We start from the raw sequence: 286,738 nt of genomic DNA, 5'->3' as shown, positions 1-286,738 counted from the left end.
TTATGAGAGATAGCATGTGTCCTTGTATTCCTAATAGAGTGTGTGATGCATTCTGCCTTTTCTGTGCGCACAAATGTGCAAGTGTGTGCGTGCGCGTGTAGCACCCCTGAAAATGGAGCCATCCGTCGGATTATGGGCAGACAGCTCTTTGAAAAGGAGGGCCTGTATTTGCATAAGCGGCCATGGAAGGGGGGGGAGAAAAAAAACCCTATAGAAAGAAAGACAGAATGAGAGAGCAAGAGATAGAGAAAGAAAGAGAGAGAGGAAAAGAAAGAGAAAAGGGGTTTGGGGAGGGGGGTTGGGGGGGGCTGAGGGAGTGGAAAGGAGCTGAGCGGACACGGAAGGATGGATCAGGCAGAGAAAAGAGGACAAACGCCCACAGAGAGAGTCGTGACGAAGGGAGGGAAAAAAAGATTGGAGCTGCAGAAAATGAGGGGAGAACAAGAGATGTACGGACGCCAAAAAGAAGGGATAAGGGAAGGCCAGAGGGCCGGAGGAGAGGGTGATGGGTTCTTCTTGCGGGAGCACCTTTTGGCTAAGCTTGCTGGTGTTTTGGCACATGATGCTGGCACGGGAAACGGGTGCTGCCAAAGCCTGTGTGTAAGACTCTGTGTGTGTGTGTGTGTGTGTGTGTGTCTCCCAATTCTGTCACATCTGCACAAGACGCTTGCATCTCTGTCTCTATTCCTCTCTGACTCTCTGTCTGTCTTTCCCAACTTCCACTCACTTTTAACTAATTTTGTGTCCTCACACTTTGCCTTTGCTCAACATCTCTTTTTCTCTTTTCTACTCCTCTTTCCTCAGTCACTAGCCAGGTTCTGCCAGGTTGTGCTCAGGATGTTCCCATTGTCCTGATGACATACAAACTTTAATCCACAATAAATTCACCAAGGAGGCACGCCCGATCTGCAAACTAAACACTAGTCACACTCAAGAGACACACATGCACACACGCACACACACACACACAATCTAAGAGTGACATCAGCATGTCGGTGTCGACTGAAGCTGCCTGTCAGAAGCAGAAGCATAACATTTTGTCATTACTGTGGCATTACTATTAACTATGGCTAGTTTAGTTTAGCCTAATATAGCATTCACAGTGGGTTGTTATTTTTTTCAATATCTGCATAAGACAGAGTGTGTTTTCCATCCTTCCTCAGCCCAGTGTCCCTTGCATTACGCCAATATCTGTTTTTTTCTTTTCTTTGTATTGGCAATAATTTCTTAGAATCTTCCTGTGTATGAATACCTCCTAAAAGCACCAATAGACTCATCCTCAAAATATCATCATGTTTAATGATGGAGTTTTTCAGTCAGACAAAAAGCTCATTGTAAAAAGAAATATTTGCTCTATTCAATACTGAAAAAGTTTTCCACAATGCATTCAACTTTCTCAAATCCACTTTTGTGTAATTCGATTCAGTGCAAAAGGATAAAACTCTTCAACTCCCCGGATCTCAAAGTAGCAGAGACAATTACTTCTTTGAAAATTTAAGAATAGGACAGTCCTTGTGCTCATTTTTCAGCCTCCCAGTGCTCTGCAGTTAATTAACAAGGTCATTAAGCTGGAGTGAATGAGTGCTGCGCTGCCATGCTAGATGTGTTTTACACGCCATGTTTAATAAGCCTGCATCCTCGCCATCAGAGTATCGGCACCCCTCAAATGACTTTCCAATAATGACAAGCACCTCCCATGAGGTACCGTTTCTGTGTGTGTGTGTGTGTGTGTGTGTGTCCCTCTGAAATGGCTAAATGGCTGGTACCTGGTAGCCTGATAAAAAAAAAAAAGGCTCCAGTCAATAGTGTACGTGTTTGTATCCACACACACTCTGGACAGAAAGGAGAGCACGTAGCAAGTGTTTCTCACAATCATTATCCGTATCCCAACCACCAGAAGCCTCGTGTGTGTATGTGAAAAATGTGTGTGTGTGTGTGTTTTTGCCACCCATGAAGTGTACTGACATGCCCCCTTGATTCCTGCAGACCACCGGGGCAGAGGGGAACCACCTGTCTGTCCAAAACCCAGCACACACATATGCACAACCCTCACAAACACACTCTGCCCAACATTACCATATCCATATTTACCCACGGTCAGTGCATTCCACCATGGGCTGCTTAATGGGATAGGTGAGACGCATACACACAAGCTTCCTTGAGGTCTGAAAATATCCTGTCATATTTCTTCTCCTGGCCCAAAAGTACATTCTTAAATGCCATTTTGCTCCCTAATAACTCAAGAGATGGTGCTCGTGTACGTTAGCAGTACTAGGGAAATGCTTGTGTACCGAGCAATTACTGTGGCTGCTGAAACAAGAGCGCTCTGTGGGGAAAAGCCAATTAGTCTGTCGTGGCAGCAGGTAGCAAGCTGGCTCCATTCATTATGATCCCTCATAACACCGTGCTAATGTAATAGCATGGTGTTAGAGCTGGTGACAGACAGCGGAAGGCTTTAATGATAATAATGGGATCAATAGTTGGGGCGTTATTGCCGGCTAGTTCCATATTCACACAGGCGTGTGTGGCGGGAAAGGTTTTAATCGAAAACACTGATGGAAGTTGTGCGTGTTTATGTGAGCGCTCGCTCGACGAGCACATTCTACCGGGTGTGTGATATTTGGCGGGGTTCAATATAGCAGCGTGTGCACTTGTGGGTGTGTGTGTGTGTGTGTGTGTGTGATCAATCCATGGTGATAATATTCACTTAAATAATAAAGCTGCAGGCAATAAATGTTATATCAATATCTGCAACTGATCTGCTCCAGTGCGTAACTTAACTTGATGATTTTCAGATAATCTGATGTGAAGACATAACCCTGGAGGCTAGCGCTGGAGAGACACAGAGGAAGAGAGAAAGGGAGAGGAAGGGAGAGTGAGTGTGTGTTGTAAGCCTAGTTTAACCCTTCTGCTCTGCTTGGTCCAAATAATTGGTCTATTGTGGTTTGCTAAAGGAGGCCGAGGCAGAAGAGCTGGACAACTCTGAGAACGAGTGGAGGATGAATGTGAGCGGAGGAAAGACTAGAAAGAAAGAACAGGAAATAGAGGAAAAATTAGAGCCTACTGAAGAAGATTCTGAGGGCGAACAAGTGCGGCATTAAAACAAAACGGCTCGTCTGCTCCGTGATTGTTTACTCAACATCAGCCGCTTCAGGAACTGCCCATAAAAATCATTTACACCTGCGGTTTATACCTGCATCAAGTGTGATTCCACTGCACTCACATAGAACAAAAATAAATAAATACTGTACAGGTGTTCATGAAAGAACAATGACAGACTGAAGATCCAATCAGGTATTAAGAGAATAAATAAACATCAACATCTCCAATCAACGAGTATCAATCTGTAATATGAGGTTTGGGTTTTAATTCGATAAGAAGCGACATGGGCGGCGGTGAGCATTTTGTGCAGAAAAAAATCCAGAAATGCTGGAAACCATAATCCAAATCATATCTACATCTTCATACAAGATGCTTGTTAACACCTTCTGTAAAAGCTGCCTGTGATATGATTCAAATCAGCTTAAAATCATTATTTTCTTATGAAAACATGACCCTAAAATTTATAAGAAGGACAAAACTATCTTTCTGGACAGTAAAGGGAAAAACCAATGATCTCCACAAGGACGATCCGCATAATTCTTTCTGGGACGAGCGCCCTCGCACACATGCAGTCATATGCATTTAGCCTACATCGGAGGCTCTGCCATGTTGAAATCCAACCAAGGCCGACGCTCGGCTAGCTTGCCTCCAATCTAACATTCTGCAAATCCTTCTCGCTCAAGCTCCAAATAAACTGACTCTCTCTCCCCCTCATTCGCTTTCTTTCTCTCTTTCGTCACTGCTCAGCGCTGAATGGGGTTGGTGAGGGCTTAGCCGGAGTGTGTGTGTGTGTGTGTGTGTGTGTGAGAATGTGGGAGAAAAGAAAAGGAAAAAAAAAAAAAAGAGGTGTTTAAGCAAGAGGGAGGGAGAGAGAAATGATCTGCCAGAAAGGGGGATAGAAGAAGGAGAAGGAGAAAGGGGTGAAGGTGGTGTGTTTGAGTGTGTGGACGAGAGGATACGTGTGTGTTTCTGTTGCAGCGTGTGTGAGCATGTGTGAATTATGCCTGCAGTTATCTGCATGCGAGGAGGAGCGAGAGTTAGAGAAAGTGAGCCGGCATGAAGGGCAAAGATTGTGTTTATGTTTAAAGTGTGTGTGTGTGTGTGTGTGTGTGTGAGTGTGTGTGTGTGTATGAGTGTGTACTCGTGCTCGTCAGGAAGCTGTGGTGTCCCTGGCTCTCCAGTGTTTACAGACAGGAAATGTTTGTCCAGGCAAAAGGGAAGGAACCTTGCCGCCCTGCATGGCAAACACTGGGAGAGTGGCCTGACACACACACACACACACACACACACACACACACACACACACACACACACACACAAACACGTGCTTGCAACTGTGAAAAAAAAAAAAAAAAGTAAAAAAAAAAAGAGGAATCTGACGAGAGCTGCAGTCTTTGTTAGTGAGGTGGGGTATCTGGTATTGGGGAAGTGGGAGTGACTGGGCTGGGCACTAACTGTTCTTCACTTCCCTCCAAGCTGACTGCCAACGCAAACTCCAGCAGATAGAAAGTCAATACACTGACCCCTCGTGAACCTGTGAGAGCGAGGAGGCCACGGTCTGCCAGGCCCGTCCGCACCAATACACACAAACTGACACTATGTCTCGGCGCTGCACCTCCTTCCTTTAGTTCATATCTCTGCTGCCACCGTAGTCGTTGAATTGATTATCTTGCTGTTTGTCGATGTTGCACAGTCTGCTGGGGTTGCACACGAGCTTAATGTTTATATATTATATATTATTTATATAATAAAGGCCATTCTGCACCACTACTCTTTGCAGTCAAGTAAATTTTGCTGATAATACTTGCTGTTAGTATTTTTTTTATAGTGGTACTGTTACCTTTACTTGAGTTAAGGGTCTGAATACTTCTCCCACCACTGTTCATTGTTAAAACAGATAATCTTGTGTATAACTACACAAAAGCTTCTCCTGTATTGCCTTGAGGAAAAAAAATACTTTTTCACTTAGTCTGACTCAAATAAGCAACTTCGCAAGTCAGTTCTAAAGCTTTTGATTGATTGTATGAGGGTTGGCTACGGCGACAGCATTTGCGAGATTTATTTCGGGGATACTTGCCAATTTTGAATTCCCCAAATAAACAATGTTCCTCTCTGGCTGTCCTGCCTCGTTTCTCTGTGATCTACGCTGATGCTTCTATGTTTCAGTGTGAGGTGTGTGGGCTTGTAAATTAAGGACAACGCTGGAGGCATTCTGGGTGTGTGGGCATGTAAGTGTATGTGTGTGTGTTTGGGTGTGTGTGTGTGTGGCTGGCGCTCTCTGTTTACCAACACACTCATCTTTCAAATAGGAATGATCTACGCAGGAAGAGATGAAAGTGTCCTTTTACCGGCAGACTCGAAGGCAAACACGTACGTACACACACACACACACACACACACACACGGTGGGGGAGCTACAGGAAACATTGTGCCACAGCCGCACAGGTAAACCAGGACACACACAAAGGAAAGTAAATATTCCTCCTCCCCACCTCCTGTCGCTAAAAAAAAAAAACAAACAATAGCCAGAGCGCACACAGTCCCACATATTTGAAAGATGAACCAGCCAAAAAAAGGGTGAAGTCACAGAGTTTACTTACTGGCTGGTGAGGGGGTGCTGTACCCACTGATGGGAAGTCCTGACAGGGCTGGAGGCGACATGCTCCCCAACATGTGTGGGAAAAAGGAGTAGTAGGTGGGCATGGGGAAGCCGTTTAGGTGGGGGCCCGGCATCGGGTTGCCCTTCCCAGCCATGATGGCTCAAGTCCACCTCCAGTCACACAAAAAGACTTCACTGAAAAACCACCTTAACAAGATGTAACAGTGCCAAAACGGAGTCAGTGTGGGTTCCTGTTCTGATTTAATCCCCCATAGGGACGCCGGATGAGTAGATATTCCAAAAGTCTGTCCGAGGAAATTTGTAAAAACAAAAAAAAAAATCTTCTTAAGGTTTGAAAACTTGAGTGCCAGTGTCCTTAAAATGGCTGCAGTAGATGTCACCGGGCAAAAAAAAAAAAAAATCCTGTTGGTTTAGTGAATGCGTGTGTTAGGGGCTGAGTTACTAAGGAAACAAAGATAAAAAGAGACAGAGTAGAAGTATAAAAGGGGACTTTGGAGTGTTTTATCCCTCCTTTCTCTGGTATTGTGAAACAGACTGAAAGGGCCTTATTTGCGAGAGGCGTCGGGGAAGTTGGAAGGGAGCACGGCCATTCCTTATCTCCGAGATGAAGGGGAGGGGGGGGGAAGGGGGGAGAGAAAGAGACAGAAGGCAAGTTGAGTCAAGAAGAGGTGACTTTGATGACTGCAGTCAGGAGTGGCGATAGTGGTGATAGGGGTGCTAGTGGTTGTGATGCTTCCAAAAAAGAGAGCGTCGATTCACCCTTCCACTACGGAGCGCTCCGAGGAAATGCGCAGATCACATGATGCTGAGACGAAAGCTCCTCTCCTTCTCCTCGGACGGGCCTCCTCTTTGCCGTCGCACAGCCTCTGCCTACAAAAATAAAACAAAGAGAGAAAAAGAGAGAGAGAGACAGAGAGAGAGAGAGAGGGAGAGATCATTTAGTGCTTCAGTGACAAGGTAGGAAGATCGTTTCCCTTTGTACTTAAGTGCCTGAGCAAAACAGTTCTTTTCTTTTGACGCTAATTAATGGTAATGTCTCATCTGAAATGTTACAAAAACACCCCATCCGCCTTAATTATCTAATGGAGTGTTAAAACTGCGAAGAGAGCAGTGGGTGTGTGGATGTCTCCTCACAGCTTTGTGCGCTCATACACGCGCTCATTAACAGCGACAGACTACAAATACTGTGGGAGACGAGCCAAAACATAAGCGAAGAGAGCAACACAAAAGAAAACTTTGCTAATTACACCAGTTGCAGAAGCCAGAGATGAGACCCAAGGCGCCGTTCTGGACCCACTAGAGATTTCTGCTGCTGAGTTTACTTCCAAATTAAGACCAAGACATGTACAAACAGACCTGTTACAACCACAGATAGCATGAATGTACCAGAGAACACAGTTATCATAAAATGGTACACCAGCACCACAATATAAAAAGAGAAAGAGGAAAGATATTTCTTCAAAAAACAGCTTGTCATAACACGTGCGTGACTTTTTTTTTTTTTTTTTTAACCATAATGACCCCTTTTATGAGTCAGTGGATGTAATGCAGAGCAGTAAAAGTAGAGTAAAAAATCATGAACACGCACACTGAAAAAGCAGGAGGAATGTGTCTTTGCATGAACAGTGTTGCTCAGGAATGTGGCACTCCGGCATGAATCACACCGGGACATCATGGATGAACTCCAGTAAAGTGAGAGGGGTCAAGTCAGACATGTTTGTGTGCCTGTTCCCACTTGTATGGTGTACATAAAGCATTAGGATATGACAGGTGAGGGGGGGGGGCACGCTGGTGGCAGCTGTGTACGGTAAAGATGGTCGACAAACTAAAGGAAAAACCGACATAAAGTGTCGGAGCATCACGAGCTTCCAGTGCATATTCTCCACCGTTCTTCCAAAAGACATTTCCTCATTTTGGTGTTTTGATGATGTTGGTGGAGAACAATGTGTGACAGGATGTTCCCGAAATCCAAAACTGGGTTGAGATGTGGTGACTGTGAAGGCTAGGGATGCCACACTGCTGACCGGTTTAAGTGGAGTGACTAAATTTAAATAAATACTTCAATATTCTTTGTTTTGCTCTGTTTATTTGCTGCAGAGAGCTAATTTTGATGAGTTAAGCTCCTGCTGATATTCATCACTCCCTGCGTGTGCTTCACAGTAAGTGCATTTTAATGTGAAAACGATGGTAGGCAGTAGTAAGACGGTATGTGTTACATGTAGTGGACATATTGAAAATGATGGCAAGGATACGGTAACATTTGAACTAAGGTGAATACATTATACACTTTTAAAAAAAAACACAATTTATGTTTTTTCCTTTAATTCGTCACCCATCTGTACACTAGAATATGCTCGTCTGCATGGGTGCAGAATCACATTGATGCTGTCAAATCACCCCCACCCACCCAACACCTCACTGGAGATAAGACCACAAACTGTATTTCGAAAGCAACGCAGGGCCTCCTGGTGTCTAGCACGTACACACATGTGATGCAGTTCTTTGAAATCTGTTGCATCACATTTGTCATGTCCACCTTTCCCGTCACTGTCCTCTGTTTAATGTTGTAACACTGAAATCTGCGTAACATCCTCTCGACAGGTTTTTGTTTTTTTCCCACATGCACACTCGGTGGTGTGAGTCTTTGCATGAGCGTTGCTCCATCGTAACCATAAGCTCAACATTCTTTTGTGTAACTGTCAGAGAGCTGTTATCGGTCGATCCATAGGGGCTCAGTGAAAGACCTGCTGTGATATACTTACATGTAAAATGACTCATAACTGAGAATGAGTTACCGAACTACAGTAAGAATGTGTGTCCGTGGGAGTATGTAGAGCACGGACATGTCTCTTAATCAGATAGAGAACTGATTTTACAGGCTTGGCCTTCTGTTAACCACCTTATTTTTATTGATCGTTGTCAAAGTGCTCTCTTGTCACCCTGTCGCAAGCTGGTGAGCTGGTGTGTGTGGTGGTCAGGGCTTGTGGGCTTAAGGCTACGCTTGTATTAGGCCAAAAGCTTTAATAGCATTTTTTTTTAAAGCCCGTGGGAGTTGGATATAGTTTTATTTGCTTTTAAAGCCTCTCTCTCCTGACTCGCCACCTATTAAACCAAAAGAGAGTTAAGAGGTGAGGTAACATACTCACAACTGGCTGGAAGATATTTCTTGTAGTTCTATAACACAGAGGAGTACACAACCATTACCATTATGAAACGCTGCCTGGATACTCTCATTTCACATTGGTGCCATCATGTAAAATGCATCAGCATTGTCAAAAATACACAGTGAAGTGATGTAAAGCCATATATATTTTAATGTAACACCCAGAGGCCACAGGCGCTGAACTGGGTCTTTCAATGAGGAGCTACAACTCACCGGGACACCGGGAGAAGCCACAGGCTGGAAATGGGCCACTTTCTTCACCATTATCGTTATAACATCTAGTGTGGCCACCATAAGAGACCACTCTGAATGATAAGCCACATCACACACTGCTGTGCACTCACACCAGCAGCGACTTTGTTGTGGTGCACCCACACCTAATCTTTTTACTGATGCCGCAGTAAAAAGACAGGGAAATTGCTGTTTACTACAAAAGAAGCGGCTACTGCTAGAACCGGTTTGTTTTTATATTTTGCTACTAATATGAGAACTAAAGCCAATCAAAGTTTTTATTCACGTCTTTTGATTTAAAACATCCGTCAGCATGCGGGTTCGGAAATGGGGCGTTCACAAACAGCTCTAGATGAACGCGTGCATCGGATGCAAAACAATGAGACATTTGACTTTCATGTAGCCTGAAGTTCACTGGATAGTGAGCTTCCAGCACTAGAAAACATCCCTAACATTAGGTATTCAAATGACATCTGTGCTACAATGCATCCTATTCAAGGGAAAGTTGATAACATGGCCTATCTAGTATGAAGCTGAATTATTTTTTTTCTAGTATGCCGGAACAAACATTTGTAATGTTGAAAATTACAAATCAAAATATGTTGTATTTTCCCTACAATCATTTTGTTTTACTTGTTCCATCATGCCCTATTAATCGCAAATCATAATAAGGATTTGTGTTCAAATTCTTTTCTTACCTTTGAAGATTTAAGAAAATTAGAAAACACTGATGAAAAATCTTAATTTAAACGTATATATGAGTAAAAATGACGTGTCCGCATAGGAGCATTTCATAAACGAGGTTCACTGTCTGCGGCTCGAGAGCAGACAAACATTCTGTGGAAATGTGGGTTTGGTGAAAACAATAATGCATGTAAACAATGTCTGACTAGTGCAGCTGAAGCATTTCAAACACATTATACAATCAGTAGTCCTATTTTGCACTCATCCATGCATACACACATATATACATACATACATACAGACACTCCGCTCACTAACCGCAACAGTGTGTGGACAGAAACAGGACGTAACCGAGCACCTGTATAATCCCTATCAAACACACACACACATATATACACATTTAGAGTCACAGAGAATAAACACACACCATTATGTGAGAAAGCAGGGCAGTGAGGGCCTGTATAATCTGCTGGGAAAACTGCACACGCAACCCCAAAGCTGGGCGAAGCTGCTGACATGCACTCCGCATCCTCCTTCCTGTCGATGTACACAAAACCGATCACAATTCTCACTAACAGCTGTCTGCTCTGATCCGACGTTGGATAGAGGAGGCTGAGATGCGTGCGCGCAATTGTAAACATGCGACATTCCAACGACGACAGAAAGACACACGCCGTGAGCATGCACACATATAGCATATGCACATATAAACACAGGAACACACATCCATAATTCTCTATGACTCCATCTCTTCACACACACATACACTCCTTCACGCAGACACACACACACACACACTAATCTCTCCTCCATTTCTCTGTTAAGGTGCTTTGAACGTCCCGTCATATGATGTATGTGTTCTATATGATACGGCTGACACGCAAGGTCGTTGATATGGAGAAGAAGAGAGGGGGAGTGGTTATGTGCATAATGTTGTACGGTTGTTGGTCTTCATTGTAGTCGAGACGTGCTCGAATAATGTCAAGGCTGGAATCAAGACGTGTCTCGCATAAACACGTGCGGGTACGAATGCTGAAGGTGATAAAACACAGAAGGGAAAAACGAGCCAAACAAACGGGAATGTGTACTTTCCGTATGCTGGTGTTACACATGAAAAATTTACTCATACACACTTGCTTACCGCACTTACAGCTGTACAACTGAAACATAAGGTGCTTTAGCCTAGGAACAGGCGTAGACAGGGGTCTGAGATTAAGCGGTGATGCAATAGTGCAGCCTATAGAAGTGGGTAAAGACCCTGGGGCCTGGAATCAAGACATTAATGTACTTCTTTTGAAAGATTTTCTAACAATCCCTCTTCAGCCTCCATTTGTGTAGCCTTATCTGTCTCTTTTACCATTATATTGCTTGCCCATATCTGCCAAACTCATTTTAACATACGTATAAGTGCACATAGAGAAGGTAGTGTATGAAGAGCGGCTCCTGAGGGAATGTTATGTGATCACTTACAGTAGGGAGGAAAAATAAACAATCTGGGTCACTTGGTCTTAACTTTGCGTTTGGCATGTAGCAGGCAGAAAGGAGGAAGGGTCACAGGTCATGGGGCATGAGAGAGTGTAATTGGTTGTGACAGCGAATGTTGAATTAATAATCGGAAAAAGCAGCAAATGGTAGCATGAGGTCAGGGTGGACAGGCAGGGAACGCAGCGAACAGAGCCACGGGGGATAGCAAATGCAACGCATGACATATAGAGACGCTCTGGTGTGTGTGTGCATAAATAGACAGACGTTTGCATGTTTGAACGTACACACACACACAGGTCAACACGTGCACAGATGAGTACAAAGCTCAAAGAGGTCAGTGACAGAGAGGAAAACACACACCGGTTGCTGTCAAGGCTTAGAAAAACAGCACATTCTTGAGATGATAATATACACACAAACACACACAGCAACATATATAATCTATATCTTTCCTGATGAACAATTATCCATGATGTTGCGGCTGCTAGTGCTACATATCTCAGTGACCAGAGCAGCTGGTGGTCAGTGGCAGCAGCCCTACACTTATTAGCCACATAGTTATGTTAATGTTAGGGTGGCTCTGTCTAACACCAGTCTGCTAGCTGCCAATAAGAATAAGTCCCCCTTCACTCTAACATGTGTTCTGCTTGTTATTTCTTCAGTTGGATGTTTGACTTTCAAACTGTAGAGTCTGACGCTAGAAGGCTGTTTTCTCATTCGTCTGCTGAGGAGGGAAAGCTTCTCTGTGCTCGTTTTAAGACTAGAGTTTAAGGCATATACGTATGGGCATTATCTGTGACATCACGACTGGTTTGGAAGCCAATCGTAGTTCAGTATGCGACTTATGGAAACCTGAAGCTTGCGGTTCTCATACACTGAGAATAGACTTTAATGTGAAGTAGGAGACATCTCACTCCCAGCAGTTAAACTTTGGAGATGAAAAGTATTTATTTACTGTATTGATTCTGGATTCTTCAATAAGGGAGAAGGAGTAGATATAATTAATTGATCTTTTTTGTGCAAAAAAACATATCAGACACAAATTATTATTCCAAGCAGAGTATTTTATGCCTTAAAACATGTCTGGGGGAATCTTTAACTACTATAACCAGCACTCTTTTTAAAGGAATATTACTGCTTCTGCAATTTTAAGTGTAAACCTAAGCGGTAAAATGAACTGATCATTGTTGCATTGCTCAGTGTAGTGTAGTTCAGCTCACAACAGCCTGAGGTAACAAATATTGAAGAACAGTAATCACAGTATCAAGTCAATTGCTATCATGTTGTCATATGACACCTGCTACTTCATGAATGTTGCTCCTTTCCTCTGGGCATGTCTTTTGAATAATATAAGTGTTGCACCTGCTGTTTTGAAATGACAGACTTGCTGTTTCAAATATATACTTACACATGTAATTGTCTTTTTTTTTATCTCCACCATGAAGACATAGTATTTCACCATTTAAGGTTAAGAGAGACGACTTCGAATTTCCTTATAATGGCCTAAACATTAAACCTGCAAGGATTTGTTCAAAAACCTCTCTACAGGGAAAGCTACAGGCTGCCAGCTCAGAGTGGATGTCGGTCTTAAACGGCACAGAATGTGCTCCGACTCCAGCCTGTTTGGCTTTGCAGAGGGAGGTACCCGTAATGGAAGTTTCTCAAGCATGATGCATTGAAATTTTTATGAGGACAGCAGCGTGGGTGGATATATACGTCAGAGGTGAGAGACGTGAAAATGCGGGAGTGAATGTGCACACTTATGCTGCACACTTAAAGAGCATGTGTGTGTGTGTAGTTGGGTGTGCAGTGATCATGTATCAGATAAACATGTATCAGATAAACACGTGTGTACATCAACAGGTGTCGGAGCTACTAGGTGGTGTGTGCAGTCACGCGTGCTGCCTGTATGTATGTATTTGTGTATATGTGTCTGTGTGTGTGTGCGTGTTTATTGAGGTGTGCCCAAGTCATGTCCTGAATCACATTTGCATGTCATCTTATTGCCCTGAGGGAGTTTCATACAGTGCACCGCATTTACTGTACATTACAGGCTCAGATGGGATGAGTTTTGCATAAAAAGTAGACCATATGTATGGAGGCACATTACTTCAGCTATAAGGTGTGAATTATTTAGGGCAGAAGTCATGCTAGGCTTGTGAGAAGCCTGGAGTACTTTGATCATTTAAAATATATAAAAAGTTTTGTTTGTTTTTACCAAATTAAGATCCGGGGTAGTTGTCCTGGTGTTCTGTGTAAACCAAACCATAACCACAACATTGAATCATAATCATATTCTCTCTCCCTGTCCTTCCTCTATTCAAAAACAGTTTCAAATATCTATTGCAAAGGCTAAAATGACACAAAAGTGTGATGACATATGATCTGATACATGAGCTGACCACAGAGATGTACACACTAACAGCAAATGCAAATAGAGAGGCTTTTCCTAACAAATGCAAATGGAGAGGCTTTTCCTCACAAAAGCTGTGATACAGTAACTGAAGTACAGTCACTGAGTCTGGTGAGTGGAGAATTAAATTAGTTCTGCCCAAACCACCAAACTAAACTGCTACAGCCTTACTGTAAATCACCTATTCTAGCATTTTGCAAAGGCTTAAAGCAACAAGTTAATAACAAAAACCGGTATCTTAAGAAACTAAAATAGCTGCTGCATTGCACCTTATCTGCAGAGGATTATTATGAAGCAGAGATTACCCTGTATGTTTAATAACTTTTTTTATTCCCTTACTCTGCTGCTTTTATATAAGTAGAATGTCAAACAAGTGCTCCTCTAAACTATCTGACCCCGACAGCTCTTCCACCTCAGCGCTCTTTCCGCGTGTGGCTTCGAGATGGCCGGAATCATAGCAGGACTGTGGCATTGTGGGTGAGAGAGCATGAGGTGGGAGCTACTTCTCGATGACAGCCAGAAAGTGTGGCGCAAGAAGGCTAAAGGGTGCTAAGTGCACATCCAGGGCGGTGAGAATCCTCAGCCGTTTTGCCAAGGCCCCCTGTGGGGTGAATCCACTTGTCAGCGAAGCAGGCTGGGTGACATTTCTGCCTCACCTCAGAAAGGTCAGCCTTTAATTATCTCAAATGCCAGCAAGCACTGCACCTGCAAAAAATAAACCCAGGGATGAGCTGTGCGTGTGTGTGTGTGTGTGTGTGTGTGTGTCAAGGCAAGATGGTAGTTTGCTTCCTTCACATAAAATGAGCGCTACTGTGGCTGTCCGTGCAGAACTGGACCATCTGCCCAACTGCATGCATGCACGCATATAGACCCATAAACACACGCATGCACAGCCAAACCCTGACAGATGCACACCCACACACAGACGCACACTCTCACATACTAACTGTGCCAACCAAAGTCTATAAAACCTATGCCTCCCTCCCTGACGAGCTCAACTTGTTCTATGCTTGCTTTGACCAGGGAAATAAGGAGGCCATCCTCAAAGCAGATCTACCACCCGATAAGCATCTTCTCAGACTCTCCGCATCGGATGTTTGATCCACCCTGAGCAAGGTGAATGCACAAAAGGTAGCTGGCCCTGATGGAATACCTGGCTGCGTGCTTAGAGCCTGTGCAGAGCAGCTGGCCGGGGTCTTTATGGACATTTTCAATCTGTCCCTGGCCCAGGCAGTTGTCCCCACAAGTTTCAAGACTGCCTCCATCGTACCAGTGCCAAAACACCCCACTGCTAAGGCCCTGAATGACTTCCATCCTGTCGCATTCATCTCCATCACTGACAAGTACTACAATGCTACAATGGACCCGCACCAGTTTGCCTACAGTTGCAACTGGTCAACAGAGGATGTTATCTTCATGGCGCCCCATTCTCCCCTGACCCACCTGGACAGTCCCAACTTGTACGTCATAATGCTGTTCATTGACTTCAGTTCAGCAATTAACACTGTGATCCCCTCCAAGCTGATCTCCAAGCTTAGCCAGCTTCAGCACATCCCTCTGTAAGTGGGCTATGGACTCTCTGACTAACAGACCCCAGTCTGTTAAGTTAGACAACCTCTCCTCCTCCACTATCACCCTGAATACCGGCGTGCCATAAGGTTGCGTGCTGCTAAGCCCTCTGTCCTTCTGTACTGCCTGTTCACCCATGACTGCATTCCTGTCTATGACTCAAACATCATGGTCAAGTTCACAGATGACACCACGGTGGTAGATCTGATCAGAAGGGATGACGGGACAGACTACAGGGATAGGGTTCACCACCTGGCTACATGATGACAACAACCTGGCACACCCAGAAGACCAAAGAGATCATCATAGATTTCAGGCAGTCTGGGAGCCATGCAAACACCCCCATCTACATCAATGTAGCTGTAGTGGAGCGTGTCAAGCTTCAAGTTCCTTGGCATCCACATCTCCAATGATCTCACCTGGTGCCTAAACTCCTCCACCCTTGTCAAAAATGCACAACAGCGCCTTTATTTCCTACGGAGCCTTGAGAAAGCTCACCTGTGTCCCAGGATACTGAGGGACTTCTACCGCTGTACCATTGAGAGCATACTCACAAACTGCATCTCAGTGTGGTAGGGCAACTGCTCCACACTAGACCGTAAAGCACTCCGGTGGGTGGTGAAAACTGCCCGACGCATCACCAGCACCCAGTTACCCACCATCAAGAATATTTATCACAAGCGCCACACGGGCAGAGTGAGAAACATCATCAAGGATGTCTCTCATCCTTACCATGGACTTTTCGCCCTCCTCCCGTCCAGCAGGCATTACAGGGTCACACACAAATAGGCTAACAAAGAGCTGTGAACCTGCTGAACTCCACACCACCATCACTGCACTCATCACTGCACTGTTAACAGTACTTTAATGAACATGTCATTTGCACTATTCATATTTTGCACAGTCTGAGCCCCTACGCTGTTCAAATAATGTTACTGTACATATAACCAACTCTGCATATGTTGTTTATACTCTACATACTTAACCAAAAGTACATGTGCTGTTCATACAGTACATACAACCTATTCTCTAACTCTGTACACTTCTTCTCTGTATATATGTATTTAAAATATTTACATTTATATTTGTATATTTTAACTCTCCATTTTCCATCACTGTAAATATTGGAAGCTAAAGCATCAAATATGTTATAGCACTTACTTTCCTGCACTCATCTGTAAATAATACTGTATTTTTGCACTTGTGGTTGGATGCTAGCTGCATTTCATTGGCTTTGTACCCGTACTCTGTAGAATAACAATAAAGTTGAATCTAAACCAAAGTCAGCCGCCAACCCCCCTCTTAAATGAAGAGTATCAGATGAGGACAGTTAAATCCCAAGAAAACCAGAAGCTTCTAGGAACGTCTGTGTAAAAATAGGCTGCAACAGTGTAGGTAAACAGATTACAGACCTATAGATAGAAAAGCAGCATGGGACTGTGCTTCAGGTTAATATGGGTCAGCTGTGTGATACATGGGTGAGATTACTTTCTCTTTATCAGTATAAAAGGAATCAGGGGAAGTGTGGGAGTGTTTTTGTGAAGATTAGGTATTAAGCAAGCCAAATGATTTCCGGTAAGAATGCATCTGGTGACAAAACTGCAAGCATATCTGGCAGAGCATGACATGCTGCGTTTGCTTTCGAGCTACTCACTGTAGCTATGCAGCTCGGTCAATATTTGCAGGAGGCTATGGTAACAGAGAGCTCCCGCATCCACATAAACACAGTGTCCGGTACGCTTAACACTCAGCCTCACACAAACACAAAAACCAACACTCTGCCCAGAAAGTCCCACTCGCGCTCAAAGGAGGTCGAAGAGACAAAGGGCCATAGATCATCGGCGGGGACGACGTGCGGCGAGCTCCTTGTGTCCAGGTTTTTCCTGCATTTTTCTCTGGTTCTGAGAAAACATGGAGGGCCGGTCCATATTGTTTACACAGCTGGCTCCATGGAAAGGATTGCTTAATATGAAATATGAAGAGAGTGGAGAGGTGAGAGGGAGAGAGCTGGGAAGAAAAGAGGGAAGGGAGCCAAGATAGAGGGGTGGGGCGGGGAGAGGGGGGGAAAACAAGCCATCTCAGAGAAGGAGTCAAAGGCTAAATGTGCTCTGGACTGGTGGGGAGGGTGGGGGGGTGGGGGGGTGGGGGGGAGGAGGTATAGGAAGCAAGCAGATACAGATGGAGAAATGTGCTGGGAGAGGAGGAGGCAAAAAAAAAATCTTAAGGAAATAATACAGTGAGGAATAAGAAATATGGCAACAATATATGGCAACACTAAGTCTGAAGGGAGAAGAAGAGCACACAGAAGGTGCAGGGGGAGTAAATGAGGAGAAGAGTGAGAGTAAAGCAAACAGAACATGGAGCAGAAAGCCCTGAGGTTTCCTCGTGGTGAGGGAGTCATGCCTCCTGCGGTCTGGGGTCTGTAGTGCATGTTATTCTTTCCCAACAGTCGCGCACTACTTCCACTCGTTCAGTCCTGCCTCATTCAGCCCCTCTGGTACTGTCCTGACAATCCCTCGTTGCCTCACCTCCTTTTCCTCAGCTCTTTTCACTTACGCCCTTTAAAATGTTACTTGACAAAACCGTAAGGCCCAGGAACTACTATTCATAGTATCAAAGTAAAACGATTCACGTTCGCTTTGAGGGGAAGGAGCCGATGTAGGAGAAGAAGCTGATAGAATCAAATACCGCACAAATTATGCAATATTTTTCAATAACTTCCTCAATGTGATAATGTGACAACAGCCTGCATAAGACATGGTCTCCTATTATGAAGGGCTGCAACAAACAAGTATTTTCATCTCATTAATTCATTCATTTGTCAATTATTTTCTTGATTAAGCATTTGGTCTATGAATTACTTGTTTTGTTTAACCAACAACCCCAAACATAAATTTATTCTGTTTATAATCATAGAGGACTGAGAAAACCAGTAAATATTCACATTCATGTTAAGTTTTTTTTTTTGTATTTTGCTTAAAAATAGCAATTAATCAAAAGGGTGATTTAAGTGAATAAAAACATTTTATAAGGTTGTCTGTACTGTCAGTCTCAAAACTGCAGCAATCGCTTTTAATTACGTTGAAGCCTGGTTAGCTGTGACATGCGTAGAGCTACAGTTGCAGAACATCACCCACAACCTTGGAAGGTAAAGATTTTGTGTATGAAAGAAGTAAGGGCAGCACTCAATACAGAACAGCCATACAGCATGCAAAATGAAAGGCCATCTTTGTGAATAATGTTTATGTAAATCTTAAAATTAAATATATCCCATTCAAAGTAAAAAGGAAGCAAAGGTCATTTATAAATGAAAGACTGAGTTAGTAATAATTGTAGAAGTAGAGAGTCCAGTTCATTACTGGTTGGTAACAATACAATACACTGTTTTGTACAAGGGAGGGGAGCTAAGTGTGTCCAAACTCTACGCACATTCATTAGCTTGTGCATGTGTGTGCGTGTGTGTGTACGTGTGTGTGTGTGTGTGTATGTGTGTTTATGTGTGTGGGAGTGGGGTGGCTCCTTCACTCTACTTCCAACCCTGTTCCAGTTAGCAGGAGAGGCCCGGCACAAATTAAGTCCATATTTCTGAGCAGGACTCCAACAGACTCAACACCCCCACCCGCTGACACACACACACACACACACATACACACACACGCACACATACAGAATATCTATAGTCAAAACACTTGAGCTGTCATATTCCATATGCATAAACACAGGCGCGTGTGCACACAGACACGCGCACCTTTGCTGAGACATTTACATCACACTCTATTCTCATAAGGGAACAGACCACAGCTGGCTCAAGAGGATGTTTCATTTTTCCTCCCGCAAACACACACTAATCAGCTGTACGTGTGTGTGTGTGTGTGTGTGTGTGTGTGTGTGTGTTTGTGTGTGTGTGCCCGCCTATAAGGTTGTGTCACCTTCGTGTACCTATCCAGGATGTCGGGCTAACAATGTTATGCGAAACACTTCAGCACATTTCAACACAGAAGATCCAATGACACGAGAGCGAATGACGCACTAAAGGGCAGGGCCCCTTCCTGTTTATGCCGCCACTCACCCGCTGGAGGATCAAACAAGATCTGCGGGTGTGCCCTCTTAAAAAGGGACAGTCTGCGTTTCCTACAGGCAGCCCTACTGACAATACCAGTATTTTTAAAAATATATAGAAACAAATAGTACTGGCATTAAAGGAAGATGTTATAATTCAAAACCAAGGACAACTAAAGGTTTATTGTGGTGTAAACAAAACAAATTCTTTGAAGTGCATTAGTGTCTGTATGCACATGTATATACTGTATAGTATATGTTTTATATGAGTGTGTTTACACATGAGTTTGTGTGCGCTGCAGCCACAATGGTGGAAGTGTGAGTGTGCTAGCATTAAGCATTGTGTGTGTGTGTGTGTGTGTGTGTGTGTTTGTGTGTGAGAAGCGAAAAGCCGGTTTGACTCACCAGCCTAAATGTCACTGTATTTCCAGAGGGCTTGTTAACGTCTTGCTTACAGAAGGCTAAATTCAATTACTTGAATGATCTATCGTAGTGTGTTTATACCTGTGTGTGTGTGTGTGTGTGTGTGTGTATCTGCATATTCACAAGGTTTATTTTGTTCTTGACGCTGGCGGTGTCACAATGACAAAAAGGCTCCACTGCATGAAGGAAGACCAGAGATAACACATCTTATATCACATTACCAAACCAGAGGCTCTATATGGGCCAAGGACAGATACCTATGTGGCCCATTTGTCCCAGCATGGCCTTCACACTGTTAAGAGCTTAGAGCTGCAGTCGACATGTTTGTTTAAAAAAAAAACAAAAAAATCCCACCTCAATACATCTTCAAACAAATCACAATTTATGACTCCTCCATCCTCCTCATAACAAATAAAATTCTTTTGTACGTATATTTCTCAAAACAAAAAACCACAAACAGCAGTGAGGGACCAGATTCACCACAACTACACTTTGTTGTTCTCACAGTACTTTTAGAGCAAAATTTCACACTGTTCTGTGCAGCTGATTGCCAACATGTTACACAATTTCAGAATACTGAAGTTCAAATTTGTCACTTGCACAATGTCATTTGGCTGTAAACTCTTGTTTCCCCTTCACTAAAAGAATCACTATAAAACATCAGGTCCTGATCAATTATGATGCCATTATGTGGTTGCAATAGACTTCGGTCATTGCTTCAGTGTCCTTGGGAGAAGAATAACATACAACAATTCTACTGAATATCCACTTCAACAACAATAGCTACCAGGACTGATACTTCCTATTCATCAGCACAGTGGTAATGTATAGTCATTAAAACCTTTGTATATACCTCATGAACCTCAGATAGGCTACATTTTTACCCTTTAAGCCTTTATCCAACGCACTGACAATGAATGTTATCATAGAATAAACACCAACGTTGTAAACTTTAAGGGTCAAAGCTTTAGTGCTAAGAACCTACTGCTTATTTGCATTTGCAGACTTTAGTGAGCAGTAAATCTATTTTCTTTGTCAACATGTCAACCGTAAAACACACTAGTATCAGCAGAAAGCAGCAATATAGCAGTCAGTCATGTGTCTCCCCACATATCAATATGGCATGAAACTTCCATGTCAGTGTGTGACCATCAGCTACCCACCAGTGTGGCCACATGTCGGATGACAGCATCACCCGGAGCTGCTGGCCTTTGTGGTAGCGTCTGCATTTAACGCCCCTGAGTGAACTGCGCTTCACGCTGCATGTCATCCCCCCCCCCCCCGGAGGGAGAATGCATATTTCCATTGGCTCACCACTGGTGCCATCAGCTAGACAAGCAGGCCAACAGGAGCAGTATGTAGGGCACAGTGACATCACTTCGAGCGCTGCCTGCCGCGGTGTGTGTGTATTCATGTGCATCTGTGTTTATATAATAATAACTTTATTTATATAGCACCTTTCAAAAACAAAGTTACCAAGTGATTTCCAATAAGAAAACAGATAATACAAGTAAATAAGAGCCAAAACATGGGATAAAATAATTTAAATACTTACAACAAATACCATCAGTTAAGAAAAAGCCATTGATAAAAGTGAGTCTTAAGAAGAGATTTAAAAGAGGACACTGAGTTTGCCTGCATGAGATCTCCCAGCACTGGGTTCCACATCTGAGGGGCCCAAACAGCAAAGACCCAGTCACCTTTAGTGACAAGTCAGGATTTTGGAAGCAGTGATATGTTCCTGCTGATGGATCTCAAGCAGCGATCAGGCTCATAGGGAGTTAGCAGATCACAGATATAGGCAGGAGCCTGACCACTCAAGGTTTTAAAAACAAGCAGTAAAGTCTTAAAATCAATTTCTAAAACTCACAGTGAAGGGCAGCAAGGACTGGTGTAATGTGGTTGCTTCTCTTAGTACATGTTAAAAGCCCGGCAGCAGTGTTTTGTATCAGCAGTGGTCTTTGGATGTGTATATGAAACAGCGGAGTGGCGTCAAGGGTTTCTGGGTCAGGGCAGACACAGATGAGTACTACGGAGGGGGGCGGGGGTGGTCAACATGCTATGACCTCTCTAGGACATACACGCATAAGCTAACATACGCTGTGTGCGTGCATAAGACTGATTTGCCTGACAATGCCCAAAGGTCATCGCAGAAATACCAAAGCTGTGAGATTAAGAACATTAGACACACACACTCACTCTTTCTCTATTATACATTATATTATATTATATATATGGACCCTACTGTATATATATATATATATATATATATATATATATATATATATATATATATAAATCCATCTGACAGCTGGAAGCATGCGAAAACAATGTTCAAATGTTCAAACCGCTGGATTAAGCTTACAAATATGTACATCCTGCCTAATAACAGGGTTCATGACCAGAATGACTGTGTCTGTGTACTAACTTCATTTCTAATTAAGCGAGCAAGCGAGAGAATGAGAGAGTGCGAGAGATGGTGGTAAAGATTAAAAAAAAAAAAAAAAAAAAAAGGAGATCAAGGGAAAAAACTTTGAAAAACAACCTCCCCAGAGAAAAATAGAGAGAAAGCAAACAAGAGCAACATTGTGATACTCATCCACTCCACTGCCTCTGCCCTCCATATTCTCTCCCTCTCCTGTACAGACACACTTAAGGAACAAATATCAAGCATATCCCTCCTTCTCTTCCCTTGCCTGCTCTCCAGGAGTCATAAAACTCACATTTAAAAATGCATGGGCTCCATAAGCTGCCAGGCCTATCTATTAACTCTGCTATAGTGTAGCCAGCTATAGCTGCTGACGGCAGCCAGGGAATGCTGCTTTCCATTAGGAGAGAGAGGGGAGGAAGAGGAGGGGGACGAGGAGGAGGAGGAGGAAAGGGAGTGAGGGATGAGGAATGAGAGAAAAGACAGAATTTACTAATTTTTCTTTTTTCCCATGGCGCTGCAATCTGATGCCTTAAGAGTTTGGGCATGTGGAAGAGGAGGAGGCAGTGACTTCAACACGTAAGCCTGCATACAGTATGTATAAATCAATGATCAAGTGTGTATGTGTGTTTATACAAGGTCCGCGCACCTGCGTGTGAGTCTGCGGCTGAGGCGAAAAGTAATTGATTCAAGTGTTTCTGGGAGATTTTCCCCTGTGTCCTTAGGCGCTCACCAGATGACTATTGATTGGTTAATTGATTGATTGGCATTTGGCCGACAGTGAGTCAACAACATCATCACTCTTCATATGGACCCAGGCGCTGGTCGTGCTTATCATGATACTTAGCAATGGTAATTTGCTACAGCTACATTTCTAAGACTAACTTTTGCGTAGAATTTGTTCTCTTCTCTAAATGACCAATAAAAATCCGCTTTTAAGATATTAAATAATGCCTTTACATTAAGACTAGAGAAAAGATTTTTTCCTTTCTAGTGTTTTAACTTGACACTCTGCTACTACTTTGCATTTGCACTGTAGTTTTCTCTCTTTCCCACCAAGGCTTCCTGCCAATTCTGATCACTGGAGTATATGTGTGTTGTCATCCATTAGATATAATAGACTCACTTAAAACACTACAGTTGGATTTCACACGAACTAAAAATAAAATGCGACTATTAACCATGAAAATGACACATCTGATTGTTTTTATTTAACCGTGCAACCCCGCTCACCTAAGCGTCCTTGAGCAAGACACTAAACATCAACCTGCACCTGATAAGAGCATCTGCTTAATGTCTTTGAATTAAAATGTAAATGAGGTTTCGATGGTTTGGCTGAGACTTCAACATGCCGGTGTGCATTTCCTCTTGATGGTATTTTTCTCTTCTTCTCAGCCCCGCCTCCCCGTGCATGTTTAAGTCAAACATAGACTATGAAAATTAATGAGCTAGCAGCTAAAGCAGCGGTGACACGTTGGAACAAGGCTGCTGTCCCTTTAATGGACCATATAGACATTGTCTGTGGTATTTCAATTAACAGACAATGGGATTACATGAAATAATGACATATAGGAAGAGTTGAGTGACACGTGAGAATGAGACAGTAACGGCCGCACCTATCCCTTTAATAGACCATCGTGGTTGAGCGTAGACAATAGGAGTTAATAGGAAATGTAAAATTATGATGTAGGTCCCTGTCTTAAGGGGTGAGTGACACCTGGGAGTGAAGCTGTTATATCTTAATGCACTGCTGCCACTGGGATGAATCAGCTCCGCATACAGGGGAGTGGAAACCATCTGAAGGCCCCTAATAGCAGCCGCTGTCAGTCTCACATTAACCTTGAGAACAGCCAGGGGACTGTGTTAGCCCTGCTGACCTCTCTTTTTCACACACACACGCTCGCACACACACACACACACACACACATAATCCCTGTTATGTCCACATGTATGACTGAAGGGTGACTGAGTGTGTGTGTGTACGCGCACGCATGTCTATCCCTCTTCCTGTGTCTTATGAGCACCATCAGTAGGATTAAATCAGTCCATCACAGGCTGCTGTAACACCATATAGGCTGTCTGGGCTGAAGCAAAATCACCTAAACCTTTCTTGTTGCCCCCGGGGTTAGGGTCCATGTAGACCAATAATACTCCCTAAGCTAATTTTGTGTACACAGGTGCGGACGCGGGTGTGCTCATCAGCTCAGAGTGGAACATCAAACCGTATTTGATGTGAATTTGACAAAATAGACACAGCAAACTTGACAAATCTATAAAAATATAAATGGAAATCCTAATGATTTTCATCAGTTCTATTCATCAAATTATCTATTTAATATTCACTCAAATATCGGTTAAATATACACTTATGTATTATATTACATCCTGCCACTGATATGTGTGGGAAATACTACTTTCAACAACTCAATTTCTTGTAAGACAAACTGCTAAAATGCCAAACAAATGGTATCAATGTCGACCTTGGCATTTTGGAAGCACAAAGCAGGAAGCGTAATTTTACTGAAAGCTGGTTGTGTTTTGCCATTTGGCCTGACTGACAACACAGATCGTGTGTTGAGGCGCGACTAGGCAGCCCGGTGCCCATGTGTTTTCAGTCAACTTCTACTGGCAGGAAGAGAGACAGAACAGGGAAGACAAAGTGTGAGAGGATTAAAGAAGGAGAGAGAATTAGCTAGAAAACAAAAGAAGCATATTTAAAATCAAATTGTTGGGATGGCTCCCTGGGAACAAGCAGAAGCGTGATCAAACACAGCGTTGACCTAATTTTCTGCCGCCCATAGATTGGATGCGAGGAGAGGAGAGATCCGAGAAGATCAACACTGGAGCGAGCACAGAAATCGGGGAGGCCGCCGTTCTCTTTCTCCATGATGGAGTTTGGACACACTTTGAACTTAATGTTCCTGATTTAAAAAATGTGTTTGTTTGTGTGTGTTGAACACTTGCCTGTGCCCGCTTATGAGCTCACAAAGGATCCTGTGTTACTGTTTACTAAAGGCTGACAAAACAACTGCCCTTCGTCAAAATTAAATGGCAACCCCTGATGACGTCTGAAATTTCCCCTTGTTGGGCTACGTGCAAACTTCGGGATAGGTTTCACAAATTTACTGTAAACAATTCATACATAACGTGAAGTCAATTAAAACCAAATGAGTTACTATCTATAATCAATACCCCCATATGGAGGGCAAACCAATACTGTGACTGGTTCAGCTCCATGCCCCAGGCTGTAACACAGGTCATAACATGGACAGCTCCTGGTGCTGAAACGAGGTAAACATTTTTAATTACATACTGTATTTCTTTACCACTGCTACCCAAAAGAGATCTTCTTCTCACAAACTCGATGATTATGAGATTGTATTATTTTCTAACAGCAATACTTATATTGCTAAAAAGACAAAAAGCAGTCTGGCGCTGGCAGAATTAGCGAAAAGTAGACACATATTTGCCATTTATTGTTCTGTAAAAGTCCTGTTTTTTTTATTATCTCCTGTTTTGAGAGATGTATGGTGCTTTTAGTAATCTTTTTCATAAAAGGCAAACACAAGAACACCAGACAGTGAGACCTGTATGTCCGCTGTACCTGTTTACCTTGACTAAACTGCATAAAAATTGGAGCTAATTGCTAACCCCTATTGTATACCTTCCAGTCCAGCTGTCCTCACATACACAGGGCCTATGACGGTGCAAAAAGCTTTTAAAGGACTAACATTTGTGCTTGAGTGGCCAGAACATTGTGTGCAGCACTGCCTCTGCCCGTTTGCTGCTTCCAGTCCAGTCGCAGTGCTACTGTGCTACTGCCACTGGACTGGTGGGATATTTTTAGAAAAAACCGTTGACAATATCACATCCCCAAACGGGTGTAATCGTATTATGCTGAAGGTGCTAAAAGCTTTGAGTTGGGAAAGTACGTCACTGGAGGAAACAGGCTGGGACTCACAAGTGCCGTTCCCAGAGAGTCTTGAAGAAAAGAAGCTTAGAAGCAGAGTGAGGGGGGGGTAGATGAAGAGGGACGTATGTATAAAGTCAGCATATAACAGAAAACACAGAGAGAAGGAAGAGAGAATTATAAGGAGGTGGTTTCCTGACGACTTAAGAGGTGACGAGGAAGGATGAGATGCAAACGAAGCTGTTGGTTGACAGTATAAGGTTGGTTGTTGGAGGGTGTGGTGGTGGTGGTGGTGGTGGTGGTGGTGGCGGCTGTGCAGGTTGGAGGCTCGATCGTTTTTGGTATCGGCAGCTCTGAAGGTTCAAGACAGCCACGGCCATGGCGATGATAGATGAAAGACTGAACTTTAATCAGAATGGTGCCCGAAGCATTTTCAGGGAGGTAAACAGGTTAATCAGTCAAGCCCTCCTTCCATCCTCCCTCTCATTCTCCCCTACTCCTTCCTCAGCACATGACCACTTCTGACACTGGCACGCCATTCGTCTCTTTCCCATCAGCACCTCGCCCTGCTCCCTGCACCCCTCATCCCCCCCACCCCCACCCCCCCTCCCACCTTGCTTCACACATCTCTTGCACCAGTCAAGGAAACAGACAACCCCCTCCCCTGCAGCCCACACTATCAGGCATATCCCACTATCATATGAAGGGGAACTCGAACATCAAAGCAGCCCGTTTAATATCTCGTCACATCATCCACCATAAAATTATGAGGTGGGAGGAGAGCATTCAGCAAACAGAGGCTATTCATAGCTTCCTTGCATCATTGCCCTTCCACTTGCCTGTATCATCAGAGGTAGATTATCTAAAAATCACTCTACATCTTTAAAAAAAAAAAAAAAAAAAAAAAAAAACTTTCAAACAAACTGTGCTGAAATCAAAATCCAGTGAGGCAAAAGCAAGAAAGAGCAGCCAAGCATTATCCATTGTTCCCGGTGTCCCGAGGGTTTATTTATTGAAATGACCCTGTCTTACAGCCTCTCCAAGAAACAGCTAGGCGTACTAGCCTGCATAAAGACTTGTGCAACGCGCTGAACGGTGCCAAATTACTGCAATGCTGACCACCGGACATTTTACACAAGCTACAACTGTAAAAAGGAAACGAGGAACTAAAGAATTCCCACGAGTTTACGTCCCAAGCCACATTCTGTGTTTCCGTCATCCGCCTCATACATACAAACCTCCTTCTTTCTCTCCCCAAGAAAAATAAACAATCATCTCTAACAAACCACTTTGGCCAGCTGAGTGTGAACCTTACAAAGCCCTAACAGCTCCTGTGGAGAGAGGCCACATCCAATCTGAAATTACCCACACCAGCTCCTCAACCGCACTGCATTTAGGCAGTTGTTGGGACTCTGGAAGTAAGATTATATTGTGTTGTCTGGGATCCCAACCACAGACTTTGGTGAGCAATCAACAAGGGCCGCCTCTTGCCAAGATAAACTTCACAGGCGGTTGCCACTCATTTACGGGCTCGGCTGCCCGACTGCCGCATCGTCACTGTTGAGAATCAAACTGGTCGCCTCAGTAGTTTTCTCTCTATCCTTGTTTAGAGTGCAGATTGAGTTTGGAATAAATACTTTTCTTGTTCATATTTGTCCAGGATATTGCAAAAGGACGTTAGTTGTGCAATATGAGTTAGGAAACACTTTACTGGAGGCCTTGAAGGGGAACAGAGAGGGAAAATTCTTATTTGGGGACTGTGTACACGCTTTATGTTGCGAACTCTCCGAGTGTATTGGTGTTATTACCTCCTCCTACACACATTCGCTTTTGTCACAGAGAGAATTCAGGATGTTCTCTTGTTTAATGATGTGAGCATCCGCGCTGCAGTTTGAACTATATACACGAGCACCTCAGAGGGAGAAAAATGCTAATGAAGCTATTAATGATAGATCAGTGAATAACTCAAGGTGGCAGCTAGGGAGGAGGAGGACAAGATCGGCAGCATCATCTTAAAAAAAAAAAAAATACAGCGAGTAGAAAGAGATGTGTGGGAGTTTAGAGAAAGAGGGACTGAAAAGTGCCGGAAGACATTCGCTGTGTTGTTAGCTGGCTAACACACATACACACCCCCGCAGACACATGTATGCACACAGGGAAATGTGTGACTGTATAGATGAGCCAAAATGTATATCTCCCCACACACACAAAGTTATACAGTACATGCATAAGCACATCATAAACTTAACTCCTAGAGGGCCACAAATCTCAAGTGAGTTTACACTATCACATCTGTTCTCTGGGGATTTTATAACAGCAGGAATATCAAACGCCGCATACTGTAGTCTTCTATTACCACTGGATTAGTGCTGCCCGTGCCCCGCACCACTCCACTCCACTAGCTGCTTCTTTCTCCCCTCCCCTCAAGGCCACTCTCTACTTCCCCTGCATTCACTACTTGTAAGTTGGTTTTGTCTTTTTCATACTTTTGCTGTTTTTGTCTTTCGTTTTCCGTCTCTCTCTCTCTCTCTCTCTCTCTCTCTCTTCAGGGAGTAGTGGTCAGAGGAAGTTGGAGATTTAGTAAAGACACTGATTTGCTCATGCATGGCTTATGAAACCTCAGTTTCCTGTGCCTCATGCAAACTCACATACACCCACTCGGGCAGAAATCTGTTGATTTTACTTTGACATCTGGAGTGCACTGGATAACACAGTGCACAGATCAATAACAGAGTATCTTGTGATACAATGTCTTCTTCCTTCAATTTCATCTTTATAAAGTTTGTGTTTCTGTAGGTAGCGCTCTTTCTTTTATTTATTCAAAGCAAACTGCAGCTAGGAAACAGAGAGCTGCAATGCATTTATTTATTGGAAACTTAATTCGACTCTCAGCCAACTGCAAAATAAATAAAACAAAACTAGGATTTACTTGGTATAACTTTCTAGAATTTGCAATATTGTAAAACACACTGACAAATACAAGGAATAATACTGACTCTGTAAGTGGGACAAGGTGTTGGACACCTATTCGCATTCACCATATCCTGAAAAGTGGCTTGGAAATCTTTGCGGCCTAATAATGCATGGCAGACAGAGCCTGTCAGAGTGGCAGCCCAGCTGAAAGTGATTTGGTGGGCTGGAGAGAGTGAGAAGGGGAGACAGAGAGAGAGAAACAGACAGAGGAAAAGAGGAGTACAAGGCAAGAGAGATGGAGATGGAGATAGAGATAGAGATAGAGATGGGGAGGGGGGGGGGCAGTCATCAGCCCTGTCCCATTTCTCCGTAGATCTGGATGAATTTGTCCTGACAACGCAGGAGTGAAACAGACAACACCTCCCGACCCATCTGCACACAAACACACACACACACACACACACACACACTTACAAACCTCCTCCAGGCATGGCCAAGCAGGAGGAGGGAGGGAGCGGGTGAGGGTGTGAGTAAACGTAAATAACCTACTAGATGGAGTTAAGTGGGGACAGAAAGTGACTCAGGAGAAAAACTATAAAAGAGTGAAAAAGAGAAGAAGCGCGAGAGACGGCAGATGAGGGACAAATTGATTTTAGTAAAGAGGCAGAGCGGTGGGCATGAAAAGGGAATGAGAGAATGAAGAGGCAGGAGAGCATGAACAATGACGGAGAAAATGAGGGATAGCTTGAAACAGAAAGTGAAACCGACGAAAGACGGGAAAGAGGAGAGGACGTAACGCAGGGAGACAAGGAGAAAGATACACCTTGTCAAAAAGATTGAGGGAGCAGTGGAGAAAATGAACGGAAAGACAGAAACGGGGAGAGGAATAAAGAGAATGAATGAAGATGGAGAGAGTGAGGGGGAGATGAGAGGATGCCTTATTTTCCTCCATCTCAATTTGCACAAAACTTTCATTACCACCAATTTGGGCTGGGAGCCGTAGGCTGGACCATTAGGCGAGCCCGGCATCAATCAGCCTAATCTCCCTCCCAGGTCGCTAAATTACAGCACCCAGTTGCTTATTAAAATTTGTCGCCCGTCTCCCAACACCCGGCACTGCTGGAGATTAGACAGGGGCCCCCAGACAAATCTGTTCCAGAGAAGAAGAGAAGGAGGAGGAGGAGGAGGGGGTAGAAAGAGGGAAAAGGAGGGAAGGAAGGAAGTACAGGGACAGTAGGAGGGTAAAAAAAGAGAAATCTGGTTTGATTTATACACTCCTGTAGATCTGCCGTGGGTCTTGCTCATGAACGTGCACACACACACACACACACACACACACTTCCTTTCTACACACATCACAATACATCCCATATACAATCGCCGCCACATCCTCCAAATGCAGTTTTCCATTCCTGTCAACATAACCCCCCCCCCCCACAACACACACACACACACACACATTCACGTAACGTAGAGATTGCAGGGTGTGCAACGCCTCCCATAGCACACTCAATCAAACCGGCGGCCAGATAAGACGCATGATGAATGGCGTAATTGAAGGCGGCGGCAGGGTAATGCTGCATCGCTCTGAGTTCGGAGGAGGAGGGGGGGGGGGGGGGGGAAGAGTGGCGAGTAAGTGATTAGCCTGTAGGATTTATTGTTATTGCCCGTCTTATTAAAAAATACTAAGAGTGTCTGCCTCACCTACTGTAGCACACCTCCAGATACAGAGCGTATAGGAGCCTACATGTCTGGATGGATGAGCACACAGCAGGGTTGCGCCCCGTATGGATTCGGGTTGGGTCGTGATTTGAAGTCGTTGCATCACAGAAAGTAGAAATGCAGTTCTGCTAAACATATAGGTTATAGAGAGGTAATCTGGATGCAGAAATGCATAGCCATGAAAGAAAATAAATTAATTCACACCTTCTCCCTCTATTTTGCCTCTTCTCTGGAAGGAGGGGTGGCTCATCTCTCACTTTGAGCATTAATAGCAATTCCGACACAGAGAAAAAAAGAGTATCTGGAGTGACGGGGGTGAGTGCCTGTAGGTCAGTGGGTAAAAGAGAGAAATGAGGGAATTCTACTTCACGCTGCATGTGCACTCAACAGATCAAACACTCCTTTCACATATCAAAAGCTAGCGAAAGGCCCTTGACAGGAGTGAGCTAGAATGTGTACTTAACAGCCACACGGAGGCTACTTGCTCCCTCACTCACAACACGCCTTTTCCTGTCCTTCTGTTGAGCGAGAGAGCATGTGCGGAGGGACCTCTCTCACTCTCCGTGCCATCTGATGACCCTGATTTACCGAGGTGGACTCTTCACTTGGGCCTAATCTGTCTTAATGGATCCTGACTTGTGGCACAAGAGGAGATGATTTCAATTAGTGAAGCTCAAGATGTTGTTGCTGGGGTTTGTTTTAAAAACAGACACTCCAGCACATTCTAAACAAGCAGGTCTTGAGGAACCAATTACTAGCAGATTGGGGTGGAAAATCAATGTTAATTTTGTTTGGGCTCCCCTTTTTTGACAAACATGTTGAACTTTCAAATGGCAGAGATTAGCCTTTATGGTATTACGCCAGATAAAACTAACCAGTGCACAGGATCATTAGATTATGTAGTATGATATTAAGGAATGATTGGTATAATTGGGTATAATGTGTAGTTAGAGTGCTAGGCAGCTGATGTTTTCTTGCTATCCTGCAGAAAGTAGAGTACTAGTGCTGAAACGATTGCTCCATTCATTTATACCAATCAATAGTAATTTTGATAATTGATTTAATTTTCCAGTTAACCGTTTGAAGGAGACATATCATGTTTTTTGTGATTTTATCTCAGTTATATACTGTTATAATACCAGATGTCTATGTTTAACATAGTCAAATTTCCAAATCTTGAGGTGAACAAATGTAAAAAGCCAAGTCTGCACTGAACAAAGTTATCTCTACTTCTCTCTAGTTACCTATTTGAGTTTGCAAAGTCATCTCTATTTCCCCATCAAACTGACCAGAGCCTTTGTTGCTAAGGTTGTTTAACGGGTTGTTTGCCTTGTCCACTCATGTACGCATGTATTTTAGTATATTTCGAGTAAAGAACAAGAAAAAGAAGCAAAATCTGACTATTATTGTTGGTTTATGTAACCTCTGGACCTGGCGGCAGTCTGCTGAGAGGCAGCTTCTGGGAACTAACCAATCAGAAAAGAGTGGTCTCATCAAGAGAGCCTGTTTCAGACTAGTTGTAGCTTCGAGATTAGTTTAGATTTGCAGATTTTCTCTGTTATATACAACTGTAAATGGAATATCTTTCGGTTTGGGGCTGATGGCTGAACAAAACAACCAATTTGAAGTCACTATTTCCAGACATTGACCATGTAATTGTTAATTGCAGCCCTTAGAACTACAATTCACTCTCAGGACAAATAAAGCAGAGCCTTGAACAAATAATACCAATTCTAAATATTATGTTATAATACTGTTGTGGCTAATTTCTATTGTGGGCAATCAATCAGAGAGAAAGGTAAACTTGGAGAAAAGCCTGCCTTTCTCTGCCTGGTTGCCAGTAAGACAAAGAGCAGAAAGCCATTTTCCGCCACACACCCATTAGATAAGATTAGATTAACTGAGAACATACACAGTACATGTGAGCATGCACACAAACGTCACTTATATTATGACTAGCAAATATACACAAAGCAATATAACACCATACAAATCCTAGAATTCAGTCACTTGGATTTATGAGCACCGCAGAGACACATATACTGCATCTGCTGCACACACCTTTTCAACCAAACCGATGAAAGTGCAGCAACTGCGAACAGTGTGGTTGCACAGAGCGTATTCATTGTCGACAAATACTGACAAGGTAACCGGCACGGGGAAAACCACACATGCACATACTGAGCCAACTGTGGTCTCAGACAAAGCCCATTCAGCTCCTATAAATAGAAGAGCGACATAACAGTTGCTTTGTCTGAAAGTTTAATTAGCATAGCACCTTGAGTATTCAAAGATAGAAGGCCTGGCACCCGGCGGGGAGATGTGAGCCAAAAAAAACGCTCCGGCCAATCTGTGCTATTTTAAAAAAAGTTGTTGTTGATTCAGTCGGCTTTGTTTTGACATAGAAAAACTCAGTGTATCACATTTACTTGTCTCTCAGGATGTGTGTGTTATTTATAAAAACGAGTTCAGCTCAGGATCTACTGCTGCATATAGAGAGTGTGTCTACCTCTGTTGGTCGCCAGCAGCCCTGTGTGTTGCTGTTCAGACTGATTGAGTGGTGTGCTGCGCGGCCAACTGGGCTTCCGGCTGGTGGACTGCCCGCATCGATTGCTCGGACGAGCCCTTCTTCTGGTGCACAGACAGAAATAGAGAGAGAGAGAGAGAGAGAGAGAGATGGAGAGAGAAGGAGAGTGGAAATGAGCAGTGCAAAAATAGAGAGGAAAGTGAGGAAGGTAAGGCAGGACAGAGAGAAGAATGGGAAGGGGGAGAAAACAGGAAAAAGGGGGGAACATTAGCTTAAATGAAAGTTTATTAGCTGTATCAGTCAGTCAGTCGGGTGGGATGGGGTGGGGGGATTTTGCCCCAGGCCCTCCATCCTTCCTCTCTATCTATTTCCCCCTCCTTCTGCTTGTGTGTGCATGTGTGTGTGTGTGTGTGTGTTTGTAAGGGGAGGGGCAGGCATGACGGGAAAACATTAGGTTGTTGGCGAGTCGCCTGTACACCAGCCAGTAATTGGCTTGGGTAATGGTCATGTCCAGACAAATGGTGTAGGCCCTAACTGCGTTACGAGCAACCAAATGCTCCGCCTGTAGTCACAGCATAAGAGCCGGCGCTTCTCGGATACCGAACAGCTGCAGCGTGTGTATTTGTTTGTGTACAAGACTCACAAAACATGTGATTTACCGGGACACAACTCCCCCCCCCCCACCCACCCCCACCCCACCTCACAACTGATGTGTTCTGCATGGCCTGTATGTGTGATTCATGGTTTGCTTGCATCCTATGTGGGGGGACTGTGCTGTGATAAGGAGGAAAAAGATGGCAGCACAAGCCCCACTCACCTCGAGGGACAAACCGACATCTGCCGGTGTCCTCCAAACAAGTGACAGATAGGAGATGGGGAGGAAGAGAGAAAGAAAGAAATAGAGGGAGGAAGAGGAGGAGGAGGAGGTGGAGCAGGGTTGGAGGGGGGGGGGGTCATGACAAGAGAGAGGGAGTAAGAGGATAACTTCCATTTTTCATCTGTCCCTCCCTCTGCTCTGCATCACTTCGCCGTCTGTCTGACAGCAAGCTGAGCCACTAATGTCCATTGTGTCTGGATGGGCTTTAAGCATGTGTGTATGTGTGTGTGTGTGTGTTTGTGTGTGCATGAGTGCATAGTTGTCTGTCCTTCTGCTTGATGTTATGTGAGTGGCAGAGAAACGCTTTCCTACAGAAACTATGCAAGCTAAATAACATGCATACACGGATAACGCTGAGTGTCCATATGTGTGTGTGTGTGTGTGTGTGTGTGTGTGTGTGTGTTTGTGTGTGCGCGTGTCACGGCAGCCCCACAGCCATCCAGCTATCATCTCCCGCCAGACAGGCCCCACCAAGCCGACCCAGCTGGATAATGAGATCCATTATGATTTACGTGCCAAGAGGACAGCTAGACAGAACAAAGACATGCACACACACACACACACACACACACACACAGAGTTCGGTGTACATGTCAGTGTGTGTATGAGTGTGGGCTCTCTATCTTTCACTGTACGTACACTGCTGATGTGTGCTGCCACTGTTTCATATTTCAGTTTTTTTCCATCGTCGTGTGTGTGTGTGTGTGTGTGTGTGTGTGTGTGTGTGTGTGTGTTGGCTACGCTGTCTGCCTGTAGGGCATCCTGCAGTGGGTCCTCTTTCTGTTTGCAACTCGAGAACTCAGACCATCTCTCTCTCTCGTCGTCTTTTTCCTCTCTATCACACACTCTTTCTTTCCTCCTCTGCCCCTCTCTCCAGAAAAAGCTAACTTCGCTGAAAGTACAACAACCTTATTCTATCTCTGTCTCACACACACACACACACACACACACACACACACACACACACACACACACACACACACACACACACACACACACACACACACACACACACTCTGCCTCAGGGCCTTGAAAGCAGAAAGCGAAAGCTGAAGATTACAGCTATGTACTGCATCAAAAAAAAGGAGACCACACAACATCACCCTGATTGATCAGTACCTCTGCAGCACACTGGAGCTAGCCAGGGATTTGTTCCAAGGTATTTGCACGGGTGCGTGTGTGTGTGTGTGTGTGTGTGTGTAAGTGTGTGCTGGGATTTGTAAGTGGAGAGCTGAAGTAGCTGTCAAACATATTTTGGAGAAGGAATAGGCTATTGCTTCATTTCATTTTCATTTTTGGGGGGGGGGGGGGGGGGTGTTGGCGATGGTGTCTAAGCTGAGAAGATGAGGAGATCAGGCAGGGCAGTTCTTCAGGGAAGGTAGAAGGTGTGCATGCCAGGTCCGTTTTTAACATTCCAACTGATTTTATACTCAAGGACAGTATGTTTATGGTAGAGTGTTATGTGCAACTTTGTCACCAAGAGTGCTACTGTATACAAATAAATAAATAATTATCGAAAGCAAAGCATCACAACGCAGAAGTAAAAAAGTTCCCACTTTGAGTTGTGACATTTGATTAATAGGAACTGCTGGTACTGCATCAGCGGGAGATGGTAATCAAACTTAAAGACTGTTTCTGAATGTAAGTCGTTCTGCAATTACTCACACTTCACGCTAACAACCCAGTTCCTCCTCTGTTTATTCAGAAAAGAAACCAAATCTGCTTATTCTGCTGAAAATATGAAACACGTCACTTGAATTCTTCCAAAGGAAAGGCTAACAAGACACTCGGCTATAAGATGACTCATGACTGTTTCGTATCAGACATTCATTGAGCAAATTAGTCATGTATGGTTGCAACTAATGATAATTTTTTTCGATTAATTGATTCATTGTTTAGTCATAAAACATCAGAGAATAGTGAAATACGTCACAAACTATTCTCCAGAACCCAGGGTGATGACTTCAGATGTCTTATTTTGTCCACCCAACAGTCGAAAGCCCCCCCCCAAAAAATCTTCAGTTTACAATAAAATAAAACAGAGAAATGCAGCAAATCCTCACATCATAGAAGTTGAAACCAAATGATTTTTGATATTTTTGTTTTGATAAATGACTTGAACGATAAATTACAAAAACAGCTGCTGTATCATCTTCTGATGACCGAGTGACTGATGATTTTTTCAGCTCTACAGACAGAATATTGCTTTAAAATGAAAGTTATCTGTTTATAATGATTATGGATATCTTGGAAAATATGTCCACATTATTCATGCACTCAGCACACAAACCTAAAGCCAAGGTACACAGCTGAGATTGTGAAACAGACACCAATATAAGCAGAACACAAATAAATCTGGCATGTACATTAATAAAATTGCTAAATCTTTCATACTTTTTATTTCCCTTGTTCTAATACTCACTTTCTCTCTCACACACACACACACATACACAAGCACATAGACACAGCAACACACTCTCTGAGAGCAGAAAACAATGATGGGATTCTCTGCTGTTCCTGCTTTATGAAGTATTCAAGTGACGCCAGCTCAATTAGAGGCCTAAATGCCAAGATCCAGACTGGGGAGAGATGAAGAGATGAACAGAGATTAAAAAGAAAGACAGAGACAGAGAGAGAGAGAGACGCTAGAGAGAGGCAGGGAGGAGACAGGGTGGCAGAGGACACATAAGCCTGAGAGCAGTCCAGTACAGTGGAGTGTGGGACATAATGAAGAAATGGAGAATGATGGGAGAATGCATTGATCTCCTAAAGGGAATAGGAAATGAGCAGAAGGAGCAGGTGGATTGGGTAAAAAAAAAAAAAAAAAGGGATATGAGATGCAAAAACAAGATTCAGCAGAAAAAAAAAAAAAAAGACAAACAAGCAGAGACAGAGAGATTTGTGCCAGCCAGAGGCATGACCTCCTTGATCTCCCTGCCATTGCTCACATACACACATAAACACACACACTCACACACACACACACACAATCCTCTGTGGTATGTATTTCCATCATCAAATGTGATCAGCGCTACTGTCCTCGAGCCAACATTCACTCAACCGTGATAACCCCTGTGTGAAGGCGGGTGTGCGCATACACACACACACACACAAACACACAGAGAGAGCAACACTTTTCAACACTGAACCTTTTGACCACAACACACATACACACACACACACGCAGAGTGAGCGCTAGGTAGCAGAGGAGGATCTGACATGCCCGGTTAAATTAAAAGGTCAAATAAATTAAAGAAACATCAAAGTGAATGAGCTTTCAGATTAATGTTGCAGCGGCTCAGAGGTTGAGCTCTAGGGGGTTGTCTCTAGGAAAATGAGCAGCACTGTGATTATGTTTTATTTAATATAAAGGAGAACTCGGGGTTGCTGTAACTTGGGTCTTCTTAGTATTGGTCGTCATTCCTACGGGTAATAATAACAACATATACACCAAGTTAATTACTGTCTGTTATAAAACACACAGTTACAGTTTAATGAGAGATTATTACAAACATGCCGGGTAGAGTTGCAACGATTAGTTGATTAATCGATTGGTCGATCGAAAGAAAATTAATCACCAACTACTTTGATAATCAATTCATCGTTTCAGTCATTTTTCAAGCAAAAATGCCACAAATTCTCTTCTTCCAGCCTCTGAAATGTGATGTTTTGCTACGTTTCTTTGTTATATATATGACACTAAACTAAATATCTTTTGGTTTTTGTTAGTCAGACAAAACAAGCAAATTGAAGACATCACTGTGAAAAACATTTTTTTTTTACTATTTTTTAACATTTCACTGACTAAGTGATTGATGAGTAATCAAGAGAATAATCATTAGTTGCAGCCCTACTGCTGGGTGTGCTCACATCTGACATTTCCATGTTCATTTCTTTCCATGGCTAGCTTTGCTGTAGCATGTTCCTGCATCTTGGGCATTACCTTGAGGAGTACAATGTTAACATAACTGATGGCCAGATGTATAGAAAGTTGTAATAAACAGGAGTCATCCTTTAATTTAAGATAAGTCAACCGAATTAGTCGTTTTTTTAATGGATCTTTTCTACACTAATAATAGTTAGCACATGACATTTTTTTGTATCAGATGGGGTTTCTGGCCTCGTCTGAAGTCCTTGACATGAAAAAGGTTTGGGGTCACCTTGCCAGGCCAAGCTTATATACACTAATACATTCAAGATGACTATTGTAATGGCTGTTTTCATTCAATGTCACAGAGACACACTGTAACAAAGCACACTTAATAGCATTTTATGGAGCTTTTGCTCAGAGTTTTGTTTGTAGTATGGGTGGCCCCTGTTGCAAATGAACCTCTATACCCTGGAGATATTATCACCATTCTCTGTGCATTTACAGACAGATTTTTGTGGTTTCAACAAAATTCCTATCAATGAAGACAAAGTGTTCATCCTCTCCATGGTTAGCCACTCTCTGAACTATTTTGACTTCTAAGTTGGAATGTGTGTAGTCAGTGTGGGAGCTGTACCCACAACCCCACTGTTGTGGCATGTCCCACGCTCCGACTGAGTAGGCAATCAGCAGCAGCGTCAAAACGCAAAACACATGCTGTAACCAAAATAATTCCTGCTAATTGAGCACCAACTAAACAACATTATGCCTTAGATCTTGCTCTGACAAAAACCTAACGTCAATATTTCTCCAACAAGCCAAACTCGGGTGAGCCCCCCCCCCCCCCCCCCTTCTCTTCCCGCATCTCAATCCTCCTTAACAAAACAGCTCTTAGCTCACTGTGGTGCCAACCCTAATCACTTCCCTCAGCACCAGGTGGTTCTCATTGACTGAGGCCCAACTCCTGCACTCCGCAGGACGCTTCGCCAGAGGAAATTGGCTCGTCTACACGCATTTATTGCTCGTGAGCTCTATCGAACTGAGTCGTGCGGGCCCTCCAACACCGGCGCTGGCCTTTGTTCAGGCTATTTGAGCGGCCTGGTTCGTTGTACGGAAACAGCTGCAGCGGCGCACACTGCACCATCCAAAGAAACAATTAGAAACACCCTTTTCCTATTACTCCCCGCCATTAACCACCATTGTGTGGAATTAGTGGCAGTCTATGGAATAAGTGGATTCTAATTCATGCCCTCTTTTCATGGGCCGCGGCTGCTGCAGTGGCTTTCCTCTGCTAATGAAGAGGATGAAAGAGAAGTGTTAATCAAACTGAGCATCTCATCTGTGGTAATAAGGAGCAGAGAAGAGGCCTTGGAGTGGCTCCCTGGTGATGTTTGTGTGTATGGAAGGGGAAGGGGGAGAAAGGGATTGAGAAGGGATATATCTGTTGTGCTATTATCTTACTGAATTTATAATAGCTCTGTAAACTGACTGTCAGTTAAACAAAATCTAAATAAAAAATAACAATGCGTTTGCCTGGGCCTTGCTTCTAATTGCTTGGCCTCAGCCCATAGGGATGAATAACCCACTATGGGGCAATCCCTCTCCACTAGCTGCCTTTCATCCCTCCCAGGCTCCCCCGTCTTGGACCACAGTGCTAACCAGCAGGGTCTGATTAGATTTAAATGTCAAGAGAGATAGGACAATACAGTTATCTTCCAAATTATGGCCCATTAAAGGGCCTAAGCAGTGCGCCTCCCTCCTCAACTAACTAATCACCAAGCAGATTCATCATCTAACAGACTGGGGCATAATTTGGGGGGTTGTGGTTTCCTTCACTTCCCCCCTTTCTGCGGGTGTGTGCGTATCACACCATGTGCAAGGGCATCCAGGAGCGTCTGTATTGTATGATCAGAGGGTGTTCATGCTGTGTGTGTGAGAGAGAGAGAGAGAGGGAGAGGGAGAGAGAGAAAGAGAGAGTGTTGCTCCAGAGGGAGCTGGTTCAGCACTCCAGGCCAGTGCCCCATTTTATATTTTATATATATATGTATGTATGTATGTATGGAGAAAGAGAGAGGGAGAGACAGTGTGTGTGCAAAAGAGAGAGAGGGAGAAAGAGGAGAAGGGGTCCTCATTTTGACAGCAGGAGTGGCAGGTTGTGTTCAACCTGCAGCCAACAAACACAGACAGACAGACAGTGGGACGTGGACTTGGAGGCCTCCCATCTGCCTCCACCTAATTCACCTGCAGTCCTCAGGGTGTCATTGAGAGCCACATGCCAAAATAATGGAGTCTCCATCTTCTGGTTCTGTTTTTTTTTTTTTTTTTCACTCTTCTCCCATATTTCATTGTTCCCTCTCTCTTCCTTCCCCTCATTCTTTGGCCAAAAGCTTTTTTCTTATATTCATTCTTCCTTCCTCACCTTCCGTCCTTCCTCTATAAAGGAACCCTATCGCTGATCTAGCATGTATTACAGTTTTCATCCTATAACTGTAAAGGTGGTGATTGGGGGGGAGTGGGGGGGTTCTTATAGAGGAATGAGGAAGCTGGAAAATAAAGGACTCATATCTCAAGGTGGTTTCCTTCATATGCTCGCCTCTTGGCCTCGTCTCTTTCCGTATCTCCATTTCCTGCCCTCCCCACCTTTCAGCATTCATCTTCTATTCTTCTTTTCCGTGTTGGATCCTCTCTCCTCCTTGCTATTTTTCCATATTTCCCCTCTCTCTTCCTTCTTCTTTCACCTGATACTTTGTCTGTTCTTTAATCTTTCCTTCTACTCCATCTCTCTTTTCTCCTCTCCTCCCCGTCTTTTCGACCCCCTGCTCCTCCATCATAGAATTACTTACATTGGGCTCTGACTTCATACCTCTGCTGGCGATTTATGCACAGGAGCCTGGGCGATGTGCATTAGAGCCCCCGTCGTACGGCAACGCATTATGGATCGCACTATAAATAGCTGCTGTGCGACCTGTAAAAGCTTTTCATTACATAGAGACATTGTTCGATCAATATAAGCCCCGTGCGAAATCTAATTACCAAAACGACCAGGACTGGAAAAAAATATATGTGTATTTTCAAGAAGATCAGGCAAGAACTAGCAGCCGCTGTTTGGGCCAAAAAGGTTTCAAGAGACTCTTACCAAAATAAATAGGCCATTTTTAGTACAAGGCACAAGAGAAAATTGGGATGTGGGGAATAGGAGACAAAAATAATGGAAGATTGAATGAGGAGGTGGAGTGGTTGATGGATAATAGAGGAAGGACAATATGCAAGGTTTAAACATGCTGTCTATTGATAATGGGCATCCACAGAGCCAGAGAAGGACTGAAAAGACTACTCTGAGCAAATTTATACACACACACACGCACAAATGTGCAGGAGAGACACAACATTTTGTTGCCACTGGGCCCTAGTTGAAGCTCCATGAGCCACTGGTCTGAGTCAGGCACATAGTAACCTTCATATGAGGTCCATCTGTAGGAAGACTGGAGAGAAAACCTAGAGAAAGGGGGAGTGAAAAGCACCGACAGAGAGAGAGAGAGAGAAAGAGAGAGAGAATAGGAGGAACCCAGGGTGTCATTTCTCTCTCTGTCAGCTCCCTGCCTCCCCCATCCTCCCTGGCTCCCCCCCCCCCCCCCCCATCACCCCCTGAGATGTGGATGCTTCGCGGGGACAATTACCGACTGACACTTCATCATGGGCCGCGCGACAGGCGCTGACGGCCCTCGTCCAAACAAATGATGCTGGGGTCGAGGTTGTGGGCCTGCCTCCGAGTCTGCCTGCCTGAAGCCCTGCTGCACGGCCCTGCACTGCAGCAAGACGCACGCACACACACACACACACACACACACACACACACATACAGAAAAAAAAGCTACATTAAAAGAGACTCCTCTCAACCAACCACCTCCTTCCTTTAAGAAAAACACATTTATCAGCAGTAGGGGGATGGTGGGTGAGGCGAGTGGGGGGCTTTGATAGAAGGATGGAGGGTGGGTGGGGGGGGCGCTACAGTACTGTCAAACCCCATCCCCCTTAGGTAAAGAGAGAGCTCTTCATCTTTGTGAGGCAACTACGACTCCCCCCCACACACACACACACACACAAAAATAGTCCCTAACCCTACACATATAAAGTAATCAGATAATGGGGTTAAACAGCAGCTTAAAAAAGCTAACAAGGCAAAAAAGCGAGCAATCAGCACAGTGACACAAGCATGCATCAATTAACCCTTTGTCTTTGTGGAGCACAGATAACGCTCTGACCCCCCCCCCCCCCCCCCCCCCCACCACCACCACCAGTAAAACGATCAACTCACTCCTTTGCCTCGGGTAGAGTGCAGCTAAGTTTAGACTCATAAAGTAGGTCAATTGCTAATAGTCAAAAAGGGGGGGGGGGGCAGCATATAGCGTTAAACCGCTGAAGGAAAAAAAAAAAAAAAAAAAAGCATGTGGGGGACCTGCTGGTAGCCGTCCCTCAGCTGTGAGCCTGAACCTGCAGATTAATAAATGCCGCTTGTGATCTCGGCCCAGAGAGGCCAATGAACAACAATTGAGACAGACATCAAACGCTTGACTAACGCTGAAACAACACAAAAAGCTTGCCAGTGTCTGAGCGCACTCACCACTATGTATATAGGATGGAGAGATGGAGAAGAAGGAGAGACGGAGACGGCGTAAACAATGAAACATTTACCAAAGCGAGGGGTACGGCACCTTCTGCGCAACACGGGCAGACTGCTGATGCAGGTGGCGTCGTCGTTGTGTTATCCTGAGCTGCCACCGGTAGCAGGTGACGAGCTTCAGGTTTGTGAAAACTCAAAAACAACCTGTTCCCTATTGGATGCCCCCTGCTATCCCCAAGGTACTCAGTTTACATTCTTTTTTTTTCTCATTATTATGCGATTCCCTCTGTTTTTATTATCACATTCTTTTCATTCATGTTACTGATGTTTTCCCTATTGGCAGCCCCCCCCCCCCCCCTTCTCTTTGATAAATGTGTTTATGGCATCTCTCACGTCTACAAACCCCTGCACAAGCCGCTGTCTTAGATAAATAAAAGGAGAGCCGAGAGGGGCGGGAGATGGAGAGGGGCGCGGGGGGGGGGGGGGTAAAAATGAAGGGCAGGAGAGAAAAAATACAGAGCGAGAGCCATGCGTCATGTTGGAGAGGCCCTTGAGAACGCTTTCAATCTTTGCATCAATATTCGGCGCGCAGGCCCGCATATGCCATCATTAAAAAGGAGATGCTTCCCTGTTTATTTATCATAAGGACACATGGCTGACAGCTTCCTGTAAACAAGTTGTGTGTTTATATATCTGCATGTGTGTGTGTGTGTGTGTAGCTTTCATAACACACACTCCCAGATGCAGGGTCTCTCTGTCCTTTATCTATTAAAATGGATGGCTGTTGCTCAGTAATGTGGGGAACAAGTGATGGAGTTGGCCGGTACACTTTCTGATAATAGCTGCTGGGGCTCATCACTGTATAGTGGTTCAGGTTGTTTAACACAGGAGGAAAAAAATGCTTTTTCCACCTCAACTGGTGGAGAGAGGAGTGAACAGGACTTATTGCATGAGGTGAGTGGGAGCAAATGAGGGTGCATTAAGTTTCTCAAGATGTTTTCCATGCTTTATCGCCTCAAAGGCAACAGCGTCCTCCATCGTTACCATCACTGAAGTGCCCTTGAGCAAGGCCTTTAACCCTAACTGCTCCAGTGGAGCTGCTCAGCGGCCGGCAGATCAGACTGTGGTTGTACTGGGCGGCTTCCAGGTATGAATGTGTGTAACTGTGTGAATGTGATCAGGGCGTTCCTGCACAAGAGAGGCTTCTTCTCAGTGAAGCTTCCCTGAATAAATAAAGGCTTAAGAAAACAAACTTCAAACAGGGTAAATGTTTGAATAGGTGATACTTCAGGGATTGTTCTCATGATGTGACGTTGTATCATAAAGATCAAGAGACAAAGGAGATTGCTAAAGTAAGGAATGTAAAGGATGTCTTTTTTTCTCTTCAATGCTTCACAAGGACAAATCTTATTTAACTGTCAGTAAACAGAGAAAAAACAACTCTAAAAGGTTTTTTTTTTTCAAAGTGCATTTTTCAAAGTGAAAAAAAGCACTGCATCTACATTATAACTCTTTCTGTGTCTGTCCACTGACTTTCTGGACATAATCAGCACCAAGGGTTAGTCAGTCCACTCACAGATAAGCTAAAGCTAAACAACTGTTGGCTAACAGCTGGGTCCAATCAGTCAACAGAACTGATAATGTCAAACTTGTTGGACGAAATGAATATCGACAGATGGATCCCCTGTTGCTATTCATTTATGCTTTAATGCAACATGCTAAGTATATGTTCAAATATATCCATACATCCTGTAATCTCTAAGATAATATACATTTCTCTTGTTGTGGAGGATGTCTGTACATGGGCTTCAGGTTGTGTGTGTGTGTGCGTTTGTACAGGCCGACTGACCCACAGAGAAAGACAAATGGCTATAGCAGGGGGGCCGTGCTTGACATTTAGGTTTCATGTGGTAATGGACGTTGACCTGTCGGGGTCAGGCCTGACAGCGAGGCAGCAGAGGGGGCCCATTCCTGCACACGGCCCCATCCCTGTAACTGGACACTAGCAAAACAGTGGTGGACACACACACACACACACACACACATACACACACACAATCACTCACTCACTCAGTAGAGAGGAAGACAGAGGGGCATCAGACATCCCACAGGTTGGACCACATAGGTGGGGTGTCATTATAGAGAAGAGACAGATGTGTTTGGTATGTGGCTTTGAGTGTCAGGAGCAGCATGTGCTGGCAAAATTATACCCATGTCATGCATGTGCATATATATAGAACATTTCTGTTTATATTGTCTATATATCTGTGTAGGTGCATGTTGGTTTCTACAAACATGGCAACCGCTGCTTCACTGTAGTGCAGGGAAGGCTGAACAGCGGTAGCTGCTGTTGTGAAGAGACTGTTCACCCACAACTCGGCAACAGGAGGCTACTTTATATACTGTTTGTGACAGCTTTGCAGTAATAATGGAGCCCAGGCCCCCGCTAGTGCAAGTGGCATGCTCAGTCAAGTGAGACTTTGCCTAAGAGAACACACATACACACACACACACACACACACATACACACATACACACCAGACAGCCTCCTTCATGTCTAATGAGACCACTGGGAGAGTGGAGAGCAGGAGGCAGGGAGAGGCAGATGAGTAGGGAGAGGAGAAAAGGATAGGAAAATAGAGGAGTGGAACGACGATAGCAAGAATGGAGAAGAAAAAGACAAATACGGAGGCAGAAACTACAAGTGGCAAGGAGACCAACTGCTCCAACTTTCAAGGTTTGGGCTTGGAGGAAAGGAGTGATGACCTGGATTGCTGCCAAAGAAGGAAGAGTAAGATGAGGGGGGTGTCAGAAAAAGAAGAATGAGAGAGAGAGAAACGAGAGAAAGAGAGAGAGTTGAGGTCTATCTCTAGGCTTAGCAGCAGGTGGTTATGCAATGTACACAACACAGGAGTGCAGTGGGGATCAAAGACATGGGGTGCATACATAACTAAATCTGACACCATAGTGCAACAAGAGATGATGAGCAGGGAGAAGAGAGAAAAAAAAAACTAAAATAAAGAGAACAGGCACTCCCTGGGGATAGATGGAGAGAGAAACAGTACATTGGGTACTAGGCACACATTATCTTTGAGTAACAGTAAAGGAGGAGGGTAATGATGGAAAAAAACAAGCTAACAACAACAAAAATAAATATATATTTGCACCAAAACTGCTCTACCTCTGCCTCTGGCACTATAGCATCATCTGCTCATCCAGGCAGGTGCACAATGCAGGTTGGGGGGTGGCGGGTGGGTGGGGAGGGGTAAGTGAGTAAATAACTCGTAGTCCAAAATGAAAGGCTTAAATGTCCAGCGACAACGAATACGGACAGACAGGCGCAGCTGAGCCTTTGGTTTTACTTCCAGGGAAAGCGGGGCATGAATTATTAACAAGCGCTGAGTCTAATAAAGTGAAGATGAGCCACTTGACTCCATGCTCATCAGAGCAGACAACCATGCATGTTTGGACTACAGTGCTTAGGCCCAGCAGCAGGTTAGAGTGTCAACAAGTGACATGTCACATATACTAAAACCACAAACATCGCTGTAGTTATAGAGGATGTGTGCTGAATCTTGGATTCACCGCACACTTCAGTCTGTCCTCTGTCCGCTGCAACGCCCAATGACAACGTCAGTCTTGCGTTTAATGGAGACGTAAGGCACATCAAACTTCAGTGGGGTGGTGACCACATAAAGCAGAATGAGAAATAAAGGGGGAAAACATGTTTCGCACACTCCAACGCATTCTGATTCAGCTGGTTTCTACACACAGCTGATTTTTGACCACAAGTTTATTGCATATGGAGCTGGGGCATGGGACACATTTTTTTCCTTTTGTCAGTATGGTACCAAGAAGGAAATATAAGTGATCACTGCGGTTCAGTCCACTCTTCATGTGCAGAATTGCAAAAAAATACTCTCCCACTCCTGGACTGCTTGAGGCCTGCCGGCAATGCAGCTCCCTTTATTTTAAGAGGAACACACCCACCTCAGTCCCAATTCGCAGCAAATCCCAATCACCCTGCCTATTGTGAACAGTCCCCTGTGCATTTTCTCATCAGCCTTTGAAATCGCACCAATCTGTGTCAAAGCTTCAGGGATTTGAACTACAGGAGACAGAACAACTATGCCTAATCAGGAGAGAGGCTTTGCACAGAAACTATTTGACCATTCCTCCGTCAATGGATAGCTGTACTGGAAGTGCATGGGTCACCAATCTAACCAGTACTTCTCTCTTATGCGTCCAGACCAACAATGAGACCAACTGATATGGAGTATGGTTTTCTACTAGCTCTGCAGTGTAGCTTGAGGGCTACAGTCACTGCTTGGCTGCTCTCTGCCTGCCTCCTCTTTTGACTGTCCACATGCCACTGCTAATCCCTCATAGACCCAGAGGAAGGCATCGGGATCATGGAGTGGGTGAGCAGGGAAAGACAGGAAGCTGGCAGGCACATATTGTCTGGGTGAGAGGCAGTGGATGACTGCAACAGACTCGTCAAGAGAGCTGCATCCTTCCTCTGGGTGTGCAAGATTTCGCAAAGTGCTGGTGGTGTTGCTGTTGGATGTGACCTTGCTGACCAGCTAGACTCCTCCTGGATCTCTCTGCCTCCCAACCAACACTCAATCCCTGCTTACTTTGGCCCATATATTGCAGGCTGGGTGGTGGCACTGTTGGTTTAACACTACGAATATGCAGGTTGAGAGGAAAAAAGGGACATTCAAGTTAATCATTTAATTAAAAATACCAAATTCTCTAGTTCCACCTACACAAATGCATCTTGTTGCCTGGTTTTATCTGTTTTATTTCATTGTAAACTGGAAACTTTAAGGGATTGTCAAGTTAGTTGGTCAAAACAGGCAATTTGAAGACATCACCATGAGATTAGAACTTAATATTTTTAACATTTTGCCATGTTATAAATTAGTGAGATTAGAGTGAGATTTAGGTATTAGTGGCCACTTCATAATACTTTTAATGTGTTTTGTTTTTAATTCTTTCTTTCTAAAGTGTAAAGATAAATCAGACAGTAAACACTTCTCAATCTTTGGAGGATGTCAAGTGAATATCTCCGGATCTGAAAAGTGAGGCCAATGCGGAAGTGACTTAAATCTACACTCGCTCTAATGGCCAGCAGGGGGCGACTCCACTGTCTCAGAAAAGAAGTCTTGATTTATCACCTCAGTAAACAGTTTCCTAATGAGTTTATGGTCTCAATCAATAGTATCAAGTCTTCTTCAATACAGCATCATGTTCATTTTGTAAATTATGGTCCCATTTAGAATAAAACAGACGATAAAGCAGGGTATGCTTTAGGGCATGACTTTTGTTGTGATTGACAAGTCGCTACCACAGCAACAACGTTGGTTAGGTACCGTAACCATGGCGTGACCCCAGATTCACAGAGTACAGGTGTAGCCATCGCTATTTCAGTGTGTTTTCATTTCAGGAAAGTTAAGCTGTTTTTCACTAGTGAAAACTAGTATTAGCGTCACCACATTTAACCATAGACTGTAAATGCACCGTGCTAACCAAGCTAGCAGCTAGCGTTAGGGTTAGCTCCACACTGTCATCCAAATATGGTCACTTCTGGCTCTAAAAATCCAAGATGGCAATGGTCACAATGTCAAACTCGAGGGTTCAAAACGGAAGTCCAGAAAACGATGCATGACATCACCGAGGCTACGTCCATTATTTTTTTACAGTCTATAGTGAATGTACAGAGTTATACACTATCGTCATGTCTGCACACTATGTCCCTGTTAAGAGCAAAGAGACATTAAAAGGGACAGATCATCAACATATTAAACATTCTGTCTATATGTGCTTATTGTTACATGAAGGGGTTTGGCTCTGAATTGAAGTAGAGTTGAATGGTTCAGTAGATTAGTGCCATATAGCATAACTGAACACATAATTGTTATTAGCTAATACACCTTCTGGGTAATAATTCCTGAGAAGACATGTTTACCTTAGGCAGCAAGCACAGCCAATTAGACCATGTCAAGGCTACATAAAAACATAAATACACACACACACACACAGAGAGACATGTGTGTAGCGGTTAAGTATGACATGAGTGTCAAACCCTACCATTATGAAGACACTTGACAATAAAGCTCTCAGTGCAGTAAGAGATAATATGCTCCTTTATCATTCAATAAGGCAATTCTCTCCGACAAGAATCTCAATGGCACAAGACTCATTCCTGTGGAGCCTGCAGGCAAGCAACAATACTCAGGTGTTGAAATGTCTCTAATACTCTACTTTTAAATCAGTAAATATGTGGCAAAATGAGCCCGAGCAGAATTATAAGGTTATATTAAACACATATGGGACTAAATTTTAGGTAACCACAGGCAATATAAACTCCCACACCCTGAGCATGTCCGCCCAGCTCTGTAAATATTATATACAACTCCTTCATCCTTCCTCCTTTTCCTTTTTCTGCACATTTTCCAGTGCAGGAAGGACCCTATATCAACGTATATAATACATCAGCGACTACCGTCGTTAATTTCTTCTCTCTTTCTCATTCTCTCTCTCTCTCTCCTGAGGGGTTCCCAGTGGCTGTCCAGAGCACATGTGTTTTGGTTTACCTAGAGCGGAGCCCTATCTGAGGCCGGGCTGAGAGCAGACTGCGGGCTTTGTCTGTGGCACCATTAATCAACTGTCCTTTAACAAAAACAGAAAACCAGATGAGAGACAAAGGGAAGAGACGTGGGGGGTGGGCCCTTATTTAGGTGGAGAAAAAAAGGCAGAGAGGGTAAAAAAGAAGGAAGAGAGGAGAGACGGAGAGGAGGGGGGGATGCTTGACCCAGATCCAGGCCTTTAATAAATCAAGCAGCAACAATAACAAGCAAAGTTTTCATGTGGCTTGACTGATTAATCAGGCTTTTTTTTTTCTGACATGGGAAGCGAGGGAGTCTTTTCTTTTTTTTTTTCTGTCTTGTCTGTCTTGTGGGAGACTGCAGAGTGGTTGAGCGAGTCTTTTAATGTTGGGTGTTTATGTCTTTATGCTGCGAGGTTTTAGATGTGGAGGCCTGCCTGGTTCATGGTTTAATGAGAGGAAGGCCTTCACTTCATGGTGCAACAGGGCAATTTCAGTGAAGGTCTCGGGCTACTTTAATGTACAGGAAGGTTGTCTGAAAGGTACGGAGACTCACATTCCAACACACACGCGAAGATGTATATATGCATACGCAGACATGCAGACACAGGTTTCTTTTCTTAAATATAAGCGAGAGCTGTTTTACACACTTGCACACACCACACACACGGTGAGCCACAGGATGTGAAGCAGCCCTTTGAGACTCTTTGCGAGGTGCCGATCGATGGGCATTGAGTGTGGACAAGGAGGCCTCAGGATCAATAGGGGACCATTACAGAGATGTGCCTACTGGGACCTAGGAGAGGAGGTGTGTGTGTGTGTGGGGGGGGGAGGTGGAGATACATCTGGGGCCCTCGATGCTGTCTTTTTTACCTCATCAGTGGGAGGTTTTACTCCACATGAGTGCTGAACACACATACACACAACAGAAACATAGACATGTGCGTGTAGGAAGAAAAGCCCTAGTTAAATGGAGAACGTCACGTACTGTGCGTGCACTTGCTCGCTAACGTGCACACACACAAACACACGCACAAGCTAATGGCATCCCAAGAGACCCGCTGCCACACGAGGAGCGTGCATCCTTGTCTCCTTCTCTCAATCTTCCATTTTCAGTGTCCTCATCTACAATCTTCCTGTGGGGGAAGATTCTCTCTGTCTCTCTCGCTCATTTTTGTTGCTATCTTCTCCTCAATTTCCTTCTCCTCTTTCTTCCACAGTTTCTCGCTCTCTCTCTCCTTGCCTCCCTCCTGTGCACTGCAGTGTCACCAGAGCTGCCTGTGCTGTGCTCTGTCAGTGGAACAGCTTGATCCTAAGACTTTCTGTCACCTCCTTCTCTTCTTCCACTCCTCCTTCCACCCTTCTGCTACCTCCACCTAAGGAAATGAATACAGCTTGAGCCAACCACAACCTGTATCTAGATTAGCTGGGTAGTATTAATGTGTTAATTTTTCAAAAGGATCTGTGTACTCTCAAAATGCTATGTATCTAAAAAAGCATCCATTATCAAAAATAAACACTCAACATATGTAAATAGAGAGAACCCTGTCTGTTAAAAGTGTGCTATACATAATAAACTATGCCACACATACAGGTGCTTAACACATGAAAGTACACACGGATGAGCCAGTCAGGCAGGTGACTGAAACCAGTGAGGCAGATTGTGAGCTAGTTCTTGCATCCATCACCACTCCAGGAAAAAAAAGAGTGAAAAAGAGATTCACTATGCAGCATATTTAATCCTCCTAGTGAGAAGGGTCTCCTCCTACTGCTCGTCATCGCCATCTTTTCTGCGACCCACCTCCACTGGCCATCAAAGGGTGGTAGAAAATAGTGCTTTTGGATGATGTTGTGGAGATGAAGAACTATTAAAAGTCAGGCAAATGCCTTTACCAGCACCTATGAAATTGCGCTGAGGTGCCATGTCGGCTCCTGCAAGTGCTGTCCAAAAAGCCTTTCTGTAGCTGATCAAAAAGAATGTATATGTGCAAACACACACACACACACACACACACATACACACACAGTTTCTGGGCTCAGCCAGCAGTCCCCATTGGTTTGGAAGGCCATAGCAGGCTATAACAACTACAGCCTGGCTGGCCTGTTGGTAGTGGGCCCTCTGTTTCAGCAATCTGGGTTCTCTTTGCCTTTGGACAGAGACCAGGTCAGGCTGCACAATACACCACTGTGTTTGGAGAGCGAGACAGAAAGAGGGAGAAAGAAAAAGAAAAAACTGCAGTGCAGAGTCTACATACATATGTATAAATAAGCATGTGTGCAGGCATGCATGTGTATTTTGGTTGTGGCAATATTGCACATGTGTGTGTGTGAGCATGTGCATATAGAACGTGTGTGTATTATGACTAGTTGGCCAACCACACCCTTTCTTTCTTCCATACTGGACTGCAAGGCCTCCCTCCCGTCTCCCGAACTTCTATCGTTACATCATCATCGCTCAAGCTTTTTGCTACCTCAGCACAAACAACCATTTTGGGACCCCTGGCAGCAATTTCCCTCCCCTAGGCAGCGTTCTGAATGGTGTTGCTGGAAACCTCAGAGAGGTCAGTGCACCACGAGTAACACACATCACTGTCAGTCTGAAACAATACAGTGGAAAGCAATCGTGTCGGCCTATGCAACTGTGACGACTACAAGGAAAACAGACTGCGGATACAGAGTGGGCCTGCGCCCCTTTAAGGCACACAGGCGGCACCTGTCCCTTTAAGATCTATTTCTCACAGCTTGCGGGTGCTGAGCTGAGCGGGCTAGCCTGAGCTGCGCTGCGCTGCGCTGTGCTGTGCATGTATGGTAACAGGGGGGAACCGCGCCGCCCAGCCTGCCAGCCCACCACAGGGAATTTGTTTATGTTTCCTTGCTGCCAAGTTCCTGTCAGGAGGCGCCCCAAAGAGGAACTGCAGACTACTCAGTACTGTTAGCTACGCCCTCTTGCCTAGAGTGGCTGGGGTTTACTGCATACAGTATCGAGTGATGCTTTGTAGCAGCACTCAAATCCAGGGAGGTCTTGTCATCAATTTCAGCACTCACACACACACTCCATAGCTCAGGCACTCACTCTAGACGATCCAAACCCAGCTTTGAGGGCACCAAACTTTACAAAACAAGTTATAACAAAAAGCTTAATTTATGACCCTAAACAGATTAACACCAATTTACTCAAAACACAATACATAAAAAGCACAAAGGCATAGTTTCATTAAAGCAACGCTTTACGAGTGCCACTTTGTTATGTTGTGGATTATGGGTATTGTAAAAACAAGCACCACCACATAAAAACACAGTTAACAGGATTGGTAAACTCATGGGCATTAAGTCAAGCACTTGTGGGAAAAGAGCTAAATCTAAATTACTCTCTCACTAATGCAAAAAGGCATTCTGACTTCCAATAACACACACAAACATTTCCTTGAATCACGACAAAATATGATCCATTACTGCCAGCAAAACAATGACTGCATAACTTTTGCACATTGATACAATGCCTCAGCCTGGCATATAGATGTAATGTCTTGAGTCATCTACAATATATGCAGCCCTGCTGTCAAGCAAGGTCAGCAAGTGCGTTAGTCTCTTGATTGCTGTGGCCACCCACAAGGTTGTTTCTGTGCAGTAAGGAAAGAGTCGTTCACTTGCAGTTATCTCAAGGACATGGGCAGTTTGTCTTCATACCACGCGTGTATATGTGTGATGTCCAGTCAGTGTGCTTGGTAGGAGATAGAGAAATGTGCGAATGTGTGAGTGAGTGGAGGAAGCAGAGGTCAGACGAGGCCACAAGAAGGGGCGTGGGACCCAGGATGGCGAGACAGAGGAAGAGATAGACAGAAAAAAAAAGGGGAAGAACAAAAGATGGAAGCGTGGATGGAAAGAAATAGGCTGGGGTTAGGGGGGAACGGGGTGAAAGCAAAAACAGGAAGCAATTTATGTCAGCTTGGATGGTGGGACAGCGCCCACTCCCTGTCACGTGCTGGCGCATTTCACTGCTCTTTCACTGTACAGCAAGAGAGTCCCCATTATTCACACAATGAAAGGTGGCTGAGTGAATGAATGCACAGGGGAAAGGCACTAGCTGCGTTTGTTTGAATGCTGCCTTGTCAAACTTTTCCATTTTTGCACTGCGGGTGGAGTGTAGACTCACGACCAAAAAACTCAAATTAATTGAGCAGCAGTGCTAGCTGCCCACTTCTGTTATTCTGCTGATGGTGAGGAAGTAAGATGCCACGGAATATCTTGTTATTCAAATGTGTTCAAATGAGCTCAGCAGCACAAAATGTCAACTGAGCTGTAAGTAGTTCACTCAAATATAACTCTCTAAATTTGGGGGGTTTGACAAATGTGACAAATCGAATCCGTTGATGAGAACGTGGAAGTAAATACACCAAACACTAAAATCAAATTCATCATAATGAAAGAACATGAAAAACAAATGTCTAAGCAGCATTAATGTTTCAAAAGAAATTGGCAAAGCCACACAAGTAAAGCTGTTAAGGCTGCTACAGCTAAAAACACAGTAGGAAACCTGCGGTAGCATGGTGGCAAGACAAAAAACAACCGAGTCTCGCCAAACAACAAAGGTGTCGAGTGCTGATTATTCAACGCTGTCCAGCTTTGAGGTGAGAATAAGAAGTGTCATTGCACAGGAACAACTGTGCATAAACAACACATTTTAACTTCACTGAAGTTTCCATGTGTCGAGACGAGTTAAGAAAAAAAAACACAACACCGAAAAAAAAAAACACAGGAGTCCCATTCTAGACAGAGGGAGAGGCAGCGGGTTCGGCAGCTACCACGACCTACCGCACACAGAGTGTGAATCATTAAAGGCATGTGTTCCACATCAACTGCTGGGGCTGCTTCCCAACCCACTTATGAGACTGGATCTAAATTATGATGGGGAAGGGGGGGTTAAATACCGCTTTACGTGGAGATGAAAATCCCAAACCTGCTAACTCAGTGACAGAGTGAGCGAGAGAGAGGGAGAGAAAATGGAAAACGATTGCATGCAAGTACTGAATGTACCTTCTGCCAGATCACAAAATAAAACAGCCATGAGTAAATGAAGCAGCTAATGGAATAATTACATGATTTCCAAAAAGTGTGACGTTTCATTATGAACAGATGAAGTGAATAAGGTTTTATGTCCTCTAAACAACTAAAAGGAAAGCCAAACTGAATCGAAAACTGACCTACTTTAATTCCTACATGGTTTTCTGGCTGCCTTCACCGGTTTCTAACCTCACAAAAGCTAAGACAACACAGTGGGATAACTTTCCCCAAGAAAACAAATCAAAGGATGAGGAAAGACAAAAGAGGAGAGAGAAATTCAGAGTCGTATGCATATAAAACCAAGTGCCAGCCTTGGTCTTGTCCATCAGGCCACCAATGTGCCAAACTGGTTGCCAGCCTGGGAGTGCCTGCCAGACCACTTGTCATCCCCAGTTACGACACATGGACATCTTCTGTGGGTGTGAATATGTGTTTGTGCTCAAAAAAAAAACACACACGCCCTCTCTGGCGTGGGCATCCAATGAAGTAGGCGATTTGTGGAGGGAGTCAGCATTATTCTGGGTATTGGCTATTACTGTATTTGCTTTTGGTTGGAGGATGGTATGGGGGAGGTATTATCTAGGGGAAGAGATCACCTTGCCCCAGGTCCGGGAAGGGACAGAAAGGACACGACAGGATGGTACAGGATAAGACGTGAAGGGAATGGACAGGAGAGGAGGACACAACTTGGTACAAAATAAAACGGGACAGGACAGAAGGAGCATCAGTCTGAGGGGGCTACGATTCAGCTCCTCTCTGTCAGTCATTAGTGCAGCACAATTCTGGCAAAACGGGATGAAATGAAATGAAGAGAAATGACAGAACGAAATGAATAGTACATTATTATTATTTCTTGCAGTCGATACAAGGGAGACAAATCAGGCCCGATAAATCACTCCAGTGATGGTTCAAGTTCTTCTCTAGCCAGTTGTTAATGACGAATGGCTGTTTCTATTTGGTCTTTGTCGCTTTAACATGATGAAGCAAAGCTCCCTGCTGCCAGCTCCAGCTCTGATGCAACAGATCCAGGATTAGACTTGATCCTACCACTGGCGGCATGCAGACCACAAGATACAGCACCTCCACTAAACGGTACAGCGTGTATATATATGTGTGTGTGTGAAAATGATTCGACAGGTTTGAAAAGACGCTCCGCTGCGCAGAAACAGTGACCTTTACAGTGGCAGTGAAAAGCAGAACATATGACATGGGGGGGGGGGGGGGGACACAGACAAAAGACTCAATCTTGAGCTACACATTCAATGTGACCGCAAAACCAATATGGCAGTCACATGACGAGGAACAATGCTATGCTAGAGAGCAAGATGGTGTTTGGTACCCACAGACACAAGTGTGTAGAAGTCCAATTATCCAGAGTTGACAGGAGCGACAAATTCGGGCTTACCCCAAAAACGTCAATCTCCCTGTCCTTGGCCAAGGAAATCTCCCCTTGAATCGATTGCAGCTCCTAAGCTCTGAGGAGAGAGGAAGAAAGAGAGAAAAAGATATTTGAAACCAAGAGCTTTGTGGTCCTTATCCACGTGCTGCAGACTCAGTGACTCCCTAGCCTCTCTGGCGCAGAACTGCTTCACTACACGAAAACTCTTACACTCTTTTTCCTTCCTTCGCTCTCATACTCCCTGTAATCTCCCCGCCCTTTTCCAATAGATTGGACTTTCTCACTCGCTACATTTGTGCCCCAGACATCATGTGAAAAGTGGAGTAAAACAGTGCTTTTGTGGTGTGTGAATTACCTAGGGCCTAGGCAGGCACAGTAGTGCTTATGGCCACAACTCAATTACAGCAATGTGAATCAGGTGGCGGCCTAGAAATCCCCTTAGCCTGATGCACAAATAGGGACACAGAGGCGCCTTCATTGCCAAGACAGAGACAAATCTAAAGTGGCGTGTCATCACTTCATAGAAGGACAGCTAGGCCGATGCTGTACAGATGAATGGCTGCCGCAGACGTGGATCTAGCAACACTGGTTTGGAGCGAATATGTGAACAATGCCCTTTTGTTTCGGCATGTTGCTAAAATACCCAGCGTTTACCAATACGTCTGGTTGCAGATCTAAATTGAAAGAGTCACATGTCACTTAGGAAGCCTGATAAACGCCACCTTTGTGAGGCAGGGAGCATGGAAAATGTTCCGCGGGATTGTTTTTAACCAAAAACAACGGGATGAAAATTACAGGATGGTGGTTTGCACATGTTAAAAGGCACTTAGTTGGATTTCACAGATCCAACAGAAATGCCAAAGCTGCACAATCATGGTCAATAATATTTGAATAGAAAATTGGTGTGTGTCAAAAGCACTGAAAGGCAGTGAGGTTACCCTGTCTTTCTCTTAGAGGAGAAAACAGAGCATCTCTTTTTTAGCATATCCTGGCTACAGGATCCCTCGGTTCCTATAAAAACGTAAAACTGCGGACCAGGCCAGCGTTTTCCAAAAGCATGTTCAAGAGAAACCAATGACATTTGAAACTGTGGTCTGTTTGGGTTTATTTCACTTCACTTGTCGCAGTGAGTAAGAAAGTTTCTATACTTCAGTTAACAAAGAAAGCAGCAGGACAGAGCTCTCCTGACAGCCATGGTAATGATGGCTCTTTAGAAGGGTCATGATACCACTACAAAAAAAAAATCCCCTCCCTCCAGGCCAGAGTAGTGCCATTTTACAAGCAGCAAATGAATTTCACACTAATTTGTTATCACAAGCTCCTGCGGACAGTCGGACAGCAGAGATATAAATATAGCATTTTGACAAAAATAAAGCATTCATCTTTACTACAAAGACTGTTTTATTTGGGCATCACACACTTCCAACTGGCCACTGTACAATCCTCAATTCAGTGCTAATGAGGAATCACATATCAAAGTTCACATGAAGTGTTTAGAGGATGAATGCAACAAGCTTTGCTACGGTTTCTGTGCTAGCAAATGTCGCTCACATGCATCGGCTATAAGCTCACCTTCCTGCTAAATGTGTATAACAAAGAAGCAGAGAAAATTCAAAGACACATGACTGCCAAGTGGTGATTATGAGTCATTTGAATCCTAAAATTAACTCTAGACTTTTGCATTACAGACATATGTAAGATTTGTATTGTCTAATACCACAAAACTCATTCACATACGGCCGCGAAAATACATTACGAACACTTTGTTTATATGCAGTCAAATGCATTAGGCCTGCAACAAATACTACTTGGTATTTTAAGGTGTTCTGTCCTCCCCATTTTAATAAAATATACTTTATAATGCAACATAATGCAGCACAACACCAAAACTTTGAATCAACACCCTCGATAGCAATAACAGACATTCAACACTATAAGATTTGTGTTGCTGGGCTCCTGTTTGCATTGGCCTGTATGGCTTTCATTACATGTCCCCCCAATGTGACTCATAAGTTCCTCAAAAATCTCATCTTCCATCAAAACCTTGCTGAAGTTTATCCATCACTGACAAATATTTCTAAAAGCCAATAAAGTGATGTCCCTGTATTAGGTTACACTATGCCTTTAAGTGGGATTTGAAAGATGTATAATAATACTCACTTCAGAGGCAAGTTATGGCTTTACATCAAATCCTACCTTTCATTCAGTGAAAGCATGGCTTTGTTACGTTGCTTCGCATGTGACAGTTCTACTTGGTAATAAGCTGCTGGTTGTTACACCAGCTGAGAACACTTTAATGTGTCCCTCTGGTATCCATTACAACCTGACAATCAGCCAATCAGCTGGACTGTGCCCAGGCCCTGTATGATTCCTCATCTCATTTCCTGTCTCACTGTACACCCTCGCTTCCTGTTTGTGGATCTGAAGGGTGTTTAAATGGAGTGTTTTTACTGGTCCACTTGACCAAGAACAGCCTAATTTAGAGAAAGAGCAGGTAGGATGAAATGAGGACATTTATGCGCATGTACAAAAGTGTGTGGATTGGGCTCGCATGTGTTGGCCTCGGAGCGTATACGCTGATTAAAGTGGACAGGAGTAGCCTGGGGTAATCACGTCTTTATCCTTGCTAAGGGGTGAAAGCAACTCACTACAGACACTCACCTATAATACACACACAGAAAAAGGGCCCCTTGCTGTTGGAGCCTTGCCAGACAAGTCCATCTGCTTACGAAATGGGACCCAATTTAAAGCACCTAGAAGGCCTTGATTGCCGAGGGGCACTTGTTCTCACCAAATGGAGAGGGTCACCTGGTCCTCGGCCCAGCATCGGCACCTGGGACTGGATTCTTCACTCTTCGAGTGAAATCATCCATCGGTCCTGGGACATTCAGTGACTCGTTGCGACAGCAGTAGCCCTCCACTGCCGATCAGTAAAAATGTGTAAAGAACTGATTGCGTGCACCAGCGGTCTCCAAGTGCGTGGTTACTTGGGAATGGCAGCCCTGCAGCGAGAGTCATGAGCTCACATTCAAACAGACACAATGTGTTGTTTTAACTCGCTTGGTTCTATAAAATTCCAGTGGCCGTGTGCTCGCGCACAGACACACACACACACACACAATATAAACCCCTCTCCTTGAAGCACTGACTCTCAGCGGTGGAAACCCCCTTCAGTCACACATAGATCACATAACCTCTCTTGACATCGGAGGACAGCACTCCCAATGGAAAGATGCAGATTCACACACGCTGAGTGCCGGCCAAGGCTCCAGACTGCCATTGTCCTTCAGAGTCATCCAAACAAAACAATGAAGAGGGTCACGCAAGGCCCCCTGTGGAATGGTAAATAACCAGAGAGAGGGAGAGTCAGAGAGGAAGAGACAGAGAGAGAGAGAGAGGGGAAGTGAGAGGGAGATTGAGAGAGACTAATCCACTGTGACAATGTTATATGGCACACCAAGTGCAAAATATGATCATCTGGGGGCAGGTGAATTCCACTAATGTTCAATCATTCACAAAGAATCCAGCATTGCTTGAATGGAAAATGTGTCAGATCCATGAGGAACAGAGTAAAAACACCTATGCAAAGAAGTATGTCAATTATCTCACCTCTAGGTATAAGAAACTACAATTACTATAACACATGGTAAAAACACATCCTTTCGGCTTTGAGATGTGAAGCGATATTTAATGTTCTGTAGTAGAATAACAGCAATTTATATTTCCTGAAGTCAAACAGTAGACATCTAGGTGAGTGTTGCTTTTGTTTGAGTCATGCACGGGCAGAAAAGGGGGTAAAAATCCAAATAATATCAAAGGCTTAGTTTGTGGTGATGTTAATCTTTCATTAGTGCTGAGTGACCCTTATTATAAAACCATCTTTGTTGTCATTATTCATCTGGCATAAAACGCTAGCCTGTTAATTCAGACTCAGGATGTTGACAATAGGCGGTCTACAAAGGGCTTGGAAGGGACAGTCCCCCTCCCAATTGGTCTTTCATATGCTAATGAGGGAACTGTTTTGGGTTTACTGGCCTGGTTGGAAATGATTTAGGGCGACACCGGTGCTCTGAGCCTTTATGTTTAGGCTGGCCGCGGGGGCTCATATATCACCCTGATCATTAATCAATTAGCGTCTCCTAGCCACCTGTCGGACACATCGGCACACAAAACATTCCTGCCCTTGGGCAGTTGCTAGACGATGATCATCAGTAGCACCACTATTACCTTCCAACCCCTCGACAGCCCCCCCGTCCCCCCTCCTCCTCTTTATGGTAATAACCTGATGGATTACATAATCACACCCAAACACTGCCCGCAACGACAAACGCTCCTCGCCAAGAGAAGCAAATGTGAGTGGAAACTGCCATGGTGGGTTTTTTTTATGGGTCTCCCCCTCCCAACTCAATTGAACAGCAAGTTTTTTTTTTCTTTAACATACATTTGCCCTCCGCTGTCACAAACAGAAAAGACGGGGCAGAGAGAGGAATTGATGCCGACCTTGAAGGAGAATCAATAAGCTGACGGCTATTCAAAAGTGCTGAATGCACACCAACGCTGTGTCCTCCATTGTTTTAAATGCAACTGCCTCCAGTGGGGTATTGATGGTTGTTTTGTATTGATGACGTGTCACAGTAGCCAAATACACGTGAGATGGAAAGGTCCAAAGTCTCACGTCTTAGTGACAGTAGAATATGTCCAGAAAAGTGATTTTGTTTAGACTAAATGAACTGACTGCTGACTTGCAGTAAGTCCGCTAGAAACTAGACAGCTGAAACACACGGTGGCTTTTCTAAGTGTTCATTCCTCACACATTCAGCTTCGATCACAAACGCCCAGGATTGAAGTTTATGAGTGTTATGGAAAACGGAAGGAGAAAGAGTGAGGGAGGTAGGTAGGGGGAGACGGTGAGAGGTGAAAAAAAAAAAGTTGTGCTAAATCTTTCATGGTCTGGGGTTGTTTGAAAACTCCATCAGGCTTTGTGATCTTGGTGGTGGAGCCACTTGAGACATTGTGCGGTGGGAATGATGGCGATTGAAAAATTCCTCCAAGATTTCCGTTTAACAACTGCCTTTTTGCCCAGCCGCCACAAATACCGTTTTTTTTTTTTTTTCTGGAGATTTGTATGCAAATTTTAACTCTCATGCAAAGGCCTGCACAGCCACTTAGACAATCTCTTTTTCACAGCCTTGCTTCCCTGACAATACCCAACTCCCTCCATCCCCCCCCCCCAATCCAACCCCCAAAAATCCTTCACATTTTTCACACTTTTTTGTTATTTGGAACTAATTCTTAAAAGCAGCTGAAGAGATAAGTGGAACTAAAATTAGAGCCTAATCCGCCAACCCTCAATGTGGGGACATGGAGAAAGTAGATTTGTCAAGCCTTGATTTAGCAGTATTCTTTCATTATAAAAGTAGCACTCTTCACGCAGCTTAGCAATACGAAATGGCTCAATCAGTCTCATGTGGAATACTTAGGTGGGAAGGGGGATGAGGATGGGGTAAAGGCCTATCTGTGAACCCAGAAAACTTGGCATCATACCGGTGCCATTATTGTGTTGCCAGTATTGTTCCTACCTGTGCTGCACTCTTCAACTCTGAGATTTCTCCCTTGAAAATGACATTCAGCATCCAACTCTTAGAGCTCCGAACAGATGTTTCACTGGGGACTGTAGAAAATGTGGGCCAGTGTGTAAAGTGTGTAACACTGGGCCAGACACTGGAGGGACTGGAGTTTGTTTTTGGTTTTGTTTTATTTTTTGCTTTTTCGTCTTTCAAATCCAACCAGCTAAGCCAGCTACTGACATTATCAGGTGGATTTTCAAAAGAACAAAAGCTCATCTGTAATTCTTTACACTGCTAGTGGGGGAAAAAAAAGTAGAACAGAAACCCTATCCAGAACAGCTATTCTGTGTGAGAGGGTGTGCGTACACACTCGCAGTCCCCTGTCCTTGCTATTTCATCCAAATTAATTTCTTCCAGAAGATTATTTCCCCGATAATCTCACACATTCTTCTATTTACTTATCTCTTCAGCAAAGTCCTAAAACTAGCTGTGATATTAAAAGTGCAGAGGTCAAAACTAGAGCTGAGAACACAGAAAGGAGAGCATATCTGCTCTGGCTCTCTGTATCTAATCATATTCACAACATGCATTCATTTCAAAGGCCTCATAACAGATATTTTTGGAAAAGATAAATCGGTGAAGGGGGGGGAAAAAAAAATCTAACACTTGACTGCAAAAAAGGAAACTGCATAGTTACGTTGCCTGGTATCTGTTGGTGGACAAAATATTGCTTGAACAAGATAAAGGCTATCCACAGGGTACAGAGAGAAGACAGCGGGAAGGAGGAGGGTGATGGGCGAGAGGGCAAAGGCTTGACCTCTCGGGGTCAATAGGTGATTAGTAACATTTATCATACCTACACAAGCTGCTAAATGAGAAGCCAGGCAGCTTCTCTCTGAAGATTTCAGCCACATTTCGATGTCAAAGTCTAAATGAAGGCTGAGCCCACTACTGGCAACCAGATGCCCTGTGTTTATGACAGAGACAAATATTGGAATCCCTAAGTGGAAAAACATGCCATGCTGGCACACAGCGGCAGCAGCGAAACGTTAAATCATTTTGACGATTTAATGAGCACGGCCTGGATCAGATCAGAAGTTTAAATACCTGCCAATGCCAATATAAAAGCTTGTATTTCATGCTTCATGTGAGAGGCTAAAAAATAAGTCTCATTCGATAGGGAAACAATGGTTGGAGGATGAGGGGGCTGCGGTTGTGGTTGAGGGGGAGGCGAGCTGCTCTGTCTTACCCCTGATGAAAGCCATGCAAGGTATCCGAACACAGGCAATCCATGGAGCCACAGCTCAGCCGCACTGACATTCACATGGAGGAAATGACAAAGAAGCAATTGAGTGCCGGGACCAGATCTGGCATGGACTCGTCAGAAAACACCCCACCCCCAGGGGACTGTCCGACAGTGGCTCTCTGAAGAGGCACGGCAGCTCGGCATTGTTTTAGTGCTCTGGACAAGTGGACCAGAGTTTGAGTGGGTATCCTGGGCCGGAGGCCAACTCGGAATGAAAACACGCTGTTGTCCAGGAGGACAATTAGGACACACTCACGCAACAAACATTCATCAAAGTGGGGATGACAGTTACTTTCACAAATAAAACAAACATAGCCCTCTTGTTAGCAATTTCATAACTTGTGCATGGGCAGAAAACCTACAATGATGCCACTTGAAGTGAAATGGACAAACAAAACACAAATTAGAGATGGCATCCCATTTTCATAGCCCACACATCCAACACATAAAATTTATGGTTTTCAGTTGCAAATACAAGCTCCCAAGAGCCTCAGTGTTTTCTCCAATCAAGGCCAACGTGCTGCATATTTAAAACAAAGTATAGTTTAGACAGTCACAATGCTGTGAAACAGGAGGCATTTACATCACCCGATTTTTGTAACTTTCTGCAAGTGACAATCTGACAGTCAAGCCACTTTCTGTTTTGATTTTAATACAATAAATCATAATGGAATAATGACAAATACACTCCCAGGAATGATCAACAAGAACACTTAAAGCTGAACTGAAGCGAGCAAATTAATCCCACGGCCTCATAGCAAAAGGGTGAGTAAAACAAGACTGTACAATAACAAGCAAAAACAATACTCATTGTCACGTATAAACATATATAAATACATGTGTAAATAAAAATAAATAATAAATTTACTTCTACAACAATTTCACCCATCTGTCAACCACTCGACAGTGCTCACTCAGTGCTCGTATGCAGCAACAATGCACACCTGTTTTCACTTTATAATTGAACAAGCAAATGACCTGCAAAAACACTACAAGCTGATCAAACATCATACATCCTATTATCACCACTGTAACGCTATTGTTTGGTAAAGTTGAGCGATAAATCAACTGAATGGCAAAACAAAGGCCTGGACTCATTGATTTGACAATCTAGACAACCCAATAATGTTGTGGAGCAGGATTAAGTCAAAAAGGAGACGAGGCAGCCTTTTCACATGTGCACAGGTGCGACAATGGGCAGAGCTCCAAATGCTCTGCAAACCTTTCTTCCCATTTTTCACATTCCTACTTCGACCGCTGCCGTGTTCTCTGCTGAACCGCACCGATCGCCTCTGTGCGGGGAGCGGTGGTAGAGACAGCGTGGTTTTAGAAGAGAGATAAAGAGCAATGAGAGTAATGTTAATCACAATTAAGGTCTGAGCAGTGTGAGAGTTTTTTTTGGTGGGAGGAAAAGCCCAGGTGGAACCAATACCATTAACGATGGCTCGGTTCCATTTAGGTGTCCCAGAAAACCATAACAGTGAGGAATAATGCGTAACATCAAGGCCCTGGAACTGGCAGAACTAAATGGGATACAGCCATTATTAATTAGGATTATTTAGATTAATTAGATTATTAATTAGACCAGTGCATTTAATGCTATGATGTATCAAACTGTCTGCAGTGAGAAAGGTCTATATCACACATGACAGATATGTGCTGATACACACATACATTCACACTGGCACAGCGTGAATTGATCTCTTATACCAACAATTGCTATATAATGTGTTGCTGGGGTCTGATGGAGGTGTTTATGTAAAAACAGCATGCTTATGAAGGCCATACAGGAATGTCTTTGTATATATAATTTCCTCTTCGATATCGCTGTTTATGAGGTTGCACAATGCAATCTTTGAGACAAGTCCATATCACACGTAGCCTTTGAATAAGCCACAGACCCATCTGTTGAGGCCAGTGTTTGCTGCAGGGACTTATGTAAGCTACTAGAAATGTGTCACAAGTTAACAGTACAAACGACTTAAGTTTCTTTGGTACTTTCACACTAATACTGTTGATGTTATTTTGTTTTTAACAACCACATACTGCAGTGTTTGGGTTTTCCTTCCTCTATGTTTTACATAATATCTACTAAAGACTACTCAATTGATAAACTCATTAGTATTAATAAGCATAGCTACTGATTTAAGAAGCAAATCAGTAATAACACTCATTGAGTTCACAGTTATCAGTGCAGTTGTTGATGTAGCACTTCTCCAACAGGCTCGTCCATACTCTCTTTCATTTTTTGTTACAATAAAAATCACAGCTTGTGATTGTGGCAAGCTTAAACTAGGTGTGTCTCAATCTGATCTGCAGGATGGGGATTGAGGCCATTAAAGCATTTTTAATGGATTATATAAAGCTTAATCTCTTTTCGATCCTTTGTTTAACATAATCCGTTGGGCTCCTTTAAGCACTGGAACTTATTTCTTAACACACAGCATTGCGTTGCAAGTGAGTGAACTACAAGGCAGCATGAACAAGTTAACAGTAGCCAGCCCTTTCAATTAATGTTTTCCACACAGACAGCCAGCGCCCCGAGCAAAAACTGCTTTGGGTTAAGAAAAGGTTGCCTCGCCTCTATTCGGGGCCAGTCTGCAGGTGGACCACGCCTCTGAAGTGCTACTCTTGGCTGAAAACTGTATTGGAACTTCGGTGTCTTGTTCATTTTGTGGATGAGGAGAGAATGTCTAGATCCTGTCCAAACCATCCTCCCACAGGAGATACACACTTTTCTTCTCCATGGATACCATAAAAAACAATACAGGCCACAAACTATCATAGGAAAATATGAAAGGAAACCAGTGATGCAAGGCGTGTCTTCTTAATACAAAGTTATTCAGCCTCTTTTATTCACTCTATTATGTAAGAAACAAATATCACACACTCTTTAAGAAGATATTTGATATTAAATGAGATCTGGTGCCCAACAAACTTGATTAGGACATCCCCACCTACAAGTGTGGATGAAAAAAACAAACCAAAATGTGAATTGGCAATGGGCACCAAGTTGAGTAGGCAGTGACTAAGAAAACTAGGACTGGATGATGTGTACAAATGAGAGGTTCTGCAGAAATCACCCTGGAACACGGAGCAGAGCGGTGCAGAGAAGCCTCCTGGAACACAGTCAACACATTTCACACACGCAGGGCCTGGAAACAACACGCTTGGGGCTTCCACCTTCATTTAGATGAAAATGGACCTCCTCGAGAGGAAATAAAGCCATTTTTAACACCCCCTCTCGCTACGAGTCGGCCTCCCGTAATGTGCCCAGTCAATGGACTGTGGGTCTATTCAACTGCAGGCAGCCCACAGCACAGCAATAAATAATGTAGGGCAGCTCACATGAAACCCTAATCACCATTGTGCTGTCACCCAACAGAGAAGATTGCTTGTTTAATTTACAGCGCTGCATCTGTCTCAGTTCTGCCCAATTTAGTTTCACAATTTCAATGGGCAAGTACTCCAGGTATTTATCAATATGCTTTTCTCCCAATGCCATGAATCAATAAAAATGTAATGTTCATGTATCTAAGTCTGTGTGAGTGTGTGCGCATGTGTGTGTGCGCATGTGTGTGTGCATGTGTGTTTTGGGTGATGGTGTGTACGTCAGCCATGAAGAACAAACAAGAAAGCTGCAGCTTGTGAAACAACAAAGGCTGACTGAGAAGAAGCCATCAACACTCAATAACCACAGCTCATTATTGGCCATATACAACGTACTTCATTACATTACTATTCCATTAGCATGCAGACATTTGCATATTCCAGTCACCTCTTTGCAGAGGCTGTTGATCATAAATGGCAGCCATATGCTGCCTGGTGCGCCATATTACAGAATTATTACTGCGACACAAAAAGCCAAGAAAAATGGAAATTATGTTGACATGAAATGAAGTACAAAACCAATCAAAGGATCCTCCATTATTGATAGTGTCTCTCAGTTTCACAGACTGAACGGGTATCATTTACACCCACGAGTTATGCTTTCTTGCTGACAAACATCTGCAGGCGGATGCCTAGTTTGCTCAGTGCATTTCTTGGATTCTTTCCTCATAAATACATGTATAGGCTATGCAGTGCATTTATGGATAAACTGCCAACACAACAAGAGCAATTTATCTAGTTTCCATAGGAACAAATCATGGAACGATAAATTAGTGCATTATAAATCTGCACATACAGTAAGTACATATAACTGGCCTGTAATCATCTTTTGTTGCACTGCTTTTGGGGGTAATTTTGACTTGCCGTCCACAACTCCAGCTGTAAGCACAGGAATCCAGTCATCTAACAGGCTCTGTAGTGCAACATTTCAGTATGACAGTGATTTGGTGTGATGGCTCTTCACTGAGTCTGGCTGCACTGTGATGACAGCCCATGGAGACAGAATAAGTAGCAGCAGCTCACTAGCTACGTCGACTTGGCGGGCACAAGCCATGGCAGCGGAGCAGCACGATAATGATGCTATGAGCTGAACCACTTACGAAGCGCTAGCTGTTGGAGCTAGCAGCAGCAAGAGTGGTATCATCTTTGTTCAGGACCATTATCTCTCCGCCGTGGTGTTCGCTTCACACTGATAAATGTGGCCAAGCAACTTGAGCTAATGTGCAAGCAGCTGCAACCGCAGCAGCTGGGTAATACACTGTCAACTGCCATGTACGCCCACACAGGAGGCACAATAGAGCGGATTTGTTCCACTGAAATCAGTGTGGAGATGCTTTGGTTTGTGTAGTGCTTTGAAACTGGACATGGCCACTGCACAGGAGACTCACATGTAATGTTCTCTTAAGACCACGAGGACTGACACAGGATCTGTCAAGTGTCTTCATTAGGAAGATGAAGTTTGTTATGATGAAGAGCAGTCCAGCCAATAAGGAACCACTAAAGCGTTATTAGATCCTTGTTGTTATCTGGAGCCATCCAGTGTGGCAATCTATTACTCAGTACCTGAGCAATCCTTTTGTAATATTCTATTGTCTAAGTCTCAAATAACCTCAAAAAAAAGATAAGGACTAAAATTATACCAATGTCAACAGAGTAAAAATGAAAACCAACCTAAAATCATTACTGTATCATAACTGACTACACACACACACACACTTGGCACTGAGCAGCACTGCTATTATCTAGGAGTGCTTAAGGACAGATTGGCGAGTCAGACATCTGTGCAAGTGACACCGGCTATCTGGCTAGCTGTCTGACTCATGGCAGCAGTGGGTTAACTTGGCAGCTCAGCTGTACAGTGCAGCTCTAAAAGGAATATTAACAGCATGTCCCTCAGTGCAGACTGCGAGAGAGCAACAGGAAAAAGGAGGACGGACAGAAAAGGAGAGATGGAGAAAAGGCAAGGAGCAAAGGGGTGGGTGTGCGAATCCAATTTCCAGTGACAGTGTGCTCAGGATCACTGTTTCAGTGAAAGAACATATCATCTGTCAAAGTTAATGGCAGTGTCCTGGGGAAAATGAAGGGAAATAGAATGGAGACCATTCATTAAGAAGGTGGGGGATGGGGGTGTGTCAAAGCCACCGGTCTGCCCCACTGTCTCCCTGGGAAAATAAATATATACACAGGCCATTATTTGTGCATTTACGAGGTGGCAGTGCAGCCACGATCAAGGGCTGGTTCTCATGCTACAGAGATAATATTAGCCTCTTCAGGCATCTGCGGGCTCGAGTGGAGAGCTATCACAGGGAATGAAGAGGTCGGCCCTGGCTGTCTGTTAGGACGGCTGGCAGGCTAGCTAACAGGCCAGGCCAGCCTGTCTCTCACTCAGAGCTGTGGATGTACTCAGTGGAAGCAATTGATACCATTGTTTTATGGAGAGGAGGGTGGAGGGGGATTAAGAACCAACAATAGGGCTCTTTCACTGGAAATGTCAGCCGTCACGCTGGGGGACTGTCCGACTGGGCAGAGACACTTTCGTAAAAAGCCAAGGTACAAAATGACTGTGGAAAATAGTATGAAACCCTGTGATGGCGGCAATGAAATGCTGCGACATGGGCCAGAACGCTCACATGCCAAATGGTAGAAATGCATCTCAAACATGGGACAACAGTCTATGGGAAACATTACAACACAGATCATGTGAGACCATGTCAAACAGAAACACAAGGTTTTCTATTTATAATACCGTTTTGTGTGATCTGTTTGTATTTTTAGAAAGAAAGCAGTACAACAACTCTGCTGATAAATATGTCAATGATTTCAAGGTCTTCCAATCAATAACCAGGATAATAGCTTATATGGGTCTTTAGCTCAGCCTCATTAGGAAAAAAAGGAGACAAACGTGGCCTGATTCTTCAGGCAAATTAATGCAGTGAGGAACCTAAAATATCACAACCGATGATCCATTCTGGGACATTTTATCATGAGACTACACAATGGAGAGATACAAAGTTCTTTCTCTGAGTGCTTTGATAACCCTTGGACCTCTTTGAAAATCTCACTCTGAAGGTTTGAGGTGAATACAAACAGCGAGTTGAAGTGCGGTACCCTGCCGCTTTAAGGCTGGGATGAAACCAAGTTATTCTACCACTCTGACCTAATTGCTCTCTCGCTCTCCCGACATGAACACTGGGAGCTGTGCACTCTGACACGTAAAGATTATTTAATACCATCAAAGCCATAAAAAGAGGAATAAAAGGAGGCAGTGTGAAAGACGGGGGGGGGCGGTGGGGGGGAGTTAACCCTTGCGCGGCCGGCATGGCCAGGCGGGCCAGTGAGCGATGTAGAAAGCGGCGGAAAAGGGAATCAGTATGCACAAGCAGGTCTGTTTGAACCGCCGCCGGCCAACGCGAGTGGAGCTCCCACATCCCAACATCACAGCGGCTCCACTCCCCCTCCAAAAAAAAAAAATCCCACTCGGCTTCAGCTACACTCTCCTGGTATAGGCTCCCACCCTTCTTCTCTCCTGCTTTTCCCACACTCGCCCCAGTCCCTAAGGCATATGACTACGTCATTGGGCACCACAGCCAAACCACTGTAATATCCCAATTTATTTCTACTTATTCTGACAGAGTTGGGGCCTGTTTCATTTAGGTCAAGACTTGGTTTTATTAGTGTAAAGATACACTGCTTGGTTCCATTGGACTCCATATGTAGCTTCATATATTTATGTAAATGAAGTAACAGTTTCTCTATTCAGATGTTTTGCTGACAAATGGAACTATTCTTAATGACAACATCAGCAAATTGGAAACCGACACATGTAAACATCAAAGCTAATTCTAAAAACCCAGCCCATTGTTTTTTCCTATTTAGGGCGAGAGAACCTCTGCAGTGTGATTTTCACTTTATGCACTTCTCACTCCAGACACAGAGCTACTCGCACTGAAAGTCTGACAGCATGTGGGTGGGACTGGCCAGAGGTGTTTACCGTTAAGCGAGCGCTGGGTGACATCTCCAGGGTGCCCTGCCGTTGTGGGGAGCATGTCTCATCTGTCAGTGTGTGTGATGAGTTTGCGCTGCACAGCCACAGCCTCGTGAGTCAGCCTGGCTCGTCAACAACAGGGGAGCGAGCTGCTGTGGCGGGACTGTGTGTAGACCACTACAGACCAAATTTAAGCAAACCAAACCACTTGACACACCCAGGGCTTTTTCAGGGAAAGCTAGACCCGATGCCAAATTTTGCCTTAGGGTATATCTCTAACATCTCGTCTAAAAATGTTTTCTTTTCCCTTTTAATGAGCAAAGCTTGCTAAATCTGCACTTTCACCATCTACTTTTGGTGGTTTACGTGTTGCCAAGGACGCTATCTTGTGTCTGTGATCAAGACTATTTGCATGATTCAATGATATGGTGACCTATTGAGCAGTACAGTTGACACCATCTATAACACCTGGTATTAATACGAGGAAGGAACATTTGCCATCTAGCTTGCCATTCAACGTGAAAATAGGTCACCCGTTATTTAAAAATTCAACCTATGAAGTTGATTCTGGTTTTATACACAAATATGTCTCCAAATGTGACCAATTCTACTTTTTTTTCACCTGTTAAAGTCATTTATTCCACAAGTGATGAGGGAAAATAAAAACTGTCAACAAACATGATAAAGAAACCTGACAAGAGCTAGGAGCTACTGACTCACTACTACTGTATTTGTGAAGAACAAAGAAGAAAAAAAATTCCCTTCTAGTGTCACTCACACTTGACTTTACAATCTGCAGAGGAAGGAGAGGGACGTGGTGAGGGAGTGGGGGGATGTGAACGGGCACAGTGAGTGTGCCACTGCCTCCACTGTGATGACACATTTAGTACCATGTGAAACTGAAGCGTGCAAGGCCTTCAACTGGCATTGTTCACACAAGTGGAGAAGCAACTTCCCGTTGATGCGTGTCAGAGAGGGTTTGACAGTATCACAGACAAATCTTGCCTTGTGCAAGATAACTGAACATTAACTGCATTTTTATGAACAAGTGCAACACTGTGCAATTTAATGTTTAGAAAAACACACACACTTAAGCACAAGGTTGTTCACTTTTGAATATATTGGTGCAAGAAACTATTATTTATCTCATATCCGCTCTATAAGGAGGCAGCATGAAAAAATGTCTCTCTAGATGTCTGTCTAGATTTACTTCCTTTAATCATAATTGTCAGATAACTAGGGCTGCAATTAATAAATTATTTTCATTATCAATCAATCTGTGGATTATTTTCTTGATGGTTTGGTCTATAAAATTGTGAGAAACGCCTGTCACAATTCCCAGAACCAATCCATCTCCCCATCATAGAAGACACATTTGAGAAAACAAAGCCATAACTGATCATCAAAACAGTCGCCTATGATTACTTTTTTACTCAACTAATCAAGTCAATAACTAATGATGTCAGCTCTTCCTTAACTTTGAGACAATAACTATATTGTTAGAATTCAGTTAAGGGCATGACATGGGATCAGACATCACAAGATTCTGGCTAGACAGCAAATTAAAACGGTAAAAACAAACATCTAAAGGTTCCTATCAAAATCTCTATCATATGTGACTGTTAAGCAGGCAGGTAAACAATCAGCATTTAGCTCTAGCCCTCCTAATTATTGGAGATGGCACAACATTGACCTGTGAGTCACAAGAGAGGTGACAGGGCAGGAAAACTTGAGGGTTTTCCCGCCCTGTCACACATCTCACATCAAATTTCCCATTCAGTGACGTGACCTCTAATGTATCTTGCTCTGAATGTAACAGGTTGTCATAGGAAAGAGCATCATCTTTCCCCAAAAAATGAAACCTATCTGCACCGCCATGTCTGCTGCCAGTATCAGAGGAGAAGTGCAGGGTGGTGTCATTAAGACTGCAGTATCATAAACACAATTCAACAAATCATTCATCAAATGCATGAAGCACACACAGATCAAATTGCTCAAATAAAAAAAAAAGGAACATCTAGGAATGACTTGTTACAGCAGTCATTAAATTGAGGTTAATAACCTCCATACGGACTGTAATCTGTGGTTTTACAAGACAACATTTTGCAACTGCAGGTTTTTGATGCTGCAGGGTATGTAACTCGAATGTTATAACACAGTCCTGACATTTAATTTGCAGAGATGTACACACCTCAAACTGCCACATTATCTTGACAGGGGTTAATCGGGGGTGTTAACAAATTGGGGGAGATAACTGTCAGCTTGTAGTGGTACTTTAAGGCTGTTTTTTTCTTTCTAAGACAGAGGAATGTATGTGTGTTTTGGGTCATCAAGTAGTCAGCTCAGTATTAGAGCACATCAAAAGGATGCAGGCTGTGGTTGCCCCTCATTGAGCTGTCTGTTTATCCATTTACAGCACACTGAGGAGAAGATCTGGGATCTGATATGATCGATATCCACAGCAGAGTACACTAAAACACTAGAGCAAAGTTAACCTCAAGCGTACAGGGGGAGCCCACAACGAAGCAATACTCACCAAACATTGCAAATGTGGGTGAAAAAAATACATATTTCTCCACATTCCAGTGTCCTGACGCTGCAAAAACAAACTAGCTCTTGTCGGGAGTGTGTGCTAAGACAAGACAGACAGCACGACATGTTTTTAACTCCACATATCCGCACTTTTCTAAAGTGGCAAGCTAGATGGGTTAGCAGGTTGGCTCTGCTAATTGACTCAAGGAAACTGTCAGCGCTGAAATACAGTAATGTCTTTACAAGCTAACTTAACACTGAACCGGGGAGCGTTAGCTTTGCATGCTAGCTGCCCTGACAACCGTCGTATCCACTGGATTTAACGTCGCTCGGATGGACACGTTATGATAGTTTCTTTTCCACAATGCCACCATGAAGTTAGATAGGAGTTTCGGACTGCATTTTATTCAGCCCCTTTCTCACAATGAACAGCGTTAAAAAGAAAAACCTGTCATGACCGTGGCATTGCATGACGCATTCAAAATCCTCCAGGTGAAAGGGCGACAATTTTTATACCCGGTTAGCCTCCCTCAGGGGCTGAGAGGTGGACGCATGCTGTCAAATGTTGACAAGCCATTCAATGACAAGTGGATGGTAATACCTGGGACCTGTTGACTCCTCCTCCCCGGTCCCCTCGGGCTGCTGGTGGAAGTTCAGCCGCGCAGCTGTTTTTCTCCGCCGTGATATTCTTTTTCAAAGTTTTCTGCTGCCGACTCTCATTCTCCAGATAGTCGCTGGCTCTCGTTGCTGAGGGAAATTAGCTCCCCTCTCCTCCCCACCACCCGCCCGCCCGTTCCCGGCAAAAAAAAAAAAAATCGTAGGTAAAGAGGCGGCGAGCCGCTTTCACAGAGCAGGCAAGTTTGGCACGGCTATCGCAGAGGCAACCATTGCAGTCACCTTCTCTGGCTGTGAAAACCAACACCAGCTCTGACCCCGCCCCTTTCCTTTTAGGAGGGCCAGTCCCTCAAAAAGTGGATGATGTCCTGCTCTCTCCAGATGTGCTCACTGCTCTGCTGGAGTGATGAGAGGCAGCAAGACAGGTCGATTGCCCTTTTAGGTTTCCTTATTATGCCCCAATAAAATGCACTAACTCCCTTTTCGTTTCTCAGCCCAGGAGCTAAAGAAACAATTTCTCTCTTTCAAGTGAGGTTAGAGTCATTACTTGAGTGTGTGATTACACTATGTACCACAGTTTTTGTTGGTAGTTTTGGTAGTGAGTTTTACTTTCTAATTGCTTATGCCTAAAAAGTATGGAAAATGGCTATTATTCCTATCGAACTGTGCTTTTGTGGACAATGATATTTTGAAATGTTCCTATTTCCAGTGGGAAAATTTGCACATTCTCATTCACATAAAGTCAGAAAAAACAACATATGAATCAAAATTAACATGTATTCATACTAAAGTTATTTTTAAAAAAGTGACCACAAAAGATTTAAGAGGGAATAGTTTTTTTTTCAAGATTTATGATCATACTGTAAATCACTTTCATGAATCAGCCCCCAAATATAGTCCTCCATCATCGTATCCAGTGATTCATATGTTGTTTTTTCTGACTTTATGTGAATGAAAATGTGCAAATTTGCCCGTTTTCCCATTTGGAAATAGGCACATTTCAATATATCACTGTCCTGGTCATGAAAACAAAATCTGAAGGAAATAATAGTTATTTTCTAAACTTTTTAGGCACAAGCAATTAGGAAATAACACTTACTACCCAGTAACAACAAACAAGTGAAAATGTGTTACACAGTGTTACGTAACCGGTTATATTTTAAAGTAATGCAATCAAACGCAAGTTTGCAACAGAGAATGTAGCAAGCCAAAAGGAAAACAGAGTAAAATGTAGTGCTAATTTTACACAAACCTCAAAATGTGAGGAATGTTGGCAAAACATGGATTGGGAAAAATACCAAGCAATAATAGATTTTAACAGGTCAAAGATAAGCAGCAGTATATTTGTGTAGTACGGTTTTACTTTTGCAATGAAGAGAGAGGGGTACATTTTAAATTAAGGAACATTGCAAAACAATCATGCATTAAATATCTAGAGATAAGAATTCATTTGCTGCACATTTTTAACTGTTCTAGTGATAATGGCTTCACCCCAAAACCACATTTCAGCAGCAGAATCATGTATGACTGAGGCTTTACAGGAAGATCCCAGAGGAAATCTATTTTCCCTTACAGTACTTTCCCTTTTTTTTTGTCAAGTCTTAAAACATTGCATGCATAAAAGAGCCAACCCCATATCCCGGGACACCAGAGACACTGGGGAATTTTCTTATTTTATTAAAATATGTATCTTTTGTATTAAACTTTAAACAATCCGGCCCCTCCTCCGTTGCGTGACTATGCCTCCGCGTCCTGCTGAGAACACCATTAAAGCCTCTAAAATATCTTCCTTCAGAGATTGTACCATAACCTTTTGTCGCACTGCATTTCAGCAGTCAGCTACTTTTGTGAAATCCACCACTCTGAGGACATCTCTACCACATGACATAAAGAGATGCAGCTCCATCAATAGCTTTAAAGCCAAATTATATTTTTACTTTTGTACGACACACTTTAAATCGTAATACATGTCTCACATAGTAAATATGAACTCCTGTTGTGTGTGTCTTCTCTTTTTTAATGATGGATGTCAGCAGTGTGTTTAGTTTTCAGTTAGCTCTCAACTAACTGTTACATTTTACAATGTCATTTATATCTACTGATAGATAAAGCTTATAGCTGAATTGTTTCTGAAATATGTGATAAGTAATATGCAATTCTTAAAGATAACACTGGTAATAACACTTTTGTGTGTGCATGCATACATAAGGACCTATATGTTTACTAGTCTATCACCTGTAAAATAAACAGTGGCAATTTTTGTAATCAGTCAATCATTTGCAGATTTAAAAATGTGAAGACTTTGGCAGCCCTAATGTTCCCATGGATACTCAAGTGTGTGTGTGTATGCATGTGTGTATGCACACAGGTAGGTGCAAAGTGTGTGCATCTGTGAGTGTGTTTGCCTGCAAGGGAGTTATGTGTGCCAGGGGAGAGCACAGGTTCTCTCCTGTCTCTCAGATATGACAGCTACACTCAATAGCTTTCCGCCCCAGAAAGCAAAGTTTTGTGACAGGTGGTAGATGTGAAACCCCTTGTCCCATATGATTGGACAAAAGGCCACAAGACAGCTAGTGACATACTTTGCCTCCGTGTTACCTTCTCAGTTGCTTTTCGTCTTTTCCTGGGAGCACTGACACAGCTACAGAGAGAGTGCCAGCGACAGTATCCTCCTTGTTTCCCCCTGCTGCCTTTAAGGCTTTCTTTTACAAAAGCTGTGAGTGGCACTAAGCTGTGTCAGTTGTCACACATCACCACACAAGTGAGGAATGTGGTGCTTGAGGGGGGGTGGGTTGGTTGTGACATGGGACACACAGGCATGCGAGTAACCACGGACTGAAGTAGTCGTCAAATGCTAAAAGTATGTACTGGTAGAAGTAGATGCTGTCACAACAGAATGGTTGAAGAGATGGAGCTGTCTTATCTCACTGCTTTCTGACAGGTGGAACTCAGGACTGGCATGCGTGTGTGTAGCATGTTTTCATGTAGACTGGATGGGCTCGCCTTCGTTTACTCAACTGCGATGTGGGGATTTGTATTGTGCAGCGTTGTGTTTCCTCTACATATCTCTAGGTTGGCTAGTAAGGCCTCTGGGGTCTCCTTAGCCCAGCTGCATCCTCCACTTGTAGCCAGGTTTACACTGGAAGTTACTGGAGTTGAATCTTAATGGCTTTCCAGTCTAGTATAGCTCCCCTCTACTCGGAGATACAGATATAGACTGCATTTCAGCATGTACTGTACAGCCATAAGGGCATGTCAAGCATAGTGAAAAGCCATGTGATGCGTGTTCCATATAATGCTTTACATAGACTCCCTGTATGCAAGTAAACCTTAAGAATGTCAAGCTTGACATAGTGGCTTATAAGACACATGCATTAGCTTTGTGTCAGGCTACTGTACAGACAGAGAAAATCAGAATTCGGACACGCTTCGAAGATCCAAGATTTCGAATGCTCCCTTCTCCATTTTCAAGGAGCAACAAAGAGTGACAGACGAGCCTGACGCTGACATGAAGGATTAAGTATGCATACAGCACATGTGTGCCTATGCTTTTGGTTAGTGGAACATTTACTATCGACTAGTGGTGTTTCCTTTCAAGTTGGGATTGCCAGATCCATTACTTCAGCAGTTTCCAACCCAAGGGTCAGGATCCCCCGAGGGGTCACAGGATAAGCAAGAGGGGTCCCGAGATGATTAACAAGATAGGAAAGTAAACAAAAATACTCCTGCTGCTTGAAATTCTGTTTATTTTTCCAGACTGGCCCATAAAGCTAGCTGTTTTGTTTATTTTTTCTTTTATTTGTTATTTACCCAGTAGTTCTCATCAAAATTATTCCAAAAGTGGACATTCCTTACTGTAGTTTTGACATAGTTTGACATTTTGGGAAATGCGCTTACTTGCAGCGAGTTAGATGAGAAGATCTCTCATCTCTCATGTCTGTACAGTAAATATGAAGCCACAGATAGCAGCTTGTTAGCTTAGCTTAGCATTAAGACTGGAAACAGGGGAAAACAGCTAGCCCAGCTCTGTCCAAAGGTAACAAAATCCACCCACCGGCACCTCTGAAGCTCAAGTATTAACATGTCATATCTCATCTGTTTAATACGTATAAGAACTTTTGTTGTAGTTTTACAGTGTTATGTGCTGGACTATGTCTTGGCCAGGAACATTTACTACTTTGGAGCCTCTGCTAGTGCTGATAGATGCATTGTGGTTACCTTCGGACAGAGCCAGGCTTGCTGTTTCCCTCTGTTTCCAGTCTTAATGCTAAGCTAAGCTAACCAGCTGCTGTTTGTGGCCTTAGATTTACCATACAGACATGAGAGTGGCATCAATATTCTCATCTAATTCTGGGCAAAAAAGCAAAATACACCCATTTGCCAAAATGTCAAGCTCTTTCTTGAAGAGATCACCAGCCCAAAAGATTGGCAATGGCAATGCATTACTTCAAGAGGCACAACGTCCAAGGTGCTCTCAGCAGCCTTATAGTCCCCGTACATAGTTATTGTTACAGGACTGTGGTGGAGTGTCTCTCTCATGTTTTATTTTACGAGGCACCTGGTGAGCCCCTTAGCAGGTGCTCAGTTTCCGCCTCTAAACGTCCAGCGTGAAAGTCCAGTGCTATTTCCAAAGTGTGGTAACATTAGCCAGGCTGATCAATGCTTTCACCCCCAGCATGGGGCCACATACCACATGTCACAGCCTGCTACACAGAGAAAAAAAAGAGGGTGGCAGAGACAGGGGGCCCCTCCTCTGAGCACGGTGTCACCCTCACCCAAGAGAAACATTTCAAGTTCCCCAAATGTCAGTGGACAATTACAGTAGGGCTTCTAATGCACCGGGGCAACATGAGAATCCTGGGGCCTGACGTCAGAAAGGCCAACAGTCTACCATCCTTCCTTGGGTATAGATTTGGAATGGATCTCAGACCCGGCAGACTGGCATAAGGAGCTAGAGAGAATTGAAGGTGAGGAGGTGCCAGGGCTTGGTGGTCGATCGCCATCCAGAGTCCTTTAACTTTTAATTCCTCCAGCCTGCTGCTGCCTGCTTAAAACCACATATTTATTTGGAACTCCCAGCAGCCAACCATTCATCACTCTGCGACCCCTTTATTAGCTTGTCATCCATAGTAGAGAGTAATGGTGAAACCGTCGAGCAGCCACCATGGAGAGCACTTCACGGTAAGGCTGAAGGCTACAAGAGTGGCCAAAATAAAAGGGTATAACATTAAGATGAAGATATCAGACCATACCCTGCCAGTAGCTGAATGTGCCACCCGTGTCTGTAAGTGTGTCTGGGCAGGCTTGTTGAAAAGCTACATAACTTTCACGTTGGTTCACTTTATGGCGCTAGGTTGTGAAGAGTAAAGAAGAAATGAGCGAGGGGAGGAAAGAGAGTGCAGATGAGATTGTATCAGACGCATGGAAACAGTTAGCCAAGCCCCAAAGCCTCCTTTGAACTGCAAATGGCTGTTAAGAAACAGCTTTCACTCAGAACACATTCGAATAACATGCCACCAACATGCAGGAGGGCACAGAAACACACATTTCCACACACACCAGCGCCGCCGCCACACACAGGGACAGCCCTTCAAACCCACCCACATCCCTACATAATCTCACCTGCAAGAGAGAAAACCCATTATACAGTTTAATTTTCTCTTTCTCATTTTTTCCCCTCCTGGCAAAAAAAAAAAAAAAAAAGATGATTTTTCAAACCTCTGACAGCCGAGCCTTTCGCAGGATTTAGTCCATCTGAAAACATGTGGTAAGCCTTGTGGAATGTTTCAAATGATTCCCAGATGTGGGCCGCAGACAGGTTTAACCCATTCTTTTCCCACTCAGCGGCAGGGAGGAGGTATAAAAGAGGCCTTGCTGGGAGAAAGTCTGAGCAATATCAAAAAAACTTTTATTCCTCTCCGTCGATTTTTGTTACTTTCAAAGCATTAGGGCCCACTGAACTGTAGCTTAATGTAATTTGCCGTAAAGCTAAAAATGGAAGTCCTCCTATGCTGCATTACCCAAGAATAAAGAATGCGAGAGCGCTGCTTTTTCCAGATGACTCAGCAATCGCAGGGACCTGACAAAGTTAAGGAAAACACCTTTGTGAGGGACAATTCATATTCCTGACGAGGTTAACTTCTCTCTGCATTTCTCAACAGTTTTCATGACTTACACCCTTGCAAAGCAACCTGCAACATTTCTCATGTGTCAGCTCTAAAGCTGCGTCTCTCAGCGCATTCAAAATAGTCAGCAAAGCTTTGGCAATACCATATTAAGAAATACAAGACTTAAGCTTACTTAATGCTTCATTTGAACTTCATCGTCATTGTTTACATGGTGTGATTAAGCAGGAACTCAAAACAGGGTTGCTGGATTATTTTGCGAAGGACATTGTTGTTGTAACACTCCCAAAGATGGCGGTTTTGATGAGATATGGAGGGAGGTAACAGAAGAGCCAGACAACTAAACGGGGTGGAGAGAGTGAGCCGCTTGATATCCTATGAGCAACAAACTCAAGTGACCCCATTCCCTCCTCTCCTCTCCCTCTCTATCTCCAGCTCCGTCGTTCCCTCCCTCCACCTTTTTTGTCTCTTTCTTTCTCTCCTTTCCTCTCCGCTGCTTCTCCCTCTTTCACCAGCCTAGCCAACTATAAAGCAGTTGTCCAACACGCCCGTCAGCCCGCCAGCCCGCCAGCCAGCATGTTGGCCTGAGGCCCATTATAAACAATCATAACAGACAGAAAGGGTACATGCAGACAACAGATAGAATTGCACTAAAATTGAGAGCAGAGGAGAGTGGCAGGCAGTCACTCTGGCAGTAAGTTGGTGAGTGAGCAAAGAAAGGGAGAATGAAAGAGGAGCAGTCAGAGAAAGAGCGTTAGAGGGAATAGTTTTGTGCTATGAGGCTCTTAGCAGGATACCATAGGCCATATGAGGCCAGAGCAGGCTGGGAAAGATTGTTACTGCTTTGAGCTTCCACATGTGAATGCACCGCAAAACCCCCTCTCCCTTTTTTTTTGCTTCCCTCCCACAAGCCTCCCTAAGGAAAGACCAGTGTTTTAAAAGAAGCACAAACAACTGCCAACTCAAAATTCTGCTTTGTATTTCTGAAGGGGAATCAAGCATGCTTATCCATGCTGTGTTGCAAGCAGCCTGATACTCTGTTACTCAGGTCACCCCCATTAAGACAGAACACATTTTTAGACCTGGGATTGTATCCAGGGGGCATTAAGCTAAATGTGTGAGAGGGTCACATTTGTGTACCTTTCATTTCCACCTCTTCCCATCAAATATCCGCCTTCTTGTTATCTTGCAGAGGAGAGGGAGTATGTGGGTAAAAGCAAAAATGCTGGATGTCAAAAACTAAGACCGCAATCACTGTGATTTTAAGGTCACAGTGGAAATCACTAATAACTAAAAGTTAATTTCAAGGAATAGTTTGGGAAACACGTTTATTCGCTTTCTCGCTTGTTGTAGAAAAGGTCGATACCACCCTCATACCTGTGCGTGATGTATGGAGTGAGAGTTGGCTAGTCTTTAGCTTAGCTTAGCATCAAGACGGCAAAAAGGGGAAATAGCTAGCCGGGCCAAAAGTTCAAAAATACGCCTATCAGCATCCCTCACAAGCTCTAATTAGCATGTTCTTCTCTGTTCTTTAATAAGAACACAACTATATACTTCATCATCATCACCATGATTTTGCAAAGAACCGTGACGCCACATGAAACCACAACTTCTTGTTTTTACATTCCTGTTTTTGAACGGATTAAAAAAAGCAAGATCTAATGTTAATTAGTGAGCGTTAGAGGTGTTGGGTGTATTTTTAAGAGAGAGGAGGAGGAGAGAGAAAACCATGCTAACTGTTTCCCCCTGCTTTCAGTGCTTATGCTAAGCTAAGCTAATCAACTCCTGGTTCTGGCTCCATACTTCACGTACATGAGAGACACGAGAGTGGTATCAGTTCTCATCTAACTCTTGGCAAGAAAGAAAATCAGCATATTTCCCAAAATGTTGTACTATTCCTTTAAAGCTGGCAGAGATGTCAAGAAAATAAAATTTTATAACTTCACCTCTTGGGTATTTCTGCATGCCAAACAAGCATATCATATGATAATGTCATGTCACACAACATGAGTGAGACATCTTTTCCAAACTAACCACCTGGCAACCTCCGTCTGCAAGGAGCCTTTATGCCCACATGTAAGGTTATGTTACACCCCCCTCCCTCCCATCGCATCTTCCATTTTGGATCATTGGGGTGCCAGTCGCCAACATGTTCCCCTTCCCAGCATCTCATCAGAGGAAACCCAGAGAGTATGTCCCTTTAATTAGACCGCCCGTGACAATAATGGTGCATTAATGACATTTCTATGGGGGCCAATGAGCTGGAACAACAGAGGAAAGACTAAATCACAAATCAATTCCAACAAATGTAATTAAGGCTTAATTAGCCTCCAGGGTGTCACTGGAATGCCATGGAGGGGTTGTGAGAAAGAGAGAGGGGAGGTGAAAGAGAAATTTAGAGAAATTTAGAGAAAGAGAGATCGCTATGGGTCACGAATACAGTGTCCATCCAGGATCACCAGCTCTACACCCTACAGCATGTGTTCAATCATCAACAACATCCTACATTTATTGTGTCTCATGCTTGACTATCATAACATTAGTTTAATGATCTGAACTCTTTGATTAAAGTCATAGGAAATGATAGCCTCTGTATGCTAAATGCGTGGCTCTTGGCACGTGCCTGCGCGGTTTTAAAGGGGAGGGCTGATTTAAAGGCAACACTTCCAGTGTGGAGCCACACAGCCAGCGCTGGGTAGAGAAGTGCTAATTCTCTATAAAAACAGCAGCATGTACGGTTAAGCCCAGCAACATTCTGGTGTTAAAAAGAAAGGAGGGGGGGGGGGGGGGGGGGGGGGGGGGGGGGGGTGCAGGGGGGAGAAAAAAAACAGGAGGGGGAAAAAAAAAGAAAAAGAAATGCAAAACCGCAGGGAGGCTTGGAGAGGACTGGCCTGCCTCGCTGGATGCCAGATCACACAAACACAGACTCTCGTGCCAATAAATGAGCTTCATAAACTGCAATTAAAACCCTGGGCACTAATTTAGTGGAAATGGCAGCCTGTAAAAAGCGAAGAGTGTTAGAGAGAGGAGGAGTAGAGGGAGAGAGGCAGAAAAGGGGAGAAGTGCAAGTTTCTGGACTTCAACAGAGGTAATTTTTTTTTTTCCTTTCTTTTTTTCTAAACCATCATCCCTTGCATTAATGCAAAACATACCATACTTTATCCTGGCTTGTACCACACACATGCAAAATGTTTTAATGTAGGGGAGCATACACTCTACATACACAAATGAACACACACTGTGCTTTTTTTTAAACATATAATGACTAATAAAAAAAATGTAGTAATGATAAAGTATTACTAAACATTACCAGGAAACACAAGATGTCACGCCAAGATACTTTTCTTTCCTCACACTCTTTCCCTCCCTGCCTACCTCCTACACTCTCTCTCTCTCTCACACACACACACACACATGCATTCACTTCATACAAACCTACACCATCTGAAGCTTCTCCCAACAGCTATCCAGGCAGGCAGATCTGTCATATCAGAGGTGTTGGGGGTAGTCTGGACATGGCTGATGGGAGACATCTGCCTCGGCTGCCTGTCTATCAGGGTCAAAAGACTACAGAATGAGGTGTCAGCATTCTGATAAAACAAGTCAAACACACGCAAAAACACACAAGGTGCAAGGAGAGAAAAAAGTCACTCCATAAAACACGTCTCATCCCCACCGCCCAGCAGACAACGCAGTCTAAACAGTCAAGTGACGTACTCGATACGCTCGTCAGGTGCGTGTGTACGTTACGGCGACCACGGCTGTAATTGGGGGATGAGTGTTCGTGTCATGCGACGCACTGTTTGACAAAGTTGTGAAGGCCTTCGCTTGCCGCAGCGTCGATTGACACTGGAATATCAGAGGTTGGAAAACAGTGTGACTGGTGCAGGCTCTGCGTGTGAATTCCTTGTAAACCAGCAGCGGCTATTCCTTCGCACAGGATGGGTGGTTTCAACACCTCTTCCTGGTTAAGATTACTGCCATGTATCGTCTGACCTTGAGCTGGCTCGTCTTCCCCCTTTAAGACTCATCATAAGCTGCAGCTTTAAATGTTATTCATGGAACTTGCGTAGTCAACTTCTTCAAATGTCATCAATAAAATGGCAAATGTCACAGTAATGTCAATAAAAAAGCTCACATATCATACCTGTAACCGCAGATACAAGCTTTTATAAATGTCATGTACTTATCCGTAAGTTTAAGGTGTATTTTTGGTTTTTTTCACGGTTGCATGGAAAACACACACCAATGGTTTGATCTCTGCGCCATATCCCTGCGAATGCTACATGCACATGCTGAAAACATACCCATGAACTAAAGTAAGAAATGCCCTGTGCCATATTGCATTTTTTAATTGCTTATTGATTACTATGTCATGCTGTGACAAAAACAAGGGAAACGACGGAGGAAAACCTGAGAGTGATGCGAATTGAGGGGTGTAATGCATGGCTGAGCAGGAGACTGCCTCAGAGGGGAGGGAGAGTAAAGTAAACTCTGCTGGAGGGTGAATAAAGTGGCTCACAGAGGAGAGTTACAGTTTTAAAGCAAGGGCCATCAGTTTATGTTTATTGTACACTTTCAGACAAGTTACAGCAGCAAGAAATTGAAGTGAGCTACACTGAAATTTAACTTTCGCTATAGGTGCCAATCTGGGCATCAAATGTGTTGTACTTTTTGTGAAGGAGGAAAACAACATGAGCTTCGTGACGGAAGTTTGAGGTTAAGGCTTCTATCACCACCCAAAATAATCAGCTCTATCTCTTTTGGGTTTCCTGTGTAAGTCACCATTGCACTAATGTGCCCCTTGATGATTCTATGCATGAGCAGCCACACTGTTTAAATAACTCACAGAGTTCATCTAACTTTTAGGGACAAGTACAAAATTTGATAAATTAATACAACATATCAACTGAGCAGGATTCTCCTTGTGATGAGCAAAATCTAATAACTCTTATTTCTACAATGGGAACTTTGTAGAATAGTGTTTTTGAGATCAAAGGGGTTTTAGGAGTAGATTTTATCAGATCATGTACTTTTAACCCCCTCAATCAAGTAATCACTTCCACTAAATAAAAAAACAACACTCAAGTTTGACAGCGCAGGATTATATTAAAACATAAGTGTGGGCATTTCACTAGTTTCAGTCTCTATATTGCCACTCTGACTCACTCTCACTGTGACTCATCGCATGGCACGCAAATGAGAAATGATACCCACATATGATGATCAGTCAGGATCAGATGTTGCTCATCTGTGACTTGAGCTGCCTTTTCTCACGGCTACGGAATAGAATGGCCACACAGAGACTGACAGAAGCAGGCAGTAAGGAGTGACCATAATCCTCAAATGTCTCCCAGAGATCCACAAGAAACCTGCTGCAGATCTGATCCAAATGAGGCGGAGAAGGAAAACTCCTTTCTTTGATCTATCTTGCAAGAAAAAAACAAAAAAAACCCCACAAGGACAGTTAGAGAAGTGGTAATCTAGCATAGCCATGCCTCCAGCTCAAAGGACAGAGGGTTAAACAGAGTAGGGATGAGGGATGTAGGATATAGTAAACCACCAAATATCAGAAATCTGTGTTTCATGTTTAATAACAGCTGGGTCTATCACTGACCGTGAGGAGTTTTCAGCATCACATACAGACCCAAAACAGAAATTACTTGTTCCTTTAGGGTTTAGTACTGACAAGAAAAGAGTTTTCTACCTCATGAATATGAACTGATGGGACATCCCTGTGTGCTGTGGTTGTAGAGGTATTTTAAATGGGCTTCTAGAGGAAAACTTGCCTCATGTGGACAGTCGCTTTTTCTAATTGTTCCAATTATAGTACTGGAAAGCAGCATATCCAGTGAGGTTACAGGCATTGTGTTAAAGCCAATTATGGAAATGTGTTCTATATTTGCAGGAAAATAAACCAGAGGTCCCATTTCAGGAGTCTTGTGCAAAAGTCCTGTTTCAAAAGCCAATCACTGTCATTTTTGACTCCCACCTTTTCATATCCAGAACTCTCCAATAAGAGGGAGAATATATAGATAATTTGTCAGAGTAGTAGATGGAGGTATAGACAGACAACTGTAAGTATGATGGGATGGATGGCATAAACACATACTGTAGATAATGAGATGGCCAAAAGGAGAGAGTATCAACAAGTTGGAGCAGTGCCGTGTGTCCATGTTAATCCACAGCAAGTCTGAGCCACTCATTATACCAGAGCTGATTAAGGAGTGCAGTTTAATAAGGGCTAACCTATAGTGATGTTGGGAGGAGGCTGTAGAAACAGTCAGGGATTATCACGCCCACCACAGGGCACACGGGAGAAGCAGAGGCAGGCGTGAGTGTTGCATCCGGAGGTGGCCAGATGTGTTAGGAGCTCAGTGACAGGAGCAGAGATTAAGGTCACACTGTCCCGGTTGGATTAGCGCCAGGTGCTACATGATGCTAATGGGCTGGCAGTGCCAGGCAGAGTGAAGGCATAGGTAGGCTAGCAGATGTCGACACAAGGCTTTTATGTTTATGCCTGGCCCCTCCCTCCGCACGGCTCCCTGTCCCCTCTGCAAGCCAACTTTACTCTATCCAAACAGATGAGCGATGATTTAAGGATTTGAGGTTACAAAAGAGGTCACACCATCCAAGTGTCCCAACCTTTTGATCTAATCGTGGATAGTTAGCCTTCCTCCATCTTACTCTGTCTTTATCTCCCTCACTCACACCCCTGCAATGACCATCACTTCTTACGTTACCTCAACTGATTTCCAAAATGAATGTTTTATTCTAAGACAAGGAAAAAGACTTACCTGCTGGGTGCTATAAAAGAATATACATGGTGTGGACATGAACACCTGTACAATCTAATGCAATCCAACGAAACAGCCCTGAGATAAACACTTTGAGAACATAATATTCAGTGTCATGGATGTATTACTTCAGTTTCTGAGGTCATAGTTTGTCGTGTTGTTGAACTGGATTATCTTTTATTATATAGATGTGCATGTTATTGTGTCCACACACTTTAGAAGCAGGCAGTCAAAAGCAGAGAGGCTGCAGTAAGGTAAGTAAACATGATGCAAGCCAGTTTAAAAAAAACAAAACTGAAAAGAATAGAAAAGAAGGCATCAGAACAGAATACAATGTAACACTGTGGATGTCACACAATGCAGCACAATGCACTGTGATATTGCAATGCAAACCACTGCTATAACTGTTGTTGTTTACCATTAAGGGCCCCACTTGAATTTTTTTTTTAAGATTATTTTTTGCCAGTAAGTGTAGAGAGACAGTAAACATGACAGTAGAGAGGGGTATAACATGCAACATAGGTCCCCTGGCTGGGAATCAAACTGTGGATGTTGCTATCATGTGGTATACTCCTAAACTATTGGGCCATTCCGGTGCCACCACACTGGAAATTTTAACTTTGAATCATTTTTGTCATTATCTTATCAAACAAAACTCAGCAATGCAACAGAACAAAATAGAATGTGCTACAATATGGGATCATTATCAAGTAATCTGCTGATTATTCTTTTCAAATGATTAACCATTTAATCTAAAAACTATCAGAAAACAGTAACAAGTTGAGCCCATGGTGGCTTCTTCAAATTGCTTATTTTGTGCTACCGACAGTCTGAAACCCAAAGATATTCAATTTATGCTATAAAAAGAGATAAAAGCAGCAAATGCTCATGTTTAACAGGCTGTAATCAGCACATATTTGGCATTTTTGTTTGATAAATGACTTAAACGATAATCTATATATATATATATATATATATATATATATATATATATGCTGTATTTTTCTTACTGTCAACAAATTCCATGAAAAGACTAAAACCAACAATAATTAATTGGTCTGTCAATACTTCCTGGTTCGCCATCTGTGACACTCAGCTCAAAGACTATTGGTTCCTATTGAATGCATAAATCTTTGAAAATGATGCATATTTTTTTTTTTTGTAAAGGCTCAGTAATTTCCTAAAACAGCTGGGCATCGTAGGTTTTAGCAAACGTAACTCAAACAGTAGTAAATCGTGAATTTGTCAGGGACTATTTTTTTAAGCGGATTAATACACATCTGGTGCATTTGTGAGGTTTTACAGCAGCAGCACTGTTTATGTGGGATCCACTCTGAATATCAAAATAATGTATGAGGGTATATGTCACCTGGCGTCAACGGTGTTGCTCTTTGATGTGTTTTTAAATCGTGTTTGGACAACAGTATCATACAACACAAGAGCAGAAGAGGACAGTGAAGGCGGCACAGCGGACGCTGAACTGGCCGAGCAGGCAGGCAGACAGCAGGCAGCCCTGCTCCTCCAGGGAATTGCTGGAAACGGGAACATGAGTCCACATTTCTAGACAGTGACTGGCCTAGTTTCAGGAATACAGTCCATGCTCTCGTTCTCTCTATTCTCTCGCTCTCTCTTCACCAACACAGTGGAGCAGCCAAACAAATCATGCAAAGTTAACATCAAAGTTTGCTCTAAAAGGTCACCGGATCTCTCATAGAACAGCCGACCTCTGTGCTGCTGGAGGGGAGGAGGTGAGCCGATGAACGCAGCGTGTTTTTTTTTTTTTAGGCTGGATGTCATTACATTTTAAAAAAAAATATTTTATCCTCCCATTCCCTCATCCCCTGACCTACCACCCCTCCATCTACACATCTCATTATTTTTTGATATCCCCCTCCTTTCCCATCCCTCTCTGTCAGCCCCTCGCTTCCTCTCTTGTCCCCAGTTTTAAGGACACAGGCTTGTTGGAGTGGAAAGCCCAGCCTGTCGCTTGATATTATGGCCAACATAGGACCAGTGGAGTGACACAAGGTGTACGGAGCCAAAAAAATTCCAACCAAACCAGACCAGACAGCATTAGCTCTCTTTCTCTCTCTCTTTCTTGCCTCTCTGTCCATCCTTACCTCATCTCTCAGAACTAGAGCAAATGCAGAGATGCCTAGCGAAAGGAAAGGAAGTGTGGGAGAGTGAGTGAGAGAGGAGGAGAAAGCTGATATAGAGAGAGGAAGGATAGAAAAAGAGGAACCTTTGGAGTGATCAGAAATCCAGTAACAGGTCTAGTGAAAAGACACGCTGGCCATAAAAACTCCAGAGAGGTTGCATGAAGACCAGCCTGGTCGCCAGAATAAAATGTCTCTGCAAACCACAGAAACGTCTTTTATTTTATTTGAACCCAAACCATGATCTTTCCCTAACCCTAACCAAGTGGTCTCTGTGCCTAAACCTAACCAGACCTTAACCACAGCATTGTCACATCATAAAACATCATTATTCAACGGATAACGGCCAACATAGACATTCAACGTATCCGCTGTTTTCAGAAACGTTCAATGCCAACGTTTTGTTCTGGTGATTGGGTTGTGAAGCCTTGGCCAATTATATAGAGCTAGTTAGCGAAAGACAATGATTGGACAGAGAAGGACAAGAGAGAGTGGAAAAGAGGACAACAGGTTTGTTCATTTGTTAATCCCCTAAAAGCCCCACTACCTCTGATCTGTTCATCCCCATCTTTTGCTCCAGTAGAAAGCCCCCTCCCCCCACGATACTATGATAAGATTTCCCTGGAGAGAGTCATATGGTGCCGCTCCGCCCCCCACTTCTCTTTTTCTCCATTCCTCCTCTTTTTTCCGTTTTAACCCTCCTCTCTGTCACTCTGTGAGTCATTCTCTCTGCCACTCTTGCCATCATATCACTCAGTCCCACGGCACTGATGTGTGAAGAGCATGAGGGAGGGGGACCTACACCATGGGGCCTCTTAAGTATTCAAGGTCACCACTTGACAAAGCGTACAATGCAGCGTGTGCAGTGTTTCACAAGACATGTGATGTTTTGTAATATTTGATGCGCTTCCTTGCAAATCTGATAGTGTGCTTGTGTGTGTGTGTGTGTGTATGTGTGTGTGTGTGTGTGTGTGTGTGTGTGTGTGTGTGTGTGTGTGTGTGTGTGTGTGTGTGCAGTTTGCGAAACAGGATGACCTGTGGACAGGGTGGGTCCTATATGACAGTGTTTATGCTCTTTTAGATTTTCTATCCTAACATCATCACTCTTTCATAACACCATGTTGACTCATATGTAGTTTGTTAAATTGTTGTTATTGCATATCTGACATCTGGGGAAAACCTACATCCAAGATGTTGATTGAGTTTCATAAACTCAAAGATTAGTGGCTGTTTTTCAGCTGTAGAGGAGAAAGTAACTGAAGTTTCCACCTGATAACAACAGTATGAATTTGAATCTTCTCTGCTCGCTGTGCTTTCGGCTAAACCTTCGTCTCAACTTCTTCACTGAGCAAAACGGAAACCGAAGATAATGTGATGCAATAAAAAACAGACTACTATCTATCACAAGTGATGGAAGAGATAAAAGACTCACTCACACTTAATTTCGACACACATTGTGAATGACAGTGATGTACGGGCTGCGGCTATCAGCCAAGCTAACATTGATCAGGAGTGGCTGTCCGGCGCACCACCAAATCAGTCATGTGTATTGATTCAACACCATGGGAAGAATGTGTGTGTGTGTGTGTATATTGTGGGATGTTTGTTGCTGTGGCGTGTAAAGAATATGGCGTGTAAGGTTAAAATTAGAGGAAAATTAATGCTGATTTACAAGGTTACAAAACTCGAGGAACGGAGCAAAAAAAAAATAAAAAAGTGTGTTCTCCACTTACTCAATAAAACAGCGTGAGCTATGCAAGGCCATCAGTTAAGATAGTTTTCTTGCACACATGAATAGACTGAGACTGAACCAAGGTCTCTATACAGTATATTATGATGGCTGGTGACTCAAAAATTGAGGAGGACATGAGGAAAACCAAACCTCAGCGTCATGTTATTTTACACTAGTTGGCTACTTATCGCTTATGTTCAACGAAAAATTAAGCTGTAAAACAATTGATTACAAGATTTCGAGGGGTGACGCAACATCCAGTTTTAGTTTTTACACAAAAAGGAAAACCCAAAAAAATGAAAATCTGGAATTATTAAAAAAGCAACAATGAAGTGTGTTATGAGTTCTTCTGCCCGTGGGAGAGTTCCACTCACTTGACATGTTGGGAGATTATCTTCATAGCTGCTGTGGGGCCTGTTGTTGCATCCAGTCTTCCAAGAGCAAGAGGGAAGTAAAGGCTGGCTGCCTTCTTTGGATCTTGTAAGGTCAGAAGAAGTCTAGTCAGTAAAATATCAACACAAATCAAGCTTTGGCAGTTTAGTAGTGATTGAAAAAGCACTGGGGAAAAACATTATTTTGAGCTATGAATACTCACCTTTTTTTTTTTTTTGGATCTTGGTCACAAGCAGAGTGGCTGTTGTCACCAGGAGCAGCTTTGTTAATTTGCACCAAACAAAAAATAAATAAAAATATTAGATCAGCTTAAAAGAAAAAAGAGATCCATCTAATTGTACCAACTGCAACAATATCATTTAAAATGGTAATAATAATACAGAGGATCTAGAACACAAAATGAATATTCTTCTTTTATATCAAATATATTAAAATGTTGCAGCATCCCCTTCAGACTTTTTTGTTTTCAAATTTAATTTTTTTCGGCTGGTGGATTTCAATCCACATAAGCAACATTTGATCCATGCAGTCATTTGTGAAGCCCATTATGTCACATATCAGCAGATGTCTCTGGATGTTTCTTAAGACAGTTTGTTTAGCTGTGGGCCATTTGCATTCAGGCTACAGCTGCCTGAGAGTCCAACCCTGAGGGAACTGCCCGTAGTTCACTGACCTCAACTCCAATGGTACGAGAAACATGCGAGACAATGAAGGGGACTGTCATGAATTACCAATCCGTTTCTTTCATTTCGATTATTGGCATTTTATTTAGGATTTATTTTAGTCTGGTTTATTTTTGAGTTGTTATATTTTGGCATGTCAATATGAAACAATGTCAATATGTCAATATTTTATTCTGGTCGTTGATTGGTTAGGGAGGACGTCCTCTGCTGGAGCATCACTTTGCATGTTTTGGCCAATAACAGATTAGCATGAAAAAAATGAAGTACATTAGATTGATATAAGAGATCCCACCCTAAGGAGGACAACAGGAGCCCGTCCTCCTCTGCTCTCCTCTCACCATTTCACACACACACACTACCTTTTCCCCTCCTGCCTACCCTGCAGGTGTTACTGTTGAAGCATTTTAATCAGCATTTATGGATCTCTCAGAGTCTACGGATTTGCCACCAATCCAAATCATTTCAGATCTGCTGCCTCTCGGAGAAGGGGATGAATGAGAGAGGAGGAGTTAAACATCCCAACATGCCGAATGACAAGCACCAGAGAGTAATGTGAATAGTTTGTTAGAATAACTGGCAAAAAAACCTATGTTCTTTGGCTGCAGATTGTGAACACTGTTCATTTTGCCTCCCGTCCTGAAACAGAGATCAGAGGAGATAAAGAGGAAGCAGAGAGCAAAAGAGAGAGAGAGAAGAGGAGATAAATGCCCCCAAGACCTGTGTGTGTTTTGAAACAGTACTCTCTCCACATTCTGCCCCCAAAAGAGTGGACAATGTTTGACACAGACATAGCGATAAAAGGCCAGCAAATAAAGAGAAATGTATATTAGAATGGATGGGATGAGAGAGAAGAGGAAGAAAATACAAATGATGGCATGCTGGTGGAATGAAGAATACTCCTGCTCCTCTTATCTATGTGGGGGGAGGAGACGAAAGCAGAGTGAGTATCAAACTGGGACCAAAACATAAAAATCAGATGCAGGGAAAAGAAGGAGTGGAGGGATGGTGGGGAGGTGTGGGGGGGGGGACCAGACCTCCCCCAAAAAACGACTGGAACATCAGCCCGCCTTTATGGTTTACGAACAATGTCCTGCATTCTTTCTCTTAACCTCAAAACTGCACGGCACTTACCCTTCTGTGTACACACTCTCTCTCTCTCTCTCTCTCTCACACACACACACACACACACACACACATGCACGAAGGCATTTGCACACGCCTCTTCCAGAACACATAAACGCAGGCGTCCTCACACACATGTTCATGCACATAGGTGAACACAAGCACAGGCACACACTTTTTTCTGCTTTGTTTAAAAAAGGGCACATTACACATGAAAGGATGTGGTGGCGGTGGTGGTGGGAGGGTGGGGGGGGATGAGGGGGAAGGGGAGGGGGGGGTTTGCAGTGCAGGGCGGCTGTTCAGAGTGTGTGTCTTTTTATCAGGTGAAGGAGAAGCTGGGAGGGGGCGGTGTAAGATTTATCTGCTGCCTTCGGAAAACTTTGACCCCAGAGTTGTAAATCTGTCAAAGGAGTCTAGCCAGCTCAACAGGAAACACGAAGAGGAAAGGGGGGCAGGGGGGGGCGGAGAGGGGCAGGAGGGGGGGAGGGTGTGGGGGCGGGCACACCCATAAGCTCAACCATTTCAAAAGAGGCACTTTTCAGAGTTGGGGGAGTATGGGGTGTCCCCGCCATGTTTACAATCCTGAAACTGATCCCTCACAGCCGGCGAATCTCCCCTCCAGCTTTACCCCCCACTCCGTCACTCCCTCCAAAAAAACAAAACAAAACAAAATAAAAAAAGTTTAACTCATTCAGACGCAGATCATTGCAAGAAATTACATGTTTTGATATATGAATGTTTCAAATGTCTGTTGTACGTGTAGCATATGTCATTGGAGAAGCAGCTTCCGGTGATCACGTTGACCTGGTTTCACTCTTTAGGGAAATGTTGGCAGAATCTAGTCGAAGCACAAGAAGTGTTAAGACTGTCTCCCTACAAATCCTTGAACATATAAAAGAAGCCAGCTTTTTCTTGGCATTTTCCACTACCACAAAATACACACATCCTCACATGTTGTAGTGTGGACAATAAAAATCGGGCTTCTCAAAACAATGCTTAAGGATAGGATGTCACTCTACCCACCCACTACTTTCTCTTTATTACTCACGTGTTTCAGTACTGCTGATCACACAGTCCCACCGTTGTTTATATTGACATGTTGTCAGACAACTAAATGAATATTTAATAGTTTATTTTTAACACAGATGCCCAAGAAAAACCATTTGTTTCAGTAGCAATTATGTCACTTCATCACATCATATTTTACACCGGTGCAGTTGTTGGAAAAGAAATTGACGACAACAGTTGTGTTGTTAAATTCAATAAGTGTCATCACGTCATGTTGTTCCATTGTTGTGGAGTTTCAGTGTGGACAGCAAACTTTTAGAAAACAATGTAATACTTTTAATAATCTGAAACCAACACAAATGGCTTTTTCAGATGTAGCTGTCATTGAGTTCATTGCCAACGTCTGAGACAAAAAGGACAATTTTCTGACAATGACAGGGATATTTTATTCAATTAAAAGTGCAACTATATTGGATGTACTTTGTATGCTGTGTGTTTACAGATGAATAGTTAGCAAACTCAAGTATTTAAATTCCGTTAGATGCTTCCTTTTTTTAAGGAAGTGCAACAGACCTTCATCTCCTCAGTTCCTCTGAACTGGGTTAGCAAGCGAGACATTTTTACACATAACATGACAAGAGATCATACCACATTTACCATGTAGCAGCCACAGATAGTGATGCAGTGTAGAGCTAGTTGAGGAAATGTTGCACAGTATCGCTATGAGCTCCTGATAGGGTTTATCTTCAAGAGTTAAACTGTGCCCTTCGCTCCTGAATTGGAAAAGACAAGATAATCAAGGGTTTATTCTCATTGTATTTAACTCAACACAATGTTCACAAATACAAAAAGTGATGTTCGAATCCACATGCAGTACATCATCAAAAGGATCACTCGACCCAACACCTCTCCGCTTGGATAAGTGTGTCCGGTCTGTCCTGTGTGTCCTGTACTGCTCTGTGCCAGCAGGGCAGGGCGATTGGACACACTTTACGGGGACTAAAAGCATCTATTACTGAGCCCTGGGAAACCCCAACACCTTGGCACAGGGTGGCACGCTGTCACAGACTGCCCTGGGAACAGCTCAATTAGCCACCTGGCCGCTGGCTCCCCGTCACAAGACGGAAAGAGCTTTTCGGCCCATGGGCAGACGTGCGATGGATCAAGAGGAAGGGATGTTTTTTGGCAGACAGCTACACACACAGACTTAAAAGAGCACCTTCCTTACCTCTGGGTATTGTTTTTTCCCTTTAATCATCCATAAACCGTCTCTATAACAGGGGTGCTGGTAGAGGGAGTGAGATCATTCAAGAGCTATTGTTCACCACTCGCAGCCCACACCTTCGCATTACGTTGCTTCAACCTAAATCCCATGAGAAAACAATGAGAGACAATGAGAAAGCTGAGCTATTGTGTCAGCAAGTTCATTCACAAATTACTAAGAAAGACAGTGTGAATGTGTAGGAGCATATCTGGACTGTATGTAAACAGAGCTGTGAAGTCACAAACAAAGAAACCTCAGGAGCATGTGAGGCGTGATTTGTCTGAATTTGAATTGACTGGCTACCCGCTAACAGACGAGAGCCAGTGTGTGAGAGGGCACACTGAGCTGCTCAGTCTATTTCTGCATGTGCATGTGTGCATATATAGCAAGTGTGTAAATGACAAAGAGAGATGCCAAACAAGGGCATAGAGAGTCTGTGGCCCAGACAGACACTGAATGCAAGCACACATGCTGTCACTCAGACAAACACACACACACTTCTCACATTACTGTGGGTGAGGGAATTTTTCATGCTTTCGTTGAGTGAAAGAGAGAAAGAGAGGTGTGAAGCCTCAGTCACGCAATGCCGCTCTGTTTGGCTTGCTGTGTGTGTATATGTGTGTGTGTTCTAAGTGCCATGGCACCAATAGTACGCCAAATGAGGTATCTATGTTGTGGTTAGCTAGTGAGTGCAACTCTGCATACAGAGGTGACAATATAACGTTGAGAGACCTACACACAGGAAGTTCCTGACGCCGCCCTTCCATGCTGAAAAACAAATTTGCACCTTTTTCAAAAAGAAATCTCTTCAAAAACCACTGCTTGTCAGAAGTCTGGAAATATCATTAGTGTACAACATAGTACTCAAGGGACAACCAGCCTACTAGACTGCTCCATATGAGCTTGGTGGCAGCAGTTTTCTATATATATGTAAGCACGCCCGCAGGCACATGTGTGCATGTGTTGGCATGGGGGAGGTACAGAGGGCATTAGAGGCCACGTTTAGAGAACTTGTTATGGTAACAGATACATGTGTGGTTTTATAGAAGGGGAAGTGAAAGCTGAGGGCCACAGCTGTTCATGTCTAGAAGGCCCCATCTATGCTAACAATAAGAGAAAGGAAGTGAAGAGTAGAAATTGCCCCGTGTGCCACAGTTATCTGAGTGTTACAATCTGCCATGCATGGTAGTCTAACTGTGCGTGTTATTAGCGTCGGTGCCAAAAAGACACAATGGTCAAACTTCTGTTTTTCAGGCCTTTTCCTCTTCCTTGGTTACCACTTGTGAGACAAACACACGATTAAAAGTCGAAATCAGATATGAAAATCGTTCTAGTGTAGACGGCTTCATCCTGCTTTTGTATGCTGGTAAATTGATCTGCCACAGCTATAAAAGGTCATGGTTACAACACATAGAAAACCATTTCCTCCATTAGCCTGTGTGTCATCTGTACCCTCAAAGGTCATGGATTTTTGAAGATCATAATGACCTTGTTTTGTTTGGTTTAAAACTGAATCATTTTCTGCACTAAATAATTGGAATCTTTTGTATATTTTTATACTTAAAGCCATTAAATGTTATTGACTAAATATGCAACAATCCAAGGTAAAGTTTTGAAAAAAAAAACATCCTTGGGTATTATGTATTATAAGTTTAATTCTTAAAAACCCAGCTAATATGCTTCACCAGGACTGCGTGGGTGTAGTTTGATCGGTGGTGATTAATAGCGACCAAACAACCCAGCAATTTACACCACAATGTGAATTCAAATGCTGCTAAATTCTAATTGGTGCGCAGAAGTACATCTTGTGCTGTCACCTCATTCCAACAAAGCCACATCAAACCAGTTCAGAAATCACAAAAAAGAACACAAATACATTCTTGTGAAATAAAAAAACTGTTCTAACTTTGAAAGATAATCGCTCGTATTAAGAAGCTGATTTGGAAAATATGTTTTCAGCACCTTTAAGATAAACTAAATATACAGTACATCAACACAATGAAACACATTAGCATCTTGCATTTTGAAAGTCATTTTGCCATCGATGACAGGGTAGAAATACTTGTTTCAGAAAGTCCTAAAATGCTAGAATGCTAGGTACAGCTAGCATTCTTCTTTGTTTTAAAGCTTTTTTATTGCAGCTTTAAAATAAATCTGAATCTACAACAAAATCTCAACAGAGGAAGAAATGAATAACAGGGGACATGAAAAAGTAAAAAATTTTTATAACCCTCTTCACCTTCAACTTGACTAACGGGGTTGAATCTAGGCTAAAACAAACTCAACAAGAGGACAAGCCTACTTACTGGAAAAGAAAACAGCTTCTCCTCTCACCAAACTATTTTTCAGGTGCTCTTGAGCAATACACTTTTCCAGCCACCCCAGTGGAGCAAGTGTTTGGCTGCTAGAAGACTGTAGTTGTACTGTGGCCTTTCTTAGGTGTTGAGGTGTGTGTGATTTTAGGCCGAGTAAAAAAAACTTCTACTAGCATGCTCACATTTTAAAAATCAGCAGAGTGGTTGAGAGAAGTGGAGGTGAAGGTTGTTTTTGGCCTGAACCCAAATACCCCCACACTTCACCTCCCCACGTTCCCCCCTTACTCATCTCACAGACTCCCACTCTGAGCCCTGAGCTCCAGTATGAAATCAACATTGGGCCTGCAGGAAATGAGAGATCTCCACAGGAGATAGAGGAGGGAGGGAAGGAGGAGGAGGGGACAAAAGAAAAACAGCGGAAAGAACCATAGATTTGACTTTTGGCATCCAAATGTCCGCTCTCCTTGTCATGGTCCCTCTCCCTTTTCCTTTATCTCCTCCTTTCCTTGTCTTTCTATCTCTCTGTCTCTGTCTCCATGAACATCTGCTTGGTGTGTGTGTGTTCATGCGTGCAGCTGTGCCTGCGTCGATGTAGTGAGCTCGAAGGGCTCGCCTTATGAAAGGCTCCGGGCTTGTTGTTCTTTCCTGGCACAGTAATTCGCTGGCTAAGCCAAGAAAGTGGACAAGCAGCGAGCTATTTCAGCGGGGCCTTGTTTTTGTTGTTCCACGCTCAAAGACAACATGACCTCATGTGACCCCACCGAGCTACTCGCTGGCTGGAACACAGCGAAGTGTTCAAGGTGTGGGAGGCAGATCACGGCACAGCCATGCAGTGAGCCAAACACAGATGAGTCCGCGCTCTGCTTGAAATGTTTCACTTGAAAACACGGCTGTTCTGTGATTCAACAAGGGAGGCCGCTTTAAGAGGCGCTGTCTCGAATGTACAGGGCCGAGGGGGTACTTTGACTTTCTGCATGTGCACACAAGTGCGCATAAAAATGTGTCTGCATCTCTGTGTGCAGACACAGATAAGCGAGACAGACACGGAGACACACACACTCATACACAGAAAGGGGTGGGGTAGCAATGAGGGGCTCGGTTAATGGCTTTTAAATTTCCACTGAGTGAGTGACTTACAACTGTGGAGGAGCACAGCTGTTCCTGATTTGGGGAACAAAGAGGGGGGAACGGCAGCGATCTGAGAGACTGGACCGGGCTGCTCTCATTTAATGGGCTAAAATCTCCCAGGAATGACACAGATGTGTGTGTGCTTGTATGCATTTGTGTGTGTCCACACTTGCTTGCAAGTATCTGTGGTCATCCTTCATGTACTTACTTTGCTGTGTGTAATCTCTTTTGTGTGCATGCATGTGCATGTTTGTGCATGTGCGCTCTTGTGCGTAGGAGGCTGGGAGGGCAACAGGATACGTCTGCGTCTACAGCCATAGATTACAGCCACAGAGCAAGCGAGAGCAGACTTACGGCTCTACAGAGCTGAGCGATAGTGAAGGTCAGCTCATTTGGGAATAAACCAGAGAGCTGGAGAGGAGGGGAAAGAGGGAGAGGAGGCTCAGATGCGTGAGATTTAATGCAGGGAGAGAGGAAGGGAGATGAAGAGCGAGAGGGAGAAGGAGAGAGGAGATTAAGGCCAGAGCTCATCTGAGCATGTCAATAAGAGTTGAAAAATCTAACGTCAGCCAGGTGGAAAAAATCCAACTCGCTTTGATCAAAGACTTTCCTTCTCAGGCAGACAACAACGCAGCACGTTTGAACGCTGCCTGCCATGCTTCTTGATGTCAAACTTTTTATAGTGGAGTTCCATCCCTTGAAATACTGCTTCCTGACCCCCCCAACCACCCACACACACACACACACACACAATCTCCTCACTCACACTCACTCAAACACACACTTGCCTTCTCCCCACCGAGCTGTGCTTTGTTTCCTGCCGCTGGTGAACGCAGCCCTTTTCCTTGGAGGCCCCCTTGCTGCACTGCAGCCTTGTAAAACATAGCAGGTCAGCGTCACATGACTGAGGTCTAGGACACTGAAGGCTGGGGCCAGCCCTCTGCCGTGCAGAGCAGGGGTTGGGTGTCAAAGTACACATGGGTGGGGCAGTGTAGAGGGAGAAGGACGGAGACTGACAGCAGACAGAGAGAAATGGTGAGCAAGAATAGAGAGGAGGGAAAGAAAAAAGAAAGAAAGAAAAAAAAAAGTAAGGGAGGGAGGAACGAATGTTAGCAGTAAACCAATAATTCTCCCAAGAAGCTGAAACCACTGAAAGAATATTATTTCCATCCATCCATCCCTCCCTCCCCAAAGAACACCTCTCTCAACTCTCATCTATCACCTCCTCCCCAAAAAACTTTTTTTTTTTCTCACCTCAGGTCTGAGATGCTCAGTCACCCATAGACTGATGTAGACGTGAGTGAGCCTCCCCACCCTCCTCTTCCTCTTCCTCTCTCCACCCCATGTTTCACTGAGTGATCGGAGCTGACATACATATGGAACACACTCATCCTGGTAGCACTCAAAAGAGAGGGGGAGGGGAGAACATGCCCGCATTCACACAAATACATAGGCGCATGCAGGCCTATCAATCTCCACACCCACACACACACACACACATGCACCACCATATACACACATTTTAAATTCACTTTCCTACACAGGCTGTATATGGTGGTATGAATTGCCTCTCCAGGTTCAGTTTCAGTGGTTTCTGTACATGCACATGTAAACAATTTTCTGTTTCCTCGCAATTCATACCTCTAATTCTGTCATTGGGTTTACTTCCTTATATGTCGGCTTCTCGTCTCATCGTATAGGTCTCTTGCCCAATCACCCTCTCCCTCTCTCTCTCTTGCTTTTGCGCTGAGCACTCGGTGTGTGTCCCCAGAGGTCTCCGGCTCTATAGGACGCCTGTCACACTAATAGATTTCACCTTCTCTGATTTTCTCTCTCGCTGTCCTCGCCCTCTTTCTCATCTGCTGCCCAGTACGGGCACAAGTGTCTCTCTCACCACCAGCTACTGTAGCTGAATGTACTGGGGGTAGGGGGTGGGGGGTATATCTGTTGCTGTTTTATTTAGAAGTTTCAATTTCTCAAAACTGAGGTCATGTTTTTTTCAAAGGCTGCTGCTGTCCATGCAAAGAGTTGCTGAAAAAAAAACTGTGAAAAACAGCAACAAAGCACACATTTCTATTGTGGTCAGTTAATGTGACATTTAAAGCAATGCAGTCAGAATTGGGAGACGGGGGGAGGGAAGTAGTTCCATTTACACTTCCTGTTTTGCACCTTAAATCAATCCAGCATGTTTCAATTTCAGTCAACTGGTTACAGTGTAAAAATACATAGAAGGGCTGGCAGGACTCATTAGTTTGTAATTATGCTAATAAATGAGAATTAATGTAATATTTTATCAGTGCTGGACATTTTTTATTGAACAACTGTGTTCATGCTTTGATATTTTTGTCCTGTCAGTACAGTGTGTCCTGTCAATGTAAATGCTTTTATCTCTGTATGTATATCTGTCCTTCACTGTCTCCATAAAAGTATGCAGGGGTTTGTCAGAATGAAACCTGTCTGCATCACAGTTTTACAGCCTGACTCTCAGTCTTGCATATCCAAGTGTCCTCTGGAATTACCTAACCCCACCTATACAACCCCCACCCACCCCCCCACCTCCCACCCCGCTCCATCTTGCTCATCCCGCATGTCACATCACATTTCCCAGGCAGCCCCAGGAAAAGGGCAGAGGCCTTATGAATTGATGTGGGTCGCTTACAGAAGCATGGCCAGGACAAGGACAAGCACGCACATGCACAAGCGCGCACACACATACACATACAAGGTTGAGCCGAGAGGATGAGGTGACACCCTGTACACACGCTGTCCTTCACCTGCTTTCATGTACAGCATTGCTGTGTACTCTCTGCAGCTTCAGTGTCTGCATGCATGATATGTGTTTATTTATATATGTGTGCACACGAAAACTTGTTCCTTCCTGCAAATACACACACACACACACACACACACACACACACGTTTCTTGGCCTTTGTCACACTTAATAACTGAGCTATGACAACAGTGCGGTGTTAAACCACATGGAGCATTAGTAGTTTTGAGAGGGAAGCTCTCTCTGCCACTCTGATCCCTTCAGTGACCTGAGAACAAGCTGGACAATGCCGACACCTGTTGGTGGCTATGATACATTGTTCTGTGGTGGGAGCTGTTGCAGAGAATGTATGCGATGAATAACCGGTGATATTGAGTGCATTCATCATCCACTGACAGTAAATTCACAGAAGAAAATTGACATTAGCTCATAAACATCTATCATGGGCCTGTGCGTTCTGCAGCACGCAGATGAATCAGATGCAGCGGAGCAGAATTATGATATTTCTGTGTTTTAAACTAGCACCCCGCTGATTCCACACACGCACTTTCTTTCTGTCCCTCTCTCTCCATCATCTACTTTCTCGTGGTGTTTCAGTGCTTCTTCCCGACTCCTCTTACTCCTGATTTATTCCTGTTCTCCACAGCATGCACACAGTCTTTTATATGTCCAGTTAAGCAATTCTCTCCCCTATTTGGTTAATGGAGGGCAAGAGGGGGGAGTTTGGTGTAAAGGGAAATCCCAGGAGCCTCTGAGGCCTGCTTCATGCCCACTGGACTGGAAGGGAGCCAAAATGTAGCCTCCACCAGGCTTCACACACCCCATCCCCCCCACGCCTCCACTGGACTGGAGAAGATCCAAGATGGACACCCCCAGGGCTGTGCTGCTGTGAAATTTACACTATTATAGACAAAATCTGGGATTGAAGAGCTTTATAAGTGTTGTTTTTATATATTACAAATGACTGATGTTAGGACAAATTCACATCACGATAATAATACCCAAAACTGCCTACTTTAAACTACTTTAAACATCCAATATGACTTGATAGCCTATGACAAGGACAGATAAATCTTATTACATCAATAATGCATCAGAACCGGATCCATTTTGTGACAGAGGCCTCAGCTCGCAGAACAAATATTCCAAGATTGTAATTGCAGCATCATATCAAACTGCCTGTCCCGCTCAGCACTTTAGAAAAACGCTCTGTGGAAGAATGGAGCAATTTTTAGAGACAGTGTCTTCAAGCTCAGTGATCCACAATGCTTCTGCATGCAGCCGTCTCCCTGAGGACAGAGAAAAACACAGGATGGAGAGATGGAGGAGGAGGAGGAGGAGGAAGAGGAGACAGAGGAGGAGGGGGAGAAAGTGCACGTAAGCCCACAGAGCGGAGGAGAGGTGAGAGGGAGAGTGATGCAGAAAGAAAATATAGACAGGGTGTTCAGTCTTAATATAGATTCTTCATGTATAAAAGGTCAAAATGGTGAGGGGAGAGACTAATGCTGTCCCTTCTCTTTCCTTCCCTCCAAGCCACTCGTCTTTACTATCAAGCACTTCTGTGGAGCCCAGAATCAGGACAGGACTGTTCAGGGCTGGCTTTTTTGGGAGGAGGAGGTCTTCTCTAGGGGAACAGCTTCTGCACCTTTTAATCCATGAGAACAACATGTTGTCAGAAAATAAGTGCAGTCTTACTTTAGTGGCATTTTCAATGTGGGACTTTTACTTGTAGTATTTTTATGTCACAGTAGTGACACTTGTACTTAAAGGATAGGAGAGCTAGTCAAATAAAGTTAGTCTTTTCAGTTTAAAATTTGTGTTGAAACTTTATGTTTCTGTGAACAGTGTCTCTCTGTTGAGCTGCAGTGGAAGGACAGAAAAGGGGAATTAGGCACCAAAAAGACTGTAACACTGAAAGATATCCAGTTGATTTGACTAATTTGGACGGCTGAAGCGTCATATTAGCTTCCTTGTCCCCCATCACTTACACTGAAAGTACATTATGAAGGAATCTCTTAATGGCCAGTATGAACAGGAGGAATGATTACAACAAGAAAAAACAAACTTGTGTCAGTGTTCATTTGAGCACCTGATTATAGTTGTAGGACAAACTTGGAAAATTGTGACCCCATCCTTTAAATAAAGGATCTATTTCCTCCACCACTGGTTGAGAATAATATTCAACTTGTCTCCAGATATACCAATCACCAGTTGATGCATTATAAATATGTTCATGGAACATTTTATTGTACTCCCTGGATTTCATCCCAAATTAAATTAACAGCAAACAACTATTGGATTGGACTGGATAGTCTTTATTATCCCCAGAAGGCAATTTGGTTTGCAAACAGTATTCAACACAACCAATGCACATCATAAAAATAAATAAGAAGACATAAATACATATAATAAACATACTGTAAATGTCATCATAATAAAGTTGCAATGAGCTATAAAAGCACTAAGAATCCATCAGTCCTTTGTTAAAGTGTATGTGCAATAGCAACTAGGCCTACAGCTTGTTTAAGAACCCAACAGCTGAGGGAACAAATGATCTCAGATATCTGTTTCATTTGGCCCTCCTAGGGAAAGTGTGCCTCCTCCCTGATGGCAGGAGTCGAAACTTTGCATGAAGAGGGCGTTGAGGGTCCGCCAGGATGGCCTTTGGCTTCTGAGTGGCTCTAACTTGATTAACATGGCCAAGATCATTCAAGTTTGGTGCCAATGGTCTTTTGCCAAAGTTTAACAATCTTTCCCTGCCTTCTTTTTTGTTAACCATGCTGAGCTTGCCACTACACAGTGTGCCTTACAGGTTTGACAGCAGCAAACAAAAAAACAAAAAAAACAAAACCGCTTGCTGTTTCCCAGAAGACTCGTCATATGTTTACTCAAGACAGTGGTTATTTTCATGGGTCGTTCATGTTGAAATTTGGTCTGAAGTGGCAGAAGAATGAAAGTTTGACTTTGAACAAATGTGTGAATATGTATATATATGTATGTATATATTATATACCTGTGCATGTGTATGTATTTATATATACATATAGCCTACTGCAGGTACTGTAGTGCAGTATATTGTATATAGTACAGAATATTGGCTTCTATCTGTCTTTGTGTGTATTCAGTGTGTTTATGTCTTATGTTGCTTGTTAATACGTATTGGAAAAAACACTGTAATGGAAAATATGCAGCAGGCAAGAAGTAATGCAGAAATGTCCTTGAGCAAGGCACTGAAAACTCTTAGTGGCCAATCACCGGACTTTGAAATGAAAAATGTGAAATGTGGCATGAAAAAGTGTAATAGTATAAATATGAAGCAGGGTGTTGCATGATAAGTCAACTTTCCCCAGATACTGTAGCTGAAGGTTTTAAGAAGGGTGTCCTTTGAATTCTCCCATATCAGGATGTTAAGATGAGAGGATGATGTGGTATTTAAATTTCTCCTTGTCCTTGTCCTTGTCCTGCTTGCACTCGCCAGCTGCGAAAGCACAGAGGTCAGGGTTCAAACTGTGATAACTGCAAATGTCAAATGACTCGTCCCCTGCTGTGACTGTCACCTTCGCTCATCGTTTTTGGAAGCCAACCAGCAGGAAGATATTGAAAGAAGGAGAGAAAGTACAGGAAAAGAGCTCATCTCGAGGGGCTGGGCGGGTGAACATATGGAAATGTGGCGTTGCATAATGGGATATTGCATAATATGTCCCATTTGATACCACGTCACTTAATGATGTATATTAAGACCCCACGTAACGCTGCTGGTAAGCAGGCAAACAACGGGGGAAGGATTTTTGGGTGAGGTGGAATGAAGGAGGAGGGAGAACATGGTTCTGTCTCCGAGCAGAAGACATGGAGTGACGGAAGTAGACAGCCAATGGGGTGTGGGCGCAGTGCGGCGGAGTGGGAAGTGATGGGGGGAGGGGGTCGGCGGCGGTGGTGGCTGTGGCGGGTGAGGTTGCTGTGTGTGACGGTGGGTGGGCGAGAGCGTACTGGTATTTCTACCCTGTCACATCGTGTTAGTGTGCAGCCGAGCACGACTGCTGAGCACACCACTCTGGACAGCTCTGCACACACGGGGTGAACCACACACACACACACACACATACACACACACACACACACAGGTTTAAATTCACAAGGACACACAGTACCTACACTTGAGTGCACATACACACACACACACACACACACACACGCACTGTAATCTCCCACAAGGACCACAAGGACATCCAAAACAAGTGAGCACCGATGGAGGTTTGACAGAAACCAGGGCAGAGTCCTCAACCTCCAAACTTCACTTCCATCCATCCATCCATCCATTCATCCATCCATCCATCCATCCATTTGTGAGTGTTGTCATCATAGAGAAATATTAATTTCCTTTTATTTTCTCACAAAAATGTGCACACTAAATGGAAAAATTATTGGAAAAGGATAAATCCGAACCAAATGAAGTTTATCTGCCCCAAAAACACTGTGTATTCATGTTGGAAAAATATTGCAACCTGATGTTCTTGGCTCGGTGCTTCAGTAACACAGGCAATATCTTGTTTTGGAAAGAAGCTCTTCAAACCCAGATGTGCAGACTGCACAAAGCTAGAAATGAACCATAACAATTTACATTACCACCGTCAAACACATTGCCGCACTGAGCGAAGAGAGCAGCCAAGAAGCATCATCCTCATCAAACAAAGCAATTGTGTCAGCGGGGGCAGAGCAGTCAGCTCATCCACTCTCTGGTCACTGTATGCAACATGGCTTAGTGGCCCGAGCCCAAAGGCTTTACACAATATTTTCCTTGAGAAAATGAGAGAAGAGGGGGAGGGAGAGAAAGTGAGTTCAGATGACGGTGCAGCATTCACATTGCATCCCCCCTCAGGCAGGGAAAACAGGAAGAAGGGGAGAAAGCAGATGGAGGGAGAAGTGAGAGGAATGAATAGAGGCAGCAAGAATATTTCACTGTAAATGCTGCATTCACACAGCGCACCCTGTGGCAAGGGAAAGAGAGAGAGAGAGAGGGGGGGAGAGCACAGATGGACAGTTGAGGAGGAGGAGGAGATAGAGTGGCGAGGTGTGATGTGCGGTGACCCGAGCTCTTCGGTGACGCCATAAACTTAGCGGCACGCTTCAGCGGCTTTGAGCGAGGAGAGAGATATAAGCTGTCCTTGGCCACCGGCTCCATGGCTGACTGTGTGGCAGGGCAGAGGTCAGAAAGTACACATAGAAATGCATAGGGCACTGTCAGCACCGCAGAGGGTCAGAAAGGTCATGGTTACATAACTGGGCCTGATTATCCTCTACGCTACAAACACTTGTGCTCACACACGATGCATTCATGCAAGTTTGACGATAAGGACACATTCACTCCACAGCAGACATGTTTAGATGTGTTTATTCGACCTCTGGGGCATTTTCTCACCAGTTTCAGCAGCAAGGATCTTGCAATTTGCATTCTGTGGTGTGTCATCAGCAGTGAGAGCTTAAAGGAATAATCCAACATTTCACATCGCTTTCTTGCCATGAGTTAGATGAGAAGATCAATACCACGTCTGCTCTGTCCTAAGGTAACAAAATCCACCTACCAGCACCTTTAAAGCTCACTAAACAAATGAGATATAACATGTTAATATGTGCTTGTAAGCAATTCTTTGTTTTATAGCCTAGGCTTGCTGTTTCTCCCTTTTCCCAGTCTTTTTGCTATGCTAAGCTAACTGGCTAAATTTGAAAGAAAGCAAATAAGATGTCAAACTATTCTTTTAAGTAGGTAATTTGATTAATTTGTTATGGAGTATGCTAATGCACAATATAAAATGAAATGATAAAAAACATATGGTTACTAATCTGTCTCCAGGTAATATACACATGTTTACATGATGCATATTCCTGAATACATTTGTGTTTAATCAAATTATTGCAAACTAATTGACACAGCCCAGGATAAAAGGATAAAAGCGTTGGTTGGTTTTTGCAGCATAACACAATGACAGAGTACCTAATGGATGCTTAAAAACAACAGAATACATAATGCAAAGATTGTGGGAGGATGCAGGGTCTCAACAGGGGCCCACAGATTCATTTTACTTGTGGTTTCCTACTTATTTCCTAGAAAGGACCTGTCACTGTTAATTCTTGACAAGTTTTCTGGGAAGAACTGTGTAATCTGGTACTAAATGGAAACAGTGTTCCGCTGGTACACGACAGATCAGCTGAGCTTAAAATTTGTCTTTCTATGTAGTTAAAAATTACAGGCAAGCATGCAATTCAACAAATATGGAGAATAACGTTTAGAATAGTAAGTGATTATTTACTTGTGTTTAAATGGATCTTTGTCCTGTTTTAGAAGTTTTTTCGAGGACATTTGTTTGGACATCAGCAACCACTTTTAACCACTTTAATTTTCATGTTTCTAGTTCTTTCCAGGAAACCTTTGAGGATATTACCATATTGCAGGGCACATAAAATAAAATGTTTTTTCATATGTTCTTTAAATATAAAGACAAATCAGTCATGTTTATTCTAACTTACAGGAACAGGAGTCAACCTTATTGAATTACACGTTACCAAAACTCAGGCCATTAAACAAGCAGCTTCATTTTACATGTAGTTGGGCACTGTGCTGTAAATAAACTGAATCAAAGAGTGATGCAAGAGAGTGAGCTGTTAAGATGTTTGGACCAACGAAAGAGAACTGTAGGAATCATGTTTGTTTTTTTTAAATATCCCTTTGTCAGGTGTTGTCCCTACATGACTTAGCAGATTGTGAGATGCTCAGAGATGTGGAGCTGTCAGTCAGCTTGACGTCTACTTCAGAGAGCCTCCATGGAGCAGATTGGGGATGAGGGTACAGTAGAGCACAGGGAGTCCCTGAATGTCTCACTCAAGGTGGAGGGAGAAAGGAAGAGGGGGGAGCAGGGGGGACCCACAAAGAAAGATGTTATCACTTCCATCTCCTCCTCCGTGTTGGTGTGAAGGGAGTTGCTGAAAACAGATGACCTACATTTTCTTTGAGGCAGACTCCGGCAGCGAGGCCTCCCCGGATTCAGAAAAGACAGAGTGAAGTATGGAGGGAAACTCAGAGAAAGAGGAGGTATAGAAAGAGAGAAAACAGGCAGACTTCCAGTTTGACGAGGCAGACATGAAAAGATAGAGACGCATGACAAAAAGGGAGACAAAAGGAAACAGGGAAAGTTTTGACAGTAATCCTCTTCGACTCTTCTTTCCTTCCCTCTCCAGTGAGAGAATGAGCTGTTATATAAAACACATCTAGAATTCTGTTCTATGCACATCAAAGAGCCTGCACCGCTTTGCAATCTGCATATATGATGCGTCCAGGGAACAGCAGGAGGGGTATGTGTATGTGTGTGTGTGTGTGTGTGTGTGTGTGTGTGTATGTGTGTGTGAATTTCTGGGAGGAACGTTTGAGTCAAAAATAAGCCTCTTTGGAGAGTATTTAGAGTACTTTGTGTTCGGATGAGTCGCTCGGATCTGTGACTGCTTGAGTCTTCAAAAGACAATCACATTTTCTTCATCTGAGAGTGCTCTCACTGCAAACACAGCAGTAATCATTAAAAACAAAAGAAACAGTTGATTTAATTTACATGCAGCTATTAGCATTTATAAGGTGGAATGCCTGATTGAGTGTTCAAATCCCCAGCACCATGCAGTGATCTTTAAAATGAATCCGCTCCTGTAATGACAAGAAAGTGCGGATGCTGTCATTGGGATAACGTGGCTGCAAATGAAGTCATCTTACTGGAAATGAGAACTTCATAATTCAAGTGGGCATAGTTTCCTGTTGCACTGCTGCCTCCTACTGTTGACAAAATGCACTTGAAAGAAGGAGGCAGGGGAGGTGGCCCGTGAATGCAAGGTTTTATGCTCAGATTGATGCTGTAAAGCTGCCAATTTAGGATGAGGAATTGTATTTTATCTTATCTTGTATCTTATTCCAAAAATGAAAATATGACACATGATTAGTAAATAAATGTATAAAAAGAGGAATGTATTTGGCAATGCTGGGCAGGTATCAATAAGATCATAGAGACATAAAGCTTGAGACTTGAAGCTATTGTTTTTGCTTAGAAGACAGCAATTACTACCACTGGCTATTTATATAAAATGTCAAATGATTTCCCTACAGATGTGATTAAGAAAATTAGTAGATTAGCAGTAGTAGCAATTGTTAAACATATCTAATAAGATATTTTTAAGACATACAAAACACCCTATTTGGGTAATTACATGTATAATCTTTTTATTTGTTAATTTCTTGTAGTTATTACATAGAAAACTAAATTATGGGACTGCAAACTGGAGAGTAGAGCAGTTAAATGACAGTGTACCTGAATAATGTAGTGTAGTTTCTTTTAGTCAGCAAATCATGAGCTCATAATTTGCCCTTGAATACCAAACATATTACGAAATGGGAACATAAAATGGAAAATTCTACATACAGGATAAACAAAGCAACAAGTAGCTTCATGTTCACAAAGCCTACGCAACGATGAATTTATAAAATGCTACTGAGCTTGTTTCTGCCATGCTGTTTGAAAGATTATCTAAAGCAATCTAAAACAAACACATACCACATACTGTGGGAAAATGTATAGCATACTTAGTACTCAAATGATCCATTTATAGTAAACTTTATTTTGAAATAAGCATTTTACTTGAGCAGAAATAGCCCTCACAGAAGTGCCAGTACAAATAAAAATAAATCAGTCATGTCAGTCTTCAAATATGATGGAAGGTTTTTTCACATCTGTAACATTCAAGAAAAAAACAGGATGAAACATTGTTGATCTCACAAAAGGTCTTGAAGTACGCAGTTTTTCATTCATGCATGACCATGTGATAACCAGATGTAGCATACGTAACCTGACAGTTCTTGTTCTACAACTGTAAAATGCAGTTCAGTCTCTGTTGGCTCTCTCACAGCCACTTTCAAGTCAGAGTTATAATTTATTAAAAAATAAAAACATGAATTAATAAAATCAGCAATTTACCCCAACTGATCATGGGCACAATGTAATGGATGTTACTCGGTGAAATGAATATGTACATCGACGTATGTTGTAAGGTTGTAGGATTGACAGTTTAAAAAAAAAAAAAAGATTCCTAGTTAACTATTCATAGGAGAAACTTCTGTGTTTCCAAATTGTGAAACATTTATTTGGTGTTTGTCATTTCTATTAATTACACAGTTAAATTCAGCTCTTTTCCAGAAGACAAGTGGTCATATTTTGAAGGGATTTTTCACAATATGGCAAAGCAAAAGTTGCTCTTATAACTGTTGTATAAAGCAAAATGATTTATGAACCATTCAAAAAGCCATTAGTTACAACTTATAAACCCTTCATAAAACTTGTCTTATTAGCGGTACCAAAAATCTTAAACAAGACAACCGTACAACCCCGATAAACATGTTTGTCATTATTAAATGAACCAAGGACCTTGACAAATCAGTGTGAAAATGAATCTCCTCTATTTTCTTGTCACTATAACTGTCAAACCAACTGACCACACTTGCAGTAGTTTTGGGAAATACACTTCTTTGCTTTCTTGCTGAGAATTAGATGAGAAGATCTTTCTACAGACATGAGTCTCAGTCTTCTCAACTATCTGTCAGCAAGAAAGCAAATAAGCTTAGTTCCAGAAAATGTGGAACTATTCCTTTTAAAGAAGCATATAGACTAAAACAGAACTAAAAGACGGTTGTCTACATTTATAGATTTTGACTTCACTGTTCAGAACAAACTGGAATACCCCAATGTACACTTAATGCTGTTTTAGGGTGGGTTTTGCCCCTAAGAAAAGGGCGTTACAGCAGTGTACAATCAGTCTTTTTTTTTTTATAAGGGAAGTAATCAGTGATAAACAAGTTTATCAGTTTAATCAAAAGGTTTTTCCTCATAAACTGTTTATAGTCTGTAATGATTGATTGGAACAACCAGTCAACAATGTCTTACATAACTCCAACTTATCAAAGTCATCAGTCTTTTCTGGACTTTACTCATTTCCTGATCTTGTCATAGTCTCCCAAGCATTTTCTTACGATGTCTCCCATCATAAAAAAAACCTTCACTCATTAACAGTGAAATATTTTATGTGAAATGGCATACGGGTATTAGAAATATAGCTACAACATTTAAATAAAAATAAGCAGTTACAGCATCTTTGGACATCTCACACCATGAGTGTCCTGCTGCTCACATATTTGCCGTTCCTGTACTTCCCACCAATGCTGGAGACCTTCCTACCGGTGCTGTTCCTCAGCGATCCTCCCTTCAGTCTCACACTGCTGGGTGCACTCTCTGACCCTGTCTTTCCTTGCTGTTTCTCCTCTCCCTCTGCCTCTTCATGCTTGAAGTTGTGGAGGTTCTGGCAGACACAGGAGCGTTCCGGTGTGTAGCGGTCCTTGCCACTACAAAACCACTTTGCGGAGCTGTAGAAAAGCTCTGTGCAGCTGGAGAACGCCGCCAAAACCCCTACACCGAAGTAGAAGTAGAGAAAGACTGTTTTCTCTGCAGGACGTGAGGTGAAGCAGTCCACTGTGTAAGGGCAAGGAAAGCGGCTACAAGGGAACTGGGCCTCCACCTTGAAGCCGTACAGCAACCACTGGCCCACTAGAAAGCCAATTTCTGCAACTATACGGAAGGCCACGTTGATAATGTACAGCCTCCTTAAATTAAGGGTCTCTCTGTAGTCCTGGCTGCTAAGTTGGCTGTTTTTGGGGCGGTTGGTCCTCTTGTTGTTGTGGTGCATGGCATACATGAGGAAAAGCATGGAAGGTGTTGCGATGAGGACGATGTGAAACACCCAGAATCGGTACTGGGAGATCGGGAAGGCCATGTCGTAGCACACCTGTTTGCAGCCCGGCTGGAGTGTGTTGCAGGCAAACTCTTCTTGCTCATCCTCAAACAGGTCACTGGCCACGGTACCCAGGATCAGTATCCTAAAGACAAGCATGAGCAGGAGCCAGAAACGACCAAGCATCGGCGAGTGAACCTGGAGGCTATCAAAGAGCGTACCGAGGAGGCCCCATTCACCCATGATTGCACGACCGTCTCAGGAATGTCTTCTTGGAAGTCTGGGGGTTTATCCACCTGTCAGTCTCACGACAAATGCTCTCTCTGTTTGAAGAGTGAAACTAAAATGTATCTTATAAGTCAAGTTCATGACTCATGACTCGTGAAACGTAACAGATCAATCTGCAGGTCAAAGTTTGTTGGTCCACACTGCCTCAAAAGACATGATGGCTGTTGGCCTGAAACCAAAGATAAAACCTTATTACCACCCATAGCAATCAGCGAACATCAGCAATTTAAGATTATCACTCAAGGAATAAAACAGTAATATAAGTCTATTTTAAGCTTCTAGGTATTTATAGTTTTCTTTAGGTTTAATTTAACAGATGATTTTAAAGTGACTGAGAAGAAAATCATTGATTTTTACAAACAGATCTTACAGGTTTTTAAAAATGTGAACACATGAATTACAACTTACTCGTAAAAAGGCACAAGAAAAAGAAGTATGACTAACACTTGCTCTTGTCCACATGTCTGAACTACATTTTAAGGGCACAACAGGTATGAACGTAGCCTTGATCAACTACACGCTGTTACTTGTGGAAGTAAACAGGCTGGTTGAGCTACTTGCTGATCTGAAATCTTTCTCAGAAAAAGCATATAAGGACAAGCCAATAACCACAGGGTGACAAAACAGATCCAACCTAAAGGAATTTCATCTACCTTATTCAGAGGCGCGCAAAGCCTAACGCCCTTCCGATGAACCTTAAGAATCCTGTTTCTGCTCCTCAGATAAAACAAAGGAAGATTTCAACAAAAATGTGTCCATCCAATGAGTTTTGCTCATGACCGTACCAACTAACATTCCTAACACTTGTTCTCCAAATGGCATGTGATTGAGGTTTGTCGCTGCTTATAATTGAGAGGGCGGCAACAGTTCAGGAAATTCCTGCTACGTCCTAATCTGTACCCATCAAGAGTCCCAGACATAACTGATGTTTACTCGAGAGGCGAACTCTTGATGAGCATTTCAAAGAGCTTCCTAAATGGCAGGAAGGATCCGTTTCAAGCTGTACCACCAGTTTCCTTGGTCATAAGAGAGAACGTGCAATGCAACGTGGTAGAACTGGGTACTCATTACTTACTGGTTTGAAGCTCAAGGTTTATTCTTTTATGCAAGAAATAACATTGTTTTGTTTCTTTGTGGTTATGACTATGAACCTGTTCATCAATGCAGCATAGAAATGCTAGATAAGGAAAAGTCTTACGACTCATGTCTGCATACTTCGAATGAGCAATATCTGAATTAAAATGTTGCTTACCCCATCCAGCTTTCCCAATGATTTGTTCCCATTACATCACAGTCTAACACATCGAGAGCTAATGCTCCTCCCTTAAACATGACAATGAATACTCCCATTGACAATCTGACTTACACAGGCACAAAAAGACAATCAGTCATGTATTTCAAAAGACGTTAAAGCAAGGCATTCATGCAACTCATGATTCAAAAACCAACTTCACAATAATATACAAGTCAACTTTATTTTTCATAATATAAAAAAAATAGCCATTAAAATATTTACAGGACAAGACAAAACACAAACAAGAGGATTACAAACAGTAGAAATGACAAGAAATTTAAGAACAAGTAAAGACAAACTGTACTTCTTAAATGGATTTTTTTAAAACTTCTGACAGGATGAGAAACTTTGACTTTTTTCAATGAATCAGATTTTTTCAACATTAGAAACTGCAGCACTAAGGTCCAACAGAAACAGTTCAAGTGAAAAAAGCAGAGCCATATTAGTCACATGGCACAACTATAACTTAGTAAAGAATTTATCTTTACAAAATCTAAAATAAACAACAAAAAACACCATGTGGACACTGACTTAGAGACTAAATCTTAGTCTGAGTCTGAATCCAGGGTGTAGGTTACAGGTTTCCTGGCACGAGAGGGCTTGTCCCGCGGTGCAGCAGCTGCAGGAGCTGCTGATTCCTCCTCTGAAATCTGGAAGCTGTCGTCCTCCTCCCACTTCTTGGTTTTCTACAAGAACAGAGAATTTAGTACAGATTACGAAACCTCTAATGACCCCTTGGAAATCAGAGCTCAGTGTGGAAACTGACCTTGCTGCCTGCAGTTGTTTTGGCCTTGAGGCGTGACATGAGGTTGTCTGAGCTGCTGTCGGAGTCATCGCTGGTGACCTGTTTCCGTTTGAGAACAGGCTTTGCTTTTGCCTTTGCAGCTGGAGCTTTAATTTCACCCTCTGAGTCACTGGAGGTAAATGAAGGGTCCTTCTTGGCAGTAGAGTTGGATGAAGGTTTGGGCTTAGAAAGAGCTTCAAGGATGGACGGCTGCTTAACATCTACAATGACAATTAAAGCTGATATGAGAAGACTGTATATATCATATAAATTAGAAGGAAAAATAAACCATCCTATTTATGCAGATTATGAAAGAATGCTCTATTTAACTTCTTTTTCACCAACATGAACTTTACGCACCCACGATCTACGTGCTCTTACAAGAAAGATATGTGAAAAATGTACAGCTATATTAAACAATTTAGTTTTGTAATAGTGACTACCATTGTTTCTATTAGAAAAGAGAGGTTCATCTGAAAAATTAGACTCTCAACCAAGATCTGCTCTTCAATCTGTGTAACATAAAACACATCAAGCTGTTCCTAATAAGTCTGATCACGCTTCAGACAACAAGCTTTGTCTGAATACCTGCAGCCTTCTTCTTGGATGCCGCTGGTTTCTTGGCAGCGGCAGGTTTCTTGGGTGCGGTTGCTTTGGTTTTACGTTGAGCTGGAGCCTTTGGTGCAGGCGCTTGCTCATCAGACTGAGCTGCAAAGTTCCATCAAGAAACAAAGAATTACACCTCAGACCTTTGGCCCAACATTTCTCAAAGCTCTTCACAAGAGTGTACCATGAATATACTTACAGCTTGATTTACTTTCAGCTTGTTTCACTGTTGATTTGCTCTTTGTCACCTTCTTCCTGCATAAGATAGAAAAGACGAAATTGATTTGAGGTAAATTAAAAAATTACATAGAACGCACTGAAAAAGCCTTGACGTGACGTTGTACAGCAAGTTGTTTGAGGTCTTGTACTCACGTTGGCTCTGGAGCTTTGGGAGACGGGGCTAGAGAGTCCACATCGCTGTCAGCCATGGCGCTGGGCTCCGGGGCAAAGCTGGTGTCATCATCACTGATAACAGCTTTCCGTTTTGGAGCGTCCTTCTTCCCCCAGTCATCAAACTCATCTTCACTGTCAGACATACTGTACTTCACAGAAGCTAAAGCAAAAGACAACAAAAAGGCTGATTTAGCTGTGCTTCCCATGTACTGCAGGTTGTTTTTTGAAGCACTAAAAATACTCAATATTTTTTTTTGACCTTTTACAGAAATTAGAGTGAGAAGTTCGTTTTACTAGCGTCCTACAATAAAAGCTGAGTAATTCAACAGTGCTTGTGTGTTATTAGGGATGAAATAAGATAAGAGAACCAATTAGCTTCAGGAAATGAGTTGTATTAGTGTTTAAATTCAAAACGCCAAACATTTCTGGAGTGATTACATCTTTTTTCACGGACTTTGTGAGGGAAAAGCTTAGAATAATTTTGCCAAATGGTCAAGGTCATCTGGCGGATTCACCTTTGGTTTTGCGTTCAACCTTCACCCTAGGGGCAGCAACTTCCTCTGTCTCTATTTCACTGTCGGACAGAATGTCAGACTCGTCATCTGACCACGGATTCTTCTTGGGCTTCTTGGCAACAGCCTTGAACTGAAGGGTGGTCTGCTTGCCGGTCTTTGATACTGTTACAGAGAAATGAGTTTCTCAAGTCATCTTTAATAAATGTGCAATGAAGCTTAATTACAGTAGATAAAGGTACAGCATTAACAAAGGTGCAATCTGTAATATTTAACTGTCTCTCAACAAAAATCCTCTATTATTTATGATTTATTTATTTTTGTTGTGAATGCTATAATGACTGTTAAATATCTTTGGTCACAATTTTACTGCACTATTTGCAATTTGTTTAACTGAAATGTAACATTTCATATGAGGTATGAATACATTTATAAATTACAAAAGATAAATTGTGCAGTCAGATATACTAGGTTTCCTAATACTTGTGATAATAAAAACTGTACATGAAGAGATAATACTTAATGTATTACACATTTTGTCTGGTCTTTTTCAGGGCAAAGCTGTTAAAAACACATGTTCTGTGGACACCTTTGTACCATTGACTGAACTCAAAATACTGGTCAATGGAACATTTTCTTCTTTTACTACAGCGGTCATTCTCACCTTTTTCCTTTGTCTGGGTTTTTGTTTTCTTGCTCAGTCGAGCAGCCAAGCTCATCATCTCGTTTGGCTCTGCGTTCTCTCCATCTTCTCCAAACTCCATCTTCATGACTACATCTTCTGTCTACAGTTACAGAAATGGGATCAAGAAAAATATAACTTTACACAACAGTTCAATATGATATTGCCAAACGTTATTTTCTGATTGATTCACTCTAAAGCACAAATAACAACGCCCACACCTCTGCACAACCCTGTGGAATGAATGCAGAGTTTCATCCTGTCTGCTGTGGCCTCTCTGCTCTGTGTGTGTGTCTGTGTGTGTGTGTGTGTAGCTCAGCCCCGCCCTCGGTCAAGCAGACACAGACCTGCATCTCTTTATACATCCATGTCAAAGAGACAGAGAGCAGAGCGAAGCAGAGGACAGAGATGGAGACAGCAATATAACCCGGTCGCTACGCTACGATTCCTGACCTCACGCCCTGTGTGCTGTTATTGTCTGGGGGCTACACACCCACTGTCCAAAAGCTGATGCCCAGAAGCGCACTGAACACAGCAAAACAATAAGAACATACAGGCAGAGGGCAGAGTCTCTGTAGATAAATACACCACCACCCACATCTAGTGAGTTATAAGTGATGATATTGAGAGGGATTATTTTTGTATGAGTCTATACCTTGTTTTTTATTTTTATTTTTTTTAGGGAAATCCTGCATAGTATAACTTTAACAATTGTAATGTCATCCAAAATTCTCCTTCAGGCAGCAAAGTAGAACTAGTGCGATGTATTAAAATCTGAGAAGACATACCTTAATTTTCTTGCTCCCCCTGCCTTCTCCTTTCTTAAGGACCGCCTTCTTGTTAGCCTCAGCTTTCATGGTGCTGGTGATGCGCGGGATAACACGGCGACCCTGCGGCGTGGGCAGAGTCTCTTGCTTCACCTTCAGCTTTTTGCCTTTTCCAGCCCCCTTTCCAACAGGCATACTGGCATCCTCCTTTTCTTTTGCCTCAACGCGCTGAGCAAAAAAAGGAACAATTCAAGAGGGAAACTTTACAATGACAACTCTGACTGTTTCGGTACACTTTTCATTGAATCACTTCTCCCCAGACATACAGTACATTTCTTGAAAAATAGCAATGTTCAGTGTTCAATATGCCTGCATTGTCATGTGGAATTGCTAATATGACTCAATTAAGGCAGTCATATTCTTTTTTTTTTTTTTTAGTTTTTCTGAAACTACAGTGGAGATATCTCAGAATACATGACTGACAAGATGCATTAAGAGCCATTACCTCCAGTTCCTCAGAGAAAGCAGCAAGGTCTTCCTTCCACAGGTCAGATGGACTCTTCTTCTTCAGGGTGTTCAGCTCTGTCAACTACAGAACAGTGGTTGGGTAAAAAATAGGCAAGATTAGATTAGAAGAGATAGATCCATTTAAGTTTTTTTATATCACGTTTTTAACAGCCTGTAAGATTGCAGCATAGATGAACATCAGACCTTTGCATCCCTCTGTTTGCACAGCTCCTCTTTCTTCTCCTTGGTCAGGAACCACATGGGCATGCTCAGCAGGTAATTGTAGTCTGGCCCACTGGTGTTCTCTTCTGCTTCTTCCTCCTCTTCATCCTCCATCTCCTCATTCTAAGAGCAAATATACTATATTATTTTGCTCAGGTGGATGTATATCCTCATGTAGCTGAAAGCCATTTTAACCACCACCTACCTTCTCTTGAGCCTGTTTCCAAGCCTTGACCGGGTCAGAGTCATAGCCCATCTCCTCCAGCATGCGGATCAGCTCCTTCTTTGGCTTGTTCTCTATAAGTAGATGGACAGTATTAATACTTTTGATCAAAGAAATTTAAAAAACATGGATTCAATGTTACAATCTATGTAATATTACAATCTCAGAAGATGTTCCAAACTACAGAAAATAGAAGATATTATAAAACAAAAGCAATTATTTGACATTTGAGGCTGGTATTTGTACTATATTATTACTCACTATTAGTGTGCAAACTTGATATTTTAATGAATTCAGAGAGCTCACAAAATAATGCGAAAATACTATATTTTTATGTTTGACTCTCAAATTAAATTGCAGCTGTGTGTCATTTGAACTGAAACTGTAACAAGCTACTAACCAATAACCAAGATGCCCTGGATTTTCTCCAGGATGAAGCGGGCCTGGTTGGAGAGCTTAGCACTCTCTGCCCCGAGCATGCCGGCCAACCAGTCTTTTCTCAGCCCATAGTACTTCATCCTCAGCTCAAAGAAGTCCTTGAGAACATCCTGCACCGACTCATACTTCTTAAGGCTGCCCACATGGTCAAACAGAACCTAATAGGAAAAAGAAACACTAACTTTGGCAACTTTTTTGGAAACAGGTTAAGACAATGACATCCAAGGTACAAAAGGACTCGATTCATCCTCAGTCACAGGAACATGGTAGATATGTGCATTTTTGTGGTTTCCATTACCATAGAATTACAGGTGAAAGGGTTCTGCAGCTTGAAGACTTTATGGAGGCCAGCAGCTTCTGCCTCCCTCAGCTTCTCCTCAGTCATCTTGACCACAAAGCGCACAGTGCTGTCGGTGTGGTATTCCTTGTAGTCAGTGATCAGAGGAGGGACCTTCTCTGTGCCATTCAACATAGGCTCCAGAACATTCTCCTTGTAGGTCTAAACCACACACAGTAGGGTGAAATAGCACAGAGGAAACTGAAATTAATAAACATCAGTTAAATTTGAGTTTGTTACAAACATCATTAATGAACACAATGGAGTATAATGAATACACCCATAAAAGAAAGAACAAGCCTTTAGTGACTAACCTGTGTCCAGGTTTTTACAGGCAATTCAGAGATCTCAATGGTGGTAGAATTGATGATGGCCACTTCTCCACAGTTCAAGTAATGGTTGTCAAACAACTGGTCAATTGTGCCTCTGAAGCCTTTGTAGTTTGGAAGCTATGGGAGAAGACAACACACAAACAACAAACAAAATGCTTTTTTAATCGTGCCTACATCTTTGGTTCAGCACAACACAAAGCAACCATAGTCATTTCCTGTCCTTACCATAGGCAGAGGCTCCTCTCCGTTGAGCATACGGTGGATGTTGCTGACGATCTCTCGGATGTCAAAGTTGGGCATCTTGCTGGCCCAGCCTGTGCCAATACCATCAGTACCATTCACCAGCACAGTGGGGATGATGGGCATGTACCATTCTGGCTCTACACGCTGGTTGTCATCATAGTTGTACTTGAGCAGGTTGTCATCCACAGATGGGAAAAGAAGGCGGGCCAGAGGGCTGGAAGGACGGACAGTTGGGGGAATTTTTGAGTTTTGCACAGAATGTTGTGTAGGTGTTTGTCCCTTTGCTGTGTTTGTCTTAAATTCATATGGATTCACTTTTTTAAACCAAGTTTCGAAAGTGCAATTCAATGTCACATTAATAAGATCATTAGCATATTTAACTATTAAATCAATGTTCAAATCAAACTGCAGTATAGCAAAAGTGGTAAAACGTCTAACTTTGGATATAATGATTAGATTTTACTTTTTTTATTTTTTATTAATTTATTAAACCCAATTTTGTATATTGATTATATTATAATGATCCTACTGAAAGACAGTAATATATGATATTAAAATATTGACAGGGTAACATAACCTCCAAGCTATAATCATTATAAATCTCAAAATTATTTTAAACGTAAAGACTTATTTTTGTCATCAATTCTCTGAAATTAATTCCACCATAATTTCTCAAACTTGTAAGATGTGTGCTAGAAGCCAGTAGGTTGACATTATTTGTAGTTTGTAAAGAGGATACTGACCTAAGCATGGTGAAAATGTATCGAGGGCTGGCATAGTCCTTGCCACCATGCAACCTGGTTCCAAACTGACCCAGAGGCTGCAACAGGTTCAAGTTGTTGCTTCCCACAAAGTTCTGGGCCAAACCAATAATGGTCATCATCAGAGAGACCTGGAGAAAAAAAATTGAGAAGATTAAATCAACAGTATTTCAAAAAATACTAAATATAGTTAGAATTGTTCACTGGATCAGTTTAACACGTTTTGCATCAATTTAACACCAAACTAATTACATTTATTTAACCACATCTTGCAAAAGATATGGCCAAGATCAAAGTATTGATTTCAAATCAATGTAAAGATTAAAGGCAAACAAACAAATATACTTTATAGTAAGTATACCCCACCCCCCACAAACAGAAAGCTATTTAAACTTAAGAAATTGGCTGATTCAAGTGTAGTCATCTCACCTCTCCATGGTGGTAGGCTGACATCTCAGCCACTGAGCCAGCCAACTGGGCCACCTTCACCTCCCGCTTGTCATTTCTCTTGAAGCAACAGAACAGCACCTTCCTCTGGCCTGGCTTCAGACCTGACACACACACAAATGCATACACACATTAGAACACTTTCTAAACCCAACATTCAGTGTTTCTTACAGTTAGAGATGTATTCTTGGTGATAACAGTTGTTTCACGCACCATCCACCAGGCAGGGAATTGACCTTTCATTGTCAGAGTTGGAGAAAAGTACCAGCTCCTTGTTGACAAAGTCATTGTAGGACAGGGATTTGGTGGACTGACCATATAGGTACTCCTGTGAAGAGACAGCAAAAGGTTTAACTTAGCAAAAAACAGTAATAAAGCACATGATGTTCACCAATAGTTGGGATGTCATAGCAGTAAGTGACTAACCTCTGGCAGGTTGTGCTCCTTGCGTTGGCGCCTGTTAATCATGAACTTGGTGAGCCACTCTTTCCGCTCTTCCACTTTCTTCTTGCTAAAGGCCTAGCCAAACAAAAAAGATGCAAAACTTAGATGCGGACACTCCACTACTAATTGTATCCTAGCCAGAAAGTTTGATATAACTTATAGTGTACCATGTCCTTATTTTAGAGGGTACACTCTAAATTTGATGTGATCACCACCAGGTCTAAATCACATTAGCTGAGGAATGAGCTGAACAGATGTGTGACATCTTACAAGGGTGATAGCTTCATCGTCTTCAGGTCCGGAGTACTTGAATGGAATACGGTGTCTCTGCATATCAGAGAAATACTCCTTGGCTTCCTGCGATGTGCTGGTACCCAAACCTGGTTGGAAGAGGGCCAAAACAAAAAACAAAAAACATCCCCATATTAGATATAGAACTACAACAACACTTGAGACCAGAACCATGACATTGGCCAGGTATGAAGGGTTGCTTACTTGTCTGATTTACTACCACACAGGGGTTTGTAACAAACCTTTGTAGTATTTGATTTTCCAAGACTTGTGGTTGGACTGGCTCTCCTTCCATGCATTGAACTCTGGGATACTGTAGAAAGACAGCTGTGTTTTCTTGTGAGATACCTGCAGAGAGATATATAAGAAGATGTCTGCAATCATTTCATGTCCTCTCATCTTGTTATTAAGATGGCTAATTATATGACTATCATTAAACCATCATTAAAGAGAGATCATGTAAAGGTTTTAGTGTTTTTTTATGAAGGGTAGGACTGTTCTCAAAAAACACCTAACAGCAGCTTTCCCATTTTGACAGCAGATGGCAGTGTTGTTTGCAAACTATGGAACTCAAAGTTTGGACTCCCTCCAGTGCTGGAAATCAACTTTGTTTTGCATTGCCTGGTATATCTTCATATAATTTAGCTACTTTCATTAATTTTGCAGGTAACTAAATGAATTAGAGCTGAACAAGACCTAGAAAGGAAAAGTCTGCCCAAAATATCTTGTGGTTTTATTGTGAGGCATTTGGTAGGACCACATACCTTGATGATGGGGGTGATGAACTCTTCCAGGAAGTTGTGGCGCAGCAATGATGGCCAGTTATGGTGGATGAAGTTGATCAGCAAGCCCTTAATGTGGGAGCCATCTTGATCCTGTCATAAACCCAGTGATACATAGTAGAGGTCAGTCATATAAATGTAAAGAAATAAGTAAAGATTAATACCACCTATAATTAAGTGGGTGATGAGCTCAAAACTATATGAAAAACTATAGACGGGCCTTTTTAAAAAGCAGTGTTTATCAGGTGGTCTATGACAGCACTAAAATGTGACTAAATTAAATGATGAATAAAAGTTGGATACAGTAAAAAAGCCAGCACAGCACACCTGATCTGTCATGATCATGATCTTGCCATAACGCAGGGACTTGAGGGAATCTGGATCGCTGTAGTTCTTCTTGTACTGGAGGCCGATGATTTTAATGATGTTGTTGATCTCAGCGTTCTCCATAATCTGTGAGGGAAGACCACACCAATTAAGCTCTCAGCTGCTTTCTAAACTATATTACAGACTGAGAGACAGAAGACAACATATATTACTGCCTTAATTCAAAACATTTATTAATAATTATGGTAAAACATGTTTTTCTCTTTTGTTATGTGCGAACCTGTTTGTGTGAGGCCTCCCGCACATTGAGCATTTTTCCTCTAAGAGGAAAGACGCCATAGCGGTCCCTGCCGACCACACCCAGCCCAGACACAGCCAGTGTCTTGGCTGAGTCTCCTTCAGTAAGGATGAGTGTGCAGCCTATGGAGTTCTTCCCACCTGCCAGAGGTAATGGTTATCATAGGACAATGGTCACTGATTTGTCTGCTGATAAGGCTCGACTGTATTAAAAGAGGAAAAAAGAGCTTGGTATAAAGTACCTGCATCATTGGCATCATCCAGTTTGGGCACCCCTTTGATTTTTGTGTGTTTGACAGCTGAGCATTTCTTGTTGAGCTGGGATTGAGCCTTGAACTTCACCCAGTTCATGATACTTTCCACAATTCCACAGGAGGTGGCCTGTGGAGAACACAAAGTGAAGCTGAATTAGCAAACTGATTACAATTCTGAGGGGAAGACTGCAATACTAGTGGTCTTTTATTAGCACCTGTTTAATGAACTTGTCACTGAGATGACAAGTGGACCCAAAGCTCTTCTGTTGCAGAGTCATGTTCTCTTTGGTTTGAGAGTCAAAGGTGGGGTTTTCAATCAGGCAGTTGACAAAGAGCCACATGTGGTTCTTCACCTGCATGGGGAGGAAGTGGAACATACTGAGTTATCTGATTTGCCTACAGAAAAACCATTTGGGATATTTTTTCACTCTGCTATTCAGTATTGCTCCAGCAACTATAGCAGCAATTTCACACAAGTTCAGCTTCATAAAAACAACCCAAGATTTGAGTTTAGAATAACATGTACCTGGAAAGGCTTGACAGTCACCCCAGCTTTGTTCTTCTTCTTCACCACATCAATGAGCTTCCCAACCACCTGGTCGGCCACATAGTCAACATGCCTCCCGCCCTGGGGTGCAGAGGACAAACATAAGATCCCATTTACAGAATAAATGTCATAAGTCTTAATCACAGTGACACCAAGTGGCTGGGAGAGCAGCCAAACTTGTACTTAGCTGCCCAAGGAAGCTGGTCTACTAGCTCAGTCAACCTCAAAATGCTTTATAGCTGCTCTAAAATGTAAATTAAAAAAAAGGGCTGACAAAATATAATCAAATTTAGGTTGGCGCTCTCTATTCCAAAAGACTAATCAAAACAATATTTTATTGATTTGGCATGGAGGGTACCAGCCACACCCGCTGTTACATATATAGTATAGATTAAAGACGATCTAATACACTCTGACATTACCTTGGTTGTGGCAATGCTGTTGACAAAGCTGACTTGCTGGAAACCTTTCTCGCTCATGGTGAGGCAAACCTCCCAGCGTTCATTGATAGCCTCATGAATCACGGTCAGTTTATCACCCAGCTCATCCACCTTGTCCTTCACATACATGTCCACGTAGTTACGAAAACCTGAAATCTGGAGCACAAGACATTATCTCAGTCTTAACTACAACATTAAAGTCCACGCATTGATTAAAATCCTAAAATTGGCAAAAGTGAAAACCCAAAAAGTAGGCAATGAAAAGAAAAGGTAGAATAGGATTGATGTGGTTATTCCTGTTTCTTGTATTTAAGATACCAACTGCTACATCAAATCTGAAGATGGAAAAAAAGGCTTTTGAGTGCCAAAATACTATGGGGTCTAAACGTTGAGGGAAAAAACTTTCTCAAGGTTTTCAAATAATAAAAATGGTTGAATTTACAACCAAATTTGTGGAACCTGCCTTTTGCATGTATTGACAAAGTTTGAAGTTCATTTTGAATTCAAATATTTGTAAAACAAATAAAACCCATCTGTAATTCAGTGGGAGATCGCTAATATATAGAGGTGTTTGGCCTACAGGCAGAAAGAGAAATCAGAAGAATTTTATTGTCCATCTAAAAAGATAATGGAAATTTGCCTTGCGATGTGGTTCACACAGTGCACATAGAATAAAAAACAAATGTAGCAAATGCATACTCAACACTTGGTACTGCCTGTTAATTAACAGAGACAGAAAAGGTAAAACAACATGCTAACTTACTGGTAGCTTTGTGCCATTGAAGAACACACGGACACCTTTGCTGGATCCGGCGATGTCGTATGCCCTCCTAGTCATCAGAGCCACTATGTCTTTGTCCAGGATGCTCATTTTAAACTTGGCCAGATCTGGCCGGAAGGTGATGCAAGTGAATTCCTCTCCGTCAAATGATCTGATATTAGCATCTCCAGCCCTGCCCATGTTGTCATACCAAGTCTGTTAAAAACATGGACATACAGTAAAATTACTTTTCCCCCTTACAAGTTATGATTAGAAAAGATCAAATGTTGTTCAGTCTCCTTCCTACCTGCTTGAAGGACTTCTTTGACTCTTTGCAGGCAGTCTCTACAGTGAACTTTGTGCTAAAGATGTTGCAAAGCTTAGCACCATATCCATTACGTCCACCTAAAGAACAATTTTAAGTTTAGAGTGGGTTCCAATTCCATTTTTGCTTACTACCGGGGTCTTATGTTCACAGTTTTACTATGTTTCTGATGGGCTGAAATATTTCTTTTTGACTGGGGGATGTGGAAACTCAACTTGCTTATAATGGAATCTATGTACTTATTCATTATTTCATTATAATGATTATAACAGACATTTTGCTGTAATTTGCACTTCAGAATAAGTAGTTATTATACATATTATAATAAAATATGTGATTTGTTTAAAACATGTCTGACTCGCCGTGTTGGACTCCATTTAAACATTGTGCCAAATATTGTCATCACATGCCCAGTGAGAAAATGTTATCATAACCGATATCCAAGATAAACGAAACTAGAACAATAAAATATGTATATATTTTTTCAAATTGCATTTTCCTTTGCATTACTCAATCTACTGTATGTGCACTGCCCTCATCATGGAAAAACAAATGAGTCTTCAGAGTTACACAATTAGTCTTACCAGTGACTTTCTTCTCGTCATCGTCATAGTTACTGGAGGTGAGGAGCTGTCCGAAGATGAGAGCAGGCACAAAGACTTTCTCCACCTTGTGCTCCACCACAGGAATACCTTTGCCATTATTCCATACACTAATGGTATTGTTTTCACTGGAAAGAAAAACATATACATGTGCTACTGTGAGAGGACAGTAGAGCTGAATATGAGTAAGGACCATTTGACAATCTACAAGCAAAGGAACACTGTCATAGGATTATAAGATATTTTGAGATATCTTATACTAAACTCACACATCAATGTTGACTTTGATGCAGGACATGCTCTTATCCCTCTGCTTATTGTCAGCTGCATTTACTGTGGGTAGAAAGATAAACAAATTGCATAAGTATAGAAGGCCATTGATCAGATGTCAAACATTTAGTCATTGGCATTATACACACTGTGAGATAATAAAAGCTTTTTACTTACCAAGGATCTCATCAAAAATCTTGTAAAGCCCAGGCACAAATGTCACATCACGGCAGTTCAATCCAACATCCTGATCATACACCCACATTTGCTAAGGAAGGAAGTAAACAAGCGATTACATTACATACGATTGAGCATACATTTGTGCAATATGAACCATTAATGCTTTATCCTCTCAAGCAACATCCTATAACTCTGCAGTGAGAGCAAAGTTCTTCAGAAAAATATCTTAAATAGTCCACCAGCTCAAGACATGAATCAATAAAAGGTTTGTTGAACTTGACATCAATTTTAAAAACCCAAAAGATTTCTCTGTGACTTCCTACCTGGGTGACGGGCTCTACAGAGCCAATGTAGGAGTCTGGTCGGAGCAAAATGTGCTCCAATTGAGTCTTCTTCTGATAGATCCTCTCCACTGACAGTCGCTTCGGGTTTTTCTTTGTCTTTTCTAGCGGCTTGTTGTCAAAGAAGTTGTCCTGTGAAAGAGGCATGGTTACCTTTTATGTGATGTTTCTTTCATTGCAGTCAATACTGGAGCAAAGGTCCTGCTTCTGTTGCAGGTAACCTCTACATACAGCGAACATCTGCAATGCCACTAGATGAAAACATCTTCACAAGTAATTACTTTCTCAGACAATTAGAGGCCCTTCCATGCCATGTAGAGTACAGACTACAAAACACTTCCTTAAGTTGCTGGAACCTGATTTTGGTTATCGCTGAGAGACACAGGGGCAGATGCTTGATGACTTAGGAGCCAGAACCACGGTTTGCTGGGTGCAGCCACTTTTATTTTTTACTCAGTACACGGCAAATGTACGTTAGCCTACAATAAGATATACTTCCCCAAAGTGTTGTCACATTTTCACCATGTTTGAACTGTAGACGGTTCTGACCAAAGTAGTTTTACTTTTGTAAAGTCACGTTTTAATGTGAAGGTACACGGGGTCCTCCGGACAAACTGCATTAGAGGAAACAGCTTGTTAAATCACGTTAATGAGACTGGGTTAACGTCATACCTTAACCGTTAAAAGCCAACTTAACGTGTAACGTTGCAGTAAGAGACGCGTCTAGAAGGGGAATTAACCGTTACTGACATCAATTATTGTTGTTTTCGTGGCCAGCGCATTGTGCATCATGCACTATGAGTTGTTGTCGTATATCGTTAACGATATGCTAATTAGGTCAATGTTGTACTCGACATAGTAGCGTGTAACGTTACTAGCTAACTTTAGTCGTTGCTAACACGTTTCTCTGTGCGGAAATTTAACAGTAATGTCAACTGAATGAATACCGAAATGAGAGTACCGTTACCTTCAGTGGTTCAGCCATTCTGTTTATATTTATTGAGAAATCCCGGTTCTTGCAATATAAACTACGCTTACGACTAGCTAACCAACTCCCAGCTAACTCCTAACAATAACTGCTGCCTGACTGCGCTGCGACGTAAAGTGTCTGATCTGGAACTGTTAGAAAATTTGAAACGGAGAAAAATCTGGCGCCAGCTATATTGACCAATCAAACGAAGGGCCTCTGGATGTTCCCCACCAATGGGAAACTTAAACTAAGCCTTTTTCAAGTAAAAACCAATTACAGACGCTAGAAGAGGCGTAAGCCCGCCCTAACTGATTCTGACCGCCAATCAGCTTCCTCTAACGGAAGAAAATAGAAAGACCAAAATAGTTTTGAAAACGTGCTTGATAAATTAAGTAAATATATTATTTACATGACGTGATCTAAAATATACAGGAAAAGTAGTATTTTGTTATTTTTCTTCATAAAAATTGACCATTCAGACCATTCATTTCAGATTTGGAAACATTTGGTCAACTGATAACATGTTTTCATATGGTGCAGGGTAAAGGAAAAAATGACTGATGACGTATTTGTCATGCTTCAAAGACACCAGCTCATATGAGCACTCACAAACGTCAGCTAAAGAAAATGTGGTTTGTCTAACAGTTGGAAATACAAAAAACTAAATCAAGAGCCTTTTTTCAAAATACAATCACAATTGTTACCTTCATAGGTTTATACACAGGCTTATACACGTAGCACATATTTCATTAATAGTGTATTTGAACAGCAATATGTTTTTTATTGCATGTACAGCAGCACACTGGATAAATGAAACAAAGACTGCAAGTTTGAAGTGCTGACTTTTAGTGTTTGGAGATTATTAGGTGAGTTGTGTAGAATTGGTAGTATCTACCCTTGGTAAGTATGTATGCTATGAAAAGGGCTACAATTTCCACACAGCTCAGTGGATATCGATGTAAAAACCCTGCAAGTCAGCATTAAAACTTCATTATTATGGTTTCATTTGCTGCATTGTATGTACTGTAAATACACAATGTGCTTTGAAAAGTGAATTTCAGTCCAAAATAGCCCTTATTAAAAATGTAAACCATATTGAGGGTCCTGTGGTAGACGCTCTTTATTTGCATTTTGGAAATTGTAGGATCCAGTGATTTTTGAGCTTGACTACTAGAGGTCAGGATATCTTGACCTCTGTTGCTTCAATTTTGACCATTCTTAATTCTTTAACTTTATGGAAGGGCAACACTAAACCAGTGAGGTGTCCCGTTCACAGTAACATAAAGAATAGCTCAAGAGAGAGTACTGATGTTTCACACAAGTACATGAGTTTGGGCTTAAACCATAGTAAAAATGTGTAGACTTGTCTAACTCCAAGTGGTTCCCAACTTGTAAGCCTAACTTAATTACCGACTCGCTTTTGGCAGATTTACGGATATCACACAAGCTACTGTATAACACTTTTTTTGTAGCATTAATATATTCTATGAATCCCAATATGCCAGCCGTACAATCCTGCAGGGTTAATAGAGATCAGAGAAACTACAGCTGCATAATCCATTCAGAATTGATAGATTTAAGAAAAGCTGAAATATTCAACACTTGTGCACATTTCATCTCATATATACAGTATCTTGTCTTTGAGCTATACCTACAAAGTCTGCAAATAATTTAACAACTTTCCGAAAAATGTTAATCTACATTACAACAAAGATTGATTCACCAGGAAGTTAAAAGTAATCACAGACACAGCTCAAGATACATGCTGATCTAAAGGTACAAGTGTCCGAAAGGTACATTTTAAAATCTGTTACAGAGGCACATTGACTGGCTAATGGGTCACTTGGATGGTTCAGATAAACAAGCCTGCCATTAGTTGTGCTACTTACTTGGCTCCATTGAAGCTAGTGAAAGATTGTATCCTGGTTGAGGGGTCTATGCTGTCTCCTAACCTCTACACCCTCCCCAGCCGAAGAGAAGAAATAGGAGAACAGGCTCCAAAATGGGAGGATAAAGGGGAAAATGGAAGAAAGGGAAGCACACTGACTCTCTCAGTATTGCCTATGATTATTCCATTGTTTGTGGGTACCTTTGGGTCACCTGGGGTTCAAGTCATTACTGTCTTTTTGAATGTACAAATGTACAAAAATTGCCTTGCAAGGACAGGTTCTGTAATGTTTTCTGGGAAAGCAGTGTTGTTATTTTCCCAAAGTGTAATTTTTCTTCATTTATCAATAATCCCCCCACACACATACACACACCCTTCACTCTCTCCCTCATTTCCTCCAATCTCTCTGTCACACACGCATACACACTGTACATGATAGCTGCCTAAAAACTATTTAGTGGTTAATGAGTTTATCTCCCCAGAAGTGTGCCTTTGTAGTTTCATGATAGCCCTCAGCTGATGTGTTTTTGCAGCTATGTATCATCGTACAGAGCTTTCCTTCGTGTATTAGAGCTGTGTTCAGTAAATAGATTGAGCAGTGCAGGATTCAAGAAAGCACTATAGAGAAAAGACAGAAGATTTTGTTCAATATTAAACCAACATATCTGGTCCAGTGGCTAGCAGTCAATGGAAATGCAGTAACCTGATTTATCTAACCATTCTGCCATTCTTATCTGTCTTCCTCTGCTATGTTACCCACTCATCTGACCTTGGCATGATAATAATAGGGCTGAGGAGTTTGAGCTGTAGGCCTAGTTCAGCAGGTGTAGTGGAGTGTATGTACACAAATACACCCACAGCTGCACACATGAATGAAGGTGCAAGCACACAGTAGGCTACAGTTTGATTTTGTACAGCCAGAAAGACAGATTTATCCCCCTTTAAGAGATATAAAATAATGTGCCAACTGCCCTAGCTCATTCTTTTTTCATATAACACAAAGGAATGGATATGGTTTGCTGGAGTCAGAGCAGAGACACACCAGCTGCACCTGCCACTTCCACTCTGCCAGATTGAAGGCTCTGTTTCAGTCAGTGTTACTATGCTTCAAGCCACTTCACCTTCATTTGTTAAGTTTACTTATTGTTGCCTGTGTTCCCGTGCCTAACCCTGTTTCCTGTCTCCTGCAGTTCCGTCTGCTCTGTCTTGGCCCCTGTCTCCAGCCCCTCGTCTCGTCTCGTCAGCCCTGCTTCCCTGCCCTGGATCCCTGCTCTTCCAAGCTTCCAGCCCAAGCCTCAGACCCAGGTTCCCAGTTTCCAGCCGAATCCTCAGCCCCAGGTTTCAAGCTTCCAGCCCAGGCCCCAGCCCCAGTTTCCCAGTTACCAGCCCAATCCTCAGCCCCAGGTTCACAGCTTCCAGCCCAAGCCCCTGCCCCAGTTTCCCAGTTACCAGTCTGCATTCCCTTTCCCCAGCCTTTGCATTAAATACCTATCTCCTCACCATTGAGTGTCCGCACTTGGGTTCATCTGTTCCGTCCCTTGTAAAACCTTCAAAATATTTTTGATTCCCGTCCTTGACAAAGAGACTATTTACATTCTTCTAAATGTAATAAAGTTTTAACTGGAGCACATGGGAGTATTGATTGTCTTTTGGGAGATATAATTCACTGTTACCATCAAAATATATTCCATCACCTCATCAAAACTGTTTACAACTGTTTATAAGAGACTCTATATATAACAGATAAATAAATAAAGGATTAACAAAACACAATAATCAGATTACTTTGTCACTCTAGCAGTTTGACATTTCGGCAAATACACTTATTTGCTTTTTTACCGAGATTTAGATGAGAAGATTGATATCACTCTTATATTTGAACGTTAAATATGAAGCACAGGATCGAGATGGTAACCTTAGCTTAGCATAAAGACAAGAGGAGGTGGGGAACAGCTAACCTAGCTTTGTCAAAAGCATACAAAATTAGCTTACCAGCAAACTCACAAATAAAGATGTTATATCCCATTTGTTTAATCTGTACACAAACTGAAGTGTAAAGGTAATCTTTAAACCTCAGTTTGTGTATTTGCGGTTTTACAAGGAGTTTTGCGCCATACATGTATGTACATATACATATACATATAACCACCTACTATACGCATGTCACTTTTTCTTTACCATTTAATATATATCTCAGCACTCCTTGCACTCTTTGCACTTCTTTGCACTATTTGTATTCTGTTTACAGTTCACCTATATATAGTCATTGCTTGTGTATCTTGTTGTGTGTAAGTACATTGATAGCCACTAAACTGGAGTCAAATTCTAAATATATGTGTAAACCATAGACTGTATAAAGGTGTAAACGTACTTGGCCAGTAAAGATGATTCTGATTCTGATTCGCCTGGCTAACGCATAGTAACAACCAGGCTCCAGGAAGTCAATGGGCCCGGCCAAGAAATAAACGCACACATAAACCCCCATAGGACCCAAAACTGTCATCTTTACACTTTGGTTTTTGTACAGATTACACAAATGAGATATATTGTGTTGATCAGTGGGTTTCTAGAGGAGCTGGTAACTTCAGACCGAGTCAGGCTAACAGTTTCCTCCTGTTTACAGTCTCTGTTAGCTTAGCTAACAATCTCCTGCTGCCTTTAGCTTTATTTGAGAGTGGTATTGATCTTCTCATCTAAGTCTCAGCAAGAGTGTGGATAATTTGATTTCTTGAACTGTCTGTAACTGTAGCTATTCCTTAATGGTAAAAATCTATCTACAGTATACTTACTTTTTAGACGATTTAAGAGGATACAGTTTTGTCATTTTCAAGTCTACCATTACTATTCTAATCCTTTAACACACTCACACAGACTTCTTGTCTAGTACTAGTGGGCAGTTTGAAAGAGCGAATACTAAGTACTTTGCATCCAAAAATAGTCCCCCATCTGAAATGCTGAGAGACGTTAGCAAAGTAGATGGAAACCCACGCTCTGAGTACCACCTGCTTTCCTGTTTATTTATTGATGGGCCTGTGTTTTCTGAGGCCTGATGCAGCTTGACTGTTGGGGAAGTGGGGGAGAAAGAAACTTCATGTGTCATAGATCTGTTGATAGCTGTCTAAAGAGGCTGTTTGGAACAGCTTGATGTCCCTTGTCAAAAAAAGGATAGTGCGGCTTTAAAGATATTAGTGTGACAGGTAAACAACTGCTTCCTCCAACTGAGTACTTGACATGTATGTCAGAGCTCTTTCAAAAAGAGAGCTTGGAATATGTGAAACATATATAGGTTGACAAGATTGACACTGATCAGGATGATTTTCAACATGCTTCTTTTTTTCTTCATCTTGGCTTCCCATCCACCAAAGACCACCAGAGCTGGTCTCATGTTACAACATGTGACAGCAAAACAGAGCTATTTGAAATAACTGACACTTGATTGTTGCTTTTGACATTCATACACTTTGCTCAAATTCTGGAATATTCTATAGCCTGATAATCCAACTGAATTCCACTACTTGATTTTAAAGGAATAGGTTGATATTCTGGGAAAAACAGTATGCTTTTTCACTTTTTTGGAGAGATACACAAGCTACACTCGGGAGACAGTTATCTTAGCTTAGCATACGGACTAAACAAACAATATATAACATGTTAATTAGGGAGCTTTACAGGTGCTGGTAGGCGGATTTTTTCACCTTTGGACAAAGCCAGGTAAGCTGTTTCCTCATGTTTCTAGTTCTTATTTATTTATTTATTTATTTATTTAATTTGTAAGGGACCATGTACAATATTAAACATAAAAGTTACCATTTGATGTACTGTGCCAGAGTTAGCTTATAGCTAATATATAGCTTATGCTAAACTATTCAAAGTGTCTCTTAACTGCAGCCCCATATTTACCATACAAACATAAGAGTGGTATCAATTTTCTCGTCTAACTCTCGTCAAGAAAGCAAATTTCCTAAAATATCAAAACATTTCTTTAAAAAAATATTGTTACACAAACAGTTAAGTGCTTACATGAGTCAAATAACACCTCTGCCCCTATTTAATTTCTTTCTCAAAGATTGTTCCTTGAGAAACTTAACTGTGTTAGCGTGGCAGATGTGTGTTTCTCCCCTGGAGTTTGCTCCATCATGAGTTTAAGTGAATTTGCTTGAGTTCATCTCAGTGTTTCTCCTCAGTAATTATTTCCTGGCTAAGACTAGTCACATTTCTTCCTGTGGGTGTTCGATGATGTAGAGCTTAATATGTCTGATATGAAAACACTCAACTGGAATGAAGTAATGATGAAAAAGAGAAACTTTCAAAATTCAATTACAGCTTCGTGTTCACTCTGAGCATTTAGCTCAGTCAATTTTCAGGTGTGTGACACATTAAAAGTAGGAAAACAAATCTCGATAACTCAAACTATACAGAAATCGTGCAGAACAGGAAAAATAAAGAGTAACCCTTAGATGACATACAAAAAGCACCTGTGAGTTCTTAAATGTAACTCATGAATATTTATTGTTTTAACAGTGTTAAAGGAAGAAAATAACACGTACAATAAACCTCTGACATACAGCATTGAAGGATATTTACTCTGTTTAGTTTTTGGGTTCATGTTTTAGCCATCACATTTCACGCAGTGTCCTTGGAAGTCCATAACATGACCTTTAAGGTGAACACCCCTCCCTGGCTGTCATTGTGAATATGTCTGGGAGACACAATGAAGGACTAAGAGTTATTAATTACTTTAAAAGGGCAGTGGAAAACAGCTTCAGCCACCTCTATCCTGTGTTGGCAGGCGACTATAAAAACTTAACATTTAAGATATCACGTATCAAATTCAGTGACGTCAGTCTGCTGATTGTTCACACTTATTATAAGAAATGTTACCACAGGGTGTTTCACAAACATAACAGTTATAAATTTGCAGCAAATCAAACATCTTATAGTTTCCCTTTTTTTTATAACAGTTTTTCTTCAGCAAGGTCATAACTAATATGGAAGCGGACTGGATAAACCAGCTTCACTGTCGGGCAGAGTGAAAAATAGAGTACCCTGACCTGAATGGTATTGATTGAGATAAGACTCAATGCATAAATCATGACTGTAAATGTATCAATCAAATTCAGATGCCATTTGGCCCACCACTTTGTTTCCAGAGTGAAATATCTTAACAACTATCAGATAGATTGGCATGAAAATGTCCACAGATGTTCATGATCCTCAGAAGATGAAACCTACTGACTTTGGTGATCCCCTCATCTTTCCTCTAGCGCCACCATGAGGTTAACATTTGTGGTTATGAGTGAAATTTCTCCAAGATCCTGGGATGTATTGCCACACAATTTTGTACAGACATTCATGATCCCCTCAGGATAAATTGTGATAACTTTGGTGGTCTGACTTTTCATCTAGCGTCATCATCAGGTCAAAAGTGTAATTTCTCCAATACTTTGGTTTATGACCACAATACTGCAAAACAAATTAAATTCCCAGTCTCAGCTGTATCTTGTGTTTAGTGGGTTAGTGCCCTAAACCATATTAATATAAAAATTATGTTTTTGTTGTTGTTTTTTTGAGCTACAAACAACATCAACCATTTGGAACATGCCATAGGAGCATGAAGGAGCATTCATAATCTGCTTTTACTGCAGATTCAAGACTCCAAAGCTTGTGGTTAGAAGCTTTTGACAAGTCTCAGTCAGCTGTATCTCTGTCAGTGGGGAACTCAACAAGGATCAATGAATATCTACAACACTTTCATATTCCCAGTCCATTGTTTCCTTAATGTCAGTTGATATCAGACTTCAAAGACTAGGCTCCTCACAGGGAAGATGAGGTGAGGTGACCCCCCTGTTACTGGCGGTGGCAGGTAAATCCTTTTAATACACCTTTCTCACAGTTTTTGATTAAAAGGTTCAAGACATGCAAGGAAATAAATAAATAAAGCAGGGTAATGTTGTATTCACAAAGACAAGGCAGGACTTTGATCTTGCTAAGGGACGAGGTGTAAGCTGGGAGCCAGACTCAAGAGACAGTGTGTGTGTGTGTGTGTGTGTGTGTGTGTTTGTGTGTGCTAAAGTATATATATATGTATGTGTGAGCAAGCAAAGAAGTGGGTTAGACAATGAGAGTGAAAGGGAGAGTGATACCTCATTAATATGAGTCCTTTTGTTCCACTGCAACTCGGAAAACTGCACACAGAAAAGGCTAATGGCAAAACATTCCCACCTTGTTGAGGTGACATTGTAGAAACTTTGGTACGAGCATTTTCACAGCCCAACTTCACACTCAGCATTTTGACTCCATGGATTAATGTTCGCTTGCAGGTATGCCACCTGCACTGGTATTGGAGTAAAAAAGATGAGAGCCTGAGCCAGCTTTGAGTTTCTTGACAGACTGGAGAGGAAAAAAGTCAGGGAAGGGGGGAAAACTAACTTTGATCCACTTGAAAGTACAGTCTATCAGGACTAATGCTTGGTTGATAATGCATACAAAGCTGCCAACTGCAGCAGAACATTTGAAGTAATCCGATAAAGCTGGGGAAGAGTGATTGCCAGTGCACTCTCCTCTGTCGATGAGGAAAGTAATCCTATTTTCTGCTGTTTCATTGTCATATGCTCTCCCACCTATCTGATCTTCTCGTAATTGACGAGAACAGTGTCATGACCGCAGGGTTGTCAAAGCAGTGAATACAGAGCAGCAACAATGAGCACCATGTTGCACAGCATGTGTTACTCATAGGGACTGAGATATACCACTGTGTTATGGTGGTTTTATTTTTAATCAATCAATCAACCTTGTCCAATGAGACCAAGGGAATACACGCTACACGCAGGCTAACCTAAACCTAACTAGTAAAATAATTCAGAGGACTAAATAAAATATAAAACATAGCAGCCCAATATGACTGACTTTTGCATTGTGGAGCTGCATCTCCTGCAGGTTGATCTGGATGCTCCACTATTAAGTTCACAATGAGACGAGAAAAGTGAGTCCAACGAACTGACAAGTGATTAAGAATATCCTAAATGACATACAGGAACATTTTTTGCTATTGAAAGAACTGGTTTTGTATTTGGTTTTTGTATCTAAACTGTTGTAACTGTTTTTTCCAATGATGTTAAGCACAATCTTGTGCCAAGCTAGGCTGTATCTTCATAGATAGATATATACAATTGAAACACTAAGACCTGGAATTTTCATTTTCAAGAGCATTTATGAAGGGATATGAAAAATATATTTTAGAGATCAGTAATATCTGACTCTAACTGGTCACAAAAAGAAAGAAAGAAATACTCACAGCTGCAGTTAATCACACACAGTCTATCACTCCAAAGCACCAGGGAGGGAGTTTGGGTGGAGCAGCCTACTTTATTGATTTTAATTCCATTAATACCATATGACTGGCTGCTTGGCAGACTCGGTCAGTGCCCATGAACGTCTGTTTTCATAGTGGATTTGATTGGGCTTCCTTATCGGCGGGCAGCAGGCAGGAAAAGGGCCTGGAGACAGCCAAAGATCCACATCCCTGTAAGCCAGGCAGTATGTTTGAAACAAGAAGCTTCAGATCAACTATGATTAATGTGGGCTCCCAACTCAACTGCTCCATGTTTGAGCATTGCACTGTGTATGAGATCACATGTGTGTGTGTGTGTGTGTGTGTGTGTGTGTGTGTGTCTGTGTGTGTGTGTGTGTGTGTGTGTGTGTGTGTGTCTGTGTGTGTGTGTTTGTGCATGAGAGGTGGGGGTGGGGGTACTTTGTTGGCACCTGATACATGCACATTAAAGCCACTTCACTTCCACTAATCAACAGATGCATATAAATGAATGTAATCATGCCATTACAAATTTGCATGAATGCATTTCCAACTCTCAGATCCTCCCAGCAGCGTGAATTATACCCAGCTATTAAGGCGAGTTCTGTGCGTAAATGCATTGCGCGCGTGTGTCTGCCATTTTCAACATTGCATAATATTCATTTTTTTTGTCATACACATGGATCAGAGTCGGTGAGACACCGCCATCAATGACAGGCTTCTCCTTTGACAATTCGCACCGGATCCAGCAATGCTGCCTAGTTTTTTGGTTGCGTGGAAACTAAAAGGCTGCACTGAGCGAGCCCTGAACTGTAGAAGCATTTCCAGTGGCGCGTCGTGGCTGCCACAGCGGCTCCCAGCACAAGTTTAACGAGCTACGAGAGGACCTGATGGAAGCCAAACCAAAATATTGACCGAAACGCCTTTTGGGGAGCGCACTGTACGATTTTACGAGGACACTTTCTGAGACACACATCATGGGAAGAAGAGGAGAGGCGGCACAGACGTGAGTGTGTGTGTTTTTTACTGATCAAAATGCATATGTTTTTCTTGGTGATATTGCCTGATTCTGCACAATTTGGATTCATATAAGAGAGTCTATTTGGTAGGGGTTTCTATATGTGACTGGTGCAGGAAACAAGCAGTGGATTGTGCGACTGTTTACCACCGACTAAAACAGGATGAAAGAAAAACTTAACACGGGGAAGCCTATTAGTTCCCACGAGGCATAGTCTTTATCTCCGGTCTTTTGACTTCATTTTCCATCAGATGCTTGTTGCTTATGAGTAGAATATAAATTTAAGCAGGAACTGGTACAAAACCCATTGTTTGGCATTCATTTTGTATATAAAATGTCCTCAGCTTGTGAATACTATACATTAAAGTTTGAAAGTAATGGATCAGTATAGCAGAAAGTTTATCTTGAGATTATGAATTTTGAAGTTCATCTTGACGAGATATTTTCATTATAAGATCAAACCTTTTCTAATTTCCAACATACATTAAATGCCACTGTTACACTATTAACACTGCTGTGACAGTGTGCATGCATGTTGCTCTATAGGTAAAGTCAACAAGATTATTCTGTGGGGGTAAAATGAAGACTTCAGGTACAATGGAAATCTGCCAAGCACAGTGTTTTGCTCTAAAGGAACAAAAAGAGCATCTTCAGTAATCGACATTGACACTGAGTAGGGGGGACGGGAGTGGATGGAGCTAAGAGCACTGAAATTTGATTACAGTTACATTAAAAACCTGTGTTTCAAGTTAAGGACATCAATGTTTACAGCCGGGCCATAAAGTGGTCAGATTAATACATGAAAAATACCATGTCACAAAACATATTAATTTTGTGTTGCCTTTTAATGCCTCTGATGTTTAGGTTTGAGTGCAAATTACTGCTTCCAATGGTGCCAAAGACTTGTCAGTGCAGCACTGACAGCAGTAAATTTATGAGGCGAAAAACTGACCTTTGGCTGGAAGAGTGCTGTATTTATTGTGTAAATTAAAAGCAGGAGAGTTATTTATCACAGAAGTAAGAAATGACTTTACGGACACTGACGATGTCCTCACCTGATTTAGAGGTCTTTAGATTTATTGTATTTGCAGTATATGGCAGAATGTGTGGCGGGGTTGTGTTTGTTGTGAGGGTATTGACCATTAGTAAAATTAAAGTCTTTTTGCTAATGATGTCTTTGGAAACATATTTTGAATGGAGTACAGTTTTTGAAAATCTGATTGAGATTTATACTGATGCACCCCCCTTCAACTCATTAGGTTTATACCCTTTCTTGTGTGTTTATCTCATCCATAGGCGACATGTCTGTTCATTCACAAGCTGTCTTCATCTGTCCCTGTGACTAACTAACATTTGCCCCTTTCCTCGATATCTCATTAGTGTCACAGTGTTCTCAATGTTGTCATTGTAATGTTACCCCTCTCTTTAAATCCTCTTGATATCGTTCTTTCTCTCACAACCCTACACTCGTGTGTCCAATTTCCCTTCTTGCCCACATGCTTTCTCCACCTCCTCCTCCTCCTCCTCCGTCAAAAACCTTATGCTCCTGCTCCCCCATTATCTCTCAGCAAAATACCAGGCTGGCATGCTGTGTGACAGGAAAAGTACAGCCTTTGCAGGAGCATAACGTTACCCATTCAGTTTAGGCGAGACTCTTTATATCCTTGGCTGTTAAGCTGCATCTGTCATGCTATTTTACTTGCTCATACACCGTGTTGACACTAAGTGCAGAGGGAAATCCTTTGGAAGTTGCTTTGCCTGGCCTCGATGAAGATGTATGGATAAACATCTCATGTCTGATGGAGGCAAATTACAGCAGTCAGAGCTTAATAACAGAGGCTTCATGTGTGCTTTGCCCTGGTGCATCAACCTCCATCTCGCCCAATGACTCATTATTGGGGTTGTCTGGCAGGCATCTCTTAAACCGGGAGTAACACAATGAGTGTTATTAGCTGTGCCTCGTAGACAAATCATCTGTCCGCCCTCACACACACATATACACTACCACCACCAATGCCACTACAGGCTGTCCTCTACCCCCCAACGTCATGTGATACTCAGAGGTACTTAGAGATCGATTTCATTTTTTAATCTTGGTAAGTGGATCTTGCTCAGTCTCCATCCATTTTGAAGAAATTAAGAAGTCTGGTTGAACTCTGTGGTTCCTTTTTGTCTCAAAGAAGACAGGCCATCACATTGACTGTTTTGTTGGCCTTGGCGCTGTGTTTAGCATTAGCATTTACCCCAACAAAAGGATTGGGTAGCCAACACTGATGCTACACTGACTTAAGGAGTTTTTCCTTAAGAGGATTAGTAACAGGATAGGAGGTAGCCCTGATCAGCTATTAATGAAGTGTGTTAGGGTGGGTAGACCTGCTATTTCCAAAGGCTTACATACAAAATATAAAGTGTAATTTTATCTTAGCTACCTGTGTTACTTGCACTGCTGACTAATTGACCTTATGGACTAGCGACAGCATAGCTTGACAGACACCAAGCTAGGAAAGTTATAATGGTCGCTTTCTAGAATGGCAGCTAAGTTTAAGAAAGAATTGGAAACATGATATATAAAACTACATAAAAATCTAGCTGGCCTTAAAAAGCCCAATATGTTTCATTCAGAACATTTGTTCCTCTTGGTGTCACATCATTATGTTAATGCCAGTCCCTGTGTACTGAAATAGCCCTGCACCGCAGGGATGTCAATTATAAAAGAAGCACAGTGACACCAAAGGATTTTCTTAGCTTGTTTATTGTGCTGGTATGAAGGGAATGTTTGATCCTTAGACTTTCCTAGATATACAACAGAAGTGCAGTTGTTTCTGGCCACCAACATGCTGAAATGAGCATGTAGCATTACCACTGCATCCTCACTGCAATTAAACAAGCTACTATACACCCAATTTGTGTGTTAAATAACACTGAGGCGTTTGAAGAGTATTGTTAATCACCCATGTTTTATGTAGCGAAAGCATTTTGTGCTTCTTGTTTTATTCCTTTTATTTCCAAATGGCTTGTTTCCCATCACTCCTAATATGATTTTGTGTTGTTTTATTATGTCATAGGCTCAACAGCTACTGGGGAAGTTGATGTGTACTTCAGCCCCTTCATCCAGGTGGTCCTCCCTGGAGCATGCCCATATCCCACAATGTCCCTGCTGGCAGACTGGCTACTGCGCCACTCAGTGGTCATGTGTTTGCTGCTGCACAGCCTGGTGCTGATGACCTTTTGCTTCCACCATGCTGCCACCAGTTGCTCCAAGAATTGCTATTGCTCTGAGAGCGAGAGCGGCGGAAAGACGGTGCGCTGCAGCAATCTGCAGCTCACAGAGATCCCCCAGGACATCCCCAATGACACACGACGTGTCTACTTGGACTTCAACCTCTTCACTACAGTCCCAACCAATGCTTTTTCAGGTTTGCCTCATCTGGTTGAGCTGGATCTATCACACAATGAATTAAGTCAGCTGGAACCAGGGGCATTCAGAGGCCTGGGCTCCTCACTACAGTTCCTAGACCTTTCTTCTAACAAGTTAGTCAATTTTAACCCTGAGTCCTTTGAGGGCCTGCGGGCTCGCGCCAACTTAACAAACAATCCATGGCATTGTGACTGCAACTTGCAGATGGCTATGCCTCACGTTCACCTGGAGCCTGCATCATTGACGGGCATTGTGTGCCAGACTTCAGATCCAGAGGAAATACGTGTTCAAGGACTTGCCTTCCTGTTGGTGCCAGACATAGATCTGTGTGTGGTGATGAAGAGGACTACAGATGTGGCCATGCTGGTCGTCATGTTTGGCTGGTTCACCATGGTCATCTCCTACCTGGTCTACTATGTCAGGGCTAATCAGGAGGATGCCCGCAGACACCTGGAGTATCTCAAGTCATTGCCCAGCAGACAGGGCAAGTCAGAGGAGTCTTCCACCATTAGTACTGTGGTATAGGGCTGACGGAACTACACACTGGACCTGAAGTGGTAATCCTCACTAAACAGGATGGAGTTACAACAACAACAACTACATGGTCATCATCAGTTGTAGACAGTTCTGCCTAGCTGTTGTAATGGAGCCAAGGTGGGCAACAAGACATGTACCTGCACAAGAAAACCAGGCTGATACAACCTAGCCTAGATGAATTATTCATCTTTCAGTGGCCCATTAGGAGTTTTTGTTGGCTGACTTGATGGTCTACTCTGTGCACTAAGGGAGTAAAAGCAGTGGCATGTTTTTGGTGAACTCCAAATATGGGATGTAAATGGGATTTATTCAGTGGTGCATGCACCTTGATGCGCCTCTCTGACACACATATTATTCAGGAGGCAACATCAAACAGCAACAGTGGAATAAGCAACACTAATGTTGGGAACTGTTACTTCAGTCCATGTACAACTCTTTTCAGTTACAATCATCCTTATTTTACTCACCAGTATATTATCAGTAAAATGATGTTTTACAATAAAATAGCTGTTTGTGGATTTCTCTTTTTGTTTGTTGAGATGTAACATTAGAATCAATGCCACAAGCCTCCACCAAAGCAAGAAAATGCATAAAGTATTTTGAATTTGAATCACTCTTAAGCAGATTCATACTCAGCTCACTATGCTGATGTATCGGATCGCTGTGTGATGAAGGACTCATCAGTTATTCTGTGATGCTTTTGATAATAGCTTCTGTACCAGAGTTCCATATTGATGAGAACCGCAGACCTCCAAGCTGCCTTTGGATATTATTATTATTATTATTATTATTATTATTATTATTATGTGAGGAAAACCCTGATATTTCTGCTGTATAGAGCTGATTTTTCTCGCCACCATAACAAAAAAATGTTATTCCTAAATAAGCTATAACACATCTCAGTACTCTACATTGTCCTTAAAGAGACTCATAATTTTCTTTAAATAGCCAGTTTCCTGGGGTGTTTCTCCATGTCAGGCAATTAGAAATTGTAATCGATTTAGTAAATGCAAGGATGTAGGAGGATGTAAGCTTGGTGAGGAGGAAATGAGCTGAAACTCATTGTCACACAGTGGTGAAGGACAATTTGATTGAATCCTGTTAGCCACCAGATAGAAACAAACTTTAAAAAGGCATAAAAGTCAATGCCTATCTGATATCAGAAACACACTGCACCTCTGGAGTTACTCCTCAGCATAATATGCCAATATTGAGATGCCATTCCTTAGTCACAAGCCAATAACTATGTACGCAATATCATCTCATTGTCAGAAAAGGTTGATTTGAGAAGCAGAGAATTAGAGGTTACCGCAGTTCAGCTGTCATGAAATGACTTGTAACCCAAATGAGGATGAGATCTTCATATTCTGGTAGGAAAAGCCCCTCAGCAAGCACGCATTACTCTCCCCTCTTCACCCAGAGTAATTAAGGGAACACAGGAATCCTTCATGATCACACCTTGTTATCTAGACAGGGCCTCTCCCTCTGTGCTGTTTTTCATTCTCTCTCATGCCTTTAATAAGCACCCAGGGTGCCTCTGGGAGCCATATTGTCTGATGCAGTCACTCCCATGGGTTTTCCAAATAACATTTATGAGGCCATGACCTGCTGGTCCATTTAAAAGAGCTGCCAGGGATGTGAATCTCCTATTTCACCAGACCGTGGCAAAGAGGAAGATGCATTTGTATCTCCTCTGATGAAATCATCAGTACAAACTGAGACCACAAAAGGGAAATGTGTTTGAAAGGAGATGTAATTTAATCCATGTCAGACTTTGCACTCTAAAATGAGCTCTTGCCTTTTTCACAGAGCAAGGTAAGAATAGCCCAGTGCAGTGCTGAATAATGAAATTTGATGTTTAAGACGTGGGAAATGGTTTGTCAACAAGGGTATCCCTGTGTCAGACACACACATGCCTCCAGAGCAGAGCAAGACCAATATATTATTTATGGTGACCATAAAAAAACACTTGAGCAGAAAATCTGGGAATGCACCCATCATCTTATGTGACCCAATTCTCGAGGAGAAATTAAGGGAGGACGCCACGGGGGATCAGCTGCCCCCCTCTCTGCTGCCTGGCGTACCCTTGCTTGGGTAAAGCACTTTCCAAATGCCCTTTGGGTGCCGCAAGGGTCCAGAGGACTCGCAATGACAGCCAAAGTCAGTTTTACCTCATCCTCAAACTGCCTGTTTCCCAAAGGCAACGCCTCAGTCTTTTATAAGACATTTTGGTAAATACGCTTATTCACTTTCTTGCCAAGAGTTAGATGAGAAGATCAATACCACTCTCTCTGAGAGTGGTATTAATCTTCTCTCTTAACTCGGTAAAAAAGCAAATACATTTACGCATTTATGTCAAAGTATTCCTTTAAGAAAACCAGCAGTGTGTAGGTTCACTATTAAACCAATTATTTGTTTATTTTCTCCGTTCTAGTAATTCTTGAAGTGCTTGTTTGTTCTTTTTCTGTTACTTTTTTTGCTACCTATACCTGCTTAACAGTTTCCATGCTCCACGGTTTCTATTAATAGGCTGAGTTTGTTTTACAGAAAACAATGATATTGATCTTGACAGAGTTAATCTTAAGGAAGCCCAGGTACAGCCTCCTGTGATGAGCAGGAGGTTCAACAGTACTGAAAAATAGATGGTAAGCCTCTCTCTCTGACATTTCCTGCCACACACACAGCTCCCTCCTTCCCTCTTTCCTCTGATAACAGACTCACACGGTGGCTTTGAGACCAGCCACTGTTAGGGGAGGCTCACCACGAGAGGAGATACATAAATCTAGTAACATACATGTGTGTCTCTGTATTTCTTTCAGCTAATATATTTTAGTGTGTGCATTCTTTTGTTCAGATCTATGTACAACAAGGGTGAATGTGTGTGTGCATGCTGGTAGTGAGGGTACTGGTAATGTAACACCTTTGTTTTCTAGCACACAGAAATGTCACTGAGGTTAATTTAAATTTCAGGCCAGCTCAGCTTGCTCCGCCTGCTACCTTAGACACGTTACACTGGTGTGAGCATTACAACTGCTGGGTAATGGGACACAAAGTGGGGGATAAAGTGACGCATCCAATCCCGTAGAGCACAGCCCTGTTTGGGATTGGGTTGCAGGTGAAAATGTCTCCAGGTCCCCAGATCACATGGGGTCTCCCAGTGAGGTCCTGCATGGGCTCCTGTTGATTTTCTCTTGCAGCCAAAAAAAAAAAGGTAAGTGGCACCTAAGATGCTGCAACTAAGGAGAGTGACAAGGACTCAGTCAATACTCTGAGATGGTCTCGTTTGTTGGTTTCCTATAGGGGGGTGATGTGGAGATGAAAGACAGATGATAACAGCTGTCTGAGGAGAAAACAGTGTTCATTTTGGATGACACAGCTCCCTCTGTTGTGGAACACGTGTAAGTGTGAGGAAAAATAAATGCCTTTATCTTTATGTTTTCATCATAATATGCATTTATTAGTGGAATAAAGTTGACTCTAGATGTACTTATGTATATCAACAACAACACGCAGTACTCACTTGAAGTATACAGAACCAAAAAACACAAAGTGGATGCAGAAAACAGCGATGTTTTATCATAAAGGCATCTATTCAGGGTGCTGATCTATGTAACAGTATATTCAATGAGTTTTAAGACTGAGCAGAAGTGCAACATCAGATTAGGCATAAATCCTCATATATGGGTATATAAGCCTCATATACTGTAATGTGAAAGTGGTCACATAAACAAATATCACACCAAAAAATAGATATTAAAATTGTAATATGGACACATATGAGTATTAATGAGTGTGATGGTTGTTATCTGTTGATATACTATGTATAGCTAAAGCTTTGCATATCAACAGCTGAAATGTGAGTGATGTTAGGTTTAATGGTTTGTAAGTATAACTGACGTAAAGTATGTGGATATGTATGTTCAAAATTTCTCTGCTGACACAGTCATCACGTGGCAGGTGAACTGCTCATTTGTGTATATTTTTCTCTACATTTTCTATTCTACATACAGAGATATTATCCATTTACTAGTATAGCCAACTTTTGTGATATCTTCTGTATAAAAGGCAAAAAGGGAACATAGAAAAACTTATATATGCTCTAGCATAAATATTTTAATCTGTATAAATTGCCACTATAAGATTATACACGAGAGGTGTATTAATATGTGAAATTAAGATAAAGGTGTCATGTGTTTGAGTCAGAGTTTTGATGGAGTGATAAATCATGTCTTTGTCATGTTTGCTGAGAAATCATTTCCTGAGCAACATCCGCCCCAGTCTAAACCTCCTTCCTCTGAGTCCTCAGTTAATTTCACTCATACAGTTTCAAAAGTTCACAGTTATCAAAGACTTCGTTAGCATTCCATGTAAAACAAGTTTCGCAATTCCATGATTCCGCACAGCTCAGCTTTACTCTCACGGAATGTGAAATCACATGAGACAATTTGTCATTAAAAGAGAAATTAGTTAATAGGAAACAATGTTCGTCATGTAGAAACACAAATGATACATCAGGACCAGAGGGCAAAGGTTTCTGTTCACTGGACTCATGCTCTGAAAGAACATTTATTGAAAGTTATTTTAGGATAAATGCTTTTAGTACAAAAATGTAGATATTTACTTGTCTACTTAGATCCTTTTAGATGTAAGTATTTGATATTCACACCTTTCATCAAAATGATCATTATCAGGAACATTAGAAGTGGTCCCAGGACCCATGATGAACTCTAAAACCTCTTTTCTTTTCTTGGGTCATTTCTTTTGCCTCCCTAAACTCTTTAATGGCTTCCTGCCCTCTAATGTAGGTTGAAAAAGTAGCTGTACAACACAAAAATGATAGATTTAAGAAGTGAGGGCTGAATGTAAAACCTCTCTCTGTTTCCTTAGTGGATGCCTGCCATCTTAAATCCCCCTCTTTACTTCTTGAATCCTGCCAGATTGAGGCGTGGGTCCATCTTTTAAAAGCCTGTTGAAGAGCCAAGCATTGTTCATCTCCACAGAACCTTAATTTAAATTCCTGTCAATACCTCAAGGCTTTTCACAGATTACCAACACATCATACTATTTCCATTTTCTGTAATGGCAGCTCCAGTGAAGAGTTATAACAGCTATAGCAGATACAAAGGTGACATTTATGGATCAAATAAAGCATTAGTATGCATGCGTTTAAGGGTCAAAAAGGCAGGATATTCTTGTGCAGCCTTTCCCTGTCGGGCCAAATGTGAGCTATAGCACATTGTTCCTCTGTTACAACCAAATGATGTTTCCAACTGGGTCACTGACAGGGCCACAGAGCGAGGCCCCGTCAGCAGTGAATAATGCCCTCCTTTCATATGCAGGATTGATTGGAGATCAGGCCAGTGTGGATTTCAGGGATCAGATTTGACAGCTTCACTTCATAGCCTATCAAGCATGGCCAGATGTAACATAGCTACATTGACTGATCAAGGGGCCTCGTGTCAGAGCATGAAGCAAAGCGATCTGCTACAATGGAGACACAGGGCTGATTTATGAGGTGATTACATAACTCCCACCACATGTGTTTGGAATTTTTGAAACAAGGGTTTGAATGGATAAACTGAGGTGGTAAAATTATATGTGGAGCCTTAAGGCAAAGATGGATTGAAAACTTAATATTTCTAATAAATTAGAGTTATATCATAATTTTAAAAACATCATATTTTTCATTGCGCTTTCAACTTCGAGAGGTTTGTGACTGAAATGCAAGCAACCCCCTTTTTGCAGAGCACAGCGGCACAGCTGAGGTTAATTTTAGAAAAAAACATACAAATAAACATATAATTCCACTAGATGGCACTCTTGTTTAGTCTTTTCACTGCTCAATAGTACCGTACCTGTAGACACCACAAATGTCCAGGTCTGGTGAAGTCCCTGATTCTATGGCCACCTCTAAGGATCAAGAACCCTTCATGTAAGATAAAACCTAAAGTGATGGAGAGTCTCCCTGCTATCTTAAAGAGTCAGTTTTAGTTAATGAACATATGAAATTTCAGACTTACTACATAGGGGTTAATTAACCTTCATTTCATTTTATTTTTTCTGCTCTCTTCCTTTTCTGTAAACTAATAGCACTCTGTGTGATGTTTTGTGTTATGATATGAGTCTTGCAATGTATGTGGTCACATGGCTGCGATTTTTGATTTGGGTGCTGTCATGATTTTGTGTGTGTGTGTTGAAAAATTAATAGAATGTATATATATATATATATATATATATATATATATATAAAAATCCTAATATAATTTCTAGACCTTTCTCGCATTGCTGCAGCTTGGACAGCAATCTAATAATCTGAATCTGAATCACACTGAATGTAAGAATAATCTTTATTGAGGTTTGATCATCTTGATGCGTGACAGGCATCAAGATGTCAAAATTTCCAATGTATTAATGACAAGGCGAAACCCACAAGTTGCCCTCCAAGAATCATGATGACCAGACACGTCATAGTGAAATTTTTTACAAAAGGTTCCTCAAAAACAAAACAAAAAGAAACAGATTCCAGAAAACGTTGTGTTTAAATTGTTTAAGCACTTTCAATTTCAATTGCCCTGTAACCGTGAAAAAGGAAATGCCTGTTCCCTCTCTGTTTCTCTGTATATGACACTAGTCGTATTACATCAATGTAAAAAATCAGCAATGAAGGAATTCCAGTTCCCAAAATGAAAGTCTTGAATTGTGTTACGTTGGAGGCTTGGGCTGAAAACGTTATTGCATAATAGAAAACAAATATAGAGTCATATAAATTTCACCCTTCATTTTCAAATATTTGTTCTTTTATCCTACATCTTTGTAACCTGTGTCACTCTTTTTATTGTTATTAACTATTAGCTTCTTTGTTTTGCCGTTTAATTTCATTTCATTGTCTTGTGTTAAGTAATTTGTGATGGATTCTGTTGGAAAGATGCTATATTAAAAAAAATAAAGTTTACTATTATTTTGTGACTCAAAATGTTAAATTATGTAACTCTGGTGCTTCTAAAAACGTACAGCCCTCTGAACCTAAATTTGTAAATTTAATGGAAATATGCAGTTACTCATTATGAGACAGATGACCAAATAATGGGAAAACCCAGAATATCTGCACGGGGGCCGCTATATATATAAACATACGTGTGCCCAATCAATCATGACTAGTGTTCACTTGAGGTCAATACTTTAAGACATCCCCCTAAGAGAGGCCATGCACATCCTGATTGGTAAGTAAAGTGGCAACGCTTTCTGCTCTCTCATCTCTGTAGACCATCATCCTGACACAGCAGACACTCTGAAGCTGCTGCTCAGGATCTGGACTATTTAATCAGCATTAAGTCGTATTATTACAAAGTTTAAATGATCTGGACCTGTTTTTTTTTTTTGTTTTTTTTAAGTAGATAGTATTTATTATAACTTAATATGTCATATGTAATATAACTTAACTGTCAGATTGGTTATGTTTAAGTACTGCAGCTACTTTTGGCTTAAGGGTTCATATTACAGGGAATATTGTCAACTCATGTAGCTATTTTAGCCTGTGAGGGGAGGGCATGCTTAGTGCTGCAGCACAGAGGAGCTGCAGAAGAGACATTCCGGCTTTGTTCTGCTGTTGTCTTCCTCGCTCGTCCTCGCATACACACATACACTCAGCACTGTGCTGGATGTACAGGAAGGGATTGTTTTGATGCTACATCGGCACCGACTCTTTTTGATTTTTCTCCTCTTACAGTTTTCGCTGTCCTCTACTACATGACCGACCTCGTCTGCAGCGCTCCTCTGCCGGAGCTCTCCGACGCACAGAGCACACTTGTTGCGAATCTACAATTTCAGGAAATTGTGCAAAGAAGCCGCAGTTTAACAGAAAAGATCCTGCTCTCCATTCCCGAGACGCACAAATCCTGCATTGACATAGAGGTGAGATAAAGTATAGACACGTCCTAGCGACGCATAATTGTGTTTTTGATTGAATCTATTTAGACAAGAGCCTCGGGGCTGCTGCATGTGATGAGTCTGTTCGGGCCCGTATAAGGGCTTCTTCAGACTGCATTGAATCAGCACTGTGTCTCTGATAAAAGCCTCTTTTATGCGTTCATGTCTGAAATATTTTCATTCATCACCAAATTACTGGCAATGGAGCAAACCATGTGAATTGTGTATTCTAGAGGCTGTGGATATAAAAAATAAATGTACTGATTATTATCAGTGGTGCAAGAAGTACTCAGATCTTTTACTTGAGTAGAAGTAACAATACCACAATGAAAAAATACTTAATTACTCAATTAGTAAAAGTCTACTTTATTAAGTATTGGCGGCAAAATGTACTTAAAAGTATCAAAAGTAAAAGTACTGATTATGTAAGATGACCCAATTTAGAGTGTTATTTATAAATGAATGGAATATTGATTCATTGATATGTACATGTGAGCAGCATTTTAATATTGTCAAGGTAGAGCTCACTTTAACACCTTATACTGTTGAATAGTCTAATCTACTTGTAACAATGCATATTTAACAAACTGATCATATGTTTTATGTATAAAATATTGATCTGTGAAGTTACTAGTGACTATAGCTGTGAAATAAATGTAGTGGAGTAGAAGTATCAAGTAACAGAAAATGGAAATACTCAAGTAAAATACCTCAAAATTGTACTTGAGTAAATGCACTTGCAGTTGTATGCTGTGACTACTAAATGCAGTTGTAATAGTCACAGTACAACTTGCAGTAGGTGTTATAACACAAGTATTCACTATCTGATTTTAAAGCAGTGGGAAAATGAAACCAGTGAATCAGCTAAAATGAGCCTGTGTGGTTTTATGTTAGCCTTAAATCTGCTGAAATCTTACATGCTTTTTGCTTTTCTTGATTAAACTTAGCATACAAGGCTACAAGATCATATGATGTTAATGTGTGTTTCTTGTTGTATTCCAAGCTGTGATCTATCCATAACATCTTTATGTCTTCACCACAGACTCTGCAACTCAATTCCTCAGATAATGCAAAGCTTGGGATAATGGCAACCAACATTGGCATCCCGTCTGTTCCTGTACTCAAAGTTGTGTCAGAAAAATTCTCTTTGGTAAGCACCATTCGGGGGGAATCGGTTCTTTAACTGTACACAAGCTGAAGAAAGACAACATGACTGATTTGTTGGTGTTCTTTCCCACACAGGAGACCAGTTTGAGACGGATGTCTGAGGGTCTTCAGTTGCACCGCGACATGCTGAGCTCGGTCTCCCCTCGGCTGGGGAAAACAGACAAAGTGACTGAATTAACAGCTGACATCAGAGACCTTGGCATTCAGATCAACAAGGTAGCAGAACACTTCTGAATCAATCTGTTCTGTTAAATATTTCTGATTTTTTATAGCACCTTCATGATGTGTTTTTTGTATATCTTACAGATGCTGAAAATGCTCCCAACAGAGACTGTGGTGCAGCCAACTTCGACCCCTGTGGCCTTACGTCTGCCAGGGGAGTATGAGGTTCAGGTGGCAGCACACCTGACTCTAGTGCAGCTGCAGTCCTTTGGGCAGGACATGATCCGCCACCTCAGGAGTCTGGACCGGAGCAATGAAGAAGAGACAGAGAGCTAACCAAATATGTGCCTAAATCTGTCTGCTTTTAGCTCACGTGCAAAAAATGTACATCATCCTGCCATTTTTTTTACTGTGGTATTTATTTATTTATGTGTTGAGAAATTATTTATTTTTTGTAACTGATTTCTATTTATTAATTTATTTATGGAAATGTAGTACTGAATATTTATTTGGGGTATTTATTTTTGACAGCTATGCTTTTGATCCCTCAGCTTTTTGTTGTTTACAGCTGAGGCAACTTCTTTCAGCCTGAAATAACTTCATTAAGCCTATATTACACGGCAATAATTGGAAATTAAATCATCCTTCAGCCCCTGACAAAAATGAACAACTAATGTCTACAATATAAAACAAGCCAGAAACTACACTTACAATTCCTCTCCGTTGTTTCATAAAGATGAAAAGCAAAGCTGGAAGATTTTCAGCATTGGCTTAAATATAAAATCTTTACTTTTAAAACTCACACAAGGGGGTACGTTAAAGACTAATACTACATTGTGTATAATTTTACACATAATTATTTTTGTATGAATCTTATTTTTAATATTACTGTACAAGTTTGTGTTTTGTATTCTGTCTTTCAATAAAAAAAAAAAAAAAATTTCCTTGAAAGGGATTTGTTCCTATTTGGCAATTACAATGCACTCTTGACACATCTGGTACTGGCACACTGGGTCACAATTACGCATGAGCTATGTCATCAATGAAACTACTCCTAAAATTCAGAACCTAATACTGTAATAGAGAAGTGCAACTAAAAGTGAAATGGAGGCTTATGTGTCATTTTTGCCACACTAGTGCCAGTCAGATTTACTTGAGGAAGTGTTGCAATCGACGGATGTCTGACTGATGACCACAAGGAGCTTTCGTTACTCAGAGGATGGTCCAAAATCCCTTGTACGTAGTGTCATGTGGTAGCCTCACTAACATGTGACAATGCACCTGACTCTGGCGTATTCATCACAGTGGTCTGATCTCATGTTATTGTGATTTCCGAATGTGACTCAATATAATATGATCTTGCACGTAAAATAACTCACTTTAAATACTGGCGAGCAGAAACAAGACAATTATCATTATGGGTTTTTTTTTATTCTAAAAAATATTTACACATTTCTTTAAGAATGAAAAAGAACATATAAAATAACAAGTGTTTACAGAGACATGATCATGAACATTTGCCATAAAAGACAATCCCCTTTAAATGGATGATCCAGCACTGAGTCACTGAACAAACAATGGGTTCATTTGGTACTGATGTAAATTTAAACCCACAGTTTTACAAGGCAGAGATGGCTTTGGCAGCTACTCTCCTCCCCAGCGGCAGAGTCAGGTCAGTGATGGCCAGGACGACTTTAGGTTTGGCCAAAGCGGGCAGCTTCACCAGCTCAGAGACCTGGATGCACAGAAGAAGAATCACCTTTATTTATCAGTAATAGTGTGGTTCAATGGACATCATGTTGCTCAAGGCACACAAAAAAAGCACCTAGTCATGGTTTTTCAGAGGGCATTTTTTAACCCTTGATCTGTTTTTTTTAGGGCAACTTCCTTCTTCACATTTTGAATGTATTTAACTACTAAAAATGCATTTGAACACTCAATTGTCACCACTGGGAACAGAAGTGGATGGTGCCCCTAAACCAGTTTATTGTATTGAAAACATTCGCCTGCTGTTGTTTACTTAATCTGGTGAAAACACATAAAGCACAGGTAGATATAACTCACAATCTCAACCTTGGATTTGGTCTCTCTTTCGGTTTTATCCTTCTTCACTAAAGCGACCTTTTAAAATACCTTTGGAACGAACACTGAATCTGGGATGGAATTTCAGACCGTTTCCAATAATGTCTGATGTAACAGCCACTCCCCCTGCCTCCTTATCACCATCTGTCTAGCCTCCTCTCTTTACTCATAACTCACCATTGTAAAGGGCATGAACTGCAGGATGCTTCCGCGACTACCCTGTTCCAGGCAGTCGACGCACTCCTCCATGAAGCTCTGTACGAACTGAGTGTGAGGTCCTGCCATCTTGGAGCCAACGATGGAGGAAATGAGGAGAAACAGGTTGGCTGGGGAGATGGGAACAGGTGGAGGTTGAGCATTTTACAAATGTTTCAGTTGGAAAACCAAATTTAGCAAATAACGCTAAGTCCCTGATTACCAGAACAGTTGTGCAACAGCATTTCCTGCAGGATTCTCAGAAACAAACAAAAAAAAAAGTGAATTTACTGAGTTTAGCTTTTTGGTTAACGCAATAAAGTGTCTCAGAAAGTCACAAGCCTAAAGAACAACTTCAGTGCTCCCTGGCATAGATTTTCTGAGTCTCTGGAACTCTGGTGGAGGGATGAACACCATTCTTCGAAAAGACTTTCCCTTATTTGTTTTTTTTTGATAATGGTGATCACTGTCACACACAGCAGCCTAAAATCTCCCACAGATGATCAATTTGGTGGAGATCTGGTGACTGTGGAGGCCATAGAATATGATTTCCATTATTTTCATACTCAGTAAGCCATGTATGAATCAGCATTTATTGTGTCTGAACTAATTTACTCAGGTTTATCCTTTAATTTGTCTCCTGTCTGTATTCCTGAGTACTTTGTTAAGAAGGCAGCAAGGGAGGCATAGAAAGTAGGACACATTTTCTCTGTTTTACAAGCCTGGGGTTTGATTCTTTGCAAGAAGCAGGAAAAAAGGTAAACGAGTATCTCACCCAGGACTCGGTTGAGAGGGTCCCTCATGTTGACAGTGTGAAGCTGGGAGGCAGAGAGGGAGCTGCTCATCGATCGGTCTCCTTTGAGAGAACACGTGATGTGAGAAACAGTGGAAAAAGTTTTGTTTTCATTTTAATTTGTTAATTGGGGAAAGGAAAAACATACACACAACAAATGAATGTCAACAGGGAAGTAGAAGTTATACCTCTTGTGTTGTGCTGGTGTTAGGCAAGTGCAATCTTGACAACAGGTTGTGAAACTCCGTCTGACATGTTCTCCTTCCTTTGTTCCTAAAATAACCTCACCACTAAAGCACTAACCCTAAACTAATGGCAAGCCACCATACTTTTAAGTAAGAATAGTATATACAGTTTCTAAATGACTCAGTGGAAACAGGTGGAATGAAAAAAAACTTTGAGTTTCAATCTTGATTGCATCAAGCAAAGTGGCTCATCATTTTTTCCTAAGTCATGCAACACACAGATGTTTGATGCCCTGTCTGGTGATTTCTCCATGAGGCTGTAGCCAAAATTAAACAAATAAAAATTCCCAAAGCCGATAGCCTGAATGCTCATTACATCAGCAAGGTTGGTTGCATGATGAAAGTAGTTGCTGGGAACCACAATACAAAACCTGTACTGCTCTCAGTCTTCCTCCTGTTGTTGAACTGTTACAAGTAAAAACGGCAGTGCTCAAGTTAAAACCTGCTGACGGGCAAGATGGTGACGCGCACTTATCGTAAGGCCCACACGGAATCTGCGGCCGCAGAATTCCAACGCCACCTCCACAGATTTTGCGCAGATTTTGCACAGATTTTCCACAGATTTTAAACCAATAGAGATGCTGCTTGTAAGTTTTATGTTTGAGTGTCATGTTTTTTGCCTTTGCCGTTTTTAGAGGTTCTCAAAAGATATTTGGTGAAGTTGAGATCAAAGGCCTTACCAGTTATTTATTTATGTATTTGTTCGTTTATGTGTTGAAGTGTTAATTGTTGGGAGATGATTAATGGTTAATGTTTTCACAGATTAATTTTGCTCTTTCTGCTCCACATTGAACCTTGCATTTTAGTGGCCATGTGTCCTGCATTTTATGCTGGTTGACTTTTCCAACAAATGTTTGCACCTTGTTTTGAACTGTTTCAAATTCAATGGTTCTACTAAAATCTACTAAATATTTCTTTCAGCCTGCTTGAGGTAATTTTAGGTTGTTTTAATGTATTTTGTGTGCTTATTTTTGCTCAAAAACAATCTTTATTATCTTAAGTATCACATTACAAGCAAAAAACATTCCGCTGAATTCTGCAGATTTTCATTCTGGAGCAGATTCCATGTGGGTCTGCTCATCATTTAAGGTAAGACAGGCTGGCTTATAAGCTTATTTATGCTCCTCTGATTTAGCTAAAAGGGCTTACAAGAAGCAACTGGCTTGTAACATTAGAAAGTCAATTTACTTCAGAAACCATCTGGTATTTTACATAATCCCCCGGCTCACACTTACAGACACATCACTGAAAGGTCGCATGTTAATTTATATATATGCAAAGTATATATATATATATATATATATATATATATATATATATATATATATATATATATATATATATATATATATATATATAAAAATATAAAAACACACACACTTATAGACTGACCTGGACTGGAAAGGGCTACGGGTTCATCCTCATTGGAGCTGAGCAGACGCATGAGTTTAGAGGGTTGAGTGTCATCCAAGGGAAAGAGGCTGCTGTAGTCCTGCAGCCAACAATACACATGGTAGGCACAACATTGTCTTGGAGATCATTTAGATAATAGTTAGTGCTATCCTACTTACTTTTAGTGTCAATATCAGTTATAAAAATCTAATCATTGTATTTACTTCAACATGTTGGTTTCTCACTCTGAAAATTTCATGACTCACACAATACATAGCCCTTATGACACATACTGCAACGGGCCTTGTGTGACTGCTTTACCTCGATATCTTCTCGCTGCCTTTTGCGTTGATGAGCTGAGAACAAGCCTTTATGGTGAGAGGAGTAAGAGCTGAGTGCACACCAGACAGACAACCTGAGGAGTTAGATGAGAAGAGCAAAGTTAACACCTGATTCAAAGCTACCAAAACCACTCCCATCATCATCAACCATCAAAGTATGAAGCGTCTCTTACTTGGCCAGTGCTTTGCCAGGTGGGTCTGCCAGACTGTGCCAGTGGGCGGAGTCTGTGAGCAGGTTGGGCAGTATGGTACCCAGCAATGTGAGGGTGATCTGCTGAGTGTCCAGGCAGAAGATACTGTAGAGTAACTCCACCACCCGATTGGCCCACTCCTGTCGAGTCTCCTTCAGCAGCTCCTGAAATATGACGCAATGTTTCAATTACATATAAAGTAATCTGACTGTTAGCCATACTCCAGTTAAGATTTTTTGGTATGCACCTTTGATACCACAAGAGTGAACTTTCATCATCTTTAAAAAAGGTACCACATGATGTGTTTGACCACTAGTGGTACAATAAAGCAATGTTTTGATAAGTGGACCTCCTGAGCCACAGTCACCCCGACTGACACTGCTTGTCAACATTATAATTATGCTAGAATAACCTGTTTAGGAATAGGGCTGCAACCAACAATTATTTTCATTATCAATTATTCTGCCAATTACTTTCCCCATAAATTGTTTTGTCTATAAAATGTCAGATAATAGAGGTCGACAAAACAAGACATTTGAAGACGTCACTGTTGGCTGTGGGAGATTGTAATAATTATAAAATTATAACATTTTTCTCTATTATCTGACATTTCATAGACAAAACAATTTATGGAGAAAGTAGAGAAAGATAAATTGAATTCTATGCTTATAAATACTGTCAGTGTTGTTGATGCTTCTTCTTTCATATGTACAGAATCAACTTAAATACATACACAAACACTTCTACTAAGAAATGAAGCTGCACATATTGCCACAAATGAACAGAATCGGGCAGATGTGTAGCTTCTACTTATTTAAACCTTAAGCTGTCTGAACATTTTCCTGGCCCACCTACCTTGACCAAATTGTTAGTGAACCAAAAGACCCCTCCCATGTTGAGAAGACTCTCAAACAAGTGCAGAGCTCGACTGTCCACCCAGCCTTTGCGCAGCACCGTCTGGAACTGCTTGCTGAGAGCCGTGTGGATGGGTTCCTTGGCGGGCAGCAGGTTGCGGTACGGGATTGGCTCCTGGCCCTCAACTGGGGGACGCAGAGTCGCAGCCGTTTGTTGGAAGACGTCGGCACACATGTGCTCCATGATGGAACTCATGATTATCACGCTGGTGGAAGTGTGGGGGAGCGGACGTAATTGTTAATTCTTGTAATAAAGGACTGTTCAGGAGACTGGATTGAAACACACTTTTCATCATGGGCTAACATTGTCAAGTACAAGTTGGTGTGTTAGTGAAATATAACATTTGTACCGTTCATTGTAAAACTGCAGAGTGTTCTCCCCATACAGCGGGGTCACAAGTTGTCGGATCATAGTCTGGGGCTTCTCCCTCTCATCCCGCCCCAGCATCCTGACGTGGGCCACCAGCCAGGCCACGGCGCAGATCGCCATACTGCACACCTTCCCCTTGATGTTGTCAGTGATCTTCTACACTCAAAAAGAGATGGCAGATTACAGCAAGAAAAAGAGGAAGGAAGGATGTGGTTAATGGAATGCAGGGTACAATAAAAGGAAAGAGGATTCCGACTAATACTGCATCCTGAGCCATTGCGTGATTCGAAAACTTGAATGGAATGGAGACGTCATTGCTGTTGCAAGTGGTTAACACATTGCTACTTCAGTTTCCACAGAATATGTCACACTCACTTGAGGAATGAGTCAAACTCCAAAATTAGGAGAAAAGAGAATTCTTAGATATGTAATCGTCAGGAAGGACAAGAATGTTATCCATTTACAGGAAGATAAAAGGAAAAAAAAGAACATTAATATGGGACGGACCTGTACTGCCTCCACAGATAGCACACCATTCTCCCACGCATTCAGGACCTCCAAGATAGCCGCTGGAGTGCTGAGACAGATTTCATGCCATTTCACCTGACTATAAGAGCAGATAAATGTCACAGGAAATTACACATTTAGAGAGTGCTATATAAACTCAGACCACAATCTGATTAAGCAACATATACTTTGCACATAGGAAACCAGTCTAAATTAAATGTTTAGTCTATTGAAAAAAAAAAAAAAATTATCAAGTACATCAAAAGCAGCACAGTTGTCTGATAACAAATTATTATGATCATTAAACATTATAATCTTTTCCTTTCCGTCACAGCCACAATTATTGCATGGTAATGAAGTTTAAAGCACTTGATTAGAATAGTGTGCCTGTCTGGTGCATTGGTGTGTGGGTAGGAAACTCTTTCATCTGAGACACATAGACAAAAGTGCTGCCATTACGTACAAGTGTTGTATGTAATTGCGTATATATGTACGTATGTTTGCTGTAAAGGAATTCCTGGCTCAAATAAGTTCCAAGGTTGTGCAAATTGAAATGACTAGAAACAAAATGAGATATGAAAAGTGCCTTCAAAAACCCAGACAATATGGAATGGTTGTCTACGTTATGGTATGCAATATAGGTTAAGATCATTGTAGCCTTAAGATGCTTTTGGGAAACTGGAACCAGTTCCTTGACTTGAGATTTATCTTCAACTCACACTAGCTTCATCTCTGAGGAGTTGTTCAGCAGAGTCACCAGGCTTTCTACTTTGCCAGGCTCAGGTCTGAAGCAGGGGTGGTCTGGGTTCAGGGTCTTGCCCTCTTCCGGCATACATGTCTGTAGCCATGTTTCAAAGAAGGGCGTCTCCCCTGAAGGACTGGGGTCTGACAGGATCACCTGGAAAGAGTAGACATAAGTCCGCCATGTATTTTATGGACTGAAACAGGCCAAATTGACCACAATGGAGAGATGACACAGATCCCTGTCCATTAACATGCAACCCAGCATCCCCATCTACTGACCTCAGAGCCATATGTCTGGACCACATGGCAAAGCATGAGGAAGGAGATGTCGAAGAGCAGGGCCCGTACTGATGCAGATTTGGCTGAGGGAGAGGAGGAAAATCCTCAGTGTTAGTATCTCATTCAACAGATAATATGTCAGTGAGGAAAGAAATTCCCACATTGGAACACATCACTCTTGTATTTGAACTTACATCCTTCGCCACTGATGTGCTTGGGAAACTCATTAAGCCTAGAAAAAAAAAAAACACTTCATGAGCCAACTGGAGTTTCCAACTAGGAAACATCGCAACATTTGAAATTTGTCACCCTTTAAAATATAGGTGGTAAGGTAGTAAACTGTTACAAAAGTCATAGGTCTGGTGACTGTGAGGACCATTTGTCTCTTTTTACAGTCTAGTATCCATTTACTTACTTAATGAACTTTCGGGCAAATGATTTGAGTTTCCCAGTGGCAGCTGCTGCTGCCAGAAGCAGATCAAGGCTCTTTCCAGACAACATGTGCCCAAGGACCCCGAGAAGGCCCTCAGGAGACTTAGAGTGGTCAGCATCTACTGTCTAATGAACAAGAAGGAAAAAGTTATGTCAGTTTTTTTATATAAAAAGTGAAGTCATTGCAGTGCTGTGATCTTTGAGAACTTTGACTACTTTCATTTAATAATGTTTCTCTCCTGTAGCAAATTGATTAGGGTGCTGTGAAAATTTTCACAAATCAAGTCTGATCAAAATGAGCAGGATCTCAGAAAAAAGCAAAAAAAGGAGAGATATTTCATTATTTACAGTTCTTTACAACACTCCAACATTTATTCACAGAACTTCTAATGAAGTACTGGAGCAACAGTTAAAAAATACATTAAAAAAAAGATATTGCACCAGTCTGGATATTGCACCACAGTGCAGCAGCATATTATACTAGGATATAAATAATGATTTTGAATAAATAAAACAAGCAAGGTGTTTGTGTGCCAAATGCAGGCGATTTACTGGCATCTCGTTGCCATGGCGCTGTAGTTCCAGGAAGGCTTGGAGCTCTAAGAGGTTTAAGGACACTTCGGCTATGCGGTCTCTTAGATGTAACAATGTTTCCCTATCGTACCTTACATGGCCGAGAACTTGGGTTGCATTAATATAGAAAAGAAAGAAAAAGAAACAACACCAGGCACAACCTGACAGAGAGAGTTCCACAACATCGCACACTGGTTTTTGTTGCGTTAATGTAATTAGATTTCTGTACCTATTCTCTGGGCCCTTTTTGGCATTTCTGGACCCATTATGAATACTACTTAGTACTGATCAGGCCTAAAACCACCAGCACTGTAATATCGTTTAGATCAGATTACGGTGCACTACCTTGAGGATATTGGTGACAGTAGGCTCAGCTCTCAGGATGAGACCGGGGTTAGGCTGGATGTTGGCATTTTCTGCTGTCTTTAGCCTTGGGGCGAACTCCCTGTCCTCGGTCCTAAATCAAATGTGCAAGGGGAAGGGGGACAGGGAGGGAGGGGGAGAGGAGAGAGAAGAAAGAAAGAGAAAGAGAAAAAGGGAGAGGGCAAGGGGGAAAGGGAGATATGGAGTGTGGGATATTGTGTGAATATGGTGAATAAAACTACATTTATCATCATTTTAAAACAAAAGTAAGACAAAACTGAGGTTACTGCAGGACTTGATTGTTGATACAATCCTTATGTTGAAATGTTCTGAATCATATATGTTCACTGTGAGAGGGGAACGTGTACCGTTTCGATGTGAGGCTGGCTGTGTTTGAATCAGACAGCAGGCCAAGCTTGTTGCACTCCTGTAGCAGCATGCCGAGGCAATCGCAGCTATGTGAAGAAGGAAAGGAAAAATGATTTAAAAAAATGGTAAAGGCTACAGTGCTGCCTTACCTGACATCTAGCTGACTTTCTTATCTATAATGTCTTACAATGAAGTAACGGGCAATGAAGATGGTCGTAGCAAGTTTTTGGCTGCACTTACTTGCACCTTTGATCCGCTTTGTCCAGCAGTGGTGTGAGCTTGAGTAAGTACTGAAATGCAATATTCACATCCTCCATGAAGTCCTGGAAAATATATTTGCCATGGTTTAAAGTTATAGTGGAGGTTCATTACATTATATTTTAAACACACAAACTATTGATTGATATGTTAGACAGTTAGACAGATATGTTTGGCAGTACTAATTGCTCTTAACTATGTGTGCTCAGTTGATAGAAAGACATCAGTGAGCCAACTGTTTTACCTGTCCTTTGTCACCCTGAGGATACTTCTTTAGTCGGAGTAGAACTTGTGGGATCTGGGAAAATGAAAAAAGAAATGCATTTCTTTAAGCATGGATGAGCAGAGACATCATGTGCAAAGATGGTGACAATGCTAATGTCATTCTGTCAGTGGTATCTATAATATGGCTCACAAAGGCAATACTTAATCATGTATGATTATGATCATGATAATCATGTATCGGATGTAAATCAGTTTACATTATTTCAGAGAAATAAATTCATGATGATGAGTCCTCATGATTGAGATAAATCTCACCTTGAGGAATGTGAAGGCAGTCCATTTGAGCTCCTCTGTGCCCTCTGGTGACTCAATGAGGCCAGTGAAGCAGGCCTTCCATATCTCCAACACAAAAATAGGAGCAGGGATTTGCTGTGGAGGACAGAAATTTTGAGAAGACTGCTGCTATAAAACAATATAGAAACACTGCCTGCACCGTTTAATCTGGCTGGTATAATAGAAAAACTTTGCAAGTATGCAATAAGTACACAATAAATGTAAAACTTTATTCAAAGTGGTTTCATTGACGTGATAATGATGAGGTTACAGGAGCACTGGGAAACATTTTAAACACTAAGGTAGCTTTGTATTACATCTCTCTACGACTAAAAGTTCACCTGCATTCTTTTGATCATCATCAGCTGCTCCACCAGTGGCTGTGTCTCCCCTGTCAAATTCATGGTCCCTTCCAGCATTATGAAGGCATGGACTGATGGGAAGGAGGCGTGGACTTGAGGGTCACACTGCACAGACAGCATCAGGGGAATACTGAGGAGAGAGTGAAGAATTAGCAAGAGGCAGATTGATTGTGATGGTCTTTAAATTAACACAGTCACACTTAAACTTAGCAGCTTCATGCCAAAACAGCATGATAGCTCTGCCTTATTTAGGAATGAGGAGGAAATTCTTACCCTTTTACCAGTGACACGCTCTCCTCTAATTTAGTCCTCAGTGTCTGGTTAGGTACACTGCTGAGGCCATCTGTCACTTTAAGTATTGCTTGCTCCACATTACTCCAGGAACCTGTGAATGAATAGCAGCAGAAACACTCTAAGACTTCATGTTCATAATAAACACGCACAATAACATTCAACTAAAACAGATTTTTTTAAAGTTTAGGTAGCATTCTAGTATCAAATCTACTGACATTATGATAATATCTAATCTTCATATTTGAGAAACATTTTACAAATTCCTAATTGACTATTTACAACAGTCAATAAATTGTAAAAAGGAAAAAAAAAAAAATTTGGAAGGGCAGAATGTCATCATGTCATCATATATGTGACTAATATATCAACTAATTGATATACTGTTAAAACTCTTATGCATTGTTCACAATCCTATGTATACACAGGCACACAGACACACACAATCCTAACACCTTGTTCCTCCAGGCGAGCGATGTGTACGAGGGCTCTGTTCTTGGTGCTGCACATCAGAATGTGTAGCCTCTCCTGACAGGCTCTCAGAATGGCCTCTGTGCTGGTTGATAGGCCCAGTTCCCTCAGCCTCTCACAGTACCAGGCACAGCCCTGCAGTAGCCACACCACCACCCCAAGCAGAGCCCGACACAGCCCAATGCATTCCTCTGCTTTCCCGTGACAGCTTCAGAGTCAGAGATGAGACACAGTGAATTAAGAGATCATTTAAAGAGAAGAACATTGCAAAAATTAATTTCTTTGCAGACCAAAAAGTACACGCAAGTAGTAAAACATCAAGTCTACATAAAACGATCATATCAAAAGAGCAAGTAATCTATTACAAATATCAAAGCGCTTTAAAACAATCTATCTGCAGCTCTTGATGGGGTTAATAATTTTGATGGGCTCAAACCAGCCCAGAGAACCTGGGCTGTTATTCCAGGGCAATGAGTAAAATGTAATTTTAAAAATTAAAGGGTAACTGGTGGAACATAGGTGATCTTGGTGTTATATAATCACTACTTCTAGAGCTGAGAAAAAGCTTAGCAGCAGCAGCACTCTGGATGAGCTGCAGGTGTGAGCCAATTAAAAGTAATAAGAAGTAACTCATTTTTAATAAAAGTGCTTTCTGCATATATCATTCCTCATATTGTTTAATCCTACAAAACAGTAACATATAGTATTATTAAAAGGTTTAGTACTGTTTTCTGAATGATTTATATTTGCACGATGTTTCTCTAATTGTCTATTAATATTAGAGGGTGCTACACATAGGGACAAATCATAAACTTCATGAAAGGGTACAAGTTATGATTCAGAATGTAGGTGTGAAAATGATAGAGACCAAAACTGGAATGGAAAATTTTACATACCTTAGACGATGGCAGAACATATCCATCATCTCCAACAGTGACTTGACGCACAGCTCCCGAGAAAAATCATCAAACTATCAGAAAAGAGACATATTCATGAAAACCTCTCACGTCTTATTGTAAAATGTATAGTTGTCGTAATTGTCATCAAGCACAAAATTACCTTGCTGATAGCTGTGAGCACACTGGAATAAGACACCATCTACAGAGAGAGATAGAAAGAGAATGAGAGAGAGGATAATGTTCACAGCTTGCAGTTGGACACACTGCTCAATTACACCTTTTTTCAGAACACTGCTTTTTTTCTTACCTGAGAACTTATGGCATATTTGAGGTATGACAAAATAAGGGGGTTAGGAGAGGGGCCAATCATCGCCTGCTCCATCAGGGCCTCTGGAATATAAACACACAGCATCTAGAGCCACAATAGAAATGACAACAAGATAACAAGTGTAATGCCACATTATTAACACGATGGCTGACCTGCAAGGTTAAGATAGTCCCATGTTGCTCCCTTTGGAAAGTTTTTCTTGATATTAATTGCCCACTGGTAGTCAGTCCAACGCTCCTTCCATGCCTGCAGAATGGCTTGTTTCAAATTGACCACCTTCATCCTGGTATAATCGAACATACACACATGTAAAATAATAGCAAAGTTCCCAAGACACAACCATTGAGCTATTTTGAAGTAAATTTCTAAGCGATAACACTCAGTCTAACTTTACGTTTTCCATTATTTGGCTAGCTGACGTTAGCCGTTAGCTGCCGATGTCATTCCTCAATGTATTAAAATGTAGTCGATAAGCCGGGTGCAAATATACATAAAAGGAAAAAACTAAATACAGTCACGCTGTCTGTTTTTTTTTCACTAAATGTGAAGCTTACCTGACGTTTTCTGTGTTTTACAGAATAAAAAAAGATATTTGTTTACAGCGGCTCCTTTGCTTCACAATGAAAGCAGCGACATTTTTGCTTTTAAACGTCGTAAGCGTTCATTGGTTCATTTCGTCAGGTGTCAGTATTCCTGTCGCGGATTGGTTAGAGAAAGGACTAACTGCTCTACGCTCAACGGCAGCGTGATGACGTAATAGCACCGCAAGATGTCGCTCTTTCCTAAGTTTAGAGTCAAAGTTTGAAGTTGTGTGTAAAGTCAGAGGGGAAGGTAAGCTAAAACGTACTCCTCATTGAACCCAGTGGTTTAAAATAACACAAAACTATCCAGCCGGAGGAATTCAAATTAGTTGTCGAACTAATACTTGAAATTTGTTCTTTTTGCTGAGAAAACCCACTGCACCTACCTAGCTTAGCAGCCAATTACACTACTATAGACAAAATAATATCAAGTTATATTTTCACGTAAGCAAAATTACTCAAGTTATTTCAAAGTCTAAATATCTTTGTTTTTCTTTTAATCTTGGCCATTTCTCTATTCCATGGCATAGAGGCTTTGTTGTCTTATGTAACCACCTCATTCAGTTGTGTGATTCACTGCCTCGCCTCGCTGCAGTTTCATCTGTTTTTGTGTTCATTTCAGTCCTTTTCAACAGGCCAGGGTGTTTGTCTATTATGTCACACCTTGGAGATCGAAAGAAATTTTTAAAAAAAATGACTATGCCAAACAGCCAGTTACAGCAGAAACATGATTTGAAGCAATGCAAAAATTTGAGGTTGGTTTCTCTATTGGGCGATCAAAACAAATAAAGTATTATTGTAAATACTCCTCTTACTATTCACAACCGTACCCCCAGCACACCACATTTAGTTAGTTAAACAGTACTAATATGTATCCAAGTTTGGTCTGTGGACTTTTCTTAACAACTGTCTACTTTCTTTTGCACTCAGCTCTGCATCACCTTAAAGGAGATACTGTTCTCATATCAAAACCAACCAGCTACTTGTGGGAGTGAAGGTCCTGTATTGAGTCTGCAGCAACAAAGACATTCATTCTGCCTGACACTGGAGACATTGTCCTGGCTAGAGCCTAGAGTCTGCGTCCTGGGACAGAGCAATGCCAGCCAGCAAACGATGATCCATGCACCCTGGCATAGTCTAGGTAGGCTAGGGATGGCGGGGTGATGGGGTGTGAGGTGTATGTGTGTGTGTGTGTGTGTGTGTGTGTGTGTGTGTGCAGGGGAATTTGGGGAGAAGGATCCCATCCCTGTTGCCTTCCACTGAGAGCTGCATTAGAGAAGGGTGCTGACAGATTTGAGTCTACCCCTGGGGAGACCAGAGAGACTGTAGTCGCGGCTCTGTGTCTGTTCTCATGACTTCACTGCTGGGACAGACCCAGTTTTGCTGAATCTTATTTTTATTCTGTGTTACAGTGTTATTTGCTTAAGTTTGGAGCTATCAGCTGTAGCTTATCCCAGTACAATGGCGCTCACTGGCATTTAGTTTGTGGTATTCAACCCCCCACCCCCCCAAAAATTACCTGTGTGAGTACTTTCATGTAAGCCTACTTTTTACAAAAATGTATGTCCACCAGCTACGTCCAGAGGGAAGACACTGTTTACAGCATGTTCTATTCTGATTTTTATGAGTATAATTTTGAAAAAGATGTTTATCAGTCCCTCAAATGTAATTTAACTGGTGCTCTAAGCAACGAAAAACACATCTGAGCTCCACTGCACTGGGCTGAGCAACAGCTGCTATCTTCAAATATCAGCAAATAACACTGTATGGACTGTGTAAACTATTTATCAAATCTATCAGGGGAAATTGGTAAAAATCCACCTGTATTTTTGGCACCAAGGGCCAGAGGAGGATAATCTTTATTGAATAATAGAACTAGTATTTCATGGCTTGTGCCTCTGAGCTGCGGTATAACTGTATTTCTTTTATAGCAGGGCTACTCAGAACTATCTACAGTATACAGTATATTCACTGTCTTGCCCTTTCTTTCTCTCTTCCTCTTAAACACACCAAGGACCTTTGGGCACAGAGAGGTAATTACCAAGGGTAGAGAGCCAGGAAATGAGAGTGGCCCCCTCATGTCCCCTCAGGTTGTCCCTTCATGTTGCTTCATGAATCAGGATAGACCAGAGGCACCTCCTGTAACTGAGAGAAGATAAGAAGCATAATGTATCGCCATGTTTAATGCTGCACATGGCCCCTTTCTCAGGTTAGAGCTCCAAAATCTCTACCTTGTTGAGGGAGGTTGCAGGTCAGATCAGTTGATTGGAAACATCTAATGTTAAGGCTGCGGTGACAAACTTTGGTTGCAAACACATATTAATTATAAGTGTAGGATTTCAAAAATTGTGACTTAAGTGCTCTCAAGTGGTAGTATCAAAAAAAACAATGGCAGACAGCCATGTATGCCTGAAAGTAACACAAAAGGCACTATTTTAATGCTGCAAGTGAAATTAGTTGTGTTTGGACAAAATAATCAGTCCAAGTATGAAACCAGTTCTTATAAAACTGAAGAATACTTGGTCCCCCACACACAGGTGTTTTCAATGATTGTGCTTGATTAGACCTCTTCTCAGGACCGTGTGGGCGTGTACAGACTGATTGACATTCAGTTTTGTTAGAGTTCGATGACATCATGTATGTACAGTTTATTGTGCGGAGGTCTAATTAGCCTTAGTGAAAACACCTGTGTGGGTATGCAGGGTCTTAAACAATTGCACTGCTAGTTTTTCTCTGAGATAGCCTTGCTGGGTACCGAGCTAGCAAGTACTGCTCAGGCAAACATTTGTTCAGTGGAGCTCCGTCGTCAGCACTTCTGATCAAGTTTAACACTCATTTTTAATATACTGATAGCTTCTCAACCACAGGCTTAGACAATGACAGTTGGTAACATAGTTTTGGGCGACAGAGAGCCTTTTCACAGCAGACATTTTGACTTGTTATAGTAGAGAAATCACAAGCATTACTATTAACATCAATGACAGCTACATTACGTTCTATTCATGTGTCCCAGTAAGCCATGACAGTGTGAGAGTGAAGACAGCAAGCATAATATCAGGACCTTGAAACCAAAGCATTTCAAAATGTTATGTTTGAAAAAAGCTTATATAATTTAATAAATGAGTGATAGGGTGATTTCATCAAAAAAAGGAGGGGGGGGGGCTATGTGTTTTTAAAAATCATCTGCACCTTTACAGCCTTGCAATTTCTATTCGGGAATTATTGACAGCTAATAGACGACATCAGTGGGCTCTTGGCTTATTACACAAGAAGACAAGCGTGGGTAGTATGACAAGGCTGTTGTGTCTCTTCCATTTGGGCAACAGACAAACAACAACAAAAAAAAAACATGTCTCAGTCATTGGAGAAATCTGTATCACACTTCAGGACCTCAGAAGGATCAGTTTGTACTTTCTGTCAACTCAGCAACACTTTCATTTGGCTCCATTTTCAGTTTTTTTTATGTCAAGAATGTGTGTTGGCAAATAATCTGTTGTGTCTGCTCAGAAAAACACATAGCCTTTATCTCTTTGTTGATTAATTTAATTTAAACTCTACTGTGTACCAGTCATTGATCTCTTAATGCAATGCTACATATTAGTCACGTCTTATATTAATTCTGGATTCTATTAATGCTATCATAATTTAAATTTGTGCCATATTCTTGACTTTCTTATATCATTTGCTGTAGTAATATTCATTGTAAAATAATGGGGTTATAATCTGATTACTTTATCTATATTTGGTGACATAAAAAGTATTTTGCTTTGCATTTACAATGTGTAAGATAGAATGACAATGAATCTGATTTGATTTCAGTTAAACTGGATTCATGAAGTGGAAAGGATCTGACTGTCCATTCTGGTTCGTTCTGTATTGCCCATTTGTGACACCATAGGATGGACTTAAACATTCATGTATGACTTGAAGTAGATAATATTCCCAAGGCAGAAAAGGCGTAACATAGATCTCAGACCTACAGTAAGTATCTTTGATTGAATGATACTATCACAGGAATTAACGGGGAGTACTTTAGCAGTGAAAGTGTTTGCCACAGAGGCACACGCAGCTTGACACTGAAGAGCTTTATATAGCCCCTTCAACACAGTTTCCTCTCATTTTACTGTCATCAAGAGTCCAGGCTACAGGGCTTTTGTTCTAGCATTAATTATAAGTAGTCTTTATAGGCTGGCTAGCAGAGAGCACAGTGAGGCCATATCTTTGCATCCTTTTACATCCTTTAACTGGCTCCAGAAGTCTTTATTAGGTGTTAACGCTTTTTGTTTTATATCATGTGAGCAAATGTGTGAGTCCAGGCCCCAGCTGGCTTATTCAACTGTTCCCTGGGAGTCACGGAAGGGATATTCCCAAGGGATCCTGGGTGCTGCTATTGCGTAATTTAAACAAAATATCATGATGACGTAAAAAAATAAGTAAAAAAAAACAATCTATCTTATCTCATCTATGTATAGATCTGTCTGTGTATCTATGTATATCTATGTATCTATCCATGTATCTATTTATCTATCTATCTATTTATCTGTCTATCTATCTATCTATCTATCTATCTATCTATCTATCTATCTATCTATCTATCTATCTATCTATCTATCTATCTATCTATCTGTCTATAACCAAATCACAGTATCCATAATTAGCATTGGTCTCTGTTGAGGTTGTGTCTGGTTTGTTCCCCAGCTGCAAGCTTTTTTTTTTTTTTTTGGACCAGTGGGTTACGTGGCAACAGCCTCCATATGGTAATTAATAGGTTTTATTTGCAGGAGCTGTGAATGTGAAGTGAGAGGCTGGTGCACCAGTGGCACTCATAGCTCTGGAATATCAGACAACTGCTAACAAACCATTATTAAATTGCCTTTGGGGTTGGTAGAAATAGGTAGTAAACAATATATTTCAGGGGTTTTCTAATTTGCATTTTTTTTCTTACCTTGCTGACAAAACCTTGCATCAAAACTCAACCAGCGTTTCATCCTAGAGCCCTGACCGCAGTTGGTCTAGTTAAATCATGACGTACATGGATAACCAAAAACACTTAGTGCAAGAATACAATGGGGATTTGAGAATGAGAATTATTAAAGTAACTGAAGTCATTGTCTACTCATCCCATCTGTATGGCATGTGTTTGGGATTATATAGCAACTATCTCACTTGCAGGGCAGTTTATCCTGACATGCCCTTAATTATCCAGAATCTCTTGGCATCTAATCCTACTATGACAGCACAGCAGTTTCACATCACAGCTATCAAAAGTAAGCTCTCTTTTAGCGTCTAGTCAAATTCTGAGTTCCACAACCCATCTTATACTGATGAAAAATCTATAATGCTGTCATGCATTAGGCGCTCATTAACACTGTCCACCACTAATCCTGAAAGCTTCACTCCTACTTTATGTGTGTGATACCAAGCCACACAAAGCCTGACATAAACTGCCCAGGCCATGTTACATAATCAAACTTGGCAAAAGCTTGCAACATAGCCTCTGTGATCCCAGTGGCAGTTACTGCTGAGACCCGATGCCTGAGCTCAGCATAACCAGCGGCCAGCATGTTAATCCTACATCTGTCACTCACTGTTGGTGACTTAATCACCCCAACCTGAATTATTTAGAAAGAACTGATAGCCACAGATCTCGTGGAAAGTGTTCAGGATTATTCATCACCAGTTAAAAATTTGTTCAGTGCTGCTGATGACGGCAGCATTGTACAAGCAGGCTTGGGTACATGCAGTAACATGTCACGTGTCTTTCAACTCTTTAAGTTACAGAAAAACTATTCATTTGATAAAAGATGTTTCATGTATATGTAGAGGTTTCAAATTCCACGGTGCATGCTTTACCTTACATTAGGATATTTATGGCCATTTTTCACAAAAATATTTTTTTTAATTAAATCCTTCCATTTGCCTTATTTGAATAAGTTGAGCGAGGATTGTCAAGCAAGCAGACTTGGAGGACTAAGCCTTAAGTGTACTTTATATGATAAACACCCTTTTATTTTAAACTGTATACTATTCAACATAAAACATTGTTAAGAACATTATAGTATACATGACAATCAAATCACTGAACAGTAGAGACTGACCAATGAATCAGCTTGGACAATATATAATCGATTAGTGTAAATGGAATGTACTTGTATAGCGCCTTTCTAGTCTTCCAACCACTCAAAGCGCTTGTAACACTACAAGTCACATTCAACCATTCACACACATTCATACGCTGAGTGGGTACAGGGGCTACCATGCAAGGTCCCAACCTGCCCATCAGAGGGAACCTAATCATTCACACACTGATGGCACAGCCATCTGGCGCAATTTGAGGTTCAGTATCTTTCCCAAGGACACTTCGACACGCAGACTGGAGAAGCTGGGAATCGAACCGCCAATCTTCCGATTAGTGGACAACCCGCGCTACCTCCTGAGCCACAGCTACTTATCACAGATTGATATTGGTGTATGATTTGGACAATAATTAACCAGAGAGCACTGACAAGAGATTCTTATCAAAATGCTGTATATTTATGGTGTATATTTAAAAAGGGAATATTAGCAGATATAACGTTACCAGATTTTTAAACTCTCAAATGACATTATCCATATCATCCTAAAATATCCAGCTCTGGTTGGGCTCTACTGAGCAGTGTAAGACCTTAAACTCTCAAGAAAAACCAAATGTACAGTTTCTATGCAATTGTGTAGTGTAATGCTTAGAAATAATAATGTTCTCTCAGTTCTGAGGTTATAGAGTATTAATGATTTCTCACGTGTTGTTGCCCCATTGATCAGAGAAAATCAGCTGCAGGCCACTTGCCCAGTTCAGCGGGGCCAAAAGGCCCGTGGCCCCGCTGGTTGTTTGTGTGTCACAGACAGTGATTAATTGATGAGCCTTCTTGAATAATTGGCCCCAAGACCAGAGAGTCATCTGACTGTAGTGACATGAATCTTGATCTCTTATCTTAAACCACCCCTCATGGTGATGTATTACCTCAGCGACCACTTCATCCATTGATTAGTCAACCCTGAGGATGTCCGGGGTTTGTATCGGATTTTACGTTTCAATATGGCCCAGACTGGTGGAGCATTTTCAACAAAAGAGATAAAAACATTTTTTTTTCACAGTTAGTTTTTTAATTGAATAATTTAAATGACTTTGAATTAAAATCAAAAGCCCAGTAGACATTTTGCTGGACATAGGAAGACTTCTACAGAGGTCAAAAGTTTTTCCAATCATCCCTTTAAGAGAAATACCTGTTAAATCACGAGCTTCTGTGCTGAAATGAAACAACAGAAATTAAATCATTGAAAACTGAGACAAGAATTATATTTCTGTCTCACAATAGTGATTTCATTGTAGTATTCTGATAAAAACAGATAAATATTGGTTGCTGTATTCTATCAAAAAGAACTTTGTATAAAAATAAGCAGGTTTGTTCAGCCTGGCTGCTTCCTATTACAATTTTTATAATGTTACTATGCTTTTTACACTATAAACTTTTTGTATGATTAGCTAAAACTTTTGTGTGTGTGTTTTTATTTTTAAGGGCTCAGGTGGGCAACATCAAAGCTGAAACAATCTCTGAAAAAAAGAAAATTCATCAGAAATGATTGAACTATGCATTTCAGTGATTCAGCATAGAAGCTGTTGATGCGTCACCTTTTTTTTTTTACCACAGATATTTTGTGAGTAGGTGCAGGGACACATCAGCGTATCAAACCTTCCCAGAAGGCAATGAGCATATAAATGTTTAGGGTCGGGTAAAGAAGGCTTCACTTATTAGCTGAAAAATGGTCTTTATATTTTACTACATCCTAAAAATTTCTAAAAAATAATCAATATATAACCAAGAAATATCATGGAGCCAAGCATACCCCTGGAGTTAAATGACTACTAGGAAAATATCAGTCATTTTGACCAACATAACGACCATTTTATGGTTCTTTTCTTTGTTTTCATGTCATAGTTTTTCACCATATCCTAAAGGTTTCCTTCTTTACACATATGTAATCTTTTATATGTGAAAGGAAGTTAACTAAAAGTGTTTAACAGGGACATGACATCCACATTTTAGTGAGGTAATAGATAAACTAGATTTGATAAACAGTATCTTGTGACACAACATAAACATGTTGAGGTTTGAATGATAAATTCTGACTAGGCATCTAGAATAAGGGATCATTTTCAAATGCTATTGTCCATGCCAAAGAGAAAAGTTTTGTCATGCATCATAATTTTGTCACTTAAACTACTGTATATAGTGATGGCATATGATTTTTAACCTATAACTACAACTATATATCTTAGTTGATTTGGTTTTAACTTCTGACTGATTGGACATTTGCTTTAATTAATGGCATATTTTAAGGATTAACTTAGATCTATAAAGAGACCAATTGCAAACTAGAGAATCAAGCACCCTTTCAGAATATGACTACCCATTTTTCAAGATCAGTCTATCCTTTTTTGGAAGATTATCTTCTTGGGAACAACTGCTTAAAAACATAGTCTGAACCACACTCCATTACTTTGGTATCAAACATGCACAAAGAAATCATACGCATACAAGTACAATAAAAACAACAACAAAAAAAAAATAGGGTCATTCTCCTCACACCGTTTCTTTCAATTAATATGTGTGAATCAAGAATCATAAATATGCATGTTCAGTGTATTACAACAGAACCATTAAGAATATGCTTATTACAATTAATTCAGAAAGGTGTGCTTCAGTGTTTATTGCTTCCATCCAGACCGCGGTCCAGTGTCTTATCTCATCCTATTAGCATATTGCTAAAATGCATTTAGCTGTCTACAGTATGTGATGATTGTAAATGCCAGAGGAAACAACATGAGGAGGAAATAGGAGGAAGCTTTTTTTTTTCTCTCAGTTTTACTGTTGCTCATGTATGTATATGTATTTGGACAGCAGTGACAGTGATAACAGGTTTTTAGCCAAACTTAGTATTGCACACATTAATTTTACTCATTAAAGGATAAATTTGTCATGTAATAGTTAGATAATATTTTGTCTATAACCCAACCCAACCCTATAACCCCTAGGTTTGACTCCGTTAGTAACATTATAAAGAGCAGTTAAATTTACCCACTGTTGATGTAAAATGAATACAAATATAGGGCTGGCAAATATGTTCGGACTATTCAAACCTTATTTGCATAACGCAAAGTGTTGTAGACACATTTGCTCTTATAATGATTGTTGTTGATGTAGAATTAGGAATGGCTCAACTTTGGTGATGCTGAAACCTTACATTTCAATTTCAATTTGACAATGGACTACCCTCTGGCCAAAGAAATACATCAGGACACTTCTTGTGTACATTTTAAAAGTTTGAAAGATATCAAATTTACACTATCGATTTAATTAAACTCTTGTCAAATATATTTGATGAACACAACAGTTACTCTTAGATATTGAATTTGTTCTTTTTTTAAATTCCTGGCTGTTTATCTAAGCATTATGTTTTGATTAAAGCAATGTTATTACATTATTTAATCTCACACAGATCTCAATAGAATTCCTGTCCCCTGATACTATTAACAATATGCATAGATTCATTTTTAAAGAGAACAAAAACACATTAGTGTGATCAACTTTATGTCAGTTTGTTGATGTTAATTTCCGTATGGAATGGAAGAAAAACTGTTTTTGTTCAACTTAGTTTATTAGGTATATTTTCAAATAATGAAAATAAAGGTAGATTTTAAGGTGCATATTTTGTGGGGTTACAAATTGCTGCTATTTGTTTATAAATTTGATCAGTACATACCTGGATATTGCAACCTGTAATTACAAAATGCTTTACTTTAAATCCGTTCTCTATCCTATTTGTGCTTTAGTTTTGTTGAACCTGACTACTTAGCAAATTTGTACATGACATGACATGATGTATAGGCCAATGAAGACAAATCATGATGTTGGTGGTTTGTAAGCTGTTTGCCTTGAGGGTGTTGTTTAACATATGAGGCATTAAGAGAGTTATAAATACAAAAGTTTCTCCAGTTCAGCATATTCCTTCATTTTCTTCATAGTGCAATTAATTTTGCCTACTCTTCCTATGTTGGTAGATTTTGTGATCACACCAAAACTAAAATGAAGGTGTTGAATAATGTTGTTTTCAGTGGCTCATGGTCAGATGTTTTATCATGGCTCATTGCATCTGAATGCTGCAGTACACGAATTTTCAATGTGTCACTGAACTCAGGTCCAGCAAATTACAGCAATGCAAGGAGAGCTTAAGAGAAGCCTTGTAACGCTATTATTTGTGCCCAAGAACAAGTTGAAATAGCACATTCTATTCTTTTAGAGGTGGTTTTGGAAACTGATACTGCACACAAAACATAACTTACCTAAGCAATGTATTTACACCTAAGATTTGATTATAAGGTTTTGCCATAAGCATTTTGATGCACTGTCTTTGAACACTCTTAACTCAAAATGACCATATGAAAAAAGATTCAAGTTTCCATGAAGGAAGAAGGTCTTTCTCTAGCCTTTTCCTTGATTGTAGACATTCCTTACCACAATTGCCTAAGCTGTGCTCTCCTGCTTTTCCCCATTCCTTCCAGTTAAGTCCCTTTTACTATTTCCAATCTATCACAGTAGTCAGCTCTTCCTATGGCACTTTGCATTGTTCTGCATTTTTACCCTTGAATAAAGTTATTGAAAGTTGACCCTGGGTCAGTGGGTAGAGGTCATATTTCCGACTCTCTACGATATGACCTTTGATCCAGTGTCCTGATGGCCTGTAAGCGTTCAAACTCATGTCGGCTGTTCCGGTCTGGACTGAGGTTTGCCAGTGCCCTGCTCCCACCACCTACATCCTCCTCCTCATCATCGCGGTTTAGGAAAGCCAGCTCATTTTCATAGCAGAAGGAGTTAGAGCTGGGGACTAGAAACTTGTTCTCCACCATGTCCTTGGCACTGCAGCGGGGGGTGGACGGCACCTCGTAGGTTTTGTGAAAGTGAGAGTAATCCACCTTGTACAGGTTCTTCTCCTCAAACAAGACTGGCTCGAACCGGTGACCCCAAAGGACCTCAGAGGCTAAGTAGGAGCTGCGAGCCTGTGTAGTCATGGCGGTTGCTTCAACCATCCCCTCCAAGATGACGACAATTTCAAAATCTGCTGTCTCCAGGTCCTGTTTGCTGATCCCAAAAAGGGGGCTCTCCTCATCTATCTCATGGAGAATAGTAATGGGTGAAACCAAGAAAATCCGGTCCAGGCCTTTGTCAAAACCCACATTAATGTCTATCTGGTCTAGGGGAATATACTCCCCCTCATCAGTGATCCGAGGTTTGATGAGCTGTGCCCTGACATGGGCCTCTACAATGTGGCTCTTGCGAAGGTTTCCTACCCTCCACATGAGGCACAGCTTTCCATCCCGCATGGCAATGACAGCATTGTGGCTAAACAACAGTGTTTGTGCTCGCTTCTTAGGCCTTGCCATCTTGGCCATGATGGCGCCAATCATGAAGCAGTCAATGATGCAGCCCACTATAGACTGGAAGACCACCATGAAGACAGCCACAGGGCACTCCTCAGTCACACAACGGTAGCCATAACCTATGGTAGACTGTGTTTCAATGGAGAATAGAAAGGCGGCCACAAATCCATTAACCTGTAGGACGCACGGAGTGAAGTTGTCATCTCCGGCTGGGTTATCCAGATCCCCATGCAGCAAAGCGATGACCCAGAAGGCTAAGCCAAAGGCCAGCCAGGAGACAACAAACACAAGAGTGAAGACTACCAGCATCCATCGCCAACGGATATCAACACATGTGGTGAATATGTCAGCCATGTAACGCTGCGACTTGTCGTCCATATTGGCAAACTGCACGTTGCACTGGCCATTCTTTTTGACGAAGCGGTTGCGGCACTTGCGGCGTGTGTGGATCTTGCCATTGCCAAAGCCGTTCATGCCATGCATGGTAGTGAGGCGGAGGCCCTCTTCTTCAGATGACACAATGCTGTAGCGATTGATCCTTCCCACACTCATGCTCCTGGCGGCGCCTCCAGCTGCAGGGTCAGAGCAGAAGGGCAGGCCTGGAGTCCCAGTGTGTGATCAAGGCCCCTCGCAGCTTGATCACTGGCAAAGCTGCATTTTAGTGAGTCATAGACAGGGAGCTGGGTGGGAGCCTTGTGCTTTAATCCAATCCCTGTAGAGAATGTCAGGAGAGGAGAACAATGTGAGCATCTTTCTGTGACATAATGGACAAATCACACCATACCTGTTTATTGAATCTCACTAAAGAACCAACCATGAAAGCTTTTAGTGACTGAACGGCAAAACATTGTTACATAAGTAACACACATGAACTGTTTTGCTACTGTCCCAAAAAGAAGGCTATTGATATTAATATATCATCACACTGAATGAACTGCTTGTGTATTCGAGCTTAAATAACCATTTCACCATCATTGCTTACAGTTTTTTGCATGTACTTCTTATCTAGATAAAAAATAACATTTGTGATTAGATATACTAGATTAATCCATGTTGATGAAAGATGAAGGCAATAAATTACTGTTCTTCCATGTATTTTTTGTTAATGTGTAATTTGCTTGTTTATTATGATTTCCCATTAACCAACTAACACTTTCATAATTGTGTTCAAAATGGTTTAGATTAAGTTTAGCAGCATTATGGTTTATGTGTTTCTTGTCCCGCTTCCTAGCACAAGGTTTAAAGTGTCAGTATCCATAATACCAGTTACTTCACACTCCTTCTCCTCACCATCTTGCTCTCTCTAAAAATCTGAAAATCAATTGGCCCTCATTGGCCCTGATGTCTGCGGGGTGAAGAGCTGGCCTCACATTAAATCCACTTATGTCACAGTGCATTTCCTATGCTTTTCTCTTTCAAATTATAAAAAATGTCAGCACTGGAGACAAACTAAGTCATCATCTAGCAGATGTTTATTATTATGTAATAACAAAATGTGACCACCTTGTGAGTCAGTGCTCATATCTGGTAAGGTGTTATAAAGCGAGGCAGGCTGTCATATTTTAGGCCTACCAGTGATAGGGACGGTTATCTCTCCTTAGTTTTCAGCACGCCGTGGTTGTATTTATAGTTTATCAGCAGCATGCCATGCAGTCATGACACATCCAACAGACAAGCTGCGCTCCTCTATCTGTTTTTTTGTAGCCTAAGTTTGCCATTGTCCTTTCAGGACAATACTTTAGTGAGGGGAGTAAGGAGGGGGGATGTTTCTGTGTGTATTTAAACCAACTCCTGAGGGATCTCTATGTGTGCCACTGATTGAATGGACACACAATTCCAGATGCTGCATACAGGGATGGAGAGCGCATGACTCCATTTATTTGACCCCATTCTGTACAATTTGCAGTATTATTAATCATGTTGTGAGGATGCGATAAATTTAAAACACCTTCCCACGGTGCTCCACACAAGTAGATAGTACATTTCTCCCTTGTGCAGTGCCCTGTATTACATACTCATTGTAATTACATGCTGTATCTTCATTTTAGAATATTACAAGTATATTGCAAGATTAGACATACAGCCTGCTTAACAATGTATGTGTCAAAATGTTAATTTGGTATGAAGGGGAGTGTATGTCAGTATGGCAGTCATTGCCTCAGTCAGGTAGCAGATAACCTGGCCACTGCGCTGGATGTTGCACCTCGGGGTCAAGGAGTTTTACATGGGAACTGGACGGAGGCCCCTCTGGGTGCAGACAGCTTTTATCGCCTGGCCACATCCGTTATGTGTCTGCCTGCCTGATTTGGGCCCTGAAGACTTGACAGTTCACTCATGTGCGCTCCCAAATCCCGGGTGCCCTGCCGTCTGCACACTAATTCCCTCCTCGCTCACACTCTTTCAGGTGGAAGTGTTCCTGATCTGAAGCCAGATTACCTCATGCACAATCTTAAAATTGTCCCTCTGGGGTCAAACACATACCTTTATCAGGAAAACAAACTGTGGCTAAATGTTGTGTTGTATTTTTATACTTCCAAAGGCTTTTTTTGCTTTGACAATATCACACAACATTCCCAAAAGAATGGAGCTGTCAATGCTAAAAATAGTAATCCTGTCGCTCCTCTCAAATTTGTAAATCTGCACATATGTAAACCAAAATGGATTTTCTGATCCTTGCTGATTGTATTTGGCGCTTGATTGTTACACAGTAAGTTTAATTAAAAATGTTTGTGTTCCTTTGCTCACCTGTTAGCAGCAGGTGGGCCTCTATGACATGGCAACCACATTTGACAGTGTTATATAATTGAGATGAATTCTGAGCCTGAACTCCGTCTCAGCATTTCACATTATACATCTTGGTCTCGCATGACCTGAGCATCCCTTCACGGTGAGCAGTCACCATATCATACTGTAGTCACGCAGTGTCAGGTGTCCAGTGAATTGGTCAAATGAAAGTAAAAACCCTCCCTGCGTCTTTGGAGTCATTAGATAAGTGCCTTAGAGTCTCATGCAGAAAGCCTTTGCTGTAGCAACATGGGAAGCTCTTCAAATCAGATTGTCCCTCTGAGAGGTTGTGCATGTAAGGTCTGAGTGGACATGGTGCTTAAAGATTAATCTTTGTCACTGGCTCTTTGATGGATTTGACAGTAGCCTTTACTGTGCCAAAAGGTTTGACATTAATTTAAGCAACTGTTAGAGACAGTTGAATATTTATAAATCTGAACTGCATTAATCATATTGTAGTTCATTTGAATTCATTTGAACTAATTCAATTAGACCTTAAAGGCCAATCTGTTACTTAGTCATATTAATTACAGGGACAGTATATTCACATATAAAGTAATTGACAAGCTGGTGTTGTAGATGAAAAATAAGGATTTCTAGGTTATACAGTTACTTTTGTGCTGCTTTTACCAGCATAAATAAACCTGTAAAGGCACATTTCATTCAAATTCAAACAGAGATTTCCCCGACAACAATATTTAGAACTGATCCACTTTTAAAGGTGGAAGATTTAGTGTTTAGTCTTTATATTGAGTGTCAATTAATTTGGGAGTGGTGGCAATTTCCAATCTTGTCTTTTAAATTTTGGTTGTGTGTCAACCACATTTGTGCCTTTAACACTGGTTGTTAATTCCTAGAGCGCTACATCACCTCTGTGCAAATCTTGTACTACAAGCAGTGTGAAATAACAGCTCAGCACAGTGGGAGGCCATTAGTAGTGTATTGCTGTATTTACATTGTTACGTCATCTTGCAGATAAAATACTTTGAGTTTAGAATACAGACGTAACCAAAGAATATGTATCTCTGATTCAAAAGGCAGGACTTGGAAAGTGATTTGCAGTACTGCCAATAATTTCTTGGATAACCTTTTGTGACCTCATCTGCTGTACATCTTCTTGGGGAATTGAGAGGAGCAACGAGGGGAGATGATAAGCTTGCAGCTGATTAGGATGAATAGGACGAATAATTGTATGTGCAAAATAATGGAAGGGATTGGGGAGAACAATGAGGCGGAGTGGGAGACTTCATCTCAAGACAAGCATGCAGGAAACTGAGCTCCACCACTACGATCCCTGCCCACCTCCCAAGGCCATTGTGAAGGAAGAGCCGAGGCTCAGGTGTCATTGTATTTTCCTATAGCTCACCACGCGGAACTCATCTCATCTCAAGTGACCTACAGGTATTTTCCTATAGAAAGTAACACCACTTCAACATGCAGAGATGCTGTATGATTGGCGAGACCTTACACAAACAGCTTTTTAGTTGTTTGCAAATGTAATGCAATAATTTGGTGATGTTTTGTCAATTCAAAGGCTGTAACTGCTAGACAAAGAGACAAAGATAATAGTGTAAATAAGAACCAGACAGTAACAAACAACGGAGGCTGCTAGACTCGGTATGTATGCCATCCCCTGTGCTGGGATGCCATCTCAGGTGGTTTTTGAGAGAAGTGGTAGAGAGAAGTGTTCATGAAGAACTCAGTCACCTTTTCATATTATAACAGCTGGTATATTCTATGCAAGTGGAACAAAATCTGTAGTTTTTGCTAGCTGCACCTGTAGCTTCTCCACCGTTTGAACACCTGGTTCTCATTGATTGATCATTGCCACATGTGAGCTTCTCACTGGGCTTTTTTGATCTTTATTTGTGCAGTTTTTTAATTACCTGCACCCATTCACAAAGGCTGAATCACCCATATTAAAGCTGAGCTATGTAATTCCTAATTTTAATTGACACCTGTTGGTCTGAGCACACAAGCTTAGATATATATAAATATATATATATGTTGTTATAGTTTACCCAATACTAGACCTTAATATATTAAGTCTGACTACAATATATATAATCTGTGGCCCAGGTGTCTGCTATAATATTGTTCTTTTTTTCTGATGTGTTATACTTTGTGTTTTCACTCCATGCATGCCAAAAACCAATTTTAGATAATAAAAGTGAATCAAACTGAGCTAAGCTTAGATGAAAAGCAGGATGAGGTCATTGAACTGTCAACACCGCATAATCTTCGTCCTCTTCATCCTCCGTCTCTTTTGTACCCTCACATCAGTGATTTCTTCTTCTTCTACAGTGATGGAAAAGTGCAGTACCTGCGTCCACACATTTAGCCAATAATACATGCTCATGTCTGTCCTCAAGTATTATAATGCTAAATTAGACGTTACTGTTAGCTATCTGATATACCCCTCTCAGAAAATTGGGAGCCTTAAAAGTGCTCAATTGGAAACCGGTGGGTTTATTATTGAGCTGTTTGTTGATTTGGATTTGTTAGATTTAATGCAGAAATACGAATGTTGTGATTTTATTGGTTACACTAAAGATATATGGATATATATTTAAATAATCTAGTGATTCCTTTTTATTTGCAGTTCTGTCATTAATTAGTCTGACAAGTATGAAAAATAATCACAAATACCCATCACAGTCTATCAGATTTGAAAGTGTCTTCGTTTTTTTTTAGGGGCTGTTATCAGAAAATGTTTTAGTATTTTTAACCTGATGAATGACTGAGTCTAATATTAACTATAAATTAATTGTCACCAATTCAATCTTTGTTGACGACTAATCGATAGTTTGATCATTTCAGCACTTCAGTACTGTTGTCACACAATGTAATGTATTCATGTCGTTTCAGCCTGCTCTCCTGTCTTAGTGAACAAACTGAGATTAGGATTGAGATGATGGAGGATGACGTTATTGTTAGATGCAAACTTGATTGGCTGTTAAATTCAGGATTTAATTTTTGTTTTAACTAATTACATGTAAGGTCTGTCTTTTTTCTGCTTTCTAGCTGCATTTCAGTTTGTTTTAACCCACTGGAAGCTTGTAAACAACCTGATATCGGCAGTCAGGGCCCTTCTGGCCAATCCAAAATCTAAGCTAAAGACTAAAAGTGATCAACAATGACTGAGAGCCTCAGGTTCGCAATATCAGCATCAACCACATTCTACAGAAAGGCTTTGTGCTGCTGTAAAACTATACACTGCTCACTCGTATGTAAGTGGTCAGTAACCCATCGTTTGCTGTTTTGGCTCTGAGGTTAAAGGGATGATTTTCACCTTTAATTTGTGATGTTTACGTTCATATCAGATGAACAGTAGAAGCAATTTTTCATACATGGCCTCTCAGTTTTAGTGGACCAGATGTAATTGGACAAAAAGATAAGCTTAAATGAAGTCATCATATTTAATGTTTTGTTGCAAAACCTTTGCAATCAATGGCTGGGTGCAGTCAACTCAAAATGACTGGCATTCTATACCTTTGTTTTAGCTTCTTGGCTTATATTTATAGCTTATTTATTGTTCATTTACAGTTTTTATTTGCACTTTCTAATCAATATAAAATGATTCATGAATTTATAACACTATAGACCAATGACATCTGACAAATAATGATGTGACAATCAGGCTGCAAGTTAGAAGTGAAGTTTCCTGTCCTTCTCTTACCTTTATTTCTACCTGTCCTCTCCCAGGCTGCAGAACTAGAAGATGATATCTTCTCTCCCAGTGTCCATGTTAACCAAACTGAGGCATTCTCCGCATCTGTCACCGCAGCTGCTCCTTCTTTGTGTGTTACTCTAATTCCGAAGAAAACCACTCCATCATCTTCAGCACAAGGCACAAACCCCCTCTGAATTTCTTCATCCTTGCTTGATCTCTTTGCCTCTCTCTTTTTCAGGAGCTGCCCGCGAGCGCAGATGAAATGCAGTTTAGACCGGGCTGAGTCGCACCAGAACCTGGGGCCGGGCCGCTTCTCCTCAGTCAGTGTCTGGACATGGAAAACAGGTGCGAAATGTGAAGCAAGGGCTATCCGAGTGATAATTCAGGCTTTTGTATTCCCCATCTTCTGAAGCAGTTTCTTTAGCTGGTCTTGTGCTAATCTCTCATCTTTTCTAACATGAAGTCAATCCTTCACATTTACCCATAAACCTGTATGATACTCTCTCACTGCTTATTAACAGAACAGCTCTCTCTATCAATCTTTTGCAATCTGATCTAGTTGGACTGCAGCTCTCTCTCTCTCTCTCTCTCTCTCTCTCTCTCTCTCTCTCTCTCTCTCTCTCTCTCTCTCTCTCTTCTCACTCTCACACTCTCTCTCCCTCTGTCCCTCTGACTATTTCTTGCTCACTCTCTCCCTCCCTCCCTCCCTCTCCTCTCTCTCTCTCTCTCTTTCCCTCTGCCTCCCTCCCTCCTGTGGTGTCACAGAAGCTGCCATTTGCAGCCTCCCTCCCTCCCTCCCTCCCTCCCTCTCTTTTCTCCTCCCCTCCTCTCTTTCTCTCTCTCCTGTTGTCTCTCTCCCTCCCTCCCACATCATGGCACTACCAGTTGACAGCAACTTGATGCACAGACATATCATTCAGAAAACACAAGCAGACAATTTACCATTGTATTTGATCACATGTTAATCAAAAGTTAGATGGAAGCAACATTATGAAACAAGGCAGGATGACAATTTCACAATGACTTCTCACATCAAATTAACAACGCAGAATTTGCTGCCTTTTTGAGCCCATCTGCTCTGCTTTTACTCTGAGATAAGTCCTGTTATCCCACCATTAAGCTTCATAGAAAAGGGCTGATTCACTCTCTCTATTACTCCTCTATCAGAGTTAAATGTCTGAAAAAAAAGCACCTGTAATTTCACCTGGCCCTTGCAGCACCAGGTGAGGATATTAACTGTTGCACAGCTGTGACGTGACCAGGGCAAATCTCCATGTATCTTTTTGACCTGCGGTAGCCTGTCACCATATTGAAAGATTCTACGTGTGCAGTGTATGTATGGATATCATGCTGCTGGGTGGTGTGTCTCAGTGCAGAGTGATGCCTTTCACACTTGTCACCAACAACTAATCAGCAATATTTGACCCAAGGATGTGCGTGTGTGCGTGTGTGTGTGCATGTGTGTTTGACAATATGACAGTCTCACCACACCAGGACTCCCATGTCAGAGGAATTGGAATTGAAGTATGCCAATTAGTCTGTTAGTCAGCTCTCCGTTCTACATATGAAGTCTCACAGAAAAAAACAAAAACTCCCCAGGATGAGCTGTTTCTAGCGTTCACACAGGACTGTTGTCTCTATGTGTCACTGTGTCTGTATCTCTGAATATTCAGTGTCCCTTGTTTTTACATTCAGGTGTTTTTGGGAGCAAGCTGTAGCTATTTCTCCGTCGGCACCTCTGTTGAGTACATTACTGTTACCCTTGACAGCTCCAAAGTGTGACATTATCCTCAGAGCTGAGTGCCTGCGCCCCTTTTCTCGCGTCTTTTCAGAGAGCCAGTCATCAGTCAAGCGCTATAAGAGATGACAATTAGTAAGGGAGGGGGCTGAAAGAGTGAGAAGTTTCTAAATACAGCCATACTGGCTCAGCCCCAGCTTTATCACTAATGATTCATCAGTGCAGGAACCCTCTCTTTTTTTTTCCTTTTTCTCTCTGTAGTCCTGTTCTTTCTCCTTCGCAGCCTCTGATTTCAGACTTCTGAGGGTGATTTGCAATAGCCTGTGTGTGATCATCACCAGGCTATTGTGTTTGGCCGAGGACATCAACTAATGCAGCTCAAAGCTTCCTTTTAAAGTGCCTCTCGGTCTGTGTCGGCAACAGGTACTGTACCGGATCCCCGCATAATGTAAGGCTTCGACGCTGTGGCGCTGCAAGCCTGGAGAACAGTAGATCACAAGGTTCACATATCCAGACTGTAAACCTCGTTATGTAACTGCACCATAATCACAGGTGGCAGCTCACATATCCTTTGGATGTCTGTGTCTAAATGAGAGGGTTTTGCCTCCCAGGGAGATGGCTAAGTGGGATTCACTGCTGCTTCCATGGCTACAGGTATAAAACATTTTCACTGTTTTCAGACCAAAAAGAAATGGTAGAGATGAAGAAAAAAACAGAGGGAAAGAGGAAGGGAGGGGACTGTTGGTCAGCTACGGTCATTACAAACATGACTCATCAGAGAAAGAGTGTGTTGGGAAAATTAAAAATGGAGATCATAATCCAGTTAATATTGAATCTGATTTTTTTTTTCTTGCTTGAATGGGTATATTTTAATTTTTTTTTCTTAAATTGATTGTTTTAACCAAACTCCAGTTAATACACCAATCACACCTGGAGCTGCACTTGATTGGCTCCATTTACTAAACATTTACTAAAACATGTCTATTCAGGCCATTTTGCAGCATTTGATCTGAAAGACCTACATGCAGTGCAGTATGGCGACCGTTCTGCCCCTGAGGAAATATAATTCTAATTCAATAACTAAATGACAAATGAAGAAGTCAATTGAAACTACTTTTAGGCTTTGATTTTACATCGATATAATTATACATAGCATTGATTTCACAAGAAATGTTGCGACCCTGAGCTATGATGTAACTGAAACAAAATCACGAAAACAGACTAAATGTGAAAATGGAAAAGAAAAGTGACACACTGAGGTATGGAAACTGCAGCTGAGCAGAGAAGTGAAGAAAAAGAAGAGAGAGTTGGAGATAGTGAGATCTCTCCACTGCTGCCAGTTGTATGAAGCAAGGTGTAATTTGCATTAATCAGAAGGGTCCTATGAATAAACTTTTCACAATCTTTCTGGTGATAGTGATTGTGGCGTTTCATCTTTTACAATAAAGCTCGCAGGCACAGGCAGACACTGCACAGGAGCTCCGCTGACTTATTGCTGCTGACAGCTCAATCTCTCTCCATCATAATCAAGAAATATCATCCGAAGGATTTTGGCACACAGAGTGAAATACGTATAAAATATGTGCTGTGACAGTAATGTCTGATACTTCAAATAAATTAAATCAGCATGTCTTTTTAAAAATTTAGGTGAAGATTTATTTAATTTGCAGGGAATAGATTGGATGTGTAAGCATTTTATATAGGAAATCTGTCCCATGTGATTTTGATTCCTCAAAACCACAGCTACACCTTTTACCTTTTATCTTAACAAATCATCCTGTCCCACATTAATGCGTCTTTATATTGTGTGGAAGCCCGGAAGAGCTCTGAACTTCCCCCTCCCTCCCTGTTCGGCTTGTCATTAAGCACCCCAATTACATTATTCTCTGAGACTCCTGTCTAATGCAGCTATTTCAGGCTTTGGAGCCATTCCTGTTCATTTCATTTTTGCAACTTCATTTCTCGTCAGCAGGGATTAGGAATGTGATATTACTGTACTCACGCTGGCTGAAATAGTTGTGAAAAGGCCTTCTTGTTCTTGAGCCCAGCTGGTTGTTGTTTAGCGTGACGGTGGTGGAGCGTGCATGTGTGGGGGGTTGATTTGTTGGACAGTGTGGGAAAAGCATCTTAGATAAGATAAGATAAGATAAAATATACTTTAATATCTCTGTAGGGAATTTTTTTCTGGACTCTGTCTGTCACAAAAGATAAAATCATACATACTGCATAGTAAAAGAAAAAATGTCATCATCGTAACAGCACGTGGCTTCCATACACATACACAACAGTTTTCCTGTACACATATACACATACACACCTGCTGACAATGGCGACATTTTGCACAACCTTCATGGCCAACATCTACATTACATATTAGTGTTGAGAAGCTTAATGGACATCTTATACAATCTTAAAAATTATCCAGAGCAGATGGTCTTAAAGCCTTAATTTTTTTTTTGTTGTGTTGTATTTTGTGCTGCAGTGCCTCATTAAGTGCTTTTACATAGTCCAAGATGTCTAGTTGCTAATGATGTCCATTGGAGGTTCCAGTTTGGCAAAAATCCCATGTAATAAAGGAAAATAGTGTCTTTTATTGGAAAGAAATTGAGACAAATACTGAAAGGTAATTGGGTATGTACAGTATTTTGCACATGTTCACATACAAAGCTGTTGATGTGCATGACTTTGATGTAGGTTGATGTATATTGTATAATGCTATTGAGGTCTGATACCTGTGAAGCCCCATTCAGACCAACCACAAATGCAGCATTTCCAAGGTCACTGTGCACTCTGAAGATGGTATAAACGAGTTTGAGGAAAAAAATGTGTTTAGATGGTGAATATTTTGATTATATTTTTGATACACACCACCACACACTCATCTTCCTTTGTTAAACATGCTTGTTAAACCATGTTAAGCCAGACCTACCATGAGCCTTAGAGCCATAATGTGGCTACCGGGCATTTAAGTCCATGCAAAACCACTGAGTGTCCTGCTTACTGTCCATCACCTGACACTCACAGGAAGCAATAGAAAGTAATAATCCCTCATCATCATTGTAAGCCAGATCCACAGTTAATTTCCAGCCAGGTTTGATACTCTCAACTTTGTATTGATTTTTTTCAGGAAAATACTGCAATAGTAGGACATTGCACAACACCTACTACTCCATCACAATCACAGGGGCCATGACTGCATGTGAGGACAGAGGCCAGTATTGCTTTTACATAATGACTCCTACAGCTGCACTTAAAATCCCTCTTTCTCTCTGCCTCACTCTGGTTTGGCTGGTGCTACGTTAAGTCCAGGAAATGAACAATGGCCATTCTACTACATAATAACGTCACTCTTATCTTACACCTGTGTCCATAGTCTACATTTGAGTAATGTTTTCTCCAATCAGACTTTGGTAATTATCATACCAAGGCATAAATAGGAGTGGGTTTTGATTGGCTGACAGATGTTTCAGGCAACAGTTTAACTACTGTTCTAAATCAGTGCTCCAATGACAGTAAACTTTAGGTAACAATAGTAATAATACAAACTAGCTCATTTAACAGTTTCCCTTTTTTTGCTTACATAAGTCGTCATAATATGAGGTTGATAATGTCACTCCATGGTGCTTCAATAAATACAATAATGGTATCCACATTGGTAATTTTTTATCTGATACTCTTACTGATCTACTTTTACATTTTATTCGAATTCAATGTGCAAAATGCAATTTCTTTATACTTGAGTCATTGGTTGGTATACCTTCCTCTTCATATTTAAAAATGTTATGCTGACATGCTAAATTGAATTGCAATGCCAGTTTTAATCTCCAAGATTACACTTGTTTTGGATCAAAAGTAGGTTGTAATAATATGCGTAGCTGTAGCATTAATTTGTCAATGATGAATATTGATGCAGGGACAGTTTATGGCTCTTAGGTGATCCAGGAGTGTAAATCCTTCTTTACATGTCTGACAATATTGTCACTACCATTTAGCTAACTTCTACTACATTGTTTCTTGGTGCTAATGCTAATCTGAAGGGGTTTTGAGTAATCAGGTAAAAGGAAAAGCTGGTAATGTATAGAAAACTGCCATGTGACAAAGTTTTGAGCACCCTCTTTACATCTCTTGCAGTGACAAGTGTTAATTTACCGTTGACTGAGGCACAAATGCAGCCTATTGTTAGCCAGTTATATAAACTCATTGTACAGTAACTAGACTTACTAAACTTAAATCAATGAGGTTTTTACTGTCAGGCTGGCAACACTTTATTAACCAGCATGAATCTAAGCTCTCATGCTCCAGTGATGCAGGCGTGTGGCCCTGTGGTGGTGAGTGACACAGGGGTGTGTGGCAGTAACATAAGCCCTCTTCTACTAACTCTAACTTTTGTTTCAGAGTGTGTAGTTTGACATTGTACATCTTTCACCCACTAAGAACTGCACAAATGTAATTTTCCACTTAACTTGCCACTCAGCACAGTCAGCAGCTTGTACTGTAAGTACATACAAACACTAACGTTTCTGCTCTTCAGAATATTGTCTCATTATGTTGTTAAAGAGTGAAACAAATTGAAGAGTTTTGTTCTTCAATGAGATCCTCCACATTAAAAAGAATGTCACCCTGCCTCTCATTTTGACTGCTGCTGGTGATGGGTCAGCATTGAATTTTGGAGACATGATCTTTACTTTCTGACAGCAGAATACTTCTTGGTTTTTAAATTACCTGATAAATGTCAGGCAGAAAAATGCTTTCTTACACAGTGAAACCCTTCATATACTTTTTAACTTGTCAGAAACTTGTATCCTGGCTTTTCACAGAAGTTTCATTACCTAATGCGCTGTGCGGCGCGATGCTGGGGGTTGGCAGGCGGGTATCTATGGTTCATCATGTCCTCACCTTGACAGCATGCTGAGAAAAGCTCCTGTCTGCCTTTCCACCAATACCCTGGGGGTGAGAAAATTAATCGGCTCTGGATCCAGTGTCCTCACAGCCATCGCTCCCTCTGCTGACCCTGACCTCTGCCTCTGCCCAAACGACAGACCATCCCTGTAGTGATCAAACACTCTGGCCACCCTTCACCAGTGTCAGAAGTAAATTTACTTCAGTACACTTTTGAGGTGCTGGTACTCTACTTGAGAATTCTCTTTTCAGGAGACAGGATCTATTGTACTTTTTACTCTGCTACAGCTGTAACTTCTAGTTATTGAACTGATTAGGATTTTACATAAAAGATGTGATTATCTTACGAAGTATAATGCACTCTTTAGGTATTCTTCGAGGGATTCTCTGCTATATTTTGCTTCGAATACCAAATGCAGGATCTTTACTTGTAACAGAGTATTTTACATTGTGGTATTGCTACTTTTACTTAAAGTATCTGAATGCTGAAAAAAATCAGAACTTGTTAAACTTTGGCTTTTGTAACACATTCAATACCTTTGACATTTTGCAGAGTTCAATCACAGGTGGGAATCCTTTGCTCATTTGTGGAAAAAGCAAATGCTCATGAATTTATCTATTGCGTCATGATTTAATAAGATTTTTTGATCAAATTGCTGTTGCGTAAACAAATGTGACACATGATGCTGAGCACTGTAATCATCAGCAAGCTTTGTTCTTATCAGTTTATTTTTGGAAAGTTTTCTAATTGAAGCATTTGAACCACTCAGGTACTTCAGATACACTGAATGTCTATGGGGAAAATGAGGTTAATTCTTTTGATTTGATAACCAATCATAGTATGCTCCCGCACAACATTACAACTAAATGTGGCAATTAGTGGATGTACAGATGACTGCTCACCTGATGTTCCTGTTGTGCCTCTTCTTCCCCATGTGATGTGGTGTCTTGGAAAGTTCGTTATAACAGATGTTGTCACTCATGACACAAATTAAACCTCTGCTGAACTGATTATGTCTTCAGGCGTTCTTGGACTTCTTCTCTGTTTCTATAGCTGATATTTTTAGAGCTGATTTCACACAAAAAAAATCCTCCAGCTCATTTATTCTCCTGGGCATGACCACCTGTATGGAGGACTGCTTGTCACTCACTAAAAGACTAATGGAAGGCGTTATCATTCTGAATAAAAGCTTGTCCATCTTTAGAACAAAGAAAATGGGTGAACGGGCATATATGCAGTCCTCATTCAACTGGTTTATATTCTTCAAAGATATAAAATCCTCTACATTTCTTGCAAATGAGCTGGCTTTAAATGGCAGAACGAGGACAGGGAGAGCAGTTAAGAGTCAGCAGGCACATCGTGACTTCATCAGAGTTACTGTATGTGTTCCCTCGTTCCTCTGCTCCTCTAACCTTGATGCCTCATCTGCAATATGATTGGACAGTTCCTGTAGATCTCTCAGAGTTAGAGTCCCAGGAAGGGTGACTGGTCACAGCGTTGTGCTCAGGACATCAGACAAAACCAAGTGAAACCAGGCCAAGAACCAGATCACATCTTGTCATGTAGTATAAAACCAGAGATTGATTTGGAATCAATGAACACAAACTTGAGAATGGAACATGACAATTTTGTGTGTATTTGTGTTATGGTTCATTGCACAAGGTGATGGTTAATTAAAAAGTATACGTGTTGTCTATGTAGAATATTCGATGTACTTGTTTTGCAGATTGGTCTGCGTGGGTGTGTGTGCGTCTGTGTTAGAACTTGTCTTGTGCTGAGCTTCTCTCACGTTTGTATGTATGTGTGCACAGGAGAGTGTGTGCATGCAGAGCTATTTGTAGCAGGTCTGGCTCCCTGGGAACCCATCCTCCATCTGTCAATTCCACACAGCCGAGCCCAGCAAAGCCCTAATTTTACCCTAAATTTACCAGCAGCTGACCCTTTTTCCTCCGTGGCATCATAGACCCTATTATTTCGAAACGTCGCTCTCTAATACTTTGCTTTCACACCACTACTCTACCCCTCTTTCTCTTTCTCTCCGACATACACACTCATAAAGACCTATCTTTACTCTTCACATGCTCTTTCACACACAGTATCAGTCACTGTCACACCTATGCGCACTCATCTGTGATGTCACTCGAATAGACAGTGGACAGAAACAGCAGATTTATGCTAAATAGCAAAGAGCTTTTGGAATGCAGTACTGAAGGTTGAACAAAGGTTCAAAAAGTGTGTTGTGATATGACTGGTATGTTGAGATGCTGAAAAATAGGCCCTGTGGCCCTGGAAAAATGAATTAACCAGTGGGGCATATGGTGGTTTTGAGCAGGCATATGGTGAGATGCCATTTGCCCCGTTAGCTTGGGGCGTTTTTGGAGAAAGCAACAAGAAACCATTCATAAGACTGGGCTAAGAAGCTTTCCTGTACACATGAGAGCTGGAGTAAAGAGGACATGCCAGGACCATGTACTGTATTTATTTAAAGGACTATGCTGGTGGTTTTGCATATTTCTGACCATTAACTGGAAATGGTATACTTTACAGCTGACAGTTTCCTTTTTGGCAGCCATTGGCTTCCATTCATATTGGTATGATATGAGAATCAAACTTGGAGAGACATGAAACTTAGTAAATCTAAACTATTCACTGATAGATCGTTAATCTATCAGTGAATAGTCCATTACTTTATTTTATTGCTAAAGTTGATTATTTGTGTGTTTTTTATGTAGTTGCAAGCAAGGAACTTTTTGAAAATTGTACACGTTGATGTGACACTCACATCTCAGATTTAGCTGGCAAGAGGCTACCCTTCTGAAATAGGGAACAACTAAACTCTCTTTTCTATTTCACAACATTCATGTTTGCTAATTGTCTATCTTCAGGGTTGGATTTTCTGACATCATTGCTTATGAATGCAATGCTTTTTGTTATAGTAGCACTCTCTGCTTTATTGTCAATTAAACCTTTGGAATTCTTTGCACAGTCTCCTGATAAAGATTGACTCTCACATCCGTTATCCTTCAAGTACAATTCAACCTTTGCATGCTTATTAACATTGCATGTCTATATAAAAACATATAGCCTTCAGCATGGGCGTGGCAGCATCAGTTGTTCTCAGCGCTGGAGTTTTCTAGGTTGGGCCCAGTGTTGCGTGGCAAGAGCTGGTAGCAAGGCCACAGCAGTGCCGTTGCGTCAGCTATATTCTCTACTGAGGCTTTACACTAATTCACTGCATCCGATCCCGCAGCAAGGCGCTCAATGGCCCCGCTCACTGGCTCCAAAGGCCAAACATTTCTGCCATTGTTCCCTTGAGAGAGGCTGGATTTAAAGGGATGCCTGGGGAAGGGGAGGATGTTCAGCAATTTTTTTGGGAGGGGGACAGCTACTGTTCACATGGGTGAAGTTCACCACAACTTTTTGCATGTCTATATGTGTGTGTATTTGGGTGTCACTGACCCAAGGTAACCCGCTGGGATTCACTCTGGCTCTGTGTGAGAGTAAGCTTTTTGAGTTGCTGTCCTTCTTTAACAGCTCTCACTGTGGGCGTGTGGATGAGAAGTGAGAAATAGACTGAGGCTGTGTGAAATTATTAAAAGTCAGTCCTCGTTTGAGTTGTGGGAATCACATAGTGTTGAAAGAGAGGATACAAATTCAGTAGGTGCATTGATGTGTATCAAACAATAATTTTCAAGTATAGTACTTAACTAGGATGACTATTAGAGAAAGAGTATCCTATAATTATCATATTTTGTTCCATGGTTTATGCTGATCAAATGGTTACAACACCATCAGCCAATCATTCTCTTTTTGTTTGGTCTTTTTCTGTTTTTGGATCTTGTGCAATTTAGATTTTCTATCATTTGTTGAATTCATGAATCAGCAGTTTACTGACATTAGACCTTTTGAATTAAGTCTGTAAATAAGCACTTTGAGGATATTGCTAAGTTCGCTCTCTGATCACACTGGCCCCAAAAAATGTCTTCAAGACCTCAGTGTTGCATCTATGCCTTTAGCTCTCTTATAGATTTTCTGACTATATATAGCCCGGTTTTAGACCAACCAGCAAACTTTAATATATTACTACAATATAGAATATAAACAGTTCTGAATGTCAGACATACTGTACGCATCAAATAACCTAAATGATAAACCGTTATCTAGATAGAAGCTTTCAAAAAACATATTACAAAGTGCTGTAAAACAACCAAAGTAAAGAATAGCGAATGTGCTTAAGACAGACATCTTAGACAGTCACGAACTATTTACAAGTCTTTACATTCAAATGGTTAATTGATATGTTATTGGCGTTGTACTGGAATGTGATTTTTTTTTTTTTTTTACCATAACTTGGTACCTTTTCAACTGTGTTGGGTGAAGGACTCTCATATTTTCATGCTCAATGAAAGATAGTTTCATTACACTGGAGACATTCAGAGATGGAGGACCCAAACTTATGTAACATTTAGCTTTAGTGCATTTAATCCTCCGGCATTAAAGCCTACAGCTTTGCGCTCATAACATTATCCAACTCAGGAGACACCGGGTTGGGGTGCTCTCATTACAGCAATGAGCCTCCTCATTGAGCCCTCATGTCACCATTAGGTTCAGACGCGCACTACCATGAAAGAAGAGGTGCAAACCGACAGTCACCAGCCTTCTCTATTACACCAATGGGGAGAGGCTCTCATCAACCCCACAATACACACGTCAGTAAGACTTGGAACAGAGAACACCCTCTGAGGTTTTGTCTCACCTGTAACTCCATCTCACCACCTCTTAACTCTGTCATCCTATTTCATACCTGACAAATAGATTTTTTTTTTCAAGTTAACGATAACCAATTCAGCTTTTTTTTTGTAATCACTGTTACTTGTCAGTAGACACTTTAAAGACAGTTTAAAGGCACCATCATTAAATACAACAATTACAGTGCAATTTAAAAAAACAAATAGTGAAGTCGTATAATAAAAATTAATCTCTACACCCATTTTCTTTTTTTAAAGCTGTTTATGTCACTACTTTTAATCTGCTACGGTACTGTTACTTGCAAGCGTAGCAGAATGTTTTAAGAACATAGATCAGTTTTTACTTTTTTATAAAAACAAAGGCTTTTTACACAAAAGACATTGACGTGTTAAATTAGGGGAAGCACAGGTGTAAATAATAAAATCAATGATGGCTGATTTCAATTTAGCTGCATTGGTCTCAGGGTCTTGGTATTGTGCATTCTGGCTCACAGTCACACTGTCACGGTTTACTGGGACACTTAAATAAAACAGATCCATTATTAATGTTATTAGGAACACCTGTGCTTTTCCTATAATGACAAGTCAGAATGTCTGCTGTGAAAAATTGCATATTTATAGTACATAATCTCAATCTTTGGAGGTGGCAATTATGATTAACCCTGGATAAACAAAAAGAGGTCAAATGAACACTGGGTACTGTCTGTGGGTGTTATGTCAACCATGTTTTATGGTCACCATAATAGTACCAATTTACACCATTTTATGGTCTCTGTGTGATTTTCCACACCACATACAATCATAATTAAGTATCATCTGGTAATCATACAGTACTGGCAGCTACAAGAGTCAAACCTTTGCCAAAGTTGAATCTTTTTGTTGGTTTATTGTGACTAAAGTGACCCTGATGACCCAGCACAGGATAAGTGGGTATAGATGAATGGATGGAGTAGTTACAATGAGCAACCAAATAACTTTAGGAATTACTAGAGGTCTGTCTCATCTCATGTAATAGTCTTTACTCCTGGTCATTGTCTGACATACTGATGCAGCTAAATCATCCTTGAAAAAATCCAGACCCAAAGTCAGCTTTTTTTTTCAACCCTCAACTGTCTTTACTGAGACAAACTCCTTCAAATTAATCTCTCTCCTTCAGTTTCTGAATTTCATTTATGTGTTGCCGCTAAGCTGCAACACAAAGCAGAAGTGTCCTGAACGCTGCAGGATTATTCACTGCGTTGCATCAGAGCAGGCAATAACAGTAGAGGACAGGAAGATCCCAAGTGGTGATGCTTAATGCTCTCATTTTGGAGGACTTATTTTATTTTTGGCTCATTCGCCACACACAAGAGCTCAAGTGGCTGTGCCAATAGCACTGCACAGTAACCTCAGTGCCCTGCCCGTTAATGCATGACAGATAGAGCTTGCTCTGCCATGAAGAGTGTGTCCTTTTGGTTCACAAAATAGATTTATCAATTACTTTGCAAAGTAACTTGATGCATGTAAGGGATGAGAGTTTAAACTAATCATATGGAACATATTTAAGTGATTGTTCTGTTAACACAATAGAGACTGTGATCAGCAGCCTCTAAACTAGTTCATTAAAGCATTGGCTCTGCTACACAGGAAGTGATGCAGCAACAACATCTGTTTGGGATACTCTGAAGGAAAACTAGTTAATTAATATAAGCAGTCATCAGTGGATGGGCAATTAAAAGAGTTTCTGGGAAATGCAGTGCAAAACCACCGCCCTATTGGCTGCTTAGCACCAAATATATCAACAAATAAATTCAGATGTCACTTGTAGTAAGTAGTTCATCAGAGATCCAAATTCTTAATTTCATATCATATAAATACGATATGGAAATGCTGCATGTGTTATTATATGTTTTGGATTTCTCATAGCTTTTGCAAACTACTTCATAACAATTTCCTTTCCATGCTGATACTGAAACATGTCCAGCGTGAGCTATCTTAGCAGTCAGGAAATTGAGCGTTTAATCTTTCAGCAACTGGAAACGATCCTCTAATTACTGTAATTGGCTGGTGAGGAAGCGGGTGTGGTGGCATGAAGGAGCCTCAGTGGCACCGTGATCAGCAGCCTCTAACTGTCCTCTCAGCGTCATCGCCTCGGCTGTTTTATCACCTCCAACCACTCTATCCTCCCGGATTGTGTTTCACCGGTCTGCTCTTCACCTCCACCCCCCTGAAGACCCCACAGGGAGGGTGTCTGTATTTCTATATGAGCACAACACCAGCAGTTTTCATAAAAAGCTTTATTCTTTATATATAAAGGGTTGGTGGAGTAATAAAATATTGACCCAAGTGTTTCTTAGGAGAAACTTCATTAACTGAAATGCTCTAACCACTCAAGTATGGCTAAAATTTGACCTTTAGGCTGAGCTCCTCACTTATTTTGAAGCTAGAGTTAAAGAGCAGGTAAATATGATTGATGGTGGGTTTTGTGCATGCACAGAGGGATACCAAAATCCAACCCAGTAATCAATCACTTGATCAATAGGAAACACTGTCACAACTGTCTCCCCTTGCAGTCTCAGTAGTACTGTACTGTATACAGATCAATACAAGAATGAGCTTTACAAAGGAGTTGAATTAGTCAAAACAGTTTTGAAATAATCCATTTCTTAATTGTTAACTCTAACACTTGTTTTTTGAACTGAAACAAACAGCATGGCTGAGAAATTAGGAAAAAAAAATGAACAAAACAACCCGCAGTTGCTCACTTCCCTTTTGCCTCAGCTATTTTGATAATCAGATCCACTGTGCCAACTCGTCATGTTCAAACAGAACACGAAGAGACCAAAGTGAGGGAACAAGGCAAATCTCCAGGCTAAAAGTGTCATTAAATCAGACATTGCTTCACTCAAAACTCCCGTCGAACGAAAGAGATTTTTTTTTTTCTCCCCAAGACAGGGCGGTTTTGGAACTGACTGAGGTAGGAGGAAGGAGAGTCGACGGTGTATGGTGCTGTCAGGCCGGCTTAGTGTCAGGGTCTGTACCGGCCATGCTGAGCTGGTGTCCCTGTGAGTCTCCAAAGCAGGGCACCAGCAGAACGGTGACACTCCCAGGACATGCGACCTTTTCCCAACAGTCACCCTGGACTGCTCTCTCCACTGGATGTCTCAGGAGTCGTCGTTTACATCTTATTGACAATCTTTTTTTTATCAGCTTCAGACTGTGTATAAACCAATTGTGCATTGTGGTATTTAGGCTGTTTAATACTTATATATTAATACCAAAATTCCAGTATTTATTTTCATGACCGTTCTGTTGTAACTTATATCGTTGACATACCCGCTTTTTCTCAACATCGTCCCCTTCGTCTTCAGTTATTGTTTCCCTCCATTTCCCAGAGTGTCTTTCAGAAATCCCCCCGTGACTGGGTGTGAAGTTGCTGCATTCAGCCGAGGCTTACATGTGTACAGCAGGTGGAGAGAGCAATTAAATGTAGCGGAGTGAGAGATTTTTCAGTAAAGCTGAGAGTATCACCTCGAACTGGCTGAACACAAAATTGTCTTCTGGTTGCATTGCATCATGGTCTCTTGAGGCTTCTGCCTGTGCTAGCTTTAACACTTCTATGATGGATTTCCCCTGCATGGGTGTTAAATTTTGTAAAATTGCTGCAGTAAAAAAAAAAGCTGTTCTTGCTTGTTAATTCTGCCAGGATGACCTTTAGGGTTGGTGTATTTGGGTCAGTGGTTCCCATTCCCATTTTATCTTTTTGGCTTGTGAATCCTCAGATCAAAGCTGTATTTACTGGGGACCACTCATCACAGGTTGCATATGTAACAGGTTGTGACCAGTTCAACCAAAAAAGGATTCCTACCTCCAATCCAATAAAGATTGATTTATTTGAATAATCTTTAGGTGCCTGAAGAGGTAAGATTATCCAGTAATTCAAGAACAAGAGTCATACTAGAGGTCTAGTGAGGCTGTACAGCTGAGGTTGAAGCATTTTAGAGGATTTAGAAAGATAACAGGTGTCTGCTGACTGACATGTCACGTTGTTTTATTTATCCAGTGATCCATAGGAGTATGTAGACAAGGTTAAGACCTACCTGTTTAGCTCTGCATCATGGTATTTTTATATGGTTTGTAATTTGTATTTCTGTCTATGTTTTCTATGTTTTTAAAGTTAATCTCTTGGATTTTGCTGGTAGTTTAAAAAATAATTATTATCTGTATTATACTTACTATTTTTGTCGCATTTGTTGTTGTATGTGGCACTAAGTGAGCAATATATACAAAGGTTGACTCATTTTTGACGGTGTTTTGATTTTTAGTTTTATTTCAAACTTTCCTGAGTGGATTTTGAATTCTGCTTCATCACAGTATGATAACACTAAGATAATATATGATTAACTGGTAAAACCTTTATTTATTATAAACAAAAATAGCATGTTTTGGTTGGCTCTTCTGTGACGATTAAAAAAAAAAGACTTTTCCCTCAGTAAAGCTAATTGCTCTCATGATAACAAGAGGCTTTTTTGTGGTTCATTTGTCTTTCTGGGTCCTCTGTATTTCTCCCGGCCTTTTCTACAAGGAACATCTAATCAATTTCTGTATAATTGGAGCTGTGTTAAGATGATCTGCAGGAGTGGGATGTCGTCTCTAACCTTACACACACACACACACACACAAAGAATGTGAACTGTAGCGCAACTTCAACATTGGTACCTTTGGTTATGATAGAGAAAGCATGTCCACAGGGAGTTGGGAACTCTAATAAGATGCTGTACATTTTCTCACTTTTTCACCTTATAACCTTTAAAGAGAATGCACAGTTATCCAAACTTTGTAGTCTTTTCATCTGTCCAATGTAAAAGGTTCTTTCATATAACCTGGTTTCAAGTAGTGCACAGGTAACATTCTGGTGATAGAAACTGAAAACCAGTGCAAAATGGTTGAACATCTCATCAAAGTCACCTTCAGCTGGTTGAATGAAGTCCTTGAGAGGATTTTGGATTGGTTTAGCACCAGTAAAACCATCACCAAGCTGTGCCTCTGCTGGGCAATCTACGAATTTCCCTTTACTGTGTCAGACAGACTTCTCTTTTTTGGGGTATCACTTTGTTTGTTCTTGCATTCTCCCCGAGGAATGATAAAGTGCTCTCTGCTTTTATAGACCTCAGCAGTGCTGAGCGTGCGGCTGTCTAGCAAAGTTACCACTGCGCTGTCAAAGAAGTAAGACTCCCAAGTCTAAGTCTCCTAAGTCTAACAGGACTTCCAGTATTCTGCAGGGTCATTGTGGAGTCCCTTCTTCCCTAGCCATTCTGGCACTGAATCAAATCTGAGTCACAGTTAGGTTTCATTTTAGTGTCTGCAGGTTGGACTTGAGTGTCATATCTAACCAGGATGGATTTATTTTAACAAGATTTATTTAAAACAGGTAATTATAGCTACGACAGTAATGGTGAAAGAGAGAAAAACACCCAAGCAGACAAGACTTGTTCAAAAGCACAGGTAAACATTCCTGCTTCTTTCTCGTCCTTTTTTGGCTGGAGCACAGGGACCAGCCCTTTAAACACTAAAGTCTGTGACTGAGAGATGAAGTTACACCATTAGTTGGACTTCATCACTCGCCTTGGCCAAGTGTCGCCACTTCCTGTGTCCGTCTAGTGTGTCTTACAGGGTCCAGCCATATACTAGGTTTTGACCTAGCCTTGTTTGACTGCGGATTGCCCACATTTGCCATCTGATTCCTTAACGCCTGTTGTCTTTTTATGCATCAGCCAACAGCTAAGTGCCGCTTCAAGCAGACATCTCATCAAAATGCATGTAAAGCTGGGTACTGTCGCTGTGACACTGATGATGTGTTTCTTTATGCCAGTCACAAAAAAAGGGTACTTCAGTTCAATTTCACCCAAAGAAGCATATAAAACTGAGGAAAACGTTTGCTTTGGCCGCTACTGCTGGTGTATATACTGTTACTGTGATTATTCTATCAAAATACTACTCTCATGTTCTAGTAATTTGAGTCAAATTCACACTCATGTCATAGCATCAAACGTTTTCTCCTGAATGGGTCAAAACTCCATTAATGATGTGTATGGATCTGCGATTAGGCTCACAGCTGCTGAACAGGATTAGTCCTCCTGTACCTCACCTCCTGTCCATTTCTTTCCAATCAAGCTATCTAATCTTATTACTTCACTAATTAACTGCAGCCGGTGCTATTTTTAGTATCTAGGGCAGCCTGGTATCCCCATGACCTGAGTGGACTGGCTGGATTTGTGTGATTATACACTAACTCTAAGTGATAATCTGTCATATTTTGATATAAATGAATGTCTGCTTCACTCCTGTCTGTTGCTGATTGATACAACTCATTAGTGATTTGACCTATCACATTAATGAAGGTCTCTATGAAAAAAAATCCTCTGGTACACGGGAAGTGAAGCGTTTGGCCACAAGTGCTCTTTGGGGAGCTGCTGTGAAAAAACAAAGAAGCAATGAAAATGCTGATGAAAGATTAAGTAGAGCTGCAACTAATGATGGTTTTTATTATTGATTACTCTGCAAACTATTTTCTCGAATAATCGATTAATTGTTTTGTCTGTGAAAAGTCAGATAATAGTGAAAAATGCCTGTTATAATGTCTTAGAGCCCATGGTGACGTCTTAAAATGTCTTGTTTTATCAGTCAATTAGTTCAGTTTACTATCATATATGACACAGAAAAGCTTCAAATCACATCTTAAAAATGACAAATGATTATTCAACTATCAAAATATTTGAGTTAGATAGTTATTTTTCTGTCGATCAACTAATCAATTAAGCAATTAATTGTTGAAGCTCCAAAATGAAGACACAACACACATAACATTGGATTAGAGCTTTAGTTAGTTAGTAATTGATATGGAATAGTTATTTTAAAGAATTAGCATCATTTATTTATTACAGTGTTTTGCAAAGCAGTGACCTTCAGGAGGACACGTCTTTTCAAACAGCTCAGAGCCACTTTTAAGAGTGATGTGAAGCGACAGGATGGATCACCGCTGACCTGCCCACTCAGGCAAACATCCAGTCAAAAACTTTCCTCTGAGAAACTGTACCAGTCTATTACTGTCATAATAAAATGACAAATGACTGTTTTGCCTTTTGTCTCAATACAGAGGAGCACAAAGCAATATAACATACAACATTTTTGGCAGTTCAACCCCCCAAAACTTGTACAGTAGGTCATATGACTGGAGGTTTCATAATGTGGTCCAGGGCTGCATCCTGATGGATGGAATAAATTTGTTTGGAAGATTGTCAAATATGTGACAGTTCAAGATTATTTATAATTTTGCAGATGATTTACAGATTGTTTTTCTCTTTATTTTTTATGTGCCTTTGGTAACAATTTACTTAAAGTCCCCCTATTTAACATTTATAAGCACATTTAATAAGTGCTTTATAACACATGTATACATCTGTAACTTATAACTACATTGCTGTGTGTTATAAACAATTTATTAAATGTCTGTATACCCCTTAATGCTGAAGTAAAATGTCACTGTGCCTTTTTATATTGAGCACTAGTGGCCATTCACTTCTCTTTCCTCAACAGCGGAAGTGAATGCCATGTGGCTTGAATACACAGTTCTTTATAACACTGTATGAATGAATCTATGCTGAATGCTACATTTATTCTCCTGTCTATTATAAGTCTTACTCTGCCCTTTGCACTGTGTGGGAAACACTATTTTTGTCCCATGTCTTTGTACAGGTACCGAAGGCGCAGTGACTTTGTTTTCACACATGATCAACAAGTCACCTGTTGAGATTTTTTTCTCCTTATTATTGATATGATTGATCTATTTTTGAAGCTACAGTACATGACCTCAACAATAATGTTAAAAAAGACAATACGAAAGCATCAATAACATGATTTACTTGTTCGGAAGAAGCACCTGCACGATAAAACATAGGTACAATGAAAATTAATATGATTCTGATTTCAATGCGGAGCTGTGAATTGTTAATCTTCCTACTCATGGTGAGTGTTTTCTCAACCACGCTCTCTTTGTCTGCTCTCTCGGTGCCGTGCAATAACACTCAAAATGAATCATCTGCCACTCTGAGCGCATTGTTTCTGACCAGGTTACTTGCTGCACCGCCACCAGTTCTGAACCAACCTAAAAAACCCCCGCTGAACCTCATTTCTGCCAACGTAATTCTGTTTGCACCCATCGGCCCCCATCTCTGCTTTAAATGGATTAATCCACAGGTGAAGAACAACAAACGAGACTCCCATTTCTCTCCAAACAGACACAGAAACACAGCTGTGAGAGTGAAAGGCTCTTAGTATGTGTAAAGACAAAGCTGACGAGACAAATAAGCAATAGAAGTGAGTATGCTTCTGCTGAGGAGAATGACTAATGAATATGAAATGCTTCCTCCACACTTGGATCCAGTTGAAAGTATTGTTGATGAGGTAATGAAGTCTCTGATGATGTAAAGGCAAATGATGTCATCTCTGATACTCCTAAATATCTTAATACATTCCCCTAAAATGAACTTGAGCTACAAATAAGTGACTGTTATCAGTTGCCATCTACCCAGTCCCCTAAAATCTTCACTCTGATACTCTTTGTAGAAATGCTAATGTGACAGATGATTTACCAACAGCTATTTAGATCAAGCCTAAAATTAGATGAGCACATCATTGCCTTGTCTCTAGTAACAAGGCATATGTAAAGGATGTGCAGAAGATCACACTTTGAGACCTGTGATTATTAATTTTCACTTCCAGACGCTCCCTGACACCTTGGAGGATGAGGCACGGCTGGTTAAGAGGAGCCGTAGCGCTGAGCACGGCTGACATTAATTTAATGTGTCTGCATGTTTGTGTGTGTGTGTGTGTGTATGTGTGTGTGCATAACCAGTCTGAGCTGATCAATTTTTATGGTCGTCTGTGTAACAGTCTTTGTATCAGCATTTGTCTTGTGCTTTTCGTTTCCCATTCTCAACACAGAACATACCAGAGCGATGGCGACGGAGCACGGACTCCAGCTCTGGTTACCACACTGACCATACAACACTGGTCACCTGAAACCCAGCACCTACAGCCACCTACAACCAGTCAGCTTCATTTGTCACTTTCACCACATGGCTCATGGTACACTCAACAATATATCCTCAGTCTGAAGGTACTTTCTACCAATAACTGCTGCAAACAGATGTTCAGTGTTTCACAGTAGATTTTAAACACAGAATCAGAATAGAAATCACACACACATAATGACAGCAGGGGACGCAGCAGAAAAGCGAAAAGGAAAAAATGAAGCTCACATACACTTTCATTAGACTGTATATAACATGTAACATAAAAAATCAAGATGTGCATTAGCTGTGTACAATCAGGCAGCCTATCACATTGCATGAAGCAATTCCCACCCACAGTCTTCTTTTCCACCAACTGCAGTGAGAAAGGTTGTGTTTCCTGTCACGGCTGCCAGTGGTCACGGTTGCCTCGCATCCCTGCAGCTTGCTGTCTGGCTGACTAACCTTTTTTCCATTTTTGCCTGATGAGGCCGGTGCTGGCTGGGCCTTTCAGTGAGGCCATCTCCTCACTTTCACTGCATAGTGCTGAGACACTCTGGCTCCCTGCCCTGCCAGCCTCCTCGTCCTCCTCCTCCTCCTCCTCCTCCCGCCGCCCTGCTTTGTTTCTGACCGCCACCTCCCCACCTGCCCCGAACACGCTCTCCACCCCCCCCTCCGAGGAGCCACAACAGCGCTCCATCCAGCGAAGATGTAAACTAAGCTAGCACAACACCAACACACCCTCCTCCATTATTCATCTGCCCCCTTTAATGAGTTTTCCATCCACCTTCATGAATCTACCACAATTAAAAGAAAAACAATTGTTGTGTTCGATCACTTTAATTTCATTTATGTCGGAGGTATTGCTTTTGTACAAATGGATCTGTCTTATATTAAATGCTTCCCTGTGTGTTAAGTAATGAAAATTGAGAAAGAACTAAATCATGGAACAGAAAATGCAAAATGATAATACATTTTTCAGCAGATAGGGTGGCCCAAAAACAATGGCAGCGACACGCAGAACACCCAGGTGCAGTATTGAAACTGATTTGTCTTTCACAATCTCATTTATCTCTTGAAACAAATTATATTTAGCCAACAATTTGCTTACTTTACCCAAACCAGACTGTGTTCTTCAAAGTGTGCTTGCAGAAGTGTAGCATTCCCAGTAGTCTGATCAAATCTTGCGGAAATTAATTTGATAATTAATCCTCCTCCGTGACCCTCTTTTCTTTTTACACTAAAGAGCTGTCTAAGCTTTCACTGTCGTGCCAGGACAAAAGATAGTGTGTCAATCACACAGATAATATGTTTGTTTACATACCGTGATCATGAAAAGGAGGCCAGCTAAATATTTGATGGCTTCTTCAAGTTACCCAGTAGCAGTCACCCTGTGACCCAACACTAGAGTTGGACCTCGGCAACATCCAGTCATTGTTAAACACCTCTACACAGCTCTGGCTCACATTTGCAAATAATATAATCAGGCTTTGTGCTCTCTCTGCTCACTGTATTGAAGCCGTGGACACAATAGTGACTCTCAGCAACCAGTGGTCCTCAATGTGCCGCATCGACTCGGTTATAATCAATCAATAAAATTGTAATAACCCAGAAGATAAAATGTGACAGATTATCACTAAATTCTCTTTAGAAATCTAGAATAAGTGCTCAGTCTTGTTTATCACAAGCTAATCAGCACCCCGTCGCCCGTAACCTCACCTTGACTCCTTAACACACTTGCATACACTTCAGACACTTTGAGCGTAGCATCCCAGTGGACAGAGTTCAACCGAGCATGCATCAGCACTCGTCTGTGCTCTTCATACCGCAGGCATTCAGCAGTACTCGCTACACTACTCGAGTCAACCCACACACACACACACACACACCTCAGTCCTCCTCCTCTAATCTCAGAGTAGCTACTCCGTGATGCCGGGACAATGTGAAACGTATAGTCCAAACAAAGAGCCGAGAGAAAGACAAAGAGCGAGTGGGACGGGAGTGAGCGAGAAAGCTGGAGATGAGACAAATGTCTGCGGCATCACGAAGGGGCAATTAAGCGCTTAGTCACGAAAGAACATCTTATCCTTTTATTGCCTATATTGTGTCACTCCAAATATAACTTTAAATGAAAATAGCGAATCATTGTCTGATATATTTTGTTGTTTCGTCACTTCTGATTGATCGTTGCCCTTTACATACACCATCTCCTTTAAAACAATACTTGATGAGCTTCAGAAACATTTCTTTTTTTAAAGCAGTAAATCTTAAGTGTTGTCAATTGGAACAGAGACAAACTGTGGCTATATGTGCAGAATTGTCTTCATTACCCATGTTTTGAATAGAGGGAATTACTTATTATACTGAGTTTTTCATCTGTGCAGATTTCAGATGTTTATAATAGAAATTATTCAATCAGAAGAAAAATCCTCTAAGCCCACTGAGATGTATTCAAATCTTAGAGACTTCAGAAAAGGCTTGATTGCCTTTAATATATACCATGACTCTGATGAGGATGATTGCTCATAATTGAACTGCTGGTGCAGCAATCTAATCAAGAGCTAACAGTTATTTAGATTAAATGTGCAACAAAGAGCTACTATTGCGCTTTTACATTAGAAAGCATGAAAAGCCATAAAGGTCGTCGCTGCAGTAGAGCAGCTAACTACTGAAACATTATGGCTGTAGCTTTTCTGAAGGTAATTTACTGTGCTGTACTAGACTAGAAAAGAATTGAACTAAATTGAATTGAACAGCTTTCAGTAATCCACTAAATTAAGGTCAGCAGAGTCTATTTCTTTTATTTCATGACGTCATTATAGTAGCAGTATTATTTGCCTTATCTTGCATGTTTAAACCACATTGTAAAGTGAAAACAAGCTTAATATTTATTTAATGGTGGTTCAAGTGTTGTCGGGACAGCCAATAATGTGATCTGCATCAAAGCATTAAGACAAGTTGACCAGGTAAGACGAGGAGATGGTTTTCCCCATTTACAAGCATCTAATTACCTTATCGTAGCTCCTTAAGTACAACATTAGATGTCTAACTCGTGCATTATTCTTTACCCTATCCCTTTCCTTTTTTTTTTCCTGCTCACACTGTTTCTTCCACCATATTTCCCCCAGGGTCTCTCTCTGAAACCCCTAAATAATGCACACCGAGTGAAGGGCTTAAAGGGGCTGTATGATGGATCACTCTCCTCTTTCTGGAGCTGTTGTATTCCTCTTGTGCTGAAGCTTATTTATCATTTCCTAAATGACACTGCTCTCAAATGAATCTCTAAATATCTATATTTACACCAGACAACCTTTAAAAAGAACCACTTTTTTTCCCATGATCCAGTTTGTAGTATGTGACACCACACTGAGAAAAATGGGTCACACGACTGCTTTGAGACTTTTACAGAGAGAGAAATCAACAAATTGCCAGTAATAGTGTTTAGCAAAAGCTGTACAACGTAAGTATTACTTTTGAAGAAACTTTTTTTTCAGAAATGAAATCTATAATGCGTTGTAGTGCAAATGAATCAGAGACAATATAAAACATAAAGGAGAGAAAAGATTAAAATGGCAGGAAGTCCAAATCAAAAAATCAAACACAAATCAAAAGCCCAAGATTGCACCTAAAGCTCCTTTTTGGTGCTTAATGATGACAATATTTTCAGCTTCTTTCGATATAAGATATTGTTTTAAGGTCAAAATTTAGGTTACAATTTCCAACATACCTTTAAGATGCATTTAATAACCTCTCATGAGAATGCTTATCGACTGTTTTAAATAACATTTTGGCCTGGAAAAGAAGAGAAATGTCCCTGAGAGGAAACATGAATAATGCCTTAAACTGTATATTATGTACATAAAGTCTACTAAAGTAAGATAAAAATGAAACTTCAATGTTCCCTGTGGGAAAATTAGCTCATTGCAGCAGTAAGGAACAAAAAAAAAAGTAAGAACACAAGAACATGAACATGAGTTGTAAATTAGATCTGAGAGCTTTTAACTTAACATGACATAATGTAGAAATGTTGTTTAATCAACTAAAATAGAAGATGATGGGAGATACATTTAATTATCTATTTAATCATTGATTTAATTATTTATTTTATCACATGTGTGTATATATACATTGTTTGGGTTTACATATGTATATCTGAACTACTTTTCCTCTATTGCCTTTAACTGTTGATGATTTAAATATGTAAAAGCTTTTTTTTGTTATTTAGGAAGAGTGATCCAATGTAATATTATTCAGTAACATGTGCTGTAATCTGTTTGTGCATACAGTATGTACCAACTCAGCTCTGAGCTGTTTAGATGAATGAAATATCAGCCCAGTGAGAATGACTGAAAAAAAGAGGAGTCACTGTTCAACATGAATATTACAGTGTATATATGAATGCAGTCACTACTCAGCATTAATGTTAAAACAGTCTGCTGCTGCAGTGGTCAATTATAGTGAGGACAGTCATTTATCACTGAGGTAATGTAGTCTTCAGAGAGAGAGAGAAGAGAGAGAGAGCAGCGACACCCACACACCTTAACTGAGTGTATTTACTGTGCATCAGACAGTTATTTATGTCTGAAGTGGTAATGAATGTGAGACAGTCCCCAAAGAACCAAACAGACGTATTTTGTGCGGCGAGGTGAATATAAATAATATTTGCAGCCCCGTTTATGTTGCAAGCAGTTAAGATTCATTGGCTTTTACTCCTGATCGAGAGGCATCTGAGCACCAGGTTTGTGTCACCTGAAGATTTTGTCTCAGGTACCTCAAATGCACCGCAATGCCTGCTGTCCAGTCATGGTTCTGAAGAGTGAACTCACTGAACTATACAAGGTGTCAGTACTTAGTATGGTGTGACCCCTGGTGGCTAAAGAGTGTAGAAATTGTTCCCTACATTTTCTTACCTGCATCAAATCTTGGTTTGCCCGCTCTCACGCTCTCCTGTTACACATAGGGGGGTTCCTTCCACAAGGCTTTTCCCAACATTATTCTAAAAAGATTTCAATCAAGATGTAAAGTTTCATTTGTATCTATTGTTTTCAAATTGAAATAGAAGCCCATTACTGTACCTTTTAATGTATTTTGGCTGATCCAACTTGTAAAGAGTCAGTCAGTCAGACAGAAACCAGATTGAATCGCTGCAGTCTGTCTTCTGGTTTATCAGTCTACTTTTTGTATTTACAACCTAGTTTAGCTGATGCTGCAGTCAGTCTCATCTTCCCACTGTCTCCTCGTCTGACCCGTTGTCATTCAGGAGATACTTTTCAGACTGTCTCCCTCGAGGATTCCTTTACAAACCTTATTTTCTGTGTGCGTCACTCATTAGGTCCTGTAGCAACCCTGTGGGATCTGTGACCGCAGTGACTGAAACACGAACCACTGTAGTTTTGAGGAAACTGATCAGTATTTCTTGATTTCATGCTCACGTATTCGCTGCAGTCGTAGGAAGACTCAACAGATATTTCAGTCAAGCACAGTTATCTTTTTCCTCCTTAATAAAACCTTTTTCCCTCTCACTAACATTTCTTACATCTGCCCTGAAGACACCACAACCCAGACGCCTGAGGTGGGAGTCTGGTGTTTCAGCCACTGGACTGACGTCACCCAGTAAAACATGCACACTTTTTCTTTAGCTCTGTGTTCGTTGGGCTCCATCATGTGGCTGCATGCAGGCCAATGTGATGCTGGAGGACAAAGAAAACAACCTCAAAAAGCCCCAGAAAAAGAGCAGGCAGTGCTCCTCAAGGTGACTTAGTCCACACTTCAATTTAATTTATCTGATTAAATCTACATTAGGAACTCTGCAGAGTTCCAGCTCAGCCAGAGAAGAATACTGAACTGTAAATGTATGTCCCACTGAGAGGATCAAAAAGTCCTGTTTGCTGATCCACATTTTTGATTTTCCACTCACTTAAGCAAAGTGGAGCAGAGCTCAAAATATACTTTTGCCCCCATATAGTACACCAGTTAGAGAGAGATCCTCAAGTACATTCAGGTTGTACATTATTATTAAGTGGGGGCATTTAAGGTAGATTCCTTTAAAATCAAGTTACCTGTTTCAAATTGAGGTTGTTAAATTGTTAATTGAGGTTAATTGTTCTTCTAATATTAATTTAAATGAATATCTTTTAGTGTAGATGAGAACATTTGCACTATCGATTGTACATTCAGTGCACATACTCTATGTACTGTACATATGGGTGAGTAAGTCTCTGTAATTTAAAAAAATGCCACTTCAGTAAAGGCCACAGAAAAAACAACAAACCTTATGTTCTGTGTGCATTATGCATTTTAATGTTGGAAATTAGATGAGATGGAGGTTTGTGGTTTAAAATAGAGCAGAACATTTCGAAACAATTTTGTAGCATCATAGTACTGTGCACAAATGGCTGGTAGTCTGTACCGACAAGCACTGTGCTCGGTATTCTATGAATCACTGACCCCATCTGCAGGTCAGTGTCACTATTATCAATATCTGAATGAATCAAGGGGTACACGAGAGAGAAACTTGTTTCTCCCCCCTGATTTCTAAATATAACTGAATTCAAGCTGCTCTTTCACCACAATGATATTGTTATTGAGGTAGATGTATGAAACATTAAAGCAAACCAGATTTTCTATCATCTTTGGTTATTTTGTTAGAAGGTTACACTACAAAATACAGTTCCAGATATATTGGATTGCATAATAGCATTTGGAATAAAAGATTATGGATTTTTGCGATTAAAGCCATGACTACTCTAATATAATTTTATAGTTGTATAAGTATCCATCCAAAATAACTGAAACCACCTTTAAACTGACAAGAAAATTCAGCAAAGGGCCTGCTGAATATGTATGTTAGACTGAGTTCATGAACCAATAATATGATCATCTTAATAGAAAAATGATTCACTAAACACTTTAAGTTTCTTACGTTTTTGACTCTGGACTTTGCTGCAGCTTTTTATTTATTTACACTTTTAATTTTCAAAAGCTATTCAAAGCTAATCCAACATCATATCCATGTCATTCGTGTTCATGAACATAAATGTGTAAATTCAGTGTATGTTCTGTAAGTGTGTGTGTCTGTAATATGGCTTGAAACTGACACACACGGGAGTTACTATATTAATAATTTAAGTTGATGGATCTACCAGGACAGAATAATATCATGAAACGTGTCAGAGTGAAAATCTCATCACAGTCTTTTCTTATCTGCCCTCCAGTCAGCTGGTGCTGGTCCACAACAATATGACCATGGGCAAGGCATCAAATATGTGAGTCTGATTCCTATCAGTGAATAATACTGTATGTATATAATTTAACCTTGAAAGCTATAATGATAGTAATGATATAAGTTAACAAAACAGGCTACAAGTCTGCAGTAAAACAGTTGGCTTGAGAGAACTAATGTTATTTTCAAACTTAATAAATTGAGCTGTTTTTGCCTTGGCCAGTATTAGAGTGCTAATCCTTAATACAGGAGGTACATGATGGTTAGTGTTGAGTATGTCATCAAGGCATTGTAAAACCAGTACCTGTTGAGGAACTGACACTTCTCTCAACTTTGTGTAATCTATTGAAAAACTACTTAATAGGTAAGAAATAAGAAGCATAACTACAACTGCCTGACTGATGTGAAATTTAAACTGTTACTCAAGGAAGGGTGGTTGTTTGTACGTTTTCCTAAAAATATGTAACCATGATCAGTTCTGGATAGCAAAACTGCTTTTATCTTCTGAATATGTAAATTTTATTGTCAATGGACTAGTTAGATGCTATGTGAATTCTTCATGTCAATTCACAATTTTTGGAACTCAAACTATAAGACCAGCTTTGTTTCTTAGGTGTTGAAATGAATGTGTATTTGCATTTGGACACCAACTTGTATTGTTTACAGGATTGTGTTCATACTGAAAAAATAAGTGTTTATTACAACAATTTTACACAGAATAATAAATAAAATCTACAAATAATACAACTTGATCTCATTACAGGACACAACATGCTGACAGCATTCCTGAGCTGCAAGAGAAGCTGACGCTGTTCAGCTGGAATAAAAACTCATGTTTACGCAGTTTAGAGTAAAAAAAGATGATGAGAACTGGCTTTTTCCTGAATGACGGGCGATCTTGCAACATGGAGCACTTACAATAACTCAGCCCATGAGATCAGCTTGTGACTGCACTCTAGTTTCCTGTCCCTGGTAACTTGAACTCTTGGCGAGGATCAAGGATATCGAGCATCAGGTCTCGTCATGTGACTGTAAGTAAATTGGCTTGGCCTGCTTCCTCAGGCGCTGCTGTGCTCGCAGCTTCCTGCCTTTCTGAGTTGCCAGTCCCAGTGGTGGTAGGTAGGTCTGCGGGAACATTCAGAGAAAAAAAAAAAAATTTGAATTCAATTTTTAAACGCCACCGTTACATACACAAACAAAAAGAAAAAAAAAGATTGTTTGAAATACGGTTATTACTTACAGGCCGTGGGTATGGGTTCCTGTAGTGTAGACCTGTGAGAGAAAATAATCGTGTCAACATTGTATGAAATCAGTAGTTACAAAAACAAAACATTTCTCTTGCAAAGCCAAAAACTTGCTATCCTGGAGTCTTATTTGTCCCTACACATCTCTCAGCATATTAGCTTAGTATACGGATGATTCTGTGGTGCTTAAACTTCATCTGTCTTGGCTGCTTTACTCTTCTCAAAGGCAGGATGTTAACTTTAGTCAGACTATCCCTGTGATCAAATGGTAGCACTATAATCTAAAAATGGAATGTGAGAGAGCAGTATATGGATGGAAAATTGCCAAAACAATTTGTTTTATGCCTGCAATTGAATTAATCTCACAAAAAACATGATCTTATTTGTGCCTGTTATTACAACAGGTTCCTATTTCATTTATCTGATAACAATATGAAAATGACTTTTTGTGTGTCGCGAACACTGAAACCACACTCATGCTGACCTTCAGTTGAACTTGCTCAGTCACTTCTCTCTGACGTTTTTGCTTGACCCACAAATACTGTATCACACTGTCACACAAGACTGACAACAAGTCTGCTATATATTACACCTGTTATGAAGAATGACAAACATCCTATTGGCTATTGCTGTCAGAGATTTACAAAAAGTTCACACGGCAGCATCGCTCACCTAATGAAAATATTGCAGGGTTGAGTTTAAGAGTGCAAGCATGTTATGTGACAGGTGTTTCATTGAAGTAAATTCTACCACATCACTCGATGTGCTCATCATACATTCTATGTTAAACAAGATAAAAACCATCATGAAATTTTCAGTTGATAAACATAGAAAGCACAAAATAGTGTTTCTTATAACAGATAGTGTGGTCCTCAGCTGAGCAGGGTAAAGTTTAGTCCAGCGTTATGTAAGGAAAACTTGTGGTATCTCCACTCTTACCTATTTCTATCCTTGCTTCACATTCTTCTATGCACTTCTTTATTGATTCTTGATCTGTCATCTAAAAAAAATCCAGTAAAAGAAATGATTGAGTGACAATAACACTACAGCTTTTCCCATTTCTGAAAATATGAGTGTTCACACCTGTTGGTTCTGTCTGAACAGAGAGCGGGCCTCCTGAAGAATGTATTTTCTCTCAGTGTCTGTGTCATTTGCAACTCCGCTCTGTGCTTGCCAGGTTCGGGCGATGCGAAACACCCGCATGTACAGCGACAACACTGTCTTGCGAGTGGAGGCCGTCATCAGGGCTAAAAATCTGAGAAAACAGCAGGTACATGCACAGTAAAGGAAATGAAGCTGTAAGAAGAAGACAAACTATGCTAATACTCTGATTTTGTCTGTTCACTTCCTGCTTGAAAAGAAGTATTTTTTTGTTAATATGGTTGAGAGCATTATAATGAAGAACACACCCTAGCTTACTCATGTTGCCAACACCCGGCCTGCCCTAAGTTGAACCTCAGTGCCTGAATCACACTGTAGGTTTCTGGTTTGATATGAGTCAGCTGACGTCACCACCACTTATGACTAGTGACCAGAAGAAGTCATGCTACGCAATCTGGATGTACGCATGAAAGATGATCAGGATGTGTGCATCTTTTGAGGAAAGGAAAATAAGTAGTTTCATAAAATTGCCATTATATTTTTGTTGGCCTTCTGGTGTTCATTATTTGTCAAGAAACCAATCAGTACTATGTTAGAACAACACCACAATGCCTCAGGTTTTGTGTCTCAGTTACTTTTTGTTGATTTTATTAAACAAAACTTAATTCAGAAATATGCATCACGTGAGCAAAAGAAACAAAATAAAGTGTTAAAACTGGGTTTTGCCATAGGGCCAAAAAATAGCTAACAATGTAAGACCTCCCTTGATGGAAGTTGGATTTTAGTGGTGTAAATTCCCTAACAAATCTGCAATTAATCAAATGACCAAATCAAGTTGACGTGCAGTAAACCAGGGACATGTGGGGTCCCTGGAAGTCTTGGGTCCTGGGGCTCGTTTTGTAATCCAGCCTTGTCTTCCCATGATTTCAACACTAGATGTCACTCAAATCTACACAGGCCTGTTTTGCAAACATAACCTTGAGTAGCTGTTACATGACTTGACTGAAAGGTATCAAATCGCATGTTCAGATATGTTTTCAGATTAAGGAAGTCTTCAAGTCCTCCTCCACTGAAAAATATGTTTTTCTTCTTGTTCCTACAGTTGGATGTTTGGGTTTATCTGTGCAGAATGATGTATGAGCAGAGTTTGACACTAGAAGGCTGTTTTCACATTTATCTGCTGAAAGTGGGAAGTTTGTGTTCATTGAAAATCTGATTTTTAGGGGTGGCCCTATGAGCATGATTTGTAACATCACAACTAGTTTTGAAGCCGATCCTGGTGCAATATTCATCTTCCACAAGTGTGATGTGGAAATTGAAAGCCTCCAGTGCACAAACACTGAGAACGGACTTCACAGAGAGGTAGGAGACATATTGTGTCCAACAGTTAAACTTATGAGATAAAATATATTTGCATATTCATAGAGTCTGGATTTTTCTTTAATGAGGGAGAAGAAGGAATAGATACTATTTAAAAGAGGTAATTATATTTTCTTCAAATGGAAAACCGTATCAGGCACACATTATTGTTACAGTGTATGTGTGTCTTAATATATGTCTACAGAATAATAATATAAGAATAATAATATAATCTGTATGTGTTGTGTAGCAGTTGGTTATAAACACACAACACGGTGTAATACCGTCGCATTACTTGTCAACATGTAGCTAACGCTAGCTATCATTGAGCCTCCTCCTCAAAGCCCAAACTGAGCATCTTTAGGTTAAAGAAAGGAGATTGCGTAGCGAAATTGTCTCATTCACATTGATGACTTACACTGTAAGTATGTTTTACTCTTAAACATTACAAAACTTCACTTACCGACTGTGACAGTTCAGCTCCGCCTGTTAGCTCGCTAGGACAGCAGAAACACACGTGTCGCTTAATGATGACGTCTCCTCTGAACTGGGAAGAAACGAAAAGCATTTTAAAGCCTTTAAAAATAAACGAGTGGCCTTAATTTTCATCGTACATAAAGTTGGAGATTTTTTTAACCTTTTTTGACGTATTTTGATCAGCAACATTTCTACAGCTCATTATTTATAAGACATCAGCTGATTTGCAAACGGGTTTTTAACACATTTTTACAGTGTTTAATATTATTCTCAGTTAAATGTCTCCGACAGAACACGTGATTCAATAACTGTGTTTTATCTTCAATTATAAATCCGGATGTAATGTAGTTTTTTACCGTCATATCAGTTAGTTAAAATGAAAAGATGCAGATCAGCTGTTGGTTGTCTGCGGGGAGGAAGTGATGCAGGAAAATAATGTAGCTGCTCTCAGTGACTAAAAGGGGGAAGCACAAAGAAATTGGCTGCTGTAAGTCCGAGATGGTGTTTTAACTCACTCCGACGAGAGGATAAGACTCAAAATGGACTCAAGAGCACACACGGGCTGATAGCTTTTAACTTATTTTCTTTATAAAAAGCGGAGCAGAATCGATATTAATGTGGAAGTTTATTTTATTGTCAGCTGCCTGCTAGTTAGCTAGCAACGCGACGAGTTTGTTTCAGTTCATTTCTCATCATATACGCCGCCTCCTAACTACTTAATTTGTACTGGCATTCCCTGAAGTGATGTACATCCAGTTCCACTTAATAGAAGTGTCCAAAGAGGTAAGTTTCTCTTTGAGGATGAACAGTATTTCTCGGAAGACCTAGCTTAGCCGATAGCTAACTTTTAGTGAACCGAGCTGACGCTAGCTAGCTATGGCGACGTCGTCAGGGCCAGGCAGGTTGGATGAATTTAAACGGCCCGGTGTCAATCGATAACAGCTTCACAACTAATACAATCTAGGTTAATGGACAGTTAAAATCTGCCAGCTGTAGATGGTTATAAAAAACAATGTTCACATGAGATTTTGGAGTGGTGTGCTTATGTGCGTGTGTGTGTGTGTGTGTGTGTGTAAGCTCACTTGATCCTGTTCCCAATGAACACAAGTTGGTGAAAAAATAACGTTAATGCTGATTAACTCAAGTAACAATTGAGATATTTAACTTTACTCAAGTTGTGCATCAACAACAGTGTTTCATGCATTTGTAATGTATCCTAATTCTGTTCTCTCTCATAGTTAAAGGCTTAATTTAGCCCACAAGTGCAATACCTAACTGCTGCTGATGTAAATAAGTACAATAACTATCAGTTTACATGGTATTTTTATTGCCTATATATGATTATGACTATTATTACTTTATATATATGTTTGTTTATGCTGCTAAGTGGAGTGGATTGCTACCAAACCAAGTTTCATTGTGCTTAACAAGCAAAGACAATAAAGCATCTATCTATCTTAAAGGTGATGGTTGGATTGATAATGGAAAGCATCATTCTGTGGTTGTTGAGGATGATAATTAAAATGTCCTAATAAACAACAAGCAGGCCTCCCAGATGTTAACCAGATGAGGGTTAAGTGAGGTTGTCCATGATGGACGCAGGAGAGATTTGCCTCTACATGCCCAGTGCAATGATCAAGTGATGACTAATAAAAATGTGAGACCATTAATCATGGCTCGACAAGATCGGTGAACTCAACATGAAGTTAGAAGCCGGTTTTAGAAGTTGTTGATTTGACACCAGAGCTCATGAGTTGTTTTTCAGGACAAACTGTGTGGACTCATGACGCTAGTGATTTAAAAGACAAGTAAAAGCCATGCACACAATATATTTTTAATGCTATATAACCCATCTTCTTTGTAGCTATAAATCATCATTTTAATAATGTCACCATAAGCCAAACTGCCTTTCTTTTTTGCTCAAATTACATATTCGTAGCATGTTGACAAAAATAGTCCTGCAGGTTTGGTAATGATGAGCTATCACTTTCTGCTTATGATGACAAGATAATGTGTCTTTTCAGCATTGCGGATGTCAAGGTCACAATGATGGAGCAGAATAGAGAGACACTCTGATCTGTGGCCAATGCCGTCTGAGGGACTGTCTGTAAGTAACCAACTACTTTGTTAGTTATGAAACGCTTGTTTAACTCATACAGTTGTTTGTCTAGATGTGACACCAGAATCAAACATTTGAACATGAGATCAGGTTACTTTGAGTAATTGCGTTGTAGAAGATAGAGGTTATTCTTTCGCACATGTTGCATTAGTTTGATAACTCTAAATCCATTTTTACATGCAATTTTGTCAGATATCAGATTTTCATCCTCATTTCCATAAATGTATCTGAATGCATTTATCTGCCTGCTGTGTGTTCAGCATGTTAAGTTTTTCCTCTCAAGTAACTTGCCAATCACAACCTTCACTGGTGTTGATTATTGGTAAGATTTGATGAAGATGTGAGTTTCTACAGTGATGTTACTTCTCAGGGTGATATTATTCCCCATATCCATTTCATGCATGCCTTTTTAAAAACCACAGGCACACACATGGCCAGGTAATCATGTTTCTCTGATAGAAAGTTGAAATTTTTCTTAACCTGAAAGAGGTGTATACTTGTTTTTTGCTGCAAAATGTTGGGAATAATCATTAAAGGGCATGTAAACATAATGATTGCTGTAGAAGACCATAGAAAAAATAGTAGTCTTAGTATCAGCCATAGCAGCCCTGTTGCTCCAGGGTTGCTATTTGAACAAGTTGGGTGCCTTTTTTTTTTTTTCATCAACTGCCATTACTGTTTGTGCTGTCTATTGTAGAACCTGGTAAAACTCCCTCTGTCTGTGTAGGGATTGTCTGATACTGTGTTTTCACTACTGATACTTCTAGCCTTGTCTATCTAGCTAAACACACACCATTGTACATAAGACCTTTATGTGGATATATTATTACATAGCATCACCCTTGTCCATGTAAAGAGTGAAATAAAATAAAACACACTAGAGCTAAAGTTATAGAAATTTAATCATATTAGAATTGCTGCTGAACATTTGATGATGCCAAGGAAAACCTAATAAAGGGCATGTTAAAGTTGTGTAGTGGCTTTATGTAACACAAAACAAATTCTACATCAATAGATTTTGGTGGATACCAGTGATGTTTTTTTTTGTACTGTATGTATATATATCGACTGTTTTCTCTAATCATTTTAGGGTTTTTAAGTCTGGCATCGCAAGACCTGGATCGTGGCATTTTTGGCACAGGTGGCTTAACTTCTTTACATTCACTGTTCAACCATTCCTTGTTTTAATTTCATTTGACTAATAGCCACAAAAATGTGTATCCTGACCTTCTAATCGGAAGCATGACTGACTCACTTTGGAGCTACGCTATGATGTTGAACATTTCTTAAATTGTTCTCCACCTTAGGCCTGAGGGTATGTTGAGACGTCTCGCCAAGCCAGAGCAGAGGCGTCTAGGTGGTTCAGACGGGGACTGAAGGCGAGGAGAAAAGACAGACAAGGGACCAGGTAGGAAGACATGGGCCAGTGTGTCACCAAGTGCAAGAATCCGACATCCTCACTCGGCAGTAAGAGTGGAGACAAGGACAGCGGCTCCAAGTCTCACCACAAGAAAGGTGGCAGCACAGGCGGTGGTGGAGGCCACAAAGAGGAGCCCAGCGCCCCGTGTACCAAAGCCACCAGCGAGCTGTCAAATGGCACCAAGGCCTTGGAGGTTACAGTGGAGACACCCGTCATCCCTGCAGTGACGGGGGAACTGCGCAAGGAAGAGAGTCTGGATGGAGACGGGCTGTCAATGCTGCACATCGAGGAGCTGTTCTGCTGCTACAAGGATGAACAGGAAGATGCCATCTTGGAGGAAGGCATGGAGAGGTTTTGCAATGACCTGTGTGTGGACCCAGCAGAGTTTCGTGTGCTTGTTCTTGCCTGGAAGTTTCAAGCAGCCACCATGTGCAAGTTTACAAGGTAAGATGGAGTTTTGGGGAATGGCATGTGTTGTTATCACTGGTAAACTGGAACCAAAAGTTTTTATACAGATACAAATATCTCCTTATCTCACTACAATATGAACATGGTTTCAGTTTCCAAAAAGAGTTCACCTCAGTAGGCCTGATGTAGAAACACAGGTGCAGTAGTGCCTATTCTCAAACACTGTTTTCCAAGTTTCTTCAAACATTAACTTTTGTATTATTTTTGCCATTTCGCTACAGCTCAGACCCATTTCACAAAACAGGTTTACTTAGTTACCTGGATAACTCTGCCAAGTAAATACTGGTATTCCCACAGATCTCTGACATGTAGTTATGATGTAAAGTAACAAATCCTGTAAACCTGCTTTATGAAATGTCTCCTTCTCTTACTTGTGATATTCTGTCAACATAGCCGTCTAAAGTGAAAGCTTTATTGGAATTCCCCGAGCAAATCAAGCCAATCAAGACATTTTTGGTTATCAGTGTAACACAGCCTGATCCATGTCATATCCTCTTTTTATTGTAACCCATTCACTGCTTGCACACCTGCTACAAAAACTCCTCATTGCGCTACATATAAACATAGAAAACTATTCCTAATACAAAGCTTTGCAAGCAGAGGGTGCAAGTGGAGCCATTAGCAGTTTAAAAAAGTCTCTAAGCATCACATTTCAGTGACATTTTGCAAGTGCACCTCACCTCTGAAGTGTTACTGGCTGAAAAGTGCAATCGAACTTGAGTATTTGCTGGGGGATGACGGGAGGCCGTCCAAATCTACGTGCCACAAAGTTCCACACTGACACTATGTAACACTATGCGCACTGTGCACAAATCTGAAGGTATCAGCTGTTAAACACATCTCTTCTTAATTTGATTGGCTTTAAAAACTCCACTTTGGGCCATGTAAGGCAACCTCCCACATGTTGTAAGGACACACTACTGGCACACCTCCACCTGACCAGCACTATGCAACATGGCCCCTGTCAAGTCAGTGAGAATAGCTCCCCTATTCCTTACCAGGAACTCTGTTCTGGGCTGCTGGTGTTGGTGAAAGAGAAAGTAGACAACTTAAAATTTGGCTGCTAGTTGTCACATTTAAGAGGAAAGTGTATTCTAGTGATTATAAATGACACAAGAAATTAACACACTTATAAAATTGACAATTCAACCTTTCTAGGATAATTGTTTTATGGTTCCTGATACTGATAGTATGTTTTTAAGCTATTATTTCCTAATACTGCTAACAAAAATATTATGCATTGCTAATAACTACCTTGTTGTCTGATACTACACTTCTAGTGGCTTTATAAGAAAGCAGCAACTTCCCCTCCCTGCACTGTTTGACATTCTAGTCTGCAGTCTTTCTCTGTGCAGTGGTCCATCCATCCCACCTCAAACACCCACTGTCAGGTAGGGGGCACACAGGAAATGGATCCTGCTCTGCGCTCCCACTCGGCAGTTAGCGCCTGAGATGAATAGGGCTGCCTGCTGGCTGGGTCACTCGTCACTGATTTTTAACTCAGCACTTTTCTATCCAGAGGCTTTGGACAATACCACACTCTGGTTACGAACATGTTTCATTGTCAACCGATGCTTACGGAAGCTCTTTATATTACATTTGACTTTGAAAGCCTATATTGTTAGATGGGTGAAATAACAAAAGTATGTCTGCCTGGAGCGCCCCGGTAGCCGAATGGTTACTGCGCATGCCACGTAACCGTCAACGTCCCTGGTTCGATTCCAGCTGTGGACCTTTGTTGCATGTCATACCCAACTCTTCTTTCCCCTTATTTCCTGTCTGCTTCTTCACTGCCTACTGTCCAATAAAGGCAAAAATGCCAACAACAAAAAAAAAAGTCTTAAAAAAAAAAAGTGTCTGCCTGAGTTGGGGCCCATAACGCTGAAATCAAAGTAATATTTGGTATTGAAAGGATGAACAGATTTCATTACGATTTTTAAAATTGTACTCTTAAACTGCAAGGGGAGTGGCCTTTACATTTGTCACTGATGTTTGTTACTGTATGTGCTCTTGTAGACACATAGCCTGTTTGCATAAAATGACTTAAACAGTTTGTATTGTCATTTGTAGCAAATGTATCCAATAGTTAGGTCTGTTGCTGCTCATGTAGCTTTGTTGAGAAGCTTCTTCTTTGTTTCTGGCCCTGGTTGTCTTGAGTGAAATGGTCAATATCATTCTGATGTCCGGTTCTGTTTCCTTTGTGTCATCAGGAAGGAGTTTGTCGAGGGCTGCAAGGCCATCCAAGCAGACAGCCTCGAAGGCATCTGCTCACGTTTCTCCTTCATGCTGCTGGAAGCCCAGGGTGAGGAGAACTTCAAGGACCTCTACCGCTTTACCTTCCAGTTTGGTCTGGACGCTGAGGAGGGCCAGCGCTCGCTGCAGCGAGAAATCGCCATCGCCCTGTGGCGCCTGGTTTTCACCCAGGACACACCTGGGATCCTGGAGCACTGGCTGGACTTCCTGGCGGAGAACCCCTCAGGTATTCGGGGCATCTCTAGGGACACGTGGAACATGTTCCTCAACTTCACCCAGGCTATCGGGCCTGACCTGAGCAACTACAGCGAGGACGAGGCCTGGCCCAGCCTATTCGACACCTTCGTGGAGTGGGAGTTGGAGCGCAGGAAAAGAGAGGAGGAACAGGCACTGACAGCAAAGGAGGAAGAGGGGAGGTGTACTGAGACAGAGTGTTCTCCCACCACAGACAGACTTGAAACAGAGGGAAGCCGCGGTTCACAGACGTGGGGGGGCCACTGACCAGGAAACGAGAAATATTTGTAAGAGAGGGAAGGATATGACCTATAAGTGAACTGTACATCTGTGAACCATTGGATGAATATTAGTATTACCATTACAGCTGTTCATTTCTCTCTCCTTTTCTGTTGGGGTGGGATTCCTGCTTTTGCAATGTTTTCTTTTTTTTTTTTTTTTGTTTTGTTTTTTGAAAGGGCTCTAAGAACTGTTATGTTTTAAGCACTTCTATTTAAGTTATTGTTTTACTTTTCCTCCCCCCATGTGTGTTTTTAGTGATTGGACCTGTGGTCCATTCTAACCTTACACCTACCTACCATAATTCAACAGAGTTAGCTCAATAAAGGCTTGGTTTAAAAACAGACAACAGAAAGCCATAACCTTTTCACATGAACACATATAGATAATTCATTTTGACCTGGTAACACTGCTGATATGTTTTGTACAAGGATATAGATGATAATAATAATAATAATAAAGAAGAAGAAGGGAAATTGGGACAACCTGTCTACAAATAATTTCTTACTACCAAAAGATTTATCCTGAGGGTCAGGGTCAATGAAATCGTCGTGGTTGGACTTATCCTGTTAGATTGTATGCTTTTATCTTGCAGTGCTGTGAGGATGAATTGGTTGCACTTTTATTGCCTTCACAACTGTTGGCCTGCAATGACATGGCAAACAGCAATGTATTACAATTCTTTCACAAGGGCATTTTATCTTTTGAAAATAACACAAATGACAGTTGCATTTGTACCCTTAATTCGTCAAAGTTGCAATATCCATTTAAAAAATCTTGAGTTGATTTCCATGGTAACAGACCCACCCTCCTCTTCTGTGTTGAGTGTTTTTTGAATGCTACTAGTGCGGCTTGTTTAAGCAATCTGCTGTGCTCCCTTTGGACCCTGTCCTGTCATCTACCATTTTGATGTCCACCTATTTTCAAGAAGCGGTTAAGTGTATAAAACACAATGATGCTGGCTTTTCTCAGATGCCTCACTAATCTCATTTTGGAAAAATTGTAACACACCAAATCAGCTAAAGCTAGGTCTTGGTCATTTCTGGATAGAGGATGCCCAAAACTGTGTTACATTCAGGACTGTTACACTGGGCATCACACAAAGCTTAATATTGTTTACGTCCGGGAGTTTAAGAATTGTCACAACCCTGAACTACTGTACAAAAAAAAAAAAAGTGTGCACACTTCACAAATAATGTTGACTGGTTGATGGTTGTAATGGATTGCACAAAAAAAAAACCTATGGCATGCTGGGTCGCTATACTTGCAACACTTTGCAGAGAGATTGATGTCAACCGCATTATTTCCATTTAAACCTTTTTTTCCAAACTGTAGATTGATTGTAAGTATAGCCTAGGATGTTTTGGGATGAGTGAATGAGTGTTAACTAGACATGCTGGCTGATCAAGAGTCTGTGATATGGGTCCAGTGTGGTAAGAGGGTGACCATGACCTGATTCGGTTTACATCTACAAATGGTTTTATTTCAGACCCCCTTATCCTTTTTATATAAAATGTATTGATTTATAATAAATAAAAACAGTGTTGAACTTTTGACTGTTGACCATGGAAATCTGTGTGCTTTTACTTGAGACCTTATCTCTCGGTGCTTATCTTACATGACATATTGACTCAAGTCTTGTGGTTTTCTGGATGTCTATGGGATTAAGTTTGTGCCATAATAATTGAACAAAATCTCCCAATGATCATACAATGAAAATTAAATTGAAAGTAAATAAATGTAAATTAAAACAAAAAAAAAGACTCCAAAGTCAAACCTATACATCTGATCACAATGTTCTCATTTTTCTTTCACTTATCAGGATTTTCACTTTTTTCAGTGTTCCTGCTGAATTTTTCAGGTCTGTCAAAACTTTCATGTGGGGCAGGTGGTACAGGACTGCATCCCTATTGGCCAGTGACTTTTGGAGAGACAGGTCGATACTTTGTGTCAGAACTGAAACTGAAAAATTGAGCACCAAAACTGAAAAAAGTAACTGCAAATCCCATCATTTATTCTTTTTTTTTTAACTGGCTATTTTACATTATTTATATATTTATTATACTCTCTGAATGTTATCATGGGAGAAAATAAGGGGAGGAAATTCAGAAATAAACTTTGATTAAAAAAAAAAAAAAAAAAGAAATCAGTGAAAGAAAAGTGAGAATATTGTAATCGTATGTTTCACTCTTGCATAGTTTTATTGTAAGTTTTGCATTTCAGGTGGGTGGGGGATCAATTTATTTTTATTTACTTTTATTTATTTTGTTGTTCTTTTGAGTCTTGGGAGAGTTTGTTCAATAATTATGAGACAATCTTAACCCCATATCTGTCTGGCGGGGGGCGTGTCTCACTCTGATGCGGCTCTTTCTATTGGTGGAGCGCTATCCTGGTTACCAACCAACACAACACACTGGGCACATGAGAAAACACAGAAAAACGCGTAAATTTCCAAGCTTATGGCAAACAAAATACAATTTAACGATGGCAGTAAGTATCTTTCTTATATTTATTAACGCCAGAGGTAAGAGTATACAAGAATATGAACGCAAGACGTTTTTTTTCTGATTTAATGCTAACTAGTAACATGCTAACTTATTAGCCTTTCAGTTTGTTATTAGCGCCAATGCTAACTGAGCTGTTAAGGCTGCTTGCTTACGTTGACTCTGCCATCAATATAAGGAGTTAATTTGCCAGGTAAATAGTTAACCGTACATGTGATGGAGATGAGAGGAAAGCCGTGTAGCGTTAACAGTGTGTGTTAGCTATCAGTGCCATTCAAATTAGGATAGCTACGTCTTGTTAGCTCTCTGCGTGAATAAAGTTAACGGCATGTTAAGCTATTTCTAATGAGTTTTGACGAAAACATTTATACAATAAGATGGTTAATTTTTTGCATTGGAAATAGCGGGTATGTATTTGTTCTGCTGAATCGTCCAGAGGGTGGGGCGACATTTTAAACGAAGTGCTTTCAAGGTAATTTGGGTTTCATGTCACAGGTAACCTTCATCTGTGTCCCTCTGCAGCGGTAAACAGACAAAAAGCAGATGTCGATTATATTTCTTGAAGATGTGGGGTAGGGTTATGTGAACAGCATCCTCTGCGGCCACATAATGGATAAAGAGGTAAGCAAAAGGTCGTTTTATGTAACGACTCATCTGCTATGCCAGTATTTTGTAGGTTCACATGATCTGTCTTTTTACTTGACATGTGACATCGTGAAGAAGTTGCCTTCAATTTTGTGGGCAGCCATCGCCATATTTTCGAGCAGTGTCTCAGCTGTCACTCTTCCTCTGTGCTTTGTCACTACTAACTATTCTCTATTCTTCCTTCAATTTTCTTTGCTTCCCTTCTGCTCCTGTCATTGACAGACGCTGTAGCCTAGTAGACCCGTAGAAACTAAGTAAGGGCCTTGTGATTTTTTTTTATTATTATTTGTGGTCATTTTGCATGATTATGCATGGGTTATAAACTGCAATGGCATGAGCTGTAGGTGACTGTCTTATGCAGATAACTGATGCTCCTTCCAAGAAACCCACATTGGTGTAATTTCTCACTGGCTGAAGGTCAAGGCCTACATTTCTAACATTAAAGTGGACAGAAATCAGATGTTTTTATGAGGATGATTTAATCCAGCAGTGTCTTGACAAAAAGTGGAAGGGGGGGGGGTAATTGGAGACCTATCTACTGGACCCCCACAATGGGATCCTGGCTGATGTGACAGATGTATTTTTACAACAATATATCTTGTCAAGCATGGCTTGTAAACACAAACGGTCAGTTGTTTATCACTCTGGTTACTGTGGCATTTTAAGTGATGGTTGACATCATAGATGAGTGACATGTATTGTCGGTGCTGGTTTCTTTGAAACAGTTGCACTTCATGTATTATGCCCAGACACATTATTGCAAGATGTACAAGCAGTGCTTGCAATTTGTTCCAACCACTGTGTGGCCACTATTGCGCTCACACCTTGTGAGTACCATGGAGGACCACCTTTTAGAGAAGAGCCTCAATTTGACAAAGCATGGACTCATAAAAGTGTTGGACTTAATACACAGGGATCTGGGCCCATTCTGAATCATTAGTGTTCCTCAGTTTGTACATATTTTAATAAAATAACACCTAATCTTAAAATTGACAGTCTGCAGGCCTTTAGAATTAACTAAATATTATTAACTAAATATCTTAATGATCATCATTGTGTCTGTTTGAAAAATATTAGACTGTGTTCACAGATTGATGTGCCTGGACTCAAATAGAGCTGCAAAGAACAGTTATTTTCCTTATTGATTATCTGCTGATTATTTTTTAGGTTAATTGATTAGTCGTTAGGTCTATAAAATGTCAGAAAATTGTGAAAAATGGCCATTAGAATTCTTCAAATGTTTTGTTTTGTCCAACCAACAGTCCATAGCCCAAATACATCCACAGAAGACAAAGAAAACCATTGGCTTTTTTTTTTTTTTTAGAAATTACTAAAAGATTAATTGATTATTAAAATAGTTGGCAATTAATTTTCTGTCAATTGACTACTCGATTAATCAACCGATCATTGCGGTTTTAGTCTTCAAACTGTCTTTGCAACTCTGTTAAACTGATGACCAGTTCTTATTTGGGGCCCTAATGTTTTACAAGAAAGCATTCCCCACTTTTTCCCATCACATTGTTTATATCAGCACTGCTACAGCACTGACTGATTGTTTTTGATCCTTGTACAAAGAGATGCTTGAACAGGCACATTTGGCACCAAAAACCACATCACATTGACAGTTAGATAAATGGTATTTTGTCTATCCACCATGTACCTAAAGTGAACATCTTGACACAATTCGTGTACTGCATCAATGTTTTATTTACTCAAAACTGGAGGAGCAAGTTGTTTGCATAAATCTTGTGATGTACCATATATAGTGGATATCGATTGTAGTCTGTGAATGTGAATACCTGTCCAACAATGATGTCTATTGTGGCAGTGAAACAGCTGATGTAGGCTTTTCTGACTCTGCATCGTGTGTGTGTGTGTGTGTGTGTGTGTGTGTGTGTATGTGTGCGTACTCTTGCGCGTGCTCTTGAAGGAGAGTAAGGCGTGCCAAGGAGAGAAGCTCGCCTCTGCTGTGGATGACACTCTGGATGAATATTTAATCGCTCTCCAGCGCAAAAACAGGTAAAGTGTGAGCACAGGCTGTTGGGGAGAGACAGATTGGATTTCACAGAGGATTTCCATGACTTTCAGTGCTGCCTAATAGGAGCACTGATTGGTTCCTTGCTTTGAGAGACAAGGAATTAGTGTGTGATGTGCTGTAGAGTAGGGGAGTGGAGGTCAGTATTGCTTGAAAAAGTGTGTGATGTTCTGAATTTTAGCTGTCTCATACCTGTGATGCACTCTTTGTCAGATTTTTGTTCATATATTATATTTGTAGAGGTGGTTATCAGTTGTCTTTGGTCCTCAGGATCCTTAAGCGCCTTAAAGTCAAAGACCCCAGGGAGATTGAGTTGGAGCAGCTAGAGCAAGGCTTTTCCATTTATCTTAACGGAGCCAATGCTGAAGTCGGCAGGAAGCATCCCAAGAGCACCAACCACAAGTCTGTCACCTCCTCACCTGCTTGGAGGCCTGCACGCACAGCAGGTACGCTGCCACTGGACCAAAATAAACCTATAAACCCTCAACACTAAAAATCTCTTATATAAGAGCTCATTATTTTTTTACCTCTCTATGTGCAAGGGGAAACATTGTGCATGAGTATTCTGGCATTTTTACACTGAAATCCAAGGTTCCTCCTGATAATCCAGGTCTTGTCGTCTCTGTCATCCAACAGAACATATGGAACCACAAGCTAATAGCCACCACTCCTCAGCTTGTAGTTTGCAAGGCATGATCCCATGCCCAGTCTCAGTGAATAAACGATAGTGACAGTTGTAGCTGGCAGCCATTTTTTTTCCTTCTTCCTCTATGTGCTGTGGACCATCTGCGTGTGTGATTGTGTGCTCCTTCTCCACCGAGGCAACACTCTGCTGCACGCTGCTCATGTTCCTTTTTGTGCTGTGACTCATCGGCAGATGTCTGTAGAAGCGCCCACCAGCTAACTGAAGATAGCCGTAATCTGGAGCAGACCAGCAGGCAGAGGAGCCACACTGCCCCAGGAAAGGTCCAAAGGAAAGAATGGGTGCAGGTGCAGACTTGTAATCTCTTAATATTTATTATCTTTGATTGTTGTGTATCAGAGATGCATATTTTCCCATGAAAGTACACTGATTGAAATGTTTCCCTTTTTATGTGTGCAGGATTCTGTCAGAATTCGGACAGAAGAGGGACCAAGTTTGCGGATATCCCCAGAAAAGCGCTACACTGAGGATTTTGAGCCCTATGAAAGTGTAGACATGGAGGTAGAGTAAAGATATAACAATGCCTACTAAGCCTGTGTGTGTGTGGGTGTTTTTTTTAGGGGAGGGGCTAGGTGTCAGCTGCAGCTGTCTGTACTACTTAGCATCTCTCCATCTCTGCTATTTCCCTTTATCCAATCACTGTACTTCATGTAGAACTCCAGTCCGCGCTCGCCTCGTAGTCCCTGCTCCCCGAGGGACACCTGCAAGGTTTCGCGCTCCTTCAGCTCCAGGCCTGAGAGCCAAGGAGGACAAGCAAATCAGGAGCACAGCGAGAAGGTGCTTCTCAACCTTGAGGAAGTGAAGGTAAGCGCAAGAAGAAATACGGATGTTGTTTTATTTCATCTTGTCAAGGTGGCATGAGATGTCGTGAATCATCTAAATTTGTTTCGAGCTCCTGGGTGTTAATTTATGACGCTTTTTCAGCAGTAGTCACACAAATCAAGGGAATACTTGCAACAGTCAGCATGCATGTGCGCCTGTGAGTGCTTACACTGATGACTGTGTGCACGGATGCGTACATTAACGCTGACCTTTTGTAAACTAGGTTTTGCGTCGGAGCCTGGAGGTTAGCATGTGGCGGAGCAGCCGTGGCTCAGCGGGGGAGGAGTCAGACGAGGAGTGGGTGGAGGAGCAGATTGAGAGGGACGAGAGCACTGAGAGTCTGGACGAACTGGGGTTGCCTCTCTCTTCCTCCAAGTCCTCCTCCAACCCTCGGCCCAGCTCTTCCCATAGCCATTTCGACTCAGCAAACCTCATAGTCCTGGACTTTGGACCCTCACCTAAAGGTAGGCTTCAGTATCCACTTTCTTATGTAAATTTGTTATTGATTTTTAGGATGAGTCTTAATTGTCCAGAGTGGTTCTCTCACCTCCTTATCTGCTTCATCAGCACTGAACTGTACACAAGGAGAATAGGCAATAACATTAGCTGTCACTGCACAATTAAAATCCCATGTTTGTCAGCACGTGGCATGCAGAAAGACTGTGAACCTGAAAACTGTCTATTTAATTCATAATAGGTGCATTTATTCCAAATATTGCTCAGTGCTTCCCTGAGACACAGGTTGTCCATTTTCTCCATTGCTCCAGGTCGCAAGATTGAACGCTCTCTATCTGCAAAAAGGAAAGACAGCATCGACACCTTCATACCCACCAAGCCTATGTTGGTGAAGAGCAAAACATTGGATAGGCCACCTTCAAAAGAGAGCTGGGATGGTCAGAGTAAGTCCTGTAACATTTAAAAAATGTGGTCTCTGCAAGGTGGGATAGCATAGTGTATGTGTGTTGTTTTAAAAGACATTTGCTTTTTGCTAAAGGGCCAAGGAGTCGGGTGGAGAGGCCCCTGTCAGCGGCCAGGAAGGCGTCCTTTGAGGATCGAGACCCAGAGGAAATGGCATGTGGGGTGCGCCAGGCCATCCAGAGAGAAAACAACCCCATGCAGAGTCCTGAGCCCTTCAGTCGCAACACGGTCTGCCTTCCCCAAACTGTACTCCTCCCACCTTTACTCAACTCTGGGCTATTTCATGTTAAAACATTTTTCTCTACTGATAACAGCTGTTTTTATGATGATTCAGAACATTAGAATGCCTATATTATCTCTACACTTGTATTGTAGTTTTGTTGTTTTCCAGATTTAGCTTATATATGAAACCAGTAGCAAAAGCGTATTTATCTCTTCCATTGTGTTTCGTCATCCAGGGCAGGGGACACCAGATGATGAATGGCTTAGTTCATCACAACACCCACGACAAGGATGAGAACGGTGTCACTTTGGCCATGCAGAGAATCACGCTTATGGGCCACAGGTATACTTACAGAATATGGCACTTAAACACACAAGCACTGAATGTACTGTACACTCTGGCTTCTGTGGGATAGAAAAACACTTGGTACTGATTGTAACTCAGAACAAATGTAATAGTGTTTTATAGAAACTGATTGGAACCTGGAAGACTTATTTATCAATGTAGCTATTCCAGTGATCAGCCCTCCCTCCCTACATATATGAAGGTCAGAGAGAGTAAACAAAGCAGCAGAGCTGAGGATGTCATCCTTCTGTTCAGGCAGCAACAGAAACTGCTGAAAGCCTTGGAGAAACTGGACGGTGGACCCAGCTACAACATCCCTCAGAGTGTCAAAACAGATTACAGCAAACAGCTGGTGAGTCAGAAACCCAGTCTCACAGTTCAGAATGAATGATAATAATACTGCTCAGTGTGATACAGACAGAAAGCGAACAGAAGCACTTGGAAATGTTTTGTGTTGTCATTGCAGAGAAGGCAGCCCTCAGAGGTCACCCCTGCATGGTATGTTACCATGGAGATCCTGTCAAACTGGGGGAATGCTCTGCAGGTCGGGCTGACGGAGTTGCAGTTTTTCTGCCTCAGAAACAAGAAGCTGTATGTTTCACCTCATGACCTGGACATCAGGAACGCTGACTACCCTGGGAATCTGGGGGCACTTGTCAATGGAAAGGTGAAGGTGAGACTCTGCCTGCCTCAACGTCTTATTTAGATTATTTCTGCTTCTACATAGGGCTACACACATTAAATCTGATTCAATAATTTGAAAATTAGCAATGTAAGAAATGCATAAAATGTTTTTTAATCCCATCCTTGTCATGTTTACAAATTTTCTTTGAGTAAATTCAATAGCGCTATTGCAATAGTGAGATGAGTTTATAGCAGTTTTTTTTTTACATTTTTCAAATAATTACTTTTTACATCATTATTTACACAGACAAAGTATTTGCTCGTGGTTTTTAACTACTCTCTTGGGTTGACAGACTACCAAAGAGCGTCACATGTGGACGTGTCCGTTCCACCCTCCCATCCAGCTCTACTTCATCATCAGGAACACGGAGCGCTCGGCAGACTTTGGAATATCCCGCATCAAAATCTGGAACTACAACAGAAGCCTCAGTGTATGTATTTTTATTGTAGCCATTCAATTTCATATGCAATCCTTTCTGCACATCTTTTGATTTATCCCTCTCTTGACTTCAGAGATGATCCATTTTGCTGTCTGTCAAGCTCATAAATCCTACATGCTCGTGTGTTGTCACTATAATGCTTGGTGACTGTATCGGCGTGGTGGTGTCAGGGGTGTGGTTCTCTTTAAGCAGTGGCTGACTGAGCTGCCAGTCAGTCTGTCCAAATGTGGAACAGGGAGAGATTAGCCCCAGAGGATTAGCATTAGAGGAAATGTGGGCTTCTGCCTCTCATTCTATCTGCTGTTCATAGAGGGGTACAATCCCCACATCGTATCTCCTTTCTATGCTACTACAGCGATCCGGAATTACTCAATGTCATTATTGGATTGTGAATTAGTGCTTGAACCTGTTATTTATATATATACACGGAGCTGTTGGTGAGAAGGAAGTTCTAGGCTGACCTGAGTCCACGTTGCGATGTTGCGTCGAGCAGATTTGAGTTGGGCTTTAGCCATGTCGCTCATGGCAGCCATGACTGCATGGTATCTGTGAGAGGGCTACTTACGGCTAGCTTATGTAAGAAACAGGTAAATGAATCAGTTGTGTGTGTATGAAATGTGATATACTACACTTTTTTGCACCATATGCTTTTTTGGTTTGCAGCTTGTGTTGCTTTGCTTAATTAGAATCATTATGTACTCAAAATATTGTTCAGTATACATCATGAAATGCTAAATATGTTCATGTGATACCTTTTTAATCTGAAATATGCATGTTATAACTTTACTTAAATGTGTAGAATTTATTTTTGTTTTGTTTTATGTCAGACATTAAAATCTGAAATATTTTTGCATTTTGTTGCATAACTGGGTGTTAAAAATCAAATGGTGTACAAACTGTTCTGAAACATGTCTATATATTCAGGGTGCAAGTAAATTGAGGCTGTGTTTCTTTTCCAGGAGCTTGATGTCGGTGCACGACATATAAAGCTGTACCTGAACAGCACATTGGTGTTTGAAGGTGAGCTGGAGAAGGGCTGTGGCAACCAGGTGTTTGACTACAGCACCACCATTGATCTCCAGGATTTCCAGGTCTCAGACTCCTTGTATTCCAGCCCTGTGTCTTCAGGACACAATCTTCGAGGTGCCAGCCCCCAGCGCTATGATGATAGGAAGGGTGGGGAGGGCACCCAGAGACACCACAGTTCAAATCCGCAGCCATCAGATGCAGCAGACCAGGCAATGACAGACATGCAGGAGAAATCGCACACACCGCTTCCACCCATCGCTCCTTCAGCAGCAGGGGTTTCATCCTCTGCCCGTCGCTCCTCCTCGCAAAGAAACTCTTTTGACCTGTCTGCCTCAGAAGAGCCCCTCTCTCTCAGGCAACAGGTGGAGCAGCCAGCACCCATGGAGCAGACAGTCACCACCCAGCCGTCCTCCTCCCGGGTGGCCCCCCAGTGGCTGCAGCCCCTGAACAGAGGAGCTCCGGAGGGTTGCGAGACCAGCAGGGAGAGGCCGCGGTGGCTGGTGCCTCAGCACTCTGGAGAGCCCAAATCTCAATCAGCCTCAACCTCTTCAATGCTCCCGGAGTTGCCGTGTAACCCGGGTCGGGTGTGCAGGGGAGTGGAGAGGACAGTAAATGGGAGTCAGTGGAAGGCTGATTCTTTGGACATGAGCTGCGACCTGCTGGAGGAGCTTGGAGAGCAAAAGCTTGACAGGCCCATCAGTGGACGCAGGAGCTCGTTCCGAAACACTGTGGTCACCACCAGGCAGACAGAAGAGCAACACCTACGAGCTACTGCACTGTCAAACACAGGTAGGCACAACTACTGCCTCCTATTTTTGAGGTTATAACACTGAGATAGAGATCTGTGTTGGGATGTGATTATGTCACGCTTGTAGTTTATTTTGCTCTGTATATCACCTAATACTATCTTCTCACAGACTATCACACATCTATATTCAATATTGCATTTATTAGTAAACTCTGTTCGTAAGAAATTAGATAAAGACTCATTAAACATATCTTGCTTTTCAACCAACTTGCCTTCAGCTTGAGGCTTTGTATTTTTGATCACAGTTTGCTTGGCTACTATCTGGGTCGTTTGGTTTGATACATTTTATCACTGGCTCCCTATGTTGAATGCTGCTCCCTCTCAGTAACTTTTCGATATTAATTAGTTTGTTTTGAGTCCTTACACTCACCTTACTGAACAGCCATGCTAATTGTCCGTTCTGTGTAATGACTGTCTTTATTTCAGCTGCAGATTAACTTTTGTCATTCTGTAATTTCTTAACTTTAAGACCTACATTTTTCTCATTCACATTTGGCGGAATTTGTCATCGCTACAGATGTCTCCCTGAACCTAAATAGGATTGTGAAACAGGATAGGTTGCCTTGTTAGAAAGGTGACTGCCTCCTGCATTTTAATCCCTTGATCTCACAGACTGCAAATAATAACCTGATTTAAGGGACTGTTCATAGGCTTACGCAAGTACTCACACTTTCCAGTTTACATACCAGAGTTCCAAACTCTCTTCTGGTCTGTGAACTATTTTTAAAGCCAGTGAAATGGTCAGTAGACAATTCATTTATGATATTTAGAACAGCATAGAGGTGTGACATTTACTGTACAATTACACAAAACATATTAACTTGATCTTTTTTCGTGTATTGAGTGTTTGATGATAAATGTAAAGGCAGTTTATCGCCATCAACAGATTATCTTATTTTCTTAAGCTCATTATTGTTTCATTGCTAACGTTTGTGCGTTGTCCAGAGGAGCCGTTGTCATTGGTAAACACCAGCAGGAGGCAGGGCACCCTTCGAGCCCAGCTGCACAGCCAGCAGGACGACACCCTCATGGAATCCTGGGACTCCCTCACTAAGTTCAACCAATGCCAACGTGGACGCATTTCAAACACTGGTTTTGAAGGTGACATCTTTGATGAGTTCCTCCAGCGCCAGGGCCGTGGTCCTCCCACAGTCCCAGTCAACCCCTCCTCAGCACCCAGGAGCCCACTTTCCTCCTTGACCTCTCAGGGGGCACTGTGCGAAGGCCCCGATGATGATTCGTCCATGGAGCGGGAGGAAGAGTTTGAGATCCCAGTGCTACCCCAGGGCCAAAGGCTGGTCATCAACATCCTGTCCACCTGGGGCGATCGCCACTATGTGGGTCTCAACAGCCTGGAGGTTTTCAGCTCCAGTGGAGAACCCCTCCGACCTGCTCACATCCGTGCTGACCCTCCAGACATCAACATTTTGCCAGCTTATGGCAAGGATCCACGTGTGGTCACCAACTTGATCGATGGTGTTAATCGCACACAGGACGACATGCACGTTTGGCTGGCCCCGTTCACCCCTGGTCGGAGCCACACCATCTTCTTGGACTTTGGAGCTCCCTACCAGGTTGCCATGATCCGAGTGTGGAACTACAACAAGTCACGTATCCACTCTTTTCGAGGGGTGAAGGAGGTGGAAATGCTGCTGGATGGAAGGTGCATCTTCAGAGGCGAGATTGCAAAGGCTTCTGGGACACTATCTGGAGGTATTTGATCAAAACAGCCTCATAAGTTTTATGTTCCCTTGTGTTACTTTTTTTATCATCTGTTTGCTTTTATCATCACCTGCTCTTTTTTCCTGACTCTGTTGTGACTCCAGGGCTGGACCAGTTTGGCGACACTATCCTGTTCACTACTGATGATGAGATCCTGGAGGCTATGTCTCGATATGATGAAACCTTCCTTAGTGAAGGTGAGGGTCCAGAGAATCTGGTATCCGAGGAGGAGCTGCAGAGACCACGCACTGCAGATGGAGAGGGAGAGGAAAGACCTTTCACACAGGCTGGTTTCCGAGAGGAAGACCTCACTGTAAGTACAGGCCTTATCAGTAGTACACATTTGCTGTATGTATGTAAATGCATAGAAATTATGTAAATCCCACTTCACTAGTGTTAAATAGCAAACCCAAATCCTTAGAAATTAAAGAATTTGATTAATTTAGGCACCTAGTTTCCAACTTTGACAACAGTGGTCACTAGCCAAACAAGACATTAAAACCATTTATTTAACAAAACACGTCATAGAATATCTTTCTTTTGGAAACACTGCTGCTCAGCATTCCCACATTGCTTTAGAAGAATAGCTGACAGTGTAACAGGCATCAAGATAAATTAGCCATCACACCGTCCAAGGACAGCATTACACAAATCTGCTTTAAATGTTTTCTTAGTTGAAACTTCACCTCAACCCCACTGTGAGCCAGTCTGAGGAGGACATGGGGCATATTCCTGGGATGTACACTGGAATGTGTGAGTGCATATTACATATTATCAACATTATTCTGACATCACATATTCAGTTCTCCTTTCTATGCAGTGTTAAACATTAGCTTTCGATACGTGCAATGACTGAATAATATGATTGTCTCCCTCCACCCCAGGCCTTCGACTAGAGCTGGTGTTAACGTGGGGTGACTCCCACTACATGGGCCTGACAGGTTTGGAGGTGGTGGGGAAGGATGGAGAGAGTTTACCTTTGGACCTCAGTATTATGGCTGCCTCACCCAGAGACCTCAACGACCTGCCTGACTATGGACATGATTTGCGCACCCTTGATAAGTATGTCTGACACTGTCTGCTCTGTGTGAATGTTGAGTACACTGACATGATCCTGGTGACTTATTTGTTAGTTGCAGTAGATATAAAAGTAGAATAACCTTAATTTCTGTGATTTCCTGCATCATATTTTACACTTTTACACGTTTCGTCTTCCTACCCTGCCTTCAATAAAAATCTAATATCACAATCAAAATCGTCATCAGTGTCTATTATCATTATCCAGGCTTATAGACGGCCACAACATTACCACTGATGACCAGCACATGTGGCTGATCCCTTTCTGTTATGGAGAGCCCCACACCTTGAACATTACCTTCAACGAGCCCCAGACCATCGCTGGACTCCGTATCTGGAACTACAACAAGTCCCCTGAGGACTCTTACAGAGGGGTGAGAAACTTTTCTTTTACTATGTTTACGTTTACTATGAAGTTGGAGAACTATGGAAGTTCCCTTTTTAAATAATGCTAATAATTAACTGAATATATCAGACTATGTAACACATTTAAAGTCTAGACTGTAAAATGGATTAATATGATAAATTATCCATACACCAGTCAGCATCATAGCTCACAGTGTAATGATCAAGCTGGAGATCAGTTAGTTTTTGCGTGGATAATATGACCCAAGTGAAATCACACGTCACAATCTCGTGTCAAGTCCTGTGTCAGGCTGAGTACACACATCAGACAAAAGTAGAATTCACACATTTAAATTGCTTCTTGTGTACAAATTAACACCACTAACTTGTGAACCTGCTCAAAACATCACACAGTTCATAACTGAACAGTGATAACATTACTGCAGAACACTACAAGGCATAGAGTGACATTGAAAGGCTCTATGCAGAAGACTAAAGACAACACATTAAAGGACTGGTCCACAGTTTTTCAAGTCTGTCTTAAAACAACAGTCAGGTGCCCAAATGAACACTAAAATAGGTTTTTTGCTGTAATCATTCCTCCTGTTCATACTGACCATTAGAAGATCCCTTCATAATGCACTTACAATGTAAGTGATGGGAGACAAAATCCACAGTCCTCCTGTGCAAAAATGTATTTAAGTTTATCTGAAGCTAATATGAAGCTCCCAAGTGTCTAAATTAGTCAAATCAAGCAGATCTTTTTATTGCCTCGTTTTGTTACTATACTTCCACCGCAGCTCAACAGGGAAACACTGTCTGAGGAAACACAAAGAGGGAATTTTACGCTAAAAAGACTGTAAATGTGGCAGATGTCCACTTGATATTTGAAGCTTATATGAGGCTTCAGCAGTCGGAGTTAAATACATTTTTGCACAAAATTACCTATATTGGAAGCACATTTGAAGAGTATATTTTAATAGCCAGTATGAACAGGAGGAATAATTACAACAAGAAAGACCTATTTCAATGATGATTTGGGCACCTGACTGTTGTTTTAAGACAGACTGGAACAACTGTGAAACTATCCTTCAAGAAAATCTCTGTATGTTTGATTCAGGTGAAGGTGATCCATGTGTTCATGGATGATGTTGCCATCTCCCCAACGGAGGGATTCCTGATCAGGAAAGGACTGGGAAACTGTCACTTTGACTTTGCCCAGGAGATCCTCTTTGTAGACTTTGTCCAGACGCCCACTGACGACAAGAGTGCTGAAGATTACACCCACAAGTAGGAGCTGGAAATGAAATGTGCATGTACTCTTATCTTATGAGAGATTGCTAAAAATGCTTTTCCTAATCTGTAATTTTCTTGTTTTCACATCAGAGGAAGCTCTAAGAAACAAGAACAGGCCAGCATGGACTATGAAGCTCCCATCATGCCTTGTGGATGTATCCTTCTTACATGGTTTGGACAGTTGTGTCTGAAATATATGATACACACACACACACAGTAGTTTAGACATCAGGCTTTAGCCAAGCCTTACGTGTGCTCTAAATGGTGCTTCATGTTGTATATTCCTTGACCTTTACCTGCCAGTCATCTTTCAGCTGCAGCTGTTAACAACATGGGGGGACCCTTATTACATCGGCCTGAACGGCCTGGAGTTTTACGACCAGAATCATGAGAAGATCAGTCTCAGTGACAACAGTATCCTTCTCATGAGTTCATATTGGCCTTTATGCAGATATCCTAACAAACCTAACCTCTTCACAACTGCAAGAATATATGTATTTTATCTCTTGTTTTATCTGATCTAATATTTACTCATAAAACAAGACTAAAATTATTTAAATTACAAATTATGAATATTCTCCTCCTGCTGTAGGAGTGTAAATATTAAAACCTAACCTAAGGATGCTAGAATAGGGGGTTGAATTCTTGAGTAATTAAAGTAGTTTTAAACAAGGTCCAGTTTATCAATCATTTGTGTCTAAGCCATGTCAGTAGCATATTATGTTGGCTCAGCATTGTTTACTGGGACACTAATGTAAAATGATACAATCATTAATGTTATTAGGTACACCTGTGCTTTTTCTGCTGTGACACCTGGAAATGTCATTGTAATTACAGCCTAGTGAAGATAATTACTACACAGTTTGCATCATAAATTTATGAGATCAGGCTCTACTTAGGTAATGTGGAGCAGGGGTGGAGACCCAGACAAAGGAGACACATTAAAGGTTAAAACCTTTTGAAAGACCATAACTGCTACACCAGCCAATGCTATTTTGAACAGACTATGAGGGTTGATTCATATCTGACTGGTTGAAGTAGTAAATTAATAGTAGCTGTTGAAGGAGTATTAATGGGTATTAATAGACATCCGCTCCTCAACATTTTATCCAACAGACATCGCTGCTTTTCCAGACAGCGTGAATGTACTGGACAATGTGAGTGGTGATGTGAGGACTCCAGATAAATTAATAGATGGAGTCAACAGTACCCATGACGGAAGACATATGTGGCTAGCACCGGTGCTCCCTGGACTGGTGAGGATGTGTGTGAGAAAGAGAGAAGAGAATAAGTGGCCACACTGCAATCAGTTAACAGATGAAAGTTCGTCTTACACTTGCATTGAGTGTTTTGAATGTTTCCACATAGGTGAACCGTGTGTACGTCATCTTCGATCACCCGGTGACCGTGTCCATGATCAAATTGTGGAATTACTCCAAGACATCACAGAGAGGAGTAAAGGAGTTTGGGGTAAGCCTCCCTGTCTGCTGTGAGCTGGGCAATCTCTTTGTTTTTTTGTTTTTTTTGGACCTCAAACAGAAAAACCTGTACGTCTGTATTATGTGTACAGCTGCTGGTGGATGACCTCTTGGTGTACAACGGCATCTTGGACAGCGTGAGCCACGTGGCGCGAGGCATTCTGCCTAACTGTGATCCAGTGGTGCCTTACCACACCATCCTCTTCACAGACAACGCATACATTGCACACCGTGAGAGGAACACAGTCATCAGGTATCCTGGCATTTCAGGGCGAAGATATGATTGACTACTTTGTTTCCTGGCTGTACGATGTTGCTGCTCAGTCCTGCATCCTTTCTTAAACATGCATGTTTCCTTTCAGTCGTGGTACACATTGTATAACTATAATAGGATCTGTCCAGCAGTATGTATGTAAAGTTGAGTGCCAAATGGTCAGACAGCGAACTTATTACTTGTGAATATCAACACCATTTTTCAGCAAAGTCTAATATTAAGAAAGTTATGGCTTGACGAAGAAGGTTAGATAAACCTCACTGTCCTCAGTAGTGAGTTGTTTTGAACAGAGCTGTGCTCTTTTCCACTTCAGCCCCCGTGGCAGCAGACACCACCAACAGTGAGTAACAGAGCTCCTGAAAGCCTCGTGTCAGCACCTCCCTGTGGTCAATCCCTGTATTGAAAATTCCTCCAGTGCCCTCAAACGTCCCGCAGTCATCCCACACCCTCACCACACGCTTGACTTGTGATGCCCCAATTCCTCCTCTCTTCCTTTTCTCTCTCCTTTTGTTACCTCTCAAGGCCTGGACCTGCTGGCTTCAAGCTTTGTTATCAGTCACTCCTCCATTTTGTGTCGTTCCCTCTTACCAGCCTCCCGCAGGTGTGTACAATCAGATTTACTTCAAGCGTATGTGCTTTGTCTTCATTTTCTCGCTGTGTTGCAGTAATTACGTGGAGGATCAGGATGTGAAGATGACCAACGAGAATCAGATAGTCCATCACAACAAGAAGAAGCAGACGGCAGATCCAGGTGAGTCGGGGAAGGAACTGGACTTGTAGAAGTTTTAAAAATGTCAATTTCGGCAAATTTAATTTACTAATGCTTAGCTAAAAGCTTGTTTGTCGTCCCTCCACGCAGCTCTTCGGCCTAAAACTTGCATGACTGATGGTGGGAAACATGGAAAGAGGAGGTACTGACAGACTGACGAACAGACAGACATGAATTCAGTGCTCATACAAAGAGATCAGAACTGAAAAGGAGGAACTATTGCTGTTTCATCACATGTTCTGGTGGGTTACCTTTGAAAACCTCCCTTAAGTTGAAGACCCAAAACAGCCATGTTTAGCAATGGTAGCCTGGTGGTGAAATGCTTGACAGCAGCTCTCACAGTCCACACTGAAGAGGACGGAGTTTGCACAATGGGTTTGCACACACACACAAACACACACAGGATTCCACTTTATGGTTGGATAACTCCCCTTTCCCTTTGCTGTGAAAACACACCCACAGATACATGTTATCCTGAACACGTACTGTATAGTTGTCCCTCCCACAGTGCCAGGATAAACCTGTGAGGCTGCATTCTGTCAGCCCTGTTATTGTGCCTAGTAACTAAACACTATATCTGTGGCTGCTACTTGTGACTTTTGTGCTGCATATTTAAATGCTGCTTGTGGCGTGTAAATAGTCAAAAAGCTCTTAAGGCCACACGGATACACTCTCACATCAGGATGTGGCCGACGCTACATTTATTAATGAATTTTATCCACTGATGAGCCTAGTCACTCAGCTCTTTGCCTAATTGGTACGAGAGCTGACTAACACACCCGCCAGTGTACCAACAAATCGTAATGCTATGCAGACACTAATTTATATATATCAATACTTTATATCTGTTGGCTAATATAGTATATTTCAAAGCCAAATGCTTTTACTTTGGGGAAGTTCTTCCGGAGAGGGTTTCAGCTTTGGAAGATTTATATTGATGGCTAAAGTGTAACACTTGTAGTTGAAAGTACAGTGGTCAGATTTTGTATGTTTCAATTTGAATAAAATGAAAAGTGAAGCTTTAGAGGATGCTGACAAACTCCACACTTGAATCTTAAAAAAAAAAAAAATGGCATTTGGCTCCACAAAATTAGGTCAGTGTATTTTTTTTTTCTCTCCAAAATATAAGTTTTCTGCTTAGCATCAGGTAAAAAAAAACAACACTTTGACATCCAAGTGACCTTTATTGAAGTTGCTCTAAGGTAAGATTTAAGGTGAGAGCAGATTTTCTTGAGCCTGTAAAGCAGTTTCAGTAATTTGGTTAGAATAGAAAAAAAATCTACATTTTCAAGTTTAGATTTTGAGTAGACAGGCAACTTCTAATATGCAAATACTATAATCTTACCTCAAATTGAGAAGAACGGTCTTTAAAAAGGGATAAATATTGTTCTACCTTCACTATAATACTATGTAGTTGATGTTGTACTATTCATTCATTCAATATTTACCGTACTATCTCGTTGCATGGAAACGTCTCTTCAGCATTAGCTGTGGATATCATCTTAAAATGTTAGATACTTTTGTTTGGAGGAGTTTTTACTGCTTCATTGAGCCCCGATATAAACTATTTCATACTCCTTATACGTGATGGGAGTAATCGTATATGAAATGCAGTTTTATGTATTTAATTTCAGTATGTCCAGCAGCAACAATAGACATTACTCTGTATGTCAGTCCTGCTCTGTGGGGTGGTGGCTATTATTGTATGTGTGACATTTTAGTGTTTTGAAATATTTAATTATTTTTCTAATCTTGATTAAATATGTATATTTGATGTAGGTTTATTTGAAAGAATAAAACATTTAAAATACACACATCTTCCATCATCTCTGACTGTCTTTGTGCGACAGGCCTGTATGTTCAGACATTCATGTCCTCAGTTGACCCGACACTGTTCTGAATCATGCCAACAAAAGGTATCTATTAATACTCTCTGGTGCAATGAACAGCTCACAGTAAAAGGAAAAAAAAAAAGAAAGAAAAACAGAGGGGACAATCGAGCTCCATAAATATATCCTGAGATATTTTAATGCAGTACATCTCATGGTATTTGTAAGGAATGAACATTCAGTTATAGATGGCTCATGTGGCACAGCATCAATAGTGGAAAGGTGGTGATGGTGCCACACAGCTCTCCAACCACAGATACAAACATTTAGCTAGGAAGACTACATCTTTGCAGTCCAGCAGCTTTGGCGAAGGCAGTCTTTAGATTTTTCCTGGAAAGGTCCCCTCTGCTCTCTGGTCATCCCATTTCTGGATCTAAAGGTACACAATTTCAGAGTGAAACTTAACTTTGTGACATATTTATGACAAAAAACTGTTGGTGGGAAAATGTTAAATTAAAAGAGAATAAATCCATTTTTATTAAGAGTGATGTCAGAGTAGGTCTAATGTTTCCCATTAGCTGTCAAAAGCAAAACACCTACTGTGACATCACTGATTGGGGCCGTTTGAGAAACGCACCATTGAGTTTAAGACCCCATATAACAGAGGAAATGACACAACAAGCAATGTCATCTAATGTATGAAGAATTCATTAAAATCCAAGACAACATGTTCACTTTGGGAAAAAGGTGATGATGATTTCTGATGTTTAACAGTCAATATTTCAAAAAAAATATATGGATCTTATACATCGATTTTGGCTTAAAACATAAATTCAAACAGGCTGCATCTTCCTGCATTTGTATTGAGCTGAGATTTTATTTAAAAAGGGGGATCTCCAATCTCTAATTTTGGACTTAAATTCTTCATGTTGTTTTGATTCTCAGGACTGAGCAGAGACTCGCAGGAATTTGAAGAACGATAAAGTTGTTTGACCCCTGCTAAACAAACTCAGCCCACACACACACACACACACACACACACAGAGTATAGTCTGCTGTTACTCTTCAACTTCATCCCTTTTTGGAAAAGTGGTTTCTGTAAGTAGAAAAAAAAAAGTTGACATATAAGGAAAATATTTACCCAGGCCATGGGGCAGAGTGATTTGTAGACCCTCCTGTACCATTCACACGGGGCAGTGTCTACTCCTTTAGCATCCAGAGCTTTCTGGCAGCGGTGATAGTCTATTAATAGAGAAACAACAACAATGAATATTAAAAAAAGGCCTGTGGCCTCTATCCAGGTTTCAGAGGGAAGGATCATGTCAGTGACCCGCAAGAAATCTCAAACTGGATGACATCCAGCACAGAGGTCAACACCTCTTTAAGACTTTAGATGAGCTCTTAGTTTTATCTGACTTTTTTCTGATTTTGCATTATATTTTAACATCTAAAGGTTGTAAAATAAGTAATTTAACTTGATTTAGAAATGTGGGAAATGTCAGTTGACTGTTTTGACCTTGACTGGCACTCTTACCCAGGTAGTTTGCCCAGCAGTTCCTGGTCTGGTTCTGGTTGGGGAATCTGGCATCAAAGGGAGCAGTGCGATATTTCTCAAGTTTGGCCTTAATGTCTTCAGCCATTTTCACCTCTGTCAAAAGATTATAATCAACGTATACAATAAGATCCGAGAGAATAATCACCACGCAAAGACTCGCTACAAACATAAACACTCAGTATGTATCAAACGCAAGTTTCCCAACACAGACCGACATAAACACAGGTGTCCAGACATCTTGTGTAGTGTAAACATAGAATATATAAATCGTGATGTTGATGAAGATGCGCAGCGCCTACAGGCTCAGCAGAGGCTTATTTTTTGGGAGGATTTGGGGTGCTGCATGCGGCACCTCAAGGATGTTTCTAGAAATGTAGGCTAGGTCTGTCGTCAAATACTCCTTTTCTTTTACAAACCACATCTATAATAATAACATGCGGGTATAAAGACTGTCAAAAAAAGCACTTGATAATTGGAGTTCTGCTCGAAAATGCGAAAACAATACGTAGTGAAGGATATTGGCTCGACTGCTTATTAATAGTCTTTAAAACATTTCCTCATATAAACTACTTTCACTTTCTGTCTCATTCTAACCGCTAATACGCTTATTTTATTTTACCAAGATTATTAATTATTGCAAGGTGAAATACAGCTTGTGGATAATGGGTTTTTTTAAACGAAACTCATTAGTGATATCATTTTCCGACAATGCGACTGAGCCTTGTCTTTTTTGGATCAATATATTTGCACATAACTTAATATACACATAAACACTTGAAAACACTTGTGGTATGCTTCTGATGATAAATATTAAACGAATAAATGAAAACATGCAGGTAAACGTTACCTTTTGTAGCAGTTGCTGGCTCGAGCTCAAAGTGACTTTTATACCGGACGGTGAAAAGTGTCACGTTGCTCTGATAAGAAGCTCCACTCTGTTGCAGCCGTGCAATCCAATCATAACGGTATGGCGGACGCAGGTCACATTGAAATGAGAGAAACACACACACACACACAAAGAGAGAGAGAGAGTGTGTGTGTGTGTGTGTGTGTGTCTCACAGATCTCACTACTACCTGCACCTGTCTGTTTCAGGTGATGTTCGGGTAATTAGATGCAAGTGACCTGAACCATCTTTAATTTATGTTTCGCACATCTGTGAACTTGGGTTTTCATGGCGGAAGTTTTCTAACTATTCAAGTATTTCTGTTAATCATTAATAGCTGTCTGTACTTTGTGATATCTCATATGGATTTGTTGGGTGTTGTTTTAGTGAAAGGCAGCATATCTCTCAGTACGTCAGCGTTCAGATGAAGAAATAACGAGAGAAACTGGCAAACGCTCAGTTTGAAGTCACTGTCTAGGAATTGCAGCTGTCAGGTCATGTGGGGGCGCAGCATCGATACTGTTGAGTCATATCGAGTGTGTTAAATAGATATAAAAGAGCATGAATGTGGCTTTGTGTTTCTGTTGAGACTGTCACAGATGGTGGTTCTGAGCCCCAGTAAGAGCCCTGATCGGAAAAATGGTAGATGGAGAGCTGTGTTGCTCTAATTCATTCATTCATTAATCCCACTTTACTGATGGGATGGTGCGTCCTGGCAGTATCCTCATCATGATCCTCCAGCGTGCTGTCTGCGCGCCTCTCTCCTCACGTACCGCACGACTCCATCCCCTCATACCTTGACCCAGTTTGCTTCATTTTCCCGCCGTGTACGTTTTCCAAAAAAAAAAAGACAAGAAAGAAAAGAAAAAAGGCAGGTACGGTAGTGTATGTATTTTCATGATCCGGCTATTCCCCCTAAAAGGCGTGTCTTTCTATTCCCCAAATGAATTCAGGGGGCCCGTCAGCAGCCGTGCGTCACGGTGATTTAAGGACACGCGGTAAGAACTGAACGGCGCGGCGCAACGTCGAGATACGTGACGGACTTCAATACACTGGACTGCATGTCAGGCAGGCTGCGCTTTATTGCGCATGGCAGCTATATGCTGTTGGAAAGCATTCACTTAATGTTTAAGTGTTGTAACACAAGAGGGCAGCAGAAGGTCTGATCAATATATATATATATATATAGATATGCTCTGGGCTAAATTGACAGTATTTCATTGATTAAGTATTGAATATGTCAATAAATTGAAATTACAATCTATGTTTGTTGACAAAATCAAATCTAATTTGTATGAATTAAATCATAACTCTATTTTTTAAATTGTAGAAAATTACATAACAAAAGTCCCATGTACAAATATCCTTTTTTCCTCAAGTCAGTTATTGGTGAATGCATGAAAAAGGCAAAATTATCCAGAGTTGATGTCCCTCATTCAATTTATACTGACCATAAATGAGACTTTAAGGATTTTATTACTTTCATAAGACACAATTGTTCTGCAGAGAGAGCTACCAACTTAAATCAGCAACTTGAACCTCAATGGCTACAATAAGCAAGATGTCGCAGATATTTTATACTTTTGTACACTTAAGCTCAAAAATTTAGAAAACAGCTGTTTCTCCAGTTTTTATTGAAATTTAAAGTGACCAAGACCAGTGGATAATCTTGATGGTACAAAGGTAAGCAGTAAACTGCCAGAAGTAAAGAAAAAAAATGCTCCAAAACCTGGAAAAATTCTGTAAAATTTTAGGAATCAAATAACAGGTTAACAATTCATTTATTATCGCCAGCAGAGGAGGTGAATTACACCTTTAAAGTTGAGGCAAACAATTCCTACAGGTGTCCCAACTTTAGTTGATTACTTCCAAACCCTTTGTCTGCATAAACGTATGGAGGATGCGTGATGGTCTGAGACTCTTTTGCTGGATCCAATTGGCGACTTGCACAAAGACAGACTGGCAGCCTGGACCAAAAGAGCTTCACAGCAACCTACAGAACCCTCAGGTCTACGCCTATCTGGTCAGGTGTTCATCCTACAGCTAGATAATAATCCAAAACATCCATCCAGCCTGTCAGAACTACCTTAGAAGAAAAGAAGACGGTAGGCTTCAAATCATGGAACCAGCACAGTCATGGAGCTGGTTTAGGATGAATTGGACAGAAGGGTGAAAGCAAAGCAACCTGTACGCGCAACATATTTGTGGGAGCTTGTGCAACAGTGTTGGAATAACTTTCTAAACTATATTTTGATTTCCATTGTAGAAAGACTGTGTGTTCAGCTCTTATGTCTCCAAGAGGTGGTTACTTTGGCTATTTTTTGTTTCCATTTCTTTTTTTTAATCTCCAATTGTTTGTACATTGACACAAACTACGTAAATTTCAATATAAACATGAAAAACTGAGGTTTTCTAAAACTTGACTGGTAGTGTATTTGCATCCATGAAAAGATCCATCTTTGATATGAAACAAAACTTATTTTAAAATGGTTTAATATTGCTCAGATTAAAACATGAAATCAGAAAGAAACGTCAGCTCCAATAAACGCCTGCCCCACAGGTTAAATATATTAATGTACAGCAAAGACAAAAAAAAACCTCGTTTTCATATATTTAGCTAATATAAAATCACTTAGAAAAACTGCTTCATAAGTAGCTGCTCACCCACAGCAATAACTCAATATTTAGGTGAACTTTTGAGACTCAGCAGTGTCTCAAAGGAGGCCTGAAGTTAAGTCTGTGTGCGTTTAAGAGCATTAATAGTTACAGCATCTTGGATTCAGTGAGTAACAGACACAAATGTCTTGATTATCAGCAGTAGTGTTGACTATAAGACTGCCTTCTCAATATTTTGGAGAAAAGGATACTTGAAGATTGGTGGGGTTTCTGCCATGTTTCAAGTTACAGTTTCAGAAAAAAAGTACTCAAAGAAAACGAGCCCTATGATTGTTATATGGAATACACCGTAACTACCGCCTGTAGTGAAAACAAACTTCAGTGGCTGCATCTGCCACGTTTAAAGCACAGTGTGACATACAGTTGCATAGATCCACAAAATAATCCAGATTTTAACAATCTGGCCTTGGCAATTTAAAAAAAAAGAGCATTACATCGATGCATGAAAGTGCTAGAAACAATACAGCAAGGCTATGACACGTTTGTCAGCAGGAGAACAGTGATTGTCAGAGAACAGTAGCTCTTTGGACGCTAAATGAGATCAAACTCATGATAGTAGGTATGCAGTCAAGTCTGAGGCCAGAAAATGCCCTGTTAGTCCAGTGGGGATTAACGGAAGAACCTTGTCAAATCCAGCCAGCCCAAGTCCTCTAAATATAGAGGAATTTCTTTGGTTGTCTGCAGATGGAAAGTCATAGCTAGTGTATACATTTTGGTTAAAGTAAAGTTGAGCTACATTACAGTCAGCTGTGCCAAAATGTTTTAACACTGAGGACATGCTGTTCTAGCCCCAGTCTGTGCCTCTCATGCGTTAGATAGATTAAGATCACAGATGTTACCATCATATAAGGAGATTAAATTAACCAGCAATGTTTGAAAAACCCACAAGGTTGTTTAAAAACACTTACTGCTGTTCTGAAAGTATCCCAGAAACCCCAAAAGCTCTTCTAACCGTCTGCATGAAACAGTATCTTATAACTTATGGTTAACTTAGTGACCTGGATGTTTGCTAGTACATAAGAGGCACAAACTGGAGCTAAAAGGTGCATGTTACAGTTGGTCCTCTCACTGATCGCTGAAGCGGAGTCGGTTGAAGGCTTCTTTGATGTCCTCATTGGTCTCTGGTCCGCTGGTGCCGATACGGAGGACATTGCTGGAAGGGACGTCCTGCTTCAGCTTTCGCTTGCTGAGGACAACCGTGCCTTCAGCTCCTTCTGTCCTGTCAGGTGGACCTGTCAGCAGGAAGTAGGCAGCGTGACGTCCACGCTCCAACAGCGTAGCTGAGACGAAAACACAAATACAGTCATACAAAGTGCTGGCACCTGTGTTCCCGCAATCCTCCCCGAAACAGTAATTCACACGTTGTAGTCAAATAAAAATATAAATTGAAATAAGAACAAAAAGCACCTTTAAATGTTACTATGTGGTCCATGATATTGGGTGACTCAAGGAGAACTTTGGAATACAGAGGAAGCAGCATGTAAGAACGTCGTTCACCAGTTACATGTACCTGAAGAGAAACATTTCAGTCAGATCAGCGTTTTGAGAATCTTGTAACCTGCTGAATGACTGAGTTGTATCTATGAGAAAGCTGTTAACATGCATCTTTTCATGAAGGAACTTACAGAAGAGTTAGTTTCTGAGGGCATCATGCCCCAAAACATGAAGATGGAGAAACTGTTGGTGGTGTGTATGGAGGCGGGTCGGGGTGAATTAGGACTGGCCAAAAGGTTGACTTCCCACAGCACACCGCCAGACTTCCCATCCAGGATTAATATCTGAATACAGGATAGACAGTGAGAAATTCATCATCCGATGATCAACAGATGAGAGAAGCTGTGCAGAGGAATTATTCACAGCAGTGTTTGAACATTTTCAACCAACTTACCCTCTTTGTGTAGTTGCCAATATACTCCTCAACCACAACATCGAGTACGCCATCTTTGTTGAAGTGACCGAAGGAGGGCTTACTGAATGAAAGAAAACATGTATGACTCAACAAGTCTGCTTATAACATTATGTGATTTACTTTGATATTTAAAACGCACATTTTTACTCTCACAAAACAAAAATGACCATAGTGTATCTATGGGGGTTTTATACAGATATTCATCAATACAAATGACTCAATTACTTCAACTTCCAAGATCAAAAAATTATCAAAATTGTTGCCAATTAATGTTCTGTTGATCATTAATCTACTATCAACAATCCTTGCTTCAACTCGATTTAATTGCTCAGTATGTGCAATATAAAAGAAATACAAACACAAGTGTTACCCGAGGACTGAGCTGGTATTGAAACTCCACAGTAGCTCCAGATTTTTTCCATCAACTAAAGCCACCTCATTCCCAGTCACAAGCAGCAGGTTGGAGTGATCATCTGTTTCTCCTATTTTCAGCACTTGTTTTACTGAGTCAGACCTACAAAGAGGAAATAAACATTAGCAAAAGTCACAAAGCTGGTTAAAGCTACAATGATGAAATGATAATAAACTGGTTGATCCAGATGCTTTCATTTTTCTTACAAGTAGACTGGTACAAGATCAGATGTGGTACTGGCACTTTTCTCCCAGTGTTTATCCTTCTTGAGGCCCACCTCGAACCCCGCTTTAGCTTTGGCAGCGATCCTCCAAAGTGCCAATCCATACAAGCCAGTATCTGAAGGAGCACAAAATCATTCACTACTGCTATCATATCATATTGTACATCCAAGGGTATACTTCTCTGTACTGGAGCATGAAATCAGGTGATTTTTTTTGCCCCAGTATCAACATTGGGAAACCAAAACCAAGGCTGACATAATAAATCAATACATTTTAAAACTATGTACACAAATGTCTTTTATTGGAACAGTCATGAGCAAAGTTATAATTATAAAACAAAAGAAAGATGAAAAGAATGAACAGCAATTCTAATTTATAACACTTCTTAACTACCTATGCAGTAATATGTAGTAACTTGTGGTGACTCGTACTCACCGTTTTGAAGCAGCACATAGTGAGAACCTTCTGTAGTGCGATAGAGGAGATGATTGGTTGTTTTTGTAGAATCAAGAACCACGGTAGAGCCAATCTGGTCACCTGTCCGCCCTGAGAGGAATATCAGCTGAGTCTGCAGATATGACAGGAGACATATTTGGTGAATTCTATTTTACAGCTAAGTTAACAGATGATTTCACAGCCAAAAGCTTTGTATTTGCATATTTGAGTCCTGTTACAGTCTGTTACAAATAAAAAACTTCAAAACTCAGAGTCACACTATAACTCCATCCTTATGCCGTAAGATGCAAGGCAACCACAGAAATGTGGCAGTTATGAATGATATCACTGATGCTTACCTGTGTGTCGTCAGGAGCCACCAGAGCCACATCGCCGATCTCGTCCGCATCCAGATCTGGGACACTGAGCACAGGCAAGGTGGTGTGCAGACCAGGAGGCTGAGTCTGCTGCCACCTGACTGCACCTGACAAAAACATACATCGCACAGGAACAGAGCACGCAATCTGATTGAGTTTATCTGATTTTATAGCAAAAACTACAGCTTTCATTGAGAGTGCAAGTTCATTTTTGACCTTGGAAATAGTAGTTTGACAAAATAATCTTCACTCAAGGTCCACTTACTGACATTTCTCCATGTAATTAATAGTATACATAACAGACATGCAATGAGTCACTTACCAGTGAATTTGTCAATGGCTGACAGTTTGTCTGAGTGGGACAGCAGACAGTGCCAGGTCCTGCCTGTCTCTTCATCCATACCACACTGGGCCCAGTGGAACTCAGGTTTAAATGTACGTTCCCACAAGGTTTCACCATCTGTCCCATCCACTGCTAGGACAAACACACATGGCGAGGGCAGACCTGGAACGAACACACACACACACACACACACACACACACACACACATCTAAGTTACACAAAACAACCATAATACAGACAACCATTCAAAAACCTGTTTCCTCATGATTAAATGAACACTTTATACCTGCATCGCTGCATGTATTGTTCTGACTGCCTTCTGTGTCCTTAAGGACAAACAGGACATCCAACACCTTGTCTTTGCTTGCTTCTTCAATAGCTAAGAAATCATAGGTTGCTGTAGCAGAAAAAAAGGGAGTAGTAGTTAGTCCCACATTTGCATCATTAGCAAGCAATAAAAAACACATACTGGTACACACCTGCTTCAGAGAAAGTCCTGTTCCAGGCACTCATATACTGTGGTCTGACGGGACAGGGGATGATGAAGGAGAAGGCAAACACAATGGTGAGGCAGATAAACAAGGAGAGGAAGAAGACCGCAGTTCTCCAGTGGGTCAGTTTAGAAAAGCCCAAGACTTCCTTACAAGTCTTCCCCTTCAGCTCTGTTGCTGGAGGTGTTGTTCCTGTCTCCACCCCGTCCTCTCCCCTCTTCAGGGGGTCGCCTTCAGTGGCACGGTCTGTGGTCTCCATTGGTTCCTCAATGCATTACCAGCCCACAAACCTACTTGACAAATAACAACAAATATTGAAAATAGCTAACAGCAAAACTCACCTCAATATAATGTTAGTCTTAAGTAAACACTTCCGTGACAAAACCTTGTTTACTTTTAGTACACAGTGAGTGAACACACCTAGGATGACAAACAGTCTGCCTCTGTGTCTGTCCGAGCTCAGAGTGAGCTACAAACCTGCAAAGTAGCCAGCAATAAAACTCGCTGGCAATCACAGATATAGTACATCAAAAAATACTGAAGGCAGCAGTGTCTGTGAGTCCAGCTATTTCTGCTGCATCAACCTTTGTGGGTCTGAGCCTATTCAGACGTGCCAGCACTGACTCCAGAGATTTCTCAGCACAACAACAAACCGCAGCACACCCAGTTATTTGTCATGCAGTCATAGGCTTATTACTCCACCGGAATAACGCCGTGTACTATAAACTTATGGTTACCTGTATGTAGCAGGCACGTCTGCTAACAAAATCACCTAAAAACAAAATTTTAGCTAAGTTGCTCATTAAGAATGTTTCGTCCAAGAAGTTCAAGTTAACGTCAGTTTGCTAACTTGTTGAGCAGCAAGAGGGACACAACAGCAGGAATACGAAGCAACGTTACTATGAAAAGTTCCCTCATTTGAAGTAGAATTAATTATTTACAATGACAGTAAGAGTTTCTTACTTTACCCTCCACCGTCGTCTTTGGCGGTCAATGGCGTGTCTACAAACAGGTAGCAGGCCTAACGAGCTGCCTGTCAACCACAGCTGCGTAAACATCCTCTTCTTCTATTTATTGGTTTTAGTGGCGTTTGGCATCCAAAATGTCGCATTATCGCCATCTACTGGATTCAAACTAGAATCCCCACTGACTAAATAAAATAATAATAACCCCTTTCCCACTCATTCCCCACTCTGCTATAAATTCTCTATTTTTCAGCTGTTGAGAGAAGCCTTTAGGCTCTCTCAACAGCTGCTGCACACTCTCTCCAGAAACTTCCACAACACCCAGAAATTTCCTTGCTGCATCCATGTCAATTGTAGCTGCGTAAACAAATCATACTCAAGCTACGTACATGAGATACGTACAATACGTAATACAAATATCATTTAGTTGTTATGCCCTGAATTTGTCTCTCAGGTGTTGAAGATTTACACACCCAAATCCAAACCACGACTCTAAGCTTAACATTAACCTTCTCTAAACTAAACCTAAATATAACTTTTTTTCCCTTTCCACTACTGTATTTATAGAAAGCGTCACTTACAACATGTGTGACAATAATACAATAACAGACAATAATTAGGCATTATAATGAAATAACATAAAGGGCATGACTTCACTTTCAGTTAGTTGATACATTCAGCATGGTAACAGGACAAAGAGTGAAAGTAGTAATAATAAATAAATAGAAAAATAACTTAACAGAAAAGGTAGGCAATAAAATCAAAAAAATATATCAGAGCATACTAACTGTATGTGCACATTTCTTATTGTTTATAAGTTGGATAAGACTCAAAATATTTTCTGAATTCCATCATGAAAAGTTCAAACGATGGGTAAGACCCCGAGAACTTTATGGATGTGAAATTTTCCCAGTAAGATTAATTAATTGACAGTCTGTTGAACTGTCTGGTTTTTGTTTTCATAGTATAGTTTTACATCCTTGGCTTCAAGTTTAATTGAATGGTTGGTTGGAGTATCAAAATAATCCTCTTATTTTTCCAGAATCCTGATGTATACTGACATTCATAAAATAAATGTTTAGTTGTGTCTATTTCAATGTTTATAAAAATCTCACTTGTTATCGATATCCACAAATCTTGAGTATTATGCACAATTTTGTAATGTACTTCTTTCAATATGTTGGGGGTTCAAATTTATATGGGAGAAGCCATGTTGTTTCTCATTGAATGTTAGAAAAATGGGAGTTCCACACAAATTTCCCATGAGTGGTAATTTTCCTTTTGCTGTAAAAAAAAATCTACACATACACACCCAAGAACAGAAGAAACACAAACAAACAAAAAAAAACTCAAGCAACAAAAACCTGATGAAGTTAATGCTGAAAAGAAAGTTTATAAAAATGAAAATAAGTCGTTTTTTAATTTGTTTGTTTTTTGTTTTTTAACCTAAATATAGGTTGTAGTTGGGAGAGCAAGTAGGTGACGACAGACTGTGAGAAGCTACTACCTGAGAGGCTAAACTCAGGGCAAAATATAGAACACTAAATGTACCCACCATTATCGCTCTGATTGGTTCATCCCTCTATTCTCCAACGTTGCGATTGGTCTATTTCAGACCGAGAGCCCGCCCTTAACGGGTCTGCCTTCCTTGGCCTTTAAACGGACTCGCAACGGCCGAACGTGACGTCATTTCCCTACTATAAAAAGGAAACTGACGAGTCCACCACGAAATAGAGAAAATCTGCGAGAGGCGATGCTCGGACGAATAAACAATCAAATAACATAACAAAACACTAAGGAACTGTTTTTCAGTTGCTTAATTTTTTTAATATAGCATTATCGACGGAAGGTCCACAATAATGTCTGCCCAAGCTCAAATGAGAGCTTTGCTCGACCAGCTGATGGGAACAGCGAGGGATGGTGAGTTGCTGTAGCATGCTAGCTGAGCTAACGTTAGCTAGCCAAGATGGAGCCGCCGCTGAGGCTGGCTGGTGTTGGCGTGTGATGGACAGGCCTGCATGAATGGATGTACTGCAGAGGGCTGTTTAAAACACAGTAACGTTAGATTCAAGGAGCCTTTTTGGGATTAACGTTAGGTTTTAATGTTTGTATCCACCGTGGCTATTTTTGAATTAGGATTTTGTCACGTCATTAGTTTCGTTTTAACTATTCTTAGCTAACGTTAACGTTAGTGTTCAAGTTACGGAACCGTTAGGCGCTATACTACCAAGCTGTGAACACCATAAGTTACCCCGGTAGTAATCTATTAATAATTAGTTCAGTAAATAACGTTAATGCTAACTACCGTGTTAACACTACATTCTTAATACAGAAAGTTGTTTCACTTTTAACGAACAACAAGACGTCGCCTCAGGCCTACAAGTTGTTGTTAAATTAACGTTGGTTTAAATTAACCGAGAAACTGACGACGCTGAAGTTAGCTTCCGATTCGGGGTTAAGATAGAAAGTTTAAGACCCCTCCAGACATGGTTTAAGATGTGTATAAAATACTCTACTTTTAATAATAATATGTGTCTAGTATGTTTTTTCCACAAAACTTAACTAAATTACCTTGTTAAAATCATTGAGATGACATCTACTCCGTCTCCCTCATTTTCCATTCATGAATCTATAAAAATGCAAATATATTTAATCTTATAAGTTTAACTGCTGGACACAAGATGTCTCCTACTACACTGTAAAGTCCATTATCAGTGTTTGTTCACTGGAGGCTTCATATTTCCACATCATACTCTTTGGTTCAGGATTGGCTTCCAAACTAATTGTGATGTCACAATCATGCTCATAGGCCTGCCTCTTAAAATCAGATTTTCACTGAGCTCAGAGAAACTTCACAGTTTCAGCAGATAAATGTGAAATTAGCCTTCTAGTGTCAAACTTTGCACATACATCACTCTGCACATTGAAGTTGAAACATTCAACTGTAGGAACAAGAAGCAAAACTTATTTTTCAGTGGAGAGGGCCTTAAGGGAAACAAAAATAGTATATATTAGCGACTGATTCACCGTTTTTTCACCACTTACGGTTGTGAAAAAGTGTTAGACATTGTAGCAAAAGCCTTAACACTGTTTAAACCCACTTTAAGATTTGTGAAACCGTTATTCTCTTTGTGAGAACTAAAAAAAGGGCAATTTTACTGCTTTTTTCCCATCCAGACCACATTGGACCAGATCCTGGTCAAAAACCACTATACTTAGACATTTCAAATCTGGACTAGATTAACAAGGAGACTCCAGAGACTCATTAAAACACAGTTTTGCTGTAAATCCACTTTAGGATTTGTGAAACCTTTATTCTATTTGTGAAAACAGAAAAAAGGGCGATTCCCCTGCTTTTTTTCCCTTTCAAAACCACTGTACTTAGACTTGTCAGATCTGGACTTTACTGGACATTACCAAGGAGACTCCCAAGATTGTTTTTAAGTCTAAAATTTGTGGGTTTTTTTTAATCTGGATCTGGTCTGATGGATGTAGAAATATCAAGGAAATCACTCTTTTTACTGTTTTCACAAATGGAATAAAGGTTTCACAAATCTGAAACTCTGTTTTAATGAGTCTCTCTGGTCTCCTTGTCAATCTAGTCTAGATATGACAAGTGTAAGTATGGTGGTTCTTAATCTGGACCTGGTCTAATGTGGTCTGAAAAGAGAAATATAAGTGAAATCACGCTTTTTTCTGTTTTCGACAAAATAAAGGTTTCATAGATCTTGAAATGTGTTTAAACAGTGTTAAGGCTTGTCCTACAATGTTTAACACCTTTCCACAAGTAAGTGGTGCAAAAATGGACAATCAGTCACTAAATATCTTTTTTTTTTTTTAACCCCCGAATCAGATGCTAAATTCAGCGTTGTGATAAACTGGCTGATTGCTAATGTTATAATGTAAGAAGTGACAAACGCACAATATTAATATTAGCCTGTACGTTATGGGGAAAATCTGCAATGTGCAACATTGTTCACATAACATCGTTCAGTATTGCGATGACGATATGACTTGCAATAAATAAATACTGAAGTGTGCATATTGTCTTTCTGCTTTAACAGGTACACTGCTAACATAGACCCCAAACACTGAATAGCCTACGATCACTGAATAAAGTAATGAAATAAACTGAATAACGAATTAAACAGAACATTAATTTAAATAAGACATTATAACTATAAGAAATTTAAAGTTTAATTTCCCCCGCTCATTTTAAAATATTCTCTTCTAAACTCAACAAAAACATCTCTAACCATACAGTGTTCAAATAAAAAATTATCTGGGACAAAAAACAACTTAAATAATTAAATGAATATAAAATAAACATGGCAATTTAAAATATGGCACCTGTAAATAAAATTATTTTTGTTATCCATCACGTTTCAGACAGTCTATAGCGATGTGTTTATCACAGATGTTCATATCCCGCTGACGATGATTGATGATTAATATGCATTCAACCTCAGTAGTACAATGTTGCCAGTGGTGAAAGACAATTTAAAACTGAAAGTCCTACTTTTATATACATACACAAGTACGTATCAAAACTAAAAGTACTCGTAGTGTAGTAGAATGACCCGTGTATGTGTTTTATTATGTTACAGTTCTTTAACTGTTATTGCTAATGCATTAATGGTTATGTAGCATTTTAGTAATGTTTATTGTGAGATGGAGATAATGTTAGGTACTTATATACTGCTGGGTAATTTATTCTATATCAGTGCATCGTATTTTATGTTTTAAGTTGATCATGTGTTTTGTATTTAAAATCTCCATCAGTAGAGTAACCAGTAAAACCTCGTTCATGAAATTACTGGAACGAAAGTTTAAAGCAGCATTAAATGGAAATAATTAAGTGTGGTTCAAGGATCTTAGAATATCACTTAGTAAGTGCAGCACTCACGTAAAACAGACTTCATTTTACTAAATAAACACATGTAAATATAGATAATAATTTTGTCTTAATTGGTTGTTCCTGCATCTGCTTTAACTATAAATAAAAAAATAATTTTATAAGTGATGTCTATCTGTCCCTGTGTACTTCATGAACTGAACTAATGCAAATCTGTTCATAATAAGGAAGATACTATCATTTATATATCATTTCTGTTTTATTAAAGCATGACGTTCAAAAGTCTAATTTTAGCAGCAGTTTTCAGCCATTTGGATACAAACATTAACATGTAAATCAGCTGTCATGGGCAGAAAACAACAGCTTATTGCTGCTCTGCCATCTTATAAATCAGGTTCATCCTGACAGTTGATTGAATTGAACTGAAGCCCTGTGGATTATCCTTTTTAATAAGTTGATAATTCGATCTGTCCAGTGCGAGTGGATTTGTGTTGTGAGTTTGTGGGTGTATGTGTGATGAGATTAATATCAAATTCTTCCCAACATATGTTGCATACAAACTGAACAATTGTGGCCCCTTTATTTTATTCATTAAGGTTCAGTGTATCTTTGCCAGCCTACATCAATCTGCAAAGGAGTTGCAGAAAAGCCTCATGTTCATCGAGCCGTGAGTCACACATAATTTTTAAAGCTGTTATGATGAATATCCAAACAATATGTTTGCCTTCCGGAAGTTATTGTAGATTTTTTTTTTTTTTTTTTAATTCTTCAATGGCACTAGAATTAAAATTTGGAGCAGTATTATACAGCTTGAGCTAAGACGTCTGGTCGCGCTGAATCCAAACGAGCAGTTTTCCATTAGACGTCTTGTTTTATAGAAGGCAATTTTCAGTCGAGACAAAAAACTTTGCACACATCATTTACAATCTGACTTGTGTATGACTCCCAACTTCTTACTACAGGTATGGGCAAGAAAACTGTTCCAATTTATACTTTTCTACAGCGGGTTTAAAATTCTGCAGCTGAGGTCTTGAAGATGCAGAAGGGTACAGTATGTGGTGCAGATCGCAGTGTGTATAAACCAAATTTCTTTCCTTGGATTTCATTTGTATTTTTGTTTTGAATTTCTTTTCAGTGTTTCATATCTGTAAAGGGCTTGGCTGGAACAATTGTCTGGAATTATTACATATCTTATCACAGTCATAGGCACATTTTTAACTAATGTGTTGACATGTAATATAAGGTAGCTTTGAAGCCATTTACCAGTAATGTGCCCTTACTCATAATGCTCCACATTTACAGAGTGGACACTGAGCCTTATCACAAGCTAAACTGATTTGAGGCTCTGATATTGTTACAGTTTCATTGAGGCTTGGTTAAGGTAAGCACCAAGAATAGCAGAGAGTGCCACGTAGAGTACACACAGAGCCACATGTAACATTTACTTCTGTTATGTTGACACACCAACAGAGGCACAGTTACTCTATTACTGGTAAATAATAGAGACATTTAGAAATATAGGATTTTGATTTGGGCACAGAATCTTTTGAGTGCAGTTATTGTGACATGTGTCTGACCCATTAATGTATTGCAATCACAGTAAAAATATGTTAAAGCACTGGATACCTCGCCCCTGCTGACAAATATGTGAGGTCTTTCTCATTGGTTGTTTTTTTTGGACTGTTTCAGGGGATGAGACACGGCAGAGGGTCAAGTTCACTGACGAGCGAGTCTGCAAAAGTCATCTTCTCAACTGCTGTCCACACGACATCTTGTCTGGAACTGTAAGTGGCCTACAATGTTGCTCATAGCACCCAGTAATGATACCAGGATCTATTTCAGTGCATTGAACGCTTTAAAAACACTCTTGATTCTTCACAATATATCAGTACTATGTTCTATCAGTAATCTCAGCTTGTTTTATGTCATTCATTCATATTTGAATTCCTGCAGTTTGAGTCATGTCTGCTTGTTTTTGCTGATAGCGTATGGACCTGGGAGAGTGCACGAAGATCCATGACCTGGCACTTCGGGCAGATTATGAAATTGCCTCCAAGGAGAGAGATCTCTTTTTTGAGCTTGACGTAAGTGATGTGCTACCATAAATAATACAAATGTGCTGCAATCGTAATAACAGTGGATGGCTGACTTTGTAAGAGCTGTATACTTGCTGTCATCTTTTAGTATTAAAGTTAAACAGTTAACAGCAAACAAAAGCAGTTTCAGATCAGTATGAAGTACTACCACTTTGAGAAGCCCACAGTAACTGCACTGTTTACTATATAAACATAATTACTGTAATGGTGTTTTCCACTTATGTCATTGAGTTGCAGCAACAAAATGACCACAGTCCTGTTTAGATAACATGTGTTGAGTGAAAATAGGAAACTGTAGGTGTAGCCTAGAAAATTCAATTTTCAGGGTTTGTTGGATGAGCGGATAAAACTCACATACATGCTGAGTTAACTGAAGTGTTATCACCTCAAGGGAAAACCCTCGACTGACAGTTATGAATTGCTTTTGTTTGTGTGTGTCGATCACTGCAAACCAAATAATTTAAAAATCAGCACAGTTTATTTACTCCCCTTGCGTCCTGTTTGCCATTTCACTATCCAATAAAGGCAAAAATGACCAAATAAAAAATAAAAAAAAAAATCAGCACAGCTCTACAGGGTCAGATGTTTGAGTCTTTATTCAGTTTTAATAATTTCCTCTCTTTTTAAAGGCGGTGGATCACCTGGAGTCATTCATTGCTGACTGTGACCGGAGGACAGAACTAGCCAAGAAGCGCCTGGCTGAGACTCAAGAAGAGATCAGTGCTGAGGTGGCAGCAAAGGTGAGTAAAAAGGATTTTTGTACACATATTGTGAAATTACATATTTGACTTGTATAAACCAAGTCTTTAACTTTTTTTATGCAGCATCCAGTTTACTATAACAGTGTGTTTTGGGCTGGACATGATCACATATAAATTGTTGTTTGGGGCTGTATTGTAGGCAGAGAAAGTCCACGAGCTGAATGAGGAAATCGGGAAGCTCCTGGCCAAGGCAGAGCAGCTCGGAGCTGAGGGAAATGTGGATGAAGCCCAGAAGGTGCTGCAGGAAGTGGAGAAAGTCCGCACCAGGAAGAAGGATGCAGAGGTGAGAGTGCTTGTAAAGTACTTCCAGCTTACAGGGGTGTGGTGTTTCTTTTCTCACACCAGCCATTGATCCTTCAATGCCTCTCTTCTATCTCTTGTTTGTCCTCTCAGGAAGAATACAGAAACTCCATGCCTGCCTCCAGTTTCCAGCAGCAGAAGCTGCGGGTGTGTGAGGTGTGCTCCGCTTACCTGGGTCTCCATGACAACGACCGTCGTCTGGCAGACCATTTTGGTGGGAAGCTTCACCTGGGCTTCATCCAGATCAGAGAGAAACTGGACCAACTAAAAGTATGTTTTACCATGTACACTTTAAAGCCATTACTACAGAAATATGAGTATCTCATATATACAATTATTGGAAGACGTACAGAAAAGAAAAAGATGGGTCATAAACTGTCTTGAGAAATGGGTTAAGTATGTTTGAAATCTAATTGGATACTATGTTTTCATGTGATCAGAAAACGGTGGTCGACAAGCAGGAGAAAAGGAACCAGGAGCGCTTAAAGAGACGAGAAGAGAGGGAGAAAGAGGAGAGGATGAGGAGGAGGTGAGTGAAGACATTTCTAATCCTGATGACAACTGTGGCAGTTTTTTTTTTTTTTTTTTAATGAAGTGTATGTTTTACTGTTAAACTTTTGGTTTTGTCATCCCTGTTTTTCATAGGACCAGATCACGGAGCAGAGAGCATAGAAGGTGAGAAAGTTTCCAGCTGTATATCTATATAAACTGTATTCATCATTATCTAATTCTGCTCAAAACGTATTCAGATAAATTCTAAAGTGTTTATTTTTTTATCAGGTCCCGTTCTCGTGACCGTAGAAGGAGGCGCTCACGCTCCACGTCACGAGACAGGCGTCGCTCACGCTCACGCTCCAGGGAGAGGAGGAGGCGGCATCGCAGCAGGTCCCGCTCCCGCAGCAGAGGCCACCGTCACAGCCACGAGCAGAGCTCCAGACACAAGTAAACAAAGCTCACAGTTCACAGCAGGGTCTTGTGGCTGGTTAGACGGCTATCTCTGGGCTTTGCTTGGGTTTTCAAGTATAAATTTCTTTTAGACTCGTCAAGATGGATGCTTTTATTAGTAAATAAAAAAATCTACAAAACGTTTTATAGCTTTGTCTCAGACTTAAGTTTTCCTCTCTGCTTTGGCAGTATAAAACAGTTTTATTTTGACTTTTAACTGTTTTTTTTCTTTTTTTTTATCCCTAAAACTTTTTTTATGGTGTGACAAAAGCACCAATATGTCTCTGGAAAATAGATTATCAACGGACAACACTCAGTCTACACTGAACACATTTCAAACACTGTTGGAAGTCCTATGTGGTCCCAAATATACTTATAACCTTAGCCTCACTTTCAGTATTTGGATATTACTCTTCATCTTCATCGGTTCTAGTTGTTCCAGTAGGAATGTCCCTATTGAAACTGTTGAAAAGCTAAAAAAGGTGACAGACAATTGTGGCAAGATACTGTATAACTAGTGCAAACCAGCACAGCAGGATCTGTTGTAGGTGTGGGGTGTTAAATAAATCACTTGTTCATCTAACAAACTGTTTCAAGGTTTATAAATAGTGACAACAGTCCTTGGACACAACTCATGGTATTACAATAATTTTTTGGCAGAAGCTTGCAAATGTGTTAGTGTTTTTATGTTCTTTTGCACACGTCTGGTGATCATAAACTCAAAATAAACCTCAACATTGCCAGTTTTATAATTTGACTGTTTATAAATACACTTCTTTCTCTGTGCTCCTGTATCTGTGTCACGTCATTGAATATCTTGTACGATCTTATCCACCAGGTCGTCCAGAGACCGAGAGCGCTCGTCCAGAGATCGTTCACGGGAGCGAGAGCGCGACAGGAGGGACGGTGTGAACGGCAGATCAGACTCCCGCCGGGCAGAGGACAGGGACATGGGGGACCTCTGAAGACCAAACTCCATCCACCACAACACACAACCTCCTCCTGTGTCTCTCTCTCAGCTGTTCTGTCCATATAATGACCCGATGTTCCACACACAGTCCTTGCCTTGACCCCTTCGTTCTCCCGCCTGGCTCCTTTGTTTGCTTTTACAGTTATACCTGAAATATTGTATGAAGTCACCTTTCTAGCATCCAGATATATCAGATTGTATGGATTGGGGGGTGGTTAGTTATTGATCAGTAGTGTATTGCAATACCCAAATCTGTAATTTGGTAGTCTGTCTGTATCAAATACATCCCATGTGTTGTTATAAACTACCCTACAATGATTCCAATAGAAAAAGCAAGCATAAACTGATGGTCTGCTGGACTCGAGTATAAAATGTAACTCATCCATATTCAACTTATTATTAACTGACTTTTTTTTTTTTTGATATAGAATATGTCTGTAAATATGTTTTGGTTTTTTTGTTGGTTTTTTTTTTTGGGCCTGCTGATTGTCATAGTCTGAAAAGCCTTTGTCCTATCAAGTTTTATCTCCCTCTGAAGATTCTTTTCACCAGCTCCTGGTAAACTGCAACTGATGTCAGATGTCTCTCCACATATTTGTCTACTTAGTTTGATAAAGTTTTACATACACAAATTCAAAAGGAAGAGGTTTTAAATCTAGTATTAGTGTCTCCCTTATGTCTCTCAACATGTCCTGTTTTCTTTCTTTTTTTTTTTTTTTTAACTGATCAAGTTTTATTTTATGCTGCCAGTAGTGAAGGGAAACGGGTCAGATTGGCCTGTATAAGTAAATGCTTGTTTAAATTGGTGGCAAGTCTCTTGTTTTATAATTTGTTTCTGTCATAATTTCTGTTATTTAACATACTGAAAATAAATGGTAAGAATGGCAGAGTTAGTGTTGGCATGTGAAGCAGTAGGTTCAGAAATGATACAATGGAAATTATGCTAAAACTGTACACACCTTTTATTATTAGTCATAAATTGAAATTTTGACCCAATTTGGACAAATTCCTTCATGAATAAATGTATAATTAAATGTAAAGCAGATTTTAAAGGATGCATTGCTTTACCTAATGTGTGAAGTCATATCTGTTTATGTTCTGCTGGAAATCTTTCTTTAAGTTCTCAATTAAAAAAAAATCACATTTGAACCTTTATTGCGTGCTTGAGTTTCTCGTCATGGACGGTGTGTTAATCATGGATGAATTATTACATTAGTATTTTACAAACAAAAGATAAATACAGCTTGTTTAAGTTAGTCCTAAGCAGAAATTAGATGTGAAGAAAACTTCACATGAAATTGAAGATATTTTACAAAGAAATGAATTTTAATGTTAAATTATCTAATTAGCACAGTCCTGCTTCAATTAAAAGCTTCATTTCTCAATCACTGCCAAATACTTTGGTCTTGAGATGAACCAGATATGTCATAATGACCATGATGGCATGATGCCCTTCATAGACATGTTTGAAGTCACTGTCGAGTGTTTGTTCTCTGGTAAATATATTTAAAAATTCAAGAGTCCGTTGTTAAGTGACAGCTCTACCAGAAGAACACAATCCCCTCATCCGACACTCCTCGTGATGTAGACACCTGCTCCTCACAATGTGCTGCTCTCCAGTTTCAAATCAACCTTCATTTTCTGCTTTTCCATGACTGCCTCCAACTCTGTGGCCCTTCTGGCATCCTGCAGAAAACAAGAACAGATTAGAACAGATAAAGGTAAAAAAGAGTCAGAGCGTTGCTGTCAACGAGCACGCTGTGTGGTGATAAGGTGAAAACTAATTGACCTCTAGCATAGATTTCTGCACAGTGAGCTGGCTGTACACTCTGGCGCCCTCATCTGGAATTACAGCTCGTAGCTCTTCCTTGTTGAGGGAGAAGAGCTGGGGGCCTGTCAGCACTCCCAAACATGACACCGTCCTGAGAGACACAAAACACAAGTGACTCTAAAGCCAGACTCCAAACAATAAAGAATCTACGTCATGATAACATTTACACAGAATACACCTCTGCACAGTAGTTAATTACATTCCCGTCTTTTCTATTTCATTCCCTTCAAATCTATAAATCAGTGTTGATGGAACTGTTAGTACTCCCAGTGTGTAATCTGATCTGCGGTCCGCAGTTGTGACGTTACTCACGGTTCACTGAAGCCCTTCCCTCTGAGCCACTCGGCTACTTCCTCTGGAGGGGAAGTGTAGTTCAGAGGAACGGAGGTGTCCGAGGAACGAGGGATGACCAGGGGTTTGTTCAGATGGGCCTTTCCATTGGTCAGCCTCTGGAGCAGCTCATCATTCACCAACATGACTGAGAAGACGGGAGGTGAAAGAAATAATGGTAATATTTAAGCCTTTTAATGCCCAAATGATAATGTAGAGTCAGGCTTCACACAATTGAAGGCAATCATTTGATTCCCATTGTAGAAAACTACCTCATTGCAAACTAATGTGTATCTTTTTGTGTGCTTGTTATTGTTTGAGTATAATATTTTTGGCCATAAGCATCTTAAACAGGCCAGCTGTGGTGACAGTCAACATAAGTAATCTGTATCTATTAACAAGAAGTCCTTAAAGTGCTCAAAAACTTTAATTTTGACCATCTACAAGTCAGTGAGAACTTGGCAAACTCCTCTGCTGAAGAAGATTGTGATTCAAAGTTCAAAAGATCCAGAACAGCCACTAAATGGACCTTGCGGTGAGAGTTTTTGGATTGTTTTAAGTTTTAATGGGTTTTGTTTCCAATTAAAGGCAGATCCCGACTAACTTCTTTAAAAACAAAGCTATCTACAATTAAAATTATACTTAAAGGAAATACCAGTGAGGCATTCCGGTAGTTTTCCCACCACTGTCCATCCCATATCTTCCTTTGTGTTTTTAATCTCTGACTCACAGTTACGCAGCACCTTTGCAGGAATCTGGGACATTATAGCTCCCTATAGTCAAACCACCTTATCACAACATTTAAATGTGACACACCCACACCTCCTACGCTATGACATATACTGTAGTTTGCTACCTTTATCTGTGTCCTCTGCAGCTGGTATATGTTGGCTGTACGGCGGTAAGCTGCGTGGGCGCTGGGGTGACGGGGTCTGGGGTGGAGCAGCAGGAGGGCTGGGTGGGACTGCAGAGAAAGTCTTGGCGAGGGGAGGCGGGGCTGGAGCCTGCAGGAATGTGGAGTGGAGAGAAAGAGAAAGAGAGAGAGAGAGAGAGAAAAAGTACACTGGAATTCACTCAGGTATGTACAGGTGAGAGCGCCTGTTTGATATGGAAAGCTAAGCAGTTCAAAAATAGTGCGATGCGTGCGAGCAGTTGTGTCTTACGCTGGGGGGTTTGTTGGTGACAGGGCTGTCTATGTGAGCCATGGGTTCCAGGATGTTGAAGGGAACAAAGCCGATCTGGTTGAACCGATTACGACATTTCCACCAGCGCTTGGATGATTCAATCACCTGTCACACACACACACACTCGCTGTCAGTGATGCATCCACAGAATACACCCAACAAAAATAACCACCTCCACAAAAATAAAAATTCTTTCAATATTACTCATATGAATTCAAGCCAAGTCATATATTTTCAGCTTGTTTTCTCACCTACAGTGTAAGCTTATTTTAAAAAATGTACAACTCACTTATAAAATAAATCTTAAACCTCTAGGACAAATAATATATAAATAAAACTGATCACCAATGAATAAAGAAACTCCAACAGTAGGGTAAGATGGGGAAGACACCCCCTTAAGAACATTGTCAATTTACTGAAAAGATACAAGGTATTTCAATGTGATTTCACTGTGTACAGTATCATTATGTATAAAGCAACATATTTTGTGGGGTAATATGTTATCAGAGTATTAAATGTAGTTCTACTGTAATAGCAAATACAAAAAAATAAGCTCATCATACCCCCCTATCTGGAGTAAGATACCCCCTCTAGTAATTTAGATTTTAGGTATCTACAGACTTTTTAATTAACATAAAGCCTGTTATCTCATCAAGAGCATTTGATTTTATTGATTTCGATCTTACATTGAGTAAAATATTTTTTTAAAGGTCATATTTAGTAAATTGGTAATTTACTTTAGAGGTTTAGTTTTAAAGTTTTTAGGCCTTAAACAAAGCAAAATAACAGATAGTTTTTAAATTTTGTCAACATTCCTACATTTTGAAGACAGGTCAATAACTACATTATTGTAGATTGTAGTTATATTCTTCACTAATCATATTTTTCTAAATTTGAATGCTAATTGTAGTTAGCATAGGTTTTGCTAACAGAAAATAACATAATCATTACATTATCAAAGGATGAGTTGTCCTTCATTTAAACATGATGTCATGTCTTAGTTTTTCCAGAGATCTTGGTAATTGTGTCTTTTATTAATTTTTACACATCAACAAAAAATCATACTGCACTGAAAAATATGGGGGTGCCCCAGAAGTTTTTTTTTTTTTTTAAACATTTTTAAAATTATCATAAAAATCCATTTATATTTTGCTCCTAACTAATGAATGTTTTTCACATGAATCTCCTAACTGGATGACCAAAATGTTTTTCTGTGTTTGTCTTTGTTAAAACACACAGATCCTTAAAAACCAACGAGGAAAAATTAGAGTTACCTTAAAATCTGTTGATGTGCCGAATCCCAAAACAGAAGAACGTAAGATGGACATTTACAAATAGAAGCTTTTACTGAATGTAGGCAAAGGATAGTAATCAACTGGTGTTTTAGTGTGTTACTCTGTAATGTTTTACAGTGCAACTGTGACTTCATTACCTCTAGCGTCTCGCCCTGCTGCACTGAAAGCTCGCTGCTGTTCCTGGCGATGAAGGGGTAGCTGCAGCTGTAGAGTCTCTCAGGCTCTGGTGGGAGTGTGCTGCCGTCTCTGAGGAGGAAAGTAGGCAGATGCTGTTAATCACGCAGAGGGAGGTTAAATAATAGCAGTTGATTGAGTCGCTCCTTAAAGGTGACCTACGTTTCATCGATGACGTGGGTGTCGGGAGGCCCGGATGGCTGTGGTGGCTGTTGCTGCTGCGGGTGAAAATGAGGTGGACAGTCATGAATGTGACGGACACATATGGGCATAAACATGTAGAGAGAAATCAATTAGGACATGCAGAGGGATGGAGATGATGAAATAAAAGCTCTTTAAACACACACACACACACACAGCTTGCACAGCATTTCTACCAGATTTAGAAGAGCTCCTCTTTCATGAGTAAAATTTCGAAAGAAAAAATAGGCAACTAGTCAAGAGAGTAAAGATGAGTGAAAATATCCCCCTTATAAGATGCTTGAATTACAAGTGGGAACACTGTTATTGAACTACAAGGTGTATTCTGAAGGAAAAGTGGAGCTCTGGTGCTTATTGCACTTAATATTTATGCATCATTGCATGTCTGTTATTATGTTCAACCTCCTGTGTTGCGCTTTTACACATTTTGAGCACTCCTCTCTTTTGACACACAACGTAGCAAGTGTCTAGCCCACGTCGTACGCAGGTATTCTGTACCTCTTGTTTTACTCGGAGGGCTTCATGTTTGTGTTGTGACTCGACTGGATCCTCCCAAACCTGCCCGTCTGCCCTCAAGGCTTCTGGCTTCCAGCCATCTGAGAACACAGGGGTGTACGGAGGTACAGGCCCTCTGAGCTGAGAGCTGAGGGAGCAGAAAATGACATTGTACCTGAGTTTTATTTCACAGTTCAACCAAAAAAACTTCACTGATTACTGTTAAACAGGGTTCACTCAGTTTTATGTGAGTTGATACCAGTTTTGTTTCTGTTTTGTGCCAAAACATTTTCATACCCAAGAAATCCCCCTAAAGTCCATCATCCATTATATTTGTGGCTGGTTAGAAATATATATCACATAAACATACTAAAAAAAACAAAAAAACAATGTAAAGGTATTGAGCAGCTTCTTAAAGAATCATAAAGCAAATAAAGTTTCACTGTAGGAATCTGACGCCAAACAGACGATATCTGATGCATACGACATTTAATAATAAGCTTCTATCAGCTTGATTTATTAGCATTAATTAAAAATAAAGTGAAACTGCATTACTGTTATTGCCAAAAAATATTTCATGTTAAGTGGCACCATATGACCGTGATTAACGAGGTCTCAGATGGCAGCGATCATAGACATATATACATGTACTGTATGTATATGTATGTATATTTATCTATGGCGGTGATTGTTGGTACTGACCGAGGGAGTGTCCAGTTGTGGCCCAGAGACGTCCACAGCTGCCGCTCCTCCTCATTCAGGTTGTCTTGTAGCAGGGACACAGCAGAGCTAGTCAGGGCGGGGCTGATCACTGAGGCTCCAAGACCTGGTCCCCCTGTCGTTTTCACCATCTGCACACACCCAGATAAGACAAAACTAATGTTAACACTCCCGTTCCGCAAAGAAAGACCTGTTAATGAGAGTTTAATGACAGCTGGTGTGTTAAAAGTTTATACACAGATGCCTCTTTTGATTTGGTGGTACATTAAAGTGATAAATTAAGCTAAACACAGCCTTTTTTCTTTTGTTAGAGTGCTGACAATGAGAGCACAGACGCACACAAAAGCCTAACAGATGCAATTACATGTAGAGTCCCATACAATCCCAGAAATATGAGGCCACTCAAATCTTTCATAATGTCTGCCTGTTTCCATTCAGGCGTGCCAGTTTACACACATCAAACACACCCATTCCTTTGATTCTCTGGTGGCCTGATTCGTACTTGAATGGAAAAATTCAGGCATGGTGATGCACGTTTGGCTTGAAATAAGTTAAAGACTGCATGTGTGTGAATTAAATTCCTTCACTCTCTGCTGACTTGTGGTGAGCAAAACTTCAGACGCCACATTATAGGAGCAAATTTGTTTTGGCGTGAACAGATAGATAAAATAAGTAAATGTTAACATGTGTCAAATCATTTTTAAAATCTGATAACATTTGCTCATAAGGAAAGTCATACAGGATTTTTTTTTTTTACAGCTGGAATACGTCACTGCTATAATTCAAAACAGCAGTCAGAAGGAGACTGAATCTGAGGTCTTGGCCAAATGTCTTAGAAGCGTGTACCAAGAAAGTGTTCCTGCATACAAGTACTGCCACGCAAACAAGATCAAGTGTATGAGGCTATCACACAGGGAACTGCCCTCTGTAAATACTGTTTGGAACTTGTAGTTTCTGACAACATTGCTAACCACAGTGACGACGTTTAAATATTTTTGTCCTGCAACTTACTCTCATATCCTCATTTTAAACCGTTAAGTCAATAATTAAAATACCATCTATCATTCAGCTGCATCCATGTAGTAAATACCGTGACATCATGGGGCACAGTGATGATTATAGACAGGAAATATATTTTAAGACGTTTGTCATGTTCTATAAAAGGCAAGGCCTCGTGTTTGGAGCGATAGCAACAACAGGTGTTGGTGACGACGTAAAGGTCAGGACAGACTCACTCACCATATCCAGAGGTTTGAATACATGATGAACCAGCTCCTCTGATGAAGGGTTGGAGATGGTTGATTTCAGACGGGCCTTTAAAGAAATAAACAGGTTAATACAACGTAGCAGAGCAAGATAACCGGAGAAAATGAAATGTCACCTGACTGAATACACACCAGCAGGCTGAAGCAATATTTGAATTTCTGGAAGATATCAATGAATTCCTCCTCTGGTGGGGGACGAGCCTTTGCAGTGAGTAAATCCTCTGTGATAAATAAAATAAAAGAATCACCCACAGAGTTATCAGGACTCATATCTGTGTTATTTCAACTTTAAGCTATATTTAAGTGAATAATATCTGCAAACATGTATCCCTGTCTTCACCTTCAGCACTTTGCTTTTTGCTTTTCTTCTTTTTCTTCTTCCTCTGGCTCAGCACCGTTGCAGCCTCTGCTGTCTGCTGCAGCTTGGCCATGAAGTTCTCAATGTCGTCGAAACAGTGATTGAGGATCCCCTGAAGGAGGAGACAACTGGTTTGTTATGCTGCTCAGAGATAAATTACAACCAGAGGGTGACTGGAAAAGACACACAAACTGTCTGTGGAGGTGATGAGGAGGCTTACCACTTCTCTCTCTGCTCGCAGGAAAGAGACGTCGGGTCCACCGTTCACGCCGTTGGCTGTTGTGAGAGAGAGGAGAGGATTCAGTTCATCCATTTTCATTCACGGCCTTGGTCTCTCCTGCATTTGGAATTCCTGCCCCCTCCTTTTACCCCTGAAACCCACCCCCCTTACACACACAAACACACAATGCATTCCCTGTGCTCCTGAGAGCCTTTTACCTTAAACACCTCTAACTGTGTCCTTTCCTTCTTTTCACCTTTAAATCCCTCCATTTCCTTTATTTCAAATACTTCAACAGCAGCAAATAATTTTCCTGTCATACACAAGCATTCATGTAAAAAAAATAAGTTGTTTTTCTTACCTCTGGGTCCAGGGTAAGGTGGAGGGTTGGCTGGTGGGGGATTTGGAGCATGTGGGATGGGGGGGTTTGGTATTTCGTAGGGATCGATCATCTCTCCCCCGCTCTGAGGAAGCCTAAAGGACGAGAGGAGACTTTGCTCACAATTTGCTACACTCTCACAACATCTCACTACAGGTTTACTAGTGACAAACTTGTAGTTGCTGATGGCGGCGGCTGTTCACTCAGCACCATCGCAGGAAACACCCTTCAGTGAGGGCTTCAAGAAGTCAAACACATGTTCGACTGTCAAGACAGGCTCATCCTCATTCTGAGAGCTTCAAATGATTGCAACCTTTTACTGGTTACAACAGGTAGACATCTTTGATCGGTGAATCCAGTCAGACAACGTAAGCTTCTATCAACAGACATAATATGGTGCCTTTGAAATTCAATCCCACAGCCCTTATTCCACTATGAAAGTACCATAAACAGCCTGATTATGCTTACTCATGACTATACTGCATATTACATGCAACACCAAGCCTCAATCTAAACTCTCCTTTAAAGCAAATCAATAAGCCAGCTTTAAATGCGAAAGATGGATCCGTTCAGACCAAAACTTTCATGTTTGCCTCACTCTGAGCTATATGAAAATACCTCAGAGTGCTTTCAGAGCACTCTCCTGAATCGAATCGCATTTGAGCACAGAAACCCCACCCGTCTGTCTTACCACATGTGTCTGTCCTTCACACGTCCTTTAAAAGACAAATTTGTCAAAGCAGGTAGATCCGTTCAGGGCCCGAGCCTGCACACTGCTGCCGTCATCCCTCTTCTGCTCTCTCTGCTCTCTGTCACAATTGCCTTGTTATCTCTGTCACACCTTCCTAAGTTATGTGAAAACCGGTAAAACAAGTCTGTTTCTCTCTCTCTCAGCTGTTTACACTGTCTCTCTCTCTCTCTCTCTCTCTCTCTCGCTCAGACAGGTGGATGGTGACACCAGGCCACTTTGATTCAATAGAAAGTAAGACATAATGTGCAGCAAGAAAGGAGAAAAGCAAACAGTTGAACGGGAGACACATCTAACAAACTATTGTGTATTATCTCTCTTTTGTTTGGCCATCGACCACCTCTCTTACCTTTTTTCTCTTCAAAACATTGTGAAACATACACACAAAGACACACACTTTCTTCCAATAAAGCATCAGATCAGTGATTTTCAGTGTTAAAGGCTTAATCAGAACCATTGTTGATGTTTTTCTCACATATTTCTTGGAAGCTTATGTGTCATTTTTATTGGTTTAAAGACCATCTCCATGACCATGATGTTCACTGTACCTGACGGCATCAGGAAGCTTCTTACTCCTGTTGGTGGAGGAACCTGAAACCGCGCGTGCGATGACGTCACAAATTTTCTCCGCCTGTGTAAATAAGAATCTTAAAGTGGCATCACTTGTAAAACCTGAACCGCACTTCACCTGACACACTGAGTCAGGCAGGCAGAGGGGTTGCTCAGGTGTTGTAACTCACCTTCACGGTCTCACAGCTGAAGAAGTGAATGTCCGGCTTCTTCTGGTCAGCGCCTTGGCAGACTAGCAGAAGCAGGGATGGGAAGAGTTTTTCTGTGTTGATGGCGTCGCAGCGGTAGATGGATTTGAAAGAGTAGTACTCTAGCTCGTCCTGCATGAGAAGATCATACTGAAGGTCATTATGCATGCTGATGTCACCTACATTCGTCCTGTTTAATCACTCACAACCCCCACCCACCTCTCCCCACCCCCCTGTTGACCATCATGCATCTGTCCTCACCTGGCTCTGTGTGTCTCGGAGATGAACGGCCTGCGCTCCAACATCCAGGAACATCTGTTGAATCCACAGCTTTTTATTCTGAGCCAGCATGGAGAAGCGCGACTGGGCTTCCTCAACGCTATGCACATCACCATCCTGGAGCGAGAATGTCAGCAGGTGCTGCAAACACGGAGGCAGAAGTAAAGGATGAGGAAGTAGGAAAATGTGTTTCGGGATGAGAATTAGGCTTAGTTAAAGGTACCTGTGTAGCAGATGAGACTTACGTTAACAAGATATCGTGAGATGTTTGTCATCCTTCCTCTACTGTGTCAGCTGGTGGTGAGAAAATGGAAAGATGATTAAGTCTATATAGGCGGCTGTAGAGAAGGGGAGCAGATTATTGGTCACATTCAGAAAATATTTTAGGTGGAGTTACAAAGGGTGTTGTCAAAGGACCTTTGATCCACTCACAGATGTAGATGGTTCATCTGACACTAATGGATTTGTCGCTTTGAGGCAAGCAGCAGTTTTCAACTAAGCTATTTTTTTTTCTATATCCTGAACTAACAACTCTTAACTGGTACCTGCAAAAAAAACATCCTCATTCAAATTTTCCCTTCCCCTACTTCAGTCTACGTCAGCCTGCACCTATCTCTGATTCAGTAACCTGGGATTTAGCTGTGTGAGTGAGCCGCCCAACCAGTCTGACAACAATACAGTGTATCTCACCATTCAATCTCTCTGCTCCTCTGTGACCATCAATGCCGGAATCACTGGTATCAAGAGAGCAAACGTCCAGTATCACTTACACTTGCTTAAGACTGCTTTCATCAAAAATACTTGGACAAAATGTGTTTACATTATGTTCTAGATGGGAATTAGCATTGGTAATTTGCGCACACACTATTCTTAAGTGAAAAAGTGAAAATAGTTTAAATTCATACACTAGTATGATTGAGAATTACAGTCTCTGTACAAAAAAAAGTGAGAACTGGACCTCAGTACATCATCCTGTTAATAACTATCACAAAACACATGATCACACATCCAGAGTACTGTTACACGCTAACAGGTCTTATCTATATCTGGATTTGATTTGACTGCTGCCTCTACAAAAAGGCCTGTTTCTCTTTTCATTTGCCTGACAGAGATCTTACAGATCAAAACGTTGCCTCAAAAAAGAGAATAAAGTGATTTACTGGGAGCTTAATAGTCTGCAGACTTCACTCCCTTCCACCCTGTGATAAAAATTTTTTTGTCTTGGACCTGAATAATTTGCCTGAATGTGTGCACACTTGGTCCCGTATCTGTATTTCAACATAGTTTGGGAGGAAAAAGATCAGGTTGGTTGTTATTTTGCAAAATGATAAAAATGTGTTGTAATAGGAATATTGTCTGCATTTAGTTAAATGTACAGGATGTTTTTGATTCTGAAATCAACATCAGCAAAACCTCAGAGACTAAAAATATTGAATTAGTGATGGCATAATGTTTTTCAAGCAGCTTGCCAAACCTCTAGAAATAATCAGTCAATAGTAGCATAAAAAATGATCAAACATGTATCGAAATTCCACATACTTAGATTATTGGTTACTGTTCATGTCCAAATTAAGTAGTTTTAAATCTTACAAATTCTGACTCTTAAACCTTTCAGTATAGCAGTCATGAATACCAACTACAGCAACTGGTGATTGGAAACAGATGTTTAATCAACTTACCAAAGGTTGATAGGCTTCCAGCACTTTAATCCTGATGTCAACAGCTGTGTATGTGTGTTTATACTGAGAGTAAAATCTGTCCTGTGTCTCAGTGTGACTGCAGGTATCTCGCTCCTCCACCCTCCTCTCTGTGGCATTGAAAGCTTTTACAGAGCAGCAGAGGTGTGTCACCTTGCACAGTCCCGCCCCAGTCTACCCCACCTTAGAGATAAAAATATTTGCTCATTCTCTCTCCTGTACACCCACATACTGACAAGTGTGTGTATTTTTACATTGGGACACTGTGCAGGGCTGCGGCTACCAGTGGTTATGTCTTCTACTGTATTTCTTCGGGGAAGTTGGGGGGTTTACCAACCTGGGGGGAGTTTCAATCTCTGATTAAATACACACGATAGGTATTTTATAGGCTGATTCTAATATATTTAGACTTTATGTATTCAAATTGCACTACTTTTAAGCAAACAAAATAGATAAAGATTCATTATTTCCTCATTAGACATCTTTATCCAGAACACAGTTGGCCTGGGGGATGCACATAGATACATAGAGTTGGAAAAAAAACAATAGGAAAGTAGGAAAGCGGGGTATCACATTTCATAACAGTCCTTAATTGGCGGTGGACAAGCCTCCAGCTGATGCACCAATAGAGGAGATAGGAGGAGTCAGGTGAAGTGGCAGCAAGGAGGTTAGTGCTTGACTTTGGTTTGAGGACATTTGGATAACTTTTCAATAATCTCTATTGTTTGATGCCACAAGGTATTTATCTCTTCTTAATACATGCATGTCATTATATCTGAGTGATTACACTGTAGGGTTATGGGTTGGTAATAGGAGCAGATTTTGTGATTTGTTTACCTTCAAAACTGGCATACGTGGCAGACAGTGTGTGTGCGTGCGTGTGTGTGTGTGCATGTGTGTGACTGCGCCGATAAATGTCACTCTGCCAGGTCAGTGTATCCTGGTAGATGCCTCTGGGACTGATAGCTTTGATGACAAATAATGTAGTTCAACATTGAACATCACTGATCATTAATGTGATTAGAGTCTCTGTTCGAGGATGTGACTTCATTCAAGTCGGCTTGAGAAACCCGTGTTTGATGATAGGTGACAGTTTTCATGTCTTTTGTTTCCCATGAACTAAAATGTAAAAACTAAACAGGCGAGAAACATTCGATAAGGAAATAAAAGCTGTCAAAACTGTCACAAGATAAAATGGAGAAAGTAAATATTTGCCACGTGTTATGTTTGACATTCCGCGAGGCGTCAACTGATTCAGCTTTTCTTCAACATTGTCAACCTTCAAAGTTATGTGTTTTCAATTGCATACAATATTTTACAAAAAGTTACTGTAGTCCAATTTTCACTGTTGAACTGCGTGTTCACCAGGCATCATACAGCTACATGTTGGAAAATAAATAAGTTAAGCTTATGCTGCGTTCACGGCCTTCATGTGTGTATGAGAGTTATTTGGACTCAACCATGCGGCCCAGTGTAAATGAGCTAAATAGGTGCAAATAGTTGTCGAGTTCATTTAAAAGTGTCAACAGCCCCTGCGACCCTTTCATTACAAAATTACATTACATTTTTTGCTCGAGTATATTCATTTTCTACTACTTTATTCTTATTCTCTATTACAATTCAGTGGGGAATATTGTATTTTTTATCCATTAAATTTACTTAAGAGCTATAGTACTAGTTTAGTACTTTGAAGTTCAAGATTTTGCGTACTACAAGTATATGATGAGCGTATAAATATTATGTGTCAAACTACATAAAAATTCCCCACAGTATAAGAAGAATAGTGAATAGTGCAGCAGTAATAATAATAAAAAAATAAAATAAAAGCAAATTAAAGTGGACATTTTATTGACGATTAATTGATGAAGTGTAAAAAATTAAAAAAAAAAATCGACACATCAATCGATAATGAAAATAACCATTACACCCATTGTGTAATATTTCTTACAGCCCTTGAACGCAGCGGTTTTATTGCATCACACGGAAGAAACAAGCACACGACCACGACTCATCACGAAACTGCCACAATACAGCACGCGGACGTTTAGGCGGTAAGAAAATAACGCATTCAATGCCTCATTTCTCTTTATACACTTGAATATCTGCATTAAATTATCCGTTATGTTCCTGTTAATGTGAGCGATAGAAACAGAGGAATACGTTAGCACGGTGACAGTACAAACGGCAGCTGCACGTGCTCGTTTCCTCCTGTGAATGGACGGAAGAATAAAAGATTATCTCCGACATTATCGGTTTTCAACCACCTCCAGTGTTTCTTCTACCTCCCTGTTAACGGCATTTGCTGGCGGTCCAGTCAGTTTGGTCAATGGATCCGCTCTGGATGCTGGATTGACTTCTGCATGTTGCAGCTCACTGATATGATTTCAGATACCGCGCATAGACTCAACAACTAGCTAATGTTCTTTATTAAAAATGCACTGAAGGTGATATGAACATTGGAAAGTTGCCTGTAGTCTGACGTTGTTTAGGTACTTGTTCAATGACAAAAAAGTTGAATAATGTGAAGTGTATGAGGAGATTTACGGACTCGTCCAGACTAATCAGGGATTATTTTACACCTGGGTTTCAAGGTAAATGCAATTAGTGTAATTAACCAGCTGGTTGGATAGCGGGCTGCTTATATGTACAATAACATGCCAGTTTATCCTATTCTCATAGGCGTAAAAGGGTTGGACAAAATATTAGAAACTCCCTTCATGATATCACAATTTCATTCAAAACCACCACAAACTAGAGTCTCCAAAATGACTTATCTCTAAAATAGTTTAATACAACCTTCATGTAGCATTTGTTGCAGGGCTTTTGTGTTAGACAGCATTAGTTTTTGTTGGTGTATCTAAACTAGGGCTGCAACTAACAGTTATTTTCATTAAAGATTAATCTGTCAATTATTTACTGGATTTAATCCATTAGTTGTTTGGTCCATAAAATGTCAGAAAATGGTGAAAAATGTCTGTTTCCCGCAGCCCAAGGTGATGTCCTCAAATGTCTTGTTTTATCTCAACGCACAGTCTAAAACCCAAAAATATTTAGTTAATCATCACAGAGGACTAAAGAAACCAGAAAACCTTCACATTTGAGGGCTTGGAATCAGAGAATTTCAAATTTTTCTTCTTAAAAAATGACTCAAGACAATTTATCTATTATCAAATTAGTTGGCAATTATTTGATGATTAATTGTTGTAGCTTTAATCTAAACTGGCAACTGAGTGTACACACACACACACATCACCAGAGTGAATGAGTGAAACAGTAGATTGCTTGTTGGGGTCAGAGTAGTAAATCTATTTATAGCACACCATGAGTAAGGCCACCGCTGACTGAGGAGCACCTCAGGAATAACTTTTCAGTTGTAGAAAAGTCCTCATAGGTCTATAAAAATCAGGATGACTGGATGGTTTGACCATCATAGATAATCAGCCACAGTCGGGCTTCATTGGTGCAGTGGCTCCTTACTCCTTCATGTGTTGACCGGACTGTCTTTACTATTTTCTTTTGTTCCCTCTTGTGATAGATGGAGAAGCAGCCCTTGCCCACTGACGATGACAAGACAGTAACCACTGAGTTAGAAGTCAATGGCTACGCTGGTGATGAGAGCCAGCAGGGCTCGTCTGAGCCTGCCGCTCGAGCTGGATGGAACAGTAAAATAGAGTATTTTTTGGCTCAGGTGGGATTCAGCGTTGGGCTCGGCAACGTCTGGAGGTTTCCATATTTGTGCCATCAGAATGGAGGAGGTAAGTACATATTCTTGTCATCCACTTTAGCTGACTGCGACAGGAGGGGAGGGGGTGCAGGACACACACTATTTAAGAGAGTGGGTGGTCAGCGTCATCACAGGATGAGCATGTGATGAACGGGAGACTATTAATATCAGGCTTATGTATGAGTGTTTAGAGATGCATGTAAATGCATTAACTACAAACCATTGGCCTCCAAATGTGAACGACACACTTATTTATCATATTGTGTGGAGATGTAAAAACTATCTGTAAACACACTAAACACTGCTGCTCTGAAGACTGATGTTCCAGCATCTGGTTTATATCTGTCGCAAGGGGCAACAATATAAACTGTTAACTGAAATAAGGACACAATTTGTAACATTTTTATCTTTTTTTGTTTTTTGCTGCCTTAAGTTGAAGTTTTTCAGCTTTAATAAGGCTCACTATCAGTTGGTCCACTAATGGCAACTTATGAAACATTTGAGTTACCAGGTTTGCATTTTTGTAGATAAAAAAAAAGTCTGTACAAGGTACATGTGTCTTATTTACTCAGCAGGATGGGGCAGACATACTTTCAATAGAACATAGTATTGCAAAACTCCTGCTGGTGTAGGATTAAAGAACAGTCTGCTGCAACTTTATATATATTTTGTGTTCAGTGTCAAATTGAGATAAACTTGCTAACTGAGTTCTGGTCACCTCGTGTCCTCAGGAGCTTTTCTCCTCCTGTATGTGCTGCTGATGCTGGTTGTGGGTATTCCCCTGTTCTTCCTGGAGCTGGCAGCCGGTCAGTCCATCCGACAAGGCAGCATCGGAGTGTGGAAATACATCTCCCCCAAGCTCGCAGGGATCGGCTACTCCAGCTGTGTGGTAAATTTAACAATATGATTAACCCACATTCTCAAACTATTAGTCAGTTTATGATTTTTAATGCGTTCCAGGTGTCGTTCTAGGTTGTGTATTTCTACCTCGGTTAGTAATGTTCTGTTTTTGAGAATGGCTTCTGCCAGTAGAGTCACAAAAAAAACAATAAACTAGTTGTTAAAACAACAAAAGTGATGATGTAATGGCTACAAGGAGGGAGGTTGTGGATTTCTTTGGGTTATTTTCTATCAAGGGTATTATTGATGGAAATTTTGGTGCCTTTTCCGTTTTGTTTTTTTTTTTTCTTTTCAATATGAGTAAGTAACTGCAGCTGTAGAGAGAGAAGCACTTGCTCTTTGATTTTGTGGATCTGACACCCAAACCATATAGATTTCTTTTCTTTCTTGTTCACTATTTTTGAATGTAACATACACTCAGTGAACACTTTATTAGTAACAATCTAATGCAATCCAATAAAACAGCTCTGCCATAAATTCTACTTTTATGAAGCTTATATGTTTCCAGTTTTTGTTGACACTGTCAGTAAGGTGATAATTCGACTTTATGTTTATTATTGAGGTCGTAGTGGGTGGTGGTGGTGGTGGCTTACTGGACTGCATTATATTAAAAAGTGTTCCTAATATGTTGTCCATGCCATTAACATATATGAGGGGGCCAAAATAGTAGGAAGAGTTTTCGATATAATGCACTTCAACCAATAATAAACAAAGTGGAATTATCACCGTAACAGTAGAATTTATGGCAGAGCTGTTGTATTGGATTGCATTAGATTGCACAGGTGCTCCTAATAAAGTTCTTGCTGACTGTATGGTAAATTGTATTTGCACAGTTATCCTTTTAAACATTATATAATTTCATAAACCAGATAATCTTGTTCTCAAATGTCCTCAGGTGTGTTTCTTTGTGGCTCTCTATTACAATGTGATCCTTGCATGGAGTCTTTTCTACCTCGGGAACTCGTTTCAGCAACCTTTACCTTGGGAACAGTGTCCAGAACAGGGGAATGTAACTGGTAAACGCACAGCATCAAAGCATCAAAATTGACAAGACCGTAGCAGTCAAATATATTGGCAGCAGTCACAAGAGTGATTATTCAAATTTTTTTTTTCTTTTCACATCAGTAAAGGAATGTGAAAAGAGCTCCCCCACATCGTATTTCTGGTACCGTAAAGCTCTGGATATCACAGACTCAATTGATGAGACGGGCTCTTTCAACATCCACATCGTCTGCTGTCTGCTGGCGGCCTGGACCATCGTGTGCCTGGGAATGTTCAAGGGTATCAAGAGCTCTGTCAAGGTAACTGTCTGATCTGTGGTGACACCTTGATTTCAGAGTGCTCATTTTACCATTTAAGGGAAGTGTGCCAGTCGAAAAAATGTGGTTGTTTTTTCAAGTTAAGCTGCTCTCTCATGTGGAGTCGTGATGGTCAGGAGCTTCAAACACTGCAAATACTTGGCTGAGAAGCATTTTTCAGTCAGTTACTAGATGAGTTTAAACCTCACAGATTTAAATGATTGACTGGTGTAAGTTCTTACCTGCGTTATGATGAAGCAGTACATAATATGCTATTGTTAACATAGTATAAACTCATATGCATTTGAAATGGTACTGTGATATTTCTGTTAAATGTTAAATAGTTGACTTGCTTAGAAAATATCCATTTTGAAAGTTACCATCATTTTGCCAAATAAAAATGTAACTAATTTTAGTTATTAAATGCACTGTTACAGTGATTATAAGAAAAATGAATAAGAGAGAAGAGAAGATGTTAATTTACCTTACTGAAAAATACTGAAGTGTGGAGTTGTATGGTATTCAGGGTTCCCGTACGTGTTGGAATCTCTGGAATGTCTGGCTGATGTGTTGACCCACTTTAAATGGAAAAATCCACATATTGTGTCTTTTAATTATAAGAAGAGTTTTTTGTTTTTTTTTTAATCAGTATTTTTTAATACTGTTTGGTTTTCCAAATGCATGTCAGCCAATTATTTTTCTGTAAAGCTTCCTGGAGTTTTATCTAGATGGCATTAGTGGTCCGGTGGTTGTTTCTGTTTACTGAGCAAACAATTTAATCCTGCCTGGAACAAATATATCACAAGGAGGAGTGGAATATATTATTTACTGTATTTCGTGTTAAGGCTGTCATCTGAGGGGTAGTTTAATCCTGCACAGGCTGACATCAGGTGTTTCACACTATTACTGACTTAGGCAGCTGGCATCTTGATCACGAGGGCCATATGTTCAGTGTATAACGAGCAGCAGGAATTACACTTAAGACCAGAGGAAACTGTAGTCATCTCTGTGGGGAAAATGGGTTGTTATGGCAGCAAAATTAGTAGGATTTAGCAGGGAACAAGATGAAAGATTACACACACACAGAGTGTAAATAGGCAGTTAAATGCTGTCTCGAAACTGGGCAGGTTTCATTTTTTTTCTTTCTCACTTCCTAGGTGATGTATTTCTCCTCCATCTTCCCTTACGTGGTGCTGTTCTGCTTCCTCGTGCGTGGACTCATGCTCGATGGGGCCTTAGATGGAATCACCTACATGTTTTACCCCAAGGTATCTGCAGATGAAATCCAATCTGAGTATAGAAAAGGGAGGCAGATGTGAATATTTTCCTGATACATCTGTCCACTCTATACATTTACAGCTGGAAATCTGGGCGGACATACAGGTGTGGCGGCAGGCAGCCACGCAGGTCTTCTTTGCTCTGGGCCTCGGCTTTGGGTCCATTATTGCCTACTCCTCCTACAACCCCAAGAACAACAACTGCCACCGTGATGCCTTCACTGTCTCCTCTATAAACTTCCTCACATCCGTGCTGGCCACTCTGGTGGTGTTTGCTGTGCTCGGCTTCCGCGCCAAAAACAAGGTCATGGCATGTGTAGTCAGGTATGTTTAATTATCGGATAGATCTGTATCTGGAGGAGGGATGCAGCGATTAACTGATTTCACTATTAACTGCGCTTTAAAACATCATGGTTACACCGAGTGTTTCTGTTCTCGCTCTCAAAAAAGGGAAATTATGGTAAATTATTTTTCTATGAACAACGGTTGTACTGTGAGGAAAATAAAACAAAATTAGACAACTGTGTTTTAAAAAAAAAAAAAAAAAAAAAAAAAAAAAAAAATATCATAGGTGCAACAGGCAGACTGCAGGCAGAAATTCCACTGCAAAACCAAAACAAACCTGGTGTACAGCTTAAAATGCCGTGCTGCAACAAGTTCTGGTACGCAAAGTTACACATGCTGGCACGAGAGCGACTCCCTTATTTATGTGTGAGAGAGTGACATTAGCTAAAGGAGACGAGAAGTGTTCTGGCAATGGCAAAGGGACCCAACATTGTGTTGTATTCACCAAAACACCTCAAATCGTCAGTGTAGGAGTATTTTGGATTTAATTTTGACTAAAACTGCAACAACTAAAAAAAAACAATGATAGACAGGATTTTCTAAGACCACATGTAAAATTAGATTAACTACAAAAATAGATGATTAAAAATTAATTTAAAAAATGGGCATGGATGACACTTGATGAAAACACATCAGTTTATTACTTATATTACTAATATTTACTCCTAGGGGATCAATAAAGTTCATCTTAATCTTATATTAATAATTATAATAAATAAAAATACTATATTTTAAATATTAGAAATGAACTTAAGTCATTACTGCAGTGTCCATTCGCAGTTCATCTCGGCATGGATTATTAATTCTCATTTTTCTTATTCACTTTTAGCCTCAGACTAGCTCTGGTGCTGCTGCAGTTGAACCCTCTGTTGCAGAATCCTTAGTGAAGTGTTTGCCTTATGCTCCTCAAAACAAAAGATGCTCATGTGACTTTTTTTTTTTTTTATCCATCGGTAGTATTGTGAAATAAATTAATGCATAATAATTGTGAAACTGTGAGTTTTCCCTCAGATTATAATTGTACCATCAATCTATAATCGTTGCATTCCTAATCTGGACAGTATCTCAAACACTGTTTTTGACATGGCGTAGTTGATTGGTACAGTTTCTCTGTGCATCACACACCATATTTTGTATGCATTTCATCAGATATTTACATAATGTGAGGGTATGATGTATACACAGCATAATTTTATGGTTGTATATTATTTTGTCTTTTTCTTAGTAATGTGAAACTGCTGCCAGAGCCAAACGGTTTTGAGGACCCTAGCTGGAAGCCAGGCTTTGACTATTTTGAGCCCAGCTCTGTGGCCCTAGAGGACTACCGTGCCTGGTTTAAACAACATGGAAAGAAAATCTCAGGCAATTTAACAGACTGTGACCTGGAAATAGAGATGCAGAAGGTAAAGGGCGGTTTTTAAAATATTGTCATGTTTTTAAAAAAATGTGAGTGATTAGATTGAGGGACATTAACTCTTGAGTTGGGACTTTTGTTTGTGTTCAGGGTGTGGAGGGAACAGGTCTAGCTTTTATTGCCTTCACAGAGGCCATGTCACTCCTTCCTGGCAGCCCTTTTTGGTCAGCGCTCTTCTTCCTCATGCTGCTGAACTTAGGACTCAGCACTATGTTTGGCACTATGGAGGGCATCCTCGCCCCACTCACAGACCGCTTCAAGACTCTGGCCAACAACAAGACCAAACTCACAAGTAAACAACTCTTTTACCTCTACCATTGGTTTTTGTCACTACTGACAAGACTCCAGATAGCACATGTAGCTACGTTATAAAAACCTTGATTCTACAATTCATTTATTAGAGGTATCCAGCCTGCCATTTATTGTTGGCCCTTGAACAGCTAAGATTCAGTGGTCAGGTTCTGTATCAAAAGCAGACCTGTCAACCTGGACAAATTTTTTGAGTACCACTTAGACCGACCTAGATGCGTCAGATGCAAATCACTGCTGTTCACACAATGAATTATTGTACATAATTTGCATACATACGCATTACAGTATATCATTTGCATACATGGAAGCAGTCAAACAGACAAAAAAGTGAGGGATGCACTGATATGAAAATTCTTGATGCCATTAACAGATTACTTAAAAAAATATCTGCAGATGCCAAAACTGTTAGTTGGTCATTTATGCCTGTTTGTCTTTTACCTGAATAAACACAGTTTACCAAGGAACACAATTTCACTTAGGCTACACACTAACCTACCACTACTGCTGCATTTATATAGTTTCTATTGTTTAAACTTCCAAAATAATGAAACCTTAAGCCAATTTGATTTTTGGAAATATGATTTTCAGCTAATTTGAAAAGATGATGACAGTGCAGCTGTAAAAACCAAACCAGCCTAAACAGACTATTTTGTGGCTATGGTGAAATAAATATTTTAGAGCTGGTTAATATAACTGTTCTGATTATAGGTAGGCTATTACTTAATGGTATGATGACCTAATAACAATACAGGCTGAATATGAACATGGCTGTTGTATCTGCTGAAGCAATCACATCCCTCCTTACAGATTGGACTGAATTTGCAATGAGGGGGGTGTTTCCTTTGCTTGAAATTTTCCTCGAGTAGGCAAAGTTATAGACTACACAGTGCCAACACACACACACACACACACACACACACACACACACACACACACACTGCTCCTTCAGTATCTCATGGTGACTTCAAAGTGTCCTTGCTGGGCAGGTTACTTCTCATGTGTACGTGTAATGTTAGCTAGCGTGTTAGCTAGCTATTGAATCACAAGCATTCGTGTTTAGACCACCTGTTTTGTCAGTCAAATCCAGATCAAACCTGTGAGTGCTATAGCTCATTTCGTTCAGAAAAATTAGGACTTTCCAGTCAATATAACCTCATAAGCAAGCGGACATATCTGAGAGCATGATAGGTGAAATAGAAATACATGGGCTTCACTGAATTGGGAGGCTTCCTGCAGCAACTTCTAGGTCCACACAGTGTATTTTGATGTCAAAATACCAGCCCACTAGGCAAAATGCATACAGGTTGGCAGGTCTGTAAAAGGAGATACAAAAACAACCACATTTTTTGTACTGCCCCAGGAAACGTCATTAAAATATTTCATTTTTGGCATCACTTGCATGGTAATTTTATATTTGCCACTAAGTGCTTTTGGACAGTACATTCTTACTTCACTTGGTCATTTTGCCAGTTTGCTGCCAGTAGATCAGTGTTGTCTCGTCACCTGCTATGAAGAGCCGAGACTGACCAAGATTCCTGCCAACCCAAGAATCCATCACCTTATTTTACTGATGCCTTCAAACAGAGAGGGAACAAAATTAGTTCAATTCAATGGATGTAGTTTTTCAGGAGAAACCAAAAACTAATGACCCTCAGTACATGACTCCATGTTCTCTCTTTCTTAGAAGACATTTTGGTTTATCCTAACATGCCTGTTATGATTTTTCCAGTTTTCAGCTGCATCATTGGCTTTCTGATTGGCCTGCTCTTCACCCAGCGCTGTGGGAACTACTTCGTTACCATGTTTGATGATTACTCTGCCACCCTGCCGCTCATCATTGTGGTAGTTTTTGAGACCTTTAGTGTGTCTTGGATGTATGGAGCTGATAGGTGAGGTCTATTTTCATTTAGGGCAACTGTCTTAACTCTTGAAATCCTGAATTCGATGCAAAGTTTAACTTACTAGTGTTTGTCACAGAAATATGTAATTCCTTAAAATTTACCACTCTGTTTTTGAAGATTCCTTGACGACATTGAGGTCATGCTGGGCTGGCGTCCCCCTGCAATTTACAAGTACCTGTGGAAATACATTTGCCTGCTTGCTATGCTGGGGCTGCTCGGAGCCACAATCGTTCGCATGTTCATCACACGACCCACTTACATGGCATGGAACCAAACAAAGGTATGGAGAGTTATATTAAAGAGAGAAAATACACCCTTCATGTGTTAACACTGTGAAAAAACTGTTATCTATTACCTAAATTATGAACAGCTTCAGGCAGTGCTGCCACAAGACATGTTGCATCTTGAGTAAGGCCAACAGAAGTTGTTTTTGTCTGCACTTAAAAACTAGCAAATGATAAAGCAAGCTGTCTCTTGCTGTACTATTACTCTCTACACCTATTTCCTACTTGAGGGAAATAATTAATGGTGGATTTCTCTCACTTCATAGTAGTAGTTTCAAGTTCAAGTTGTTTCAGTTCTTGAGTGATTCATTTGATTCCCTTTTTTCAGGCTTCTGAGGAGCACCTGCGGTACCCTGGCTGGGCTCTGGCTGTTCTGGCTTTACTGATCATATTTGCCATGACGCCCACCCCACTGGCCTTTATCCACTCTGTTCTGCAGGACAGGACGAAACAAAAATCCAGAGATACAGAGATCGGTCAGTACAGCATTGTTAGCACTGACGACAAGTGTGAAACTCCCATGACTGACTTGTCAGAACTGGATCAAAGGAACGGGGCTGCTGCCTCCTTGTCTTGAATGTTGGACTTGATTATACACAGTGAGAAATTACTTGCAGTATGCAGACAAAATTTTAGTCCAACTTTTGTTTAATGTGGAAAATGTGGAACTAATAATTTGTTGTCGCACAAATCCCCAATAACTGTTGATTTTATAGTTGATGTCCAAATGAGTAAAATCAATATTTTATAGTTTGCAATATAAGCCATAAACATCATGTCATAATCTCACATTTTTTTGTTTAGTATAACTGACAATAATTTGTCCATTTATTTTATCTCACATTTCTGTGAGCCTTTTTAGGTGTACTTTCATATGAGATGTACTTAATCATTTCAAGAGCCTACAATGATTCCAAAAATGATCAGTTTTCCAAAATCAGCAACACTTTCATTACATTTTGTTGGGGAAAGAATTACAGTACTTTTTTTTTTTAAATCTCACCTATTATTTAAAGCTCTTCCGTGATATTTTTTTAGACTTTTAATAAGTGTCATTCTTCTTTTTATAGCACAGTATATGAGACAGTTTTGTTTGAATCGTTTCATGCTGTGTTGCTTTAGATTGTCAGTTATGATTCGAGTTGAGTTACAACACAAACACTGAGCCTGAATCAAGACAGGAAAATGATGACCTCACTGTATCTGTGTGTAAGACGAAAATACATACGGTTCACGTAACACTACATAGATGCTGTCTTGTCTAAAGCTGCACCTGTTGCTGTACTTGGTGTTACTTCAGTCCAGAAATAATCAGGAGGCTCATGAACTGAGTGTAAATGTTTAGCGAGACTGTTACAGCTACAGTATTAATACTGTTCACTACACAGAAGCCTTATAACCATGTTTACAGCTCAAAAAATACTATCGAGCCCTGTGTCACTGTTTTGGTTCTACAGTTTGATAGTATATGGTACGTATACATATTTATTGTGTAGCTGCACAATCGTGTTAACATTCTCTGTTCAAACCAACCTGAAATCCAATAGTTGATACATATGGTATCACACATTTGTTTTTGGTTTTTTTTCTCACTTGGTTTTACAGGGATTTATATTTTACAATCAATCAAGTCGGAAATTAAGTTCCCATCACCCTGTTCTTTTTTTTAATAGTTGTGATGTCAGACATTAACAGGTACACCGACTGTTGGCAGCCAGATTTTTGCTGAACCTTTTGGTAGCATGGCACAGATACCATGAAGAAAGATTAAAAATAGTAATGTAAATATGTATATAGTACATGTAAAAATGCTCTAAGAACAAATGTAATTTGTGCAACATTTGTGGGATTGTATGTCAATTTTTATTTGGAAATTGGAAGTTTGCATGAAGCTTTTTTTTTTTTTTTTTTTTTTTTTTAAAGTGGGTTAAGGAGGAAACTAGCTTAATTTTTAAAAAGCTATATAAAACCACTGACCAGACAAAGTATGACTTCAGTTCTGAGTTAAAAGTATGTGACGTAATTAAGGTGCTGATCTTGCAAAAAATAATTTTTTAGACTTAACTGCTCGGCAGATTTGTGATAAGATTTTACACAAAGCCACATCACTCTTTTTGTATTTTCGTAGCCATTTTGCTGAGAATAAAGGTGTAATATTTTTACATTTTCAGCAGGTTACTATCAAAGATGAATTGATCTTAATGAACTTGAATGCTGTTGAATGTTCATGTACAAAGTGCCTTCAGATTTAATGAGGCTGATTGAACAAAATGTTAAAAGCATTCCAGCATATGTATAGTTTGAAAAACATTTCTTTTTGTAGATTCCCTTTTTAATAGTGTTATATGTAGTCTGTATAAAAGGATTTTTTGAGAAAATGTAATATAATGCCAATGCTATGTAATATATTGTTGCCATCATTTTTATTAAAACATCTTTCAGCGCTATATTGAATCTTTTCTGTTATTCACAACAGTGCAGTTACTCTACACAGTTTTAGTACCACAGCTAAGAGAGGTCTCATACTCTGGTGGAGTGGATGCATGTTATGCCAAAAATGTCATTTAGTTCACAGACAACAGCTCCAAAGCAGAAAATTAAGCACATACTGAGAAGAATAATTTAATTTAAGGGATGAGTGACACCTGT

General features: G+C 41.1%; 15 protein-coding genes and 1 long non-coding RNA gene across 47 annotated transcripts in view; 7 read left to right on the top strand and 9 right to left on the bottom strand.

Moving 5' to 3' along the window:
• raraa (retinoic acid receptor, alpha a) overlaps positions 1-73,268 on the bottom strand; it is a 149,324-nt gene extending 76,056 nt beyond the window's left edge. The window contains exons 1-5 of one of the 9 annotated variants that reach the window (XM_067575788.1): positions 73,067-73,268; positions 55,692-55,761; positions 33,232-33,353; positions 6,482-6,592; positions 5,703-6,314 (exon numbers count right to left, since the gene is read on the bottom strand). In XM_067575788.1, coding sequence (XP_067431889.1) covers positions 5,703-5,856 — 154 coding nt within the window. In that variant the 5' untranslated portion in view covers positions 5,857-6,314; positions 6,482-6,592; positions 33,232-33,353; positions 55,692-55,761; positions 73,067-73,268. Of the gene's footprint in view, positions 1-5,702; positions 6,593-33,231; positions 33,354-41,671; positions 41,801-55,629; positions 55,762-72,469; positions 73,000-73,066 lie in introns of those variants that run through there. The other 8 variants (XM_067575785.1, XM_067575782.1, XM_067575784.1 and 5 more) reach the window with 8 other exon arrangements.
• A 35,607-nt stretch (positions 73,269-108,875) lies between these two features.
• On the bottom strand, positions 108,876-111,790 carry LOC137172436 (gap junction delta-3 protein-like). The gene has a single exon (XM_067576860.1). The coding sequence runs from the start codon at positions 111,621-111,623 to the stop codon at positions 110,757-110,759; it is 867 nt and encodes a 288-aa protein (XP_067432961.1). The 5' UTR covers positions 111,624-111,790; the 3' UTR covers positions 108,876-110,756.
• Positions 111,791-113,124: 1,334 nt separating this feature from the next.
• top2a (DNA topoisomerase II alpha) lies at positions 113,125-127,190 on the bottom strand. The gene is made up of 35 exons (XM_067576095.1): positions 127,044-127,190; positions 126,059-126,208; positions 125,733-125,823; positions 125,555-125,618; positions 125,268-125,413; positions 124,666-124,763; positions 124,362-124,574; positions 123,581-123,754; positions 123,138-123,239; positions 122,827-122,964; positions 122,600-122,738; positions 122,341-122,498; positions 122,061-122,186; positions 121,716-121,826; positions 121,194-121,299; positions 120,931-121,040; positions 120,643-120,735; positions 120,430-120,544; positions 120,199-120,320; positions 119,752-119,900; positions 118,991-119,222; positions 118,748-118,882; positions 118,395-118,595; positions 118,059-118,254; positions 117,641-117,732; positions 117,418-117,558; positions 117,212-117,295; positions 116,728-116,934; positions 115,922-116,042; positions 115,261-115,422; positions 114,725-114,905; positions 114,552-114,607; positions 114,335-114,454; positions 113,729-113,967; positions 113,125-113,648 (listed from the first exon to the last, which is right to left on the bottom strand). Exons 1-35 carry the CDS (start codon positions 127,059-127,061, stop codon positions 113,508-113,510), a joined length of 4,731 nt encoding a protein of 1,576 aa, XP_067432196.1. The 5' UTR covers positions 127,062-127,190; the 3' UTR covers positions 113,125-113,507.
• A 9,552-nt stretch (positions 127,191-136,742) lies between these two features.
• On the top strand, positions 136,743-141,787 carry lrrc3ca (leucine rich repeat containing 3Ca). 2 transcript variants are annotated; one of them, XM_067576725.1, is made up of 2 exons: positions 136,743-137,255; positions 140,327-141,787. In XM_067576725.1, exon 2 carries the CDS (start codon positions 140,410-140,412, stop codon positions 141,202-141,204), a length of 795 nt encoding a protein of 264 aa, XP_067432826.1. In that variant the 5' UTR covers positions 136,743-137,255; positions 140,327-140,409; the 3' UTR covers positions 141,205-141,787. The 2 variants fall into 2 exon arrangements, with proteins under 2 accessions (XP_067432826.1, XP_067432825.1); XM_067576724.1 differs by having other exon boundaries at positions 136,744-137,249; positions 140,327-141,786.
• A 6,572-nt stretch (positions 141,788-148,359) lies between these two features.
• Positions 148,360-151,383, top strand: csf3a (colony stimulating factor 3 (granulocyte) a). Its single transcript, XM_067576847.1, has 4 exons — positions 148,360-149,127; positions 150,185-150,292; positions 150,385-150,525; positions 150,616-151,383. The coding sequence occupies exons 1-4, from the start codon at positions 148,963-148,965 to the stop codon at positions 150,805-150,807; spliced, it is 606 nt and encodes a 201-aa protein (XP_067432948.1). The 5' UTR covers positions 148,360-148,962; the 3' UTR covers positions 150,808-151,383.
• A 497-nt stretch (positions 151,384-151,880) lies between these two features.
• Positions 151,881-164,084, bottom strand: med24 (mediator complex subunit 24). Of its 2 annotated transcripts, none has more exons than XM_067576838.1 (26): positions 163,983-164,084; positions 163,581-163,711; positions 163,408-163,490; positions 163,261-163,299; positions 163,098-163,171; positions 162,186-162,409; positions 161,713-161,824; positions 161,419-161,569; positions 161,060-161,173; positions 160,764-160,817; positions 160,502-160,584; positions 160,261-160,347; positions 159,875-159,986; positions 158,940-159,082; positions 158,719-158,756; positions 158,525-158,607; positions 158,221-158,399; positions 157,502-157,601; positions 156,975-157,150; positions 156,566-156,830; positions 155,693-155,874; positions 155,500-155,593; positions 155,179-155,278; positions 153,524-153,604; positions 152,731-152,879; positions 151,881-152,206 (listed from the first exon to the last, which is right to left on the bottom strand). In XM_067576838.1, the coding sequence occupies exons 2-26, from the start codon at positions 163,708-163,710 to the stop codon at positions 152,090-152,092; spliced, it is 2,970 nt and encodes a 989-aa protein (XP_067432939.1). In that variant the 5' UTR covers position 163,711; positions 163,983-164,084; the 3' UTR covers positions 151,881-152,089. The 2 variants fall into 2 exon arrangements, with proteins under 2 accessions (XP_067432939.1, XP_067432940.1); XM_067576839.1 differs by having other exon boundaries at positions 159,875-159,974.
• Positions 164,085-164,161: 77 nt separating this feature from the next.
• On the top strand, positions 164,162-210,453 carry LOC137172427 (uncharacterized). Of its 2 annotated transcripts, none has more exons than XR_010924975.1 (6): positions 164,162-164,259; positions 164,940-165,150; positions 182,181-182,287; positions 208,018-208,130; positions 209,593-209,674; positions 210,364-210,453. It is a non-coding gene; the product is annotated as an uncharacterized lncRNA (long non-coding RNA). The 2 variants fall into 2 exon arrangements; XR_010924976.1 differs by having other exon boundaries at positions 209,593-209,643; positions 210,364-210,450.
• kcnj12a (potassium inwardly rectifying channel subfamily J member 12a) lies at positions 166,416-182,198 on the bottom strand. The gene is made up of 2 exons (XM_067576840.1): positions 181,949-182,198; positions 166,416-176,197 (listed from the first exon to the last, which is right to left on the bottom strand). Exon 2 carries the CDS (start codon positions 176,035-176,037, stop codon positions 174,736-174,738), a length of 1,302 nt encoding a protein of 433 aa, XP_067432941.1. The 5' UTR covers positions 176,038-176,197; positions 181,949-182,198; the 3' UTR covers positions 166,416-174,735.
• On the bottom strand, positions 210,269-214,225 carry lyrm1 (LYR motif containing 1). 2 transcript variants are annotated; one of them, XM_067576849.1, is made up of 6 exons: positions 214,138-214,225; positions 213,768-213,851; positions 211,928-212,099; positions 211,784-211,844; positions 210,841-210,872; positions 210,269-210,725 (listed from the first exon to the last, which is right to left on the bottom strand). In XM_067576849.1, the coding sequence occupies exons 3-6, from the start codon at positions 212,084-212,086 to the stop codon at positions 210,612-210,614; spliced, it is 366 nt and encodes a 121-aa protein (XP_067432950.1). In that variant the 5' UTR covers positions 212,087-212,099; positions 213,768-213,851; positions 214,138-214,225; the 3' UTR covers positions 210,269-210,611. The 2 variants fall into 2 exon arrangements, with proteins under 2 accessions (XP_067432950.1, XP_067432951.1); XM_067576850.1 differs by lacking the exon at positions 214,138-214,225 and adding an exon at positions 213,942-214,036.
• On the top strand, positions 212,093-222,108 carry dcun1d3 (defective in cullin neddylation 1 domain containing 3). 6 transcript variants are annotated; one of them, XM_067576844.1, is made up of 5 exons: positions 212,093-212,114; positions 215,806-215,888; positions 216,991-217,041; positions 217,208-217,764; positions 219,999-222,108. In XM_067576844.1, the coding sequence occupies exons 4-5, from the start codon at positions 217,319-217,321 to the stop codon at positions 220,540-220,542; spliced, it is 990 nt and encodes a 329-aa protein (XP_067432945.1). In that variant the 5' UTR covers positions 212,093-212,114; positions 215,806-215,888; positions 216,991-217,041; positions 217,208-217,318; the 3' UTR covers positions 220,543-222,108. The 6 variants fall into 6 exon arrangements, with proteins under 6 accessions (XP_067432945.1, XP_067432944.1, XP_067432943.1 ...); XM_067576843.1 differs by lacking the exon at positions 212,093-212,114 and adding an exon at positions 213,210-213,307; XM_067576842.1 differs by lacking the exon at positions 212,093-212,114 and adding an exon at positions 214,164-214,268.
• An 819-nt stretch (positions 222,109-222,927) lies between these two features.
• LOC137172454 (katanin-interacting protein) lies at positions 222,928-240,485 on the top strand. Of its 3 annotated transcripts, none has more exons than XM_067576875.1 (29): positions 222,928-223,044; positions 223,581-223,679; positions 225,634-225,722; positions 226,009-226,184; positions 226,616-226,728; positions 226,841-226,942; positions 227,096-227,245; positions 227,487-227,727; positions 228,031-228,162; positions 228,258-228,409; positions 228,640-228,746; positions 229,005-229,101; positions 229,216-229,422; positions 229,727-229,864; positions 230,833-231,691; positions 232,656-233,423; positions 233,537-233,745; positions 234,107-234,185; positions 234,317-234,494; positions 234,718-234,883; positions 235,975-236,144; positions 236,241-236,305; positions 236,454-236,564; positions 237,267-237,406; positions 237,519-237,620; positions 237,721-237,881; positions 238,216-238,242; positions 238,568-238,653; positions 238,762-240,485. In XM_067576875.1, the coding sequence occupies exons 2-29, from the start codon at positions 223,668-223,670 to the stop codon at positions 238,818-238,820; spliced, it is 4,896 nt and encodes a 1,631-aa protein (XP_067432976.1). In that variant the 5' UTR covers positions 222,928-223,044; positions 223,581-223,667; the 3' UTR covers positions 238,821-240,485. The 3 variants fall into 3 exon arrangements, with proteins under 3 accessions (XP_067432976.1, XP_067432978.1, XP_067432977.1); XM_067576876.1 differs by having other exon boundaries at positions 222,930-223,044; positions 223,554-223,679; XM_067576877.1 differs by lacking the exon at positions 238,216-238,242.
• Positions 240,486-240,673: 188 nt separating this feature from the next.
• cox6b1 (cytochrome c oxidase subunit 6B1) lies at positions 240,674-243,062 on the bottom strand. Its single transcript, XM_067576882.1, has 4 exons — positions 242,903-243,062; positions 242,035-242,148; positions 241,642-241,742; positions 240,674-240,933 (listed from the first exon to the last, which is right to left on the bottom strand). The coding sequence occupies exons 2-4, from the start codon at positions 242,138-242,140 to the stop codon at positions 240,880-240,882; spliced, it is 261 nt and encodes an 86-aa protein (XP_067432983.1). The 5' UTR covers positions 242,141-242,148; positions 242,903-243,062; the 3' UTR covers positions 240,674-240,879.
• Positions 243,063-245,270: 2,208 nt separating this feature from the next.
• Positions 245,271-250,911, bottom strand: fam234a (family with sequence similarity 234 member A). Of its 4 annotated transcripts, none has more exons than XM_067576880.1 (12): positions 250,777-250,911; positions 249,797-250,098; positions 249,604-249,714; positions 249,296-249,478; positions 248,956-249,080; positions 248,597-248,729; positions 248,144-248,276; positions 247,896-248,039; positions 247,505-247,586; positions 247,242-247,394; positions 247,024-247,126; positions 245,271-246,896 (listed from the first exon to the last, which is right to left on the bottom strand). In XM_067576880.1, exons 2-12 carry the CDS (start codon positions 250,065-250,067, stop codon positions 246,682-246,684), a joined length of 1,653 nt encoding a protein of 550 aa, XP_067432981.1. In that variant the 5' UTR covers positions 250,068-250,098; positions 250,777-250,911; the 3' UTR covers positions 245,271-246,681. The 4 variants fall into 4 exon arrangements, with proteins under 4 accessions (XP_067432981.1, XP_067432980.1, XP_067432979.1 ...); XM_067576879.1 differs by having other exon boundaries at positions 249,797-250,101; positions 250,772-250,907; XM_067576878.1 differs by having other exon boundaries at positions 250,772-250,906.
• A 1,555-nt stretch (positions 250,912-252,466) lies between these two features.
• luc7l (LUC7-like (S. cerevisiae)) lies at positions 252,467-261,849 on the top strand. Of its 5 annotated transcripts, XM_067576893.1 has the most exons (12): positions 252,469-252,693; positions 256,225-256,295; positions 256,591-256,674; positions 257,318-257,412; positions 257,614-257,712; positions 258,354-258,464; positions 258,625-258,768; positions 258,879-259,055; positions 259,226-259,314; positions 259,431-259,460; positions 259,566-259,727; positions 260,569-261,849. In XM_067576893.1, the coding sequence occupies exons 3-12, from the start codon at positions 256,665-256,667 to the stop codon at positions 260,693-260,695; spliced, it is 1,044 nt and encodes a 347-aa protein (XP_067432994.1). In that variant the 5' UTR covers positions 252,469-252,693; positions 256,225-256,295; positions 256,591-256,664; the 3' UTR covers positions 260,696-261,849. The 5 variants fall into 5 exon arrangements, with proteins under 5 accessions (XP_067432992.1, XP_067432994.1, XP_067432993.1 ...); XM_067576892.1 differs by having other exon boundaries at positions 256,225-256,674; XM_067576895.1 differs by lacking the exon at positions 256,591-256,674 and having other exon boundaries at positions 252,628-252,693.
• LOC137172458 (epidermal growth factor receptor kinase substrate 8-like protein 1) lies at positions 261,370-277,168 on the bottom strand. Of its 5 annotated transcripts, XM_067576883.1 has the most exons (20): positions 272,617-272,780; positions 271,628-271,671; positions 271,183-271,231; positions 270,920-271,078; positions 270,641-270,790; positions 270,449-270,531; positions 269,135-269,247; positions 268,774-268,829; positions 268,536-268,665; positions 268,328-268,416; positions 268,170-268,244; positions 266,913-267,061; positions 266,214-266,358; positions 265,677-265,732; positions 265,478-265,586; positions 264,025-264,150; positions 263,718-263,865; positions 262,844-263,009; positions 262,490-262,622; positions 261,370-262,386 (listed from the first exon to the last, which is right to left on the bottom strand). In XM_067576883.1, exons 3-20 carry the CDS (start codon positions 271,210-271,212, stop codon positions 262,300-262,302), a joined length of 2,004 nt encoding a protein of 667 aa, XP_067432984.1. In that variant the 5' UTR covers positions 271,213-271,231; positions 271,628-271,671; positions 272,617-272,780; the 3' UTR covers positions 261,370-262,299. The 5 variants fall into 5 exon arrangements, with proteins under 5 accessions (XP_067432984.1, XP_067432987.1, XP_067432985.1 ...); XM_067576886.1 differs by lacking the exons at positions 271,628-271,671; positions 272,617-272,780 and adding an exon at positions 277,077-277,168; XM_067576884.1 differs by lacking the exon at positions 271,628-271,671.
• LOC137172459 (sodium-dependent neutral amino acid transporter B(0)AT2-like) lies at positions 273,274-286,536 on the top strand. 2 transcript variants are annotated; one of them, XM_067576889.1, is made up of 13 exons: positions 273,278-273,372; positions 274,585-274,685; positions 276,170-276,389; positions 277,090-277,247; positions 278,154-278,274; positions 278,384-278,559; positions 279,714-279,824; positions 279,916-280,157; positions 281,404-281,581; positions 281,683-281,884; positions 283,634-283,793; positions 283,923-284,085; positions 284,418-286,536. In XM_067576889.1, the coding sequence occupies exons 3-13, from the start codon at positions 276,170-276,172 to the stop codon at positions 284,664-284,666; spliced, it is 1,980 nt and encodes a 659-aa protein (XP_067432990.1). In that variant the 5' UTR covers positions 273,278-273,372; positions 274,585-274,685; the 3' UTR covers positions 284,667-286,536. The 2 variants fall into 2 exon arrangements, with proteins under 2 accessions (XP_067432991.1, XP_067432990.1); XM_067576890.1 differs by lacking the exon at positions 274,585-274,685 and having other exon boundaries at positions 273,274-273,372.
• Positions 286,537-286,738: the final 202 nt, after the last annotated feature.

The sequence above is a fragment of the Thunnus thynnus genome, chromosome 20, assembly GCF_963924715.1.
Source record: "Thunnus thynnus chromosome 20, fThuThy2.1, whole genome shotgun sequence".
Classification (NCBI taxonomy): Eukaryota; Metazoa; Chordata; class Actinopteri; order Scombriformes; family Scombridae; genus Thunnus; species Thunnus thynnus.
The sequence above is the reverse complement of the archived record's forward strand: the minus strand, read 5'-3'. Positions and strand labels throughout refer to the sequence as shown.

Bases quoted from the DNA above. Each gene is read 5' to 3' on its own strand.
- lyrm1 (XM_067576849.1), bottom strand. From the start codon at position 212,086: ATGACGGCCTCCACTCGCAAGACAGTGTTGTCGCTGTACATGCGGGTG. The intron at 210,873-211,783 runs GTAAGAGTGGAG...TTTCTCTCACAG, and splicing joins TGAAGCAAGGATAGAAATAG to GTCTACACTACAGGAACCCA. The intron at 210,726-210,840 runs GTAAGTAATAAC...ATGTTCCCGCAG, and splicing joins GGAACCCATACCCACGGCCT to ACCTACCTACCACCACTGGG.
- LOC137172454 (XM_067576875.1), top strand. The intron at 237,407-237,518 runs GTGAGGATGTGT...GTTTCCACATAG, and splicing joins CACCGGTGCTCCCTGGACTG to GTGAACCGTGTGTACGTCAT. The intron at 237,882-238,215 runs GTATCCTGGCAT...TTTCCACTTCAG, and splicing joins GAGAGGAACACAGTCATCAG to CCCCCGTGGCAGCAGACACC.
- top2a (XM_067576095.1), bottom strand. The intron at 119,901-120,198 runs GTGAGATGACTA...TTTTTTCTCCAG, and splicing joins CAGCCTACCACCATGGAGAG to GTCTCTCTGATGATGACCAT. The intron at 116,935-117,211 runs GTAATGGCTCTT...TTTTTTGCTCAG, and splicing joins CTTTCTCTGAGGAACTGGAG to CGCGTTGAGGCAAAAGAAAA.
- med24 (XM_067576838.1), bottom strand. From the start codon at position 163,710: ATGAAGGTGGTCAATTTGAAACAAGCCATTCTGCAGGCATGGAAGGAG. The intron at 162,410-163,097 runs GTATGTAAAATT...CTGACTCTGAAG, and splicing joins ATGTTCTGCCATCGTCTAAG to CTGTCACGGGAAAGCAGAGG. The intron at 160,348-160,501 runs GTAAGTGCAGCC...TTCTTCACATAG, and splicing joins AAAGCGGATCAAAGGTGCAA to CTGCGATTGCCTCGGCATGC.
- LOC137172436 (XM_067576860.1), bottom strand. From the start codon at position 111,623: ATGGGTGAATGGGGCCTCCTCGGTACGCTCTTTGATAGCCTCCAGGTT.
- fam234a (XM_067576880.1), bottom strand. From the start codon at position 250,067: ATGGAGACCACAGACCGTGCCACTGAAGGCGACCCCCTGAAGAGGGGA. The intron at 248,730-248,955 runs GTAAGCATCAGT...TCATATCTGCAG, and splicing joins TGGCTCCTGACGACACACAG to ACTCAGCTGATATTCCTCTC. The intron at 246,897-247,023 runs GTGCTTTTTGTT...TTTTCGTCTCAG, and splicing joins CCACATAGTAACATTTAAAG to CTACGCTGTTGGAGCGTGGA.
- dcun1d3 (XM_067576844.1), top strand. From the start codon at position 217,319: ATGGGCCAGTGTGTCACCAAGTGCAAGAATCCGACATCCTCACTCGGC. The intron at 217,765-219,998 runs GTAAGATGGAGT...TTGTGTCATCAG, and splicing joins ACCATGTGCAAGTTTACAAG to GAAGGAGTTTGTCGAGGGCT.
- csf3a (XM_067576847.1), top strand. From the start codon at position 148,963: ATGACCGACCTCGTCTGCAGCGCTCCTCTGCCGGAGCTCTCCGACGCA. The intron at 150,293-150,384 runs GTAAGCACCATT...TTTCCCACACAG, and splicing joins TGTCAGAAAAATTCTCTTTG to GAGACCAGTTTGAGACGGAT. The intron at 150,526-150,615 runs GTAGCAGAACAC...TATATCTTACAG, and splicing joins TTGGCATTCAGATCAACAAG to ATGCTGAAAATGCTCCCAAC.
- cox6b1 (XM_067576882.1), bottom strand. From the start codon at position 242,140: ATGGCTGAAGACATTAAGGCCAAACTTGAGAAATATCGCACTGCTCCC. The intron at 241,743-242,034 runs GTAAGAGTGCCA...CTCTATTAATAG, and splicing joins CTGCTGGGCAAACTACCTGG to ACTATCACCGCTGCCAGAAA. The intron at 240,934-241,641 runs GTAAATATTTTC...GTGTACCTTTAG, and splicing joins CACTCTGCCCCATGGCCTGG to ATCCAGAAATGGGATGACCA.
- LOC137172459 (XM_067576890.1), top strand. From the start codon at position 276,170: ATGGAGAAGCAGCCCTTGCCCACTGACGATGACAAGACAGTAACCACT. The intron at 277,248-278,153 runs GTAAATTTAACA...AAATGTCCTCAG, and splicing joins TCGGCTACTCCAGCTGTGTG to GTGTGTTTCTTTGTGGCTCT. The intron at 284,086-284,417 runs GTATGGAGAGTT...CCCTTTTTTCAG, and splicing joins TGGCATGGAACCAAACAAAG to GCTTCTGAGGAGCACCTGCG.
- lrrc3ca (XM_067576725.1), top strand. From the start codon at position 140,410: ATGTCCCTGCTGGCAGACTGGCTACTGCGCCACTCAGTGGTCATGTGT.
- luc7l (XM_067576891.1), top strand. From the start codon at position 252,633: ATGTCTGCCCAAGCTCAAATGAGAGCTTTGCTCGACCAGCTGATGGGA. The intron at 258,769-258,878 runs GTGAGAGTGCTT...TTGTCCTCTCAG, and splicing joins CCAGGAAGAAGGATGCAGAG to GAAGAATACAGAAACTCCAT. The intron at 259,315-259,430 runs GTGAGTGAAGAC...TGTTTTTCATAG, and splicing joins GAGGAGAGGATGAGGAGGAG to GACCAGATCACGGAGCAGAG.
- kcnj12a (XM_067576840.1), bottom strand. From the start codon at position 176,037: ATGAGTGTGGGAAGGATCAATCGCTACAGCATTGTGTCATCTGAAGAA.
- LOC137172458 (XM_067576886.1), bottom strand. From the start codon at position 271,212: ATGACAAACATCTCACGATATCTTGTTAAC. The intron at 270,791-270,919 runs GTGAGGACAGAT...CTTCTCATGCAG, and splicing joins TCCGAGACACACAGAGCCAG to GACGAGCTAGAGTACTACTC. The intron at 262,623-262,843 runs GTGAGTAACGTC...TGTGTCTCTCAG, and splicing joins GGGAAGGGCTTCAGTGAACC to GACGGTGTCATGTTTGGGAG.